This window comes from Ursus arctos, unplaced genomic scaffold, assembly GCF_023065955.2.
Source record: "Ursus arctos isolate Adak ecotype North America unplaced genomic scaffold, UrsArc2.0 scaffold_6, whole genome shotgun sequence".
Lineage (NCBI taxonomy): Eukaryota > Metazoa > Chordata > Mammalia > Carnivora > Ursidae > Ursus > Ursus arctos.
This window is the reverse complement of record NW_026623078.1, coordinates 46,621,581-46,892,218: the sequence shown is the minus strand read 5'-3', so window position 1 is coordinate 46,892,218 and position 270,638 is coordinate 46,621,581. Positions and strand designations below refer to the sequence as shown.

General features: G+C 38.0%; 3 protein-coding genes across 7 annotated transcripts; all 3 read left to right on the top strand.

The window, feature by feature from the left end:
* Positions 1-57,103: 57,103 nt before the first annotated feature.
* Positions 57,104-117,876, top strand: VIRMA (vir like m6A methyltransferase associated). 3 transcript variants are annotated; one of them, XM_026495718.4, is made up of 24 exons: positions 57,104-57,370; positions 66,302-66,417; positions 70,753-70,839; positions 72,130-72,178; positions 73,905-74,073; positions 77,080-77,202; positions 77,736-78,008; positions 79,823-80,963; positions 84,541-85,032; positions 86,072-86,226; positions 88,989-89,071; positions 91,295-91,388; positions 91,528-92,072; positions 92,594-92,829; positions 93,280-93,532; positions 95,977-96,194; positions 99,568-99,700; positions 110,678-110,830; positions 111,319-111,479; positions 112,034-112,130; positions 114,287-114,453; positions 114,908-115,239; positions 116,474-116,617; positions 117,529-117,876. In XM_026495718.4, exons 1-24 carry the CDS (start codon positions 57,308-57,310, stop codon positions 117,681-117,683), a joined length of 5,439 nt encoding a protein of 1,812 aa, XP_026351503.1. In that variant the 5' UTR covers positions 57,104-57,307; the 3' UTR covers positions 117,684-117,876. The 3 variants fall into 3 exon arrangements, with proteins under 3 accessions (XP_026351503.1, XP_026351504.1, XP_057163731.1); XM_026495719.4 differs by lacking the exon at positions 110,678-110,830; XM_057307748.1 differs by lacking the exons at positions 57,104-57,370; positions 70,753-70,839; positions 72,130-72,178 and having other exon boundaries at positions 66,359-66,417.
* Positions 117,877-127,934: 10,058 nt separating this feature from the next.
* RAD54B (RAD54 homolog B) lies at positions 127,935-208,487 on the top strand. Of its 3 annotated transcripts, none has more exons than XM_057307746.1 (16): positions 127,938-128,043; positions 128,810-128,960; positions 141,486-141,654; positions 142,649-142,729; positions 172,113-172,310; positions 173,843-174,124; positions 175,160-175,322; positions 180,306-180,531; positions 180,796-181,003; positions 183,247-183,386; positions 185,726-186,016; positions 190,810-190,985; positions 201,124-201,385; positions 202,887-202,953; positions 203,151-203,351; positions 208,066-208,487. In XM_057307746.1, exons 2-16 carry the CDS (start codon positions 128,826-128,828, stop codon positions 208,281-208,283), a joined length of 2,817 nt encoding a protein of 938 aa, XP_057163729.1. In that variant the 5' UTR covers positions 127,938-128,043; positions 128,810-128,825; the 3' UTR covers positions 208,284-208,487. The 3 variants fall into 3 exon arrangements, with proteins under 3 accessions (XP_026351505.2, XP_057163729.1, XP_057163730.1); XM_057307747.1 differs by lacking the exon at positions 127,938-128,043 and adding an exon at positions 128,068-128,230; XM_026495720.4 differs by lacking the exon at positions 142,649-142,729 and having other exon boundaries at positions 127,935-128,043.
* FSBP (fibrinogen silencer binding protein) lies at positions 156,944-165,818 on the top strand. The gene is made up of 2 exons (XM_026495725.4): positions 156,944-157,571; positions 161,544-165,818. Exons 1-2 carry the CDS (start codon positions 157,198-157,200, stop codon positions 162,067-162,069), a joined length of 900 nt encoding a protein of 299 aa, XP_026351510.3. The 5' UTR covers positions 156,944-157,197; the 3' UTR covers positions 162,070-165,818.
* Positions 208,488-270,638: the final 62,151 nt, after the last annotated feature.

Genomic DNA, 270,638 nt, shown 5'->3' with positions numbered 1-270,638 from the left:
GTACATGTATTCATGCCACAAAGGAAACAACACTTCTACGAGGGTACACCGATGCTCCATGTTCCCATCCAACACAGCTTGCTGAAATTTACAGCCAGGCTGACATTCCATCTGACAATACTCCAAGGAAAGCTGGGTAAAGATGACCACGTGCAGGTGCAGGACTCGAAGGTTTCAAAGCTTTGCTTTTTTTTTTATCAGCACTCCTGATTTTATAAACCATAAGCCCGCCAACCCATTCCTACCCAAATCTCCTGGTAAACTTGGGTATAGTGGGGCTTCATGGGGATCCAAACATTTTTAAAAAGGCTTTGAAGCATCTCAGGGCAGCACCACCAGCTAAGGCTACCCCAGCTGTCGTGGTGAATGACTCAGAAACGTTCAAGCCAACTTCAATCTCGTTGCTCCTCTTTTCAAATTGAATTGGAAGGATGGAATAAATTATATATTCTTTAGCTGAAATCTCAAATCCATCTATGATGCTTCTCGGAGTCAAGCCCTCAGTGATTACCACTATAGACTATGTACTTAAAATGCGGCCCTGTATTATTTTCTTTTTAAGATTTTTTAAAAATTTATTCATTTGACAGAGCAAGAGACAGCCAGTGAGAGAGGGAACACAAGCAGGAGGAGTGGGCAAGAAAGAAGCAGGCTCCCAGCAGAGCAGGGAGCCCGATGTGGGGCTCGATCCAAGAACTCCAGGATCACGCCCTGAGCCAAAGGCAGATGCTTAACGACTGAGCCACCCAGGCGCCCCGTGGCCCTGTATTATTTATTTCAAGTAGGCAACAGCTTTCTTTTCTTCAAATTCTAGACTCTCAACTAATGGTTACTTTATGGTTGCTTTTATTAAACTCTTCTCTTTATCTGTACTTTTTTTTTTTAAGTTTATTTTTTGCAGTAATCTCTATACCCAACGTGGGGCTCAAATTTATGACCCTAAGATCAAGAGTCACATGCTCTTCCAACTGAGCCAGCCAGTCACCCCTATATGAAATTTAACAACCAGTAGAACTTGCTCATGCTTAGAACTTGGGAAAGAGGTTGGTGAGGATATCTATCAATTATGCTGACCTTAGAGGAAGAATAACATTTCCAAAATAGAAGAACTGCTCCCAGTAATAGGACACCCCTTTCTTATTCAAGTCTGTATCCCTGCTTTAGAATCTATTTGAATCAGCATGCATTTGTGCAACAATATTTTGAATCAGATCATTCTGGAAGGCAGCCTAAAAAAACCATTAGCACTTCCTGTAAGGGGTGGTCCATTAAGTTGATGGGAAAGAGAGCAGAAGGGAGATCTTTGTCTTTATAAACATAAATAACAACAATAAAGTAGGCTTTATTTATTAAATTGACACTATATATATTATCTCATGTGATTCTCACAACCAAATAAGGTAAAAGCATTGTGTTTTTTAAAAAAACTTTTTGATTAATTAATTAATTTGTCAGAGAGAGAAAGAGAGGGAGAGGCAGATAGAAGGCACAAGCAGGAGAAGCAAAGGAAGAGGGAGAAACAGGATCCCTGCTGAGCAAGGAGCCTGATGCAGGACTCGATCCCAGGACCCTGGGATCATGACCTGAGCCAAAGGCAGACACTTAACCAACTGAGCCACCCAGGTGTCTCTAAAAGTGTTGTTTTTTAACCCCCCTTTACAACTGATGAAACCAGAGGTTAAGAATAACTTGGTGAAAACAGCATGGGAGGTGAAAACAGCATGGGAGGCACTGGCAGAGCTGGGCTTTATACCTAGGGAGTCTGACTCCAGAGACTGCATTTAGCCACTACACTGTACTTAACATGAGCCACGTTTATACTCTAGAAATCTAATTAATAAACTAAAATAGGGCAGACTGTCACAAAGTAAAACCTATCTCCCAGTGAAAGCTGAGTTGCAACATATACACATAACCAAAAATAAGCCACAAAAGCGAAGCTACGGTAAGCTGATTTAATAGTTTTAGTAATATCACCCCTTAAATTTTATCAAGTAACCTGCATCTTATCCTGCAGCTTGCTTACAAGAGAACCATGAATTATGAAGTGTACTTGAGACCCATGAGGGATACAACACTCTACAAGTTATAAATAACATGGTAGTCAAAATAAGCATTAAAGCTGTCATCGAGGCTTATTATTTTCATATTTGGTAGAGACTTTTGTAAATTTCTTCCAGCTCCTTTTCACAAGAGGCCGAAGAAATAAGTGGCTTGCCCAACCGAGGTGCCCTGGCTAATTCGCAGCGGGGCTGTACTCAGAGCTCAGGTCGCCTGGCTCCTAGCCCAGTGCTCTTTCCCTATAGTGTCCATGACTACCCAGAAAGTGTGTTCCCTCTGAGAGTGTGATAGGCTTTCTAGATGGGACTCAGAGATGTCTGTGTAGCTGGTTTTGGTGACAATGACCTCTCTTGTTAAGGTTTTGGTAGGGAAAAGAATCTCTGTTGAGAGATCTTCCTCACTGCAACGTGCAGGATAGAAAGAGGACTTTTGCATCCACTCCTGATGCTGACACATTTCTTCTTGCTATCCTGGAGTCTGTACCACCTGACACATGGAGAATTTAGAAGAGTTTTGATATGGAGGCAGCAGGTGGGGGGTGGAATTTGGATGAGCCCTTCTTAAAACTGTCCGAAGAAATGTTAATGGAGGCATTTTTTGATATTGGTTAATCTCTCTGTAGAAGATACAGATACAAAGGACGTGCTCTCTGCTGTTAAGGAGCTTGAAATCTGACGACAGAGGCGAAGCTCTAACAGCTCAGCTGACTGGTGTGGTGTGGACCCCTTAAGAGCATGGCTGTGGCCCAGAGCAAACATAAGAAGGATGATACAGCAGATGGGCTACACAGGAACGTTTTTCTTTTCCTTTTTCTTTTTACTTATTTTTTTAAAGATTTTATTATTCGTTTGAGGGGCGCCTGGGTGGCACAGTCGTTGGGCGTCTGCCTTCGGCTCAGGGCGTGATCCCGGCGTTATGGGATCGAGCCCCACATCGGGCTCCTCTGCTGGGAGCCTGCTTCTTCCTCTCCCACTCCCTCTGCTGTGTTCCCTCTCTCGCTGGCTGTCTCTCTCTCTGTCAAATAAGTAAATAAAAATCTTTAAAAAAAAAGATTTGATTATTCGTTTGAGAGAAAATGAAAGCGAGAGAGATCACAGAGGAAGAGGGAGTGGGAGAAGCAGACTCCATTGAGCAGGGAGCATGATGCGGGCTCTATCCCAGGACCCTGGGATCATGATCTGAGCCCAAAGGCAGACGCTTAACCAACTCAGCCACCCAGGCGCCCCTCCTTTTTCTTTTTAAAGATTTTATTTTTAAGTAATCTCTACCCCCAGCGTGGGGCTTGAAATTACAACCCCAAGATCAAGAGTTGCATGCTTCGGTGCCAGGTGCCCCAGGAATGCTTTTCTTTCTTTCCATTTTTTAAAAAGATTTATTTATTTATTTATTTATTTATTTATTTATTTGAGAGAGAGAGAGAGAGAGAGAGAATCTCCAGCAGATTCCCCAGGGAGCCTGACTTGGAGCTCTATCTCACAATCCTGAGATCATGACTTGAATCGAAATCCATAGTTGGATGCTTAACTGACTGAGCCACCCAGGTGCTCTCCCAGGAGCTTTTAGAATTTAATTTAAAAGCATTTAGAATGCTTTTCTAACCCCTGGGTTACCAGTACGGCTAGCCCATTTTCTGTGCTTGCTTTGTTACCTCCTCAACTTGTACGTCCTCCATCAGCTCTCCAGCTTCTTCGTCGGACACCTGGGCTTCAGCTACATTCTTCACCCTTAGTTGTTATCTGTACTGACCGACAGCTGGCTACCAAAATTCCTCCCATGGTTTGGTCAGTGGCTCTGTTCTTCTTTGGCATTGTGCCCTTCCTTCCCTTCCCTACTCTCAACGTGATAGCAGCAACCATCACACAGAAGAAGCGGCAAATTATATCTGGTGAGAGTTCAGATCAGGCATTCTGAGTCCTGCCTCATTCATCTCCAGCCTGTCTTTCCAGCCCTTTTCTCTCATTCTCCATTTCCCCAACATATTAGTCATAGACAGTAAACTTTTACTGTTTCCTCTTTTTCCAGCTTCCTTGCCCTTCTAGGCAGGACTGGTCAATTGCTCCTTTAACCTCCCACAACAGCCCAACACTTCCTAATGTACAGTATTTAAAGAACATATCAGCCCAGGTGGCTTCACTAGTGATTCTACCAAATATTTAAAGGAGAATTGACACAAATCCTTCACAAACTCTTCCAAATAGAAGAGGAAGGAACACTTTCTCAACTCATTCCATGAGGCCAGTATCACCTTAGTACCAAAACCAGATAAAGACATCACAAGAAAACTACAGACCAATATCCCTGATGAATATAGAAAATAAAGCAAATTGGGGTATCTGGGTGATTCAGGCGTTTGAATGTCTGACTCTCGATGTTAGCTGAGGTCTTGATCTCAGGGTTGTGAGTTCAAGCCCCACCCAGTGTGGAGCCTACTAAAAAAAAAGAAAAGAAAGAGAAAGAAAGAAAGGAAAGAAAAGAAAAGGAAAGAAAAGAAAAGCAAAGCAAAGAAAAGAAAGCAAATTGAATCCAGCAACATATTAAATAGATTATATACTATGACCAAGTAGAACATATCCCAGGAATGCAGGGTTGACTCAACACTTTAAAAAAATCGATGTAATAATATATTAATAACGGACAGAACCACATGATCATCTCAATTAACCCGGAAAAAGCATTTGGCTGGGTCCAACACTGTTTATGATGAAAACAAATCAAACCAGGAGTAGAAGGAACTTTCTCAACCTGATAAAGAGTATCTATGAAAAACCCACCTGCTAACCTCATACTTAGTGATGAAAGACTAGAAACTAAACAGGGATGTCTGTCTATTCTTGCTATTTCTATTCAACACTATACTGGAAGTTCTAGCCCAAGAAATTAGGTAAGAAAATAAAAGGCACCTAAATGGGAAAGGAAGAAATAAAACTATTCCTAGATGATATGATATTATACATAGAAAATCCTAAGGAATCCATCAAAAAAAATTGGAACTAAAAAATTAGCAGCAAGGTTGAAGGATATAAGATTAATATACAAAAATCAATTGTGCATTAGCAATGAACAATCCAAAATGAAATTTAAAACAATCGAATTTGAGGTGCCTGGGTGGGTTAGTTTGTTAAGCTTCTGACTCTTGGTTTTGGCTCAGGTCATGACCTCAGGGTCATGAGATCGAGCCCCGCATTGGGCTCCACGCTCAGTGGGGAATCTGCTTGGGATTCTCTCCTTCTCCCTCTCCCTCTGCCACTCAGGCTCTCTCTCTGTCTCTCTCAATCTAAAAACAAATGAGTAAAATCTTTAAAAAAATTAATTTTACAATCATATCACAAAGATAATTAGGAATTAATTTAACAGAAGGAATTAAAGAAGACCTAAATAATGGGAAGACATTTCATATTCATGGATTGCAAGACTTAATATTGTTTAGATGGTAGTATTCCTCAAATTGATTTATGGATTCAATCCCTGTCAAAGTTCCAGTGGCCTATTTTGCAGAAACTGACAGGCTGATTCTACAATTCATCTGGAAGGCTAAGGAACCATAACAGTTAAAACAATCTTGAAGAAGAAAATAGTTTGAATACTCTCACTTCCTGATTTCAGAACCTACTACAAAGCTATAGTAATCAAGACAATGTGGTACTGGTATGTAGCTAGACACATAGATCAATAGAATTGAGAATTTTAAGAAATCCTTTAGTTTGTGGTGAATTTATCTTTTACAAGGGTATCAAGATCATTCAATAGGGTGGGGCGCCTGGGTGGCACAGCGGTTAAGCGTCTGCCTTCGGCTCAGGGCGTGATCCTGGTGTCATGGGATCGAGCCCCACATCAGGCTCCTCCGCTATGAGCCTGCTTCTTCCTCTCCCCTGCTTGTGTTCCGTCTCTCGCTGGCTGTCTCTATCTCTGTCGAATAAATAAATAAAATCTTAAAAAAAAAAAGAAGATCATTCAATAGGGAAAGAATGGTCTTTTCAGGAATGGTACTGGGACAATGGCATAGCCATATGCAAAAGAATGAAGTTAGACCTCTTCCATACACTATAGAAAAATTAACTCAAAATGCATTATGGAGCTAACTGTAGGAAATGTGGTATATTCATACTTCGGAATGTTTTCAGCTATAAAAAGGAATGGAGCACTGACCCATGCCACAACCTAGGTGAGATGTGAAAACATTATGGTAAAGGAAGGAAGCTAGTTACAAAAGGCCACACATTGTATGATTCAGTTTATATGAAATGTCCCGAATAGGCAAATCCATAGAGACACGAGGTAGATTGGTGGTTACCAGGGTTTGGGAAAGAGAAGGGAATGGGTAATTTCTATTAATAAACATGGAGTTTCAAAAAAACAAAACAAAACAAAATTCAAAACCAAAAAATATGCAGTTTCTTTTGGGGGATTTGAAATTTAGTTAGTAATGTTGGTTTTATAACTCTGTGATACACTAAAACCCACTGAACTGTATACTCGGAAAGGATGAAATTTATGGTGTGTGAATTATATGTCATATGTCAATAAAGCTGTTATATAAAAAAGTACCTATCATACAGCTTTAAATTTATGCATTTATATGTATTTCTCCTCCTACTAGAATTAGACTATGAACTTTCTTCATCCTTACATATTGTACGTACTCAATGAACACAATCAATACCTGTTGATCCAATAGTTCATTCTTTGACATATTTGAAAGAAGTTTAAGACCTTGACAGGCAGTTGGAATGAAGGACTATTGGTGGCTGAGCAGAGGCATGGACAAGGAAAAGCACCGGGTTTGAGCAACCTGCAATTCCCATCTGGCTAGGAGACGAAGAGAGAGCAGTCCAGAGATGGGGGGTAAGGGTGGTTCTACCGACGAAGTGTGTGCCATTTTTAATTGTCATTGAATATTTTGGTTAACTGATGGTGTTTTGCTAACTGAAAGTATTATCAGACAAAATGCTAATTCAACCTCTCTCCCCTATGCTTTTTCTTCTTTTCTGTTCTTTCTTTTTCTTATTTACTATTTTTAATAACAACATTTATAGAAACAAATTATTTAAAACCAAAAGCTAATTCGTAGGTCTCATTTAGTTGTTCCCTATGTCTTTCTACCCCATTAGTTTACTCAAAAGCTACAAGGGAGGGTGCTCCAATTGGACAAAACAGAGGAGGGAAACATTTTCATCTTTGGCTGCTACAACCGGCTCTGCCCACTCTGGAAATCCTGCATTGAAAGCCTAAGCTGATCTTCATGCTTCTTTCACACAACCACTCTACTCTGCTTTCACACAGTTCTGAAGTCAAAACCTGCTGTTCGCACCTACCTGCCCAACTTCCTTCCTTCCTTCTTTCATTCCTTCATTCAGCAAATATTAATCAAGTGCTTACTTTTTGCCAGGTACGGATATAGCAACGAATGAGTAAACTATGCTCTTAATATGTGTCATAGCGTCCAATGTTGGGTGGGCATTTCTATTGGACTATTAGTAGCAACTTTTTAGAAAGCTTAAAAACCAGGTTCTAGTGATTGTGAGAATACTATAATACTATCTTGCATTTGAATAGAATTCTACGGTATTCAAGGATTTCGCACGCGATATTCCAATTGATACTCAAGTCTATTAAAAAGAAAAAAGGGTAGGGCAAATATTTTCATTTTGCAGATGAGACAAATGAGATCTGGGTAGGTTAGATGATTCCTTCAAGTTCACACAGCTAGTAAGCAGCAAAGCTGGCTTGGGAACTCAACCCTTACTTCCGATTGGTTGCTTTTTCTATTACCCTTTACTGAGACAGGAAGGTCTGACTTCCTAGGAGGCAGCTTCCTCACTCTGTGTGTAAATAAGGCAGCAGAGAACTGTTCTGTTTGCTCTTTAAAAATTTTTTTTATTCATTTAAGTAATCTCTACACCCGATGTGGGGTCTTGAGCTTATGACCCAAAGATCAAGAACTGTATGCTATTCTGACTAGGCCAGCCAGGTGGCCATCTTTTTAAATTTTTAATAAACTATCACTGTGCTTATTGTCAATTTTATAAATAGGCAGCCATCAAGAAGCAGATGTGCACATTGTGAAAATATGTTTCTGTGAGACTTGTAAGAGCATAATTAATGAGAACAGAAATCAAATCCTAGCGAAGTGTGTAGTTCCTGACGCAAAGTTCTCTCCTGGAGATCTTTCTATTTACTTCAACTATTAGCCTCTTTGGGAATAAGTTCCAAAGTCGGTTCAACAAATGTTATGCGAGTGACAAAATGCCTGGTGCACTGAGAATATGATCTGGAATGAAGCCCCACCCCAGCTCTCAGAGCCTCTTGTCTATGTTAGGGAAACAAATAATTAGAACACAATATAAATACATGGCATAATGGGCAAGTGCCGTAATGATATGGAAGTTTTCTTAAGAAAGAAAGTTAGGAAACAATTACTTATACTTAAAAATAATTCTAGATTGAAATCTTAAATCTTTCTGACAACCTCCAACCTTTCCAGCTCTCTCTTTTTTTTTTAGGTTTAATTTAATTTAATTTTTTAAAAATTTTTAAAAATGTTTATTATATTATGTTAGTCACCATACAGTACATCCCCGGTTTCTGATGTAAAGTTCGATGATTCATTAGTTGCGTATAACACCCAGTGCACCATGCAATACGTGCCCTCCTTACTACCCATCACCGGTCTATCCCATTCCCCTCTGAGGCCCTCAGTTTGTTTCTCATAGTCCATAGTCTCTCATGCTTCATTCCCGCTTCTGATTACCGCCCCCCTTTCTTTATCCCTTTCTTCCCCTACTGATCATCCTAGTTCTTATGTTCCATAGATGAGAGAAATCATATGATAGTTGTCTTTCTCTGCTTGACTTATTTCACTTAGCATTATCTCCTCCAGTGCCGTCCATGTTGCAGCAAATGTTGAGAATTTGTTCTTTCTGATAGCTGAGTAATATTCCATTGTATATATGGACCACAACTTCTTAATCCAGTCATCTGTTGAAGGGCATCTCAGCTCCTTCCATGATTTAGCTATTGTGGACATTGCTGCTATGAACATTGGGGTGCATATGGCCATTCTCTTCACTACGTCTGTATCTTTGGGGTAAACACCCAGTAGTGCAATGGCTGGATCATAGGGTAGCTCAATTTTTAACTTTTTAAGGGACCTCCACACTGTTTTCCAGAGTGGCTGTACCAACTTGCATTCCCACCAACGATGTAGGAGGGATCCCCTTTCTCCACATCCTCTCCAACAATTGTTGTTTCTTGCCTTGTCTATTTTTGCCATTCTAACTGGCGTAAGGTGGTATCTTAGTGTGGTTTTGATTTGAATTTCCCTGATGGCTAATGATTTTGAACATTTTTTCATGTGTCTGTTAGCCATTTGTATGTCTTCATTGGAAAAGTGTCTGTTCATATCTTCTGCCCATTTTATGATTTGTTTATTTGTTTCTCGTGTATTGAGTTTGAGAAGTTCTTTGTAGATCTTGGATACCAGTCTTTTATCTGTAGCATCATTTGCAAATATATTCTCCCATTCCGTGGGCTGCCTCTTAGTTTTTTTGACTGTTTCCTTGGCTGTGCAGAAGCTTTTTATCTTGATGAGGTCCCACAAGTTCATTTTATCTTTTGTTTCTCTTGCCTTTGGAGATGTGTCATGAAAAAGGTTGCTTTGGCCGATGTCGTAGAGGTTGCTGCCTATGTTCTCCTCTAGGATTTTGATGGATTCCTGTCTCACATCGAGGTCTTTCATCCATTTGGAGTTGATCTTTGTGTATGGTGTGAGAGAGTGGTCAAGTTTCATTCTTTTGCATGTAGCTGTCCAATTTTCCCAGCACCATTTATTGAAGAGACTGTCTTTTTTCCACCGGATGTTTTTTCCTGCTCTATCAAAGATTAGTTGCCCAAAGAGCCAAGGGTCCATTTCTGGGGTCTCTATTCTGTTCCATTGGTCTATGTGTCTGTTTTTGTGCCAGTACCATGCTGTCTTTGTGATCACAGCTTTGTAGTACAGCTTGAAATCCGGCATTGTGATGCCCCCAGCTTTGTTTTTCCTTTTCAATAGTTCCTTGGAGATTCAGGGCCTTTTCTGGTTCCATACAAATTTGAGGACTATTTGTTCCAGTTCTTTGAAAAATGTCCTCGGTATTTTGATCGGGATAGCATTGAAAGTGTAGATTGCTCTGGGTAGCATGGACATTTTAACTATGTTAATTCTTCCGATCCATGAGCATGGAATATTTTTCCATCTTTTTGTGTCTTCCTCAATGTCTTTCAAGAGTGATTTATAGTTTCTAGAATATAGATCCTTTACATCTCTGGTTAAGTTAATTCCAAGGTAACGTATGGTTTTTGGTGCGATCGTAAATGGGATGGATTCCCTAATTTCTCTTTCTTCAGTCTCATTATTCGTGCATAGAAATGCAACTGATTTCTGAGCATTGATTTTGTATTCTGCCACATTACTGAATTGCTCTATAACTTCTAATAGTTTGGGAGTGGATTCTTTTGGGTTTTCCATATAGAGTATCATGTCATCTGCGAAGAGAGACAGTTTGACTTCTTCTTTGCCAATTTGGATACCTTTTATCCCTTTTTGTTGTCTGATTGCTGTTGCAAGGACTTCTAGTACTATGTTGAATAATAGTGGCGAGAGTGGGCATCCTTGTCGTGTTCCTGATCTTAAGGGAAAGGCTTCCAGCTTTTACCCATTGAGAATGATATTTGCTGTAGGCTTTTCATAGATGGCTTTTATGAGATTGAGAAATGTACCCTCTATTCCTACACTCTGAAGGGTTTTAATCAGGAAAGGATGCTGTATTTTGTCAAATGTTTTTTCTGCATCAATTGAGAGGATCATATGGTTCCTGAGACTTTTCTTGTTGATATGATGTATCATGCTGATCGATTTGCGAATGTTGAACCACGCTTGCATCCCAGGTATGAATCCCACTTGGTCATGATGGATAATCCTTTTAATGTACTGTTGGATTCTATTAGCCAGGATCTTGTTGAGGTTTTTGGTGTCCATATTCATTAGTGAAATCGGTCTGTAATTCTCCTTTTTGATGGGGTCTTTGCCTGGTTTGGGGGTCAAGGTAATATTGGCCTCATAGAATGAGTTTGGTAGCTTTCCTTCTGTTTCTATTTTTTGAAATAGCTTTAGGAGAATAGGTATTATTTCTTCTTTGAATGTTTGGTAGAATTCCCCAGGAAAACCGTCTGGGCCTGGAGTTTTGTTCTTTGGAAGGTTGTTTATCACTGATTCAATCTCTTCATAATTAATTGGCCTGTTTAAAAAATCAATTTCTTCCTGTTCGGTCTTGGTAGTTTATAGGTTTCCAGGAAGGCCTCCATCTCTTCCAGATTGCTTAATTTATTGGCATATAGCTGTTGATAAAAGTTTCCAATTATCCTTCCAATTTCATTGGTGTTGGTCGTGACCTCTCCTTTTTCATTCATAATTTTATTAATTTGGGTCCTTTCTCTATTCTTTTGGATAAGTCTTGCCAGCGGTTTGTCAATTTTATTGATTCTCTCAAAGAACCAGCTTCTAGTCCTTTTGATCTGCTCTACTGTACTTCTGGTTTCTAATTCATTGATTTCTGCTCTAATCTTGGTCAACTTAAGCTTTCCAGCTCTCTAAATGAAAATAATATTTTTATTGACTAGCTATTATGTAATGAACTTTGTGCTGCTTTATATCTCATTTAATCCTCACAAGAACCCTGTGGTTATTTTTCATTTTACACATGGGGAATCTGAGGCTCAGAGAGATTAAGTGACTCGGTCAAGGTCCCACAGCTGGTAAGTGGATAGAGCCAGTTTTGGCTCCCAAGCGCATTCTCTTAATCAAGACCCTGTAGAGCCTCTTTTCCTCCTAAAGCGACTGTTCTTTGATCTTACTGAGATCTCAAAAGCCTTGGTTTCCTTTTTCTCCCCTTCTCCTGGCCATCACTTTTCCTTTCTTTACTCTCTATCCTCCAGCCATGCCAGACCACTCATAGTAACCCAACTGGTGCATCATATGGCACTTCTTTTCCTTTGTACACATTGTTCCCAATGCCTGGATGAGCCAAATCACAGAGCCACCAAACCCATTTTGAAATATGACAGAGTGAAAGGTGAAGAGGAACCATAACAATAAAGTATATTTGAAAAGTTAATATGTCACTCCCATAATACCTAAAGAATTAAGGAAACTACAAAACTAGAAAATTCGTGGTAGATTTTACACATGAAAAGATCTTACTGGTAGAATTTGGGGAACACACTCTGTTCCAATATAGTTGTAAGATTCACTTAATTTGATCCTGTATTATAGGACAAAGATACACATAGTCAATACCCCAAGATATTATTTCTAGATATGGCATTCTTTGGCAATGACAAAACAAAATTTTAAACACATCTTAATGTAATGTCTTTTTTTTTTTTTTTTGAAAGATTTTATTTACTTATTTGACAGAGAGAGACGGCCAGCAAGAGAGGGAACACAGGCAGGGGGAGTGGGAGAGGAAGAAGCAGGCTCCCAACAGAGGAGCCCGATGTGGGGCTTGATCCCAGAACGCCGGGATCACGCCCTGAGCCGAAGGCAGACACTTAACGACTGAGCCACCCAGGCGCCCCGTAAAGAAGTGTTTAAATATGAATTATCCAAAAGTGAGAGATTGTTCACCACAGATTATTTTTATTTTTTATTTTTTAAAAATATTTTGTTTTTAAAATCTCTACACTCATCACGGGGCTCGAACTGACAACCCTGAGATCAAGATTTGCTCACTCCATCAACTGAGTCAGCCAGGTGCCCCTTACCACAAAATATATATTTTTAAGATTTTATTATTTATTCATTTTAAATGAGAGAGAATGCATGGGGTGGGGGAGGACAGAGGGAGGAAGAATTTCAAGCAGACTCCCGCTCAGCGTGGAGCCTGACACAAGGCTCCATCCCACGACCCAGAGACCATGACCCCAGCCAAAACCAAGAGTTGCTCAACTGCCTTAGCCACCCAGGTGCCCCTCACCACGGAATATTTTTAAGAATAAAAATTTAGAAACTATCTAAATTTGATGTGGCATTGAAACAGAATAACTTTCTATGTATGACATAAATGATGGCCAAAATCTATTGATTAAAGAAAAATGCAGTTTATGGAAGGTATGTATGTGTAATCCAATTTAAAAAGAAAAAAAAAGGCTGGGGCACCTCGGTGGCTCAGTCGTTAGGCGTCTGCCTTAGGCTCAGGGCATCATCCCAGGGTCCTGGGATCGAACCCTATATCAGGCTCCTACGCTGGGAGCCTGCTTCTTCCTCTCCCACTCCCCCTGCCTGTGTTCCCTCTCTCTTGCTGGCTGCCTCTCTCTCTGTCAAATAAATAAATAAAATCTTAAAAAAAAAAAGAAAGGAAAAAAGGCTGGGAGAAGTATAAGAAACTGTTTAACAGTGTTTCTAATGGATAAAGTAAGAATGAAATCTTCCCTTTTACTTAAAACATTTCTAATTGATTTTTTTTTTTACAGTGACTAAAATTGGTAAAATCAATGAAGATATTTCTGTTTGGGGAAAAATGGTCGCTTGAAAGATTCTTAGAAGACTTTTCCAAACTTTCAAAAACAGTGCAATCCCCATATTACATTACATCATACTACCATCCTTCTTTAAGAAAAAGATAGGGATGTGTTTTACAATTTTGCTTATTTTGTGAGATTAATGTGTTTAATTTTCCAGTGATATTGAGGCATGACTGATAAATAAAAACTGTATATATTTAAGGTGTACAATGTGATGTTTTGATATGCATATACACCGTGAAATGATACCACAATCAAGCTAATAACCTAAACTCACATGGTTACCATTGTGTGTGTATGTGGGTAGTGAAAACACTTGAGATCTACTCTTAGTAAATTTCAAGTATATAGTATATTATTATTACTATAGTCACCATGCTATAAATTATTCATCTTACAACTAAAAGTCTGTACCCTTTGGTCAGTATGAGGCTTATGTGGTTTTAATTCTAAGAGCTTGAGAAGAATAAGCAGAAAGAAAAAATTTACAGGTCAATCCTGTTTTTGAATGTGGGTGTAACCCAACTCAGCTACACAGACATAGCCAAGCCCTCCCCGCCCTGTCTAAGCAGGTTCGTTCTGCAGGCATCACAAAAGGCAAAGAGCCACTGCACTTGAGGAGTAAAAGTACATCAGATCATTATCGCAGTGGACTCTAAGAAGGCAGGTAACAATATTCACCATTCGAAAACTTAAGCATGATGTGGTTATTTTTTCTAACATAAAATGTACATACGCATAGAAAATGTGGCAAAACATTAGGGTATGACAAAGGTGGGTGGAGAATATGCACTAACGTCATTACATCATCATGCTTTGCAGCATGCGTAAGTGATTTCAAGATACAAAAGATTAGATGACTAAAATTATATATACATATATATATATATATATATATATTTTTTTTTAATTGTATTTTCAAACCTTCCCTGTCATTAAGGAAACCTTTTCTTGGGCTCTCCACAAGGTAAAGCCTTTGCTTTTTCCTGCTCTTCTAAGCCACTACCTCAAAAAAATAGTATCTTCCTCCTCCTTTCCCAGTCCGTCTTTCAACCCAGCAATCGTCTTGCAGCTTTAGGTACCCACCTTACCCTGGCAAAGGTCACCAATGAGAAGTTGTTAAATTCCAGGGCCACCGTTCTGTCCCTGTGTACGTGGTCTCTCGCAGGTGCAGTACTGCCTTCTGCTTGCTTTCTCAGGAAACAGCTTATCCTGATTTTCCTCCCAGCCCTCTAACCAGGCTGTCTCGATGGCCTGTGTGGATTTCATCTCCTCTGAACACACCTCCCTCCACTGCCTGGGCCCCAGCTATCGGCTATTTGTTGATGGCTGCCAAGTCTCTGGTCTTCCATGCAGACCTCTCCTTGCAATATCTTCTAGTTCAGAGGCTGGGCTTCAGTCCTAACTCTACCACCTACCTTAGACCATTTATTTAATCTATTAATTCTTTGTCTCATCTGAAAACAAGAGCACCTCTCCAAAAGAGTTGAGAAATAAGGTTTGTAAAGCAATTCACACGGTATCTAGCATATTTGGTCGATACGTGTTAGCTACTTGGCATCTCCACTCAGCTATTCCAAATACGTAAAAAAAAATTCCATATGTTCCAAACTAAACTGATTATTTTCTCTACCTACAAACCCACTCATCTTTCTAAACTCCCTGCTGGGCCACACTAGTTAGAATCTTGCACCATGCTAGACTTTTCTCCTTCCCTGTGCCCCTCTCATTCGATGTATCACAAGGCCCTGCGGATTTTTGTTCCTCAGAATCTCCTGTCCAGCCCCTCCTCTTTATCTCTGCTACCTCTTGCCTGGTTCAGTCCCCTCTGGGTGCTCATCTCAACCACTCCAGGTGCCTCTGGGCTGACCTCAGGGGCTCCAGGGTTACCCTGTTGAATACCTCCTCCACTCCCCACCATTAACCTCCCTAAAACACCACTCTGGGCCAGCTTGTCTCTAAATCCCACAGTACTTCTGACTTAGCAAGGAACCTGAGCAAAGCGAAGGCCCTACCCCTGTGGTTCAGTCTGAAGACTTCTTGCTCGGCTCTCCTCCTCCACAATGAAAGGCATTTTTATTAGTTCTAAGTAGCTGCATCTAATAGTAATTCAATTCTTTCTGATTAACTTCATACTCCCTATCAATCTCTTTTAAATTGCAAACATTCCAGGAAGGGATAATAAAAGTAAACCCATGATGCCTATTGTGCAGAGTTAGAGAGAAGAAGCCATTGTGTGGGACTCCCTGAATGAGGTCACTGAAGAAAAGCTTTGCCGAAGGCAGAAGTTTTTGTCTAGTAATGTGTGAAGAATTTCTAAGAACCTTGTATTTCCTGCTTGGACTACCTGCTGCACACATATTGGGTCTTAGGTGGCCCTTCTGCCACGTACTAGAATAGCTCCCAGTGTCCACTCCATGCCACCTATCAGATCCTAGCACTTAATCACACCTCCCAACAGCTATGACCAGCACATTTATCAGGCGATGAAACCCAAGCTTGGAACCTTGTTCTGCTCTTAGAAGCAAATGATTTGTGAGTCACTCAAGACCTACTATGATTTCTGGGTGTGGGATTTTAAAACAAGTGTCCTTCCACCTTTCAATCCCCTCCCCACGTCAGGGCTAGCAGTTCTCAAACCGTGGTCCGTAGTTCACTAGCATTACCATTACCTTGAGAACTTAGAAAAGCAGATTCTCAGACTCCACCCTTGACATGGCTGGAAGATAGAGAAGGAAGAAAGGAAGGATGATAGCCGAGAGACTTGGAGAAAAAAGAGGCTAAGGCCTGGAGGTCTCCGTAAGAGCAAAGGACAGTTGCTTGAGGAGGAAAAGAGCCCCTGGAGGGTCTTGGTTAAGAGGATACACTTGGGAGCCCAAACTGACTCTGTCCACTTCGTGGCTGTGGGACTTGGAATGAGTCACTTAACCTCTGATCCTCAGACTCTTCATCTGTAAAATGAAAAATAATCATAGGGCTGTTGTGGAGATGCAGTGAGACACACTACCCGTAAAGCAGTTCGTATGAATGTCCAGGACATGATAGGTATTCAATAAAAATGTTACTTTCCTTAAGGCAGCTGGAAAGTTTGGAGGTTGTCTGAAAGATTTAAGATTTCGGTGGGGATGAGGCCCAGGAAACTGTGTTGTAACACACCCTCCAGGTGACCTTGAAGCGTGTGCTGAAGTCTTGCAAACCACATTAGATCACCCAGAGAGTTGGTACACTCCCATGCCCAGACTGCACCTCACACCTATGAAACCGGCATCTCTGGGGGCGGAGCCGGCCCAGGCCTCAGGGTTTCTAGAGCTCCCCAGGTGGTTCCAACGTGCAACCAAGCTGGAGAGCCAGTGCTTAGGCTCACGCTAATATAATTTAATAGCTATCATTTATGAGGCATCTATAATGTGCCAAGCATTGAGCTTCTCATTTATTTACGTTTACGTATAGTCCTCACAACAACTCTAGAACTTTAGTATTATTACTCCCACTTTAAAGAAATTAATATTGAGCTTAGTGGAGTTTTCGTCTTGCCCACAGGCACCAAGTCAGCAGAGTCAGGATTCACATTCAGGATTTTCTGACTCAAAATCTGGGCCATAGCTCCCCGCGCCCAGCCGGATAATACGGCCTTCTTGGAGCTAGCGTTAGCACATGGGCAAGGACGGCCTGCGTCAAGATGAGGGACTCCAGAATAGGTGGTAGGTCAGCGGCTGCTAAAAAGCATTTAAAAGGCAGCATCCGGCAATCCCGGGGGTTTGGGCGTAGGACTCAGACAAAGCCAGCTTTAACGCTGCCTCTGCCCAAGGTCCCACGTTGTGACTTAACTACCCCGTCAGCTTCCTTGGGTATAAAATGGAGATATTAATACTTTGTCCAATTGCGGTGAAGATTAAACGAGGTAGCCCCCACGACAAATTCCTTCTCCACGTGGACCCTCACCTATATGAGGGCCTAGGGGTTGTGCCTTGGTGTTGCTATGGGAATCAGCCTTGGGAACAGCGGTTTCTCTTTCTTCAATATTTTCCTCTGCTTGATTCTATTTACATTTTCTATTCTTCCCTCTGCCCCTAATGAGAACCAATTCTTTCTTCTCCCTGCCACTGTTTGAATCACCCTACCCAAACCTTCGCCCAGATGCCTGAAACAAGCCACCTCCCTTTCTAGTTTGACAGTCATTCTGCTCAGGGCAGATCCCTCCTCTTCTCCTGTTTTACCACCCCCTCTCTGTGGTCCAGTGCCCGCAGGCCTTGCCGGCTGCTAAGGCTAAGTGTAATTACAGTGTTGGCCTGCACAGCGTTGGGTTGATGGCACATGGTTGGATCACGACTTCCTGGCCCATAGGAATACCCAGCCTCTGGGAAGGGCTCCAATGAAGCAACCTTCTGAAGCCTCACTCTCCACCTAGACTCACCAGTCTTTTTTCAGAGTTCCACCATGCCTGGCCAGGAAGGCTTGTTCCTCTAAACTCAGACAAAACTCGTAGGGATTTAGAGAGGGAATTCTGAGTGGGTCCCTTTTGTTTTGTAGCTGAGGAAACGAACTGTGTGGGTCAAGTGGCAAGTCAGTGGTAGAGCCCAGACTGTAACTTGGGTTTTCTTACTCCCAACAAAACACTCCTGCCCTGGAAAGCCGTTTCATGGTGGAGACTCTGGCGGACTAGGGTTGAAGCCGGGTGACCTTTTCAGCAAGAAGTGTACTAGGTGTCAGTGTGTTTCTTGCTATTTTTTGGTTAATATTTTTAAATTGTGTATTGGGGCAACTGGTGGCTCAGTTGATTAAGCCTCCAACTCTTGATTTCAGCTCAGGTCCTGATCTCAGGTGCATGAGATCAAGCCCCTCGTCACGCTCCACACTCAGTGGGAGTCTGCTTGAAGATTCTCTCTCTCCCTCTCCTTCTGCCCCTCCCCCTGCTTGTGAGCATACCCTCTGTCTCTAAAATAAATAAATAAATCTTAAAAAAATAAAACTGTGTATTAATTAAAATGTCATAGTAGAAAAATATAGCAAAAAAGAAGAAAAAGAAAAAATCAAGAAAAGGAGACAGAAGACGGGGGGGTGGGTGGGATAGAGAGAAACATCTAAAATTAAGTGACAGGAAGAGAACAGAAGAAGGAAAGGGTACAGAAAATCTGAGACTTGGAATGGGTAGACATCTGAGGACCACCCTCAGCTTCAGGTTGTGTTGTGCACATAATCACCAAGACAGCATCACTATCCCCACCATCAACCCCAATTGCCCCACCCCACAAATCTAAGGCTCTGTCACCGGTCCCTCCTTTCTCTACACTTAACACTGTCTCACATCAGCAGCTGAGCCCAAAAAGTCAGAGAAAACTCAAGAGTGTGTACGTTGGAATAGCTGGCTCAGATAAATTAAAACGTTGCAGTGCTTGGGGGCACCTGGGTGGCTCAGTCACTAAGCGTCTGCCTTCGGCTCAGGGCGTGACCCCAGGGTCCTGGGATCGAGCCCCCGCATCGGTCTCCCTGCTCCGCGGGGAGCCTGCTTCTTCCTCTCCCACTCCCCATGCTTGTGTTCCCTCTCTCGCTGTCTCTCTCTCTCTGTCAAATAAATAAATAAAATCTTTAAAAACAAACAAGCAAGCAAACAAACAAACAAAAAACGTTGCCGTGCTTAGTACAGAATTTAGGTTCCCCTGGTTCTCAATGTACGGAACACTATGGGAGTTTAATCATTCTGGGGAAGCTATTTCCTTGCCTGATTTAGTAATCAGGGTCAAATTTGGGTATATCTCCATCTCCAACTCACTGACTCAAAAAGTACTGAATCAAACTGGGGATTCCAAAAACAAGGTCATCTGTCATTCCATTATTCTTTGGGGGAGGTAAATAACACACAGGCAAGAAGCAGAGACACAGCCTGACTCATTCACTTTTTTAAGTGGAAGTTTTTATTGAGATAATTATAGATTCATATGCAGTTGTAAGAAATTAAACAGAGAGATCATGTGTACCCTTTACCTAGTTTCTCCCGGTGGTACCATTTTGCAAAACTATAGTAAAATATCGTAACCAGGATGTTGACAGTGATGGAATCCATTTATTTAGATTTCTCCTGTGTTACTTGTACTCATTTGTGTGTATATTTAGATCTATGCACTTTACTCACACGTGAAGTTTCCCATATCCTCCATCACAGTGTAGATATTGAACAATATTGTCACCAGAAAGATCCCTTATGTTGCTTTATTATAACCACACTCACCTTCCTCCTGCCCTACCTCCTTCCACCATACCTAACCCCTGGCAACCATTATTGTGTTTCTAGAACTTCGTCATTTAAAAAATTTTATATAAATGAAATCATAGGGTATGTAAACTTTAGGGGTTGGCTTTTTTTCGCCAGCATAATTCCCTGGGGAGTCATCCCAATTGTTGCAAGTAGCAGTAGTTTGTTCCTTTTCATTGCTGAGTTCATTGACTTTTTTGCTCTGTGATTGTGAACAAGTCACTTATTAGTTTGTACTTTTCTACCTGAAGGACCTTGGAAATGGTCTTAACCCTTCCAAGCCTTCATTTATTCATCTGTTTTGTTTTGCTTTGTTTTTAATCGTGGGAAGTTGATAACAGCAAAGTTTCTCCCAGGACTGATAAAAAGATCAAATGAAGTCATAAACATAACAATTTATTGTGAACTGTAAAGTGATGTATACGTGAAAGACGTTATTATACTTGCTTCTTGGAAGGAAGCTTCTATTTTAAATTTTGTTTTTCCTGCTTCCAGACATATCAAATTACTCCCATTTTGGGATTTTCTTCCTGCCAGCCAAACTCATGGGGGACTCAAGTTTAACTTTCAGGGCTCCCTTGAGGAAATTAATAACCTGAGCAGAGAGGGAGAGAGGTGGTGGGGTGGGGAGGGAGGTAGGGAGAGAGAGAGAGAGGAGAGAAGAGGGGAAGGACAGAGGGAGAGGTTTAGTGAGAGAGGAAGAGGGACAGGGAGAGTCCATGAAGCTTTCAGGGCTCTTCTCAAGCATTCTCAAACCTGTTCTGATGGTGGAGTAAGTACCTAACAGTCTACTTGCCATTTACATAACACTGTCAAAATTGCTAAAAACAACTCCACTATCCAGTACAGAACCCAATTTTAATGTCAGAAAAAAATACCTCTAATCACAGTCATGAGCCCTCCAATCTGTGAAAAAGAGCAGGATGTCTAAGCTTGGAAGCCTGTTTCTGAGTTTTTCTGTTAATAATCATTTTGTGGGACACCTGGGTGGCTCAGGCGGGTAAGTATCTGCCTTCGACTTGGGTCATGGTCTCTGGGTCCTGGGATGGAGCCCCACCTCAGGCTCTCTGCTCCGTAGGGAGTCTGCTTCTCCCTCTCACTCTCCCTCTGCGCTCTCCCTCTCTGTCTCAAGTGTATAAATAAAATCTTTAAAGAAAATATTCATTTTGTGTTCTACTGAAGTTCAGCAGAAGACAAGAGATAGTAAGCCCTAAAGCCTGACAAAAACATTTAGGGGAGATAAACGTAAAACTTGAAAGTTCTGCCTACTAACCACCTCCCCCTGCACCCCACCCCCCAAACCAGGAGAAGGTATTTCTTCTGTTTTGGTGGGACTATTCCTGCCCGGCGCACCTTCTAGTCTAATCGGCTACATCAGAATTACTGAAGGAGCTTTTTAAAAATATAGATTCCATTGTCAATTATACCTCAATAAATTTTTTAATGAAATATGTAGATTCCATTAGTGAAAACTAAATTCAAAACTAATGACAATTAAAAAGTAATAATTTACATATATATGAATTCCAATTCCCGCTCCTACGATTCCAGTAAACCCGGGAGGGGACCAGAAACTTGTGCTATTTTTTAAGTTCCTAGGTGATTCTGACATTCAGCCAGGTTGGGAGCCTCTTCTATTTCTAGTGCCCCTGATGGACTTTTTCTGACGTCTCTGGGTATTCCTCTCTCCTGGAAGATCTGTCCTCGAAAAAGTTTTCCTTTTTATCAAAAGCTGATATCTGGTGGGTTTTCGACCTCACTCCCTGGAACTACCGTTCTCAAGGTCATTGTCACTTCTCTTTCTTACTCAGCAGCTTTACACTTGGTGGCACACCCTCTTGCCTTGAAATACTTTCAACTCTTGATTTCTGCCACATGAGGCTGTCCTACCTCTCAGATTCGTCCTTCTCAGCTCCTTTGTGGGCTCCACCTCCCGTGCCTCACTCCTCAGCGTCCCTTTGCTGGAGCTCCTGCTGGGCTCCCTGCTCTCTCTGGTCTACCCTCTTCTCTCTGTGATCCTCTTTTAGGCCAATGGCTTTCAGAACCATTCATACTTTGTGTTCACTTTGCAGCACAGTTACTGCCCATGTGCTAAGGGCATTTACAGTTCCACATCTGACCTCCTTCTTCTTCTTCTTCTTCTTCTTCTTCTTCTTCTTCTTCTTCTTCTTCTTCTTTTAAAGAAATTGAGGAGCTAAGAGTTTTGTTTTTTTTGCTTTTTTTTAAAAAAATATTTTATTTATTTATTTGTTGGAGAGAGAGAGAGCACAACCAGGGGGAGCAGCAGGCTCCCTACAGAGCAGGGAAACCAATGGGAATCCCAGGACCCTGGGATCATGACCTGAGCCAAAGGCAGATGCTTAACCGATTGAGCCACCCAGGCGCCTTACATCTGACCTTCTTCCAGGACTGCCTACTCAACACCTGCATTGGATATCTACAAGGCATCGAACCTTAACATGTCCAAAATAGAACCCTTGACCACCCCCAATGCCACCAGCTGGTTCTGCAGCCTTCCTCATTTCATGTTCCAGCCCCACCATCCATGCAGTTGCTCAAACGAAACATCTAGCAGTCATCTGTGCTTTCATTCACTGCGTCATCCACCTACAAAACACCTTCAGAATCTCTCCACTTCTTCCCATCTCTCATACTTCTCTGAGATGCCACCACGATCTCTCTCAGCAGAAACGATTGCGATGGCTCCCAAATTGGTCTCTTGGCTTCCGTTCTTGCTCCTTAGAGTTGACGCTCCACTGAACACTGTTAAAAATGTAAATGAGGGGGCACCTGGGTGGCTCAGTCGTTAAGCGTCTGCCTTCGGCTCAGGGTGTGATCCCAGCGTTCTGGGATCGAGCCCCACATCAGGCTTCTCCGCTAGGAGCCTGCTTCTTCCTCTCCCACCCCCTGCTTGTGTTCCCTCTCTCGCTGGCTGTCTCTCGCTCTCAAATAAATAAATAAAATCTTTAAAAAAAATGTAAATGAGGCCAGACCACTCTCCTGCTTAAAACTCTCCAATTACTTTTCACTGCAAATAGAATAAAATCCAACTCTTTATTTTGGAACTTACAAAGTCTAAACGACACAGTCCTGAGCCCTCGTACTGCTGTCCCCTCTGCTTGGAAGGTTCTTCCCACAGATCTTTGCATTGTGGACTCCTCAGCATTTCGGTCTTGGCTTGCACATCACCTTTAGAGACAGTTTTCTGAGGACTCTCAACATGCCCAGTCTTTCTCTTTGTCGTTACCCGACATCTTTTCTCCCATTGCCCTTTCACTCTCTGAAATTTTTACTTATGTGTTTGTTTACTTGTTTATTGCTGGTCCAGCCCCATTGGAATGCAAGCTCTAGCTCCAAAAAGTAGATGTTCAGTTAACATTTGCCTAATATATCGCTTATTCACGCCATAATATAAATGACGGACAGGTACTCCGAGTATTTCAGTTTGGGGGGGTATTACATTTTAATTGGAATCAAAGCTTTAAGACCAGGAAAAAGAAAGCTGGAAAGATTTTAATCATCAATTTACTGACCGAGGAGAATTTCTTCACCACTCCCCTGAAAAATCATACCTCTATTTTTATAGGCCACCCCCATTTTCTGTCTGTACTTGCTTCTGGATTCCCTCCAACTTTCCTGGGAGGTTCCCTCAGAAATCTGTTCTTCCCTAGTTGAATGCACCTCCCACCCCCAACCTTAATAAATGTTTGAACATCTGGGCTTACAAATTCTTGTTTGCAGTAGCTATACCTTGGCTATTCTTGTCAGAGGCAATGTCAGGTTCTGGGGGCCGAGTGAGCCTATTCACCCTGCATCTCAGCAGTTCTCGGTAGCCTACTGCCACCTCAGCGTTACACTCGTGGTCTGTCCACACCCTCATTCTTGCCTACCAGCTCTGCTGAGCCCATATTTCCTGTGCCTTTTCTGGCCTATACCTTTTCTTGCCTTTTTACTGGCTTGATGCCTAATTTTGCCTCCAGCTTCTCCATTTCTGGAAACTTTCCACTATTACTGCTGCTGCAATTCTGCCCTCTAGTAGCTGAAACTGGAAACACATCTCTGATCAGAACCACAGAACCACATTTCTAGAGCAGCTAGTTTCCATTCCCAGAAGGACCCAAGTGCTGGAGAATCTCTCCACTCAGAGGGGTTCAGGAGAACTGGCTCTCTCTGTGGCAGGGTGACGGTCAAGATATTTCTGTATTCAAGTCACACTTTCCCCATCACCCCATCAATGGTATGTTCCCTTTTTTCCTCCATGTCCCTTGTTCATGACAGGGAGGGCAGTTACTCTCAGGGCTGGCATGTAAATTTGGTAACCCTTCAAATTAACAGATATTTAGTGAGGGTGGAAAGAAACGAGTTTTCTATTAATAAAAATTACTCAAACTAAGGGATTTATAACATGTAATTTCCTAAACCAGAAAATGTCCTGGGAAGGATAATTATCTTCATGCTCCAGCAATAACCACAATTTTGACTATTACCATAGATTAGATTTGCCTGTTGTTGAACTTCAAATAAATGGAAATATACAATATATACGGGGGTGGGATCTGGCTTCTTTAATTCAATTTTTTTTTTTTTTTGTAATCTCTACATCCAACATGGGGCTTGAACCTATAACCCGAGATCAAGAGTCACACATTCCACCAATTGAGCCAGTCAAGTGCCCCTCATTCAGCATGTTTTTTGTTTTCTGGTTTTTTAGAGAGGGAAGTGGGGGAGGGGCAGAGGGAGAGAGAGAGGAAGAGAGAGTCTTAAGCAGGCTCCACACCCAGCAAGGAGCCCTTAATCCCAACCCTGAGATCGTGACCTGAGCCAAAATCAAGAGTCAGACACTTAACTGACTGAGCCACCCAGGCACCCCTCACTCGGCATGTTTTTGAGATTTATCCATGTTATTGCCTATAATCTTTTTATTGCTGAATAGAATTCCATTGTATGGATAGAGCATAATTTGTTTATCCATTCTCCTACTGTTGGATGTTCAGACTGTTTCCAGATCTTTTCAGGCTGTTGTGAATAAAGCCACTATTTGTGTACAACTTTTCACGGATGTATGTTTTAATTTTTCTTGGGAAATTACTTAGAATTCTCTGGGTCATAGGGCATATATTTGAGTTTATTAGAAACTGCCAGTTTTCCAAGGTGGTTGTGTCACTTTACATTTTAGGAGACATATAAAACTTTAAAATTTAGGTTAACGAAATAACTCACCCTCAGCGACTAGTCCTACACTATGCTATTTTCAGTATGGGAAGTTCATCGTTGGGGCCATCAGACTCCAGGAAATGTCAGGTGGAAGGTCTTTGGGCCGGAGGCTCATCTTTTAGTTGTAAGGCACAAGTTACCCAATCAGGTCACAAAATTAGTCACTCCAGATTGGTCAGTTCTGGCAAGGCATGACTTTCTATTTCTCAAAAAAATGTCGTGTGCTTTTTGTCAGTTCTGTAAAGAGTCAGGTGAAATCCCAAGTTAACTGGTACAATATTTCAAATTTATTCCCATGATATTTTTCATGCCCCCTATAGATCACTGCTGGGAAAATATGGATCACGTGGGTATGTTTCTCTTACTGTTCTTGTTCTAGGAGATAGGGATAGAGACAATTTCACTGCACCACCTAAAACCTAAAATAGTTTTTCGTTATAACAAATATTTTTAAAAAGTCTAAAATGACTGTACGGATTAATGAATACAGATTAATCAATACAGATTAATACATGATTATAAGGTAAACACCCCTATAATCACCCTCCATGAAAAAAGGCAGTACCTTGCCAGTCACTCCAGAAGCCATTCCTATGCCCTTCTCAAACACAAATCCTCTCCTTCACCACAAAGAATAACCACTGTCCTGACCTTTATGCTCATTGTTACCTTCTTTTATTTGCAGTTTTATCGTCCAATGATGCATCCTTAAACACAATAGTTTTTGTTTTTTTGTAAAATATGTCTTTCAGTTCTTTAAATCTTTAAAGTTTCCCCTTTACCTCTTTTTTCTTCTTGCAATTCATGTGTTAAAAAAAAACCGGATCAGGGGGCGCCTGGGTAGCGCAGTCGTTGAGCGCCTGCCTTTGGCTCAGGGCGTGATCCCGGCGTTCCGGAATCGAGTCCCACATCAGGCTTCTCCGCTGGGAGCCTGCTTCTTCCTCTCCCATTCCCCCTGTTGTGTTCCCTCTCTCGCTGGCTGTCTCTCTGTCACATAAATAAATAAAATCTTAAAAAAAAAAAAAAAAACCGGATCGGGGCACCTGCGCGGTACAGGCCTCGGTACAGTTAAGCATCCGACTCTTGGTTTCGGCTCAGTCGTGATCTCAGGGTTGTGAGATCAAGCTCCGTGTAGGGCTCCATGCTGGCTGTGGAGCCTGCTTAAGAGTCTCTCTTTCCTTCTCCCTCTGCCCCTCTCCCCTGCTCGATCTCTCTCAAATAAATAAAATATCTTAAAAAACAAAACAAAACTAGATCACTTGTCCTGTAGAGTTTCCTGGAGTCAGGATCTCATTGACTGCAACTTCATAATATAGTTATTTATCAGTATCCTCTGCCCTCTGTACTTTCTGCCAATTGATAGTTGAGTCTAGAGGTTTTATCATATTCAGGTTTGATTTTTGTGGGAGGAAGACTCCTTTATCGTTGGTGATGTCTTCTTCATAGGAAGTGCATAGGGTCCCAGGGGCTCTCTCTTTGTGCTGCCATCAGCCACTGAGGCAGCAGGGGTTGTGAAATGATGTTATTCCAATTCTATTATCCCTTCTTTTTTTTTTTTTAAAGATTTTATTTATTTATGTGACAGAGAGACACCCAGTGAGAGAGGGAACACAAGCAGGGGGAGTGGGAGAGGAAGAAGCAGGCTCCCAGCGGAGGAGCCCGATGTGGGACTCGATCCCGGAATGCCGTGATCACGCCCTGAGCCGAAGGCAGAGGCTTAACAACTGCGCCACCCAGGCGCCCCTCTATTATCCCTTCTTAATTTATTGTTGAAATGCTTCTATAAAGAGAAACTTTTCTTCATCATTTATTTGGCCATCCAGTGACATAGTCATGGGAAAGGCAAGATCAACTTTTTTCTTTTTTTAAGTGAGCCTAATGTGGGGCTTAGAACTCACAACCCTGAGATCAAGACCTGAGCTAAGATCAAGAGTCATGCACTGAACCAACTGAGCCACCCAGGCACCCCAGGCAAGATCAGTTCTCGAGGCTCTTTATTTACCAGTTTTCAAGGCAAAGAATTGGTTCTCAAGCACCCTTCCAAGATGACCAAATTTTTCTTTAATATTATTATGAAACACATGGATTTAAACATATTTTTATCTGTATTGATACTTAAAACTGCTCCATCTTTGGCCAATAGCAAGCTCTTCAAATTAGCTCCCAAATCCCTTTAACATGACTCTATCAATTTTTTTTTACTCTTTCAGTTTTTGATAGATTTTTTTTTCTTTCTCTGGTATAATGTGATTTTCCAGACTCATACATTTTCTGTCTTAGTCCTAGATCAGCCTTTTCCCCAAACCCCCCTTTTTTTAAGTTTATTTATTTTTTAAAATAATCTCTACACCAAACATGGGGCTCAAGCTCTTCTGTCTGAGCCAGAGAGGGGCCCCTGGGGTTTTGTTTGTTTGTTTTGTTTTGTTTTGTTTTGTTTTTAGTGGGAAATGGTATTTCAAGGCCATATTTGGGCTTTAGAGTTGTTCATTGCTATTGGATTGGTCGTTGTTTCTTTTCTTCTGCTTTCTTTCCCTCTTTCCTCCTCCTTTCTTCCTTCCTTTTTTGATAAAATATTTCCTGAGTCATACTGACACTCTCAATTCAAATTCAGAACTATAGGATTTTTTCCTAACTTCTAATACATCTCTTCTACGTGATACATTCCTTTTATACAATCTTCTAACTACATCTGTTCCTTATTTTCTCCTCACTAAAACTCCTGCTCCACAAGGACACTGGGGATAATAGAACTAGAATACCACAGAATTCCTCATTCGTTTTATTCCTCTTTTTAACTTAAGTCAGGTTTATTGAAGTATATTTAACATACAGTGAAATTTACCCTTTTTAGGTGTACAGTTTGATGAGTTTTGGCAAACGTATGTTGTTGTGTAGGCATCCTCACAATCAAGTGATGGAGCGCTGCCGGCTCAGATTCCGTGTGAGAAGGACTAGACAAAGGCGCGAAGAGGGGGAGGCGTGGTTCCTTGGGGCCATCTTTGAAGACTTGCTACACATCACATCAAGCGTCCACCGAGGCCCTCTTCTCATTACACATACTCTCCCAGGCAATTTCATCTAATTCTTTTTCTTTAATTACTGACTCATGATGACTCCCACATCCATATCTCGAGCTCTAGGCCTGACATACAGACATGACCTCCTGGAGGAGCCACATTATCTTTTCCCAAACCTGTTTCTTCCCTGCGTGCCCTAGCTTGGCTATTACCAATTACCCAGGGATTGATTCTTCATCTTAGACCATCACCCTCACCTCTCTCTCAATTCCTACAGCCAACAGATTTCAAGTCTATCAGTTACCTTTTGAATTATCTCTGCACGCAGTCCTTCCTGCTACAGTTTTCTGAGTTTGTGCTTTTTGTTTCTCTAGCCTCTGCTTCCCGTCTACTGCTTCCCTCTTCTCCCTCGGTGCCTTCCTCCTCACACACTTCCACCTTCTCATCTCTTACCTTCTTTCAGTCTGCCCTCAATAGTCCGCCAGAGTTATATTTCTAAATATAAACCAGGCCATCTTACTCTGCTACCTAAAATTCTTGAATGACCTGTAACTGTTTATAGGATAAGTTCCAAACATAATCTAATCCTATACAGTCTTTTCCACATTCCAAAATATACTTGCACTTCCCCCAAATAAGCCATGATTTTTTCTTCTTGCATATGGTTCTTTTCTTGGTATGTCCTTCCACACTTCTCTATCCATAAATTTCTACTTCTTCAGAAGAAAGAGCAAGAGCTTTCTCTTCTCTGAAGCCCACCTTGATCTTCTCAGACAGACTTAGGATTGCTCTCCTTATGCTCTCATTATATCTTTTACATAACTCAATTATATTGATTCATATAATCCTCACTACTCCCTCCACCTATTCTGGAAAATATATTTCTTTCAGAATAAGAACCACATCTTATTTACTTATTTATTTATCTATTTATTTTAAGACCCACACCTTTTTTAGTTGTGCATCACTAACATGGAGACCGGCTGTATTGGCTAGAGTCTTCTATTGACAATGGAAGCCTAATAGCTGATCAACTTAAACCACAGGGGATTTAGAGAAGGGATATCAGTTCATAGACTCAATGGGAAGAATGGAGAGACAGATTTGGGAGTAGGAAGGGCTCAGGGCTATTCCTGAGAGATAGGAAACAGAAGTGGAGAGAAAAATCTCAAAACTGGAACAAACGGAATGAATGCCAACCATTTTCTATCCATTTGGGCAGAGTTCAAGAAAGGAATATCCAGTTATAGCTATGCCCATGCCTTGCATGACAGCTAGGCCCCTGATAAGGTCCATATAACTGGCCAATGGAAGTGAGGTAATTTCTTGAAAGGAATAAGATGATGTTAGGAAAGGCGAATGGATACCCGGTAGCTAAAAAGACAAACATTCATTACACTAGCACATAGGAAGCTCTCAATAAATATATTAATATAAATCAATGAATGAATACTTGAAACTTCACTTTCTGCAATATTAAACTGGAGCCATTCACTGGATGTCTCAGACAACCCCTTACTTCCCCACCTTTACATGGGCTGCCACCTCTGTTTGGATGGATGCTCTCCTCTTGTCTGCCTAGGAATGTGTTTGTCCTCTAAGATTCGCCTTAAATGAAACAACTCTTGGAAACTTTCCATGTCCTCTCTCCATCCTGTGCTCTTCTAGTACATTCTGTGTTCCTCTGTCACACTGCTTCATTGATTACATTCTCTTACACATGCGGCTCCCCCAGGGTTGGTTCCTATTGTTTGTAGCAGAAGTGTCCTTACTGATACATTTTCTGCTCTCCTACACTTTACATTTTATTTACTTAAGAATCTGATTATTTTGGGGGGTGGGGGAATGGGATAGGCCGGTGATGGGTAGTAAGGAGGGCACATATTGCATGGTGCACTGGGTGTTATACACAACTAATGAATCATCGAGCCTTACATCGAAAACCGGGGATGTACTGTATGGTGACTAACATAATATAATAAAAAATCATTATAAAAAAAATAAAATAAAACTAAGGAATAAAAAAAATAAAGCAAAAGTTGATGATTTTTATTAGATTTGTAAGTGTATACTACAAAAATAAAATTTCCAAATCTAAAAAAAAAAAAAAAAGAATCTGATTATTTTAATTTAGGTTTATACTTTTTTTTTTTTTTTTTTTTTAGTAAACTCTATCGCCAGTGTAGGCCTCAAATTCACAACCCCAAGATCAAGAGTCACATGCTGTACAGACTGAGCCAGCCAGATACCCCTACGTAGTTGTTTTTTTTTTTTTTTAAAGATTTATTTATTTATTTGAGAGAGATAGAGAGAGGGGGAGGGACAGAAGTAGAGGGAGAATCTCAAGCAGATTCCCTGTTGAGTGCCAAGTGGGAAACCCCACATGGGGCTCAATCCCAGACCCTGAGATCATGACCTGAGCAGAAATCAAGAGTCAGATGCTTAACCACTGAGCCACCCAGGCATCCTGGGAGACCTCTATAGTTTTAAAATTCAATTTCCAGTGTTATGGGTTTGGCCACTAAACTCCCATTTTTACCAGTTTGGCCATTGAACCACCAATTTTATTTATTTTATTTTATTTTATTTTATTTTATTTTATTTTATTCATTTATTTTTTAAAAGATTTTATTTTTGAGTAATCTCTACACCCAACGTGGGGCTTGGGCTCGCAATCCCAAAATCAAGAGTTGCATGCTCTACTGACTGAGCCAGCCACGTGCCCCATGAACCACAAACTGGAGATCGTGTGCTGAGTTGTGGCCCATCTGTTTATGTATATCAACAAATACTTCCTGTACTATGAGGGCTCCATGGAAGAATAAAACCTACTTTCTGGACAGTATTTATTCCTGTCCTCAGGAATTTACAAGTAGATTCTATTTGGAGAAACAAGCATTTAAAAATTATAACAGAAGGCAAAACATGCATACACAAACAAAGGCTACATAGCTCTTGTGAAATATTTTTAAAAAGTCACTTCTCTAAGCACCAAAAATTATGCTTTCCCTCATCTCCATTCCTCACGATGTCTGCTGGTGTGATGTTCACGAAAGACACTCAATAAACAGTGCTTAATTGATACTCTGGTATAGAGAAATTGGTTGATAATATCAAAAAGGACTCTCAGCAGAGATTAAGAAAGAGAGAAAGAGTCGTAAATAAATATGTTATGAAATGTCACATAGTAATAGATGAGATAATGCTTACTTGGCATCTTAAAATTTCAGCCTGAGATTATGCCTTATATATGTTTTTAAGTATAAACAGTATTGTCCCAGTGCTGACTCAGAAGGGATTTTTGTCTTACTAAATCACCTATTTTATGTCCCCAAGCACACTAGGTTTTCCTGAAGGTCTCCAAGGACGTCCAGTTAGTCATGCCCAGAAATGAAATTAGTTTGGGAATGAAGCATAAGAGATTAGGGTTCCGTTTAGAATTTTTCTGTTTTTTAATTTAGTTTTTTGGTGTTTTTTTTTTTTTTAGATTTTAATTTTTTATTGAGACAGAGAGAGAGAGCGCTTTCTTGCATGTGCAAGAGTGGGGGGAGGAGTAGAGGAATAAACAGACTCCCTGCTGAGCATGGAGTCTGATCCAGGACCCTGGGATCATGACCTGAGCGGAAGGCAGATGCTTAACCAACTGAGCTATCCAGGAGTCCCTTTATTTAGTTGTTTTTTTTTTTTTTTTTTAATGACAAACATTTCAAGAGAATTAAACATATTTTTCAGGAAGACTATTTTTCATAAGTGTCTTAATTTTAGAATTAAAAAAATTCTCTTTTAAGCCCACCAAGTTCAGATGTGAAATAGAGGAAATGAGTCATTAGGAAAAGGAGTTAATTTTTGCAACAAAAAATGTTACATATATTTTTAATTTATTTGAGGCTTAGAGTTAATTCTGTTCTTTTAAGTAATCTCTGCACCCAACGTGGGGCTCAAACTCATGACCCCAGAATCAAGAGTTGCATACTGTGCAGACTGAGCCAGCCAGGTGCCCCAGAAATTCATTCTTAATAGTTAAAATAGAAGGCTTCTATTAAAATCTAACAATCTAGCAAAAAAATAGGAAATGAAAAAATGTTTAAATCTTTTAAAATGTAAAGTGTCATTGATGGACAAAATGCTTTTGTGGGATAGAATGGCGTATGAGACATGCAAGTTTGGTAATAACCTGATTGCACACACCCAGACATCTATTTTTGAAAACTAGTGGAGGGAGTTCATTGCAGATGCCTGAATAATTTTGTAATTACGTAATGCCCGGGTTAATTTCAGAAATCACTCAAAGCAGGGTGGGGATTAGCGAAGTAACCAAAAAAGATCAAAATGTAAAAGGGTCATGTCCAGATATGTTTTTTAATGCTCAAATCTGAAACTTTGACTTTTACCTTCTCCCCTTTCTAAGCTGCCAAACTGGCTTTTCTGGAGGCAGGCTTGGTCCGGGTGAGTGACGGTGATATTTCTGTTTGGGTAAAATCTCCTTTGATTTTTGGTCTCCTTGCTCTCCCCCTTAACTCTGTAATCTTTCTCTTTTCTTCTTTTATCTCCGTGCCATGTCCTTTTTGGCGTTCTTGGTTCCTCTGGGCTCCATGTTTGCTCTCTTCCATGTTTCCCTCCAACTCTTCTGTCCCCGCTTGTCACGCTCCCCATGGCCGTCTAGTTCCATGCCTGTTTTCCTACACAAAGTGTTTAGGAGGCATCCTGGGGTGGGAAAGTAAACAGCAAACTTGGCTTTTCAACTTCCCTCGGTCAAATTTTACTTAGTGTGACAAATCTTTCTTTTTTTTTTTAAAGATTTTATTTATTAATTTGACAGAGAGAGAGACAGCCAGCGAGAGAGGGAACACAAGCAGGGGGAGTGGAGAGGAAGAAGCAGGTTCCCAATGGAGCAGGGAGCCCAATGCAGGGCTCGATCCCAGGACCCTGGGATTACACCCTGAGCTGAAGGCAGACGCTTAATGACTGAGCCACCCAGGTGCCCCAAGTGTGACAAATCTTAAGAAACAAGCATAATTGTTTATTGGTAGTGTGTCTGCTAAGGATACATAGGACATATAAAATGTGGGTGGCTCTCACACCCGGTGTGGAGACTATAATGAAAGGGAAAAAAACAAAGCAAAAATGGAAAACAACAAGTGTTAGCAAAGGTGGGGAGAAATTAGAGCCCTCGTGAATTGCTGGGGGGAATGTAAAATGGTACAGCTGCTATGGAAAACAGTCTGGCAGGTCCTCAAAAGTTAAACATGGAGTTACCCTATGACTCAGCAATTCCACTCCTAGGTGTATACCCCAGAGAATTAAAAGCAAAGATTTGAACAGATTCTTGTACACCAATGTTTGTAAGAGTATTATTCACAATGACCCAAAGGTGGAAACAACCCAAGTGTTCATCAAACAATGCATGGATAAACAAAATGTGGTCTGTACATACAATGGGATATTACTTAGCCCTAAAAAGGAATGAAATTCTGACACATGCTACCACATGGATGAACCTTGAAAACGTTATGCCAAGTGAAATAAGCCAGACACAAAAGGACAAATATTGTATGATTCCATTTACATCAGTAATCAACTCATGGAGAGAGAAAGTAGAAAAGTGGTTACCAGGGGTGGGGGAAGCAGTATGGGGGCAGGAAGGGGAATCAAGAAGTTAGTGTTTAGTGGGAATAGAGTTTCTATTGGGGGTGATGGAAAAGTTCCAGAAATGGATAGTGGTGATGGTTGTACAACATTGTTAAGGTACTTAATGCCATTGAATTGTATACTTAAAAATAATTACAATGGTAGGGGCACCTGGGTGGCTCAGTCAGTTAAGCGTCTGACTCTTGATTTCAGCTCAGTTCATGATCTCACGGTTATGAGGTCAGGCTCCACACTGGGCATGGAGCCTGCTTAAGATTCTGTCTTTCCCCTTGCCCCTCCTCTCCTTAAAAATTATTATAATGGTAGATTTTATGTTCTATTTTACCACACACACACAATTGTAGGTGGTTTGTGGCCAGCCCAGATTAGGTTCCACTAAAGTACCTTTTCCTAATGAGGGCCATCTTTGGGCTTTCAGAACCAGCTCTGTGTCTGCTTCAACTTCAAGGACCTAGAGGAGGTTGAATCTGTCTTCCCAAACATCTGCCTGGAGTGGGAATTACTATCATTAAATAGAGCAGTCCCTAGAAAGCACGATTTTTTAAAAAGATTTTATTTATTTATTTATCAGAGAGAGAGAGAGAGAGAGAGAGAGCACAAGCAGGGGGAGTGGCAGGCAGAGGGAGAAGCAGACTCCCCGCTGAGCAGGGAGCCCTATGTGGGTCTCGATCCCAGCACCCTGGGATCATGACCTGAGCCAAAGGCAGTCACTTAACCAACGGAGCCACCCAGGTGTTCCTAGAAAGCACTATTTAATAAGATTTAGGACTTTGGGAAAAGCCCAGAGTTGTGTATTGTAACTGGTCATTATATGGGAATTCTTTAGAGTTAATGTATTGGAGAATTAAATCTTTAAAAACCCAAACTTTTACTTTTATTACCAAAATAGCATCTGGTTATTATTGAAAATTTAGAAAATAAAGGTAACCAGGAAATAAAAATCACTTACAACCCCATCATCCAGAGAGGTAACTGTAACATTTTGGTGTATATCCTTTCAATTATTTACATTTCATCTACGTCATATACATGTATGATATATGTATATATGTATAGATACGTATATATGCTTATGTTTGTGTGTATATATATAAACTTTTTTTTTTTAAGATTTTATGTATTTTTTTGACAGAGAGAGAGAGAGCACAGGCAGGCGGAGGGGCAAGCAGAGGGAGAAAGAGAAGCAGGCTCCCTGCTGAGCAAGGAGTCCAATGTGGGGCTCAATCCCTCGACCCTGGGATCATGACCTGAGCCAAAGCAGATGCTTAGCCAACTGAGCCTCCCAGGCGCCCCTATAAACTGTGTGTGTGTGTGTATACTTTCATAACCTCCTCTTTGAATTTAACAATGTCTTCATATAAGTGGTGGTTAAAATTTGGATCTGCAGGACCTCACTTTTGTTTGGAAGGCTCACTTTGTCACACTGGCCCCTTACCTACTTTGGTGGCTCAGTAAATAAATAGAAAAGGCTCCCGGGCATTGTAGTATATGAGGAAAACAGGACTGGGCTGCCTGATGCAATTTGGTCCCCTAATTTAGAGACACGTTCAGGTTGGAGCAAGTCAAAGACACAGATGACTCCTTGAGAAGCAACCGCGGCGGCCCCGGTGGTAGATGGACCCTCGGCGGTTTGCCTCCCTCTGGTGGCCACGTGCATGCAGCCCGTAGAGTCGTTTGCGGAGTTACAAGTCAGCCCTCTCTGCGTTTGTTCAAGTTCTTTAAAATAGACATCCCGATTGAGGAATTCTTTGTACTAAGAGAGAATAGAGATTGTTTGAGGCTTTTTTTTTTTCATTTAGGAATTTTGTTTTAAACGTGGGAATAATGTCCACACCTTAATTTGAATTCTCCTACATAGGAAAACAGACTGTTGGAAGGCCCTGACCAGACTCAAGCGCGGAAGCATCGCAGCTGGGGCAGGGCAAGAATCACAGCGAAGGTTATTTGCGCAGCAGCTTTCTTTCTTTGACGTATCTAATCAAAGAGCGTGGCTTGAGCTGTGCCCGAACTGGGACAGGAGCTGGTCCAGGGTGAACGAAGTCTCACCGTGGTAAGTCCTCAGCGGGGAAATGAGTTCCCTTTCTCTGGAGAAACTGTACCTCAAGGAAGCATTCTCTCTGCCCTCACGCTCTATGCGTGGAGTTCCACCTTCCGACTCATTTTCCCTCTCCGGTAACATTTTTCCCCATCCTTCACAGCACCGGCGCCTTATCCTTCAAGGCTCAGCTTAAGGGCTACCTTCTTACACAGGGTTTCCCTGACCATCCTATCTGTTCTCCATCGGGGACCCTATTTGTTTCCTTCCTCAAACTCACAACCCCAAGAATAAGAGTCACATGCTCTTCTGACTGAGCCAGCCAGGTGCGCCTGGGGAATTTTTTTTTAATCTAGAAGCTTTTTCTTATTTATTTATTATAAATATTTATATAAATATAAATAAATATAAATGAAAATTATTTATTATAAAATAAATAGATTTATTTATATTTATTTATGACAGGGAGAGAAAGAGAGAGAGGAGGGGGGAAGGACAGAGAGAGAATCTCAAGCAGGCTACACACCCAGCGCAGAGCCTGACGTCGGGCTCCATCTCACAACCCTGAGATCATGACCCAAGCTGAAATCAAGAGTCAGGGGCTTCAGGCACCTGGGTGGCTCAGTCGTTAAGCATCTGCCTTCAGCTCAGGTCATGATCCCAGGGTTCTGGGATCGAGCCCTGCATTGGGGTCCCCACTCAGCGGGAGGCCTGCTTCTCCCTCTCCCACTCCCCCTGCTGTGTTCCCTTTCTCGCTGTCTCTTTCTCTGTGTCAAATAAAATCTTCTAAAAAACCAAAAAAACAGAAGTTGGTTGCTTAACCGGCTGAGCCACTCAGGCACCCCTATTTTATTTTATTTTATTTTATTTTATTTTATTTTATTTTATTTATTTTAAGTAGGCTCCACACCCAGCATGGAGCCGAAGTCAGGGCTTGAACTCACAACCCTAATATCAAGACCTGAGCTGAGACCAAGAGCCAGATGCTTAGCTGACTGAGCCACCAGGCGCCCCAATCTAAAAGCTTTTTTTTTAATAGACAATATAGGGGGCCGGAGGCCCCTCATTGTAATGTTTTTTATTCTTAGTTGAATTTTTCTTGACTCGGCTTACTCTTTAGTCACCCTCATGTTGCCAGTTGATGTGAATGCCGGGAATGTGTGCGATTTTATCTGTGTTTCCTCCACCACTTCTTTCTACCTTCTCCTTTTCCCCTTTTCTTTTCTGTTCTATTACCTCCTCTGCTTGCTTTTATGGCTATTCTCATTCATGCCTCCCCTTTCATTTTTCTTGGACTCCCTTTACGATGTATTTAAATGTCTTGATTCTACAGATATCTGAAAGCATAACAAAATACTGCACATGCGTGCAGCCATACATGTAAACACAGATTTGGTCATAAACTGGGGTGAAAGGAAAGCTGGCACTGAGGCAGAGGAGTTAGTCTCATGCAACCCACTTCCCCGCGGAGCCCATTGCACCAAGTCTACAGCCATCTCCAGTCTGGGCGGTTTAAGGCCCCAGGGGTTCTTGCTATACTTGCCATGGGCTGACTATCCCCCTTGATCAAAGCTACCTCTTCTATCAACTCCCATTAAGGGCAAAGGTGCAGTTCACTACAAGGTGTATTAGTCTGCGAAGACTGCCATTATAAAATACCATAGTCTAGGTGGTTTAAACAGCAGAAGTTTATTTCCAATAGTTAGGCAGGCTGGGGAGTCCAAGATCAAGATGCCCACCAGGTCGGTCCTGGTGAGAGCACTTTTCCTGCTTTGCAGACAGCTGCCTCCTTCCTGTGTCCTCACACAGGCCTTCCTTGGTTTATGCACGTGGAGAGACATCATCTCTCTGTCCTCGTCATCTTTATGAGGCCACCAATCCCATGGATTAGGACCCCTCCCTTATGACCTTATTTAACCTTAATTACATCCTTATAGGCCCTAGCTCCAAATACAATTACAGTGGAGGTTAGGGCTTCAACATATGAATTTGCAGGGGTTGGGGGAACACACAGTTCAGCCCATAGTAGGCAGAGTGCGAACTGGATATGCTTGTGGGCCGTGCCCTTCCGAGATTTTGTACATCACTTTCTCTGGTTGTGCATATGCTACTTGATTTCCCAATTGTTGCTTTTAAATCTGTAGTAAAGACTTCACAGTGAATAGCAAACTTAACTGTACAACAGAGCAAACAACTTGAAATTTTATTATTAATATTTCTATTTGGAATAAAGGAGTGCGTAGTCTGCATTTTTTAAAAAAGTAAACCCTATGCCCAACATGAGGCTTGAACTCATGACCCCGAGATCGAGGGTCACATACTCTACCGACTAAGCCAGCCACAGGTGCCCCTGTAGTCTGCATTTTTAAAAAAGATTTTATTTATTTATTTATTTATTTGAGAGCGAGAGCACATGAGAGACAGCACAAGTGGAGGGGAGGGACAGAAGGAGAGGGAGAAGCACATGCCCCACTGGGCAGGAAGCCCGATGAGGGACTTAATCCCAGGACCCTGGGATCATGACCTGAGCTGAAGGCAGATGCTTAACTGACTGAGCCACCCAGGTGCCCTGTAGTCTGCATTTTTAAAACAAAAATAAAATAGACTAAAATGTGGTCTGATTTTCATTATCATTATGTGCCAGTAATTCTGAACAATGCAAGCAATAACCTACTCTCAAAAATCTTTTGTTGCTCTTGGTTCTAAAGATTTGTGCAGTTACTGGTGAGAGATTTAATAGCTTCAAACTGACACATTTTTTATTAGTTAACCTTTAATAAACCTGGTATTCTACATGGAAGTTAAGTTGGTAGAATTCAGTGATGCAGTTGACTCCTAGAACACATGGACTCAACTAGACACATTCATTTCAAGAGTAAGTTCATAAAGGCTCAGAATGATCTTAGCTCACTTCTGGCTCAGTTCATGTCTCCAACCTTTGTGTTATTACATATTCTTGTGTTTAAACAGTAGATTTTAAATAAATAATGATAATACTTTATAGATAGTAGTAATTGTATAGACAAACAGAATTTGAATTACTTCATTTCTGCATTTGAATGACTTCATTCTCCCTTTTGCAGGTGGTTCAATTTTATTAAAATTTACTCATTAGTTACTGGACAATTATTTACACAAAATATTATTATATTAAGGTATAATCATGGGATCAAAGTTCAAACTGGTAAGTATATATAAAATCTTTCCAATAAACAGTTGTGCTTTCCCCCTTTTGTGCTGTAATATTTATCTTATTTAATTTTTAAGTTTTTATTTATAGGAACACATATATAAAGTTAAGTAGAGAAAATTTTTTATTGTCTCTATTTCTTTTCTGGTCAATATTGTCATTCAATTTCTTGATTATTAAAAATGATCCACTTGCGGTGTCAAAATGCCCACCCCAATTCTTTTCTCCTAATCTCCCCCACTTCTCCCTGATCTTTTGCCCCTAATTCACTAATTCCTGCCATATTTTATTTTATTTTATTTTATTTTATTTTAGTAATCTCTACACCCAACGTGAGTCTCAAACTCGTGACCCTGAGATCAAGAGTCACATGCTTCTCCAACTAAGCCAGCCAGGAGTCCCAAATTCTTGCCATTCCTTGAGCACAGAAGTTTAGCTACCTCTGTGAATAAAAGAAAGGCATCTGTGAGTGTCACAGAATTAAGAGGAAGGGAGTATGCCAGTGAAGGGGTCAGAATTTTCAAGGAGTGCACCTGAAGGCCAGCACCAAAGATATCCAGGGGAAGATGGTGTGGGGTAAACAAGACTGGAGGCTAGGAGATCCACCTGCCCTTTTCCTCATGGGAGTTTCCATCCTTTGTCAAACCTAGGCTACATTCTGTGAAGAAGATAGAACCTTCCTTCTAATCCAGTTACCCCCAGTGCCTTTGGAGAGCTGTATGTGTATGTTTCACTTTCTTGTGTCCTCAGCAACTCGGCTCCTAGGGCATAGTTTTGGGCTGAAACTGGATTTTTCAGGTCAAAAAATGTCAAACAGCTGCAATTTCATGGTTTCAAGTGTTCTTTGTTGTTGGTCATGATGGTTATGATGAAGACCATCTTTTGATTCTCTAATATCAAGATATTCTTTCACAGGGGCGCCTGGGTGGCACAGCGGTTAGGTGTCTGCCTTCGGCTCAGGGCGTGATCCCGGCGTTGTGGGATCGAGCCCCACATCAGGCTCCTCCGCTATGAGCCTGCTTCTTCCTCTCCCACTCCCCCTGCGTGTGTTCCCTCTCTTGCTGGCTGTCTCTATCTCTGTCAAATAAATAAATAAAATCTTAAAAAAAAAAAAAGATATTCTTTCACAGGTAGGTCCAGTGGGTTCCTGGCCCTGGCCACAAATTCAACAATGGGCCTCAACCTTCCCAATGGGAATGATCTCTGCAGAGGTAAACAGTTACAAGGAAAAAGAAGTTCATCGTGTAACTTTAAATTCCTTTCCTATTACCAGACCATGCAGCCTATGGAATACTATGAATACTTCTTAAGTAAGTTCTCTAGTTATTTTGTGATTTATATAATTAATTATATTGCATTCTATATTTTATATTAAAAAAGCATTAATGTGTTAAATACAAGCATTGAAAAATATACCACGTTCTTACAATGCTATTTTGGCATTTTTCTTCAATTTTTTTTAAAGATTTTTATTTATTCATTTGACAGAGATAGAGACAGCCAGCGAGAGAGGGAACACAAGCAGGGGGAGTGGGAGAGGAAGAAGCAGGCTCCCAGCGGAGGAGCCTGATGTGGGGCTCGATCCCAGAATGCCGGGATCACGCCCTGAGCCGAAGGCAGATGCTTAACAACTGAGCCACCCAGGTACCCCATTTTTCTTCAATTCTTAATGTCTCAGCAGCTGCCCCAGATCCAAGTGACCTAGGTCTTTCTTTACTTCTGAGAGGTTCTGGCCAATGTTCATTTTCACTTGTTTGTGTGTGTGTGTGTATGTGTGTGTGTGTGTGTGCGCACCCTTAAAATTCATTGTTCATTTAACAAATGTTAATTAAATACCAACTAACCACCTAATTGTATTCACTCTAGAAGACGAATACAAAAAGTTCTTTTCTTTTCTTTCTTTATTAAGGAAGCTCTATGCCCAACATGGGGCTTGAACTCAGGACCCCAAGATCAAGAGTTGTATGCTGTACTGACAAAGCCAGCCAGGAGCCCCCCCCCCCCAATTATCTTTTCTTAACAAAATCATAGGCTAGTGAAACATAAGGACAAATGTATGAAGTGACACTCAATAATTCAGTGATAAATTTATTATTTGTGGGGTTTTTATACTGGTAAAGTAACAATTTGAGTCTTAAAACCCCTCTTAATGTTTAGATCATTTGTATAGAGATTCAATATTCTGTGATCCTTTCTGGCCAAAATAGCCTCTTTATCCTTTTTTAAAAAAGATTTTATTTTATTTTTTAAGTAATCTCAACACCCAATGTGGGGTTGACACTCATAACTCAGATCAAGAGGTACACGCTCTACCAACTGAGCCAGCCAGGCATCCCACAAAACAGCCTATTTATCCTAATGAAGACACAGCCCATATAAATTATTTTAAAAAGATTTATTTATTTATTTATTAGACAGAGAGAGGTGGTGCAGAGGGAGAGGAAGAGAGAGAATCTCAAGTAGACTCCCCACTGAGCACAGAGCCCAACATGGGGCTCGATCCCATGACCCCTGAGATCATGACCTGAGCTGAAATCAAGACCCGGGTGCTCAACTGACTGAGCCACCCAGGTACCCCACAGCCATATAAATTTTTTTAAAAGGTAAAATTTTAACTAAAAGGAAGTCATGTTCTGGTTTTACTAACAGTTCAAAGGAAAAAAGATTAAATCATCATGCTTAATATGTATTTTGAAAGATCAATTTCATATATATTTCATCCAGTTTTGTAATTTGATTGGTCATTCAAAAAACTCTTTAAATTTGTAGTTTTAATCTTTCTTTGAATTTCCTGGGGTTTTTAAACAAGTGGTGATTTTTAAAATAGATTTTATTTATTTATTTGTCAGAGAGAGAGAGTGTGTGCAAGCAGCAGGAACAGCAAACAGAGGGAGAAGCAGACTCCCCGCTGAGCAGGGGATGATCCCAGCACCCTGGGATCATGACCTGAGCGAAACACAGATGCTTCACCCACTGAGCCACCCAGGCATCCCACAAGTGATTTTTTTCTTTTAATTCCAGAGCACATTACAGTTTTTCATAAATTTATGCTTATTGCAAAAATGATAATGGTTGAGCATATGCTGAAAACACTACATGCATTAAATAACTAGAATTTTAGTATCTGAAACTGTTCATCACACATATTGGGGTTCTAGACAATTTCACAAATATGCAAAATACAGCAAGAATATATATATATGAAACTGGAAAATCTGCCTAATGTGATCATAATTCATTCCACAAATATTATTTAACCTTCCCACACTTTGTTCTTCCTGGATCACAGGGATATGAATAAGAATACAGATTTTTAAAGGATTGTTTCAATCAATAAAAAAAACTAAAGCCAGATGGCCTATCAACTCAGCAGTGTTTAGTGCAGGAAATAAGGAAATCAGCAGCTGTTGTTGTCTGTAAAAGACCATATACCTAGCTGGGCACTTGCTGATGGGCCTATTGTGATATGTTGTGAAGTCTCTGAAACCAGAGCTTAGTGTGAAATTGGGCATTTTATATGAATATACAACTAAAGGTATCATGATGGAGTGAACTAAGAAAGTTAGGGAATGAAGGCAGGAAGAGTATAAAGAACCATATAATGCCGTGGAGCAGTTCAGGTTATTAACCACCATCACACTGGGACTGACACCATTCAACCTCTTCACTGGATATTCAAAGGGAATTTCATGTGTGATTACATTTCTTCTGCTTTTTGATGGAGAATCATCGTTCTCATATTTCTTTTATACCTTACTCACTTCTGGAGTTTTTTCTCTAATGCTCTCTAAATCAGTGAGATATTCTGGGAAGAAGTTTGCAAATGGTAATGGCATTAAAAAAAAAAAAAAAAAAAAGACAACAGGCCCAAAATGGAGTCACTTGTGCTAAGACAATGTCACCAAACTGAAACTTAATACCTAACCTAATTGCAGTTTCAACCTCCCCCAGGAATATAATCTTAACTGGTCAATCTGGAATTTACTGGTCAGCAGTCATGAGGAAATCCACTTGAGAGACCCCACTCACCCCCCAAAGGAAGATGATGTAATCCATTCTTTCTTTGTCCCTGCCCCCTTCTGTCTGCAGAAGTCCCCCGTTTTGTGTAACAATTTGGAGCCTCTTTCTATTTGCTGTATAGGATGCTGCCTGATTCATGAGTAAAGCCAGTTTGATCCTTAAATTTACTCAGCTGAATTTTGTTTTTGAACACATATTAAGCTTAATTTTGAAAAGATATTCCCACAAGATTTCTTACAGAGACACGCATGAGACCTCTTTATTTTGTGAAATAGGGAAAGGGTGAATTAGAGACAGTTTTTAATAGGGAACATTTTCTGGGAATCTCAGGAAGTCTGGGTATCATTCTCCTATGATTTTAGAGTTCTTGTTCTTTTATTAGAGTCTTAAATTTACACTGACAGTACTCTTAACAGTTTGCTATTCCCAGAGATAACTATTTATTTTTAAATTTAAATTCAATTAATTAACATATAGTGTATTATTAGTTTCAGAGGTAGAGCTCAGTGATTCATCAGCCTTATATAATACCCAGTGCTCATTACATCACGTGCCCTCTTTAATGCCTATCACTCAGTTACCCCTTCTCCCCCCCAGATAATTATTTAATGTTCATTCATTTCTTTCTAAGCACAGTATCAAAAAAAGACACAAGATTTGGCATGGCAACCTTTGGCAGACAAAAGGCTTGTGAAACTATGAAACAATCATCTCATGTTGCTAAAGAATTGTAAAACAGCATTTAATCTTATGGTTGCTAAATTCACTCCTGGCTCTATACTTGCTTTTTTGTTTCTTTGTCTTTACATTTTTTCTTTATGTTTGAGTATATTTGACACACAGTGATGTTACCTTATACGGCTCTGTAATTGTTGACTTGGTAAGTAAGTACAGACCAGTTGCAGCCACGGAAAACAGCCAAGTCTGAAGATGTCAGATGTTTGCCTTGACACAATCTTTTCCAAAGTATGTTCCATGGCTGTTAAAGGTGTTCCTCAGAAAAAGGTTTCTTCAGTCAAAGAAGGTTGTGGAACAGTTGACTAAACAAAATTCAACGGTCTTTCTGCTGAAGCCTTTCTCAAAGCCTTCACTATATTAATGTACAATGGGAACATTTAAGAGAAAGTTACAGTCTATACTATTTGTCAAATGTATTTGATCATACGACCCTTTTTTTTGAGGAACATCCCATAGGACTAACAGTTAAACCACAAAAGTAAGATGGATTTTACAATGTAATTTTAAGATAGTTTATGTGGACACTTTCGTCAGTTGCTTTCCCAGCAACATTTTCCTCTTCTCCCTTCTTCTAATCCTCAGTTTCCATTTTGAGATCCTAAGGCTCTAGGGAGGCTGATTCTACCCCTCAATCCAGGGATGAAACATATGACCTAGGCTAAGCCATTCAGTGTGTTCCATCCAGCAGACTACAGTGATTGGTTCAGGGTAGGCAGATATCGGAGCCGGTCTAGTCAGAATTCTTCCTGGAAATGCATGTGGGAGAACTGTGCTGGCTTCTTCCTGCTGGATGTTGGTGAGAAATCAAGCCATCCTAGGAACTTTAGGCTACCCTTCTAGAAATGCAAAGAGAGCCAGCTTTATCAGAAGACAGTAACAAAGAAGGCAGAAAGTACCGTGAGAAACTGGTCCTCAGGGAGCTTGGAGCTAGCCTTACCTCTGGACGTTTTATGTACAACTCCCAAAATTTCCTTTATTATTAATACAGTTGAGTTCAGTTTTCTTTTCTTTTTTAAAGATTTTATTTATTTATTTATTTGTTTGTTTATTTATTTATTTATTTATTTATTTATGAGAGAGAGAGCACGTGCACTCACGTGCAAGCTGGGGGAGGGGCAGAGGGAGAGAGGGAAGCTCAAGCAGACCCCGTTGAACACAACGCCCTAACAGGGGCTCAATCCCACTACTCTGAGATCATAACCTGAGCCGAAATCAAGAGTCAGATACTCAACCGACTGAGGCACCTGGGCACCCCTTAAGTTTGGTTTTCTATTATTTGATACTTTGCTTTCACAGTGAGACATACACTATAAAGGACTGCCACCCCTTTTAAGAAAATAAATATCTATTTATTTATAAAAGGAAGATTTACTCCTCTCTTTCCTCCTCCCTGCAGTCGACTTTCAGTTTTCTTTCCCTTAGGATCCGTAATTGTTTTTTGTAGCTATGACAACGATGTTCCAAAAGTGTGCGTTCTCATTTTTATACTCCTGTTACAAGTGTAATCAAAACCTCCTGCTCCAATTTCATCAATCAGCATCAAATCAGCCACTCTGTACCAGGCAAGAAGGGTTCAAAGATAGGACAGTCCTTGATTCTGAAGACACTCATAGTCTAGGTTTCAAATTTTCCAAATAATTTTACTCAAAATTGTGGGAAATAAATATAGAAATTGGAAGCATTATAAATGCCTGTTTTACAATGAAGTTTCCACAGTTAGCACAGTATCTGTCCTTATTCTGCCTGTCCTGTGATATTTTCCCTCTAGCTCCAAAGAGTTGGCCCAAAGCAGCAGCCTGTCCAGGAGCCTCACCTCCTGGCTGCTCCCTTTTCTCTCCATGGAAGACACTATCTTCATTCAATGTGGTTTTGTTTCTTTATTTATTTAGGCAAAATTCACATAATATAAAATTAATGACTTTAAAGTGAACAATTCAGTGGTTTTTAGTACATTTACAATGTTGCACAACCACATCTTACGACCCTCAAAACATTTTCATCATCCGTCAAAAAACCTTATACCCATGAAGCAGTCATTCTCTTTCCCCTGGCAACTACCTCGGTCCCTGGCAACTACCAGTCTGCTTTCTGATTTTATGGATTTACCTACTCTGGATATTTCACATAAATGGGATCATATGATATATGGTCTTTTGTGTCTGGCTTCTTTCACTTAGCATAATGTCTCTTTTTCTTTCTTTCTTTCTTTCTTTCTTTCTTTCTTTCTTTCTTTCTTTCTTTCTTTTTTAATGAGGCAGTCAGTCAAGAGCATTCATATTTTTATAGTGCTTCCAAATTCCTGACAGATAATTTCATGATCCAGGAAAAAACCCCAGAAATTCCCAGCAATTCTCAAATCGTAAGTTATTACGTATTTTTTAAAAAGAATTTTTGTTTGAGAGAGGGAGAGAGAGCACAAGCAGAGGGGATGGGCAGAGGCAGAGGGAGAGGGAGAAGTGGACTCCCCGCTGAGCAGGGAGCCTGCCAGGGGGCTCAGTCGCAGGACCCTGAGATCAAGACCTGAACCGAAGGCAGACGCTTAACTGAATGAGCCACCCAGGCGCTCCCTTTATAGTTAATATTCTGACACAGATTCAAAAGTGCATGGTCTTATTTGGAAATATCAAATAGAAAAGATGAAAATATTTTGTTAATTAGTAAGAACAAAAATATAAAGCAATACACATAATCTCTCTCCACCCTCAGGAATGCCTAGGTAGAAAAAAGGAATGAATATTTATTGAATATAAGGTATTTGTTAGGGACTCTACGGGATTTTATGAGACTGACACATTGCCTAGTACACTAAGGAGTCAGTTACCACCATATGGGATTTTAGTAATTCACCATGAAGAATGGTGGGTTAGAATATAGAAAAAAATAAAAGATATTCATAGGCAAACAACCCTCACTCTTGGTATATTTCTTTCTGTTTTTATTTCTTTATGCATTGATTGTCAAAATTTTGTTTAGTTTTATATAGTTGTAATCATTTACATGCATTTTTCCAAAATAAAATGCACTTTCCCATGTGATTCTAAGTTATTCATGATATCATTTTGATGGCTGTAAAATACTTCATTTTATGAGTATAGCATCATTTACAATTACTATTTTATTGGACATTTACATTATCTCCAATTTCTCGTTATTACAAATGATGTGATACATGTTTTGTAAATAAAGCTGTTTCACCATTTTGTGATTACTTCCTTAAGATAAATTTCCAAAATGAAAAGTATTGGGTCAAAAGGCATGAATATTTTAAGGATATGCATATAGATCCAGTATTACCAATATTAACCTACCAATATTCACTTAGATGTAGGATTGCTCTAGTATATTTTAAAACATATTACTACAACACAGCAAAAATAAAAACTTTATGGTACTGAATCAAAATTTTTAAAAAAGCAATTTGTAGGGGTGCCTGCGTGGTGTGCAGTTGGTTAAGCATTTGACTCTTAGTTTCGGCTCAGGTTATGATCTCAAGGTCATGAAATCCAGCCCTGGGTTGGGCTCTGTGCTCAGAGTGAGGTCTGCTGGAGCTTCTCTCTCCCTGTCCTTCTGCCTCTCCCCGCTCCCCACACTCTCTCTCTTTCTGTCTCTCTCTCAAATAAATAAATAAATAAGTAAATCTTTTAAAAAAATCAATTTGTAGAACAAAACAGATGTCTGGTACAAACAAAAGAAAAACATCCTTACTTTTTCAACGAGTTTTTCTTCTCCATTCTTTTTTACAATATTGTAAAAGTAACTAGCAAACTTTCACTCTTTCGATCTTAGAAGTGAGGAAATCTGAGGAAATTGTAGAACCACTCACGAATAGTAGAATGAAAATGGGATAAGGCATCAAGCTTGATCAGCCAGTAGCAAATCCATAGGGCTCCTTGAGCTGGTAGTGATACAACAATCGGAGTATATAATAATGACTAGGAACCCCTATTACCATCCAGATGCTTGATATTTAGATGACTACATAGTGTTAACTATAACTTACTTGTAGGTTTTCCAAGTATGAGACTGTAGTCACTCTCCCTCTGCCAGCAGGTGGCAGTAGATACTGCAACTAGGCCCTGGAGTCCAAAATGTAAAATCTTTTGTCTGAGATTTTAACTTTCAGCATGACTTTTTATATTTAAATAATAACAGTAATACACTTTAGGAAAACAGATGAATTCATTATGTCATCATCTTGTTCCGTCTTTATTTCTGTCATTGGTACCAACCAGCATTTCAGAATGTCAAATAATCAGTAAATGTTCTGTTGCATGCACTTAACGCTAATCATTAGAGACCATTATTTTAACAAATTTTTATAGCTACTTTCTTTTTAATGTCTCTTTTCATTCTTTTCCTTTCCGCATCTCCTGCCAACAATTCAAATCTTTTAACCCCCTCAGATGAATTACTTTAATAACTTTCTTAGTAACTTCTTTGCCTCTACTCTCCTTTTATCTCCATTAATTGTAAACACCACAGGAAGAGCAAATCTTCCTAATATATCTTTTCTATAATTTAATTCTCTTTTCAAAGAGGTCAATGTTCAACCTCAATTTCTAAGTTCACTCCCAGCTTATGAGACCAATTCCAATGTGGAATTCAAGGCTCTTTTCCACAGAACCTCAAGTGACTTCTTCCATCTTAACTTTAGTTCCTACATTCAAACTCATCTATATATATTTGACTATCATACTGGTCATTCTGCCTTGGCTCAAATTGTTGTATGAACTGGGTACTCTCTCTCCTCCTCTCTGGCCATCTATCTTTCTTTCTTTCTTTCTTTCTTTCTTTCTTTCTTTCTTTCTTTCTAGATTTTATTTATTTATTTGACAGAGAGAGACAGCGAGAGAGGGAACACAAGCAAGGGGAGTGTGAGAGGGAGCAGGCCTCCCACCGAGAAGGGAGCCCGATACGGGGCTCAATCCCAGGACCCTGGGATCATGACCTGAGCCGAAGGCAAGATGCCCAATGGCTGAGCCACCCAGGCACCCCTGGCCATCTCATTCTTATCCTATAGAATTTAGTTCAAATTCCATTTCCATGAAGACTCAACTGACCACCCAATTCTCATTTATTTACTCATTCAACAAATACATAAAGAGAGTATTTCTTGTGTTCAGGTTCTATTAGGCAAGGAAATACAATCATGAAAATGGTGTAATTCCTTCCTTCAAGGGGTTTATAGTTTCTTTTTTTTTTTTTTAAAGATTTTATTTATTTATTGGACAGAGAGAGACACAGCGAGAGAGGGAACACCAGCAGGGGGAGTGGGAGAGGGAGAAGCAGGCTTCCCACTGAGCAGGGAGCCCGATGCGGGGCTTGATCCCAGGACCCTGGGATCATGATCTGAGCCAAAGGCAGATGATTAATGACTGAGCCACCCAGGTACCCCTCATTTTTTTATTTGTATACTTGAGAGAGAGAGAGAGAGTGAGTGAGCATGAGCAGGGGAGAGGGGCAGAGGGAGAGAGAGAAGCAGACTCCCTGCTGAGCAGGACGCCCAACATGGGGCTCGATCCCAGGATCCTGAGATCATGACCTAAGCTGAAGGCAGATGCTTAGCCAACTGAGCCACCCAGGCACCCCTCACTTTTTTTAAACTAGGCTCCATGCCCAATGTGGGACTTGAACTCATGACTCTGAGATCAAGAGTCACATGCTCTATCGACTGAGCCAGCTAGGTGCTTCAAGAGGTTTATAGTTTCTAAAGGTAAGGTTAATTCCAATGCAGAAATAAGTGAGTAATAAAGCATACAATAAGAACATATAGCATCCCCTTGCTTGTATTGGGTGTGGTGTTTAAGGAAATTTTCCCAACTGAAAGGTGAATAGAGAGTAGCTGGCAAAGAAGGGACAAGGGAATTTCAAACAGAAGGAAAGAACATGATTAGAAGCCCGGAAGTATGAGAAAGCATTTATAATCTGAAGATCCAAACCAAACCAAACCAAACCAAAATATTCAAGGATTCTAAACCCTTAAATTTTTCTAAATGCTCACTTTCAAGATCTGTACTTCAGTTAGGGAATACGTTAGTCAAATCTGTATCTGTCACCCTGGGGGATGGACTGGAGTAGAGCAAGACCAGTCAGAAGGCTACTCTAGCTCAGTGGACAAATGCAGAGGAACCCAGATCAGGCAGGGCATAGGATGGAGAGGAGGAGCCAATGTAAATGTCATTATGGAGGTAAGCCCGTCTGGACTGACTGGATGGAATGGGAGTGAAGAGAATAAAACATGACTGTCAAGCTCTGGCTTAAGGAAGTGAATGGAAAGTGGTAGAAAAAGTGAATGGTGGTCTAGGGATCCCCATTTCTTAGGGGGTGAGGTGAACTGAGGTTCACTGAGACTGAGTGACTCTTTGAAGGCAGAGAGATCAATATGGGAGGAACGAGCCTGAGGTATGCACGTTCTCTAGCTCTTTCTATACAGAGCTCAAGTTTCACCAGAGATTGAATTCCTGTACTAGTGTTTTTCAAACTATCAGTGGTGAATGATCTTTTTAAATTACCATCCCACCACTGACCAATACTTCTTAAAAATAACAAAATGAATTACTAGAAAAGTGAAATTAAAAGCCCAAAGACCTACAAAATATAATCCCTAGGTTTTATATTATTTGATTCAACAAACATAACATTAGTCTGTTAAATTGGTATAGAGGTTTCTAAACACTCACTTTCAGATTCTGTTCTTATCTCTTCCCAGATGGTAACAAATAGTTTGTAGACTGCTGGCCCCACGTTTACAGCTATAGCTCTGATGATTTCCTAGGAAGTCTCCTCTCTGTGCTCCTTCAGCCCTAGGGTGGTAATGGCTTCTCAGGATTGCTTGCCATAGATGCTCTACCCTTGACTTTGCTCACACTTCAGTTAACAGTTCCTTCATTAAACACCCTTTGAAAAGAAAGATTTATTAATTTGTTTTTGGAGGGCACAGGGAGAGGGGGAGAGAAACTTAAGCACACTCTGCACTTATGACCCTGAGATTACGACCTGAGACAAGACCGAGTCAGACGCTTAACCGACTGCCACCCGGGTGCCCCAAACATCCTTTTTTTTTTCAGCTTTATTGAAGCATAACTCACATTCAATAAACTCCACATATTTAAAGTGTATAGCTTGCTGAGTTCTGACAATATACACTGTAGAGCCATCACCATGATCAATAATCATTCTCACTACATCAAAAGTTTCATTAAACATTCTTTGTTTCTTTTTTAAAAAAATCATTAAACATTCATTCTTTTGTTTTTTAAGTAAACTTATGCCCAACGTGGTGCTTGAACTTAGGACCCCAAGATCAAGAGTCATATGCTCTACTGACTGAACCAGCCAGGCACCCCATATCATTCAACATTCCTGAATTAAACATTTGAATGTGCCATCTCTTCCCTGTCAAAACAAAATTCATGTTTTTTACTCTAAATCCAATGATCTCTTTATATCATATTCTATAATTTTATAAACAGTCTTAGATGATCAGTTATCTCTCGAACATTTATGTTTTATTTCTGTAACTCTATTGTTAGTTCAATTAAGGTCATTGCCATATTTCATTTTGCGGCATACATTCCACTGATCTCAGAAGAACACTTGGTAAGTAGTTGTTCTAACGTAGAACTGTTTGCAAGAGTGATGCCTGGGTGGCTCAACTGGTTGAGCATCTGACTCTTGGTTTCGGCTTAGGTCATGATCTCAGGGTCATGAGATCAAGAACAGTGTCAGTCTCCGCCCTCAGTGGGGAGTCTGCTGGAGGATTCTCTCTCTCCCTTTGTCCCTCCCCCTGCTCATGCTCTCTCTTTCTCTCTCAAGTAAATAAATAAATCTTGAAAAAAGAAAAGAACAGTTTGCAAGAAACAGAGACCCACTCCAACTATTTAAATACAAGGGGATTATGGTAAGAAGCATTAATTTCAAACAAGAGCAGTGACATGGCTGGGCGTACCTCAGCACTGGGACCTCAGCACAGGTGACCATCAATGCTGTTCCACTTTAATCCTTTGTCATTAATTTGGCTTGACTCTGCTCCACGAAGCTGCATCCTTCTGTCTCACTACCAGCTGGTAATTTCGCTCCGATTTCGTATCTTTTTGAGTCAGGCCACGTAAATCAGAGGTTGCTGCCAATTGACTCTCTACAACCTACCTTGTGCCAGGTGACCATTCTTGGTCACATTAGCTGAAGCTAGGAGACCACATTATGGTTACTGCACAGACTGAGGAAGATTTAGATGGGGTAGAATCTCTGATTTGGGGGAGTAAGTGGATCTAGAGAGAGAGAGAGAGGAACCTAATTAATATTTGCTCATCAACTAACACAAAGTTCTTATATAAAAGTTAAGTTTTTAGCCAACTCCATTCATTCAACCAGCCATCTTCAAATCCACCCAGCCTTCGTACTTACGCTTTTATTCTAAAGTGCTGAAAGAAAGAATAATCCGTAAGGCTGATGTCACTAGTTCTTAAGGGTATAGAAATCACTGAAGTTATTAAGAGCAAGTTTAGACTAAGCTGCAGGTGCTAGTTTTTAAGTACTAAAAAGTTAGAAAAGTTTCTTCTCTGTGTACTTTTTAGAGGTTATAATATGCATGATGAAGCTGTAAGAGAGAGGCAGGGTATACAGGATTTCCCAAATTATTTTTGATCACAGAAACCTTTTTTCCATGGGCTTCTTAAGGGAACATCCTGTGAGAGATTGTGGATCTGCTAAACACAGTAGAGCGATTAAAAAAAAGGAAAAGTGCCTTATGTAAGGCTTATAGTCTACATGGCGTAGGCTCTGTATCCCAGGGTAGAGCTGACCACAAAGTTTTGGCTGTTTGCCAATCTTTAAAACAGGCAGGATCCCAGAGTGTTATGCGCTTATGAAGTTTCAAAAAGCAGTTGAAAAATAGCTGGGGTCTTTAAATCTTTCAGAATAATTGGCACTAATCAGTGTGCTTATTTTGAGATAGTTTGTGTAGGTCATAGTTTATCATCCATGTTTCTCAAATTTTTAGGTAATCTCCAGGCTACATTTTGAAGAACGATATGGAAGTTTCACAGCAAGCCCTTGGCTGTGGGGAATTATCATAATCAAGTCTCATGGAGAAAGGGAGGCAGCTGTTACTTTTAATCAGTGTGCTTGGGGAGGGAAAAAAATGAAGGCTCTTTGTGTTCCTGCTGGTGGACGGATGGCTTGCAGTTGGCAGTTTGCCAGATTACCCAATCAGTTGTTCTTGATATACTTGGTCTCTGGAGAGTTTGAAATGCTTGGCAGTTCACGCAGATCCTCCGCCTGCTCTGTATACTTTTGTGTATGTCAGTCACCTCAGAAAGGAGCTCATCTGTTACCAAATAAATGCAACATTGAGTTTTCCTGGGCTGTTTAGATCTCTCCCACCTCTGCCCTTTTGTCAAGTTGCTCCTGGAAAGCATTTGGAGTCACATAAATTGCTTTTCACATTAGAGGTGATTTTTGCTTTTCTTCAAGTTGCTCTTTTTACTGCAGGGTGGTGGAAACCAAAGAAGGAAAGACACTATGGCCAGTCAAATAGCTATAGCTACTATGGACTGTTTACAGAGCCCTGCTGTGGGGGGAGGTGATAATCTGATGAGCAAGACAGATAAAAATGAAAGAGTAAGAATAGTACAACCTATAACATAGGATATATAACACGTGCGCGATATATAATTCTATGTGATTCAAACTCACAAATAAGAAATCAATTCACTCAATAACCATTTTTGAGTGTTTAATGTGTGCCTGATACTATGGATGTATTGGTGAACAATACCAGGTAATTAAGTTTTACCCATGTTTTCTTCTAAGAGTTTAATGGTTTTAGCTCTTGTACTTAAGTCCTCAACCCATTTTGAGTTTGTTTTATTTTGTTTTGTATATGGGATGAAGTAAGGATCCAACTTCATTCTTTGCATGTAGATACCCAATTATCGCAGCATCATTTATTGAAGAGATTATTCTTTCCCCATTGAATGGCCTTGGCACCCTTGACATATATATATAATATATATAGTGTGTGTATATATATGTATATATATATTATATTCACTATATATATACTATATATATACTCACTATTATATATATGTAATATTATATATATACTCACTATATATATAATATTATATATATGTTATATATATGTAAATGTTTATTTCTGGCCTCTAATTCTATTCCATTGGTGTATATGTTTATCCTTATGCCACTACTACAGTTCCGATTGCTCTAATGTTGTAGCAAGTTTTGAATGAGTAATTTGGAGGATGTGTGTGTCCTCCAAATGTGTTCTTTTTCAAAACTGTTTTTGTTATGAGGGGCCCCTTGAAATTCGGTATGAATCTGAGGATCAGATTTTCCATTTCTGAAAAAAAAAAAAGGCCATTAGACTTTTGATAGGGGTTGCATTGAATCTATAGATCACCTTAGGTAATATTGTCATCTTAACAGTCTTCTGATCCATGAACATGGACTGTCTTTCCATTTATTTGCCTTCTTTAATTTTTTTAAAAAGAAATATTTTATAGTTTTCAGTTTATAAGGCTTTACCATCTTGGTTAAATTTATTCTTTAAGTATTTTATTCTTTTGGATGCTACTGTAATTGTGTGTAGGTTTTTTTGTTTTTGTTTTTGTTTTTTTGAGAAAGAGAGTGCAAGTGAGCTGGGTGGGGTGGGGAGAAGGACAGAGAGAGAGGGAGAGAATCTTAAGCAGGCTCCACACCCAGTGCAAAGCCCAGAGGCAGGACTCAATCTCACAACCCTGAGGTCATGATCTGAGCTGAAACCAAGAGTCAGATATTTAACTGACTGAGCCATCCAGGCACCCCGTGTAACTGTATGTAGGTTTTTTGAAAGCCATACCATGGGAGTCATTTTCAAAGCAGAGGAAACCATGTAAGCCCTAGGGCACAGAGTTGTGAAATACTTCTGTATTGAGGGAACCATATCTAGCTGGGAATGGCTGAATCATCAAATGGTGTGGTAAGAAGAAAGTGAAAAAGTGAGCAAGGAGAAGTGAATCTGGGGCCCTACACACCATGTGAGGTGATACACAGCCAATCAGGGATTGTAGGCTCTCCTGGAAGTCTGGTAATACTTTATCTCTTCTACACATCTTACTGTCCTCTCAATCATAGCTGATGATCTCCCTGAGACAATAGAAAACCATTAGAATGGAACTTCCTCATTTCCACATACTAAATCATTACTCTCATCTGCATGTGTACCCATGGACTCCTTTTTGCCCCTGGTCACCAGGGAGCGGGTATTCTTTTGAGCAAAGGTCACTTTCTACCTGGCTACCAGGTACCCTCCACCCCCCACTCCTACTCAATATTTTGCTGCCTCAGATATCCCCTCTTTCTCTCTATCATCACCGTTTCTCTCTCCATTGCTTCATTCCCACCAATCTACATGCTCTGTTATTTCTCATCTTAAAAACACTTTTTCCTGACCCCATGTCCCCCTCGCACAACCACCTCATTTCTCTGTTCTATGCAACAAAAGTTCTTGAAAGAATTATTTATTCAAATTTTCTTTACTTCTCATCTTTCAAAATTTACTAATAGGTAATATATGTACATGGAGTTAGATTACTTCTATTTCTATACTTTAGCCATCGAGCTCCCCACTCCCTGGAGGCAAAAACTATTACCAGTTTCTTACATAATTCTTTCAGAGATAAACTATAAATTCAAATACATATAGTATATATGTATGACACAAAACAAAGGTGGCCCCTAATGTAAACTATGGACTTTAGTTAATAATAATGTATCAATACTGGTTCATCAATTGTAATAAATATACTACACTAAAGCAAGATATTAATAATTAGGGAATATCTGAACAGGGGGAAAGGGAATATATGGGAACTTTGATATTAGCTGCTCAATTTCCTGTAAGACTAAAACAACTCTAGGTCTCTAAAACGACCTGTAGTCTATTAATGGGGCACCTGATTGGCTCAGTCAGTTAAACTTCCAACTCTTGATTTTGGCTCAGGTCATAATCTCAGGGTTGCAAGATCAGGCCCCACGTTGGGTTTAGCGCTGGGTTGTGGAGCCTGCTTCAGATTCTCTCTCCCTCTCCCTCTCCCTCTGCCCCTATTCCCCCTCTAAAATAAATAAATAAATCTTAAAAAAAAAAAAAAGAAAACAGAAGAATGCTAGGAATAATAAAGATGAAAGCAAGAACTAGTTCTTTGAAAAAAGCAAATAGTAAAAGAGATGAACTGTTAGCTAATAGAGGAAACTTTATGAGGAAGGTGTTGGATGGAGATTTACTTTAAAAAATTAAAAAAATAATTTATTATTACATATTTCAGGTATACCAAAAGGCACAAACAATAATGAGGCATGCCTGTGAAACCATCAGCAATCTAAAGAATGAAACATAATCAAAAAAAGCATTTGAAGCCCCTGTGCACTTCTTGATTTCATCTCCCTCTAGTTTCCCATTATCTTTAAATTTTAGTGTTTGTCATTCCAGTGCATTTTGTAATTTTAATTTATATACATTCCCCCAAAAGTTATATTATTTTGCATGTTTTGAATCTATAAATGCTATTTTACACTACATATTCTTCAAACTGTTTGCTTAGCCCTGTTTTTCCATGTTTATCCATGATTTATCCAGATTATCCATGTTAGGAAACATGGAACTATTTCATTCTTTTCTACCTGCTGTATGCTATTGCATACATATACCACCATTTACTTATTCTTGTTAATGTCAATTAACAGATTTTTTGCAACTATTAAGTTTTATCATCAACATTCTTGTATGCGTAGGTACTTCTTGGGGCACATATGTGAGAATTATCCTAGAAGCAGGGTAGACACATGTAATTTTACTAAATAATGCCTAATCGCTCTCCCAAGCACTTGTGCCAGTTTTGAATACAAAACAGTTCCTGTTGTTCCAACGCTCATCAACACGGAAGCAGCGAGACTTTTCACTCTACACCTCTATGTTCATGGCATTTCACGTTATGCGAATCGCTCTCACAATAAGCCAGTGGGTTAGGCATTATTATTCACATTTGCAGATGAGAAAACAAAAAAATCTCTCCGTTTTGACACAATTTTTCTTTTTTCTTAAAAAAAAAGTCTTACTCTTCAATTCGCGTATTGAACCTTTTTCCTGTCAGCTCTGGAAAGGCTGCTTGCTTGGAAAGTAGCTTTCACTGAGCCGGGTGTCCAGAGCTGGCGGCGTTCCCTACCGCTCCTCCACCCTCCCTAAAGGCTCCTCCGCACCTCCCCATCCCAAGGCAGTCGTGGCTCTGCAACGCGGTAGAAGGACAGGGTTTGGACCACTGACGACGCCGTAGTCCCCTCCTTTTCTTCCCCCAGCTTCCCCGCCCCTCTCTGTGCTCCCGGGGCGCCCTCCGCCGCGCTGGAGAAGGCGGGGTCGGAGACTTCCAGCAGCACCACTCTTCCGGATAGGCCCAGGCTTGCGGCGCCAGAGCTCTGGTCACCGGAAGTGCTGCGGTCTCTCCCTCTCCTGAGCCGCTGTCGCCGAGGTTGGAGCGCTGCCCCGGAAGTCCTCCCCCTGTCCCCCGCCCGCGGCAAACATGGCGGTAGACTCGGCGATGGAGCTGCTATTTTTAGACACTTTTAAACACCCTAGCGCTGAGGTAAGGCTTCGCGACTTGATTCCGACCCTGCTTCTCGACTTGAGGACCCTTACAAAAGGTCATTAGGCGTGCCTCGACTTTTCCTTCTGCCGATTGCCGCTTTAACTCCTCACACACACAGCCCCCTCCCCCCAGCTTGGGTGTGGGCAACCACGTCTGAGGGAGGGCGGCGGTAGCCCCCTCATTTCCCTGCTTTCCGTTAGTTCCCCTTGTCTTTGACCGAGTTGTCTGCTCAGCTTGCCTTCCTCTTTTGTTGTTGTGCTGCTGTTCCTGTCAGCTTTGGGCGTTGAAAAGGATCATGGTTCTCAGGTTTACCCCAGGTGGTGTTTGGGAGGGGTCTTGGACAGCTTGAGCTTGACAGTACAGGTGACTGAGCAGGTCACGCAGGCTTCATGGTTCCTAAATCCCTCTTCGTGGGTCCCCTTCCTAACAGGAGTTGTGCTGCCTAGATGTAACACTCGGTTTAGGATTGCGACGTTCTCCAGTTTGCCCCGAAACTTTAATCCTTATCTCTTGTTAAGATTTCACACAGTGGGGCCTGAAATACTTACACGGAACGACCTTTGCGTGGAGAGTACTTGCGAAGAAAGAATTGTAGTCAAACTGTACAGCATAGTTGCATTGTCGTTTTTGAGGGGTGAAGTGGGGGTCTTGGTGGAGTAATCGTTCTGTAATAACTTGAGCGCCCTTGAACGAATGACTGGCCCTCTGATAATTAAATTGAATATAGCTGGTTAACTAAAGGTTCCCGAAAGCTGGCAACAATGAGCATTAATGAAGTCCATAGAGAGAATAAAACAACCCAGAATTCACATTTTAAAGCACTTTTACTTCTCTGGAGATAGTGATGTGAGTGAGTAGTTGTATCTTAATGCTTTGGCAAAATAAAAAGTTGACAACTTTGGTCTTCTGATTGTTTCAGCGAATGGTTTATAGTATGTAAAGATCAAAACTTTGGAAACTTCAGCATATTTTACAAACAATGAATGAATTTGCAGTCTCATTTCTTGTGGTTCGGTTAGCTGTGCTTGTTCAATGAGCATACTTCTCTGACTGTACTTCCAGCTAGGTTTTAGAAAACTCATAGAGTTAGTAGTTGGATCAGAATAAAGCTGTTATGTGTACAGTAATAGAGAACAATTAAAAATGAGAGAAGCATATGATAAATTAGTGGCATTCTAGTTTAGGAAAATCAGCATTCATTCACTTATATATTTAAGAATCTAGTGTTTCTTCATTCATTCTTAGACATTGAGGACCAGGAGAGGATAGGACTAATTCGGGCAATGACTAAGGGAGGCTTAGTAGAGATCACATTTGACCTGAGCCTTGAAGGAAGGCTAAGGGCTTGTGGGGGATATGGAACATTGAGTTGTTTGTTCCCAAGGCATTTTAACTAAGTATTGGAGGTTAGGTCCACAAAATTCTGATTGAAGTTAGAATGCGGTAAGTATGTAAAGAAGCAGTGGGAATCCTTTGGGGTTTATCATCTTTTTCTCTTTGTCTCTCTCTTTAAAAGTAAGCTCTATACCAATGTGGGACTGAGATCAAGGGTTGCATGCTCTACTGGCTGAGCCATCCTGGCGCCCTAGGGTTTATTGTCTTTATTCCAAAGTGCCGATTTGTGTCTGACATGTTAGGACCCCAGTCAATATTTATTTAGCTCCCTTAGGTGCTACCAATAAAGGCTGTGTGATTTCAGGGGAGGGAGAGATCACTCTTCATTTGAGAATATCAGGTAAGACTTCATCAAGGCAGTTGGCATGTGAATTTGGTCTTTGGTGGAAGAGGAAATGTTCCACAATTGTAGATAAGAAAGCAGGGCATTCATTCTCCTGGAGTAGTCAGTCCTCTGTAGAGAATGCCAAAAATCCTAATGTGAAGTGGCAGCTGGAGGGCAGTGTGAAGCCAGATCATGGAATTCCTTGAATGCCCAGCAAAGGAGTATGGACTTTATTTTGTAGGAATTAGGTAGTTTTTGAGCAGGCAAATTAATTGACTAGTAAAATACAGTAAATCGATTAATTGATCAGTAATACCTAAAATGGTTCAGAAAAATTAGAGGTAGCAAATCAAGAAGAAAAAGCGAGATGTAGTGAAAGTTCCACGTTAGCAGGTAGGCAGTAATCATTGCCAGCATTTATTGAATGCTTATTTTGTGCAAGATGTAGTGCTTTGGAAATTTAAATATATTATCTCCAATCCTTTCAATGATTTTGAAAGATTCTGATCCCCAATTTATAGATAAGGAGAATGAGTGTGAGAGGTTAGGTGACTTTCCTAAAGGTGGCATAGCTGGATTAAGGCATACCAGTGCATATTTCCTGGCTCTAAAGCAGTGCTATACTGTTTCTCAGTGGGAGTAAGTAGGAGGGGATAGGCACAAGATAAATTTTGAATATAGAATTGACAGCATGGCAACTGATTGTGTGAGGAAGAAAGAGTAGTTAAAAATGATAGAGTTCTAGTTATAGAGACTAGAGAACCGGTGGGAGCATTGATAGAAAAGTCTGACACTGGGTATAAGGGGAACAAGATAATTTTAGTTTTTCCTGTGTTTAGTGGTACACCAGAGAGATTTGCTCAGTAGGAAGTTGGGAATCTGTTTTAACAATTACTTATGAAAAATACTTCTGAAGGTGAGGTATAGCTCGAGAAGGGGCAATACAAAGAAGAAAACAAAAAACTCCCGAAATCCATTGCCCTTGCTTTCAAAGGAGTTTGTAATCTGGCAAAGAAGATAATTTATTTACATTTTCCAAGAGGAAATTTACTAAATTTTACTAAATGAATTACAAATTGTGTTTGTGGTTTTTATGTCACTTTTTAAAAAATAAATAACTTATTTTAGTGAATTTTGGTTTCATTATAGAAAAATAAGAACGTACAGAAGAGCAAAGGCTTTCATAGTCCCACCTTTCTTAGTCCTAGCTATGATTAACAGCTTTTTAAATTTTTTTTCCAAATCCTCTAGTAGATACATATGTGCTTAAATGTATACACTATCACCCACATTAACATACCCATAGTGTAATACTGTTTTGTGGTTTCTTTTCTCACCTTACAATATGTCTTGCATCTTTATAGATCAAGAGTTGTGCCTATATAACATTTTAAAAGTATATTTTAAAACATTGTCTTTTTATTATCACAAGGTAACACATGTATGAGGTACAAATTCAAAAGGTACAAAAAGGTATACAGTAAAAAGTATGTCTTTTTCTTATTCCTGTCCTCTAGCCATCCTGTTTCTTTCCTTAGATATTATATATAATACCATTTTTTTGGGCTACATAGTATTTCTTTGGTAGTGCTATTACTTATATATTTTCGTACATTTAGGTTTTTAACTTCTTACAGTGATGTGTTTATTTTTTTATTTCTATTTTTATTTTTTAAGTAGGCTCTATGCCTACATAGTGAAGCCCAGTGTGGGATTTGAACTCATGACCCTGAGGTCAAGACCTGAGCTGAGATCAAGAGTTGGACACTTAACCAACTGAGCCACCCAGGCACCCCAGTGCATCTTTAATTATTTATTACTTTCTAGAGTGGAATTGCTGGGTTAAACTATAGTCTTACAGGAGTGATTGATGCTAGAAAATCCTACTTCATTTTATTTTATTTATTTATTTTTTAGAGAGAGAGTGGGGGGGCGGTGGAGGGCAGAGAAAAGGGTAAAGAGGATGTTTATTTAGTTATTTATTTATGTATTTATTTTGTGGGGAAGGAGGAAGAGGGAGAGAGAGAATCCCAAGCAGGCTTCGCACTCACTGCAGAGCCTGATGTGGGGCTAGATCCCATGACCCTGAGATCATGACCTGAGCCGATACAAAGAGTCGGGCACTTAACACACTGAGCCACCCAGGCACCCCAGTCCTACTTTTAGAGTTTCTTTAAGAAACCACTATGGAACTCAACTGAATAAAAGTAATAATGGAAGTGGTAGGAATAGATGAGATAGCTTCAGCTTACCTTTAAGGAGAGTATAAAAGAGCAGAGACAATATTTTCAAGGATAGAAGAGGGAGACAGCTATAATGTGACACACAGGAACTCTTTCTGAAGGTAAATGTGTTCAGAGCCCTGGAACTCGTCCAATTTATTCTTCACATTACTGTTACCTCCATAATCATAAATCTTTCATGATTTCCCATTGCCAACCTGTGTTCCTAGGTTTATGTACTCCTGTAGATATCTTTTTTTTATTTTTAAAATTTTATTATATTATTTTTTTAGATTTTATTTATTTGTCAGAGAGAGAGAGCACTCACACACAAGCAGGGGGAGTGGCAGGCAGAGGGAGAAGCAGGCTCCCTGCTGAGCAAGAAGCCTGAGGTGGGACTGGATCCCAGGACCCTGGAATCATGACCTGAGCTGAAGGCAGGCACTTAACCAACAGAGCCACCCAGGTGTCCTGATATCTTTTTTTTTTTTTTTAAAGATTTTATTTATTTGAGAAAGAGAGAGAGCACACATGAACTGGGGGAGGAGCAGAGGAAGAAGAGGGAGAAGCAGACTCCCTACTAAGCTGGGAGCCTGATGTGGGGCTCGACGTGGGGCTCAGTCCCAGGACTCTGAGATCATGACCTGAGCCGAAGTCAGACACTTAACTGACTAAATCACACAGGCGCCCCTGTACTTCTCAAGATATCTTAAGCCCCTACTTCATTGTAATATTTTTAACTCTCTGAAAACACAATTCAATCAGCTTTTATTAAGCACTTATTAAAGTCCTTCATTCATTAAATGAGTTAAATGAAGCACTTATTAAAAGTCTTTCATTCATTAAATGAATAAGCACTATGACTGTAACAGTAAACTGAGACTTGGTTCTTGTCTTCTTGAAATACCACTCTAATGGGAGAGAGAAAAGAAGTGATTACAATTTAGTTTGATATGAGGCTTTGGATTCACAAGGAGAGGCACGTATTTAGACTTGCTCTGGCACAGCTTTCAAGAGAAAGTTGACCTCTAAAAGGAGGTGGGACAGAGGAGTGTGGGAGCAGAGATAATAGCATGAGTGGGGCATGAAGGTGAGAAAGAGCATGGTATATTGGGGCTATAAATTTAGAGTGATAAGAAGAGACTGTACTTGTTTATTAGACAAGGAATTTGGCCTGGGGACATTAAGGAACAGGGGAGTGATACATACTTTCTAGAAGGACTACACTGCAATAGGAGAATGGAGGGGGACAAGGAAGAAGCATAAAACCGGTTAGGATCCTATTGCTGGAATCCAGATTAGTGTGAATAGTATCTAGAATTAGAAAAGTGACAGCATAATGGAGAGAAATACACAGATTTTAAAAAAAGATTTTATTTATTTGAGAGACAGAGAGAGCACGAGCGGGCAGGGGTGGGGAAGGGCAAACAGAGAGAGAGGAGCAGACTCCATGCCTGAGCAGGGAGCCCGATATGGGGCTCGATCCCAGGACGCTGGGATCATGACCTGAGCTGAAGGCAAACACTTAACTGACTGAGCCATCCTGGCGCCCTGAAATACCCAGGTTTTTAAAGATTATTTATTTATTTATTTATTTGAGAGAGAGAGGGCAGAGTGTGTGAGAACATGAGTTGGGGGGGCGGTAGGGGCAGAGGGAGAGGGACAAGCAGGCTCTCCGCTGAGCAGGGAGCCTGATGCAGGGCTTCATCCCAGGACCATTGGGATTATGACCTGAGCCGAAGGCAGACGCTTAACCAACTGAGCCACCCAAAGTGCCCCAAGAAATACACGAATTTGAGAGCTATTTAGAGGTTTAATCAATAGGACTTGATGTTTAAATGAATGATTTAGGTGAGAGAGAATGAGAAAGAAGCAAAGGATGATAATTGGCCATTGTGTGGATGGTGTTGTTATCACCGATATAGAATATTTCAGTTTTGGACTTGTTGAGTTTGTGGTGCCAGAGGGACACTGAAGTGGAGATGTCTGGTTGGCAGTTGGTTATTGTGGTCTGGGGCTTGGGAGAGAGGTCCTAAATGGTGAGTTAGATTTGGAGTTGACAAATGGCAATGGATAAAAATTTTATTTCTTGTAATTTTATTGATTGTATTTAGCTACTCTGCCCTACTTCTCTTTTGTCTCCCATTTCACCCTGTAGCCGTGGTGAACTATGCTTACAGTTTCTTGAACCTTCCAAGTTTTTGTTTGCATTCCTTATGTGCATGCTTCTCCCTTTGCTTGGAAAGTTGTTCCCTCTACTCCTTTGCCACCCATTCTTGTTTTCCTTTAAGACTTACTTAGCTCAGGTGCTACTCTTTTGGGAAATCTTTCCTGATACTCCTCTTTTCCTCCCCACAAATTTTTGCCCACAACCTGAGTTAGGTGAGTACTTCCTTTGACTTTGCTCAGTATCTTGTGTGAGTTTTAGCATAGCAATATGTGTTTGTCTACCACAATAGATAGTCTCTTCCTTAATGGCTGAAATTTATGTCTTTGTCTTGGTGTCTTTGGGACCTGGCATTCCTTGGAACATAATAGACGTTTAATAAATGTTTAGAAATAAATATTGAATAAAGGGGGTAGCAACTTATGCAGAAACTCTTCTACTTACAAACAAAATAGATTTTGAAAGGCTGTTCATAAAACCTTAAGTTCATTTTTTTTTCCCACCCTAACTACTAATACCATTAACTAATCAGTATAGGGTAAGGTAGAGGAGGATACAGTTAATGAACTTTGTTCTAAGTTTCCTTTGTACATATATTTTTTTAAAGATTTTATTTATTTGTCAAAGCAAACGAGCGAGAGAGTGCTCAAGCAGGGAGAGCAGCAGGCAGAGGGAGAAGCAGGCTCCCCAGTGAGCAAGGAGCCCAATGTGGGGCTTGATCCCAGGACTCTGGGATCATGACCTGAGCCGAAAGCAACTGCTTAACCTACTGAGAAACCCAGGCATCCCTCGTTTGTACATATTAATGAGAACTTATAACATGTAAGCAAAGGAGCTTCTTTATAGTACAATTTATAAGTAGAGACGTTCCTTACAGGGGTGCCTGGGTGGCTCAATTGGTTAAGTGTCCAACTCTTGGTTTCAGCTCAGGTCATGATCACAGAGTCGTGAGATCGAGCCCTGTGTCACTCTGTGCTCAGTACGGAGTCTGTTTGAGGTTCTCCCTCTCCCTCTCCTCCTCCTCTAGCTTGTGCGCGCTCTCTTTCTCTCTCTCAAATAACTGAAATCTTTAAAAAAATAAAAGAAGTTCCTTACAGGAAGGAAACATAGACCAAAGTTTGAGACAAAATGCTAATTTCTTTTATGTTTATCTGTTATAGTGTTTGTGGAATATCTACACTACATTTGTAATAATTAAGATACAAGTTCAGCTGCTGTCACAAAAGTCAAAATAACAGTGGATTTGATAAAATAGGATTTTCTCTCAATCTAGTTGTAAGTATTCTAGGGCTGATACGACAGCTCCACAATGTCAGGGACCCAGCTTCCTTCTTTCGTGTTCCTCTGCCATCCTTAAGAGTATTGCCTGTATTGTCCAAGGTAGCTCACCCATACCATCAGTGTTCTAGAAAGGCAGCAGAATTTTGGAACTAGAGGTAGGAGTTTTTGAAGTCTGAACCTTCCTTTTAAGGACATGATCCAGAATTGCCTGCATCATTTCCATTTCTATCCCATCAATCAGAATTTATTTATTTCTTTATTTTCCATCGATCGGAATTTAGTGATCACATGTACACACTGGCTTCCAGGAGTCTGGGAAATCCAGTCTTTAGTTCACTTGTGCCCAATTCAGGCTTTGTTAGCAGAAGAGGAAAGTGAGTATTGGAAGACAGCAGTCAGCTTCATTTTGCATTCATCCTGTTTATTTTATATCTTTGAGAGTTTTAAAATGAATTTGAATAGTAAACATTATATTATTTTAAGATATTTATGCCTATATATTTAATCATGATCTCCGACTTTAAAAATGCAAGATTGGGAAGTCATCCTCTTTCATATTTTAGGAAAAACTAACTTGAATGGTCTTTTGGTCTGTTGATATGCATGATATTCTGTGCAGCTTTAAGAGAGACTCAGGACTCAGTCTTTCTAGATACAAATAACACGAACCATTCTCATGAATTTTGATCACTAAGTAATCATAGTCAGCTGAACTGCTAGGAAAAGTTGATGTAAGTCCAAAAACAGTGTGACAAATTCCTTTTTAAATTATTGATCACAAAAGCTATCTTTGTCTGATACTGTATCAAATAATACATAGAAATAAGTGTATGCTGAATATAAATGCTATACATTTCTTTATTGTGATAAAGAGTTTGTGGATTCTTTTCTTTTTCAAATTTCAAGAAGGGTTTATCTCAACTATTAAGTACCTAAATGACCCCCTTTGATCTCTTGATATTAGTTGGTATATATTTAAATTAAGCTAATTTAAGCATAGATCCTCAGTCTCTTCTTTGTAATTCAGAAATTCAAAAATGGCAGAAAAATCTGTCCTGAATTCATTTGGCCGTGCAATCTGATTTGAACTGACATGGTAGTTATAATCTTTATTTAGTACATCTAGTTGCAGAAATATTAATGTTTGATTACAAGGTACTGCCCCAGGGGTAGCGGGTGTTAAGAAATATGCAGTATTTGTATTATATTACCTTTCTAAAAACCCAGTAAGTCAGGATTGTGAAAGGCATCTTTCACAGTAAGGGATTGTGGGTCTGTATTGGCTTAAGTAGAACGTCAGCAGAGAGGCAGATATGGTGCAGAAAATGTTAATACACACATGGAGAGATTTAACTAGGTACGTTTTATCATCAGCTATTTTCAAAACAATGATTTCTACAGTATTATAAATAATAGCACTGTTTTAATGATATGGAATTTAAGAATATTTTTGACATTCTGAAAGAAACAAATTGAAGATGAGTAAATTTTGAACAGTTTGCTTACAGTATGTCCTTCTCCTTCCCTTTTTTTTAAAGCAAAGTTCTCATATAGATGTAGTTCGTTTTCCATGTGTGGTTTATATCAATGAAGTCCGAGTCATACCCCCAGGAGTGAGAGCCCATAGCAGCCTGCCAGATAATAGAGCATACGGGTAAGTCATCTTTCTTTTTAGAAGTGTTTGTGACTAAAGATTGTCCTAGGCATACTCTTAAATATAAAAATTTAAGGTAATCTTTTGGAGGTAAAAAAAAAAACAAAAAACAACCACCTAAAACTTTATTCAGTTATGGTTATATTATGTTACATTTAACAGACTATAGGCTTTCAGTATAATCCATGTATCATAAATATAAAAAGAGCAATTTTTTGATCTAAGTACTAGATGGAATTTTTTTCTTCATTTATTTTTTAATTGGTGAAATAGGTTTTTATTTTCTAAAATATTCTAGTGTGGCACAATCTGGTAGATAAAGGTTTTTTTTTTTTGTTGTGTTTTTTTTTTTTTTAGATGAAGTATTTTTAACCTGTTTTTTTCCTTGAAAATAAATAAGAATTAGTCTGAATATTTAGAAATATATCTTTTATATTATTTTATAATATCAGTTTTCATGACTTAATGGTGATCTTCTTAGCCTGATACATGTGTCTTTTTATAAATTTTAGTTTCACATTATCCTTTAGTTGTAATTAGCAAGTAGTTGTTTGATGCTTTCTCTTTCTTAGGCTTTGTGGGAATAAGCAAAATGTAAGACATGGTCCCTGATGTGGTGTTGATAACTTCAACAGCTGACCTAAAACAGAGAAATTTGATCTTTGTTGTAACAAGAATAATCGTTATCATCTTATTTTAATTACATGAATTGGAAGTATAAGCCAAATTTTGGTTGTGGATGCATGAATATATATAATACATTTATTTATGTGCGTTTTTAGCTTATACTCTCAATACCATATTTCAGTATGTACGTGCTGTGATAGGTTAATTTCTGTTACTTGTAAGAGTTAAACCAGCTACTTAGTAGTCAGTGTTCTGGTACAAGATTCAAAGTTAAAGGCTCATTTTTTCATAATTATGAAATGTAGTTGGCTATTTGTAAAAATAGATATAAAATCTTCAGAGGTTTTCAGGTCATTCAAAAGTAAAACACAAAACAAAGAGTGTTTAATGTTTATAATGAGAAATCATAATTTACCTCATATCTCTTTTTCCATGTTTAAGGAAATTAAAACTTATGTTTTCCTATAATTTCTTCCTATTTTTTCCTTTAAAGGAGGTGTGTGTAGAATGGAAAAGGTGGGAGAATGATAGTGTATCTAACAGTTTTCTCTAATTGTACTGCTTTGGGTCAAGGAAATCTGTTAGTTATCTATTGCTAAATAACAAATTATAGCAAAATTAGCAGCCTAAAACAGTAAACATTTATTATTTCACACTATTTCTGAGGGTCAGGAAACCAGAAGTGGCTTAGTTGGCTCAAGTTCTCTCATGATGTTATAGTCAAGATATAGGCCAGGGCTGAATTCTCAGAAGATTTGGCTGGGGCTGGAGAATTTGCTTGGAAGCTCACTCAAATGGCTGTTGTCAGGAGACTTCAGTTCCTTGCCAGGAGATCTTCTGTATGGGGCTGCTCATGTCTCAGCATGGATTCTTCCAGAGCGAGTGATCCAGGAGTGAGAGAGCTTGCATATAACTTAATGTCAGAATTGGCATACTGTCATTTTTACCATATTCTGTGGATTACATATTCTGCTGGTATGGTGTGGGAGGGAACCACACAAAGGTGTGAATACCGGAAACGATTGGTCTTTGGGGGCTATCTTTGACACTGGCTAGCTCAGCAGGCAAAATGGATCTCTGCCATTGGCTGCAATTGGTAGGAGTATTGTTACATATTCCATCCTCTTTCTCTCTTCTGTTTCTTAGCTGGGGGTGAATGGCAGTTCATGTTTTAATAATTCCAAATACGAAATTATCAGGAACAACTTTATACATGATTAATATGTTATAGAACAGTAAAATGAAGTATTGATATAGTCATGCAAATGTAAGATGTCAGGAAATAATGTTAGAGATCAAGTGATATTTGTACAGCATACTTTGCAGTGGTGTTTTTCTCATTATAAAACTCAGAAATGTATAGGTAAAATTAAAATCCCTTTAATTCCTCCATCCTGAGAAGATCCTTACATTTGATGCTTTGTGTTTTTTTTTTTTTTTTAAGATTTTATTTATTTATTCGACAGATAGAGACAGCCAGCGAGAGAGGGAACACAAGCAGGGGGAGTGGGAGAGGAAGAAGCAGGCTCATAACGGAAGAGCCTGATGTGGGGCTCGATCCCATAACGCCAGGATCACGCCCTGAGCCGAAGGCAGACGCTTAACTGCTGTGCCACCCAGGCGCCCCTGATGCTTTGTGTTTTTTAATGTATATGTATATGTTTGTTTATTTCGTTATTTTTTGTAAATGTGGCATCTTATGTGAGGTTAGGTTTTAGAGTCAAGTTTTAAGATGAAAGTATAGTGCAGTCAAATTATTTTATTTTTATTAAAAAAAAGATTTTATTTATTTATTTGTCAGAGAGAGAGAGAGCACAAGCAAGGGGAAAGGCAGGCAGAGGGAGAAGCAGGACTTGATCCCAAGACCCTGGAGTCATGACCTGCGCCAAAGGCAGATGATTAACCGGTTGAACCACCCAGGCGTCCCACCACTGATTCTTTAAATCACTTTTCAGTGACTGACATCTGAGTGTTTGGGGCCTCAAAAGTAAAGAATTTGCATTTGAACCCTTTTTCCTTTCCTTGAGGTATTGAAAGCCAGGGTCTAGTTTGAAGAAGGATAGGAGGGAAAGACTAGAGATGTTGAGCACATATATAGTTGAATTTGGGTAACATAAAGGTATGCTACTCTGATCTAACTGTACACTATTTTGTGTATTTATTATACTTAACATTACATCAGGACTACTTTCACATCATTAAATATTATTTGAAAATATGATTTCTAATGTTTGCATAATCGAATGAATGAATGTACAGTAGTCCCCCCTTATCCACGTTTCACTTTCCGGGTTTCAGTTACCCGCGGTCAACCGCAGTCCAGAAGCAGATGATCCTCCTTCTGACAGATCGTCAGAAGGTCAGTAGTAGACTAACGCTAAGTCACAATGCCTGTGTCACTCACCTCACTTCATCTCATCACAGAGACATTTTATCATCTCATATCACAAGAAGAAGAATGAGTTCAGTACAATAAGATATTTTGAGAGAGACCACATTCATATAACTTTTATTATGGTATATTATTATAATTGTTCTATTTTATTATTAGTTGTTAATCTCTTACTGTGCCTAATTATAAATTGTAGGTTTATATATATATTTATGTAGGTACATATATATGAGAAAAAACAGTATATATAGGGTTCAGTACTATCCATGGTTTCAGGCATCCATTGGGCCTTGGAACGTATCCCCTGTGGATAGCGGGGTACTACTGTACTGTAGTTTATTTGGCTAGTTTCCTGTGTGGGGATCATTAGGTGTTTTTTACTTTTCAAATTACAAGTAAGAGTATGATGAGCATCCTCTTGAAAAAAATCTTTGTATAACAATGTTTCCATAGAAACACTTCCTAGAAAAAAAGCATTTCTGGATCAAACGGTGTGAACATTTTCACATTCTCCTGAATTTTATTGCCATATTGCCTTTCAGAACAATTGCACCTGTTTTTACTTCTATCAGTGCATGAGGGAACCTGTTTGATATACTCTGGGCATTACACTTTTTACCATTTGGATTTTTTGTATATAAGCAATAAAGTATGTGGTATTTAAAATCAAGGTTTTTAGTTGAGTCTAAGGAATTTCAGCCAAGGGTGAAATATATATCAAGTAAGATTTAATTCTAACACAAATTAAATAGGCTTTATACTTAACTATATAAATCTACAGAAGAATCAAAATATTTATGTAAATTGTTGCTACACAAATAGGAATTTAGGCTTTAAATCACAATTTAGGGCTCTGATGCTAAAATTATTATGATCTTGTATTAATGTGGGCTAAGTTGAAATCAAATTGTAATTATATAATTTGAAGTTAGTTAACTCCTGATTCTTTTTGCTAATGGAAGGGAATCATGCTATAAATAATTATGAAATTAGATGTCACAATTAATTAGCATTTGCCCTTATAATACATTAAAATTTAAAAATATTTACGTGTTATTAGAATCGTCCAAGTAGCAGGCTAAAGATACTTGATTATTAAAATTTCACTTTCAGTGATACTCAAAGTGAATAGTTCCCTACTTGAGAATGGATATGAATAAAATTATGGAAGATACTATAATTAACTGCATATTTTTATTTAAATCTTAAGATAGAATTCTGCAATTGCTCTTCAATTTGTACTTACTTTGTGTTTTGTTTTAATTTAGGAACTGATTATTGCCAAGGCTGACGTTTCAACTTTGTTTTATTCACAGGGAGACCTCTCCGCACACATTTCAATTAGACTTATTCTTTAACAATGTAAGCAAACCAAGTGCCCCAGTTTTCGATAGGTTGGGAAGGTATGTACCTACTAGGTAATTTTACCAGAAACTCAGGAGTTAATAGGCAAACCTTTTTATTCTTTAGATAGAAGAAAAGGATTTATTTGACCAGTTGGCATTAGTAAAGAAATGTCAAGCTCTTAGGAAGATGCTGAGTTTCTTTGTAAAATAAAATTTTAAATGTATGAAACATTAGCCATCTTTTGTTTGCTTTTTGTTGGTGTATACATTTCTTATACATACCAAATGATTTGATAATCTTATTTGAAAAAAATTGCTTTTTAATTTCTTTAAAAGAACTGTATAAACACATTGAGAGCTAATAATTTGTGTCTTACATCACACTGCTACATAATAAAATTCCGTAGTCATATTTTGTAAAGTGAGAATTTTGTTAATGAAACCCCCATGTTGGATTATTTAATACATGCTCAGTATTATTAAAACTAGTTGTTTTGATATCTGCAAAATAATTGACCATTAAATGAGTTTATTTAGAATTCATTTATAAAATAAAAAAATTTAAAGGTGGCTTAAAAATGGAAAAATTTCTATACTTGTCTAGGAAGTAACAGTTTTTTAGATTTCACTTGTATTTACTTGATCCTTCACTCAGTTACTATTATGTTGAAAATTTAACTTTAAAAAAAAAAAATGAGGGGAACCTAGATAGTCTGAAGCAGCTGATTTTTAATATTATAGAATGTTTTTATGTCAGTACCTACTTAATAAATTTAGGTACTTTATTCGGTTCCATTATACATTTTTGGAAGGCTGTAATGCAGTGGTTCTCTACTTTGGCTGTATATTGGAATTACCTGGGTTTTTTGTTTTTGTGTTTTTAACCTGGGATGCTTTTTAAAAAAATACTGATACCTATCCTCATCCCAAACTAATTATTATTATTTTTTTAAAGATTTTATTTATTTATTCGACAGAGATAGAGACAGCCAGTGAGAGAGGGAACACAAGCAGGGGGAGTGGGAGAGGAAGAAGCAGGCTCATAGCAGAAGAGCCTGATGTGGGGCTCGATCCCAGATCGCCGGGATCACGCCCTGAGCCAAAGGCAGACGCTTAACCACTGTGCCACCCAGGCGCCCCCCAAACTAATTAAATCAGAATCTCTGGGGAGTTTGTTTTATACTTGATAACTTTTTGGGGGGAGTAAATTAAAACTAAACTTTGTGGTTTATTGAAACAATAATCTAGCATTTGGTTTTATTAAAACATAAAAGTTTAGAAAGACTTCTTCATGAACTGTGATGTTCAGTGTTTGAGCCTATATATTTATTCCTACTCTTTTGGCAGCCTGGAATATGATGAGAATACTTCTATCATCTTTAGACCCAACTCAAAGGTAATTGCAGAAATCAGTTTTCATCTTGTTCCTACAGTTTGTTTTCACTTTCATTGAAAATTTTGTTCTAAATGAACCAGTGATGCAGAATATCAGCCTATTTGGTTCTAGTGCTGCAGGTTAACATCATTTCTTGTCTGATTCCTCTTGTGTCTAGAAGCTATTTTAAAATGGAGCAAAGGCAATGTAATGTCATTGTCTACCCATAAAGCTCTTTCTTCCTCTAATTCTAATGTGAGTCAGGAAGAGGCCAGCATTTGTGCTTTCTCTTCTTTCCTTTAGGTGAGCAAGTTCAGAAGATGACAGGAAGGTAAATTGTTATTAGATACTACTGTGCCTTAAGTTTGTTAACAGATATGTATTTTATATCTCTTCCTTTTTATCAAAAGTATGCCTTTTTTCTTGATTTACAAAATGCCATTCTGAAAGCATCTAGAAGAGCTAAATCACGGGCAATCAGAAATATAAAAATAACTGTGATCTAATATGGGACTACTCAGCCTGTTTGCTTTTTTGGTGGGGATGTAGGTATCTAATCCTCTACATTCTGTTTAGACCAAAAATTATCTTCCTTATCTCTTAATTTGTCTTCCAGTGGGGCTTCTGTTTAGAATCTGTTGATCCCTGGGGTAGTCTTTGAGCCTTTCTTCTGGCCCCCAGTTTCCCTTTACTGGAGTTTACTAGAGTTAGCAAGGAAAATAATAATTTCTTTCTTCCTTATGCCTTTAGAAGGGGCCCATTACTACTTATTACTTCATCTTTACTCAACATGGTAGAGTGGAAAGAGCTCAGAAGTTAGGGGCTTTGTTTTCTAGTTCAGATTCTTCTGCTGACACTCTGATTTTCTTACTTGTGGATGATATTCACTCCGGCTACCTTATAGTTATTGTGAAAATACGGCAATTAATGTAGATAAGTATTGAAAAACAAAAGAAAATATTGAGGATTGATGGCATTGATAAAGTCTTTGATCTTTTTATTTATTTTATTTTTTTTTTTTTAAAGATTTTATTTATTTATTCGACAGAGATAGAGACAGCCAGCGAGAGAGGGAACACAAGCAGGAGGAGTGGGAGGGGAAGAAGCAGGCTCAAAGCAGAGGAGCCTGATGTGGGGCTCGATCCCATAACGCCAGGATCACGCCCTGAGCCGAAGGCAGACGCTTAACCGCTGTGCCACCCAGGCGCCCCAGTCTTTGATGTTTTTAGGAGAAAGTTTCTTTGCAAAAATACTTTAATACTTCTGGTTACCCTTAGTTTTTAAATACAATGTGGGTGTTTGAAATATACCTGCATGTATGAGTTGGGCATGTAAAAAGAATGCTGTACAATTTTATGGACTTCATAATTCTTTAGGGAGGGCACAGTTTGGGCCTTTGTGCACCGCAACCTCTAACTATTGGGGTTTAATTTATTAATTGGCAGTAACTCCCACTTAATTTTGTTCTCTCTCATTTTTATTCTCTTGATTGGGAATCTGGTTATGCTTTTTTGAACAGAGTTGACATCAGGTATCAGACAGGGGAGATGTAGTCTTGAGACAGGTTTAGGCAATTCTGGAGGGCCATTTGAAAGCTATGCCTTTGGGTAAATTTCCACCAATGTTGACCTTTGCAGTTTCAGCATACTTTTAAAGACTTCAGTTTAACCACAAAGTAATTTGATGTCAGTTTACTTTTGGCATATTAAAACATTAACTTGAAAGATATTTTCCCCCAACAAATTAGGTGAATACTGATGGTTTGGTGTTAAGAGGCTGGTATAATTGTCTGACACTGGCAATATATGGATCAGTGGATAGAGTGATAAGTCATGACAGAGACTCTCCACCTCCACCACCACCACCTCCACCTCCTCCCCAGCCACAGCCAAGTTTGAAAAGGAATCCAAAACATGGTGAGAATTTTAAATTTGTCTTTGTCAGTGACACTTATGTTTATTATAGTAGGAAAAGGTAATTCAAATAGCTCTTTCACCCTTTGAACCTTCCTTAAAACTTGAGAAGATATCATTGTCAGTCTCCCAATTCTTTCCTGTAGGAGTTTCTTTTTATGCTGAGTGGTTACATTTTATTTTCTTCCTCTAGTTTCCTAGAATGCTTTTTGAATTGACCTGAGGTTTTTTATTTAAAATATGTAAATGTAATCCAGTAGTTACTCATGGTTTAATATCAAAATTATCTCCGAAGAATTTGAGGAATAGGCAGTAAGTTTGGTATATATTCTTAGAATACTCATGTATTTTTTTTTTCAGGAGTGCATTTCAGATTTGGTTAGATGTCTAAATGCAGATTTTTTCCCCCATTTTTTTAAAGGATTTTAGTTATTTATTTATTTGAGAGAGAGAGAGAGAGAACATGGGCGGGGGTCAGATGGAGAAGCAGACTCCCTGCTGAGCAGGGAGCCCCGATGCGGAACTCAGCCCCGCGACTCCAGGATCATGACCTGAGCCGAAGGCAGTCACTCAACCAACTGAGCCACCCAGGCGCTCAGATTTTTCCCCATTTTTGAGAACCTTTTGCTCATTAACTGGAGGCGAGAAAAATAACTCTATTAAATTTCAGTGGCTTTCCTTCTATAAAGCAGGTAGCTGGACTTCTGTTTCCCAGGATCTCTTCTCCTTATTCCAGTATCGTTCACCATAAGCTGTTGAAATAAGGAGATTCAGGAATACATTTTGAAATTATAATTGAGGTAACTAGGGAAAAGTATTTTGCTTTACAATGAACATTTTATGAGCCAATAAAATGACCTCCTCTTAAGCATGATGTAATGTGGTGTGAGCTCTTTGTCTCTGATAGTCACACACTGTATTTTCATCTCTTTTCTTTTTTAAAGATTTACTTATTTATTTTAGAGAAGGGAGAGGGGCAGAGAGGGAGAAAGAATCTTTTTTTTTTTTAATTTAAATTCAGTTGATTAACATATAATGAGCTGAAACCAAGAGTCGGGATGCTCAACTGTCTGGGCCCAGGCCCCGGCGCCCGGCACCAGTTTCATCTCTTTTCTTAAATCTTACCTGCTCAGTAAAGTTAATCTTTCACTTTTCTTTTTTAAAGACTTACCCATTTATTTTAGAAAGAGAGAGTGAAAGCTTGGGGCAGAGGGTGAGATGGGGAGGGGGCAGAGGGAGAAAGAGAGGGAGATCCTGAGCAACTCCCTGCTGAGCATGGAGCCTTACAACATGGGGCTTGTTCTCAAGACCCATGAGATCATGACCTGAGCGAAAACCAAGAGTCGGAGGCTTAATCGACTGAGCTATCCAGATGCCCCATCACTTTTCTTTCCCTTTCTCTTTCTCTCTCTCTTTTTTCTTTTCTTCTCTTTTTCCTTCCTTCCTCCCTCCCTCCCTTCTTTTCCTCCTTCCCTTCCCTCCCACCCTCCCCTCTTTTCTCTTTCTTTCTTTCTTTTGATTTTATTTATTTGACAGACAGAGAGAGTACAAGCAGGGGCAGTGGCAGGGAGAGGGTCTTAATCACAGTGCCTAAATATATAGTGGCTACTCAAAATTTTTGTTTAATTTACTGACTTGTTTTAAATTGACACTTGTGCTCATACATTTTCTGTATATGAATGTATGTATGTTTTTAGTTTTTTATTTTGAAACAATTGTAGATCCATAGGAGGTTGCAAAGAACTGCATGAGGAAGTCCTATGCACTCTTTCCCCAGGTTCCCCCATTGATAACATCTTTTACAACTGTAGAACAATATCGAAACAAAATTCTCTAAGAGCTTGTTCAGATTTCGCCAATTGTACGTGCACTTGTGTGTGTGTGTGTGTGTCTGTGTAGCTGTATGCAGTTTTATGTTATATATAGCCTTTCATAATCAAGTATCTTGATTGTACCATCAAGTTATTCTGGTGTTATTCTTTAATAGCTACGTGCGTGCCACCCATCCCTAAGCTTTAGCAATCACTAATCTGTTCTCCAACTCTATAATTATATTATTTCATGAATATTACATAAATGGAATCAGGTAGTAGGTATCTTTTTGAGATTGGCTTTTTCCATTCATAATTTCTTTGAAGTTCATCCACTTTGTTGTGTGTATCAATAGTTCATTCTTTTTTATTGCTGAGTAGTATTACTTAGTATGGATATATTATGGTTTATTTAACTGTTCAACCCCTGAAGGACACTTAAGTAGTTTCCAGTTTTTGACTTTCGCAAATATTATTCAGCTGTTATGAACAGCTTTTTGTGTACATCTTCCTGAGGAAAGTAAGTCTTCATTTCTCTGGGATAATGCCCAGGAGTATATTTTAATATGTGGGAACTCACAAATTCTAACTTTTTTTTTTTTTTAACATTTTAATGATTTTTTATTATGTTAGTCACCATACAGTACATCCCCAGTTTCCGATGTAAGGCTCGATGATTCATTAGTTGTGTATAACACCCAGTGCACCATGCAATACGTGCCCTCCTTACTACCCATCACCGGTCTATCCCATTCCCCCACCCCCCTCCCCTCTGAGGCCCTCAGTTTGTTTCTCATAGTCCATAGTCTCTCATGTTTCATTCCCCCTTCTGATTACCCCCCCTTTCTTTATCCCTTTCTTCCCCTATCGATCATCCTAGTTCTTACGTTCCATAGATGAGAGAAATCATATGATAGTTGTCTTTCTCTGCTTGACTTATTTCACTTAGCATTATCTCCTCCAGTGCCATCCATGTTGTAGCAAATGTTGAGAACTTGTTCTTTCTGATAGCTGAGTACAAATTCTAACTTTTATAATATAAGTTAACTAGTAAAATTTGTTAGATTTTGGAAAGGAAAAGTTTATCAATAAATTCCGAAGATGAAAAACGCAAACAATTAACAGCATTTTTGTCATGCATTCATTTCACTTTGTTTTAATAATTTGAAAGTTCTTTTTTTGTCTCTATTAAAACTAGCTGATGGGGAGAAAGAAGATCAGTTTAATGGAAGCCCTCCAAGACCACAGCCAAGGGGACCAAGAACTCCTCCAGGACCACCTCCACCTGATGATGATGAAGATGATCCCATACCTTTGCCAGGTATGAATAAAATCAGCACACCCCCCACCTTGATTAGTGTTATAGTGCTTTTTGATTAAAGGAAGAAAATTAGATATAGGTAATCAAATCTTGATGAATGCCCCCCACCCTTTTCCTGTGCAGTGTTTCCTTGTGCTTTTCTGTTGGCAGGTGAACTTGTTTAAAAAAAAAAAAATCAGTTCATTCATTTGAAGCTGTACCAACATTGCTTTGAAAATAAAGTGCTGTAGAGATATATCCAGAAGAGTACCAGTTAAAAAAAAAGCGTTATGTATTGGGAGAGATAATAACCTGTGTACTTTTTAGCTGAAAAGAAAAGGGTTAGTTTCTGGTGTTAGAACATAAAATAGTGTACTTTACACAGTACATACTCTTAATATTTTTAAAAGCAGGTGATTCTACAGCTTTTTTAAAAAGGGTATTTATGAGCTAAATCATCCAAAGTGTCATTAAGTAGCTGTAGTATCCAGTCCTGCTACCTCATGGTATTTAAACCATTAAAATAATCTGTCTCTTAAATCTCAATTTTTCAGTGTCTGGTGATAAGGAAGAGGATGCTTCTCATAGAGAAGATTATTTTGAACCCATTTCTCCTGATCGGAATTCTGTTCCCCAGGAAGGGCAGTATTCTGATGAAGGAGAAGTAGAAGAAGAGCAGCAAGAAGAAGGAGAAGATGATGAAGATGATGTGGATGTAGAGGAAGAAGAGGATGAAGATGAGGATGATCGCCATACAGTAGACAGTATCCCTGAGGAGGAAGAAGAAGATGAAGAGGAAGAAGGTGAAGAGGATGAAGAAGGTGAAGGTGGGTTATATTTATTAGGACTTTTTGTTTTTAAGTACTAGGAACTAACTTGATGTAGCTTTGAGCAGTGCAAGAGAATTTAGAACAAAGATAAATGGCTTTCAAGAAACTCAAAGGATAGAATGTAGCTGGGCCTCAAGACTTGACTAGAACTGGGAACCCATTTTTTGTTTGCTTTATGTTTCTACTTTATTTTCTCTCTGTCAGCTAACTGTTGTTTCTCTGTTCACCCCACAGGTTTAATCTCCTCTTTTTAACCAACCAGCCTAATCTACCCGGCTGTATCTCAGTCTTACTTGCATTTTCCTAGGAGAAAGGTTGTTTGGCTTACTACAGTATCAGTTGCTCCTTGGTACCATCAGTTTTGGCTAGGGAAGCAAGATCATGTAGCAAATACCTGATGATTAGAGATTTGGTGGGCTGTTTTTGGAGTAAGGAGTGGTGCTATAAGCTGGATGGAATTCCTAAAGATGTCTGCCATCTAGATACTCTAGCAAAATGCTATATTTTTAGAAATTCAGGGAAAAAAATTCAACTATACAGGGTTGTATGATAGCATGATGCAGTACTCTGATTAGGCTTTACTTTTCTTTGAAAGCGAAAAGTGAGAGATATTCAAACTAATTGACTCTTTATTTGTCCAAGAAATAGCATGTAATGTTAAAGCATTTATGTAAAATGACAGACAAACTGCCTTATTTTTTTCTAAAATAGTGAAGGTAAGGATGATTTTACATGAGAGTAGATTTTGGTATCACAGGGGCCCCTTTATGGACTAGAAATAGTTAGGTTATTGAGTGATACTTTTTTAGCCTCCCCCATTTCCAGAGTAGCAAATAATACTTTTTGTACTTACTGTATTTGGCAAATAGTAGTTAGATTTCAGGCAGGCTTTTTCTTAATCATTTTTGTAGAAAAGATGAGAGAAAGAGGCTGGTTTATTTGGTCTTTAATAGAAGATATCTGGCTTAACCCGGAGTCAGGCCTCTGTAAGCCCTTATCTTTTCAGATATCATAAGTATATGGCTAAGGCTAACTTGTTTTGAGCAAAAGAATGTCAAAAGATGGCTGATGCTGGAGAACATTTCCTTTTCTTACATAAACTGTTACTACTCATGCCAATTTTCCCACAGCCAGGCAATAGCAGTATTAAAAAGTAAAACCATATTTTCTCTCTAATCTTATTTTTTTTGAAATAGAGGAAAAAGTTGCACATGTATAATGATAAGAAAGCTCTGTTTTGGCCCAGCTGAGCATTTTCAGTGATCAACTTTTCCATAAAAATAAAATGCAGACCTAAGAAACTGTGTGATAGGTAAACGAAGAGAAATGAAAATTCAGGAATATGAAATTAATGTTTAAAAAGAACTTAAAGTGTTTTCACTGAAAATATTTGGTTTAGTTTTGTGATTATGGCATTATTAGTTAAATTTAATCTTTCCCTTCAATTTTTTTTTCATCTTAAAAATACTTAAAAATGCTCTCATGAGGCTAAGGTTAATTTCTTCCCTTTTGAGAGAGGTATTTTTGTTACTTTATGACATTTCTAATTTTATTTCTGTAGCAGAGTTAGTTGTAAAGTTGAACAGATAGAATACTTTGCTTATGAAGTTTCTCATTAATTCTATTAGAAATTTAAAAATGTTGGTAATTGTCAGTAAGATGTTGGGGCAGAAGTTAATTTTGTTGAAAAATCATTAATTCTTATTTTTTTGCCATACTACTAAATAAAATATATTTTTTTGATTAGGTAGATTTTTTTTCATTAAATGACAGTGATGTAATATTTAAATATTATTCAAACTGATTTTCAGGGGATGATGGTTATGAACAAATTTCCAGTGATGAAGATGGAATTGCTGACTTGGAACGTGAAACCTTTAAGTATCCGAACTTTGATGTTGAATACACTCCTGAAGACTTAGCTTCAGTTCCTCCTATGACATATGATCCATATGACAGGGAGCTTGTACCACTTTTATACTTCAGCTGTCCCTACAAGACTACTTTTGAAATTGAAATCAGTAGAATGAAGGATCAAGGTCCAGATAAAGAAAATTCAGGGGCAGTAGAAGCTTCAGTGAAGTTAACTGAACTGTTAGATTTGTATCGGGAAGATAGAGGTGCAAAATGGGTAACAGCTTTAGAAGAAATTCCAAGTTTAATAATAAAAGGATTAAGTTATTTGCAGTTGAAAAACACAAAACAAGACTCTCTTGGCCAGTTGGTAGACTGGACCATGCAAGCTTTAAATTTACAAGTAGCTCTTCGCCAGCCCATTGCCTTAAATGTCCGACAACTCAAAGCTGGGACCAAATTAGTGTCCTCACTAGCAGAATGTGGGGCTCAAGGAGTCATGGGATTGTTACAAGCAGGAGTAATCAATGGATTATTTGAGCTCCTATTTGCTGATCATGTCTCATCTTCCCTTAAGTTAAATGCTTTTAAAGCTTTGGACAGCGTGATTAGTATGACAGAAGGAATGGAAGCTTTTTTAAGAGGTAGGCAGAACGAGAAAAGTGGCTATCAAAAACTTCTGGAGCTCATACTTTTAGATCAGACTGTGAGAGTTGTCACTGCTGGTTCAGCTATTCTTCAGAAGTGCCATTTCTATGAAATCTTGTCAGAAATTAAAAGACTTGGTGACCATTTAGCAGAGAAGACTTCATCTGTTCCTAACCACAGTGAACCTGATCATGACACAGATACTGGACTTGAGAGAACAAACCCAGAATATGAAAATGAGGTAGAGGCTTCAATGGATATGGATCTTTTGGAATCCTCAAATATAAGTGAAGGGGAAATAGAAAAGCTTATTAACCTCCTAGAAGAAGTTTTCCATTTAATGGAAACTGCACCTCATACAATGATCCAGCCGCCTGTTAAGTCTTTCCCAACAATGGCACGTATTACTGGACCTCCAGAAAGGGATGATCCATACCCTGTTCTCTTTAGGTAAGACATTTTTGGTTTGGGAAAATATATTTCACAGATCACTGCAGGCAATTTTATGTGGTTGATTTTGTTTTTTTAAATTTGTAAGCAGTGCATATCTGTGTAAGGATATTCTATATTTCAAAATAGATAGTAGTGAAACTGAGAGTATACTACTGTGGGAAAGCTATATTTTAGTTAGCACTTAAAGTAGTAATAGCGATTTAAGTTAAAGAGAGTGATAAGCACATCTATGAGCAAGAATAAATGAGGAATTGTAGAGTTGTTTCTGGGAAGGTGGTGTGGTACAAAAGGATGGCCCAGGAAGGAGAGAGCTTTTCTGTGTGAACCTGTTTGTACTTTATCTCTCTTACATTGCAAGTTAAATTTATATTTTACTAATTTAATTTTACAGACCTGCTTAAATATCTTTAAGGTTCCGTTAACCACTTATTTATGCTCTCTAACTCTATTTGTTGTTGTTGTTGTTGTTGTTTTAAGTAGACTCCATGTTCAATATGGGGGTTGAACTCGCAGCCCTGAGGTCAAGAGTTGTATGCTCTACTGACTGAGCCAGCCAGGTGCCCCTATCTGACTCTGTTTGTTGGTACAGTTTTGCCATTATTATGGTCAGCTCCCACAGTAGACTTTTAAATTTTGTTTTAATTTTTGATACTTTTTTTGCATTTTGCCTGTATATACTTTTCTAGCTAATGGGAAAATGGCATTTTTATTATGCTATTCCTTATTTCTGTGATTAATTTTTGCCTTGATTTGGGGCATACTGCATTAACAGAAAATGGGGTACTTGTCCATTCTAAAATCTGTACCTATCCATTCCTGTTTTTAGCTGAACTATTAGATCTTGCCTTAGTTTCTTTTGGGAACAAAAGATGGTAATGGTAGAGCAAGGTCTGGTAGGAGATGAAGTCAAGAGTACAAGTATAGGGGTTTGGCTTTGAACAGAAGAAAAGAAATCTTATGTGTGTACAGATTTGTTTTATGGAGACAGTAAAGGAGCCAAAGCACTTTGCACTGATCACTTCATTTTTAGTAAGGTAAGAGGCGAGGTCATAAACTGAGGATAACTGAGGGTAGTGACTCTAAGGAACGGAGTAATGCTTTCAGGCACTGAAGGGAAACTGGTAATTAAAGGGTTATTAAGTATTTTCTCCTCCGTAACTGGAGAAGGTACATTTAGGTATCAGACTTGAGGAAATAAAGGGCCTTGAATGCTGTGCTAAGTAATTTGGTTTTTATTTTTATTTTATTTTTTAAATTTAATTAAAAAAATGTTTTTTAAAGATTTTATTTACTTATTTGACACAGAGAGAGAGAACACAAGTAGGGAGAGCGGCAGGCAGAGGGAGAGGGTGAGGGAGATGCAGGGTTCCTGCTGAGCAGGGAGCCTGACATGGGGCTTGATCCCAGGACACCAGAATCATGACCTGAGCCGAAGGCAGACTCTCAACCAATTGAGCCACTCAGGTGCCCCTATTTTATTTTTATTTTTTAAAAAGATTTTATTTATTTCCAGAGACCGTACAAGCCCCAGGGGAATGGCAGGCAGCGGGAGAAGCAGGTTCCCTACTAGGCAAGGACCCTGATGTGGGACTCGATCCTATGACCTTGAGATCATGACCTGAGCTGAAGGCAGACACTTAACCGACTGAGCCACCCAGGCATCCCTGGATTTTGTTTTTAGAATGTGGGAAAATCTTGACTATTTCGGAGTAGTAGATGTGATAGGATCAAAGTAGTATTCTAAGATTATATGTTGTAAGATGTATTGCAATGAAAAAGAAATTGGAGTTATTAATGATAACTAAATGAGCCAGTCTAGATTGTACTATGTTAAGTACATGATATAGTGGCACTTACAGGGAATTGTGCTAATATTGAGAGCTTGTGAAAAAGCAGTTACTAGGACTTGGCAACTGGACCTAATAGCTAAGAGAAAGTGAGAAGGATCTAAAGATGTTTTGAGGTTTCTACCTAGGGTAACTATTGGAACTGGGGTTTTATTGACAAAAACTGGCAAATTAAGGAGGGGCAGTGAATTTTGAAAGGAGAAATAATTTTTCATTTTGGAAGGATTAGTTTGAAGTGATAATTAGGCCCTAATGTCCTCTGAGTAGAGGACAAGATCCAAGATCACTCTCAGGATTTGCCAGTGGGACTCACAGGACTCAGCACTGTACTCACGACTATGATTTATTACAGCAAAAGGATATAGGGCACAATCAGGAAAGGAAAAGGGTACATGGGGAGAAACTTGAGGAAACCAGTCAGGTGCTTCCAGAGTCCTTTTCTAGTAGAGTCACGTAGGACCTGCTTAATTCCCCCAGTGAGAAATTGTGACAATGTGTGTGAAATGTTGCATACTGAGGAAGCTCATTAAAATCTAAACACCCAAGCTTATTATTGGATGATAGCCCCATAGGCCCCCAATATCTACTGTGTAACAGAATCCCAGCCTCCTAGAAGGAAAGCAGGTGTTCAGTGTAAACCATATTGTTTGGATGAACACTGCAGGCACAGTGAGCATTCTTATCAGTTGGGTGATGGGAACTCTCCCCAAATCCAGGTTCCCAGATGCTAACTAAGGGCCTGCCTTGTAAGAAGTCGTTCTTAAGAATATAAGTAGTTTGAGGCCTGCAGTGTTAACTATTTTCTGAACACTCCACAAGGTGGTTAAAGATATTCTTTGAGCATAGTAGTTATGGGTTTTTGTCTTCTTGAGGGTTCTGTTTGCCTTCATAATCAAGAAGTTACTGGGGGTGTTTATTATCCTAAACTAGAAGCCTGAGTTTAAGGAGTAATGTGAGAGGCAGTTATATACTCTGTGATTCCAAATATAGGACATTCTGAAAAAGGCAAAACTATGGAGACAGTAAAAAGACCAGTGATTGCCGGGGTTAGGGTGAGGGAGAGGAACAAATATATGGAGCACAGTATTTTTAGGACCGTGAAAATACTCTTGTAGCATTTGTGTCTATTTTGGGGTCTTGAGTAAGTTCACATTTTTTCTAAAATGATGTATGGCAAAAAATGGTTTTTGGGTTTAATAAAAGTGCTATGTATGGTAGTATTAACTCTTCAAATACTAAAAATTGGTAATTTGGATCTGTTTTCTCTATAGGTATTAATTCGGATATACTGCCTATAGTAAATATGAATAAACTGTATGTTTTTTATAGGATATGCACTATATTTTCCCTAGGTTAATTCAGATATACTGGTGCACCATGAGTAGAGAAGGACCATGGTGAAAAAGGAACATTTGATAAGTGGTCTGGAAAGAAGACCCAGAATTTAAAAGTCAAGGTTGATTCTGGAAAGAGAAGAATTGTCAATGGTTGTATGTCAGATATCCATTGAATGTTAGCTAGGAAAAAAGCCTCACATAACTTTCACTTTTATTTGACACAGTGGAGAGAAGACTTGTTGCCACATTACGTTTTTAAAAAGTTAAAGTAGTGTATTGCTAAGGATAAGGATTATGGCCATTGAAATTTTTACGCCTCTCCTACCTAACGAATACTGAGTAAATGAAGAATGTTTTGCACTGACTTCACATGTATCAATTTTTCTACAGGTATCTTCATAGTCATCATTTCTTGGAGCTGGTTACCTTGCTTCTGTCAATTCCAGTAACAAGTGCCCACCCTGGTGTGCTGCAAGCCACAAAAGATGTTTTAAAGTTTCTTGCACAGTCACAGAAGGGTCTTCTTTTTTTTATGTCGGAATATGAAGCAACAAATTTGTTGATCCGAGCTCTGTGTCACCTTTATGATCAAGACGAAGAGGAGGGTCTTCAATCTGATGGTGTTATTGACGATGCATTTGCCTTGTGGCTACAGGACTCAACACAGACACTGCAGTGTATTACAGAACTGTTCAGCCATTTTCAGCGTTGCACAGCCAGTGAAGAAACTGACCATTCAGATCTCTTGGGAACCCTTCACAATCTTTATTTGATTACTTTTAATCCTGTGGGAAGATCAGCTGTGGGCCATGTTTTCAGTCTTGAGAAAAATCTCCAAAGTCTTATTACTCTAATGGAGTACTATTCCAAAGAAGCCTTAGGGTAATTTTCTTTTTACTCCTTAAATTTTCTGTTATACTGGAAAACTACATCAGTAAAGGGCTAGTTTCTTTAAAGAAGGTATTGCTTTGAAAGTAAAGATTATTATAATTATTTTTTGACATAATATGTAATTTGTTAATTAAGGATTAGAATGATAGAAATTTCTAAAATATAAGATGTGTTTGTAAGGCGAAAAAGTGGATGTTTTAGCAGCTTCCTCCAGTTTTCCCTTGGTGTTGACAAAATTACAACTATAGTAACTTTTGCTAATTTGTATGTAGGGGAATCCTAAGGCACCAGAATATATACTAGCAGAGTAATGAGGACTGTCTTGCTGTCTTGAATTTTCCCTTGCCTTTAAACTATGGTGCTCTGGTTTCAGAAGTACTTTGACTGAATAGGGGCAGGGGATTTAGAATGATACTAGTTTTCAAGAGCTGCCCAGTAGGGCAGAGGATTGATTTTAGAGTCTGAGGAGATAAACATGCTCTTCCTGGCTCCTGTCATACGAAGCGTTGACATCCAGGTAACTGGCCTCACAACAGGGTCTTGGTATGACTCCTTGAGTGACAGTTCTTTTTGGGGGGACTATGAAAGGCAGTGGCTTCCATACATAGCTCTACCTCAGCAGTTTTAAGGTAAAAGACAGTGATGATGGCAGTAGATTGATTCATCACACTTATTTCTGCTTACCCAGGGTGAACATTTTAAAGGAGACCATTGAAATATACTTCCAGATCCTTCATTGCTGATGAAGTATACTTGTTAATATTTCGTTGTTGTTCTTCTGATCTTCTTTCTTAATAGAACTTCACTTTCCATTGTGATGCATATGCTTTGTTTATATATACTTTTAAGTAGTGTTTTCAAGTGAATTGGAGGTGAACTTTAAAATCCGATTTCTTTTCTTTGGGGAGTTAGTCAAGTTTCATTATAAAATTCCTTGGTTTCTTTAAAACCAAATAGAAAAAAATGTTTAAAATTATTCCTGGAAAAATTGTTTTCATACCAAAAACTTTAAAACCTTATTTTGTTTCAGTGATTCCAAGTCTAAGAAGTCAGTAGCTTATAATTATGCATGCATACTTATTTTGGTGGTGGTTCAGTCTTCCAGTGATGTCCAAATGCTAGAACAGCATGCAGCATCTCTCTTGAAGCTTTGTAAAGCAGATGAAAATAATGCTAAATTGCAAGGTATGGTACTTGAAGTTATTTAAGCATTTATGATATGTGAAGGAAAAAGCCTTTGAATATCTGTAATTAGTACTTTATCATGTTTTGATAATATACATAGTAATACTCTGTTACTTCTTGAAAGTACCCTTTATGAAAGTATTTTATATGGTGTTCTTAAAAAGATTTTTAGGAAATTGTCACAAGTACCTTTTCCTGGAAAATCATGGTAATTGGTGGTTAGTTGAAGTTCCTAATCAAAATGGAAGTAGCTTGAAGATGAACTCAAATACTCAGGTTTGTTTTTTTTTTTAAGATTTTAAAATGATTTTTAAGTAATCTCTGCACCCACGTGTGGCTTGAATTTAAAACCATGAGATTAAGAGTCACATGCTCCACCGACTGAGCTAGCCAGGTACCCCAAACTTTTTATTTTTTTTAAGTAGGCTCCACGCCCAGCATGGAGCCCAAGGCAGGGCTTGAACTCACCGCCCTGAGATCAAGAGTCGGACCTTAACCGACTGAGCCACCCAGGCACCCCTTCTGAAGTTCAGTTTTGTGTATAGTTTGTGTATGTGTGTGTTGTCTATATATATTTCCGAGTATAACACTATTCTGAGTACAATTTAGAAATCCATTTGTCATTAATTAACATACATGTGCTGTCCTCAAAAGCAAAGGATAATGAATATGAATGTTATTTTCTAAAGTATATATATCTATGTTGAATGAAGTTTATGGCAAACCTTATGTGGGCAGTCCTGAAAAATTGAAGGTATCTAATCACAGTTTTTTAAAATTTTGTTTTGGTTTCTTTCTGACCATACCAAGTAGAAAATTTGATAACATTGAGTAAATATTGTAAATAGTATGTGGACTTTTTTCTATTTCTTTTTCTTTTATTTTTTTGAGAGAGAATGTTAAATGGAGGTTGGTGGGGGAGGGACAGAAGAAGAGGGAAAGAATCTTAAGTAGACTCCTTGCTGAGCGCAGAGCTGGAAGAGGGGCTCGATTTCATGACCCCGAGATCCTGACCTGAGCCAAAATCAAGAGTTGAATGTTTAACCAACTGAGCCACCCATGCCCCCCTGACTTTTTTTTTTTAATCTTAAATTTTATGTTTGATACCACCAGTAAAAGTATGGGTTAGTAAACTCAACTTCTCATATAGGAAATAGGTTTTTATCCCTGTAGTGTGCCTTTATAAAAGGAGGGCACACAACATCTTCAAAGGTATTATTGATGCTTTATTACTTATTCTGGGTGATGGGTACACATATTTGTTTTATTATTGTTCCTTATATCTTTCACTTGAGTGATACATGCTGAAAGAGTTAATTTAAAAATGCATAGGAAAACTACTCAGATATACATGGTTGTAGTCCTCATGGAGAAGTGTAGAACCAAGGAGAGACAGGACTACTATTTTCAGTTTCCTTTAATTATTCCTAAAAAGTGTCTGGAACTGGCATATCACTTTTAACATTAGAATGCTTTTCTTCAAATAGTTTTGGTGATAAAATATGGGTGTCATAGCATGCTTTCTTTCTTTTTTTTTTTTTTTTTAATTTTTATTTATTTATTCAACAGAGATAGAGACAGCCAGTGAGAGAGGGAACACAAGCAGGGGGAGTGGGAGAGGAAGAAGCAGGCTCCTAGCTGAGGAGCCTGATGTGGGGCTCGATCCCATAACGCCGGGATCACGCCCTGAGCCGAAGGCAGATGCTTAACCGCTGTGCCACCCAGGCGCCCCCATAGCATACTTTCTAGGAGAGTTTTTGTTCTTTTCTACGTTATTCCACTCAGTTGTTTTTGTTTTTGTTTTTTTGAAGTATAATTGACACACAATGTACGTTAGTTTCAGTTGTACAACATAGGGATTCCACAACTCTATATGTACAGCATAATAATTCCACAATGCTATACAGTTATGCTGTGCTCACCAAAGTATAGCTACCATGTCACATTATAATGCTGTTATACCATTGACTATATTCCCTATGCTCTACCTTTCATCCCCATGACTTATTCATTCTATAACTGGAAGCCTTTACCTCCTACTCCCCTTCACCATTTTGCTCATCCTTCCATACCCCTCCACTCTGGCAACTACCAGTTCTCTGTATATTTATGGATCTGTTTCTGCTTTTTTTGTTTGTTCATTTTTTCTTGTAGAGTTTTTAATTCAGTTGTGGTAAATGGTATATTTCATTTGTGATTGTTTTATAAGCAGAGTTTATTGTTATTATTTTGGGATGATAATGATTACTTTTAATTTTATAAAGGCACATTAGGAAATGGGCAAAATTTAAAATTCATGTTAAGAGAAATGTCACTCAGCAAATATCCCTCTTATGGGATTGATCCTGTTAGAAATTAATACAATTTTTGCATGATCTTTTGGGGGTGTGGGAGGGAGGTGGCAGTAGCATTAGGTGAATAAACACTATTTTATTATGTTAGTTTATTAGGAGTCAGTTTTACAAATTTTTTTTAATGTTGTAAGTTGAAGGTCCTGTTTAAGCATGTAAACACTTAAGTTTTCAGAAACCAAGTAACTAAGAACGGTCACTTCTTATTTCTAAGCCTGTATGTAGCCGTTTATATTTCACGTTAAAGTTTGTTTAGAGAATTAGACATAAGTTTATCCTTGTATGAGGTTTAGATTATTGAAGTCAATATGAATGTGTTAATGTTCTTCTTTGGAAAAGAATACCTTTACTTCCTTTGTTATAAAGACTTTTATTTTAAAATATGATATGAATGATGTTTTTGTTTTTAAGAACTTGGCAAGTGGCTTGAACCTCTGAAAAACCTTAGATTTGAAATTAACTGCATCCCAAACCTAATTGAATATGTTAAACAGGTAAGTAAAACTAAAAGTGCCTTGATTTTTTTTTTTTAAAGATGATTTATTTGTTTTATTTTAGAGAACGCGCTCACATGAGCAAGGGGAAGGGAGAGGGAGAGAAGCAGACTCCCCACTGAGCAGGGAGCCTGATGTGGGGCTCCATCTCACAAACATGAGGTCATGACCTGACCTGAAACCAAGTCAGATGCTTAACTAAATGAGCCACCAAAGTGCCCCTAAAAGTGCCTTCATTTTATGGAACTGTATGGTTCCAAATATAGTAATATTGTTTTAAGTCATTTATGTAGATAATGCAGTAATTGTTAAGTGTACTTGATTGATATGCTAGACTTTGGTACAGATTGGTACGTGTATGTAGATGGGTGTGTGACTATGTATATGTGAACACGCTTGCACACAACCCTGTGTACTGTACTACTTTCCACTACCAGATTCTGTCCTATTTTTTTTCTCAAATTAGAGTAATACCACCTATCATTTTGATGATCTTTACAAAGGCATTTTAAAGTTAAATGCCCTGATAATTTAAAATATAATTGTTTCAGTTAAACTTTAGTGAAAAAGAACTTCCTTCAAAATTTTTAGGTGGAAACCAACAAGAGTCAATTCTAGATAATTACAGTGGAAACTAGTTCTAAATTTGTTAATTTGGGATGGTCACATCTACAAATAAAATATTCATAAAAGTTGAAAATCCTGTATCATAATAGTACATTTGAAAAATTCATGTATAATTCAAGTAATTAGTAATGTAAAAATTCATTGAAACTGTTGCATTGTTAATTAGTTTTAAAAGTGTAGCATAGGAAGGACTAAAGGTGGTCATAGATGTATAAAAAATTTTAAGCTAGAAAGACGGAATTGGACCTTGAATTATTTCCTCCTCCATTTAACAGATGAGCTGTATTTGCGTGTGCGTGTGCGTGTGTGTGTGTGTAAAACATCTTGATTTTGGAGTTGAAATGTGTATTATTAAAATAGCAACCAAATACTTACTGTTTGGGTTTATGTACTTCAGATTTTTCTTTACTAAGTTGTCTGCCCTTATGTTCTCTTTTTACTCCATCTTTCCTAAGAGTACTTTTACCTCCTGTGGTGCCATCATATTCTTCTGTGTTCCTTACTCTGTGACTCACATGTCATCTAGAGCTTCTCATGTATTCAGTCTTTTATTTGGCAGAAGTACACTAGATTCTGTAAATTTAGATGGTCATGTGTTCAGGGTACTTGTGCATGGTCAGGAGAATGTATATGGTGTCCAATAAAGTTTATATACTGGGGTAAAAGTTTTTAACCACTAAGAAATTTAGCTCTAGAAATTTAAATTACATGCTGTAATTAAAAGAATTTTGATTTTTATGTAAATCCTTATCCATTAATTAGAGTTAATAACAAGAGATTCTCATTCCAAGATATACCAAAAACAGTTGATCTGAGATTAAAACCTCTCTCTGTGCTCCATGCGGCTTTATGTAGTTTGTTGAATTATTGTGGAAAGGCAGCAAGGAAGAAATTAGAAAAAATGTATAGGGGAAAGGAATTTTCTTATTTTTCTTCTTAAGTTTCTCCTCTGAGGGTTAGCAGCTGAAATAGTAACATTTTAAAATATTATTTCTTCAGAGTTTTTTCAAAATCATCTATGCTGCTCTGTGGAAACTACAAAAACAAAGAAACTTAAACAACTATTTGTTGTTAGGAAACAGCATGGGCAGGTGTTAATGACATAGGCAACTGTATTTCTTTTTCCTTTAACCATGCCCTAACTGGTCATCACAGCTAGATTCCTGTGGTATCTGCATTGAAGTGTATGTTATGTAGTACTAAAACATTCCCTGTTGCTTCCCCAGTTTTGAAAGAGGTTTAGTACAGGGTTTTGTAAAATTGCTTCATTTTTGGGTGGGAGGGTATATAGAAAGAGTGTATGAAAAAAATTATTTTAAATTTTTAACACAGGGGGTCTCATTCATTTTTGTATGTTACTTTCATTTTAATCTGTACTTTTTAATATATTTGAACTTTGCAATTATTTTTATAAAAAAACCTTTATAAAAACTTCATTAGCTTTATTCATGTTTTAAATTTACTTAAGAAACTTAAAATGGTGTAAGTACTTAACACGATACTCATATTTTTAACTAATGTCTTCTTGAAATTTTTTTCTTGACTCATATCCAGGCACCAAGAAATTAAACTTTCTGTTCATTTTTATTTTTAAAGAATATCGATAATTTGATGACTCCAGAAGGAGTTGGCCTTACCACTGCCTTGCGTGTTCTCTGTAATGTGGCATGTCCACCACCTCCTGTTGAAGGTAATATGGCTATTATACTTAAAAAACTCTTCTTAAAGCCAAGTACAAATGCTATTTATTAAACAAAATATTCAAAAATCTTAACTGATTATTAACATGTAAGTAATTAGTTTTTTTTCCCCCCTTATCCTATATAAAGGTCAACAGAAAGACCTGAAATGGAATCTTGCCGTTATTCAGCTTTTTTCTGCTGAAGGAATGGACACCTTTATTCGGGTTCTACAAAAATTGAACAGTATTCTGACTCAGCCTTGGAGGCTCCATGTCAACATGGGGACTACCCTTCACAGAGTTACTACCATTTCAATGGCTCGCTGCACACTCACTCTTCTTAAAACTATGTTAACGGAACTCCTGAGAGGTGGATCCTTTGAGTTTAAGGACATGCGTGTTCCTTCAGCACTTGTGACTTTACACATGCTCCTGTGCTCTATCCCTCTCTCAGGTCGTTTGGATAGTGATGAACAGAAAATTCAAAATGATATCATTGATATCTTACTGACTTTTACACAAGGAGTTAATGAAAAACTCACAATCTCAGAAGAGACTCTGGCCAATAATACTTGGTCTTTAATGTTAAAAGAAGTTCTTTCTTCAATCTTGAAGGTTCCTGAAGGATTTTTTTCTGGACTCATACTACTTTCAGAGCTGCTGCCTCTACCATTGCCCATGCAAACAACTCAGGTATCACTTCCATATAACATGCATCTTATAAATGACTGCAGTAACACTTTAAAAAAAGCCAGTGATTTTGTTATTAAAAAAAAAACTGACAACCCTCAACCCTTAAAAAAGACATAAAATAACTGGATGAGGGTGAGATAAAACTGAAGCAAGTTGGTCATTAAAGAAATATGGAGGCAACATTTTAAATAAATTTTTGTTAATGTGAATTTTATTATGCTGTTCTGTATACTTGTACTTTTGTTATTTTTAAATCCTTCTTTTCCCTTTATCATGTGTTAGAATTTGCCATTAACTAGGTTGATTCACCAATGGACTCTGCTCTACTGACTGCTAACCCGAGAACGATAAGATTTTCTAGATGCATTGAATTCAAGCAAATGTTTAATTGTGTAATAGAAAAATGTTTTAAGCATGTAGTAAAGATGTTCTTTTCATAACAGTTCTTCCTGAACAGTTTTTGTGACTATAAATAAATATTAAAAAAATCTATGTACACACACAATATACTTTTTTAACAGGTTATTGAGCCACATGATATATCAGTGGCACTCAACACCCGAAAATTGTGGAGCATGCACCTTCATGTTCAAGCAAAGTTGCTCCAAGAAATAGTTCGCTCTTTCTCTGGCACAACCTGCCAGCCCATTCAACATATGTTACGGCGTATTTGTGTTCAATTGTGTGACCTTGCCTCACCAACTGCACTTCTGATTATGAGAACTGTGTTGGATTTGATTGTAGAAGACTTGCAAAGGTATTTTCATTTTGCATTAAAAATTTTTTCCTCAAGTTATTCTTGACACATACATTTTTTTCACTTAGAATTTGAAAACCAGGGTTAGAATGCTCAGATAATATATATTACATATAAATATATACATATACATGTATGTGTGTGTATATGAATATATGTAGATTATTTTTAATTAGAAAACTATTTCATGTGCAAGATACCTTGAAAGTCTTGATTTTGGGTGTTTGAAAGGTGAACTATAAAATACTCTGATTTTAAAAAAAGATACTGAAATCTGAATTTATAAAATTTAATAGTAATTGTAAAATTCCAGAGAAGTCGTCATATCCAAGGAATGAAGTGTTTTATACAAGATTTGTATATCATGATATGTGTTGAAAAATAAATATTAGTTGAATAATGCCCTAAAATTAAGAATTTTGTTTACTAAATGTATTGATTTTATTTCAGCACTTCAGAAGATAAAGAAAAACAGTATACTAGCCAAACCACCAGGTTGCTTGCTCTTCTTGATGCTCTGGCTTCACACAAAGCTTGTAAATTAGCTATTTTGCATCTAATTAATGGAACTATTAAAGGTGACGAAAGATATGCAGAGATATTCCAGGACCTGTTAGCTTTGGTGCGGTCTCCTGGAGACAGTGTTATTCGCCAACAGTGTGTTGAATATATCACATCCATTTTGCAGTCTCTCTGTGATCAGGTATTTATGGTTATGTTATAAATTCTGTGTGTTTGTGTGTGGTTTAAAATCTTCTCTTGATATAAACCTTGGCTGTGAACAAAGAGATCTCATTTGTTTTATGAATCCTGTTGTTTAGGGAAATCAGTTTGACTAGTGAACCAACAGTAAAATGGTTTCGTCCTTCATAGCTTTCTTTGGGTTTGTACTTCACAGGTTTCTCTGAAGTCTCTTTTTCTTTATGAGATTGCATCCTTGGATAGTTACTTCATGTGCCACTGAATTCTTTGGGGTTGGTTATATCTAGTATTTTCATTTTCCTTCCACTTATACACAGATTCATTCTTGAATTTTATAGCTTTGTGATTGGTTGAATTAATAATATCATGTTCTCTTGTTAGGACAATTTTTGAAGGTATCAGAGACTACTACAGTTTTAGTGTGTTTCAGAGTACTCTGCTTCCAGATGTTGACTTAAAGTAGTAGTATCTCTGCTTGTCTATATTATTGGCTTCCAGTTTATAATTCCATCAGTTAATGGTAATTGTTTTGACTTTTAAAGCCCATTGTGATTGAGATCTTTGAAGATTTTTTTTTTTTTTAAGATTTTATTTATTTTAGAGAGAAAGTACACACACAAGTGGGGAGAGGGGCAGGGGAGCGAGTGGGGGGGGAGGGACAGGTAAAGAGAGAGAATCTCAAGCAGACTCTGGGCCAAGCATGGAGCCCGATATGGGGTCAACGCGGGGCTTGATCCCACAACCCAAGATCATCACCTGAGCTGAAACCAAGAGTAGCCCAACCGACTGAGCCACCCAGGTGCCCAAGATCTTTGAAGATTTCTGTATATATTCGTACTTTCACTTATCATAATGCTCTTGCTGTCTCATTATCAGATGTGGTTTTTTTCAGGCAGAATATTTTTAATAGGATCCCATGTTGAAAGGTTATCTTTTTTCAGCTGACAAAAATCCAGTTTGGTTACATTTAACACTTAAGAAGGAGCATATTTGGTGTGACTTGTTTTCACAAAAAGAGGATCTGGTTGAAAATAGTTTGGGACCTGGTAGAAAGGATATTTGAAGTCCTTATTAAGACCTTAAAATGTCCTTTTGACTGGTGTTTGTTATATAATCCACGTCAGGTTTTATGACTAATCTGAATGATACTATGGCACTCTAGCTACCCTGTTCACATAAACTTCATTCTTGGCCTCATCTTATATATTTTCCTTCTAATTCAAACTTTGTTTTATAGCTTTAAACCCATGTTGAATCTTAGTTTGCAGTATATTGAAGTATTTAAAGGTGATGAGATATACCCCAAAAATATTTCTGTAAAATCTACTTTATTTACTTCTATAAAAAGAGTGGTGGGAATTTTTATTGTTGGTTAAACTTGCTTGAGCATTGGAAAACTTGAATTTTAAAAGTGTATAAAAACTAGAGGAAAATAGTTAGAAGACTGCCTAAATGTTTATTTGCTCCATCCATTTCTTTCTGTGATGTTTTAAATTCCAATATGGATATGTTTATTTATTTTAATTGATAGCACAAGCAGGGGGAGCAGCAGGCAGATGGAGAAGGAGAAGCAGGCTTCCTGCAGTGCTTGATCCCAGGACCCTGGGATCATGACCCAAGCTGAAGGCAGAAGCTTAACCAACTGAGCCACCCAGGCAGCCCAATATGGATATGTTTATTAACATTTAGTTCACTGAGGGGCACCTGGGTGGCTCAGTGGGTTAAGCATCCACCTCTTGGTCTTGGTTCAGGTCATGATCTCAGGGTCATGAGTTCAAGCTCCCCCACCCCTTCCAATCTGGCTCTGTGTTCAGCAGGGAGTCTGCTTGGGATTCTTCTTCCTCTCCCTCTGCCCTGCCCCCCTCCCCCCGCCACTGCTCACATGTGCATTTGCTCGCTCTCTCTTTCAAATAAATAAATAAAGTCTTTTAAAAAATTTTTATTTCACTGAATGATTTCTTTATAAATTAAAAAACTATCCAAATGAATCAATAATACAATGATTTTAAAATATTTTAGTACCAAAAGTAGTTCACTTAACCATTTGAAGATAAAAACTACACTCAGTGTGATGCAGAAGGAAAAATTTTGGGGGGCACCGGGCTGGCTCAGTTGGTAGAACGTGCAACTCTTGTCTTGGTGTCATGAGTTCAGGCCCAACTTTGGGCATAGAGCCAAATGAATAAATGAGATGTTCTTTTAGAGTAAAGGTATTGTAAAGTAAAATATTTGTTTTTATTTCTTTAAGTGTATATCTTTGTATCACCTTTTATAGAAGAGCAAAATGACTCCTTTGTTTTTGACTTTATATTTAGGATAGGAAGGTAACAATATTTTGATGAGGTAATTACTATTAATTGGTATGTATTTCTAATATTAAAATGTTAATTCTTGGTGATAATAATTAAAGAAAAATTTTTCCCTTACTCCTCTCCTCCCTCACAGGACATTGCTCTTATTTTGCCAAACTCTTCTGAAGGTTCTGTTTCTGAAATGGAGCAGCTCTCCAATTCTCTACCTAACAAAGAACTGATGGCCTCAATCTGTGACTGTTTACTGGCTATGCTAGCTAACTCTGAGAGCAGTTACAACTGTTTACTGACATGTGTCAGAACAATGATGTTTCTTGCAGAGCATGATTATGGATTATTTCATTTAAAAAGGTAATGCTTAATTTAATACATTCTTGGATTTAATTTTTACTCTGTCAGCCCTCCCCAAATTGATTAATTCATGGCTATCTGTAGAAGGTTGAAGATCTGATTTCTTTCATGTGGAGAAATTTGTATTTTTATGGAAAAGATTTTTGTGCTAGTAATAAAATCTTTAGAATTAAAATTATAAATTGAATAGATAGATTAATGTGGACATCTTATAGTATTTAAGAAGGGAGTCTTACTGTTCCAGGGATGTTAATTCATACTATATTTGCTTTGTTGATGTATTTATCTATAGTCGTTCAAAAGTGATGGTGGTGTGATATTATGGGCCCTAAAGCTAAAAGTACTGATTCTGCATTTTTTATTCTGTAGAATAGCTGAGATAAAATTAATTTGAGATATTGTAAACCTCAAGTATAATTTCTGCTCCAGTCTCTCTGTCCATACCCTCATCTTTTTCTTCTCTAGGAAGGTAGCTGGATATTATGTAGATTTCCTTGGGAATTTGTAGAAGTATGTAGGATTATGAGATAGAAAGGAGGAAGAAACATACGTTGTGCCTCTCATTAATTCTTATAACACTGGTTGAAAACTTACGTTCCAAATACTGTGATTGGTGCTGGCTCCTACTTTCTCTACTTCCTTCTCCTGATAAACCTGTCTCCTCATTTATATTCTCTCTCAGTTGGTGGCACCTGCTGAAAATCCAAGCTTTCCTCCTCTTCCTACTCCATCCCGATTCTCTCACTATAGTCTTTACATTTTACTTCTGGAATGTCCTTTTTCCTATTGCCTGGGTATTTACTCTATATCCTTTAAAACTCATATTCTTCACCTGCAAGAAAGCAAAAAAACTTTCCTCGATTCCTGCATTCCTAGCTCTTACAGATACTCTTTGCATACATTTGCCATAGCATTATATGTGATGTTTTTGGCTTTGCTGGATTCATGTTTCTGGTCTTCTTCCTGCCAGTAATCTTTTCCTAAGCTGCCTTAATCTATTCCCTTTTCTTCCTCTAGCTCTGATTTTTCTGCTGAGCTCCAAATAACCCATCCATCTATTTGACATCTCTGCTTGGTTGTTTAACGGAAGTTCAAACTGAATAGACCTAAAGCAGAGCCCTTGATATTCTTGCTTCAAGCATGTTTCTGTCTTGTTCTTCCCAGTAAATGTTATCACCATCCACTGAAGTATTTCTTGGTGATATCCACCTTGATCCCTTGACTGAGGTGCTTTTTTTCATGATTCTGCACTTTAAACCTAATAATTTTACACTTTTAATTACTAAATATTTTGGTGAATATATTTTGAGACTATGCATATATCTTATTTCCGCTTAAAATTCTTGTCCACTAATTTTAGTATTCATCAGTGTATCTTGGCATGTGGCAGTTTTTATTGTGGTGTCCTAATGCAAATGTCCTAATTCTCTTATTCCTTTTTAATTTATTAATTATCCTTCTGTAGGGAAGAATTATCACTTTTCCCTCATTTGTTTACTTATTTAGGGATTTATATCAGTATGAACTTATGGACATTAATTTTTTCTTTGTATGATAATCTAATGCTATTGTTACTCATTTTGTTGTTCAGCTTGTATCACTGATTTTGGTTCTTCTCATTGGATAGAGCTAGAAAATATATGCATGTGTCCTAACTCATGCTTATACATATCTATATTTGTTTTTGTACGTATGTATTTTTTAAAATGAGTACATAATGACATTTTTTATTCCAATATTAGATGTTGATTCTAGTGTTCTCCCTTTCTTTGTAACCTTGTTCATGTTTCATGTTGTACAGTTCTGTGGAATTTTTTTTTTTTTAAAGATTTTATTTATTTATTTGACAGAGATAGAGACAGCCAGCGAGAGAGGGAACACAAGCAGGGGGAGTGGGAGAGGAAGTTGCAGGCTCATAGCGAAAGAGCCTGACGTGGGACTCGATCCCATAACGCCGGGATCACGCCCTGAGCCGAAGGCAGACGCTTAACCGCTGTGCCACCCAGGCACCCCCAGTTCTGTGGATTTTGACAAATGCATAGAGTCATGTGTTTGTCACCACAGCTGCATACAGAGCAGTTCCATCACCGTAAAATTCCAATGCACTGCTTTTTTATAGACAACTTCTTTACAAGTGGAGCAACAAAAATACCAAATTTTGTTATTGTTAGTTTTTTAAATTTTAGACATTCTAATAGGTATGTAGTGGACTCCAGTTTTTGGTAGATCATGGAAGTAAGGCTCATTTGCTTAAAGTTATATGTAGAGGCTAGTAATCGGTATAGTCTAATTTTAAACCTATGCTTTTTTCATTAATCATATTATCTATATTTGTATTTAAATCTCAGTCCTGTTTATTGTGCCTTATCCATTTCATTATTTTATAAAGTTCTCAAGGGCAGGAGTCTTTCTCTTTCTCTCTTTTGTATTACTTTACCAAGTTTTCTATGATGGTATCTCAGAATCCAACCACATTTTTCAAATACAAACACTGCCTGTTTAGTGTTAATATAATCTTATTTTTGTTTTAACTAATTATGAATTATTACAACTTAAGGACACAATTGAATATTAGAATACTTTGCCCTTGAAATTCTCTGTTGATCAACAGAGCTGTGTAAATGTTTAGAATAATTTTTATCGAGACTGTATATTGTCATAATTGATTGTTATGCTTAAACCTGTCAGTATGACGGGTTGGCAAACCATGAGCCATAGGCCAAATCCAGCGCACCACTAGTGTTTGTAAATACAGTTTTATTGGAACATAGTCAGCATTTATGTATTGCTTATGGTTGCTTTTCCACTATACAAGCAAGTTGAGTAGTTGTAACTGAGACTGCCGTTGCGTATAGAGAGAAACAGACTGCATTGTTTTGTAACCTGGAAAGCATTAAATATGCACTATCAGGTTCTTTACATAAAAAGTTTGTAGATCCCCAGTCTATGCCCTTGATTTTCTTTTACCAGATTATAGTGCCAAAGGGATAGTTATTTTTTGTAGTTACTATGTACATCAGTCTCTCTGGTCAGGTTTCTGAGGCAGCTATATAACCTCCTTGTATTAGAGAAATCCTCAGGGTATAAAGAGTAGAAAAATAGGGAACCTCGAAGTTTCTTTTGCTAAGTTTTATATCTTTATATTTTGGGTAAATATTTTCTTTTTGGGGGGGATGTTTTGTTTGAGAGCTTGAAGCTTATTTTTAAAAGGAGGTATCTGTAGATTTTGTCTTATTAAATGGTTATGTAATAGCTGCACGAAAACATTTTTGAAATGGTGGACTGAATTTTGTTCTGTTTGAACTGGAGATGATTTATTTCTTATACTAGATTTATGCATTCAAATTTCAAGACATATCCTCTCTATTTACAGTTCTTTAAGGAAAAACAGTAATGCTTTGCATAGTTTACTGAAACGAGTGGTCAGCACATTTAGTAAGGACACAGGTGAACTTGCATCTTCATTTTTGGAATTTATGAGACAAATTCTTAACTCTGACACAATGGTAAGTGTACATATATGTATATGTATGTATTTGCTATTTTTTAAATTTACAAACTTCATAAGTTAAAAAGAATCTCTTGTTTTCAGAAATATCTTAGGATGTGTTTTGGAAGTTGAACTTAGAATAGTGTCTTTTTTCTGTGCCCTTATCCCACTATAAATGCAAGTTTTTGATTTATTAAAAGATGTTTAAGAGCAGAGTTTATTGAACTCTTTAAATTTATTAAGGATCATTAATTTGTGAATATCTATGATTTGGCAGCTTAAGTAGTGAAAAATACTACCCATAGTGCCTTCTTTTTTTTTAAATTAATCTTTTTTTTTAGAGAGAGCGCACATGTATGAGTTGGGGGAGGGGCACAGGGAGAGGGACAGAGAGAAGCCTCAGGCAGAGTTCCCTCTGAGCTTGGAGCCCAACTCGGGGCTCAGTCCCAGGATCCCAAGATCATGACCTGAGCCAAAATCAAGAGTTGGCCGCTTAACCAACTGAGCCACCCAGTTGCCTCTAGTGCCTTCATTTTTTACATTAGGTTACTTTGCCAGGGACACTCAAGAATGTTCAAATTTTTTACATTAGATTACTTTGCCAGGGACACTCAAGAATGTTCAAATTTTATCAGTCTCTTAATCAAGTATTTACCTACCGTCATTTAATTGAACATTTACTGATTGATTGTGTTTTGGATGTTGTGATTTTGGGGTGATTTTTTACCAGGGTATTTTGGATCCATCATAGATACAAATTAAAGATTATTTCCCCAACTCTAAAATCTTATTGTTAAAATCTAATTAAGAATTTCTCTCATTAGTATTTTCCAAAATCATGATATATGTTGTGGGCACAATTCCAGAAACCTTTAATATTTAATAGGCTTGCCTTCAAAGTGTTTGTGGTCAGATAAGTTTGGAAATGTCTCTCATGATGGAACTTAATTATGCACATTAGTATAGTAAGAGCTCTAAAAGTTCCTGGATAAATAGAAACTTACTTTGCTGCAGTTGAATCTAGCTTTTTCCAAATGTATTGCCTGCAAAATACTTGCATGTGTGAGTGTGTATAACGTGTGTGCACGCAAATGCATATAGCTAGTTAACATCCTGTAGGTCTGTATTCTGTCAACTCTGGTTTAAGAAATTCAGCTCATATATAAGATTTCTGTTTGGGAAGAGTTGTAGTGGACCTGTTTAGTACAGTTATACCAAAGCAAATATAAAATGGGATTATTTCATAAGAAAAAATTAAATTTACTGTTTAGTGTATTTCTCTTATGCATGTAATTTATATTAAGAATATTTATTTCAGTAAGGGGTGCCTGACCAGCTCATTTGTTAGAGCATGCGACTCTTGGTCTCAAGGTCGTGAGTTTGAGCCTCATGTTGGGCATGGAACCTACTTTAAAAAAAAAATTTACTTTAGTCAGCACTTTTTGGCTGTGTGTTGTGTTTGTAGTTATTTTTGTGCCGATTTTAGCAGCAAATTTGTGTTTGTTATGTGTCAGATACACTTTATTAAAGTGATTAAGTTTACCACATGCTTTGATTCTGAAAGATCAGATTTTGATTCTGAAAAATAAAAAGCATATTTAATGGTAGGATTGTAGCTCCTGTGAAGAAATTTTAGAGTTTTTACTTAATGGAAGACTACTTATTAGTTTATTAGTTTTATCAGATCCCGTGTGGTGTGTTGTTAATAAATCAGTTTGACAGATTTTTTGTACATCTGATCAATTAAGCAGTTCCTAATCAAAAATTACTAACCACTGTTCATTCTTGTTATCCAGGAGCTACTGGGTCCTCAGGACTGCTAATTAATGCTTTTATTCATCCCTTACCGATGTGTTTCCTTTTCTCATCTTTTTCACTGAGAAAAGATCAAGGTCATCTGGCTTGGTTTCTTAATCCTTTCAGAGTCTATCCCTGTTCTTTCTAACCTATTGTTTCCTTCCTTAATCAGAGGAAAATGCCCCCCCCCCCCCCGCATCATTTCATTTTTATCTGTGACATAGATCTTATACTTACTAATATCATACCTGGCTCCTTTTCCCTCTCCTGTGTTTTCCTCTCCTCTCTCTCGTCTGTCTCCTTGCCCTTGGCTACTTGATAGAATCTCTGAATATCCCAAACCAAATTCATAATCTTCCCACATATACTTGATTTATCTTTAACTGCCCTACTTTTATGTCATGATCTTCCTTGACCTTCAAGGTAGAAATCATGAAATAAAACTCAACTTTCCGCCTTTTCTTCATCATCTTTAGCAGCTGTCATTCCGGTCAGTTTTATTCATAAAACCTTTCATATTTCGTTTCTTTGTATTTCTGTTACCTTAGATTTCCTTCTTGCTGCTGCTTTTCTTATAAAATTTTTATTGATATGTGATCTACATCTCATAAAATTCACCCCTTCAAACTGACAGTTTGGTGGTTCTTAAGTATATTCACAGAATTGTGCAACCATCACCGCTATCTAATTTCAGAATGCTTTCAGAATTCTGAAAAGAAGCTCTGTGCCCATAACAGAAGCTCCCCATTCCTCCTTTTTCCTGGGCCATGGCAGCGACTAACCTACTTTTCTGTGTCTGTATCAGTTTCTGCAGAAAGATTGCTGAGATTTTGTTAGGGATTGTATTGAATCTGTAGATCAGTTTTGGGAGTATTACTATCTTAATACTATTAAGTCTTCACATCCATGGACATGGCATGGCTTTCCATTTATTTAGATTATCTTTGATTCCTTTCTAAGATATTTTGTAGTTTTCAATATACAAATCTTGTACCTCTTTTGTTAAGTTTATGGCTCTAAATTGGGAATTTTTTAATGCTATTGTAAATGGAATTGTTTCTTAATTTCCATTTTTGAATTGTTCTTTGCTAGTGTTTAGAAAAATAGAGTTGATTTTTGAATCTTGGTATTGTATCCTGTGACTTTGCTGAACTTGTTTATTAGTTCTAATAGTTTTTTTGTGATTTTCTTAGGATTTTCTGTATATAAAATCATATCATTACAAATAAGATAGTCTAACTTCTCTCTTTCCAATCTGAATATGTTTTCTTTCTTTCTTCCTTTTTTTTTTTTTTTTTTTTGGCCTAATTGTTCCTGCAAGAACCTTCTTCAGTACATATTGAATAAAAGTAGCAATAATTGACATCTTTGTCTTGTTCCTGATCATAGGGAGAAGACTTTCAATCTTTCACAATGAAATACAGTGTTAGCTATGGTTATTCATAGAAACCCTTTATCAGTTGAAGAAATACTTCTGTTCCTAGTTTGTTGTGTGTTTTTATCATGAAAGGTTGTGGATTTTGTTTGTCTTTTGAGATGATCATGTTTTCTCCATATTCTTTTGATGTGTAGTATATTATATTGATTGATCTTTACATGTAGAACTGGTCCTGTATTCCTGGGATAAATCCCACTTGCTCATGATATATGATCCTTTTTTTTTTTTTTTTTTTTGCTATATGATCCTTTTTATATGTTGCTAGATTCAGTTTGTTTTATTTTATTGAGGAATTTTGAGTCTCTGTTTCTTTTTTTTAAGACTTATTTATTCATTTTATAGAAAAAGAAAGGGCACTCACGCAAGCAGCAGGAGTGACAGAGAGAGAGGGAGGGAGTCCCAAGCAGACTCCCTGCTGATTGTGGAGGCTGATGTGGGGCTCGATTCCAGGACCCTGAGATCATGACCTGAGCCTAAATCAAGGGTCAGACGCTTAACCAACTGAGCCACCCAGGTGCCCCTGGGTCTCTATTTATAGGGATATTGGTCTACAGCTTTTTTTCTTGTGGCATCTTTGGTCTCATAGAGTGAACTGTTAATTGTTCTTTTTGCTTTTAGTTTTTGGAAGCATTTGTGAAGGATCGTATTCATTTTTTAAACATTTGGTAGAATCACCAGTGACGCCATCTTGACCTGAGCTTTTCTTTGTGTAAAATGTTTTTGATACAAATTAAATTGCTTTACTCAATGTAAATCTGTTCATATTTTCTGTTTCTTCTTGAGTCAGTTTTGGTAGTTTGTGGCTTTTTAGGAATTTGTTCCTCTTCATTCAACTACATTAACTTGATGGAATATAGTTAATAATATTTCCTTATAAACTTTTTTACATCTGTAAGATTGTTAATGATGACCTCCTTTTCATTCTTGATTTTTGTAATTTGAGTCTTCTCTCCTTTTTTTCTCCTTTTGGTTAGTTTAGCTAAAGGTTCACCAGTTTTGTTGATTTTTTTTTTTCAGATAACCAAATTTTGGTTTTTTGATTTTTTTTTCTTTTTTTTACTTTTTTGATAGAGAGAGAGATCATGAGCAGTATGGGGAGGGATGGAGGGAGTGAGAGAGAGAGAATCCCAAGTGGATCCCCACTGATCAAGGAGCCCGTCCAGGGCTCAGTCTAACAACCCTGAGATCATGATCTGAGCTGAAATCAAGAGTCAGACGCTTAACCGACTGAGCCGCCCAGGTGCCCCTTCTTTGATTTTTTCTATTATTTTTCTATTCTCTATTTGTTTATTTCTGCTTTTATCCTGATTGTTTTTTTCCTTTTACTTGCTTTGAGGTTAGTTTACTCTTTCAATTTCTAATTTCTTCAGGTGGAAGGTTAGGTTATATTAATTTGACATTTTCTATTTATGTGTTTTTCTTCTTTTTAAATGTAGGTGTTGACAGCTATAAATTTTCCTCTGTACACTGCTTGTGTCATGTCATGTTTTTGGTTTTGTTCGTCTCTGAGGATTTTCTAATCTCCCTTGTAATTTTTTCTGCGGCCCATTGGTTATTTACGGATGTGTTTAATTTTCACATAAGTGTGACTTTTCCAAATTTCCTTCTGTAATTGTTTTCTAACTTCATTCCATTGTGGTCAGAGGTCATACTTTGTTGAGGCTTATTTTACAGTATAGGGTATGTGCTATCCTGGAGAATGTTCCACGTGCCCTTGAAAAGAATATGTCTTCTGCCACTGTTTGAGGGCATGTTCTATACATGTCTGTTAGGAGTAGTTGGTTTATAGTTGTTCAAGCCTTTTGTTTCCTTGTTGATTTTCTGCCTAGTTGTTCTACCCACTACTGAAAGTAGGGGACTGAAATCTCCAACTGTTACTGTTGAAGTGTCTGTTTCTCCCTTTACTACTGTCAGGTTTTTGCTTACAGCATCTTGAGCTCTGTTGTCAGGTGCATATATGTTCATGTTTGTCTTCCTGATGGATTGATGCTTTTGTTATAATAAAATGTCTTTCTTCATCTCTAATAATAACTTATGTCTAGTAATAACTTATGTCTAAAACTTTATTTTGAATTATTGGTATAGCCACTCTAGCTCTGTTTTGGTTATTGTTTGTATGGTATATATTTTTTCTACCCTTTTACTTTCAATCTGTTTGTATCTTTTAATCTAAAGTGTGTCTCTTAGGGCACCTGGCTGCCCAGTTGGTGGAGCATGCAACTATTTATCTCAGGATTGTGAGTTGGGTGTGGGCCATGTTGGTTGTGGAGCCTACTTAAAAAAAAAAAAAAGTCAATCAATCAATAAATAAAATGTGTTCCTTGTAGATACCATATAGTTGGATTGTGTGTGTTTTACATTCTGCCAATTTCTTTTGATTGGTATAATCAATTTATGTATGTCTAATTACTGATAGGGTGTATGTCTGGTGACCGGTTTGTTATTTACTTCCTATATAACCTTTTTTCTCTTTATTATATTGTGTTAAATAGATATTACTTTGCCATTTCAACTTTTTTTTAAAAAGATTTATTTATTTGTCAGAGAGCGCACGCACAGGCAGGGGGAGCCCAGGCAGGGGGAGAAGCAGGCTCCTTGTCCAGCAACGAGCCCAATGTGGAACTTGATCTCAGGACCCTGGGATCACGACCTGACCAAAAGCAGACCCTTAACCTCCTGAGCCACCCAGGCACCCCCATTTTAGCTTTTTTTGTTACTTGTTTTGTTTTGTTTTGTTAGTTATTTTCTTAGTGGTTTTCCTGAGTACTACATTTAACACCTTAATTGAATACAATCTACTTCACATTAATGCAATATAATTTTAATAGTATATAAAAAATGCTACAGTATAGCTTTATTCCCTTCCTTTGTGCTGCTGTTATCATGTAAATTACATTTTTATACATTATGAGCCCATCTACACGGTTTTATCATCATTGCTTTATTTTGTTGTCTTTCAATTCAGATAGAAGAAAAGAGTTACAAACAAAAATATGTTAATATTGCCTTTTACCTATATATACTTTACTGACATTATTTTTTCATGTGAATTTAAATTGCTATTTAATGTCCTTTCATGTCAGTTTGAAGGAGTCCCTTAAGTATTTTTTGTGGAGTAGGTCTGCTACTGGTGAATTCTCTCTCTCTCTCTCTCTCTTTTTTAAATCTAGGAATGTCTTATTTCTCCCTCTGTTTTGAAGGATAGTTCTGTCAGTTATAGAGACCTCTTGGTTGATAGCGTTTTTCTTTCAGCACTTTGAATATGTCTTTCCTCTAAATTCTGGCTTCCATTGGTTTCTGATGACAAATCAGTTAATCTTGTTGAGGATCCCTTTTATTACCTGAGTCACTTCTCTTTTGCTGCTTTCAAGATTCTCTGTCTTTGGTTCTTAATAGTTTGATCATGATGTGGCTAAATATGAGTGTCTTTGAGTTTGTTGATCCTTTTGGAAATATAGATTAATGTTTTTCATTAAATTTGGGCTGTTTTCAGCTATTATTTCTTCATATATTCTTTGCGACTCTCTTCTTTCCCCTTTCTCTGGGATTCTTATTATATGTATTTTGGTGCTCTTGATAGTGCCTGGCAGGTCTCTGAGGTTTTGTTTTGTTTTTAAAGATTTTATTTATTTGACGGAGAGAGACACAGCAAGAGAGGGAACACAAGCAGGGGGAGTGGGAAAGGGAGAAGCAGGCTTCCTGCTGAGCAGCGAGCTCCATGTGGGGCTCAGACCTAGGACCCTAGGATCATGACCTGAGCCAAAGGCAGATGCTTAATGACTGAGCCACTCAGGCGCCCCTAGGTCTCTGAGGTTTTGCTTGTGGGTCTTCATTCTTTTTTCTTTCTGTTCCTTAAAGTGGATCATCTCAGCTGACCTGTCTTTAAGGTTGAGCCCCTCTACTGAATTTTTTATTTCAGTTACTGTACTTCTCCACTCCAGAATTTATATATAGGTTTTTAAAAATTGATTCTTATACCTTTATTGATATTTTCTTAGAGAGTATTGTATCATCCTTCTTTCTAGTTTCCTTCCAAACATTTACTTCTCTCACATATTCTGAATAGTTCTGTGTGAGTTCATATCTTTCTAAATCAGACCTCAAATCATGTCCCTGCATCCTACAATAACTTTTGGTGTCTGTTGAATAAATTCCAAGCTTTTTAGCATGGCATTCAAGACTATTTATGACCAAAAAGCTACTTTTGCAACCACTTCTTCCTTAGAAAACATTTTATACTATGCCATCATCCTTAAATCTCATCTATATATACACATTTTTCCTTGGCGATGCTTCTCTTAGCTTTTGGTCTCTTTGTCTTTTTTCTGATAAAACTAATCTGTTCATAGTGCCTGTTTAATTCATCCCACTTTGTGAAGCCTTTGAGATCACTTTTCTTTCTGTACACTTTAAAGCATGTTATTAGATTTCTTTTTCATAGATCATTTACAGGCCTTTTTACCATTTCCCACACCACTTTCAGAATAGTAGCTCACTTAGGTCAGAAAGCATGTCTTTCTAGTTTTTCCCAGAGTACTTGTACAGTGTCTTGTGTGATCTAATACAAGCCTTATATTTAATATTTATTTATAATTATACTATATAAATATAAGTATTTATAATTAACACTATATTTAATATACAAGCAATATATTTAATATGAAGCATTGTGTTTAATACAAATAGCTGTGTTTGACAAGTGAATAAGGAGATTTGAAACTGTATTACAAACAAATTTGATAGAATTTTCATTTTCCTGAAATAATTTTGTAGAGTATGTTTTTAAAAATCTTCTTAAAAATTCTTTATTACTACTTCTAATAGTAGTGTATATACAGAATACTTCAAATTGTGCCAAATTTGACCCTAGATTTTGTAAGATGGCTTTTAGTATAAAGTAAGTGGATTAAAATGTAAAATGCATTTTATTTTGTTCAAAACTATTTCTGCTCATAATAATGAAAAAGAAATAGTATGGAGAGATGAAAAATTTGCATTGTTCTGAATATTTTAATTCATAGTTGTTTTTTTTTTAAAGATTTTATTTATTTATATGACAGAGAGACAGCCAGCGAGAGAGGGAACACGAGCAGGGGGAGGGGGAGAGGAAGAAGCAGGCTCCCAGCAGAGGAGCCTGATGTGGGGCTCAATCCCAGGACTCTGGGATTATGCCCTGAGCCAAAGGCAGATGCTTAATGACTGAGCCACCCAGGCGCCCCTAATTCAAAAATCCTTCTTTTTTTTTAGATTTTTTAGAGCAGTTTTAGGTTTACAGCAAAATTGAGTGGAAGGTACAGAAAGTTTCCATATACTCCTTGTTCCCCCATCTCCCCCATGCACAGGCCTCCCCTACTATTGTACAGTCTTCCCTACTATCTTCTATTATCCCCTAATATCCCTTACTACCAACCTACCAACCTTCTGCATTATAATGATATATTGATGGACTTACATTGATACATTATCTCAATCCATACCAATATCCACATTGACACATTATCATAATCCTTGTCAAAATCCGTAGTTTATATTCAGGTTCACTTGGCATTGAACATTCTGTGGTTTTTGACAAATGTATAATGATGTGTATCCACTATTTTAGTGTCCTGCAGAATAATTTTACTGCCTTCAATTTTCTGTGCTCCACTTATTCATCTTTTCCCTCTTAACCCTTGGCAACCACTGATCTCTTTACCCCCTCCATAGTTTTGCCTTTCCAGAATGTTAGGTAATTGGAATCATACAGTATACAGCAAGTCTTCCGTGTTTTTTCATGGCTTGATAGCTCTTTTCTTTTTAGCACTGAATAATATTCCATCGTGTGACTATCTTACATTTTTTTCTATCCATTCACCTAGTGAAGGGCATCCTGGTGGTTTCCAAGTTTTGGTGATCATGAATAAAACTGCTAGAAACATCTATGTGCAGGTTTTTGGGTGGAAATAACTTCTCCCCCTTTCTTTTAACTGATTATTTTAGTCTGTTTTCTCTGACCTTTAAAAATAATGACCATTGTAAGGTTTTCTGATTCAACTACACTAAACTTTCTATCTCTTGGTGAAAGTGATATGAATAACAGAGTGAGAAAAGAAGAAGATGCCTTTATAATTTGTTATCTGGTTAATATACTTATTTCTGTAAAATATATCTAGTCTATTAATTTGTCCATTTTATCAACATTTAGGGGACAGTTCCTTTAAAGAGAATGCTGTATAGTCTGTTTCTGTCAGTGCACTCTGATTATTTTTAACTCATTTACCTCAATTTTTAAAAAATAAAACATAGGCTAGACCATTGTCAACCTACCCTTTACCCTCACCTCCAAACAAAGCAATAAAACTCTTATAATGTTTTATTGAATTTCTCATTAAAACTATATACCGTCTTCCTTAACACAACAGTGAATGACTTCCTTAGTCTAGTGTTTTATGAAATGTACAAATGTGCTTCAGGCACAGTGTTGGTTTGAGTGGGAATCTATTAAGAGTAATTTTTATTTGGGGCACCTGGGTGGTTTAGTCGGGTGAGCATCTGCCTTTGGCTCAGGTCATGATCCCAGGGTCCTGGGTATCGAGCCCTGCATCGGGCTCCCTGCTCATTGGGGAACCTGCTTCTCCCTCCTCTTCTACCTCTCCCCCCAGCTTGTGCTTGTCTCTCTCTCTCTCTCAAATAAATAAAATCCTTTAAAAAAAAGAATAATTTTCATTGAAATGTGTCCAGTTATAAGACAAATGTTAGGAACTCCAAAGAAAATTTTTATTGTTAATGCCTATTTAAAAATACTAAATCCTGCATGTAGATTGGTGTATATAGTTTCCTCTAAGAGACCATATTCGTTTTGAGCCATTTAAGGTGGGACACTTGTCTGGCTCAGTTGGAAGAGCATGCAACGCTTGATCTTGGGGTTGTGAGTTCAAGCTCCACGTGTAAAGCTTACTAAAAAAATAAACTTTAAAAAAATTTAAAAAATAAAATGGGCAATGCATGGGGAATATAGTCAATAATATTGTATTAACTTTGCATGGTGACAGGTGGTATCTAGACTTAGTGTGGTGATTAGTTCTCAATGAATACAAATATCTATTCACTGTTGTATACCTGAAACTAATATAATACTGTATGTTAATTATACCTAAATAAAAATAATAAAATAGGATTGTGTTCTAAAGATTTGGAACTACTTAAGTGTTCTATCATATGTGACAATGTGGATAGGTTTATTTCATGAACCAAGATTTGGTTTGCTGGATGACTTTTCTAGTATTAAATTATTATCACGCCAAAATTCATTTTATTATATGGCTTACTTTTTAAAGCAGGAAGTCTGACTTTTTTCATGACAGAATATAGCGTTAAATATGGTAGTTACTGTTTTCTTTAGTTGTTTGCCTTAACTCCAGAATGATAAATCCAGGTTCTATCAGATCTTTATTATAGTAGGCATTTTATTGAGTATCAGTCTGTATGTTACATGCCCTGCAAGTGCCATTGTATTTGCATTGGGTGTTTTTGTTGAGAAATCTTGCTGCTAGTAAATTGAATATGTGTATTTACCTATTTATTATGTGAGTCTTACTCAAAGAGATGTATTTCAGCCTTGAGCTGACTACATCTTTCTTAAAACTAGCCATTTGTACTGATGTAAAACCAAAACATTGAGGGGAAGATTGCAGCAAATAGCTTAAATATCTGAATAAGTTTGGAAGATCTTTGCAAATTTCTATGCTCTCAAATTTAACTTGTGTGTGACATTTACAGGGATGTTGTGGAGATGATAGTGGTCTCATGGAAGTAGAGGGAGCTCATCCATCACGGACAATGAGTATTAATGCTGCAGAGTTAAAACAGCTTCTACAAAGCAAAGAAGAAAGTCCAGAAAATTTGTTCCTTGAACTAGAGAAGCTTGTTTTGGTAAAAAACAAAACAAAACAAAAAAAACAACAACAAACCAAAAAAAAAACAGAAACAAGATAAAAACAGTTCATTCCCAAGATACATTTTCTTCTCTTTTTGACTAGTACAAGTTTTTCACAGTGACCTTTTTAAAGAGTGAACCCTTAGTTGGGTACTTACAAAGTTTGAAATACTCTTTGAATTAATAATTTGGGGTGAAGTCCTCCATACTATTATGAATCTTAAGAAGAAAGCAATAGTTTTTAAATTATCTATTGTTTGAATGCAGGGTGCCCCCTACTACCATTCTTTAGAAATAAAATGACAAGTGTTTTTCATGTTTGTTTTATTTGAACATATTTAATATTAAGTTGATAAGTTTTTGACATTGTTGCAGATTTCTTAGTAATCAAAGAATACCACCTTTTCTAAAGAGTCAGTAGATTATGAGCATATATATTCTAGTTTTACCTGTATCATCTTATTCTGCTTTTGTCTGTATCTAGGAACATTCAAAAGATGATGACAATCTGGATTCTTTGTTGGACAATGTAGTTGGACTTAAGCAGATGCTGGAGTCATCTGGTGATCCTTTACCTCTTGGTGACCAGGATGTAGAACCAGTACTTTCAGCTCCAGAATCTCTGCAGAATCTGTTTAACAATAGGTAAAACACACAATGTTTTGTGGTTAAGTAGATGATGTGTATTTAATGATTGGGGTCTAAAGAGGGCCAGCAAACTATTTTCCTGTAAAGGGCCAGATAATAAAAATTCTAGGCTTTGTAGGCGACATTCAGCCTTTGTTGCATATTCTTCTGTAGCTTCGTTTGTTTCTTACAGCTTTTTAAAAAACTTAAGAACTTGAAAAAATAAACCATTTCTGGCTTATGGGCTGTACACAAGCAGGCTTGCAGAATGGGGGCCATAGTTCAGTGATCCCTGTTCTAGAGGTTGTATGCGTCTTGATCTTTGGAGCACTGTACTTTTGAAGCATAATGACTATTCAGTTTGATGGAATTATCCCCTAAATTTAGAAAAGTTAAATATATAGTTTCTGTATGCATTAGTACATGTAATAAACTTGGTCTTAAGTACTAATTTTACTAATAGTTTTGAGGGTACCATTTTTAATTGTACCTTTTCAGATTTTGCTTAGAACATAAGCTAAAATATTTGATTTTGGAATTCTGTGTTTTACCAAATACCTTTCTTGTTCTAGGACTGCATATGTGCTAGCTGATGTCATGGATGATCAGTTGAAATCCATGTGGTTCACTCCATTTCAGGCTGAAGAGATTGATACAGATCTGGATTTGGTATGAGTAATTTTATTACTAAATATTAGAAAAAAGTTACTGTTGATTTTTTTGCTTTTTGTGTGTATTATTAGCACTAAAATAAGTTAGATATTGTATGGCTGTGAAAAGCCCATTTGGGGACTAGTACTGCATTATTTTTGTATCAATTGCCTAGTAATGGAATCCAGACCACTCAGTTCTTTCTGGTTAGTGATCTGTGTAGTTGAGAATGAGATTTTTTTAGGGAGAAATTATGTTTTTTGCCTAAGTACCCTGAAGCACTTTGTTTTCTTATATTTGTAGGGTATAGAATAGAGAAAAATACCCCACCAAATTATAGTTCATTCTTGTTTTTGGGTTCAAGGTGGGGAATGGTATTTTGGCAATCTGCTCTTAATTTGGGGGAAATGTAAAGAATCTATTTGTTAAAATAATGTAGGTACAAATGGGAATTCATGTTCTTAAACATAATACTGTGAACAGGTAAGAGTAATTAAACATTTAAAATTTAAAGCACTCCGATTTATGCTTCTCAGAGCTGTATTAGGGAGGATGATTTCAGTTACATTATTGTACCATATATGGTATGGTATAGTATTGTACCTGAGCCAAAATCAAGAGCCAGACTCTTAACCAACTGAGCCATCCAGGCACCCCCAGCACGTGACTCTTGATCTTAGGGTCGTTAGTTCAAACCCCACGTTGGGCATAGAGCTTACTTAAAACTTTAAAAACAAAAATTAATTTCTCCTTTAGCATAAATTGTTCAATGATTTTTTAGAACTGTTCTGTCCAATAGAAATTTAGCAGTAACAGAAATGTTCAATGCCCTGTCTAGTACAGTAGCCATTAACTTTATGTGACTGTTGAGTAATGAAATGTTGCTGGTATAACTAAGGAACTGAATTTTATTTTTGTTTTAATCTTAATTAACATAAATTTAAATAGGCACATGTGGTTAGTGGCTACCATGTTTAGTATCATAGATCTAAAATATTTGTGTTAGAAGTTGTTGTTTTAAAACTTTTATGTTGAAACGCAACTATCTTGGAGTGCCTGGGTGGCTCAGTCGTTAAGCATCTGCCTTCGGCTCAGGGCATGATCCCAGGGTCCTGGGATCGAGCCCCACATTAGGCTCCTCTGCTGGGAGCCTGCTGCTTCCTCTCCCACTCCCCCTGCTTGTGTTCCCTCTCTCTCTGGCTGTCTCTCTGTCAAATAAATAAAATCTTAAAAAAAAAGAAAGAAATGCAACTATCTTGGAATGAAGATTGTAACTTTACATGGTTTAGAAAATTTGGGGTCTTTCAGGTTTGCTAAATTTAAATAAAACTTAAGTAAATATAATTTTTATTTCTCTGGAAGTAAACTTAGGTTGGACCCTCATTTAATGCATAGAGCTTTGAGAACTGTGGCACAGAATCCTTTTATTATAGATATTGTGACTATACAAGGCTTACAAAGTATGTTATTTTCAGATTGTTTTGGAAGAGTTCTGGAGATGCTACTTTGTTAATTTATATAGATAAATCCTGAGTTCTTGTCAGACAGCAGAGGTCTCCCAAAATTAACAGCCCTTCTTTGAGAAGGAACGCCACCCCACCCCACCCCACCCCAAAATGCAGCTGAATTCCTAAGATTTTTTCTTTAACTACCAGTGATGTTGCTCTTTGAAAAGATGAGGGAAAGGGGTGCCTGGCTGGCTTAGTTTTCAGAGCATGCAACTCTTGATCTTGGGGTTGTGAGTTCAAACCCCATGGTGGATGTAAAGATTACTTAAAAATAAAATCTTTAGAGGCACCTGGGTGGCTCAGTCATTAAGCTTCTGCCGTCCGCTCAGGGCGTGATCCCAGCATTCGGGGATCGAGCCCCGCATCAGGCTCCTCCGCTGGGAGCCTGCTTCTTCCTCTCCCACTCCCCCTGCTTGTGTTCCCTCTTTCGCTGGCTGTCTCTCTCTCTGTCAAATAAATAAATAAATCTTTAAAAATAAATAAATAAATAAATAAATAAAATAAAATCTTTAAAAAAAAGGATGAGGGAAAGGGGCAGACCTATAATTTATTTATTATGAGAGTTAAATATAATCTATAGGAAATATGAATTTCTGTAATTAAATGTTACATTAATAATTACATTTAAGATGTATTTCTCATTTTGTTTAATTTTTATGACTGCAGGTGAAGGTTGACTTAATCGAGCTCTCTGAAAAATGCTGTAGTGACTTTGACTTGCATTCAGAATTAGAGCGCTCATTTTTGTCAGAACCATCATCTCCAGGGCGAACTAAGACTACAAAAGGATTCAAACTTGGGAAGCACAAGCATGAGACCTTTATAACTTCAAGGTAAAATTTATTCTACTAAAGATGTTGATTGTGGTCATGGAAGCTTATTTATTGTAATGTACTTTAAGATAGACACAAAACTATAGAGAAAAAAGGAAGGTGACATAATACTTGAATCATGAATATTGTTTGGAATTTTTTTTAAAGATAATACTTTGGTCAGGGATATACCCAGTACATTTGTTACATTGTTTTACTTTATAAAGAGTTTATAAGGTTTGAACAGTGGTGAACTGGATTATTTTAAATAACTGTCAGTCATATCAGTAAAATGTGAGTACCATTCTTAGCTACTTTTGTTGTATATCCTGGAGAGTAATAGAGATATTTGCAACATTAACTGAATGAAGAAATAATTGAAATGTAGTTTTCAGTATTGCAAACATTGACTTATATATTCACTGGAAATATGAAAAAAGGAAAAAGCATTCATGGAGTGTTTTTGTTTTAATAGTGGGAAATCTGAATACATTGAACCTGCCAAACGAGCTCATGTTGTGCCACCACCAAGAGGAAGGGGCAGGGGAGGATTTGGACAGGGTATACGACCCCATGATATCTTTCGTCAGAGGAAACAGAACACAAGCAGACCACCATCTATGCATGTGGATGACTTTGTTGCGGCTGAGAGTAAAGAAGTGGTCCCTCAAGATGGAATACCCCCACCCAAACGGCCACTCAAAGTATCACAGAAAATTTCTTCTCGTGGTGGATTTTCAGGCAATCGAGGAGGACGGGGTGCTTTTCACAGTCAGAATAGGTTTTTCACACCACCTGCTTCAAAAGGTGACTACTTAATGTATATTTTCTAATGGGTTGGAGTATTGGAATATTAGAATATTGAATAGAAGTGATTTAGTTGTAAGTGATTCACATAAAGTATTTTTTAGTTACTACAGTTAAGTTACTACCTTAGTCCAGTGGTAACTATTTGTAGAGTACTTTATTGGATAGAAAAAATCTTTTTTAAGTTAATGTTTAATTAATTGCCTGTTTAGTGATAAGTTTAAAAGAAGTCAGTTGGCTAATTATTTTCCTTTTCACATTGGGAATTGTGTTTATCCTTTCTGAGTAGTATCTGTACATTCTGAGTAGTATCTATACAGTTCTGCTTACCAACAATTTCTTTAGGATTCTTTTTTTTTTAAGATTTTATTTATTTATTTGAGAGAGAAAGGGGTAGTGAGAGAGAGAGAGAGAGAGCATGAGCAGGGGGTAGAGAAAGCAGGCTGCCTGCCAAGCAGGGAGCCTGACATGGGGCTTGATCCCAGGACCCTGGAATCATGACCTGAGCTAAAGGCAGATGATTAACCGACTGAACCACCCAGGCGCCCCTCTTAGAATTCTTTTGTGTAGTTCACCTTTGAGTCTCTCATCTACTTGCTTCTTGATGTTATATCTAATCAGTATGTTGTTGTTTTTTTTAGATTTTATTTTTAAGTAAATCTCTACACCCAACATGGGGCTCAAACCCACTACCCAAGATCAAGAGTTGCATACTTTACTGGCTGAGCCAGCCAGGCACCCCCATTTAATCCGTTTTAAATTGCTTCAAGATTTTATCTGTTAATGAATTCCATTTCCAACCTTGTGTACACCTGTGTCATACCTATTTCAAAATGCCACCCTCCATATGGGAACTAGGGAGACCACTGCACAGCAGAGCTTTAAACACAAATCTTTTTTCTTTTTAAAGCTGCTGTTATAGAATATAACAAAAAAACACAGAATTTGTTTTATTGATTGTTAAAGGTGGCTGCTCTTACTGCATGATATTTTTTTGCTTCTTAGATTTATTAAACATTATTCCTATTTAAAAAATGCTTCAGATTTTAGAAACTACCTGAATGTACTTGTAGGAATTATACTTTAAATTAAATGTGGAACTCCATCCCAGGGCCCTAAGGTCATGACCTGAGCCAAAGGCAGATGCTTAACTGAGTCACCCAGGTACCCCAAGTGTCGAATCTTTTTTAATCCAACTGAAGTAGTAGATTTTGATTGTGGTATCTGTGTTTAGGAAACTACAGTCGTCGGGAGGGAACAAGAGGCTCCAGTTGGAGTGCTCAGAATACTCCTCGAGGAACTTACAATGAAAGTCGAGGAGGCCAGAGCAACTTTAACAGGGGCCCTCTTCCACCATTACGGCCACTTAGTTCTACAGGTATACGTTCTTCCTGGTTGATATTGCCGAGAGAGGGAGGTGAATCCTCCTTTTCAAATTGTCGGGTATCATATACTCTCATTCTTGGAGGGAATATTTTAGAATGTAGACTTATTCTAAAGGCAATTTAATTTTATATCTGCAAATGAATGCCCAATGTATATTTCCTGTAGGAATAATCAAAATTCTGGATTCTGAACTATGTGTGTAATCTGAGCAGTTTCACAGTGTTTTTCGTAATCTTAAAAGATTTTATTTATTTATTTATTTATTTATTTATTTATTTATTTGGAAGAGAGAGAGAGCATGAACAGGAGGGGTAAAGGGAAAGGGAGAGAGAATCTCAAGCTGACTCTGTACTGAGCACGGATCCCAATGCAGGGCTCAGTCCCAGGACTGTGAGATCATGACCTGAGCTGAAACCAAGAGTTGGACACCTAACTCACTGGGCCATCCAGGTGTCCCATGCTCTGTTTTTATATTTCAGTAATGAAAGCCAATCCTTAAGGTACTTTTTGACCAAAGTATTTTAATAATAGAGATATCTTCATACAATATATTCTGTTTTTGTTTACAGTATTGTCTTGTGTGTGTAGGCGTGTAACCTGTTTTTCCTAAACCACTATTATATCAAGTCCGGATCTCTTCTGACCAGAAGTAGCTTTTAGTTTCAAATGCATTTTCTTTTTTACAGCAGTTTTATTTGAGATATAATGCTCACATATCATACAATTTACCTTTTTCAAGTGGATAATTCAGCAGTATTCACCACATTTACAGAACCTGCACATGGATTTTAAAGGAGCAAAGAGTAATTCCTATCTTAATTTGAGTTCAGTTTTATAGATTACTATTTCTGTAGTGGGAAAGGAAAGGATGTATGACTAAAAACTGTATTCTTTCTTTTGTAGGCTACCGCCCAAGTCCTCGTGACCGTGCTTCCAGAGGTCGTGGGGGCCTTGGACCTTCCTGGGCAAGTGCAAATAGCGGCAGTGGAGGCTCAAGAGGAAAGTTTGTTAGTGGAGGCAGTGGTAGAGGTCGTCACGTACGATCCTTTACACGATAAAAATTCTTTTGGGAACATCCTGAGCGTATATGAACATTTCATGAGGATGATAAAAATAAAATAAGACATTAAAGGACCAACTTAGACTTAGCAGTTACCTGGAGACATCTGAGAGAATATTTTTATCTGAAGAAAGCAGATTTTGTTTGATACCTAACACAAGATTTCAATAAAAATCCAAACTTTGTATGTATATTTGTATATATTTTTTCCCTTTCATATATAACTATTTACAGAATTTCTTAGGTAGAAAATGAACAATGAAGTGACTTTGGTTTTAGTGTATTTTTGCCTATGCCACAGATGCCCCCAATATATTCTCAGCTCATGGTGCCCTTTAGTGTTGCAGTAACTTTTTCATAGCACATCTAAGCCAAAAGAATTACCTAATACTTATTTATTAACAGTTGGGTCCAAACAACTTAATAAGAATTTCTGTCATAACCATGAGTAACTGCTGACACTGCCAACTTCTTAAACCTTGGAATCAGCTTGGACACCCATCAGTATCATTTTCTCTTCCACTGTGCTTTTCCCACAGTACTTTTTATCACAACTATTAAAGACCTGGTTTTGCAAAGATATACTGTCATAAAAAAATTTAGTGTTACCTAATATAAAAAATGTAAAGTACCTTGAGCTAGTAGTTTGTGCTAACAGATATGTTTCTCTTAAAATCTTTAAATACCATGTGGCATCTGTGTTAATTTACTAGGGTGCCCTAGTATACAGTTTTGGAAATCTCTTGGCTATACCAAAAGAAACATGACACTCTTCTTTACATTTGAAAGAAATATGTAGGGGGGAAAAAGAAAGAAATATGTACGTCCTTTGTGTTTCAGCTTTATACCTACTTATGCTATTTTATTATGCAATTTTATAAAGCCTAAATGAGAATAGCCTAATAATGGTCTTTTGAGAATCAGAAACATCTAATAAAATCTGGACTTTATGTACAGAAATGAAGTTTATAACTTTGAGAAAATAATCATATTTTCCCCGAGAAGTATCTTAACACACTTAGCCTATATAAGTGGCAAAAAAAATAGAGTTCTTTTTTTTTTTTTTTTAAAGATTTTTTTATTTATTTATGTGACAGAGAGACAGCCAGTGAGAGAGGGAACACAAGCAGGGAGAGTGGGAGAGGAAGAAGCAGGCTCCTAGCCGAGGAGCCTGATGTGGGACTCGATCCCGGAACGCCGGGAACACGCCCTGAGCCGAAGGCAGACGCTTAACGACTGCGCTACCCAGGCGCCCCAAAAAAATAGCGTTCTTAAACAACAAAGGAATGTATGAATCTCATTCCATCCCTTTATCACTGTTTTGCCAAACTATTTGTGAGAGTACAAAGTATGTTTGTTTGGAAAATAAAGAAAAGCTCAGGAAAAAAACATAAAAGAAAAGCTCAGAAAAAAAGAAAAGAAAAGCTCAACTCTAAAGATTCTGATTTAAGCAAAAGGTAATGGAAATCTTTCCATAACTAATGGCCTCAAAAAATCCAAGATAACCTAAAACTCTCTTAATCCTGAAACCTAATGAGTTCATTCTCTCTGAAGATGCATTTTCCACGTTAGATAGAAATCGAAGTTTGTTCCTAATGCCTGCTATTAGTACATGGAAAAATAGTTGTTTTTTAAAGTAACTGCATTTCTTAAATAACGTAACTGCATTTCTTAAATAATAACATATAGTTATATATAGAGAGATACATAATTACTTGATTTGTTTTTTAACTTTAAGTTGAATATAATCTCAGAGTTGTTTCTGCTCTTTGCCGTAGGTTAATGCCTAATAATTCAGGCCAGCCAAAGTAATAAATTATTAACGAATGCAAATTAATACCAGACAAGTTTAAAATGTTCTGAGTAATTAAGTCTTTTTTTTTTTTTTAAAGATCTTATTTATTTGAGAGAGAGCAAGAGCACGGGTGGGGGCGGGGGGGGAGGAACAGAGGGAGAAAGAGAAGCAGATTCCCCACTGAGCAGGGAGCCCAATGCGGGGCTCAATCCCAGGACCCTGAGATATGACCAAAGCTGAAGACATGCTCAACTGACTGAGCCACCCAGGTGTCCCAGTAATTAAGAGTCTTAGATAAACATGTTGACTATCCCTTTCATGCATATATCACTCAGTCTTTATAACAATCTAGCAAAGGAAGTATACCATAATTTTATAGATGGAGAAAGCTGAGGAGCTTGACTCAAAAGTGATAGAAGCAGGATTTAAAACCAGGATGACTAGCTTCTAATTCTTTACTTCTTTTTTATAACTTTGAGAGGTATGAAGCTACTTCTTAGGTTGTTGAGATTGAATATCAAAATTAATTTGTCATATAGAAGTGGAATTCCAAAGGCTTAACACTGTTTTTGCCATTTCAGAAGTGAGCCAGATGGATAACTGGGGGATGGTTGCTGTCATATATATTTAGATCTATGTGGAAGACCACATACCTTCAAAAATAAATATTTAAAAAATCAATTTTAGGGGCGCCTGGGTGGCACAGCGGTTAAGCGTCTGCCTTCAGCTCAGGGCGTGATCCCGGCGTTCTGGGATCGAGCCCCACATCAGGCTCCTCTGCTATGAGCCTGCTTCTTCCTCTCCCACTCCCCCTGCTTGTGTTCCCTCTCTCGCTGGCTGTCTCTATCTCTGTCAAATAAATAAATAAAATCTTTAAAAAAAATCAATTTTATATGTACTTTGGTGGAATGGGTCTATGTTTTATTTGCAAAACTACTTTGTTTTACATAAGCATTTTAGGAAAAGTTTTGACTGGTATTTAGAAATTAATGAAAATGGAGAATACCTTTGGGAATAAAACTTATTCTATTTAATATATAATACAAGGAGTTAATGAGTTAAATCATTGATAGAATGATTCGTATTTCTTTATAAGAATAAGGGGGTGCCTGGGTGGCTGCTGCCTTTGGCTCAGGTTATGATCCCAGGGTCCTGGGATCAAGGCCTGCATTGGACTTCCTGCTCAGCAGGGAGTCTGCTTCTCCCTGTCCCTCTGCCCCTCCACCCCACTCGTGCTCTCGCTCTCTCTCTCTCAAATAAATAAAAAGTTTAAAAACAAAGAATAAGAGAAAAGAGGGGCATCTGGCTGGCTCAGTCAGTAGAGCATGTGGCTCTTGATCTCGAGTTTGTGAGTTTGAGCCCTATGTTGGGTGTAGAGATTACTTAGAAATAAAGTGTTTAAAAAATATAAAAAAGAGGGGTGCCTGGCTGGCTTAGAAGAGCATGTGATTCTTGATCTTGGGGTCATGGATTTGAGCCCCATGTTGAGTGTAGAGATTACTGAAAAAAGGAATGCTCTGAAATATTGCTGTGCTTCTTAAAAACAATATTTCCAGGTAGTAATCCGTATGTGAAACAGTAGCAAGTCCCATTAGTTTATTCTTACTGCTTCGTATAAAAATACAAAAACCTGCAAACTGAGAATGTAAGAATGAGGGTATGTCTCCTAAGCATCTGCTGTGTTCATACACCCGAGGACAGCCTGGGGAATATAAGGATTTTCTGCCATCTAGAGGATCACAGTGTAATGGAGAAAACACTCATGTAAGCAAACTTTTTTTTTTTTTTTTTTAAGTAGAGTTAATAGGTAAGTGTATAAACATGGAACAACTCAAGAGTTTTTGACTAATCCAATCAGTACATTTCAAAACTGGAGTTTTTAAAGTAGCTATTTTTAAAATAGCTAAATAAAAAAAAAGACTTGACATTAGAATTGTATGATAGACCATAAATAACATCTTCTTTGGAATTGTTTTTGTATAAAGTTAAGGTGAAAAAATTTTGTGATTTTTTATTTTTAAATTCATAGGACAGATTAAGAATTAGCAAGATTTTTATAAGGGTCCTGTAGATTCATAAGCTAGAGAAAAGGATGCAAACTCAACTACTAGCAGTGGCCTGGAAAGTAACAGAAATGTGAGAATGAGCTGAAGAACAGTCACTGGAGAAGAGTTTTAAGTTGGCATTTTGGCCTCAGTACCAGGGAGAAAATCAGGAGGGTTGAAGCAGGTGGCCCTGGAGATTGCCTGCAGTGTTAAAGGAAACTAGTCTTTAGCTTCGGCTGATTGATACCTTGGAAGGCTGATAGGTCCAATGCTGATGCATCTTCTGACTTCTTAAAAAAAACTTTTTAAATTTTATCTTATAATTAAAAAAAATATTGTTTGTGGTCAAACACAATTTATCATCTTAACTGGTTTTTAGTGTACAGTTTAGTAGTGTTAGGTATATTTACGTTGTTGTATAACCAATATCCAGGACTTTTGCCATTTGTAAATCTGAAACTACATACCATTTAACAACTCCTCAGTCCACTCTTCCTTCAGACCCTGGAAATCACCATCCTGCTTTCTGTCTATATGAATTTGACAAGATAATCATCTAAGTGGCATTTGTCTTTTGTCACTGGCTTATTTGACTTAGTATAATAACCTCAAATTTCATCCATCTTGTAGTATGTCAAAATTTTCTTCTTTTTAGAGGCTGAATGATATTCCATTGTATGTATATGCCACATTTTTTTTTTTTTGTTCATGGATACTTGAGTTGCTTCCACTTTTCAACTTATAAATAATGCTAAGAACATAGGTGTGCAAATAATCTGCTTAAGACCCTACTTTTAGTTCATTTGGGTATATCCGCAGAAGTAGGATTGCTGGATCATATAATCATTCCCTTTTAGGGGTGCCTGGGTGGCGCAGTCGTTAAGCGTCTGCCTTTGGCTTAGGGCATGATCCTGGCGTTCTGGGATTGAGCCCCACATCAGGCTCCTCCGCTATGAGCCTGCTTCTTCCTCTCCCACTCCCCCTGCTTGTGTTCCCTGTCTCGCTGGCTGTCTCTCTCTGTCAAATAAATAAATTTTAAAAATCTAAAAAAAAAAAAAAAGACTTAAAAAAATAATTTCCTTTTAAATTTTCTTAGGAACTGCCATACTGTTTTCCATGTACCTGCACAATTTTCCATTTCTATCAACAAGGATTCCAATTTCTCCATATCCTCACCCTCTTGTTATTTTCTGAGTTTTCAAAAATTTTTAATAGTAGCCATGCTAATGGATGTGCTTCTGATTCTTTTTAAAGAGAAGCCAAAAATCTGGATTATTGTGTAAACAGTTTTCAAATGTGGCAATTAATATCATCATCTGAGCCAAACAAAACTCAAGTGCAAAGCAAAATGTGGCCAGAGGGTTCCATCCTGAAGAGTTTGATAAACCTCTACTTTAGAAATTGGAACTGGATTACTATAAAAGCTTACTTTCATTTGAGACAGTAAAATTTACCAAGTAAATCTGTGATAGGACATGATGCTAAAGGCTAGAATTCTTTGGCACCAAAAAGCCTGGATTTGAGAACCAGTTTTATCATCTACTAGCTGTGCAACTTTAATAAACTTTAACCTCTGGTCCTAAATCTATCTGCCTTTATCTACCTCACTAGGTTTTGAAGATTAAATAAAGTACATATTAGATTTTTTTTTCTTTTTTGATGTGTAGAGCAATATTATTTTAAATGAAGACCTCTACTGCCTGGAAAAAAAAAGCATACTAAACATGACATACTTTTACTTGTTATTTCTGAAGTCCTGGAAATTAGTGCCTGCTTGAGAAATAATGTGGAAGTTATGGGAATAGAGTACCAATTTGTAGCTCTACTAAAGTGTTTTTGATGTGGATTTTAGCGAGATTTTTAGTTTGGGGACACTTTTATAATTGTAACATGGATTCTAAGTGAAGATAGTCCGGTTTCTAATAATTCCTGGGATACTTAGGGGCATGTGGCAATAATTTTTATATATAAGGTGGTAGATGATATGAATATGCAGGGAATAGTGTGAGTAGTCTACTTTGGCCAGTGTAGGATATAGGGATGGGGGGTAGAGGAAGTGGAGGGAAGGTGTGTTTGGGGCTAAATTGCAGAAGGTCTTATTATTTGCTATGCTCAGCCATAAGAATAAAATATTTTTGTTAATATGAATGACATTTTCAAATTTGGCACACCTTTATAAGCATCTGCTATTGACCAGTGACTGTGAAAGGTGTTTTCCATAAATTAATCATAATCAGATTTATGCTTTAGAAAGACAGCTGCTCCTCTGGTGCAGTGAGGATGGATTAGAGAGGGAAGGAAGAGCCTGAGCAGAAAGAGCGAAGAGCAAATAAGCAATTACAGCGAAGATCTGAATCAGTGATTTTCAGAGTGGTCCTCAGACCAGCAGCTCAGCATCACCTGGGAATTTGTTAGAAATGTGTGTTCTCAGGCACCACTCCAGACCTAAGACATTGGAGTTGGGGCCCAGCAATATGTGCTTTAACAAGCCCTGCATGTGATTCTGCTAAAATTTGATGTACCCTACAGTTTGAGAACCACTGATGTGTATCAGTGGTTTTCAAATTTAGGAATCATCTGGGAAGGTCATTAAAAGTGCAGGTTCCAGGGACCTACTAATTTTTTTTTTAATATTTTACTTATTTGAGATAGCGTACAAGAAGGGGGAGTGGAGAGGGAGAGGCAGGTTCCCTGCTGAGCAGGGAGCTAGACTCGGGGCTCGATTCCAAGACCCTGGGATCATGACCAGAGCTGGAGGCAGATGCTTAACCAACTGAGCCACCCAGCACTGAAGCAGGCCTCCGGGGGAATTCTGATAATCAGCCAGGTTTGGATCCAGTGACCCAAATGAAAAGTAATGTCCTCAGCTAAGACAGTGATAATGGAAATGGAGGGATCAAATACAAAAGGTACTTCTCAGATACTGTAATAACTCAAATTATTTAGGCCATTAGATGGCATAAGTTGGTACAAAGCAGTTACTGCTCTGAAAGAACTTTCTAGTGGGAGAAGTGAAGGACAGCTGTTTGGGAGCAGAATGAGAAAAAAGCATTTCAGAAGAGTTTGAAGCACCCGAAGAGACCTGAAGTTTGGTGGTGGTAAGTAGTGTCAAATGCTCCAAAAGGATCTCAAAAGGTGAAAATGAAAAGATGACTAAATTTAGCAATTTGAAAGATTTTATAACTTCTGTGATGGCAGTTTTTTTGGAGTGAATTTGGAGGAAGGTAAACCATAATGGTGTTTGTTGCATGATTGAGAAGTGAGAAATAGGCAATGAGTATTTTTTCAACTTGGTGGGAACAGAAGAGAGATTGCTTAAAAGTTATGCATACCGGAGACCCCCTCCCCAACATACTATCTATAAAGTTTGCCTTTATGTTTGTGGTACTAGACTATATCTTCAGAATCTAGTTATATTTTTTGTGCTTCCATACTTGACTACAGATTGCCTTGGAAATTGCATTTCTGAATTGTATTTCTGAATATTGCATTCTAAGTTCTTCTGTCTACTTCTTTAATACCTAAGATGTTCTTGGGATGCCTGGGTGCCTCCTTCGGTTAAGTATCCAACTCTTGGTTTCAGCTCAGGTTATGATCTCATGGGATATGGAACCCAGCCCCAAGCCCCGGGTTGGGAGTCCTGCTTAGGGGTTCTCTCCCTCTGCCCCTACCCCCACTTGTGCTCATGTGAGCGCTCTCTCTCACTCAAATTAATTAATTAATTTTTAAAAATGAAGATGTTCTTCACTATGCTGCATTGCTTCATGCTTCCTAAGTATCCTTGAGGTGTAATTTTTTGCTTCCAGCTTCTCAGACCAAAAAGACTTAGAGTCATTCTTCCCTACTATGTTTCTCTCATACTCTACTTCTGATCTGACTTCTGTCATCAAAACATATGTAGACTCTAACTGTACCACCTCGGATGCCAAGTCACCATTGTCTCTTGTCTGAATTATGGTAATAGCTTCCTAACCCAGCTCAAAACCCTTCAGTGGCCTCAGAATAAAAAATGGAGTTCTTACAATCACCCACAGGTTTTTCACCCCTCCTTGTTATTTCTTTGACTACTTTGACTACTGTTTCATCTACTACTCTCTGAGCTCACTTTGCTTCAGCTACCACCTTCTGACTGTTCCTGCTGGCCTTCAGTGCATTATTGCTTCAAGACCTTCAAAGAAGCCTTCCCTGGTACCCTATATAAAATTTCAATACTGTCTATCTCTGCTTATCTCTGCTTTACTTTTCTCCTTACCACTTTTCATTATCTAACACTATATAGTTTACTCATTTATCTTCTTTATCATTGGATGCAAATGGTAGACTTTGTGATTGAAATGCAGAAAATTACAAATCATTTATTTATGTAATGAGATATATTAGTATTGAGAAATAGTTGTATTCTTTCTGACTAAAATGACAGGTAACTTTCTAGCCTATCTTTTTCTCCTAGCCCATCTTTATCTAGTATCAGAAAATAATTAAGTGAAGTAAAATAAGTACTTCATGATGATAATTTTTGTTAGAAAGAATTAAAAGTGAGATTGATTTCTCCTCCCATAAATCCTATAAAATACAAATAAACCTTTTGAAATTTACTGTTTGAAAGAAAAGTATTTTATTTGCTGTGTTCTAAAGAAGACTGTACTTCTTTTGGATTATACTCATCAGGTATAATTTTGCTGCTTGTCCTTATCTTTTTTTTTTTTTAAGATTTTATTTATTTATTTGACAGAGAAAGAGCCCAAGCAGGGGGAGCAGCAGGCAGAGGGAGAGGGAGAAGCAGGCTCCCCATGGAGCAGGGAGCCTGATGCGGGGCTCGATCAGATGACGTTGGGATCAGGACCTGAGCCGAAGGTAGATGCTTAACCGACTGAGCCACCCAGGCGCCACTGTTCTTATCTTTATTGTAGAAAATTAACCCTAATGTTTGCTGCTATACAACTCATAACATATTTATCTAAAAGACTAATTTTGCTAAAATAAAGACCAAAAAATTGTAACAATTTAGTATATAAAAAATGATACAGGGCACTTGGCTGGCTCAGTTGGTACAGCATGTGATTCTTGATCCTGATCAGAGTCTGAGTTAAAAAAAAAATTAAAAAAATGATACTCAGTCTACCACTGTTTGGTAAAATTTAATATTCCCTAGTTCTTCACATATATTTTAGAGTAAATGGATTTTTTTTTTTTTGAGAGACAGTGTAAGTGAGGAGGGGTAGAGGGAAGAGAGAGTCTTAAACAGACTCCATGCTGAGCCTCCATTGTGGGGTTTGATCTCACCACCCTGAGATCATGACCTGAGCTGAAATCATTAGTGGGATGCTTAACCAACTGAACCATCCAGGCGCCCCTAGAATTAATGGCTTTTGAAAATCAGGCTAAATTATGAAAATTATTTTTTTCACACATTTTCTTGATTTCAAGTGGGCTCCACACCCAACCTGCCCAAGGTGGGGCTTGAACTCAGGACCGTGATATCAAGACCTGAGCTGAGATCAAGAGTCCAATGCTCAAGGGACTCAGTCACCCAGGTGCCCCTATTCATGCATTTCTAAGTGTTTTGTTTAAACTGGAGTATTTTTACAGCTAATACAGACAGTGACCTGGTTTGGAGATACTTTTTTAAAATATAGATTTTATTTATTTATTTATTTGAGAGAAAGAGAGAGTGAACATGAGTGGCAGGGGTAAGGGGCAGGAGGACGGAGAGAGGGAGAAGGAGACTCCCTACGGAGCACGGAACCCACAGGGAGTTGGCGGCCAGGACTCTGAGATCATGACCTGAGCTGAAACCAAAGGTCAGAGGCTAAAGCAACTGAGCCACCCAGGTGCCCCTGGAGGTAATTTTACATTAAAAGGCCTATGACCTGTATATTTCTCTGCCTTGTCACTATATTAAAAGGTGTCAGACCACTTCTAAAACGTTAGTTTGCCTATTTGTGCAGGTACTTTAAAAGGCCTATATTATTTTAACAATGTTGCTAAAGTCACTTCATTCTTAAAATGCTGCATAATTTAAGAGCTTTATGGTAAAGCATATTTGCATACTATTTTTCCAAGCACATACTATTATGCAGACCATTCTAACTGCCTAACCACATCCATGTAGATGTTCTTAGATTTAAGAAGTATGCGTCATCTGTTCTAAAATGAAGTCTGTATCAGTACCTACAGCATGTGGCAGTAGGCAATAAATACATATATATATACATACATACATACACACATACAAATATTTTTCGAAGTAAATATTTTTTAATTGAACCATAAAGCTGAATCAAACTACGAATATTTAAAGGGAAACGCAAAGAGACATGCGCAGTTAAGGTCGTCCAATCAGAGTCCGGCTGAACGAGGCGCAGCCGCAGAAAGGTAGTGCGCACGCGCGGCTAGCTCCTCCGCTATAGGCTGCGCCGAGGCGGGAGCCTTAACCTCCTCTGGTGGTTGAGGGGGGCGGTCCTCTGTCTCCCTGAATTCTTTCTCGCAGGACGCGCGGCTTCTGTCGATCTTTGCCGGTGTGTCCTTGGAGGGGAAGTCCTGTGGCTGCGGCAGCCTGTTGGCTCGTGCGGGACAGAGTGGGGAGAGGCGCCGAAGCAGGCCTCCGGGGGAAGAGGGAAGGAAGGCGGTGGAGCGGCCGGGGGAGGGCGACCCGAAGTGTGAGGGACGCCCTCACTGTTGGAGTGGCTGGTGCGGAGGCTGGCGGTAGGAGTGCTTTTGTGGCGGGAAGGTCCCAGGGAGAGGCGATTGTGGGCAAGTGGTCTCGCAGCGGTCTGCCGGCTTTCCGTCTGCGGTGCTTGGGTTTGTTTCCACCAGAACTAATCAACATTATCCTGCACGGTATTAGCCGGTCAATTAACAGACGATGTCTGTAGGCACATTTAGCGGGGCCACAAAGTCAAAGGAGCGACTTAAGTAAGTCACGAAGCGTAACTGCCCCTTACGGTACTTGGAAGCCAAAAAAAAAGCAGGTCTGTTGCTGGTTCTTGGCTGTTTCATTTACGTTCGTGCTCCTAGAGGTTTAATGGTATCTAATCTATGGTATTATCAAAATACATATGCTCAAGTTTACACCATTCAATTTAAGTCTTAGATTCTTTTCAGTAACCCTTTGTGATGAAAATAAAGTCTCACTAGCTGTGAAACTTGTTTTCTAAGGTTTTTTTTTTTTACAGGTTTATTCTCTTATATTTTTAAAAATACGGTTGTAGTGATGAGCTATTTTCATGTTTGGAGTTAATTCTGTCATACTCATGGATGATTTCTGTTTTGGGTATTTTTTAGGTCGGTACTGCTGAATATGAGACGATCTGCAGCACCGAGTCAGTTGCAGGGAAATCCCTTCAAAAAACTAAAATTTATACCACCAGGGAGAAGTATTCCAAGTCCAGATGAAGAGAATACAAAGATGAGTCCAGATGTAAAATTATTTGAGGTAAAAAAAAAAAAAAAGCATAATATAGAGAAGCATGCATTTTTTTTTTAAAACGTCGTTTAAGAAGTTAACACTTCCTCTTAGTATCTTTGACAGTCTTCCAAAAAGACATTACTTAGAGTAATGATCGCATAATTTTTTTTTTTCTTTAAAGGAATGACTTGCAGTTGGGTCTATAGGATAAAATGTTAAAAAATACCTCTGTGAGGGACATGGTGGATATTCGTGTAAAAATAAATTATTCTAATCAGTGTTCTTTTTAAAGTTACCACATAAGTGAAAACTTTAGGTAAGGGGTACCTGGCTGGCTCAGTTGGAAGAGCATGTGACTCTTGATCTGGGGTTATGAGTTCAAGTCCCATATTGGGTGTAGAGATTACTTAAAAGGAAAATCTTGTGGATGAAACTAGCGAAATATGTCAGAAAGACAAATACCATATGATTTCACTCATACGTGGAATTTAAGAAACAAAACAGTTGAATATAGGGGAAGGGAAGGAAAAATAAAATAAGATAAAAACAGAGACGGAGGCAACCATAAGAGACTCTTAACTCTAGGGGACAAACTAAGGGTTGCTGAAGGGGAGGTGGGTGGAGAGATGTGGTAATTGGGTGATGGGCATTAAGGAGGGTACTTGATGTAATGAGCACTGGGTGTTATATGCATCTGATGAATCACTAAATTCTACCCTTGAAACTAATAATACAGTGTATGTTAACTAAATTAAACTTAAATAAAACATTAAAAAAAAATAAAATCTTAAAGAAAAGAAACTTTAGATAAGGTGATTTAAAGAGTAAACATAGATAAGTAATAATTTGTATCACAATTCAAAACATTTCCTTCTTTTTTTTTTAAGATTTTATTTTATTTTTTAAGTAATCTGTACTCAGTGTGGGGCTCAAACTCATGACCCCAAGATCAAGAGTCACATGCTCTACTGAATGAGCCAGCCAGGTTGCCCCGTTTCCTTACATTTTTATCTATAAAAAGTAAATGCTTAAAGCAGTACCCTACCCCCAATTTTTTTTTTTTTTAAATAAGCTCTACGTCCAGTGCTCTGAGGCTTGAATTCATGAACTCGAGATGAAGAATCGCATGCTCTACCAACTGAGCTAGCGTGGTGCCCCTAAAGCAGCCTTGTTTTTTACTACTAAAAAGGATTGTTTTTGTTTTATGTCTAAGACCAAAGTTCTTATTTATATAGATGGTATGTAAAGGTATGTAGAAGGTATATAAAATGGGCAATCCACATTTCCTGCTGCTCTGCAGTTTTCTGATCCATTCATGGTATGGGGATTAAAGTCTACAAATTCTTTTTCCCCTCTCCTTTTTGGTTGTTGTAGTTGACATACAGTATTATATTTCTGGTGTACAACATAGTGATCTGACAATTACATACAGTATGTCATGCTTATGATATTAAGTGTAGTCACAATGGTCAAATAGCGAAAATAACCCAATTATCCCTTTTTCCCTTTTTTTATTGTGGTAAAATATATATAACATAAAATTTGTTATTTTACCATTTTTAAGTTTGCAAAATAAGTGGCATTAATTATGCTTACACTGTCGTGCAATGATCACCACTGTTTTCAGTTGGAAACTTTTTCATTACCCTCAGCCAGACTCTATAACCACCATTTAACAGTAATTCCCTATTCCTTCCTTCACCCACCCTCTTGTAACTACTACTGGACTTTCTTTCTTCATAAATTTGACTTCTGTTTACCTCATATAAGTTGAATCATAAAATATTTGCCCTTTTGTTTCTGGTTTATTTCACTTAGCATAATATTTTCAAGATTCATCTGTGTTGTAGCATGTTGTAGCATTCATGACTTTGTGTGGTTGAATAACATTCATTTATATGTATACACCACATTTTGTTTATCCATTCATTTTTTGATGGATAATTGGGTTGTTCTCACTATTTGGCCATTGTGAATAATGCTTCTATGAGCATAGGCATGCAAGTTTCTATTTGAGCTCCTGTGTTCATTTTTCTAGGATTGGAATTGCTGGGTCATGGTAATTCTGCGTTTAACTTTTTGAGGAACTACCAAAATGTTTTCGACAACTGCTGCTGCACTATTTTACATTCCCACCAGCAATGTGTGAGGGTTCCAGCTTCTCCATGTCCTCAGCAACACTTGTTATTTTCTATTTTGTTCTGTTTTGATTGTAGACATCCTAGTAGGTATGAGTGGTTTTTCATTGTGGTTTTGATTTGCATTTCTCTTATGAATAGTGATGCTGAGCATCCTTTCATGTGCTTATTGGCTACTTGTATATCTTCTTTGGAGAAATATCTAATCAAGTTCTTTGCCTGGTTTTTAATGAATTGTTTTAATTGATTGTCTTTTTGTTGTTAAAAAGGTCTACTACTTTTTTTTTTTTTAAAGATTTTATTTATTTATTTGACAGAGATAGAGACAGCCAGCTAGAGAGGGAACACAAGCAGGGGGAGTGGGAGAGGAAGAAGCAGGCTCATAGCGGAGGAGCCTGATGTGGGGCTCGATCCCATAACGCCGGGATCACGCCCTGAGCCGAAGGCAGGCGCTTAACCGCTATGCCACCCAGGCGCCCCAAAAAGGTCTACTACTTTTTAACCCTGCTTTTTTTGGTCTGCATGTGTTTGTTTTATCCTACATTTCTTTAGAATTCTGGCCACAGTGTAAGAAGAAAACACTGTTTTGTAATAAGGTTTATTTTTTAATTATTTTATTTTATTTTTTACTATTTTTTTTTTAAGATTTTATTTATTTGAGAGAGAGAGCAAGAACAAGTCTGGGGGGAGGGGGAGAAAGACAGAGGGAGAGGGAGCCCGATGTGGGACTTGATCCCAGGACCCCGGGATCATGACCTGAGCTGAAGGCAGATGCTTAACTGACTGAGCCACCCAGGCGCCCCTTATTTATTTATTTATTTTTAAAGATTTTATTTATTTATTTGTCAGAGAGAGATAGAGTGTACACGTGCACACAAGCAGGGGGAGCTGCAGGCAGAGGGACAAGCAGGCTCCCCGATGAGCAAGTAGATTGATCCTAGGACCCTGGGATCCTAGGACCCTAGGACCTGAGCCGAAGGCAGATAACTTAACTGACCGAGCCACCCAGGCGTCCCAAGGTTTCTTTTTTTAAAAGCAGCTTTAATTAGATAAAATTCACATACCATACAATTCATTGGTCTTTATTATATTCACAGTTTTACAACGATCACCAAGATCCATTTTAGAACATTTTCATCACTCCAGAAAGAAATCTCATATATATTACTAGTTCTCCATTTTTCTCCAAATCTCTCAGCGCTTTGCAACCTCTGATCTTTTTTCTGTCTCTTTAGATTTGCCTTTTAGGGACATTTCATATAAACAGAATCATACATTCATCATACTTGTAGCTTTTTGTGACTGGCTTTTTCCAGTTAGTATAATGTACTCAAGGCTCACCCATGTTTTAGCGTGTATCAATAATTTATTTCTTTTTATTGCCAAATTTATTAGTTTTCTATTGCTGCTATAACAAGTTACCACAAGTTTAGTGGCTTAAAAGAACACAAATCTATTATAATTCTGTAGGTCAGAAGTCCAAAACAGGTCTTTCTGGGCTAAGATCAAGGTGTTGGTTTAGAAAATCTGAGAGGCTCCTTGAAATATTGCTAGAACTGATACATGAATTCAGCAAAGTTGCAGGATATAAAGTCAATGTACAGAAATCTGTTGCATTTCTATACTCCAATAATGAAATAGCAGAAAGAGAAATCAAGGAATTGATCCCATTTACATTTGCACCAATAACTGTAAGATACCTAGGAATAAACCTAATCAAAGAGGTAAAAGATCTCTACTCTGAAAACTATAGAACACTTTTGAAAGAAATTGAAGACACAAAGAAATGGAAAAATATTCCATGCTTATGGATTGGAAGAACAAATATTGTGAAAATGTCTATTCTACCTATGCATTCAGTACAATTGCTATCAAAGTAACACCAGCATTTTTCACAGAGTTAGAACAAACAGTTCTAAAATTTGTATGAAACTAGAAAAGACCCTGAATAGCCAAAATAATGTTGAGAAAGAAAACCAAAGTTGGAGGCATCAAATTCTGGACTTCAAGCAGTATTACAAAGCTGTAATCATCAAGACAATTTGGTACTGGCACCAAAACAGACACATAGGTCAATGGAACAGAATAGAGAACCTGGAAATGGACCCACAACTCTGTGGTCAGCTAATCTTCAACAAAGCAGGAAAGAATATCCATTGGGAAAAAGTTTCTTTTACAAATGGTATTGGGAAAACTGAATAGCAACATGCAAAAGAGTGAAACTGGACCACATTCTTATATCATATACAAAAATAAATTCAAAATGGATGCAAGACTTAAATGTGAGACAGGAATCCATCAAAATCCTAGAGGAGAACACGGGCAGCAACCTCTTTGACTTCTGACATAGCAACTTCTTACTGTACACATCTCCAGAGGCAAGGGAAATAAAAGCAAAAATGAACTATTGGGACTTCATCAAGATGAAAAGTTTCTGCACAGCAAATGAAATAATGAATGAAACTAAAAAGCAGCCTATGGAATGGGAGAAGATATTTGCAAAAGGTGTTGGCAGAGCTGCATTCATTTCTGGAGGTTTTAGGGGAGAATCTGTTTCCTTTGTCTTTTCTAGGTTTGATAGGCCACCTGCATTTTTTTTTTGCCCTTTAATTTTCAAAGCCAGCAATGACAGTTTCAGTTCTCATGTTACTATGTCTCTGGTTCTCTCAAACTGGGATCATTTGATTAGATTGCGCTGACCTGGGTAAGCCAGGACAGTCTCTCCATTTCAGGAGAGATTACTTTAAGTACATCTTAATTACATCTACAAAATTCTTTTTCCTTGTGACATATTTATAGATCTGGGGAGTATAGGCATCTTTGGGAAGCATTATTCTGCCTACCCTACTGTATAATATTGTATTAATATACCACATTTTATTTATCCATCAGTTGACAGGCATTTGGATTGTTTCCCCGTTTCAAATTATGAGTTATTAATAATGCTTCTGAACATTTGTGTACAAGTTTTTGCATAGACATGTGTTTTCATTTCTCTTGGGTACATTCCTAGGTGTTGAATTGCTGGATCAACTCTGTGTTTAACCTTTCATTAATGAACTGCCAGACTCTTCCAAGGGGCTGCAGACTTTTCGTTCCCACCATCATTTAATGTATTAATTAATTAATTAATGTAATAATTAATGTATTTAATTTTCTCCACATCCTTGTCAACACTTATTATTATCTTTTTGATTGTAGCCATACTAGTGGGTGAAGTAGTATCTCGTTTGCAGTTTTGATTTGTGCGTCACTGGTGGCTAATGTTGTTGAGCATCTTTACATGTGCTTTTTGGCCATTTGTATATTTTCTTTGGATTATTCAGATCCTTTGACCTTTGTGTGTGTGTGTTTTTAAAGATTTATTTATTTACTTTTGGGGGGCGGCAGAGAGAGAGAGAGAGAGAGAGACTTTCCAGCAGAGTCCATGCTGAGCACAGAGTCCAATGTGAAGCTCAATCCCAGCACCCTGAGATCATGACCTGAGCCGAAACCAAGAGTTGGATGTTTAATTGATTGAGCCACCCAGGTGCCCCCAGATCCTTTGACCTTTGTAAAATTGTATTATTTGCTTTTTGTTATAGAGTTGTAAGAGGGTTTTTTTTTTTAAAAGATTTTTTAAAAATTTAATTCTAATTTAATTTAATTTTTATTTTTTATTAATCCCTACACCTAACATGGGGCTTGAATTCACAACCCTGAGATCATGAGTCCCATGCTCCATTAACTGAGCCAACCAGGCACCCCAAGAGTGTTATTTAAAAAAATATACTCTAGATACGGGTCCCTTATCAGATACATTATTTGCAAATATTTTCTCCCATTCTGTTGGTTATTCACTTTCTTGATATTATCTTTTGCACCACAGAAGTTTTAAATTTGCTTAAGTCTGATTTTTCTGGTTTTTTTGGTGTTGGTACTTATGATTTTGGTATTATATCTAAGAAGGTTATGAAGAGTTACTCCTGTATTTTATTTTGTTAATTAACTTATTTTTTAGAGAGGGAGGGTGGGGGCAGAGGGGAGAGAGAGTCTTAAGCAGGCTCCACTCCCAAACGTGGGACTCAATCTCATGACCCTGAGATCATGACCTGAGCTGAAACCAAGAGTCAGGTGTTTAACCAACTGAGCCACCTGAGCACACCTGTATTTTATTTTATTTTATTTTATTTTATTTTATTTTATTTTATTTTATTTTATTTTATTTTTTTAAACTGATTTGTTTTTTGGGGTGTCTGGCTGGCTCAGCTCAGTCTTTAGAGCATGTGATTCTTGATCTCAGGGTCATGAGTTTGAGCCCAATGTTGGGTGTAGAGATTACTTAAAAATAAAATCTTAAAAAAAAAACTAATTTGTTTTTTATTCGGCTGTGATTGACATACAGCATTATGTTCAGGTGTACGACATAATGGTTTGAGATTTGTAGATATTGTGAAATGATCACTCAGTGTGTCTTTGTAGTTTTAGTTCTTACATTTCAGTCTGTGTCCCATTTTTGAGTTCATTTTTATGTGTGGTGTGAGGTAGGGGTCCAATTTCATTCTTTTGTACATGGATACCTTATTGTTCCAGGATGTTAAAAAGACTCTTTACCCATTAATCATTTTGACACCCTTTTCTTAAGGTTAATTTTTTGATGTAGATTCTAAGGACTAGTTTGAGACCAAAACCATTGATTTACTCTTTTCTTCTTTTAATTCTATCAGGAAACTGAATAGTTACTTTTAAAAAGTAGGCATTTTTGAAGTAGGCATTTTTGAAATTTTACAGCTATTTTAAGCAAGGCAACGTGAGAAACCTTAGTAGTTCACTCTATCTTCTCCTTAATCTATTCCATTCCTAAATTTTTGCTCTTAAATTATTTCTCATCATCTTAGATGAAAATAGTATTGTTTTGGTAACTTCAGGGGTTTTTATTTGTTTGGTCTGATATATACAAAATCTGGAACAAATTGAGTGTCAAAATAAATATGCTAACTGGTAGTAATTCATTGAATTATATAGGGGTCTGAATCTATACTAATATAAGTGAAATATGTGGGGAAAAGAGTAAGCTCTTTCTTAAATTGGAATGCTAAATCATAATAATATAAGTGATGGTGTTAGAAAATATCAGTGAGTGCCATAAGTTGCTAAGAAGTAGATCTTAAAAGTTCTCATCACAAGAAAAAAATTTTGTAACTATGTGTGGTGATGGATTTAACTAGACTTATTGTGGTGCTCAGTTTGCAATATATACAAATACTGAATCATTACTGTTGTACACTTGAAACTAATGTTTTGTGTCAATTAAACCTCAATTAAAAAGAAGTTTAGGCATATCTGTCTTAAGCCAGGGCTGAAGAGAAAACTGCTTTTGGTACTCCAATTAAAGGAGCTTGTTAGCACACAATAATATTTGCTTATGAATGATTTCTGGGGATAAAGGAGGGCTTTTAAGTTGTATATTTATTACACGGGAACACTTAACCACCTACAGTATGCTAGGATTTTAAAATGGAATTAAGACATTTACTATTAGTGTGCTCTGTAACAAAGAGTTTGCATAATGGTTCTCAATCCATGGGACAGAATCTGTGTAATTCTTACAACAATCTAAGGGACTGGTCAGTATGAATTCTAGAAGGAAGTTTGAAGTGTGGAGAACCATAAATGTCACTACCTCCTAGATGTGTGGACGTTGGGTAGAACCACTTTATGTTCTTGCTCACCTGTCTTGCTTTCTGTAGCAGTTGTTGGCATTAGACAGGTATTGGTGTTGTCTATAAAAAAAATTCAATAGATACCAAAACTAGTGGGTGAATGTTAAAGGAAATAGGATGTATATATATGTATATGTATTTATGTGTGTATATATATATATATCTTAATCTATTAATTAATTTTTTAAAAATAGGCTCCATGCCCAGGGTGGAGCCCAACATGGGGCTTGAACTCACAACTCTGAGATCAAGACCTGAGCTGAGATCAAGAGTCAGGCACTTAACTGAGTCACCCAGGCACCCCCAGGGTATTTGAATACACTCAAGCATCTCCTCACAATATACTTTTAAAAATCACAAAGGGGAAAATACTAACTTTGCAGGGAGACCTAGCAGATACCACCTTTATCAAGTATATACTTACAGTAATGGGACAAATGGATACTATGTGCTTCTTGATATGATGAACTCTAGTATTTCTGTCCAAATCTCATAACCCGAAGCTAATTATAAGGAAACATCAGACAGTCTATATTGGGACATTCTACGAAATAATTGGCTTGTACTCTTTAAAATAGTCAAAGTCCCAAAAGACAAGTAAAGGTTAAGGAATTCTAGATTAGAGACTACAGAAATATGCTTACTAAGTGTAATATATGATCTGGGATTGGATCCTGGCTCAGGGAAAAATCTACAAAAGACATTATTGGGAAAAGTGACTGAATTTGAATATGGACTGTGGGTTAGATAATATACCAGTAATAAATCTTGATTTTTATAATTTTACTGTGATTGTGAAAGAATGTCATTGCTCTTTGGAAACACATCTTGAAATATTTAGAGGTAAAGGAGCACAATGTCTCCAGCTTAATCTCAGATATTAATATACATAGACAGACACATATACAGAAAGAGAGGGAGAGGGAAGAAGGGAAAACAAATGGAGCAAAATGTAAACAAATGGTAAATCTGGGTAAATGCTATCTGGGATTTCCTTGTATTATTTCTGTAATGTTTCTTTAAGTTTGAAATTATGTAAAAATAAACTTATGGCCTTCATTAGTTTATTGTTATGACTTACTTCAAAATCTTACAAGATAGGTTTTTTGAATGCCTCTGAAATTTATTTTAATAAATATTTATAGGGATATGACAACTATGTCTATTATTGTGAATCATATTTAAAAAGATTCAGGGGTGTCAGGGTGGCTCAGTGGTTGAAAGACCAACTCTTGATTTTGGCTCAGGTCATGATCTCAGGGTCGTGGGGTCAAGCCTGCATTGGTCTTCCTGCTCAATGGGGAGTCTGCTTGGGATGCTCTCTCTCCCTGTCTCCCCATTCACATGCATGCTCTTTCTCTCTCTTTCAAATAAATCTTTAAACAAATTTAAACATATACTCTGGTAGGCAGAAAAATGGACCTCGAAAAACATCCATGTTTTAATCCTTGGAACCTGTGAATATGTTACTTTATGTGGCAAAAGGAACTTGGACTAAGTGATCAATGTTAAAGACCTTGAGATTGGGAGGTTATCCTGGCTTACCTGGGTGTTCCCAATATAATGACAAAGGTTCGTAAAAGTGGAAGAGGGAGACAAGAGAGTGTTAGATGTTGTTATGGAAGCAGGGTCAGAGAGATGCAGAGTAGCTGTCTTTGAGGATGGAGGAAGGGGACCACAAGCCAAGAAATGTGGGTGACTTAGAAATTTGTAAAGATAAGGAAATGTATTCTCCCCAGAGCTTCAGAAAGGGGTGCATCCCTACTGACCACCTTGATTTTAGCCCAGTAAGACCCGAGTCAGAGTTCTAACATACAGAATTACAGAACTTTGCATTGCCTTAAATTTGTGGTAATTTGTCACAGCAGCAATGGAAAACTAATACATGTACAAAAATAGAGAAAATAGAATATATATTTTATTTATTTATATATATTTTTAGAATATATATTTAAAAAAAACCCTTACGTACCATTATTTAGTTTCAACAGTCATCAATTCATGACCAATCTTATTTCATTTTTACCTGTTCAACTCCTTCCCCAGTTCTTCCCTACTCATTATTTTTTTTAAAGTTTTTATTTTATTTTGAAAGATTTTAGTTTTAAGTAATCTCTACACCCAACATGGGGCTCAAATTTACAACCCTGAGATTAAGAGTCACGTGCTTTGCGGAATGAGCCAGCCAGGTGCCCCTTAAGTTTTTATTTTAATCACTTAGTGCTCATCATGACACGTATACTCCTTAATCACCATTATCTATTTCACCCATCCTTCTATACCCCCCCTCTGGTAACAGTTTGTTCTCTGTAGTTAAGGGTCTGTTTCTTGGTTTGTCTCTTGCTCTTTTTATTCTCCTTCGCTCATTCGTTTTGTTTCTTAAATTCCACATATGAGTGAAATCATATGGTATTTGTCTTTCTCAGATTAACTTATTTCACTTAGCTTTATACTCTCTTCTCCATCCATGTCGTTGCAAATGGCAAGATTTCATTCTTTTTCATGGCTGAATAATCCATTGTATACATATACCACATCTTCTTTATCCATTCATCAGTTGATGGACACTTGGGCTGCTTCCATATCTTGGATATTGTAAATAATGCTGCTATAAGCATGGGGGGTGCATGTATCCCTTTGAATTAGTTTTTTTGTATTCTTTGGTTAAATACCTAGTAGTGCAATTACTGGATCACAAGGTAGTTCTATTTTTAACTTTTTTTTTAAATTTAAAATTTTATTAGAGAGAGAAATGTGTGTGCGTGTGTGAACACAAGTGGGGGGGAGGGGCAGAAAGCGAAGGAGAAGCAGAATCCTTACTGAGTGTGGAGCCCAATGTTGGGCTCAGTCTCAGGACCCCAGGATCATGACCTAAGCTGAAGGCAGCCACTTAACCGACTGAGCTGCCCAGGTGCCCCTATTTTTAACTTTTCGAGGAACCTCCATACTGTTTTCCAGTGGCTGCACTAATTTGCATTCCCACCAATAATACAAGAGGGTTCCTTTTTCTTCACATCCTTACCAACATCTGTTGTTTCCTATGTTGTTGATTTTAGCCATTCTGACAGTTGTGAGGTGATAGCTCATTGTAATTTTGTTTTGCATTTCCCTGATGATGAATGATGATGAGCATCTTTTCATGTCTGTTGGCCATCTGTATGTCTTCCTTGGAGAAGTGTCTGTTCATGCCTTTTGCCCATTTTTTAATTGGAATATTTGTTTTTGGGGTATTGTATAAGTTTTTTAATATATTTTGGATACTAACCCTTTATTGGATATGTCATTTGCAAATATCTTCTCTCATTCCGTAGGTTGCCTTTTAGTTCTGTTGGCTGTTTCCTTTGCTGTGGAGAAGCTTCTTATTTTAATTTAGTTCCAATTTATTTTTGTTTCTGTTTCCCTTGCCTCAGGGGACCTATCTAGAAAAAGGTTCCTATGACCAGTGTCAGAGAAATTACTGCCTGTGCTATCTTCTAGGACTTTTATGGTTTCAGGTCTCACATTTAGGTCTTTAATCCTTTTTTGAGGGGAGAAGGGGAGTTGTAGAGAGAATCTTAAGCAGGCTCCATGCCCATCATGGAGCCCAATGGGTGGCTCAGTCTCACAACTCTGAGATCATGACCTGAGCTGAAATCAAGAATCAGATACTTAACTGACTGAGCCATTCAGGAGCCCCTCCATTTTGAATTTATTTTTGTGTATGGTGTAAGAAAGTGGTCCAGTTTCATCTTCTGCATGTTGCTGTCCAGTTTTCCCAGCATCGTTTGTTGAAGAGACTGTCTTTTTCCCATTGGATAGTCCTTCTTGCTTTTTTGAAGATTAATTGACCATATAGTTCTGGGTTTATGTCTGGATTTTCTATTCTGTTCCATTGATCTATGTGTCTGTTTTTGTGCCGGTACCATACTGTTTTGATTACTACAGCTTTGTAATATAACTTGAAGTCTGGAATTGTGATGCCAGCTTTGCTTTTCTTTTTCAAGATTGCTTTGACTATTTGGTATCTTTTATAGTTCCATACAAATTTTAGTGTTCAAGTTCTGTGAAAAATGCTGTCAGTTTTTTGATAGGGATTGCATTAAATGTGTAGATTGTTTTGGGTAGTATAGACATTTTAACAATATTTGTTTTTCCAATCCATCTTTCCGTTTCTTTGTGTCGTCTTCATCTTCTTTCACCATTGTTTTATAGTTTTCAGAGTACAGGTCTTTCACCTCCTTGGTTAGGTTTATTCCTAAGTATCTCATAATTTTTGGTACAACATACTCATTATTTTGATGCCAGTCCCTGGAATAGCTTTTCATTTGTGAACAGTTTAATATTTGTCTCTAAACAACACAGTGACAGTATCACTATCCCACATAAAAAATGGAGAATATTTAAGTATTGATTTTAATATTGAGAAACTTGGCAAAAAAGGGCATGACTCTGAGAATGGCATGTTACAACATGTTTAAAAACTCTTCTGATATGTTGTTTAACATACACTATAATTATAAACGATTTTCATTCTGTTGTGTCTTTCAGCTTTTATAACATAATTAAAACTAGTTTAATAGTAAAAATTGGATTTTAAATTTATTTTAAAATATCTATTCCCTATTAAGATATAGAGAAACTGATAGTTTATATTTTAAATTAGGAATCTGTTATGTAAAAATATGGGAAATTAGATTTAATTTCTTCATTAAATACATATTTCCTTTTTTTAGGTTGTTGCAAGTAAGAATACCTTTCTCCAGTTACAAAATAACCCCAGAATATGCAGTTTAAATCTGCCTACTGAGGGAAATGCTAGAGAAGTTAATCATGGGCATAATTATAGTGGAAAACACTGTTCCAAAGCATCTGTAATGGCAACATTAGATCCACCTCATACAGGTAAGACTGCTTTTTATTGATTAGGTTTACACTTGACCAGTTGTAGTACAGTATAATTTAAATTGAGTGTTTCAAGAATGAATGATATATTTGAAAAGTGTTGTAACACCCCTAGATTGTTGAGAATGCAGATTTTTTTGGTCATAATTTCTTTAGTGATTGGATTAATAGCCATGTAATTCAAATCTTATACTTTATAGTAGGTTTCTAAGACTTTATTGTGAACTTGTTGGTCAAGTATGGTCTGTTCCTTAAGTACCAAAATAAATTCTGTTTAAAGATTTGATTTAAAAAAATTATAAAAACCATGATAGGGCGCCTTGCTGGCTCAGTCAGTAGACCCTATGACTCTTAAACTCAGGGTCATGAGTTCAAGCCCTACATTGGGCATAGAGCCTATTTAAAAAAAAAAATTAAGAACATGTTAACAGTACTAAGTTGGAGATGTGAACTTGAAAATGAGTAAAATTGAAATTAATAGTAGTTCATGGAGTACCTTCAAATCAGTTAGATTTGTATTATAAGGGTACATAACTGAAGGAGAACCAAGGACTTACAGATGCTCCCTCCCTGCATTGTTGAATTGAGTTAAAATACTGATTATGTTTTTTTATCTGTCAGAGATTAATATTTTAGAAGTAATTAAAACAATAAATAGGGTAGTTAACTGGTGTTTATTTGGCCTTCTGAAAGACAACCTAAGACTACATTTTTCCAAATGACATTCATTTTTTGGTTGAATAAACAGATTCAGGAAGAGAGCACCATCTGCTGGTCTGTAGAAGAGTAATTGTCATCCTTAAGATACCAGTGCAAATCAGTAAGATTCCTTAAGCACTTAACCTTTTGAAGGAAGTTCTTGAGGTTTGTGAGGATTGATAAATTTTACCTATGAATGGGTTCATTTCTTGTTGGGGGAGAAAGGAATTCTGTGTTTTCCCAACTGACTAGGATTCTTAGTTTCATTTATGTGTTCTTTATAATTTTTTGAAAGCTGTGACTGGTGTCAGGACAAAGTTGAGAAGCACTTTTGGAACTGGATGTAGGGATCTGAGATCCCTAAAGACAGCTTTGGGTATGTCTAGCTGCTTCACTGTCTCATTGATTTGCTCTCTTCTTATTTCTTTCTTCCTTGTCCCCATCCTCTTATTTTTCTTCCATCTTTAAGTGAATATCCTGTTTTCCCAGGTTTTCTTCTCTCTTGCTAAGCCTATGGCAGATAATGATCCATCTATGCCTCTTCCTTCTTCTATTATAGTAGCTAATCTCTTCACTAGAGAATGATATTTAGACTGTAATACATCCGTGTTACTGATTTGCTGCTTTATTTTTGTTCTACTATAGTTTTTCACTCTTTAACCTGCTAAATATGAGAAGGGAGTTAAGAGTTAAGATAAATGGAAGAGGGAGTTAATTTACTCAGCCTTTAATCCCTTAATCCCTTCTCTGATTTAGTACATTTACTGGACTGGAGAGCCTTTGCCAACCTCCTGACACCCTCTTGCCTCTCATTCAGAGAGAGGTTAATTGGGGAAAAGAACATTGTGAGAAACATCTTGGTTTTTATGGTGGATTACTGGAGAGGGATGTTTTATGGAGAAAAGCGTGGAGATGAGAGATCCATGTAGTATAATTCACTTTTTCACATCTTTTTAATCCTAATCTAATCTACCTTGAAGTGGGGTCCAAGCCTGTTTGTCCCAGTTAAAATATGTTCTCATTTCCCCCCATCGTCTTTTCATTTTGAAGAATTTCCTACATGTAGAGAAATTGAAAGAATAACCTAATTATCATCCTAAATACTACAGTTGTTAACCTTTTGCCTTCCTCCTTCCCCCCCATATGTCCATTTTTTTTCTGGATCATTTGAAAATAAGTTGCAGATGTTATGCCATATCATCCCTAAATACTTCGGCATGTATTTCTTAAAATTCCTTAATAATACATAATATTTAATATCCACTTCATCAGTAATATTATTTTTGCATAAGCTGGTGTAAATTTGGTTTCTTCCTCAACTGAAAGTGCCCTAATGAGTATATTTTCACTCCACTGAATTTCACTGGGCACTTTGGGTCTCTTTATAACTCTGTACCTTTGCAGATAATAGTCCTTGTGTGAGAATGAAAGTGTAGGTCTGATGTGGAGAACAAAGGCAGAAGAAAAAAAAAATTAAACTTTCTTACAGCCCATTGACAAGTATTTGGAACAGGCAGAGTGACCTTCCTCAAGGAAGGTCAACGTTAATACTTTGCTAAGGGCACAAGGCAACCTTAGCTTGACATTAGCCTGACATCCAGGATCCTGTAAGTCTTTAACATATTAAAATCCCTTTGGGGGCACCTGAATGACTTAGTTGGTTAAGCGACTGCCTTCGGCTCTGGTCATGATCCCGGAGTTGGAGTCGCAGGATTGAGTCCTGCATCGGGCTCCCTGCTCAGTAGAGAGTTTGCTTCTCCCTCTGACCCCCCTCTCGTGCTCTCTCTCTCTGTCTCTCCCAAATAAATAAATAAAATCTTAAAAAAAAATCCCTTTGGAAACTTCCTTTATCTTCCTTTATCCCCCTCCCAAGATACATGTTAGCAATCATCCTCCAAACATATGGTCCACTGATGTACATCTGAAGGTCTCATGACTAAGGTTTTACTAGACAGTAATAAATGACTTTTTCTAACAATAGCTAGCCCCTCAAGGTCCTGGAAGGCTTGCTTCCAAATTCCTTAGACATTACACTACCCCTAACCTTCTCCCAACTTGAAAGTATATGACTAGCCACTCTTCACAACCGAATTGCAGCTCCTTCTGCCCAGGGTCCTGTCCCTTTGCTCTAATAAAACCACCTTTTTGCACCAAAGACATCTCAAGAATTCTTTCTTGACTGGTTGCTCCTGGATCCCAACATTTCATATCAGGTCTACCACTAATGACTTCATCAATGGCTCAGGGTATATGCCTTTTTTGGAGGTTGTGCTAAAAGGACTCTCTTCTATCTTCTAAAAAAAATTTTTTTTTTTTTTGGGTCTTGTCTACAGCCTCTACTCTTTGCCTTGGCTTGGGAAAATTAAATGGTTGAATTGTGTCCTAAAAAGATGTGTTTTAAGTCCTAACCGCTGGTACCTGTGAATGTGACCTTATTTGTAAATAGGGTCTTTGCAGTTGTAATCAACTTAAGATAAGGTCATACTGTGTTAGGGTGGGGCCTAAATTTAATGGTTGGTGTCCTTATGAGGAGAAAAGGCCACATGTTGATGGAGGCAGAGATTGGAGTAATAACAGCTGCAAGCCCAGGGGCACCAAGGATTGTTGGCAACTGCCAGAAGCTAGAAAGAGGCAAAGAAGGATTCTCCCCTGGAATCTTCAGAGAAAGAGAAAGGCTTTGCTGACACCTTGATTTTGAACTTCTGGTCTCCAGATTTTGAGAGAATAAATTGTGTTGTTTTAAGCCACCTAGTTTTGGTATTTTGTTATGGCAGTCCTCAAAAATTAATACAGGAAGCCCTAGACCTCCTAATATTCTTAACAGTACTTTCTTTAGAAACAGAAAGAAGTTGTTTCATTCTTTCCGATTCCTTCTCTTTCTCTCTCAAACTGTTCAACCACACTGTCCTGTTTTATATTTTATTTATTTACCTGACTAAAGTGTGAATACAAAGGTGGGAACTTTCACTTGTTCAGGTTTTAAATCAAATAGTATGAATTCAAAAACATCTTGTGATTGAATGAAAGGATCTTGAAAAATTTGTAGTTAAGTCCCTTGGGTAAGTCCTTTGGCTCTGAAATGCTTCAGAGAAGTCAAGTGGTCAAGGAGAAGCTACTAGAATATTATAGTTTTCAGGGTTTGGTAATATTTGAGAGAACAGTTTCAAAAAATGGAACAAAAGTCATATTGTAGTAGATAACTAATGAGTGGAAATAGGCAAATGGAGTCACTAAATATAAGTAAATGAAGTATATAAAAATAAATTTGGTTGTGAAGGGAAGGAATAGTATCCTGAGAGAGAGCAGAGGACCAGAGAGGGTTTTGTTGTTGTTTTTTAAGATTTTATTTTTTTAAGTAATCTCTGCACCCAACATGGGGCTTGAATCCACAACCCTGAGATCAAGAGTTGCACGCTACTGACTGAGCCAGCCAGGCACCCCTGTTACTGTTTTTTAAAAGTAGTATGTTATAGGCTGTAAGGAATGAGATAGTGAAGAATATAAAAAGGGAGTGATAAAATCTCTGTCCTGTGTGGATATTACATAAGTGTTTTTCAATTGGGTCTGAAGTCCTAGAGAAGTGGTTGGGTGTCTTCTCAGGGGTTTATAAATTCTTGGAGAAGCTTAGAATTTTGTGTTTTCTTTTAGCTGATATGAATAAATGCATATAAGCATATGCTGGATCTTTTGCATGGCCACCTTATAATTGTAATAAGTTTTCATGCCTTCAAATGAGAACAGAGGTGAACAGGATGTGTTAGTGGTATACTCCTATCAAATGCAGGTTTTATATATTCCCTTAAGATGGTCAAACAGTTGGGGCACCTGGGTGGCTCAGTCAGTGAAGCTCAGGTCATGATCTCAGGGTCCTGGGATTGAGCCCCACGTTGGGCTCTCTGCTTAGTGGAGAGTCTGCTTCTCCCTCTCCTCCCTGCTCATGCTCTCTCGTTACCTCTCTCTTTCAAATAAATAAAAAAAAAAATCTTAAAAAAAAAAAGAAGGTGGTCAAATAATTGATCCATTGTTATGTCCTGTTGAAGAAGTTTCTTGGAAAAAACCTGCACCAAATCAGTGGATACCATATTAATGTTGTGAATAACAGTTTAATTTCGGTAGGACATCACTATCATATTAAATTTATGTGATTTTGAATTTTATTGGTTTCATATATATTTAGTTTATAAGTGTTTAATTTTTTTATTGTGATAAAATATGAATAACATAAAATTCACCATTTTAACTATTTTAAAGTGTAGAGTTCAGTGGCATTTAGCATATTTACAATGTTGTGCAACAGTTGCCACTATCTAATTCCAGTTTCATCATGCTAAAAGGAAACCTTGGACCAATGAAGCAGTCAGCTCTCCATTCTCCACTTGCTACATAGTTTCTGGCAACCACCAGTCTACTTTCTGTCTCTATGGATTTGCCTGTTTTGGATATTTCGTATGAATAGAATTATAATATGTAGTCCCTTATGACTTAAAAAAAAAAGTAATCCATCACATGGTAAGGAATTTAGAAGGCACGAAGAATATAGTAAAAAGACTCCCTTCCCTGATCCCTAGCCATCTAGTTCTCTTCTCCAGAGGCAAACCAGTTATCAGTTTTGGGGGTATCTTTTTTGAGATGTTCTATACATTTGAAAACATATTGTGTGTATATATGCTCCCCATACAAATGATTGTTCACTAGCTGCACTGTTCTATACATTGCATTTTTTACTCTAACAGTATATCTTACTGTAACAGTGTATCTTTTTGTCAGTACATTTAGAGCTATTTTATGCTTTCTTTTTTTAAAGATTTATTTATTTTATGGGACGCCTGGGTGGCTCAGTTGGTTAAGTGTCTGTCTTTGGCTCAGGTTATGATCCCAGGGTCCTGGGATCGAGTCCTGTATTGGGCTTCTTGCTCAACAGGGATCCTGCTTCTCCCTCTGCCTGCTGCTCCCCCTGCTTGTGCTCTCTCTTTCTCTCTGACAAATAAATAAATAAAACCTTTAAAAAATATTAAGATTTATTTATTTTAGGGAGAGAGAGAGTGTGTGCACTAGCGAGGAAGGGGGAGAGGCAGAGGGAGAGTATCCTCAAGCAGACCCCCTGCTGAGTTCAGAGCCAGACATCTGCTACTTAATTGAGCCACTCGGGCGCCCCATTGAACTACCTCATGTTTTTAAAAGCTATTATGGGGCGCCTGGGTGGCTCAGTTGTTAAGCATCTGCTTTCGGCTCAGGGCGTGATCCCGGCATTCTGGGGTTGAGCCCCACATCAGGCTCCGCTGCTGGGAGGCTGCTTCTTCCTCTCCCATTCCTCCTGCTTGTGTTCCCTCTCTCGCTGGCTCTCTCTCTCTCTGTCAAATAAATAAATAAAATCTTTAAAAAAAACAGCTATTAATATTTCATCATTATGGATATGCCAAATGTACTTAACCAGTGCTTTATTAAAGGATATTTATGTTATTTGGGATCTTTTGTTTTTACAAGCAAAGCTACAATTAATGTCTATATATTATATACATGTGAGAATATATCCATAGGATAAATACCTTGAAGTTAGGGTACTGGTTTTAAGTTGTGTGCATTTATCATTTTGATGGATAATGATGAATTGCCCTCTGCAGAGGTTAGAAGTTTATTCTTCCACCAGCAATGTATGAGCAATGCATATATCATTTATTGTGATGCTCAATCTATATATGAGTATATACTTATGCTTTTTGATATTTGATAATCTAATTGTCAGAAAATCTTATTTTGTTGTGCCTTTTTTTAAAAAGAATTATTTATTTTAGCGTGTACATCCATGCGGGGCGGGGGGCAGTGGGAGAGGGAGACAGAATCTCAAGCAGACTCCCGCTGAGCTTGGGTCTCGATCTCACAACCCTGAGATCATGACCTGAGCCAAAATCAAGAGTTGGATGCTTAACCAGCTGAGTCTGTTGTGCCTTTTAAGTTAAATTTTTAATGTTATATTTTGAGAATGTTTCAAACTTACAGAAAAATTCAAGAATGGTACAAAGAACTTCCACAAATTTTACTGCATTCTTGTGTGTAATTTTTCTGAACCAATTGAGAATAACTTACTGACATGATGCTCCATCACTCTATAAATTCTTCAGTCTGTATTTCCTAAACAAGGGCAGGATTCTATATAATAAAGTACAACAGTGCAACCATCAGACAGGAAATTAACTTTGATACAGTACTACCCTCTGACCCACAGATCCTTCAGTTTTCTCCTCTTGTCCCAGTGATGTCCTTCATATCAAAAATGAATTTAAAAAATGGATAAGTAAACATTTTTTCCTACTATTCAAGGCTTATGTTGTATTTAGTTGTCCTTTTAGTCTCTTTTAATCTAGAACAGTTTTTTATTTTTATTTTATTTACTTTTTAATATTTTATTTATTCATTTGACAGACAGAGAGCACAAGCCAGGGAGTGGCAGGCAGGGTGAGAGGGAGAAGCAGGCTCCCTGCTGATCAGGGAAGCCCTGATATAGGGCTCAATCCCAGTACCCTGGGATCATGACCTGAGCTGAAGGTAGACGCTTAAACTGAGCCACCCAGCGCCTCTGGAACAATTTTTTAGTCTTTGCTTCTCTATTGTGTAGAATTTTAACATGCTTAAAGAGTACAGGCCAATTATTTATTTATTTATTTTTAAAATTTTATTTATATGAGGGAGAGAGAGAAGAGAGAACACATGAGCAGGGGGAAGGGGCAGAGGAAGAGGGAGAAACAGACTCTCCACTGAGCAGGGAGCCCCACTTGCTGCTTGATCCTAGGACCCTAGGATCATGACCTGAGCCAAAGGCAGACTCTTAACCAACTGAGCCACCCAGGCGCCCCAGGCCAATCATTTATAGAATGTATTTCAGTCTGGGTTTGTCTGGTGTTTCTTTATGAATAGATTCAGGTATACATTTTTGGCAGGAATATCACAAAAGTAATTCTTGGTATAACATTAGGGGGCATATGATGTCAATTTATTCCATTCTTAGTGATATTAAGTTTGATTATTTAAACAAATTAGTGTCTGCCAAGTTTCTTCAATATAAAGTTATTATTTTTGCATTTGTACTTAATAAATATCTGTGGGGAGATCCTTTGAAACTATGTCAATATTTTGTATTTAATCAAATGTTCACCTAATAGTTTTAGCTTTCATTGATTCTTGCTTAATCATGATTGTTGAGATTTTCTAATTTCATCTGTATTTTTAGTTGGCATTCTGCTGTAAGCAAGAGCTCTTCCTTCTCATTTATTTGTTCATTAATTTTTGCAGATTCATCTTGAAGCACGTTTGAAATTACTAGGTATTATTCAGGACCATCTGTAGGAGATTGAGTTACCAAATTCTCTCCTGAATATTAGCATTGCCTACTCTTTTGTAAGACACAGCATGCATGGGAAAAGGCAACAATCAGATATACATACTGAACAGTAGTTCTTAATTAATATGGATTCTAGAGGGGTGTGTGTGTGTGTGTCTGTCTGTCTGTCTGTAGAGGAGGGTGTTTTGTAATGCCAAAAATTAAATCTCAGTATTATATGCTCCTTGATATCTGATAAAATCAGGAGGGTCTTGAATGGCCTAACTACAAGTTCTCTTCCCTACTCTGTTCCTGAGGATAAGATCCCCTAGCTAAACAACCCTCCTTATTAAATAGATCAGGTGCAGTTTCTGCTTATCTGTGAATAACAGCTTTCATTTCCCTGCCAGCTGCAGAATTATTTAAACAAGCCAATCACATCCTCTTCCAGGAGCCAGGGGACACCTTTTGGTACTGCAAAGCCCGCTTCCCGCAGCCCTTAATGGTTCACTTTGTTCTGGAGGGCAATCCCTCTGGCCCTGCATGAGCGTGGCAGTCTTCCTCCCTCTCGCTGTGAGTTATGTGACTGCTGTTGATTTATACCTGTCCAGTATCAAGTGTTGTGTGTTTGGCCATCCTTGTAACTCTAGAACAGGAATCCTTTTCTCACCGACTAGGTAAATAGGGAGGCAGTTAAAACAGAGGGAGACGTGCATTTTTCTAAGGAGCTTCACTGAGTTTCTCAAATAGTCTTATAACTCTTGCCATCCTTCCTCCCAAGGCTATAACCTACTGGTGTATAAACTTTGTGACATGTGTTTACTAAGGTCTTTTGGAAAGTTTCTTCATTGCCTAGCATATTAAGCATGTTAAGTTTGGTATAAACGTCCTCTGTTACTCGAATTGGGTGTAAAATGAGAGTATTACTATTTGGCAGAGTTTTTTTTTTTTTTTTTTAAAGATTTTATTTATTTATTCAACAGAGATAGAGACAGCCAGCGAGAGAGGGAACACAAGCAGGGGGAGTGGGAGATGAAGAAGCAGGCTCATAGCGGAGGAGCCTGATGTGGGGCTCGATCCCATAACGCTGGGATCACGCCCTGAGCCGAAGGCAGACACTTAACCGCTGTGCCACCCAGGCGCCCCTATTTGGCAGAGATTTAATCTGGGAATCTGCTTTATGCTTTTGGGAGGGCCGATGTAGAATAATTGAAATAATAACGGTGTTCAGCTTCTACTTTGGGGGGAATGAATTATGTTCATGTGTTGCCTCTTCTTTAAACCCTAATTTAAAAACAAAATATGGGGTGCCTGGGTGACTCAGTTGGTTAAGTGTCCGACTCTTGATTTCAGCTCAGGTCATGGTCTCAGGGTCAGGATTGAGCCCTGCATCAGGCTCCGTGCTCTTGCAGAGTCTGTGTGGGATTTTCCTTCTCCTTCTCCCTCTGTTCCTCCTGCTCATGCTGTCACCCCCCTGCCCCCCACTGCTGCCCCTCAAATAAATAAATAAATATAAATAAATAAAGTCTTAAAAACAAAAACAAAATGTGAAGTGGTGCTTTAAGCAAGACAAAATAGGCAAATGGGATAAGCACAATGGAAAGAAAGAAAACACAGTTTTAAAATATCAGTTAATATGCTTTTAGTGTAAGTATTAATAAAAATACTGGCATATATAATTGAACTTTATTGGCATGTGTAGCTATAGAAATTCCAGGCTTCAGGGTTGACTGGTTTAAAGGATGTCATCATGAGCCCAGTTTCTTTCTCTTTTTCTCATCTGTCATCATCCATAGGATTGGCTTCATTGTTAAACTGGCTCCCCTCATGTTAAGTAATAGATTTCAGCAACCATTGGGGCTGTATACTTAATTTTCCTCATCTATCTGATGGCAGGCAGATGCTCCCTACTCATAATCATTAAATAAGACTTCTTAATTTCATTCTGATATTGTACCACTTTCCTGTGATCAAAGGGATTCCTAACCTTAGACCTATATTATCACTGTAAAGAAGACTTACTGGTTTCTGAGAATCATCAATGTACCAATCAGATACACATTCTTCAGCTTTGTCCTTGGAAGTGAAAGCTGTCTCATCCTGATTTCCAGACTGCTGCACAATGGAGTGGAATGGATGTTAGTGGGACACCCCCGACGTCCATAATGTTAACTATACTGAAAAATGATTAATTGAAAAAATGTCTGAAATAAACATGAGTAGTGTAGCAACATTTTTAGTATACAAGATTTAACTAAAGGCTAGATTCCTGCCAACCAGCTTCTGGGGCAGAGGTTCCTTTAGTTAAACATACATTTTTTTTAAAGATTCTGTTTTTAAGTAATCTCTACACTCAGTGTGGGGCTTGAACTCACAACCCCAAGATCAAGAGTTGCATGCTCTACCTACTGAGCCAGCCGGGTGCCCATCGTTCAAAATACTTTTACCCGAAGAACAGGACTTGGCCCGACAGGGAGCTGTTTGAGGTATGAAGATGTATATAAATCTAGATTGTATGTATGATGTATGAAGATGTATATAAATCTATATTGTGTAGAGTAGTCTGTGATTCATGTAGCATGGTTGCAGTGAATTTTGTGATTTGACTGTGAGATAATATAAAATATATCTATTGGTCTCTGACCCCGATTGCTGACATAGAGCTCCAACCCTTCTAATTTCCTCAGTGATAACAGTACTAAAAACATTTTTATTTTTTTGTTCTAGTATTTGGTCTTTGACTCTGGTTCCTGACATAAGGTTCCTACTAAATCCTTTGGAATATCCTGGACTATAGTAGTTTATTTTATTCTAATGAGGTGGGCTTTTGGTGGGCCCTTGGATGCGGGCTGGTTGCCAGGAAGACCAAACCATGATTACAAGCTTGGAATTTTCAGCTTTACTCCCATCCTTCAGAGAGAGGAGGGAGGTTGGAAATGGAATTTAAGTATTAAATTAAAAAATATTATCTAACAAAATTTCCATGACTGAGATAATTTTTTTTTTTTACCAGCTCTTCATCTAAAAATGGTTTTCTTTTTTCGTGCCAGAAACCAAGCCATTTTATGGCTGGCCAAAGTTATAGGCTCAGACCTTGTTACATATCATTTAAAAATATTTCTGGGTATTTAATTCTGATTTGAGGTGACTAAACCTCATCCATTCTTGTTGAGAGGAAACTTCATGTTAGATTGACTATGTATTTGTTGTTGATTATGACATTGTTGACAATGTCTCCTAATATTGTCTAGTATCTAATCTTTAAAATTCTTTTACACAGTGAACCGTTTATTCCTCTTCTGTATCAAATTGTATGCAATGTTTATTGTAAAATTCGTGATATGACTTAGTACAGTCTTTTTTTTCTTCATTGTTTCAATAAGAGTACTGGCTTCTGCGTCTATTTTCATTTTATATTAAAAAATTTGTCCATTCTCATTTTTTTGGCTAGAAAAATAATTAACTATAATGCAACTAAAACTGTAATAAGTATTTCAGATTAATAATCAATTACAGTTTACACAGCATATCATTATAATTTGTACTGTCTGGATAAAGTATTCAAACAAGTCCATTAAATGTTACATCATTGCATAGAAAAAAATCATGGAATCAATTTGTTAAGATCTACTACACTGGTGGAGGGGCACCTGGCTGGCCTAGTTAGTAGACTGTTGATCCTTGGGGTCATGAGTTCAAGCCCCTCGTTGGGTGTAGAGATTACTTTAAAAAAAAAAAAAAGAAAAAAAAGATTGACTACACTGGTGATGTGATTATGTGTAATATCAAAGAAAAATTGCATTGGACAAGTAAAGTAGGCAAGAAAACTTTACTCAAAACTATTGCAATAGAGGGTAGAGATTGAATTTAACTCCCAATACAACAGGAATTTATAGCCAGTGGGCAGGCTAAGGGAGTGAGTGGATCAGGGTGGAGGTATGAAGAATTTCGTTAGGTAACAAGAGTAGATTCTTGCCAACTCTGGGCCTGGCAGGCTGTCTAGGCCAAGGCCAAGGCCTAGTTGAGAAGAAGGCTCAGAGGAGTCTGACTTAAAGTTTGGTCAAAGGGGATGGTCTTGTCAGTAATATTTAGAAAGAGTAGTGTCATATGTGATCAAAAGGTTATGTAAAATGTAATCCTACCAAAACAGTGAAGTTGTATTTAATGGAAAAATAACCTGCTTCAGTTTAAAATTTTTAAGTTTAAATTAATTAAAATTCAATAAAATTTAAAATTTAGTTCCTCAGTTCCATTAACCGCATATAAAATGCTTAATAGCCATACGTGGCTCATGGTTACTGCCAAAGAACAAAATTTGGCCAAGTAAGTTTGAGGATCTCATTGGTTTTATTAAAGAATAATGGATTGGGCACCACCGCCTCTAGCAAGTTGAGAGAGGCACTCCAAAGCCTTGTATAAAATGTAAGGTTTATAGGAGGGTGGGGCAAGAAAGTTATTACCAAAAGAAAAGGATTGACGAGGCTGTTTTCTAGGGGAATGGGTCTTATGCAGAGTACCTCATATTTCTTTGAGGGAGAGAGGACCCAGATGACAGACTCACTGGCACTGGTGGAAAGAAAAATTTCCTGACTGACCAGTTAAGGCCACATTTCTGGGGGAGGTGGACACTGCAATTAGTTTAGGTATTAAGCCGCGATTTGGGAACTTGGTCTACGTGACACTGTTTAGGGCCTGTGGTTTTCTTTTTAACACTACTGTATTAGGATAATGGAGTTCTTAGATGTTTTGGGAGTGCATTTTCATATGTATGTATGTACCTACTTATATTTTGTACCTATGTATGTATATTTTTTCTGTACCTACAGAAATATTTAGCTTTGCGTGTTTCTGGTAAACATAATGGAATTATATTTGTATGTGTTTTTCTTTTACTTGCTCATCTGCCATGTGTTTTGGATGTTGTTCTGTCAATACATAGAAATCTGCCTATTTTATTATTTTAGTGCTGCCTAGAGTAGACTATAATATGGGTGTATTCTAGTGATTTTTTGTCCCCACCTGATGTGCTCTTAGATTGCCTTCAATACTATACAACTTCATAGAGTGCTTTGTTCTTCCTTGTATTTGAATATTTTTCTAAGTTAGATTCTGAGAAGTAAAAATTACTGCAATTTTAGAAGGTTTTACACATGTAAAATATTAATACTCTCAGGCTGCAATCCAAAATGCCGTTTTACACTCCCATCAATAGTACTAGAGAACTCTTTGCCCTGCACCCTCATCCACTTGACATTTGCAGTCTTTAAGAAATTTGCCAATCTTGTAGATGAAAATCATTTTTAGTGTACATGTTTTGATGATCAGTGAGATTTAATGGTTTTTCATATTTTTATTAGTTTTTCATTTTTAATACAATACCAGTTTTTTATTTCAAAAATAACCAAGTATTATCTAAAGACAATATATATCCTGTGTTCTTGCTTTCCTTTGAGTAACTTTGGTCAGGTTGTTGGGGTGGGTCAGTTTTCAGTTTGCATCTCTATGGACAGACATCATTTGCGTTTTTATTTTCTGCAATTTACTGAGCAGAATAACTGCTTAAAGACTATGTTAGGGAGGAAGAAATATCCTCTGCCCTTCAAGCTCTTTTTAGCTGGACTAATAATTAAATTGACATGAGACAGATTAACAGGAGAAAATCAAATTTAGTTTTGTACATATGGGGAATCCACACAGACATGAGATTTCAAAGACAGGGAACTTGAGGCTTATATGACATCCTGAGCTAAGGAGGAGGTTTAGGAGTATTGGGATACAAAGGAGAGGAAGACCTTTAGCAGGAAGGTGATAGTATATGTATGAAAAACAAAGGTTGCCCTGTCATGGAGGTACAGTAGATATGTTTCTTAAGTAAGGAGCAGTCACCGTTAGTAACTTTCTTCCTGGTACAGGTTCCTTTCCAATGTAAAATTTAGGCAGTTGGTGGGGGCGCGTTAAGAGCTTTTCCTGAATCTGCTGGATTTTGATTGCTTTGAACTCAAAGTAATCTTCATCCAAAGTGGCCCATTTTTGTGGTGGCCTGCCCTACACCTGTATATGAGAAGAAAATAAGCTTTTTTTTTTTTTTTTTACCTTGTTTACATTACATTTTTGCATATTGTTTTGCATACATTTATTATGTTTTCAGATAGGGATTAGAAAATACATTCTAAGTTTGCAAACTGGTGGCCTTGCAAATGGCTAGACTAGCTGTTTACTTTTGTTAAAAAAACAAAGTTCTGCTGAGTAAATTGTGCAGCTCTTAGTGGCTTTATTCAGTGATGTATGAATTGGGCAGCATCCCATTTAACAGGTAGAAAGGAGCTCTAAGGAGCTGTACAAAATGAATGACTTTCATAGAAGTAAGTGGGAACAAGGAAATTATCCTGGCAAAAAGTAGATTGATTGTGTTCACTTTCCTTTAGGAGATGGCAGGAGTCTGTCGGGCAGATTACCTCGCTAGTGCTGATCACATAGTTCTTGATTGACTGGTTTAAGATTCCATTTTTGGGAGAGCCAAAACTGTAATTAAGTCTCAGGTGACGTGGGGCTTAGCATAAGTGACTCCATTTTGAGCCTGGTGTCTCATTTTTAATAATCCAAATTGTATAAATATGGCTAAATAAAAATCCTACTCTTTAATAATAGCAAATGCCATTTTGTTGTGTGCAGTCTTAAGGCATGATTATTCTGTTCTCACTGTGAATGGTGTTTTTTACACATGATAAAGCAGGCTAGCATATTCACATACATTATAGCTAGAATAATCCCTTGCTTTAAAAACATAATTTTTATCTGCTTTTCAGAACAAAAATTTTTTCCTAAGTAACTGAAAAAAATGTGGCTACTGTAGACTGTAAAATGAAGGAGAAGCTTAGCTTTACTGTGAAGTCTGAGTCTGGGTGTAACCTAACTAGCTAGAGGATATGCAATTCCTGATTGACAGCAGGACCAGCATTATGCAGATTTGGTAAGAGAGAACAGCAGCTCAGAAAACAGTGATTAGGGGCTCTGTTAGGAATCATTACATTCATCACTCATATCTTTAGTTTTTCATTTTCCTGTCTACTGGATTTGTAAACAAATAGCACAAAACAGTTCCTCTTTTGTTTTTATTAAAGTGATACTGCAATGCAGTTTCAATCTATGAGCTAGGCATACATGTGTGGAAATTCGATATTCTCACTAAATTAGCTAATTTTTAGCTGTGTTCCATGTTTATCTCTAGACCTTTGTGTATTAAATCCTATCTCGAGCTGTTCTCTTTATACACAAGTGTGTTTTGCTTGTGCCTTCCTGTCTTCTTCAGTGAGAAGCTTTATGTAGGTCAGGCTTGGCTTAAGCAGATTTCCTGAACCTGCGTCAGCTTAAGCTGGAGGAATTTTAATAAACCCTCCCCTGTAGGCGTGGGCCTAAATGAGGCTAGCCTAGTTAAGCCTGATCTTTTTCTGTTTGTGAAAAGAGCTGAGCAGAGCTGAAGGCTGCTGCATGGTGGTTTCAGAAACTGCCTACTTAATTTGAAAAGAACAATGGTAGGAAAGGCTAGATCATCCAATTTTACCTTATCTGAAAAGCTTGATTTGCTAAAGCTTGTGAAGCCATATGTTAAAATTCTCGAAGAACACACTAATAAACATTCAGTAATAGTAGAAAAGAATAGATGTTGGGATATCATAGCAGTAAACTATAATGCAATTGGAGTAGATCGCCCTCCTCGAACAGCCCAGGGCCTACGCACCCTTTACAAAAGGCTCAAAGAATATGCCAAACAGGAGCTATTGCAGCAAAAAGAGACCCAATCAGATTTTAAAGGCAATATTTCTGAGCCAACCAAGAAAGTTATGGAGATGATTCCCCAGATTTCCAGTTTTTGCCTGGTAAGAGACAGGAACCACATACAAAGGTAAGCTTTATTTTATTTTCTTGTGCAAAATTATGGCGCCTCCTATCTATTGGGCTCTGGCTTACTTGTGATAGAGATATGCATAGTAAGCATCCCCACTACGGGAGCAATGAATAGTGTCTTTGTTTAGCTTTCTTAAAAAAGAAATGTGAGGCTATAAGGAATTTTTCTGCTGCATTTGATTTAAGCCACTTTTTATTGTCTTCCCCTCCCCCTTCCCTCTCTCTGTAGTTTTTAAAAAGTAAGGGCTAGGGAGGAATAAATGGGATGAAATTTGTAACATAATCTCATAATAAACTTTTTAAGCTTTAAATTTAAATTGCTAATTAGCTTCTGAGAGATATCTTATTTCATTTAAGATTATATTTCATTGGAATTTTCAATTTTATGTAAAGTTAGCAGTTTCAGGAGAAGTGGAACCCTTGTTTTTTAATGAATTGTTACTGTCTATACTTAGTGACTATTAATTGAGCTAAAAACCATTTAAAATCAATAATTTAGTACATTTATCAATGGCATGATCGTATATATTAAGACAGTTTATTTCCAACATCTTCAAAATAAAAGATAAAAACAAGGAAAGGAATTTAATGCCTAATTAGGGATTCAGATTACTTAATAAAAAGTTTTTGTAGTTTTTATTCATTAATAGTCTAGTTTCACTTTGATCTTGATCATACAGAAAAGGGGCAAGCACTCCCATACTATTTTGCAATGATATGAAACTATGAATTTTAATATATGAATAAGCAACTAAGTTCTTATAGGGTTAGAAAGTTTTTTTGGCTAAATTTATGCTCTACATAACTACTTGCCTGGGAATCTTCAAAACTTATTACTAATTCAAATTTTAACCCCTGGCAAAAGATAAAAATGGCAGCTGCATTCTTTTTCCGAACCATTTAGGGTTATTTAAACAAGTTGTAAACTTGTTAGTTGAGGGACATTTCAAACAAAGGTTTGCAATGCTTTCTTCTTGGTGGAAGAGTCATTATATAAGCACAATTATTGATCACCTGTGAAATCCTTTTGAAGTTAGGAGAGAAACAGGGGAGAAAAACTTTTTAGCCAAACTTATTTGTTATTTTTATAATTTACTAGGGTAATATTTTTGAGACCAGCTGCTTACCATATACTGCTTACTGCTAGTAGATAACATAGTAAAAAAAAAAAAAAAAAAAAATCACCAGTGGGAATCTGGAACTTGGTTACAGTGTATTAATTCATCAGTGCTTAAAATGTTCTCTATGATGAGAAATGATTAAATCATAATTTGCTGGGTATCCAAAAAACTCCACAGTAAGACTTTTTTATACAGTACTACTCATTAAAAATTTGTCCCCCTCAAACCATAAAGAAAATTGGCTTTTGCATTACAGGTATAAAACTACCTTTGGGGTATTAAGTCTAGGTTTTTATAATTTGAAAACTATACATAGAAACTGTAGTTTTAGTTAGTTGTATATTTTAAAAATACAATGAGTATAGAAGAGAAAATATTCAAGTACCTGTTTACATTTTGACTGTTTGTAACCATATTCACAATCTTTTGGGATAACAACATCACTCTGATAAAATGAGTATTATACATTACAAAACCTACTGTTTAAGCAAGAACAACTTTTCATACTTTAAAGGGAAGAATATGAGAAATAAGCTGTTTAAATGCTTATTTGTGTTAGTGTCCACATTGCCATTTTCTTTGTATTAGCATTTTCATTTATTTACATATTTAATGTGCTCACTACTTATTTAATTGACATCTTGGATCTTAATTCTCAGAAGTTTATAATCTATAATCTTAATTATGCTTCTATATAAATATGCCTGTTAATCTCACCAAACTCTCCATTCTTACTGAGGAAAATATTACTGCTTATATTAAAGATATATGCCTGTTTTGTAAGGCTACCTGTGTAGAGCATTGATATATGTCTTCATTTTTACCTCTCTCTGGTATCAGATTATATTTTGTGTTTTTGCAGTCTATTTGATCTTCAGAATTCATAAATTTTAGAAGTCCTTCTGTTTATCCTTTTTTGTGACTTTCTCTAAAACATTTTTTTTTTTTTTACTTTGTTATGCCTACTTGTAATGTTTCAAAGAAAATGGCATGGTATATTTCGGATAAAAGGCATTTTAAAATTTACATGGGAGTGTAATGTCTATGTCTAATAGTCTTACACTCCATTATACATACTAATTTGGATAGTAATTATGTGGATTTTTAAAACTTTCATTTTCATTTGTAGTTTTAACCTTTTTCCTTTCTAGTTATTAGGGATGTTGATAAAGGGAAGCCTTACTATGAATTACATTGCTGTTGTATTGTTTTTCTTTTGAAACGCATAAGATGACAAAAAGAATGAAAATTAAGGAATTTATGTAATCTACAAATAGATTTTTCATAACATACTATATCTTATTTTATTTGTATCTCTTAAATATCTGGTATTTCTGGCCATTTAATGCCAATAGTAAGTGATATACGGGGAGTTTTAATTTTTTTCCTTATGTTCTGCTTGAACTTGTTCCAGCATTTTATTTATTTATTTATTTATTTAAAGGTTTTATTTATTTATTTGGCAGAGAGAGACAGCCAGTGAGAGAGGGAACACAAGCAGGGGGAGTGGGAGAGGAAGAAGCAGGCTCCCAGTGGAACAGGGAGCCCGATGTGGGGCTCGATCCCAGGACCCTGGGATCACACCCTGAGCTGAAGGCAGATGCTTAATGACTGAGCCACTCAGTCGCCCCTGTTCCAGCATTTTAATCATCCATGTAGAATGAATGTTTTTTTAACTATGTTACTTATTAGTTGTAAACTATTTTTTAATGTTAAGCATAGCATTTTTTCATTAATGTTCCAATAATCTCTTTCCCCTCTATAACTTATTTTTAAGTTAGGCAGAAGCATAAATTTAAAAAAACCCTCAAGAAACAAGATTAGATATTTTTAATTAGTAGCTTCATGTTATTCATGAAATTGGTTTTTTTAAAAAAGTTGAATTTTAAGATACATTGTGTTTGTCATAACCAATAATGTTATGTCAAAGTTTAAATTATGCTGAAGCTAGTTTTTTCTAATAGAAGTGCATATTTTATGGAAATTACATGTAAATTTAACAGACTTTCAATATATAGTATATAAGCCAGTTAAAAATACTTCATAAAAAAAACATTTTTTTAGTCATTCAACATGTGATGAGCACCTACTAGATTCCAAGTACAGTATTATGCTAGGTGCTGGGGATACAGTGGTAGATTTGAGCCCTTTCCCTGTGAACTTTATCTGACTGATGGTTGAAAGACTGAAAGGGCAATGGAATCAAGTTTAGGATAGGTAAAGGATAAATACCATGGTATCTGAAATTGTATAGTTAGGATAATACCCTGATAGTTGGGCATACCCAGAGCCATACAAAAAACTTGATTTTTCTTTTTCTTTTTTTGGACAGATGTAGAAATCAATACCTCCCATAAATGACTTTCTACTATCCTAGAAGTCAGGGACCTTGGTGATTTTTAGATTTTTAATCAGTCCAGGAGAGCAGAAGCAGGATATCTAAGGCTAAGGTGTGGGGATAGCAAGGCCCAAAGTGCAGTAAATGGCCCTTTATACCATTTAAGAATGTCACGCTTGTAGAAACATGTGCTGTCTCTTTGAAAGGATTAACAAAGGCTTTTCTTTTTATTTACTTCATTGGCCTTGGGTAATATTTGTAATTTTTTGTCCTTTTAAGAACTCAGTTTTAAAGTTAAGGGTGGGTGAGAGCTATATGTATGTATTTTTGAAATTTTAAATGTAGTCACTTTAATTTGTTATTCGAAGGATTCAATTTTTTTTTGTTTCACAATTTTCTTTATAGCTCTAAAGCTTGACACTTTGATGTATACTAAATATGAAATTATGCTATATCTATGTTCTTGTCTTCATTTGATTTACATTTTATAATGCTTTTTTGTGTGCTGTAGTGCAAACTTGGATGAGGAAGCACAGGCTGGTACGAGTTCACTACAGGTAATGTTGGATCACCATCCAGTTGCTATTACAGTGGAGGTGAAGCAAGAAGAAGACATTAAGCCCCCTCCTCCACTGGTTTTAAATTCTCAACAGAGTGATATTTTAGAACAAAGAGAAGACCATGAATTAGTACATGTTATGGAGAGATCTTTGTCACCGTCACCTTCCTCTGTTGATATGAGAATGACATCGTCTCCATCTTCTATCCCAAGGAGAGATGATTTTTTTCGGCATGAGCGTGGAGAACACTTTAGGCCACAATTAGGGTATGATCCTCAGATTCTGCAAATGCTGAAAGAGGAGCATCAGATAATTTTAGAAAATCAAAAAAATTTTGGATTGTATGTTCAGGAGAAGAGGGATGGATTGAAAAGAAGGCAGCAGCTAGAGGAAGAGCTGCTAAGAGCAAAAATTGAAGTGGAGAAGCTGAAAGCAGTTCGCTTACGGCGTGATCTGCCTGAATATAATAGTCTCTAATATTTTTTTTCAGTCTTGCAATTTGCTAATTTTAGTTTTGGCCAAATTACTTTCATTTGGGAATATACTGAAGCAGAATACATACTCTTAAAAAGTGTTGTTAATCTCAGTTGTGAAAAAAACCTTTTTTGACATGATTTTCTAATTATTTAATTTTCTTTTGAGATATATTAAAACTTATTGATTGGTTGGTATGGTTATATATTTTGTCTTCAATTTTTTTCTAAGAAGTTTAATTGTTGGCCTTACAAAAGATTTCTTATTTTGATCATTAAATTAGAACACACATAAATAGATACACAAACATATGTATTCTTTCAAAGTTCTGAGTCTTTGGCATTTTAAATTAGAGCTTTGAAAGCTGTAGTTCAAGGTTTTTAAGTCAATCTAATTTAGAAGCAATATTAGCCTGATTAACAGAAGCTTGCCTATATGACATTGATTTTTATGCTTTCCTGTTTTTGAAGAAGTGATACAATTTTAGAGCTGGAAGGTACTTGGAAATCCCTTTTTTTCACCTCTTCAATTTAGTAATGAAACTGAGGTCCAGGGAGAACTTAGTGACTTGATGTAACAAAGCTGTTTATGGCAGAGGAAGGACCAGCACTCGGTTTTTGTTTCTTTGTAGGTTTCCCCTCTGCTGTTCCATAGAAGTAAAAACCCACTAAAATTTCTTCCTTGTGAAAAAATTATGAAAGTGTTTTTCATTATAATTGCTTTTAAAGATTCATAGGTTACAAAACCAGGGGACTTGTATCAGTTACCCCCAACCTTCTTCCCCTTTTTGTCCAGCAAAATAAGATGTTTTCTTGAGACAGTTATATATTTTGGCTATAAGATTTAATGTTTTAATTTATTTTTAATGTCTTATTCTGAAAAAGATTTATTTCACAGTAAAAATCACAGTAAAAAAGTTTCAGTGAACAAAATTAAAATTTTACATAGAAATAGCAAAAAATAGTTGCGATTTAATCAATAATATTTTTGTGAATACTACTTTAGTATTTGCAGAAATAAATAAAATCTCAATTCTTAAAGCACACATTAAATTTAAGTTAAATCTTTGATATGTATATTCCATTTTTGCTGGTGCTTTGTTGAGAAAGGATTTTCACGCCAAGCTTTAGAATGGAGTAAGTAGAATTTCAGAATTTCAGTATAGTGGAAAAGGATGTTTAAGTCAGAGTGAGCAACATGGAAAAAGGGAACAGTGAATCAGGGCGTACAAGCACAAATACAATGGTAGGCTAGTGATTTTAAGTGGGTGTAGAGAGGGCCAATTAGGGCTTGGTTACCTGGACTAGGATTAAATGAGTAGCTACTATTTAGCTCCAGCAGAATTTTTACATGCAGGAATAATCCAGAAGTCTGGATCTTTATGTGGAATTTTTCAACGTAAAAATGTTTGCAAATAATTCAAGATGTTTTAAAAACACTACACATGTGGGTGGGCATCATTCAGCCAGTTTGTGGCCTTTGGAGTAGAGTAATGGTTCACCAAGGGTAGAGCTGACCAGTAACATCAGCATCACTTGAGAACTTTGTGACAAATGTAAATCCATTCCTTTTGAATCAGAACCTCTGGAGGTATAGTCCAGCAATCTGTTTTAATAAACCCTGTAGAGATTCTGATGCAAGCTAGCGTTTGAAAACCACTGGAACAGAATATTTGGAATGTAGCTAGGTGCCTAAATCATACTAGAGTCTCAGAAATAATGTGTTGAAAAGAGAAATGGGTGAAGATGAATTGAGGGACAAGAGTTTGGAAGTTGATTGGTGCCACCTTATGGATTACATTGAAGGCTATTTTTAAATAATCAGTTGAATGTACAATGGGAAGTCATCGAAGGCTTTTGATTAGAGGGATATAAATTAGAGCTCTGAATTAGTGTTATAATAGCATTTATGGAGTGGGCATTTAGTGAGAGGAAATTAAATTCAGAATTTAGGTTATGGCTATTGAAATAGAATAAAGATAAAATGGACTTTCCCTGGTACTATTTTAGCTTGTTGATTGCTTAATCTTACTGGCATTTTTTATCTGCTATTAGAGTTAAATATTCTATTATAAAAATGCCTTGAATGTGTAATATGATATCTCTGTTTGGTAGTTTTCATCTTTATGTTATGACTTTTCTTTGAGCCTAAACACTAGACTCAAGAGATTAGAATCTTGTAATTCTAATTTAATGTTTTTACAATATAATTCTAGTAAATACATCCTTAAAGTAGTCAGTTTTAACTTTATGAAATTATTGAAAGCAAATTATCATATGTAATGGAATTCATATTATAATCTCAGCATGCTAGTCCTCAGAATTGACGTGAATGTTCTATTTGAATGTTGACTTTGTGCGGCTACATCAGTTTTCCAAACTGTTCTGTGGAACATTAATTCCATGAGATGTTTCTAGGAGACTTCTGTGTTCAAAAAAAGTACAACACACATTTTTTTTGTGTGGTTAAGTTCTAAAATCAGTGTGGAAGGTAAAAATGTACATACAAAATTGCCCTTCAACGTTTTTTTGCTGTTCATAAAATAGTGTAAACATAGTCTTCTACCGTCATATTTTCCTCCAGCATTGTTCCAGATCATTGTTTCTTTGGTTGCATCAGATGACAGATTCCTTAGCATTTAGGGACTGTGTAGGATAAAAAACTTTATTTTTACATATGTTTAAATACCAGAGTTGTACTCATTTCAGGGAGTTTGCCACCATTTTTCTGAATCAATCTTGTTCAATTTTAATTTGCAGAAATTTAAATGCCATGAGCTTTACCTATGAAATGTAATGCCAGAAAACATAGGGAAGAGTGATTTTATTTTTAAAATGTAGACTTGATTCTGTAAAAGAATATTAAATTTGAAAAATAAGCTAAGTAAAAATATTTCATCTCGTATATTAGTAATTTGGATAGTAGGTTATTTTTGCCACCTATCTTTTCTTATCCATGTGAACTTAAATAGCACATTGTTATTTTTACAACTTGATTTTTTTTTAACTAGGCATAATTTATAATGGCATCCTGAAAAAGTTAATGAAGCTCTTTCATTTCTAAAAATGCCATTAGATGGGCACCTGAGTGGCTCAGTCAGTTCAGCATCTGCTTTTGGCTCAGGTCATGACCCTGGGTCCTGGATCGAGCCCCACATGAGGCTCCCTGCTCAGCGGGGAGTCTCCTTCTCCCTCTTCCTCTGCCTGCCTCTCTGCTTACTTGAGCTCTCTTCTTTGTCGAATAAATAAATAAAATCTTTAAAAAAAATTAGGGGCACCTGGGTGTCTCAGTTGTTGAGCGTCTGCCTTTGGCTCAGGGCGTGATCCCTGCATTGTGGTATTGAGCCGCACATCAGGCTCCTCCTTTGGGAGCCTGCTTCTTCCTCTCCCACTCCCCCTGCCTGTGTTCCCTCTCTCGCTGGCTGTCTCTCTGTCAAATAAATAAATAAAATCTTAAAAAAAAAAATCTTTAAAAAAATTTAAAAAATAAAAATGCCATTAGATTTCTTAAAATATTCAATTTAAGTACTCTGGTTTTTTGTATGAGACATCAACTTGGTGTTTTTTCATTTTTGAAAGATTTCACTATACACTATTGCATCTTATGTGAAAATGTTTAGACTATGAATTATTTTCCATGTGCCTTCTTTTAGAGTAATGTTGAATTGTAAATAGACATGTTTAATTTATAGTGTGTAAATTGTATTTAATATATACTGTAGGTGATGGTGGTTAAATGCTTTGTTAATACATATTCTTTTAAATACAAGGTAATACATTGTATTGTTATGTGTACTCTTTATGTGCCATAAGACAAAGAATTCAGTACCACTGAGGTAAAATTTTTTGATGATGCATAATTAAAATTATTTAAATAATTGTGTTTATAGTAGATACTAAATGTACCATGTCTGAATATCATAGTATATTTTTTCAAATGTTAAGATTCACAAATTCTCAAAATCAATTAAGTATTTGATGATGAATTTGATAGTAAATATTTAAAAATTATGAGATGAAATATGGTTGTAATACTTAACAAATACAAAAAAGTAAATTCTTAAGATATACAACCTAACTAAATGTTAACAGTCATGCTAAATCTTTGCATGTGATTTTGAGAAATTGATTCAGTATATTTTTATATATCTTAGATTGATTAAAACTAGTAGCTATAATTTAAATTTCTATTATTTTTAGTTTTTAATTGCTTTGTAAATAGTGGAAAGCCAAATAAATAAGTAAAATAAAAATACCACCCAAATTAACCACCCAAATTTAAACTAGAATAAGATATATCATTAGACTTACACTTTGTTAGTGCATCTTTCATGTTTTAAAATTATGTGTAAATTTACTTCACAAAGATTAAGAAAATCTTCAAATAGAAAAAGTTAAAAGTCTTTACATCAAAAACTAGGGATGTACTGTATGGTGACTAACATAATATAATAAAAAAATTATTAAAAAAAAAAGAAAAAAAGCATTTTACAGTATGCCTACCACCTAAATTCTGCAGTTACTGTTTTGCTATATTTGCTTTATCATGTATCCATCCATCTATCCATCAATTCATTTTTAAAAATAAAATGATTATTTAAAACAAGTTGGAAAGTTATTTAGAATACTTTACCTCTAAACATTTCAGCATAAGTATTATAAACTGGATTTCAGTATTTATTTGTGTGTGTGTGTGTGTGTGTGTGTATGTGTTTTGGGTAAGATTTGCAAACGTGAAATGTACAAATCTTAAATGATGAGTTTTGACAGGTGACGCTACCTGTGTACCTTAAATCCCTATCAAGATTTAGAATGTTATCATTATCCCAGAAAATTCTCTCCTGCCCCTTCCTGATCAGTCCCTTGGCACCTCAGACATCCATTGTTCTAATTTTTAAAAAATCATAGATAAGTTTTGCTTGTTCTAGAACTTTATATAATTGGAATCATACAGTATGTACCCTTTCTCTTTTCTTTTACCTATCTTAATGTTTTTAATACCCGTGTTCTTTCATCCTCTTATAGTAATTCATTACTTTCTGTTGTTGAGTGGTATTCCCTTGTATAAGTATACCTCAGTTTATGTATCCATTATTTTTTGATGGACTTCTGGGCTATTTCCAGATTATGGCTGTTATGTATAAAGATTCTGAGTATTCTTGTATAAATTTGTTGTGGACATAATGCTGGATTAGGGAAGATCTATATGTTTAAGTTTTTAAGAAACTGCCAGGCATTTTCCCAAAGTGATTGTACTGTTTTACACTTTCATCAACAGTGTATTTTTTTTTTAAATAAAGCTTTGCATGCTCAACAATTGGAATGTCAGAATTGAAGTTAATAACTTTTCTGATTTTTAGATGAGTTTAAAATGCTGAACAGGAAATAAAAATGCTGAGAAGATAGTTTTGATATCTGGAAATATTGTAGTTATTGATTTTTTTTCTGTTTTAGCCTTTATTGCATATATGCTTTGACAAGAGGTAGTGAGAAATGTGATGAAATGTATGGTTCCTGCCATACTTATAAAGTATCATTCTGAAGATATTTAAAGCAAAGAAAGATCTTCTAGGTTTATTTTATTCATAATGATACTTAGATGACATTAAATCTTTCTTATTAGATGAGAAAACCATGGGGGCATCTGGGTGGCTCAGTTGGTTAACTGTTGGTCTTGGTTTCGGCTCAGGTCATGGTCTCAGGGTGCTGAGTTCGAGCGGTTGGGGTCGCTCAGCATGGAGTCTGCTCAAGATTCTCTCTCCCTCTTCCTCTCTCTGTTTCCCCATTTGTATGTGTGTGCGCACACGTGTGTACTCTCTCTCTCTCTCAAATAAAATCTTTAAAAACAAGATAAAACTATGGATGATTACTGGTCTGGAGGAATTTGTATATTAATGATTGTAAATTTTTTAGAGTAATAAAAACAGTGTTTCAAACCTTAAATTTATATTGCATTTATATGTTAATGTATGTTAAAAATTCTGGTAGGTTTCGGTAATTTTAAAATACAATATGGTATTTACAGTCTTTGTTGAATTTGATTATGAGACATTTTCAATTTCATTTATACTATTGAAAACAATGTGTGTATTTGGAATTTTAGAAAGAAAAGAAAATATTAAAGGCTTGGATATGTGGAATGTATAATTAAGCCATCCAACTGTAGACTGACTATGCTTAGGAATCATTAAGATGATCATATCCACTGTCAATATTAAAATGACAATATCTCCCTCTTCTTTTATCAAAGCATGGTTTTGAACAATTTTACTTTGTGAATCTTGCTTATAGGCATTCAAGTCTCTTGTTTATACAGACTATTTTTTTGATATTGATTTGCGAAGTACCTTACAGGGTCAAGGGAGAAATAGATCAGAAACAAGTTTAGAAATAAAAATTACAGTTGGAGTGGATTCTTAGGGGTGATTAGTCTAGAATGTAGCAAATTAGTCAATATTTTATGCACTACAAGTAGTCTAGATGTAGGAGGGTTTTGCTGCTTATATGTTTAATTTCTAGTATTTTTTTTTTCTATTTTTTGAAATTTTCTCTCTTCCCTGCCTTAATGGCCTACATTTAAAATGGGACTAAATGGGAAAGGAACCAAGACAAGATGATGATGATGATGGTAGTTAACATTTAGGGAGGATTTATTACATGTCAAGTACTGTTCTAAGGGTTTTACATATATTAGCTAATCTAATGCCCACAACAAATCTGTGAGGTTCGTATTAGTATTATTTTCATTTACAGATTCATAAACTGGGATAGAGTGGTGAGTAACTTGTCCTGGGTCACTTAGCTTGTAAGTGGGAAAATGCAAGATCCAAACCCAGGCAGATTAGTTCTCCTCCTACTGTTCTATAAAAGAAAGGCTATATCTGAGAATCAATGGCATTTCAAAGTTAATTATAAGTAATTTCTGAATTCTCAGTTTATTATCTTTTGTTCTATTTATTTTTTCTCGGCACGAGGAGGGTCCTGGACATAACAAGTCAACTCTCTAGGCTCTGGGAATATAACAGGGTATTTGACTGGATGTTCTTCCAGCCATTTTTTGAAGACATACCTTTTACCCTTGTTTTACAGCAATCCTGAGCAATCACATTTTTTTTTTCTTGGATAACATAGTAAAAGATAGGAACAAATTTTAAAAATGCAGAATGGTTATCAGTCATTCAATGCACACTGACTACTACTGGTAGAAATAATGCAAAGACAAAACTAAAGTTGGCTAAAATTGCACACCACAAAATTTTTTAGAGTTCAAAAACTGATTAACATCCCATCTTTTTTGTTAATCCTAAAAACCCTCAAAACTTTATCTGGGATACTCAAGGTTGGTAAAGCAAAAATAATCAACAAATGACAACTACCAATTATCTAAAAACTGATAAATTTTCTTGACTAGAAACTGATAGAGTAATATAATTTCGTTAATATTTAGGTATTCAAAATCTGACTTAGCAAAACTGCATTTGGTAGAAATTATGGTTTTAAAAACTCATGTCGACAAAAGCCATAATAAGTAAAATGTGATTCATAAAAAAGTGACTGAGGAATCAAAATCTTTGCTAAAAAGTTTGCATGGAAAATAACCCTGAAGGTAACAGTTCATAAAAATGGAAATAAAAATGGGCAATAATGGAGACGAGTTCAAAGTTAATTTCTAAAGCTACTTTCTCATGAAAATTAACTTTAAGATAATTCTGTTTTAATATTTTTTATAAGCATAAAGTCAAATGTACTTTGAATCAAAATGGCAGTTTTGAAAAGTACCTATTGTTCTGGGCATATGGTGATGAACAAGATCAAAACACCTTCCTCAGGACTAGTTTAGTGGGGAAGGCTAAGGCTAAATATTTTGTCACACAATTAATTGCCGAGATAATGCTGAAAATAATAAGGCAAGATCTAGCTTGGCAGTAAGGGAAATTTAAACTGGCAGGGTGAATAGAAGTTATTTTTTTAATTTTAATTTTTATTATTTTTTAAAGGTCTTATTTATTTATTTGACTAAGAGAGAGCACGGCAGAGGGAGCGGCAGGCAGAGGGAGGGGGAGAAGCAGGCTTTCTGCTGACTGGGGAACCCGATGTGGGGCTCGATCCCAGGACCCTGGGATCATGACCCGAGCTGAAGGCAGATGCTTAACTGACTGAGCCATCCAGGTGCCCCAGCAGTTAATTTAAAATAGCATGTTGGAGAAAGAAGTAGAAGGCCCTTTGGCTAGAAGTAGTTATGTTTTCTTAAAGACGATTAAGACTAATGGATTTTAAGAAGAATGCATAATCAGATTCACATTTAAAAATAGATAAATGTAGTCAATATGGAAAATGGTTTTAGGGAGTAGAGGGGGCAAGGGAAGAGCTCTCTCCGTAGGCCTGCTGGGAAGATCCTACAGTAGTACAGTGGTTCAGATCAGAGATGGTGATTTGAATAGGGGAGGGTATGGAGAAGGCAAACAGCACAGAGCTTTGAGAGCCATGTGGGGGTTAGAATCACCTGGATCTGTGGTTGATTGGCTGTGGAACTGAGAATAAAGGATGTCAAGGATGATTTCCAACTTTTTGGCTTGAATGAGGGTGGTGGTACTGTTACTGAGAAATGAGAAAACTGAAGGAGGAGCAGTTGTTGGAGAGGAGACAAGTGGGCATGATGAATTGAGATGTTTATGAGACATTCATGTAGACAGGTCTGAGGGGCAATTATGTATAGATGCAGATCTGGAGTCATGCTCTGGGCTAGAAAAAAAAAATACAGGTTTATGGAGGAGTGGTATTAAATCCAAGGGAGTGGATGAACTAATTTAAGGAGAAGGGCACAGTGAGAAGAGGGTCTAGAATTCAGGTCTGATGAGCTGGCAAGGATGTTTAAGAAGAAGCAACCAAAGAAGTAAAAGGAAAAATTGAAATGTGTTAGGAAAGCTGTAAAAATAGGGCTCAGTATTTCAAGGAGGAAGTGGTCAAACATTGTCCAATGCTTTTGAGAACTCTGATCCAGACTAAAAAAATACCATGTGGATTTATTGTCTAGGAGCTCCCTAATGGCCTTGAACAAGGGTAGTTTTGGGAGAGGGCTGGACTGGAAGCCAGATTGGAGTACAGATCTTCCTTGACTTATGAGGTTATGCCCCAATAAGCCCATCATAAGTTGAAAATATCGTTGGTCAAAAATGCATTTATAGGGGCGCCTGGGTGGCGCAGTCGTTAAGCGTCTGTCTTTGGCTCAGGGCGTGATCCTGGCGTTATGGGATCGAGCCCCATATCAGGCTCCTCCGCTATGAGCCTGCTTCTTCCTCTCCCACTCCCTCTGCTTGTGTTCCCTCTCTCACTGGCTGTCTCTCTCTCTGTCAAATAAATAAATAAAATCTTTTTTTTTAAATGCATTTTTTAAAAATGCATTTATACACCTAGCCTACCGAACATGATAGCTTAGCTCAGCCAAACTTCAGCATGCTCAGAACATTTACATTAGCCTACGGTTGGGCAAAATCATCTAACACAAACCCTATTTTGTAATAATGTGTTGACTATCTCATGTAATTTATTGAATAGTGAGAGTGAAAAACAGAATGGTTGTGAGTGTATCGGTTGTTTACCCTCATGATTTCACGGTAGACAGGGAGCTGTGGCTTGCTGCTGCTGCCCAGCTTCACAAGAGAGGATTGGATCACATATCGCTAGCCCAGGAAGAGACCAAAATTCAAAATTTGTAGTAGATATTTTTTCCATGGATGTTGAAAATTTATTTTAGTTCCTAGAGTTTTAAAATGTTTGCGGTAATTATGTTATTCTACTTAAACTGAGTTTATATGACTTTGAGATGATAAGTTTATATTCACTGTTCTCATGGTAATGCTAGACCTGACACTTGAATTTTTCAACTTATAAAATACTAACAGGAGTATGATCAAATATTCTTTCATAATTTTTAGTGCCATCTAATTTTCTTGTACTTTTATTTTTGTTCAAATGACCTTACTACCTAAAGTTGACTATCTCTAATAATGTGGTTTTTATTTTATTTTATTTTTTTTTAAATTCTAGTTCACTCAGCCCCTAAAGAAATAACAGTGTCTAAGGGACAAGAAGAGGAAGAACCTGAGAGCCTAGTTAAATATTTCAGTGTTGTTTGGTGTAAGGCTTCAAAGAAAAAACACAAAAAATGGGAAGGTGATGCTGTTCTCATTGTAAAAGGAAAGTCATTTACATTAAAGGATTTGGAAGGCAAAGACATTGGAAGAGGTATTGTGATATTACCTGTTGTTTACGATTTCGCCTAAAATTAGTATATATCTGAGGTTACATAATTAAAATGATTGGATTTTATAAAGGGTTAGGTTAAGATGCTCTTTAATTGACTTGCATGTCTAAATTATCTCATAATAGTCTAATAACAGTCTTATGAATACTAACTCAGTGAAGCAAATCCCATCCCATGGATTCATTTTCTCTAAAATGAAATAGTTATATATGGTTATTTTGGTATTTTTCTGAGATTAAGCAGTTTGTCTTCATATAATCTCCCCCTCAATGCTAAATGATTAAAGTTAGAAAGATGTTGATATCAAGAGTGGAATATTATCTAATTTCATTGATACCCAATAAAATTCTGAAAAAAAAAAAAAAGGAAAAAAACATGGCTAGGCATGATCTAGATTAATACATTTAAATTGGAGGTTATCATTATTTCTGTTATAAAATGTTGCCAGGATGATTTGTACTAATACAAGCTAGCTCACAAATTCAGAATGCTTAACACTAACCATCTTTTTTGGCATTGTCTCTTATTGTTCAGTTTTGAATATGGCCCGTTACTATAAAATCCGTTCTATGTGTTCATTCATTCATTCAATTAATAATATACTTTATAGCATGTAACTATTAAGTGCCAAGCACTATGCTGGGAATAAACATTCAAAAATGGATATAATTTATAGTTTGTGGGGATAGGGCAATGTCATTGATAATTAGGAGGCACTAAGATAATTGTTTCATTGAGAATTTGTACTCTGTGCAGTAGGAGATAGAAGGACCATTTAGGTCGGCCTAGGAGGCTGGGGAAAGCTTCATAGGAGTTAATTGTTTAAGGTAGAATTTGAAGGATAAATAGTTTTGTAGGGTATGAGATAGGGGCATACGTAAGAGGGAATAGTATATACGAAGGCGTAAAAGCAGGGGAGAATTAAAGGTACTGGTTCAGTGTTTCGGGAATGTAGTATGTGAAGGTCAGTGACAAGAGTGATGAATTAAGGCTGAACTGAATTATCTGCAGCAATTTTTTTAATTGTAAAAATATTGAGGGGTGCCTAGGTGGCTCAGTCGGTTAAGTCTCCAACCCTTGGTTTTGGCTCAAGTTGTGATCTCAGGGTTGTGAGATTGAATACCGCATCGGGCTCCTTGCTGGGCAAGCCTGCTTAAGATTCTCTCTCTCCCTCTCCCCCTCCCCACCTCGCTCTCTCAAAAAGAAAAAAAAAAAGTCGCATAAGCCAGCCAGCACCCATAGCTATATTTTCAATAATTAAAAAAAGGCCTTGCTTTCTCTAAAGCTTGGCTAATTTTTATAGCTTTATTAATTATTCCTTCTGAGTTTTTAGTGGTTTTTTTTTAGACAAAATGATAAATTATGTTTTCATGCTGGCTAATGGGTTATACAAGGCTATTTACATTCAAAGAACAGTTTTCATTCTGTATAGTTATGGGAAGGTGACTGGTATCACTAAGTCATCTTAGGGTATCTGTAAATTAAATTCACATTCTCCCTTCTCAATTTAAAGGCATTGCATATAAATTCAAAGAGCTTGAAAAGATTGAAGAGGGCCACAGAGTGATGATTGGTGGAAAAGAAGTAGAAGTCATGGGTATAATCTCTCCCGATGATTTCAACAGTGGCAGATGTTTTCAGCTTGGAGGAGGAGACCCTGCAATCTCAAGTTCTTCTCAAGTTGCCAAGAAGTGTTTCTCTAACCCCTTCAAAAGTGTTTGTAAAACTAGTTCAAAGGAAAATAGACTGAATGGTTTCCAAGATTGTAAACCACGCCATGACCCACATGCACCAAGTAAGTTGTAAAAAATAATTTGTATATTCTGTTTTTACTGTCAAAAGATATTTGGCATATGAATTTAAAGTTTAAGTTTTGTTTAAAGTTTTCAGATGAAAGTATATATTACTTTCCTGTGACTGTGTATTTCTGCATTGGTGGATATTTATTTAATCTCCTGGAACCTGCTTTATCTTTCCTTCTCATTTCTGTCCTTCTCTTTTTTCTTTTTGTTTTATTTTCAAAATCTATTTCATTTTTTTACCATGATATAGACATATAAATATATCCCCAAAATAATTTTGATGAGTTTATTTTCTGACTTTATATTTATTAATTGATAACTGCTTTCCAGTTATATTTGATTTTGTATTTTTTGGTGATATTTTAATAAATCTTTTAAATTGTTTTAGTATATTTCTATAGAATTACCTTATTATTCTATGGTTACTTTTCTTTGCTGCTTTGCAAAGATTCATGAATTTGACTTTCATGAACATAGTAACTAACTTTAAGCAAAAAATGATGGCGAAGTCAATGGAAAAGTTGTCATCCTTTCTCGATTCTTCTGATTAACATAGAAGTAATAGTCATTGTGTGTACCAAAGTGAAGATAATGGGAGCCTATATGTTAAATTTGGGTGCCTTTCCAAAATAAGAAGCTGTGAGCATTAGCGAGTGCAACTTGGCAAAATTCCAACCTGTACTTTCAGTTGAAGATAGTTCTCTTTGCTCTGAATACTGAACTATTAAACGTTGTGACTTACTGAATTCTTTGCTAAACAATAGTGAATTTCATTGGTTTTGAAATACTTTGGGGCATATGAAGTTTGGGGAGCTCTTTGAAATTCTCTGCCTGAAATCTTACATCAATAAGGCATGAGATTAATTTTCTGTTCTTGCTTGGTATCAGTGTTACTAAACTTCAACTTTTTTTTGCCACAAACGATAGCAAATAGTTAAAGGCTATGAGTAAATAAAGCAAGATAATGTAGTCGCTGACAGAGTGAAATTGCAATACATTAATAGTTAAACTTTCATCTTTTTTTTAAGATTCTCTTGTAATGTCACGACCTGACAGTAATCACCAGTGGACGTTCAATAAGAACTGTTTTCCTATTGTGGATGTGGTGATAGATCCTCACCTTGTATATCATCTTCGACCACATCAGAAAGAAGGGATCATATTCCTCTATGAATGTATAATGGGAATGAGGTAGGAAAATAAATAATTTGTTTAGTCTAATCTGAGTTTTCTGCTTTTTTTTTTTTTTTAAAGATTTTATTTTTTTTTTTAAGTAGTCTCTACACCCAACATGGGGCTCAAACTCACAACCCTGAGATCAAGAGTCGCATGCTCTGTTGACTGAGCCAGCCAGGTGCCCTTAGTCTAATCTGAGTTTTGATTTAACCTGTAACATAATGGTTTTCTAGAAGAAGCCTAATATAATGAGTCTCAGTACATCATGAATGATACTTAATGTGTGCATTTATTCTAAAAGTGATTCTTGAGGATGCCATGTGCCAGACATCCTGCTAGGAGCTGGGCATATAGAAGTCAGGACCATGATCCCTACCCTTAAGTAGCTTTTAAAGTATTTGAGGAAATAGATAAATATAGTCAACCTTAATGTGGTACACTAAAAGCTCACTAGTATGAGAAAGGGTTATGGGGGCAAAATGGAAGTAGCCTTTAATTCTGCTTATGGAAAAAAGGTTTTCTTCTTATCTCACTTCTACTTAAAAAAAAAAAGAGTCTCCCCCACACCCTTTTTTAATTTATTTTTTTTCAGATTTTATTTATTTATTTGACAGAGAGAGCGCGCACAAGCAGGGGGAGAAGCAGGCTCTGGAAGCCCGAAGTGCGCCTCCATCCCAGGATCCTGAGATCATGACCTGAGCCCAAGGCAGATGCTTCACTGACTGAGCCACGAAGGCGCCCCTCCCCCACTCCCTTTTAAATAGAGTTTTCTGATAAAGAATTGTAGTACCCTCTCTTAAAGATACTTAGAGATTACACACAGACACACAAAAGCCAGACAAAGGAAGTAAAGAAGAATCAAAGGAATCTGCCAACATCTTGTTACATTTCCTTTTAGTTCTTTTTGTTTTGTTTTGTTTTTAATGCACAGGCCCTTGATTTTTATTTTTATTTTTTTATTTTTATTTTTTTTTATTTTTTATTTTTTAAAGATTTTATTTATTTATTTGACAGAGAGAGACAGCCAGCGAGAGAGGGAACACAAGCAGGGGGAGTGGGAGAGGAAGAAGCAGGCTCCCACCAGAGCAGATGAGCCTGATGTGGGGCTCGATCCCATAACGCCGAGATCACGCCCTGAGCCGAAGGCAGACGTTTAACCGCTGTGCCACCCAGGCGCCCCGGCCCTTGATTTTTAAATTGATCATTTAATAGGGAGTTGAGAACGTAAATTCCCCCAAACTCTAAGAATCCTTTGAATAATGACAGGTTAAGGGAATACTACATCCCAGAAACTTTCTAGACTCATGTTCTTTCTCAAAATATGCTCTTCTTTTTGGAGATCTTGTCTCATTCGGCTGGGAAAGCATCTTTAATTTCTTCTCTTTCACTTTTCAATGTAATCAAACCTGAACTTTTAATTATTTGGAACTCCTAAATATCCTTTGATTCTGGATCTTTTCTCGCACCCCACTGCGACAGTGCTGATAACTGATGCCATACAATTATATTTTGTCTGGATTTTTGCGGTGGCATCTACCCTGTGTATCTGCTTCTGATGCTCCTCAAATTCATTCTACTTATTGCCACCAGCTTGATTTTTCTGAAAACCAGTTCTGTACCTGGCATTCCCCTTGCTTAAAATGTTTCAGACTCTCAGAACTTACAGCAGTGTTTCCTGATCTGTAATATGCACTCCACTGGTGGTATGTGGGGTCATTTTAGGTGGACATGGACAAGCCTTGTTTTTTATTTTATTTTTTTTAAATTTAAGGATTTTATTTTTAAGCAATCTCTTTTTTAAAAAAGATTTATTATTATTATTATTTTTAAAGATTTTATTTATTTATTTAACACAGATAGAGACAGCCAGCGAGAGAGGGAACACAAGCAGGGGGAGTGGGAGAGGAAGAAGCAGGCTCATAGCGGAGGAGCCTGATGTGGGGCTCGATCCCATAACGCCGGGATCACGCCCTGAGCTGAAGGCAGACGCTTAACCGCTGTGCCACCCAGGCGCCCCAAAAGATTTATTATTTTAGAGAGAGAGCATTAGTGTGTGAATGTGGGGGGAGGCGCAGAGAGAGAGAGGGCTCTGCTGAGTGTGGAGTCCAATGTGGGGCTCCATCTCATGACCCTGAGATCATGACCTGACCCTAAACCAAGAGTTGGATGCTTAACCCAACTGAGCTACCCAGGTGCCTCTAAGTAGTCTCTATACCTAACGTGGGACTCGAACTCACAACCCTGAGATCAAGAGTTGCATACTCCACCGATTGAGCCAGTCAGGAGCCCCACACCTTGTGTTTAAATTCCAATACTAGCATATTTAGTTAGTGAACTATTAGGAAAAAATAGTATATTAAGTTTTTGGTTTCATGGATAAATTATGCTTGGAGTTTTCAAATAAATCTAATAAGTAAAAGGAGTTGACTTAAAAATAAATAAACAAATAATAACACATATGGTATCACATACATAGCAAAACTATGACGGTAGTCATGAAGGACTGATGTTTGAGAGACACTGACCTGCAAGATACAGTCTGAACTTTCAGGGATAAGTATGCTATCTGTAGTCTCTGCCTATCTTGCTAGGTTCATAGCCTTTGTGTTTCCTTGCTTGGAATTCAGTTCAAGCTCCAGTTATGTTGAACTACTTGATTCATGTAGTGAATTCCTATTCACCTTTGAAAAGGGCCATCTTTCCAATGAAGCCTTCTGCTTTCTTCTTTCCACTGTGGAAGGATCACTATTTTCTCTCTGCCACTCACTGTATCTCAGTTGGCATTTGGTCTTGCATTGTCAAGCTGTTGATCTAAAATGATAACAGGGGTGCCTGACTGGCTGGCTCAGTCAGTAGAGTGTGCATCTCTTGATCTCATGGTTGTGAGTTTGAGCCGCACATTGCGTGTGGAGATTACTTAAAAGAAAATAAAATCTTTAAAAAAAATGATAATAGGGGCATCTGGGTGGCTCAGTTGGTTAAGCTTCTGCCTTCGGCTCAGGTCATGATCCCAGGGTCCTGGAATCGAAACCTGTGTTGGGCTCCTTGCTCAGTGGGGACCCTGCTTCTCCCTTTGCCTGCTGCTCCCCTGCTTGTGCTCTCTCTGTCAGTGACGAATAAATAAATAAAATCTTTTTAAAAAATGATAATAATGGCTGTAATTCATGTTTGTGATTTTTTTTCTGTACTTTGAAATGGAAAACATATAGTTGATTTTTCATTATTATTTTTACTAATAAAATGAATTAAACTATAATAAAACTGTACTTATTTTTTTAAATTTAAATTCCAATTAACATACAGTATAATATTAAGCGTCAGGTGTACAATTGAGTCATTCAGCACTTCTGTACAACACCTGGTGCTCATCACAAGTGCCCTCCTATCCCATCACATATTTAACCCATCCCCCACCAGCCTCCCCTCTGGTAACCATCAGTTTGTTCTCTGTAGTTAAGAGTCTGTTTCTTGATTTGCTTCTCTCTTTTTTTTTCCCCATTCTTGTTTGTTTTGTTTCTTAAATTCCACATATGAGTGAAATCAACATCACTCATCATTACGGAAATACAAATTAAAAATTTAATGAGATAGCCACTGCATACCTGTCAGAATGGCTAAAATGAGCAACACAAGAAACAACAGATGTTGGCGAGGATATGGAGAAATACACTGTAAGAAATACTCTTACACTGTTGGTAGGAATGCAAACTGGTGCAGCCACTCTGGGAAACAGTATGGAAGTTCCTCAAATAGTTAAAAAATAGAACTACCTTATGATGCACCTAATATTTACCCAAAGAATACAAAAGTACTAATTCAAAGGGATAGTTACCCAAAGAATACAAAAATGCTAATTCAGAGGGCTATATGCACTCCCAATGTTTATAGCAACATTACCTACAATAGCCAAATTATGGAAACAGACCCAGTGTCCTTAGACTGATGAATGGATAAAGAAGATGTAGGATATATACGCAATGAAATACATTACTCAGCCATAAAAAAGAATGAAATCTTGCCATTTGCAATGACATGGATGGAACTAGAGTATTAATGCTAAATGAAATAAAGAACACTGTACTTATTTTTGGTACTATCCTTAATTCCATTGGACTTTATAACTTTTAAAATATATATAGGTGCGCCTGAGTGGTTCAGTTGGTTAAGCGTCTGCCTTCGGCTCGGGTCATAGTCCCAGGGTCCTGGGATTGAGCCCTGTGTCGGGTTCTCTGCTTGGTGGGAAATCTGTTTCTCCCTCTCCCTCTGCCCCTGCTTTCTCTCTCTCAAATAAATAAATAAAATCTTTAAAAATATATATAAATATATATATATCAAAGAGCTTTAAAAGCTGCAAAGTGGTATAAACATGCCACTTATTATTAATATTCCTTATAATATTTAATTTTAAATTGCCTTAACAGATCTATAGGATAAGACTTTATTACTAAGTTACATGTATTAGATCAATATTTAGTTTTTTTTTTTTTCTTAACAGTGCAGGAAGCTCTATGATTGAGGACTTCATTTACTGCCAGAGAATCATAAATATAGCTCAACAGATCTTTCTGGTTAAGATTGCAATGTAGTTTAAACTGTTTAGATGTCTAATGCTGAAACTGATAAAAATTGCTCAACCGTTAGTGATGAGAAGCACAGTTATAGTTTAATTATTCAAATGTAGTTATAAAATTGGGATACATTTCTAGTCTCTAAATATATGCATATGATAGTAACATGATTTAGATTCAACTGTCGGATTTCAAATTTGTTTTAGTAATTTAGTTGACAGTAAATATATAATGAATATAATTATCAAAGATTCGAAAGAGAGATAGCTGTAAGTCAGCTGCATGAATATCTAGAAAAAGGGTTTGAGGGGGGTAGAGTTTGTCCTTATTACAAAATATCAGCTTTTGGTTCTTGACTAATAAATGACGACGTTAGGGGCATAAAATATTTTCCTATCATGACTAAAAGAAGTATAATTATTTCTAACAGAGTGAACGGCAGATGTGGAGCTATTCTTGCTGATGAAATGGGTTTAGGGAAAACACTGCAATGTATTTCGCTCATCTGGACGCTACAGTGTCAGGGACCCTATGGAGGCAAGCCAGTAATAAAGAAGACGCTTATTGTCACTCCTGGAAGCTTAGTGAATAATTGGAGGAAGGAATTTCAAAAATGGCTAGGAAGTGAAAGAATCAAGATATTTCCTGTTGATCAGGTAAGAGACTTGTGACAGTTCAGCCTTGGTCATTTTCTAAATCTCTATGCTTTTCAAATCAACACTGCAGTTTTCACTGTCTGTAGGATAGTTTTTCAACTGCATATAACTCTCCCAGCTCCTTTGCAGAAAAATGGCATCTTGGCTTACAATTTGGCTTTGAGTTAACATATTCTAACTAATGTCTGTCAGGAATATGCTGCTTGAATTTGATTTTACAGTTTTAGCCCATGTTAAATATTACCTTTTGTTTTTTTTTTTTAGGACCACAAAGTAGAAGAATTCACCAAATCTCCATTTTATTCTGTTCTTATCATCAGTTATGAAATGTTACTTCGTTCTTTGGATCAAATTAAGAATGTAAAATTTGATCTTCTAATCTGCGATGAGGGGCATCGTTTGAAGAACAGTGCCATTAAAACAACTACAGCCCTCATTAGCCTCTCTTGTGAGAAAAGAATAATTCTAACTGGTCAGTATTTACTTTGGGGATGATATGATAGAATTTTTGCCTACTTACCATACAAGATTTGTAATATGCTTGCCACCCAAAGAATTGGTGGTGCTGGATGGAATGCATACTGATAATTGAGTAATTGAGTCTTGGTAGGATTCTCGATTTTCAAATCCCTATGTAATTTTCTGCAACCTAGATTTTGGAGTTTTTGAAAAATAAATACAATGGTATCATGGTAAAGAACGTAGGAGATGGGTCTGGACTGCCTCTGCTTGGTTCCTAAGGGTGATATTTATAGCTGTACAACTTTGGGCAAGTTAACATCTCTGTGCCTCAGTTTCCTTATCTGTGAAATAAGGATTATAATACCATTTACGTCATAGAGTTATTGTTAAGGTGTAAGGCGTTAATTCACATACAGTTCTTAGAAGACTACCTGACACATGATAAATGCTTAATATAAGTATCCCTTGTTTTTATATGTGTATGCTGCATGCACATAATTCATTGCTGGCCAAACTTGCCGCCTCAGACTGGAAAGGTGGGATGGCCCATATGTAAATACAAGAATCTTTTTCTACTCACTTCTTTTTAGCCTAGACTAGAATCAGACCTGAGTAGCTCAATGTAGCTTTCATCCCCCACCTCACTTTGGTCTTGTGTGGCCCTTCTAATTTCTGGAGAAGTATCCTTTTTTGAATGAGAGCTTCCACTCTCCCCTGCAACTTGGTCAATGGTTGACTCATGTAGAGGTAAGCGGAAAATGCCAGAGCCCTTGCCTTACGGTAATTTCAGGACCGACTTTATGGTACAATTTATGTTCTGAGCCTCGCTATAATTTATCTCAGGCTTAAGGGGGCCATCCTTGCTTGGTTTCTTCCTCTGCTATTCTCTGATTCCATTATTCTCTTTCTCCTGAGAGCTTTCCCTCCGTAAGTGTTGTACAGCCAAATCCCTGTCTCAGGCTCTGCTCCTGGAGAACCCAGTCTAAGACACAAATCCTTTCCTGCATCAATTATTGGCAAATGGGATCGCACTATCATGAGTGGCTTGGATTAGTTAGCTGAGGTTGGGTGAATGTCTGGAAGCCAGCCCTAAGGATCCTTATACTTTTATTTCCCCTCTTTCTTTCTTGCCTTTTCATTCTGCCTTTCTTTATTAGTCATCATCATAGATATTCATTTAAAGGCTTATTAACAAAATACATACTAACATAAATATATTTTCTCTAATTCTTTCTACTATGGGTCCCAAAATTTAGAACTGACTAGATGTGTTAGAAAAATTAATAAGCATTGGTCTGGGCTTGACCTATTTAATTTTGAGGGAAGCAATCATTAAATTCCCTGGCGTAAAATTTATGTTGTCTGTGTTACTGAAGAAGTGTATTTTTATTCACCTCTCTTATATATACCTCTTATTTATATTTTTGGATGCCTTTTATTAGTCTGTTATTTGAATGTCATCTGAAATTATACTGTTGGACTATGATTTATGTTCTTTTGATGTAATTAGTGAAACATGCTAATGTTTCTTTGAAAATTAGTTAGCAGAAGTTATTGAGTGTGTAATATATGCAGGGTATATTAATCCATTTGTATCAACCTTTAGGATTAGTGAAGATCTCAATGTGATCTGAAAACTGAAAGGTAATAGGTGCCATCTGCTGAGTGTTCACTAAATGTTAGGCACTGTGCTACAGTGTGCATACAGTGTCTCTGCTTTTCACTGTAATACCACTGGGAAATTGTTATCTTCCCACTTTCATAAGTGAAAAAATTCTGAATTTAACTTAAAGTGCTTAAGAAACTTGTCGAGAATCACATAGTTGTAATAATATTAAGAATCACTAAGTTATGGAACATTTATTGTGCTTTAGGCCTATTCTAAGTATAGTATATGGATTAACTAATTTGATCCTCACAACCCTAGGAGCTGCATTTTATAGAAATAAACTGAGATATGTAACTTGCTCAGGGTCACTCAGAGTAAATGATACAGGTGAGATTGGATCCAGGGTGGTCAGACTCCAGAGCCTGTATGCAGCCACTATGATGAATTTAGTCTACAGTTAAAATCAGAGTTAAAAATTTATTTGGTTCTTAATATTTTTTGTTCAACTGGATTTGGCTACTCTTTCTCAGCTCCAAAGCCTTTATTTTAACTTTCTGAGTGAAGAGATCTTGTACAACTTTCTACAAATACCTGTGACTATAAAACAAAAGCTTGACCTTTTCATCACTGTTTTCTTTCTTTAGGTACTCCAGTTCAGAATGATCTTCAAGAATTTTTTGCATTAATTGATTTTGTAAATCCAGGAATATTAGGCTCTTTGTCATCTTATAGAAAAATATATGAAGAACCCATCATTATATCGAGACAGCCATCTGCTTCTGAGGTATAATTTACTTTTATAAAAAGGATAAAAAAGCAGTATGCCCAGGAAAGTCATCCACAGCTTGGGCATTATTTAATTCAGGAAGAATTAAATTAGTGAATTCTTTATTTTTCCCACAATCCTTCAACTCTTCCTGCATTCTTTATTTTAGGAAATATCACATAAAAAAAATCATAAGTAGGTACTTCACAAAGAATTATAAATGACAGTAAACATATAAAAATATTCATTTTTACTGGTATTGAAAAAAGTAAACCACAATAACCATAAAATAACTTTTATACTCTTCTATTGGTGTTTTAGTTGGCTCAATTAACATAGGAATAGCAAGTATAGATGAGAGTACTGTCCTCTACTGGTTGGAATGTATATTGGTACAACTGGAGAATAGTTGGGCAGCATGTATCAAAAGTCTTAAAATTGCATATATTTTGTGGTGTGGCAATACCACTTTTAGAAATTTATTGTAGAGAAATAACTATAGATGTGCTTACAGATTTAGCTGTAAGGGTAAAAAAGTATAAGGAAATAAACAGATTGGAAACAGGCATTTTCCAAAGGTAGGAAAATGGTTAAAGCAGAGTCTGCATGTTGTAAACCCAATGTTATTTCATTGAATCTAAAATAATACCAATTCTAAGATGCATCATTATTTTATGAAGCACCAAGGAAAACATACCATCAATTATAGTTATAAGAAGTCATTGCTTGTAGGGGCACCTTGGTGGCTCAGTCGTTAAGCGTCTGCCTTCGGCTCAGGGCATGATCCCGGCGTTCTGGGATCGAGCCCCACATCGGGCTCTTCTCCTGGGAGCCTGTTTCTTCTTCTCCCACTCCCCCTGCTTGTGTTCCCTCTCTAGCTGGTTGTCTCTCTCTCTGTCAAATAAATAAAATCTTAAAAAAAAAAAGTCATTGCTTATAAAAAGCAACCTGTATCAGAGAAGTTAAAGTATAAAAAAAAATATATGTCTCAGAATTAATAAAATGCGATAATCAGTCAGCAAATACTTATCGAGCATTTCCCATGAACCAGGAACTATACAAAATAATAGCTAAGAATATATTTAATATCATGGAAAATATCCATCATACATTATTTAAAAGTAAGATTAAATTCATTTATTTACCTAACACAGGTGAAACAGCAATAGTGGGCCAAATGCAAAGTGTTAGATCCTAGGGAGTACAGAGAAGAGCCAAGCTGACTGGTGCCTTGTTCCCACGAAGCTTAAACTATAGAGATCCTGTTTTTGTTACAAACAGGAAAATAAAAGTAAAACTAGAATGTTAAATACATTTACATATTGACAAAAAGAAAAAAGACTTGGAATGGAAGATAGACAAAAAAGTCATGACAGCTGTGGTTGTTTCTGGTTGATTAAAGTTGGTTTTAATTTTCTTATTTTTACATAACTATATTTTCTGACTTTTCTTCAATGAACCTATTTCTTTTGTAATAAAAGTTGAAAATAGTTTTAACATACAAGGGGAGCTTTTTATGACTTTTGTTTTTTAATTTTTATTTATTTATTTTCCCAACACTTATTTTTATTTATTTAAATTTAAATTCAGTTAACTAACATATAATGTATTATTAGTTTCAGAGGTAGAGTTCAGTGATTCATCAGTCTTTCTTAATACACAGTGCTCATCTCATCACGTGGGACTTAATGATTTTTATAGAAATGAATATATACATATGGGATTTTATTATAAGCTTCACTGTGAAGTTATGTATGCTCAAAAGAGAATTTAAGCATATATTTCACTTACACTGTATTTTTACTTAAGGTACTGTGGTAAAAACTTAGAAACAAACTAAAAGAAACAGACAAATTGGAAACTAACATTTCTAATGAAAAATGTGTAATGATTTTAAAAGAATTAGCTGTGCCTTGTGTCAGTAATTTCTTATGGGTGTAATTTTAAGATCAATAACTTGTCAAAATATTTGCTTCCAAGAATTTGCTGAATTAGTTCTTTGTTGATGATTTTGAGACTATGTACCATGACAGTCTTCACATAAAAGCTTACTTTTAGAATAGTTTAGTTTGTAGATTGTTGACTTCTGAGGGCTCTCACTGGTGCCAATAGCCAAACAAAGATTAGGAGACTGGCTTCATTTAATTAAATGATGAGGCTGAACATTTAAAGAGATGATGGTTAGTTTTTCTATCCCAAACTTATATTGCATTTATTCTGTAAAAACAAAAAATAAACAAAAAAAACCTGAAGGGACATAATTAGTAAATGGTTTATTATTATAAGATATTTAATATTCCTTTTAATTGCAAGTATTCTTTGTTTATAGCACTTTTAAGTCTGTGATTTTTCCACAGGAAAAAAAGGAGTTAGGAGAGAAAAGAGCAGCTGAACTTACTTGCCTCACTGGACTCTTTATCCTTAGAAGAACCCAAGAAGTCATAAATAAATATCTTCCACCTAAAATAGAGAATGTCGTCTTTTGCCGACCAGGAGCACTACAGATTGAGCTTTATCGAAAGCTGTTGAATTCTCAGGCTGTCAGGTTCTGCCTTCAAGGGTTGTTGGGAAATAGTCCTCATCTAATATGTATAGGAGCTCTTAAAAAACTGTGCAATCACCCCTGCCTGTTGTTCAACTCTATAAAGGTAAGTAGTTTGTGAGACTGTCAAGGATATAAGCTAAGGGTTCTTTGTCATGTGAATCTAAGAGGGCAGATTGGGCCTCCCAGGGGGTTGCATTTGTGGGTTTTCTAAAAGCTTTACTGCTTCTCCTGTATGTTTCATCTGTACAGTTTATCTAGTTGTCTATTTGTTGAGAGACTGTCCATATTCATAGGACTGAACTAGGGGTGAAATGGATGTAAGACACTGCCTTCTAGAGTTGGCCCATGTTCTTTGGTATCGTGTGTGATACTTTGCTGTGTTTTCTCTCTCTATTTTATATAGCCAATCAGTTTTGTTTGGTGCAGACAAATATAAAATTTACCACTGAAAATAATTTAATTTTTTTCCATTATGAAAGTAATACATTATATATATAATTTGTATGAAATTGTTAAAATTCAGAAAATCAGAAGAAAATTTAAGTCACCTGCTGGTTAGAATGTAAATTGGTACAACTGAGAGATAGTTGGCAATATATATCAAAGCCCTAAAATTGTATATGTTTTGTGGCCTGACAATACTTTTAGGAATTTATTATAAAGAAATAAAGCTCTCTAGCCAGAAAAAAACCTGTATTTTGGTATTAATAATCTTAGCCAGTACTTAATAAGCACTTATGTACCAAACACTAATGCTTTTCTGGTATTATTTTGTTTATTCTTTACAAAACTCTGTTGAATAAGTATTGTTATTACTATCCCCACTTTTTGGTGAGGGAACAGGGGCTCAAAGATATACATCTATAATCTTGTTCTAGAGAAACTTAGTTTTAATAATTCTATGTTTACTATTTTAAAATATTTTTTCACTAAATAAATCATGAACATTTTTCCAAATTAGGTATCTTCTCCAAGTATGATTTTTAATAGTTGAACTAACCATTTGGATAGTTAACAAACATAATGCAGTTTGGAGTATAGTGAGAATTTTCTGTTTTGGAGTTAGAACTGGGTATCAGTCCCCACTCTACTGTTTACCAGTTCTTTAAGGGCAAACTTAATCATGGTCAGGTTACATCTGTGAGCCTTTTTCTTTCTTTTCTTTTCTTTTCTTTTCTTTTCTTTTCTTTTCTTTTCTTTTCTTTTCTTTTCTTTTTTCTTTCCTTTCCTTTCCTTTCCTTTCCTTTCCTTTCCTTTCCTTTCCTTTCTTTTCTTTCTTTTCCTTCTTTTCCTTCTTTTCTTTCTTTCTTTTCTTTTCTTTTCTTTTCTTTTCTTTTCTTTTCTTTTCTTTCTCTGATTTTATTTATTGGGGCACCTGGGTGGCTCAGTCGTTAAGCGTCTGCCTTTGGCTCAAGGCGTGATCCTGGAATCCTGTGATCGAGCCCCGCATTGGGCTCCTCCGCTGGGAGCCTACTTCTTCCTCTCCCACTCCCCCTGCTTGTGTTCCCTCTCTCGCTGGCTGTCTCTCTCTCTGTCAAATAAATAAATAAAATCTTTAAAAAAAAATAAAGATTTTATTTATTTGACAGAGAGAAAGGGAGAGAGCACAAACAGGGGGAGCAGCCGGCAGTGGGAGAAGCAGGCTCCCCGCTGAGCAAGGAGCCCTATGTGGGGCTTGATTCCAGGACCCTGGGATAATGACCTGAGCCAAAGGCAGACGCTTAACCGACTGAGCCACCCAGGCACCCCTTTTTTTCTTAGCTCTAAATGACAGTTGTGGCAACTTGAAGAAACAGTATGGAAAGAACCTAGCAGAATGCCTGGCCATAGAAGTTACACAGTAACTATTACTACTCTGTTATCCCCAGCTCATTCTTAACACTTTATTAAAAGAACTTTTATTCTTTTATTTTTTCTTTAAACAGTAAAATCATAATTTGCAAACAAAATGAAAGAAAACCTGTGGGTGCTGCATTTTGCTTGAAGTCATTAGTTATATACTTAGAAAATGGAGAGGTCGCCTGGGTGGCTCACTAGGTTGGGTGTCTGCCCTTGGCTCAGGTCACGGTCTCAGGGTTCTGCCATCAAGCACTGCCTTGGGCTCCCTGCCTTGGGGAGCCTGCTTCTCCCTCTCCCTCTGCTCCTCTCCCTGCTCCTGCTCTCTCTCTCTCAAATAAATAAATTAAAAAAAAAAAAGAAAGAAAATGGAGTGTTCTACCAGAATTCTTCAAGTTTATCCCAAATGAATTATATTTACATAGTTTATCATAGGAGAAGTCTGTAACTCTTTAGTAGGTAGGATTATAATAATTTATTAATCACCTTTTTAAGAAACAGATTTTATATACAGTGATAAAAATTAAACCCTTTGGGCATGACGCCCAGCAAAAATAGAAGCCCAAAATTCTTCCTTAAAAGGTAGACTTTATCATAGCCCAGAATACACCAGTTAACCAGTAATAGGCATAGGATACCATATGCTTCAAAGAAGGTACATAATTTACAATCTGAGACTTGTTTGGTAAAGCCTTTCCTCTAACATCATAGCAGATGAGGATCGATAGAAAATGGCTGAAATGAGCCTTCCACATGTATAAGTGACTTTAAGCAACGTTTTTATAAATGCATTTCTGTTGAAACTAGTTTTTTTCCCCCAAGTTCAGTCAAGGTGATGGGTTTCTTTTCTTTTCTTTTTTTTAATTTTTATTTTGTTATATTAGTCACCATACAGTACATCCCCAGTTTTTGATGCAATGTTCCATGATTCATTATTTGCATATAACACCCAAGGTGATGGGTTTCTTTTCAGGAAATGTCAGTTGGGATATAACCAAAAAAAGCATAACCGATAACCAAAGGGTGTTGACTACAGTCAGAAGAGCGAGTGCCATGACTAGCTGGTATGAGAGGGCTAACTGGTAGATCCCTGTGATGAAGAAAGTATAACAGACTGTCCCAGCATAAAGATATCTATTAGTTGATTCTTAATTAGGGTATTATGCATTATAATCTGGAAAGCTTTTAAAACTACATTTGTCCAGCCTCAACACATATGGACTGATTCAGAATCTGAGAGTAGGACCCAAGTATGAGGATTTTGAAAAAGTGATTCCCCAAGGGATTCTGGTTATGTGTTCCTGGCTAAGAAATTGTGCCATAAGATCACCATCTCTCTTGTGTTTTGATTTAATATTCACAAGACACTTTTCTGCTAATGATTTGGCTTGCCTTGGCGTTTCATATGACACAATGCATAGACCGATTGGTTTAAATAGGTGGGTCTCCTTTGAGAATAAATTTATGTTCTGACTTAATCTCTTAATTTGATTAGTATGGCTCGTTTGCCTAGAGCTTAAGCATATTCAGTTTCTGAACATGAAAAATTGTGGACTAGATCCTGGGTCTGTCTGTAGTCCTTTGATAACCTCTCCAAGGTGTTGGCATTTTAGCAGACTTAATCTGAAGCAGCCAGCAACTGTCTCTTTCCCCTTGTATATCCCAGTAATATTAATATCCTAGTGTTCCAGGCATTTTTAATCAAGTGACTTTACCCAACTATTGCTATATTTTGGGTAAGCCAAATTAAAATTAGTACTTTGTGCCCAGCATCTTACACTACAGGATTCACTGCCCTTAAGTTGTTCCTGGATTTTATTTTTTAAAGATTTATTTATTTATTTGAGAGGGAGAGAGAGCCTGCGCATGAGTGTGGGGTGGGGGAGTGGTGTGAAGGTTAAAGGGAGAGGGAGCATCCAAGAAGGTTCCCCGTTGAGTGTGGAGCCTGAGGCGGGACTTGATTCCAGGACCCTGAGATCATGACCCGAGCCGAAATCAAGAGTCTGACGCTTAACAGACTGAGCCAGAAGAGGGAATACAACACACATGAAAACATAGGGAAGTATAATAAAGTATATCGTCAACTTCTCAATTAAATAAGGTTAAAGCTGAAATGTACTTTGTAACCATAAAGTTTAAGAGTCAGTGTCTGCCACTTCCCCCCAAAATGGGCTATAAAAAATCAGGTGGCATTTGCATTGGGTCCTTAAGTATTTATAAGATTGAAATAATTGGACAGAAAAATGAAGAAGCATTCCAGGCAGGTGGAGTAGGTTGAACAGTTTCAAAAACAGTGATAAATCCAGTAAATGTGGAAGAGAGCGAGGAGACCATCCAGTCTCAGAAAATTAATCTGAAAAGTGGTGTAATTATTAGTAAGTGTATTTCTGGTTAAGTATTCACATGTCAGCTAGCCACTTTTGGAGGAGGAACATCAGAGGTGCTGATAATCACTTTGGAATAAAATTATTCTAAAAACTATTGGTAATATAAACAAAAATGGTATAAGTAAGAATACATTTCTCCGTTAACTTATGACAGAACTGTTCCTTCTTGCAGAAGAAATTGGTAAGATTGAGCAAACTCTTAATGCTTGATTCTGAGTATAACCAATGAGGTGCTGTGAGAAGCCCACAAATCAGGAAAGAAAAGTAATAGAGGAAAGGAGAGAGGAGACCAAAATAGGCATCAGTGATGAGAAATCTCAGGGTTTTATAGAGAACAAACGTTGTATCATTGTTTGTACCCTAGTTTCCTCTTATTTCTCTGCTGTCCCCCTTCCTCTTCCCAAGGAACACATGGGCAGTAATGCTGCCCTTGGAGGGTGAAGGTCGCCTGCTCTAGGAGACTGCATCAGAACTGCTCTGTAACTAACTCAGTAGGATGCATGTTACGTTTTTCAAAAATGACCAAATCAGTAACCTATAAAGATTTACATAATAGTTAGCTTGGTCTTTTCAGGTAGCTATTAATCTCCACTTCCCCCCCAATAATTTTAGCATTTTTCCCCCTCCTAATTAACAAACGTGAACCAGTGTTAACAGTCATCCTTTTGAATAGGAAAAAGAATATAGCTCAACTTGGGATGGAAATGAAGAAAAGAGTCTATATGAAGGCTTGGTGGATGTGTTCCCTGCTGATTACAACCCTCTCATGTTTACGGAGGAAGAGTCCGGAAAACTACAGGTGCTAATGAAGCTCTTAGCGGTTATCCATGAACTTCGTCCTACTGAAAAGTAAGAGGTCAATTTAATAAACTTGCTTGTAAGTGCTCATGGAATTTTGGCTTAGACTATGGCCTTCCTTCCTCTCTTTCCTCCTTCTTTGGGGTCATGGTCTTTATTTAAGAAAAACTAAATCTAAAGCAAGTACATAATAGTCACAAAAACCCAGAGATGTCCTTTGATATTTAACACCTAATTTGTTCCTTAATCTCTTTCAGAATCCTTTCTTTTTTTCTCTCCCTCAAATGCTTGACCCTTCTTTGGGGTTTCTCTGTAGACTTCTTCTCGCTCCAAACCCCCTTCCTTGGTAACTTTTACTCCCCATCATTTCAACTCTCACACATGCAGTATTGATTCCAAGTCTGTATCTCTGGTCCAGCCCTGTCTTCTCATTCCCACATCCTCATTTCTCACTGTTTAGTGCACATCTAAATCTCTCTTGATGTCATATCAGACTTTATGCTGCAGGTATCCCCAACAGCTTCATCATTTGCCATTGCAAACCTGACCCTTTTTTATCTTTCCTCAGTTTGATGAATGGCAGCAAAATCCAAGCAAAAATCTACTCATTCTAGGCTCACTTTTCTCCTGCACATTGCCCTAAATTATATTTCTAAAATACAAACGTGCGCATATCACTGTCCCTTAAAAATCCTTCAAAGACTCCTACTTGTCTTCCAGAAATTTCTGAAATCTTTAGCACATTTGTCAGTCACTAAATTCTATCGATTGTTATTTCTTTTTTTTTTTTTTTAAGATTTTATTTATTTATTCGACAGAGATAGAGACAGCCAGCGAGAGAGGGAACACAAGCAGGGGGAGTGGGAGAGAAAGAAGCAGGCTCATAGCGGAAGAGCCTGATGTGGGGCTCGATCCCAGAACGCTGGGATCACGCCCTGAGCCGAAGGCAGCCGCTTAACCGCTGTGCCACCCAGGCGCCCCTCGATTGTTATTTCTTAATCTTGGAATCCACCTCCTTTCTTGTACCAGGGCTTTTGTTTTGACTCTTGTAATTAATGATTTGGGTTATGATGGTCTCTTATAAACTACTTCCCTCTTACTTTCAACCTTATTACATGTCAACATTGCCCTAAATTATATATATATATTTTTTTAATTTTATTTATTTGACAGAGATAGAGACAGCCAGCGAGAGAGGGAACACAAGCAGGGGGAGTGGGAGAGGAAGAAGCAGGCTCGTAGCAGAGGAGCCTGATGTGGGGCCCTATCCCATAACGCTGGGATCAAGCCCTGAGCCGAAGGTAGACGCTTAACCGCTGTGCCACCCAGGCGCCCCCCTAAATTATATTTCTAAAATACAAAGTAAACATATCACTCTCCCTTAAAAATCCTTCAAAGACTCCTACTTGTCTTCCAGAAATTTCTGAAATCTTTAGCACATTTGGCAAGACTTTTCACGATCTGGCTAATGCCTAATTTTCTGGCCTCATCTCCCACCACTCCTTCACACCTACCGTGTGGTCCAGTCATACCAGACTACCCGCAGGACCTGTCGCTCACTCTTCTCACTGTCTGCTTTTACATGTTGCGAGTGCCTCTGCCTCCACGACCTTCACTTCTCATTCATCTGGCCAGCTTGTTCTCTTCATTAAGGCTCTGCTCTAATGCGTTCTCCTTTTGGAAGACCCTGGCCTCAGACTGAGTTAGGTGCTCCTCTTCTGTATTCCCTTTGTATTCTGTAACTACCTCTTATGGAGCTCTTCCCACATTATAGTATGATCATTAGTTCTCATATTATCAGTACTTATAGTACAGGGACTGTGTCTTAATTATCTTTGTATCAAACCGTGTTTGTGAATTAAGACAAAAATACATAGAAAAGATTGCAAAATAGTAATTACATTTAATTGTCAGGGGATCTTGCATAACCTCTTCGGAGCATTTATCATATCATTTGACTTGTGCATATTTTTAGGTTTATTTTTCATAACAATGAGGAATTAAAATAAGGAAGCTTTCTATGAAGTGTTTAATACAGTTTGATTAAAATGTTTTGTTAGGTAATATTTCACATGTGTAATAGATATGTGCAGATTGTGGGGGCGCCTGGGTGGCTCAGTTGATTAAGCCGCAGGCTCTTGATTTTGGCTTGGGTCATGCTCTCAGGCTCCTGGGATCAAGTCCCGAGTCAGACTCTGCACTCACCAGGGAGTCTGCTTGAGGATTCTTTCTTTCTTGCCCTCTGCCCCTCCCCCTGCTTTCTCCCTCTCTCTCCCTCTCTCTCTCTCACGAATAAATAAATAAATCTTAAAGAAATATGTGCAGATTGTGATCTAGTTTGAATTTATGAGTGTAAACTTTTACTCAGACCTATTTGCATTTTTTTAATTGGATCCTTTTTTTCCTCTTCTCTGAGGAGGAGGGAATAGGTGATGGTTATTGGACAAAGAATAATGAGTGAACAGTTTTAGAGGAAATGAGAAGAGATAAGATATAAACATATGTGTGAAAATTTATCCTTGAAATACTATAGAGGAAGGTTTCCCTCTTGTGGTTCTGAGAAAGGAATGATGAGGAAAAGTGTAGAGGTAGAGTTGGGATAGGGTCATTTTGACTGTTTGTGGGTCCCTAAGAAACCTGTATCCTGCCTTGTCCCGTGAGAGAAGCAGCGGCACTTCCATCAGTGGCATAAGATGGGTGTTTGTTCTGTTGCTTTACATTATCTGAAGAGATCCACCCCCCCCACGCCTTTTTTACAGTGGTGGTAAAATACACACAATGTAAATTTACCATCTTAACTATTTCTAAATGTATTGTTCAGTAGTGGTACGTTCATTCACATCATTGGGCAACCAATCTCCAGAACCGTTTTCATCTTGCGGAGTAAACTATACCCAGGATATAACAACCCCCCACGCCTGCTTCCCCCTCAGCTCTTGGCAACCACCCTTCTACTTTCTGTCTCTGTGAATTTGACTTTTCCAGGTACCTCATAAAAGTGGAATCACAGTATATTGTCTTTTTACAACTGGCTTATTTCACTTAGCTTAATGTCCTTGAGCTTCATCCATGTTGTAGCATGTATCAGAATTTCATTCCTTTTTAAGGCTGAATAATATTCCATTGCATGTCTTTTCCACATGTGGTTTATCCATTCATCTGTGGATGGGCACTTGGGTTGCTTCCATCTTTTGGCTATTGTGAATAATGCTGCTATGAACCTGGGTGTACAAATATCTCTTCAAGACTCTGCTTTCAGGGGCATGTGGGTGGCCAGTTGGTAAAGCATCTGACTCTTGATCTCAGCTCAGGTCTTGATCTCAGGGTCATGAGTTCAAACCCTGTGTTTGGGCTCCACACTGGGTGTAGAGCCCTCTTTAAAAAAAAAAAAAAAAGACCCTACTTTTGGTTCTTTTGGATATATATCCAGAAGTGAAATTGTCTGACTCTTGATCTCAGCTCAGGTCTTGATCTCAGGGTCATGAGTTCAAACCCTGTGTTGGGCTCCACACTGGGTGTAGAGCCTGCTTTAAAAAAAAAAAAAAGACCCTGCTTTGGATATATATCCAGAAGTGAAATTGTTGGCTTATTTGGCAAGTCTCTTAAAAATTTCTTGAGGAACCACCATACTCCTTTTTATAGCATCTACACCATTTTACATTCCCGGTGCACAAGGTTTCTAATTTCTCCACATTCTCACCAACATTGTGATTTTCTGTTTTTTGGTAACAGCCATCCTAATGGATGTGAGATGGTATCTCATTGTGGTTTGAATTTTCATTTCCCTGATGATAAGTGATGTTGGGCATCTTTTCATCTACTTGCTGGTCATTTGTATATTTTCACTAGAGAAATGTTTATTCAAGTCCTTTGCCATTTTCTAGTTGGGTTTCTTTTTAGTTGTTGAGTTGTGGCCCTTTTTTCATATGGCCAATTGGGTGTGGAGGCCAGGCTCCAGGGCTGGGCTGCCTATGCACAAGCATTCTAAGCCTTTAAAGATAAGTGGCTGAAGGTGACAGTGTTTGGTTTCAGGGATGGTAATAAGTCTTCACTGTAACTGCTGTGTTACCATTAACTTGAACCAGACAGTTATATTTTAGGCCTTAGGGAAGAACTTTTCTAACACATATAGTGTTTTTGTGCTGGTTAAGATTAGAAGTGGGTTGGAGGCATATGTGAGAACTCTTGACTTGTCCACCAGGTTACCCTTCAATGGAATTTTTAAAAAGAAACTTCAAAATTTAAAAACATTTGTTTTCGCTGCTGGTTGTTGCATTCATGCACTGGGCTTCATGGCTTGCCGAGCAGACTTTATGCCCCACGCATCACTTGGATGGAGACTTGTGCTGGGTGTACCTTGCGCTCTACTATACCTGACAGCCTTGACTACAGATTTCAGTTGCTTTAGGAGACAGTCTAATGAACATAAAAATAATAGCCTTGTTTCGAAGTGGTATGTACTTATGTGTGTGTGTGTTTGGGGGGGATGCTCTAGACCTCTAAAAGAGGATTGTCTGAGATTCCTTACCCAGATAGTCACCTGTCCTATCAATCTGCATCTAACCTTGTAAAAACTTGTTGGGGGAAATTAAGCCAGATTTTTTTTCTGTCTAGTAAAGTTGTATCTGAAAAACTATGTTTAGATAGTGTTATTCATCCTTTTAATGTTGCCGGGTGAACTGGGGAGACCTACAGGCCCTGAGGCCTCCATCTTGCCCACCCTGGGACATCACTGGAGGCTCTCAGTCTTGTCACAAGAATTCAAGGAGAGACTAGACACAGTGCTTGAGCGGTGCAAGTGAAGAGTTTTTTTAAAGTGAGAGTCCACTCTGGAGATGTGAAAGTGAGTGAGCTCAAGGGAGAAGTTTGGATTTCTGTCTTTTATTGACCGTTGTTATCTGAGGGCTGGAGTATCTATTATTATTTCTTTGGGAGCAGGGTTTTGCACCTTTTCTCCCTTACCTGGTCAGGATCTCGAACCTTCTTTGTCTTGGGCCTGTCTGGTTTGATCTGGCTTCTTGTGGCTTTGTTTGTGGAATGCTGCCAGGTTACGAGCTTTCTTGGTAACAGGTCTTAACCACCTCCTCCCCACCCTCCAGGTGTCCTGTTAAAGCTCAACTAAGTGCCTTTTGTAACAGTAATAGAAGAGAAAGAGGAAGGAAAAATGATTGAAATAATAGTATAGTAATTGTGGTAGATTGCAAAAATGGTCTAAGTTCTTCTCCTTCATGTATCCATGTTCCTTTGCTAGGTAATTTTGAGTGATTTCCCACTGTGACTCTGAGATCAGCCATATGACTTGCACTGGACCATGCAGTGTTGGCAAATGTAGCGCAAAAAGGAACTTGCAAAGATCTTGTGCATTGGGGCTTGTCCTCCCTTGGGTTCCTGGAACCTTTCTGTCACCATGTGAATAAGCTTTGGTTGGCCTTGTGAGTAGGTCAGCCAGTTGACCAGGCAGCTCACTGCAGATACTTGAGTCAGCCCAGCCATGACCAGCAGAGGAACCTCCTAGCTGAGCCCAGCCTAAATTGTCCACCTACTGTTACTATTTATTTTTTTAAAGTAGGCTCCATGCCCAGTGTGGAGCCCAGTGTGGGGGCTTAAACTCATGACCCTGAAATCAAGACCTGAGCTGAGATTAAGAGTCAGATGCTCAACCGACTGAGCAACCCAGGTGCCCACGCCAACCTACTGTTAAAAAACAAAAATTCAAACAAGCAACTTTGAAGATCTAATTGGCTTTATTCATGAATCAGGCAGCATCCGATCTAGCAAGAAAGTAGAGCAGAGCTCTCCTGAGCTTAACTAACAGAAAGGTTTTAAAGGCAGGGGCGGGGGGTGGGGGGTTGGGGGTTGGGGGAGGAATTTATTAGCAAGGAATGCATTGTTTAAGCAGGATTGCTGTCCTAAGGGGAGTGGATGGGGGGTCTATGAGTAAATTTCCTAGTATTGACCAGGAAATTCCATGTAGACTGGTTAAAGGTTACATTCCTGAGGGGCTGAAATGGCAATTAGGTTAGTTATTAAGTCTTGATTACTGATTTGGGACCTTGACCTAAGTGATGCCATTTTGGGTCTGGGTTTTCTTTTTAATACTACAGTTTGTGAGCTAAATATAAAAGAAATGGTTGTTGTTTGAAGCCACTGAATTTTGGGATGGTTTGTTACGTAGCACAAAGTAACTGGTACAGAAATACAAATCTAAATTACTGTTGGATTATCTTTTCCTTCTTAGTGTAGATAATTAAAAAAATTATAATTTTAAAATTTGCTTTATTCTTTAGATTCTAGTGCTAATAATGTATAAATGTATAAGAAATGTTCTTGACTTTATTTTTTGCTTAATTATTGAACTTCAGCTATTGTAATAAATACTGTTTTTACTTTTTACATCATGTTGTGGTTTAACATTTTATTTTTTGAGATGTTAAAAGGCTCATAATAGAACAGCAGTCCCCAGTTCCTCTCTCCCTCTCCTCCTGTTTCTCAGTGCAATCACCAGCTCGCCTGTGTGTTGCCAGCTCATGTGCTGTCCCTGCTATTGCTTGTCACATCCACATTTTCAGCTCCAGAATTTCTCTCTAATTTTTTTCAATAATTTCTATCTTTTTGTTGATATTCTTGTTTTGTCATACATAGTTTTCCCAGTTTCCTTTAGTTCTTTGTCCATGTTTTCCTTTAGCTCTTTGAGCATATTTAAGAGAGTTGCTTTAGTCTTTTTCTCACAAGCCTGTGTTTCTTCCAGGGCACAGTGTCTGGAGACTTACTTTGTTCCTTTAAGTGGACCATGTTTTCCTCTTTTTTTTGGTATGCTTTGTGTGATCCATCTTTTGTTGGCATTTGGGCATTTGGAAAAACAGCCACCTCTCCTAGTCTTTGCAGACTGGCTCCATGTGGGGAAGTCCTTCACCAGTCAACCTGGATTGATGGCCTAAGGCCTGTGCTGGGCATGTGCATGTGTTTTAAAATTTTTTTTCTGTATAATTGGCTCCTTTTAAATGTCTTAATTTCCTTAAGAGCCTCACCCCTGTTTCTTCTAAAACCTTAGTTTTCCTATTCTATTTCTCAGTGATCTCTTGCCCCTGCTGGTCTGTAGTCCCCTGTGGTTTTCATTAGCCATCTGCTTCCTGTGGCTTCTCCTAGCCTGACATCCCAGCTGGTTTTGTTCATCTGAACTCTGAGTTAGGTAACAGAGATAGAAACCTGTCCCTCAGGTAGTCTACCAGCAGGTTAGAACTTTGCAGATTCAGTGTGCTCTCTTCTCTTCAGTTCACCAAAGGGAATAAGGGATCGGGCTGCCACATGCTCCAAACCAAGCCACACTGGGGAGGGAGTAGGGCGAGGGTGAGTGAAAACACCGTGAAATTTCCTACCGTAATTTTTAAAAAAAGATTTTATTTATTTATTTGATGGCTAGAGGGAGAGCATAAGCAGGGGGAGTGGCAGGCAGAGGGAGAGGAAGAAGCAGGCTCCCCGCTGAGCAGGGAGCCCCATGTGGGGCTTGATCCTAGGACCTTGAGATCATGACCTGAGCTGAAGGCAGATGCTTTAACCAACTGAGCCACCCAGGTGCCTCTTCCTACTGTATTTTAAATGTGGCTTTTTCTTAATTAGGCATTTGTTTTGTTGCAGTAGATCTTTGATTTCCAGAGCTCCTATAAATTATTTCAGTCTGTTTCTGGTTGTTCATTTAATGTTTCCATGGCAAAAAGAGAACCTGGAGCTTCCTAGTCCATCTTGCTGATGTTACTTGTCTCATCCATTTTTGATTTTATCTCATGGTTTCCTCGAATGATTTATGAGAATTTAATGCTCTGATGTCCTCCCCTCACCTTTCATCCTTTTAAGACAGTCACATCACAGCTTCTGGTTAAATTAGCATTTAATACTTATGTTATTATAACAAAGTTGTTATTTGCTGCTAAGTCAAATGGCTTACCATTATAGCAGTTCCTATCTTGAACAACTTTTCAGTAGCCCTCTTAGAGCTATTGATTGCCTTTTTTTTACTTCTTTCCCCCATTTGCTTTCTTGTTTGTTAAGTTTTGTAAAGTCTTCCTATATAAAACCTTCATTACATTTCAGTGCTTTTTTCCTATGAGTCTATAAGTTCCTTTGTATTTTCTTTGTCTTGTCTCTCATAGTCCTCTGCCCTCCTGCTACAATTTGAACCAGTTATTCTGTAATCATGCTACATAGCTCTCATCCTGGGACTTTGCTTAACCATCACCCAGAAATTTTTTTATCTTCTTTTCTGTGTTGAACCTCACATTTCCTGGGTTTCACATTTTGCTGGAGCACATCCTGTAGCAGCTTCCTAAGAAAGAGGAGATTGGAGGTAAATCATTTTTACTTCTTGCTTGTCTGAAACTTAGTGCTTGACTGACAACTTTGCGTAGTTATAAAATTCTAAAGTGAAATAGTGTTCTCTTAGACTTTTGAAGGGAGTGCTTTATATAACTTTTAGCTTTCCAGGTTGAGAAGTGTGATGCCTTTCTGATTTTCATTCTTTGCACATAACTTATATTTTCTTCATGAAAGCTCTAGCAGCTTTTTTTCATTTGTCATCCTTTGAGGTATAATCTTGATGTACCTTAATATGAATCATTTTTTCATTTATTGAGCTGGGAACTGTAGTGGTCCTTTCAGTCTGAAGACCCCATGTCTGGGAAACAATTCTCTTTTTCTCTCAAAATAATTTCTTTCTTTTGTTTTCTTTGGAATTTTTGTTACTCAGATATTAAACCTCATTGACTGATTTTTTTAGTTCTTTTAGCTTTTCTCCTAATAGTCATCACTTAAAAAAAAAAAGATTTTATTTATTTATTTGAAAGAGAGGGAGAGAGAGCATGAGCCGGGTTGGAGGGGGGAGAGTTCGAGGAAGAGGGAGAAGCAGACTCCCTGCTGAGCAGGGAGTCCAACAGGTGGCTCAGTGTCAAGACCCCTGAAATCATGACCTGAGCCAAAGACAGACACGTAACTGACTGAGCCACCCAGGTGCCCCATCACTTTTATTCCCCCCATCTATTTCCTGGCATACTTTCTTGTCTCCAGTTAAATTTTTATTTTGGTTGTCATTTAAAATTTCTAAGATATTTTCTTATTCTTGATTGTTCTTTTTTTATTGCCTCCTCTTATTGTGAATGTTGTCTCTTACTTGAGGATATTAATTATTTTCCTAAAGTTGTCTCCTGTTTCCTCCATTGCTTTGTTTTATACAGGTTTCTTCTTTTCTGTTTATTTGTTTTGGTTTCTGTTTTTCATGTTGGAACCTCACCAAGTGATCCTTGGTGTCCATTCATATTTAAGAGTGATACAGTAAAACATTAATTGAACACTGTGTGTCGAGGCAGGGCTGGTTGACTGGTGGCCCTCACTGGGTAATTAGGCAGTGAGCTGGCTGGACCTTTTCTCTGGGGTCATTTAAATCATCCCAGAGATGAATCTTCCAATACTATCTTTTTGGGGGTGGGATGTGAGAGGGATGCTAGGCTATGGGTGTTCTGGGAGTTGGCAGTAAAAGGAAACTGGGATCTTACCATCCAGTATGTAGACTTTGATTTTGATTTGTCACTATATCCTTGCCTTCTAGAGTCCCCTGGGCCCAGTTTTCTTTGGTTTACTTTCTTCAGAATATAAACACACTAGTTGAGAAAGAATAGTCAGCTGGTTACATGGGAGTAGAGTATGGGTTCTGTTTACTAGTGTTCTTACAATAGCTTCAGTCTTAACTCCTTCCTTCTGAGGTGTCTTAAGATTCTCTGATGTGAATAAACTTGTACTTGTTTTTTATTAGTATCTCCCTCTTTGGGCACTTAGGTTTTACATTCTCTATACTCCCTAAGCAGGTCACATTCCATTACTCTCTGTTTTCATATATAAGTATTTCCTTGTTTTATCAAAGGCAGAGTTATTTCTATTTCTCAATTCTGCTGTTTTTAGGGTGGTTTCAGAGAGGTGAAGAAAGCGGAAAGGTCTTTATTCCACTATTTTAAAGCTGGAAGTCTCCTAGATGTTGATTTAAAAATTGAATTTGAAGGAGAACCTGTGTTTTAATTGTACAAGGTCATCGCTGCATGTTCTATAAACATCACTGATAGTATCACTGTAGTATTTTCCTTCAGTTAAAAAAAATCTAATATTGCTTTAAAGCTGTATATAAAGACTCTTTCTTTTTGATTGCCAGGGTGGTGTTGGTATCCAACTATACACAAACCTTGAATATTCTACAAGAAGTATGCAAGCGTCATGGATATACTTATACAAGACTTGATGGACAAACACCAATCTCTCAAAGACAGCAAATTGTTGATGGCTTTAATAGTAAATACTCTTCTGATTTTATTTTTTTGTTGAGTTCAAAAGCTGGTGGTGTGGGACTTAACCTTATTGGAGGATCTCACTTAATTTTATATGACATTGATTGGAATCCAGCCACTGATATCCAGGTATGACTACTTATGCTTTAAACAAACAGCGTAGAATGCATACTGGGGATACTACCTGCTGGGGATATGAGGATGGAGCGGGTGTGTAATAACTGCTGCATAGTAAGGCCTTACTTTCTTTTAGGCACTCTGCTAAGTGCTTTGCATCTATTTAATCTTCACCGTAGTCCTGCAAGTGTGGATATTATTAGCCCTATTTTACGGATAAAGAGATGGAAGCTTGTTCTGGGCCACATAGCTTCTAAGACCCAGAGCCAGGATTCAGACCCAAACCTGTATACCTCTAGTTTTACTGCGTAGTTGGGCCTTTGGGTTGCTCACGACTACCAGGGCAAGACAATGATGTGTTGTAGATGCTATTACCAGTGTTTGTGCAGAGTATAGTAAAGACATTAAGTTAGCTTGTGTAGGAAGATATCTCAGAAGCAGCTTTTGGTTTTCTTCAGAATACAGTCCATTGTCATGTGCTTTCAGGTTTCTACCTACAAATTTGCACCTCATTTGGTGTCTGTGTTGGGGGACTCGAAGACAACCCTCAGGTTCAGGGATTACTAGAAAGACTCACAGAACCAAGAAAAATAGCTATCCTCCTAGTTATGGTTTATTACAGTGAAAGGATACATACTAAAATCAGTGAAGGTAAAAGGCACATGGAGAGTTCAGGTGAGACGAGGCACAAGTTTCCAGTTGTCCTCATCCACTGAAGTTATATGGACAATTCTTAATTCTGCCAGCATTGATGAGTGATAACACCTATTGAAGTATTGCCATCTAGAGAAGTTCGCTCAAGTCTTGATGTCCAGAGATTTTGTTGAGGTCAGAGTACCAGTGTGACTGACCTAAGTTGCTCAGTCTCCAAACCCTCCACAGGTCAAACTGTCCCAAGGCCCCCACCTCAGTCACATTGTTAGCAAAAACTGTCTTCTGTGGCCCAAGGCCTCAGGTAAACTAAGATGCTCTTACCAGGCAGGATATTACAAGGGCTTAGAGTTTATCTCCCAGGAGCTGGTTGAAGGTAAGACTTTTCTTTAGAATGCGCGGGGTTTGAACACCAGCTCTCTACACTATCACTGATAAATTGTGAAACTACAGGAATCTACCTACAGCCTGAACTGATTAGGGATCCTAGGGACTCCTCAGGATTAAGTCATTAGCTACTTGGACTGGGAAGAAGCCCTTCATGCCCACGCTATACTTGGTTCTTTGTGATCTTGCTGTCTAAACTTGCTGTTCTATTCTTTGATGCGGCTAGATTCTCTCACTGTTGTGTGACACCCGTGCAACTATTTTACAGTACGACAGTGAGTGTTCATCCATCCCTTTCCTTATCCCAGGAAAAAAATATGAGGTGGAGAATGCTTGGGTATGCCTGGGCTTTTTTTCCTGAAGCTATAAGTAAAATCTAGAATTCCTAATCTTAAGCGTATTAATGCATATTGCTTATGTAGACAGGGTTATTCATTCCTACTGTACTCTCTGAATTCTCATTTATTTCCTATAGGCAATGTCTAGAGTATGGAGAGATGGTCAGAAACATCCTGTACATATTTACAGACTTCTAACCACAGGTAATAATAACCCTTAAGTGTGAAAAAAAAATGTAGCCTCTTTGAATAATCAAAAAAAAATTTTTTTTGGTTAATCCGTGCTTTGATATAAGGAATATTGTTATTTTGTTAGCTAGTATGCTAACCAACGTGTTTTACCCTACAAAAATAACAGACTTAAAGATCTGAAGAAAATGGAATCAATGTTTTCTCTTTAGGTACAATAGAAGAAAAGATTTATCAAAGACAGATCAGTAAGCAAGATCTTTCTGGGGCAGTTGTAGACCTAACCAAGACTTCTGAACATATCCAGTTTTCAGTAGAGGAGCTAAAAAATTTGTTCACCTTACATGAAAGTTCACATTGTGTTACTCATGACCTGCTTGACTGTGAATGTACAGGAGACAAAGATGGTACAGGTTAGTTGTATTTTAATTGTGTTATGATGGTAAAGTTAATTTGTTTCTCTTTAGCAATTGAAAACATTTAAATACAGAGTAACTAAAATATTTACCATTTGCTTTTGTTAGTATTTTTTCCTCAGGTCATGGGGCACCTGCCAGGGTGTTTGAGAAAATATTAAGTAGAACCTTATTAGTTCTCTCAATTTAGCTTCTTCCGAATTAGTTGTGCACAATTTAGCTTGTTCAGGAAAACCTTTCAAGACCTGATATATGACTTTGGAATTACAAAAATGTTTTTAATCCTTATTTCTATTTCACTTGACAGAATAACCCTACTGTGTGTTTATCTTGTGTAGAACACATTCATAATGGGGTCATTCTTTCTGAGGCAGTTAGCATGGAACTTCTCAGTGCTTGACAAACTCCCTAGTGCTGCTCAAGTGAGGCTGAGAACGTCAACCCTCCAGAGTTGACATTGTTCAGATAGGAACTGCATCAGGAGTAGGACTTGAACAAGCAGTGACCAGTAGCTGGAAGTCACTTGGTAAATTGTGTTGCAAAGGTTTAAGATGGGGGCGCCTGGGTAGCTCAGTGGGTTAAGCATCTGCCTTTGGCGGCTCAGGTCATGATCCTATAGAGCTCTGTGGCAGGCTTTCTGCTCAGCAGGGTGTCTGTTTCTCCCCCTCTGCTCATGCTCTCTCTCTCTGTCTCTCTCAGATAAATAAATAAAATCTTAAAAGAAAAGAAAAGAAAAGAAAAGAAAAGAAAAGAAAAGAAAAGAAAAGGTTTAAGAAGGTAGACTAGACCAGACTGACGTGGAAAAATTTATATTTTATATAAGTCAACATTTGATTCTCTCTCTTGTATGCTTTTTCTATTTTAATAATTTTTGCTCTTTTCTTTTTTTTCCTTGTATTTACTCTAATGTCCTTTTTCTTATTTTTCAACTTGAATGCTTAGCTTGATGATTTTCAGTCTTATTTTCTGCATGGGTATTTAAGGCTGTACATTTTCCTCTAAGTTGAATCTCATAACTTTGATATGCAGTTCTAAATGTTTTGTATTTTCCATTATAATTTCATCTTTGACTCATGCATTACTTAAAAGTATGTTTTAATGTATTTTAGTTTTTGTTATTGTGTTCTAGCTACTGCAGAGTAGTCAGAAATATGGTAACTATAGAGACATGGTATGTGGTCACTTTGTAAATGTTTCTTTCTTTTTTTTAAAGATTTTATTTATTTTAGAGAGACAGGGAGAGCGAGCACGGGGGCGAGAAGGGGCAGGGGGAGAGGGAGAGAGAGAATCTCAGGCAGACTCCACGCTGAGCGAGGAGCCCTCTCACGACTCTGAGATCATAATCTAAGCTGAAGTCAAGAGTCAGATGAGCCTGACTGAGCCACCCAGGTGCCCCATTATGTTTGAAAACATGCATGAAAACCATGTGTATTCTCTAAATTACTTAGAGTTATGCCATATTAGTCAAATTTTCTGATACCAGATCAATTTTTTCTTATTTTACAGATTTAAAAATTTACTATTTTAACTTATAAATTGCTAATATATTTACATGGTTCAACTATTTATAAAATGTATATGGTAAAAACCCTTCTACATTTCTCTCATCTGCCTAATTTCTAGCCCTTCTGTCCTATAACCATTATTAGTTTTTTGTGTATCCTTCTAGATATATTTTTATGCTCATGCAGGGAACTCTGAATATATATTCTTATCCAGTTTTCCCACCAATAAGGTGTAGCATAGTGTATAGGTATAGTTCTGCAGCTTTTTCACTTAATATTATATCTTGAGATCTTACCATATCATTACAGAAAGTTTCCTCATTCTTTTTTTTCCTATATAATCCTTCATTGTATTTATATACCATAATTTATTTACCTGTCCCCCACAGGTATAATTAGGTATAATTTAGATATAATTATAGGTATAATTAGGTATACTAATCAAGTTCTTTCCAGTCAGCATATATCTTTATTCATACATCTTTTTCCATATGTTCAAGTATATCTATAAGGTAAATTTTCAGTGTTGTTGGGTCAGAGAATGTGTATATTTGTAATTTTAACAGATATTGCCAAAATGCCCTCCATTAGGGCTTGTATCCTTTTATTTTATATTTTATTTTATTTTATTTTATTTTTTGGTATCAATTTTTTATTTACATTCTAGTTAGTTGACATATAGTGTAATACTGGTTTCAGGAGTAGAATTTAGTGATTCAATACTTACATGCAACACCCAGTGCTCATCACAAGTGCCCTCCATTGGGGGTTGTATCCTTTATACCCCGCCAACAATAGACTAAAATGGCTATTTCTCCACAGCTTTGCCAGTTGAGTACATTATCAAATGTTTGAATTTTTCTGATAGTAAAAAAAATAATATATTGGTCTAGTTTAATTTGCTTTCCTCTTATTATGAGTGAAGTTGAGCATTTTTTCCTATATTTAAGAGCCTTCCTTTGTATGAACCATCTTTTCACATCATTTGCCCATTTTTCTATTAATAACCTAATTATTGTTAGATATATCTGTTATTGAAAGAAATACATTAAAATCTTACAGTATGACACTGGATTTTGCGAAGTTTCTTGTTAATGGTATCAATATTTGCTCCGTATATTTTGTATCTTGTGAATTTTTTATTATGGTTTATTTTATTAAGAGGTAGTGATTTCTTTATCCTTAATACCTTTTGCTTTCATTTATCTTAAGTTTATATATTACACTGGCTTTCTTTATGTTATTTGCCTGGTGTATCTTTTTCCCTTCTTTTGCCTTAGGTAGGTCTGTGTCCTTATGTCCTTATGTTATTTCTCTTGTTAATAGCATAAAAATGGACTTTCTTTTTTCCAGTCTCATGTTTTAACTAGAGCATTTAGTCTGTTTACATTTTTTATAATTAATGACATACTTTGATTCACTTCTGTCTTTTCATGTCCTGCTTTTTCCAGCAAAGGTCTGCTAGTGGTTCACTCTCAAACTTTGATTTCTCAAAGTGTGTTTGCTTTTTCTCTCTCTCAAATGGTGTCTTTGCTAGGTGTACAATTCTAGTCAGTTGGGTTTTTTGTTTTTGTTTTGTCAGTACTTTGAAGGTGTTATACTACTATCTTCTAGATTCTTAAAGTAATGTTGTCATCTCTTCAGACCTCAATGATTTTGCACATTGACAGGAATTAGATATTAAGGAAAGTTTTTTAAAGTGTGATAAAATTTTAAAAAGTCTGTAACTTTTAGAAATGCAAAGTGAAATATTTACAGTTGATATATACTGCATATTTATTTCATAATATTATGGAAGTAGAGAAAGCAGAGTCTAAATAAAACAAAATTGTCTCTTGGTTGATAGTACCTGAAAGTGGGGTACATAATAACCTGTAGGTTCTTCATTTCTATCTTGTTAACTTTAATATATACTTGAAATTTCCCATAGGTAAAATGTTTCAAAAAACCCTCTCAAGAGCTTCCATTGTTCTTGAGGATAGAGACTAAAATCTTTAAAGTTGTTAGTTAGGGTAGGGTTAAGTGCTGCAGCAGGAAACTCAAAAAGCACAGCGGCCTACCACAGTAGAAGTGTATTTCTCATGTAGCAGAGCACATAATAGTAACACAGTGCACAGCCTTCTCTAAGGTGATTTGGTGATCCAGGCTTCTTTCACTTTGGGTTCTACCATCCCCTTAGGCCTTAGAGTTCCCTGCTGGCATCCCTGCATCTCCCAGCCAGCAGGTGAGAGAAGAGTAAAGGTAGAAAACCACGTGGTATGGGAGATTTTTCTAAGCCAGACCTAGAAGTGACACAGAGCATGTCTATCCATGTTCCATAGGCCAGACTCAGTGGTTGCATCTAACTGTAAGGGAGACTGGGAAATGTGGCTAAGTGCCCTAGAGGAAAGAGATATGGATTTAGTGGCTAACTACTAGCTTCTGCCATTCATGATTTGCTCACGGTGTTTTGCACTATCCATTCCTTGAATGCATGCTTTACCCTGCATTACTGAACTTCATCTTTGCTCTCTAGGCTCTAGTTGCATTGGGCTCTTGTCAGTTCCTCGACCGTATCAGAGTCCCTTCACTTTCACAGCCTTTGTAGGTCCTTCTCCTAAAATGTGTTACCTCTTTCCCCATCTGGTTCTTGCTTTCTCATCCTTCAAATCTTAATAAAGCAAGTCAGCTTTTCTTGTTTTATGTGTTGAGTTCCCTGTATCTTAATTCTGTACCCTTACCACTGTTTGTAATACAACTCCACAGTCCCTTGTCTTCAATTTTGAAATCTAGAAAGCTTGAAAGACCAAGAGTTGTTTTTTTCTTCATAAATTTGCAACAGATTTATTTGGTGGCAAAAACCTTACCTAAATTGATGTGAATTTATCAGTAGTCATTAACCCATTTCATGACTATTCATATGACTTGCTGCAGAATATCAATGAGTTTGATTATGGAGTGCTCTCCCAGATTGTTCCAATTATATTCTGAATTGGGAAACAGATCCAGCCCCAAGGGTTTTAGATAAGGGATTGTGGACCTGTAATACATCTGTTTGGATGATTATTTGTTTAATGTATCTATTCCTAGACCACAAGGTCCTTGAAGTCAGAGACCAAAATGTAATAAATTATATAAACTCATTATGTGATAAAATAAAAAAAAGTATTGTTTATCATAGGGTATTGATTGGCCTAAGGATTTTCTTCTTGTTTTACTTATTACAGGTGATTCACTGGAAAAATTCCCTATCTCTAGAAATTGTCAGCTTGGTCCACATCACCAGAAGTCTAACTCTCTGAAACCTCTCTCCATGTCACAGCTGAAGCAATGGAAACATTTTTCTGGAGATCATTTAAATCTTGCGGATCCTTTTCTTGAAAAAATAAGAGAAAATGTCTCATTCTTTTTTCAGAATATAACCAACCAAAGTACTGCTATATAAGGAAAGATAACTTCATGATATTCCCTTCCCCCCTTTAAAAAAGTTAACATAGTAATTAAATGTAATTTTCAAAAACTAATAGAATTATTTAAATTATGTTTTGTTGCAAAATGTATCATAGCTTTAATACAGTCAAAACTTGAGTTAATTTTTTGTATGTATTCCTTAGTGCTGAAACATTAAAGACATAATTCTATCATCATATAATTATTAGTATTCCAAAATTAATGCACTTTTATTAAATACCCATTAAGGAATTTTCATAAGGACTATAAAAAGGTAAAATACCTCATCCCCGTCTTTGGGAAATCTAATCTATGTAGGAATATTAGACATAGACGTGGGAGATCAGTTTCAACTATAGCTCAAGGGAGAAAGAGAATCAGACTAGGACTCCAGAGGCTGAAGATGCTGAGTGTAATAATTGCTGCAGGGCAGTTTGAGTGAGAATGGTCAGCAGGTTGGGGCAGGAGACGAAGGACGATGGGAGGCTTCAGAACACTAGTTTGTAATCTGAGACCTCAGACTCATGGGGGACTGACAAGCAGTTATAAAGCTATGTCCACCAAACATTGTTTGCACTCTGAATCAGGAAAGTTTCGGCTACCATCATGTTAAGGGTTGTCTGTAGTGATTTTTGACATAAAAGCAAGCTTTAGTAAGCTCAAGTCTACAAAGAGAAATGAGTTACTCAGTCTCCAGTTGAGGCTTCTATAATCAGCTTCTGCTTCCATTTAGGAAAATTTCTTTTAGACTGAATATTGCCTCGAGGTCTTGAATAAAGACTCAATTATATATTAGCAAATCTGAGTTCTTCAGATTTCTAGTGCCATACCTGGGCAGTTGTACATCTAGGATTCATGAACAGGCAGCCTGGGAACAAATTTGTACTCAACTAATAAGCAAAAATGGTGTTTCTTGGCCCTATGTATAGGCCTCATCTATGAGGCTTTACATATAAAACTTCTTTCAGTATCTGTGGTATTATTCTCAGGTGTGAAATCTTTAAAAAAAAATGCAGTGATAGGGACTAGTAACTTTATTGTTTATCTTAAATTGTAGTGGATTCTAGAGGGTGTTGTCTGGATTTCCAAATTATTCATTTCCCTAGCTGTCTGCCACCACTCCTAGCCAGATCCCTGCCAAAGTATAGCCCTGAGCTCAAAGAGCTGCCTCACCCAAGGTTACGCTCCCTTCTGGGAGCAGCTGAATCCAGTGCTTTGTTGATGCAGGATGGAAAGGCCCAGCTCCAGAGCTCTTCAGCTGAGGCCTTTGCTGCAGCTTCATTGCGGTTCAGCTGCTCACTCTCTTCAGTTGGGCTTCGCTCACTCCCTAAAGATGTCGTTTTGAAGAGCACTTCCCAACAAATTCCCTGCAAGAAGGTCTGCCTCCTCATGTTTTCCAGAGGAGCTGACCCAAGACACTATCCCTGGAGTATCACTGAAGAAAAACAATGTAATAATAATAATTGATGGCATTCAACTATAAATACTTGAGGGCTGAATAATCATTTAATTGGATGAGCTGATAATATGAAAGTTTAAAAAATAGTATAAGTTTTGCTTTTATACCACATTTAAAAAATAAGACATGGCAGAAAGAATTGCCACTTGTACATTCACAGTGTTGTGCAGTCATCACCACTATCCATTTCCAGAAGAGAGTTCTCTTCTTGATGTCTTCCTTTCCTTCTTCCTGGTCATTGTCAATCCAAAGCCATTGGCCCCCATCCCCCGGCACTCAAGGCCTCTATCCCAATGACTTCCTAATTGATAAATGCAGTGAACTCTTCAGTCTTGATCTCGGCTTTTTTTCACATTAGATATTGGTGAACACTTCCTTCTTGAAACTCTTACCTTCTTTAATTTTGATTAAATGGATTATATTCATTTGTCATTCCACGAGTATTTATTGAGTAGCTAGCACATCTAGGGCATTGTCCTATGGGTTGTGCATACAACAATAAATAAAACAGGCAGTCTCTGCCCTCGAGCTTTCATTCTAGCACACACAGAACAATGCATGTGAGTACAGCACATGATGAGAAGTGCTGTGAAGAAAAGTAAGTAGAATAAGGGAGAGATAGTAAACAAAGTGGGTCTGCGGATTGCTATTTATATGGGGTCTATTTATGAAGAGACCTGAAAAAAGTGAGGGGTTGAGGACCATGACATTCTCCTGGAAAAATGTTCTAGACAGAAAGAATCTCAGGTGCAAAGGCCTTGAGATAGATGAAGGAGTGTGTGACATGTTTGAGAATCAGCCAGAGGCTGTTGTGGAGAGATTAAGAAGAGTAGTAAGAAATGAGATCAAAGAGGTGATGGTGGTGGGGCAATTCAAATGTTAGAAGGCACTGAAGATGGCCTTGAGAGCTCTGTCTTTGACTCTGAGAGAGATGGAAAACCACTGGGATTTGAGCTGATGAAAGACATAATCTGACTTGTTCTGTGATGGAACAAACTGGTGAAACACGGGGTGGGAGCAAGGATATGAGTTACGGGATTATTGCAATAATCTTGTTAAGAGATGATGGTGATTTAGACCAGGTGGTAGCAGTGAAGTGTGAAGGAATGTGTGGGTTCTTGCTATTTTTGAAGGCAGAGCCAACAAGATTTCTGAAAGGATTGAATCCAAAGTATAAGAAAAAGAAATCAAGAATGACTCCCAAGATTTTTGGCCTGAGCCAAAGGAGGAATGGTATTGCAAGTTACTGAGATGGGAAGACTAAGGAAAGAGGTTTGTAGGGGAAGATCTAAAGTTCAGTTTTGATTATGTCACGTTTGATAGGCCAGGGAAGATGTCAAATAAGCAGTTTCATCAATAAATTGGGTTCAGAAGCATTGGTTAAAGCTAATGATAAATTTGGGATTTTGTCAGTATATAGATGGTATTTAATAAAGTCATGAGACTAGATGATATTACTTAGGTAGTAAGTATAGATAGAAAAGAGATAAAGCAACTAAATATTGTAGGGATAAATATAATGATGGCTAGCATTTATTAAGTGCTTATTGCCGTGTTCTAAATGTGAAGAGCTTTGCATGCATTAGCAACCTATGAGACAGGGTTAGTATTGTCTTAGATGAGCTGAGTTTTCTCATCTGCTCAGTGATATGTCTGAGGGTAGTTGTGAAATAGTAAGTGAAATAATGTATGGTTAGTGAGGTAGAGAAATATTATCTTGACTGCTTATATCAGAATTTCTCTTAGTCTTCATTTGGAAAAACACCTTATTAAAACTTGGGTGGGAGAGAGTGAGGCTTGTGTATTGGTTGCTGTCAAAGTGTAATGAGGGAGAAAAACTTGGAATTTTAAAGGCAATCTGAGGAAGGGGTGAAGAGAAAGAAAAATGAGAATAGAGAGGGAGGGTGGGACTGGGTTAGGTAAGAAAAGCTCCTAGGGACAGAACTGGAGGATATTTGAATAATTGTTGCTCTCCATGTAGTTGTTTGCTGCAAGAAAAACTGTTTCCAAGCAGCCCTCCCTTCATCTCTTTCCCACCATGAAATCTTGCTGAAATGTTGGGAAGAGGCAGAGTTTTGTGAGTGAATCCTTGTGACACAGGACAGAGGCAGCAAGTGTGACACGGGAGCCCGGACACTGAGAAGCACAGATGATGGTAAGCGTTTGGGAATTGAGGAGGGCTTTGGACTTTGACAGGCCAGAGTTTGTTGAGGGGGGGGGGTTCCAACTTAATTTAGATGTTAAGGGGCACCCCATTAACATCTGGGTTGCATATATAAAGCACCTTTCCTGTGGCAGATGCTTAATTTATAAGAATTCCCTTCTTTTCCCCCTCTCTGCTCCCTGCTCATTGCTCTGTGATAGAGCACTTAACATGCAGTCTGTAACTATTTACCTGGCTCCTTCTCCCACTAGGCTGAATTCTTTGAAGGGATTTATTTTACTCATTCTAGGATCACATTACCTTGTATGGTCTCTGTCTCAAAACAGCAACTTTTATTTATTATTATTTTTTAAGATTTTATTTATTTATTTCAGAATGAGAGAGAGCACAAGCAGGGAGAGGGACAGAGGGAGAGGGAGAAGCAGGCTCCACACTGAGCAGGGAGCCCCATGCAGGATTTGATTCCAGGACCCTGGTGTCATGACTGGAGCTGAAGGCAGATACTTAATCGGCTGAGCCACCCAGACACCCCTAAAACAGCTACTTTTAAATAGAATGAATGAGATAGTTCACTTCTTTTTCTTCCTTAACCGCCATGATCATGTTCCTTGTTCTTAAATCTCAGTTTCAAGGTATTTATTAAGCTGAGCATGGAGCTGTGCTGGACCCCGATGAAAGCAGAGCCAGCAGTTTTTCTTGCTTTCTGGCAGCTATAGACTTCTGTTTTTGCTTCCATGATTTTCTTTTTTTTTTTTTTGCTTCCACAATTTTTAACTGCTACATGAGCTGACAAAAGCTCTCCGTACGATGGGTGTGGTTTGAGTCACATATTGAAGTCTTTTCTAATTACACAGATACACCTTTGACACATCCTCTTGTGAAAATGTTCTTGCTTTAAATGACAATGTGAATACATTTTAATCACACTCTCATTAGGATCAAATCACCACCGATGAATTAAAATGCAAACAGCTTTGATCAGCAGAATTCAACTTCCCAACAGCCTGTTTGTCTGTTTAACAGGGTGTGCGATAACGGAGCAAGTAAAAAAACCCTGCTGTCGTTCTCTGAGTGGTGCTGTCCCTGGTACGTCACATTGCCTAGGCAATTTAGTATTGTAATATATTGGCAAGATTGAAATTCTGTGACTTGTAGCAGATAGTATGTATAATCAGCAGATGGCACTGTTTCTCTGAGTTGGTCCCAAATTAAGATACTGGGTCCTAGAGGGGTTTGTCGACATGGCTACTCTTGTTGAATGAAGGACTCAAAAAAGGGATATTATTTTCTTCTTACCTTGTACAATACAGGTTTTTTTGTTTAGACTAGTTTCTGTGGCATTCTTCTATAGCTGGCCTGTTGCTTCAAGCCATTAAAAACCTCCATCCCTGAGATCTCTGTTGTCCACAAAATCAATACCAATTCAGAATATAGCTTTCATGGTTAAAAAACAAACAAACTGTGAAAGAAGGATCCTTACTGACATAGAAAGCTTCGTTGGAGTTTGTTACACTTACTTGAAAACCTGAAGTGTTAGGTATAATTTAATCTTTATAAAAAATTTTTTTAGATTATTAAAAAAACCCCAAAATTATCCAAAAATAATGAAAATCCAACAAAGCAGACAAAAACAATTCCTTTATTTTTATTTTTTGAGGAAATGTCAGCAAAATACTGAAAACAATTTTTCCCCTTTATTATTGTTTTTTTATTATGATATGTTAGTCACCATACAGTACATCATTAGTTTTTGACGTAGTGTTCCATGATTCATTGTTTGCACATAACACCCAGTGCTCCACGCAATACGTGCCCTCCTTAATACCCATCACCGGGTTAACCCATCCCCCAACACCCCTCCCCTCTAAAACCCTTAGACTGTTTCCCAGAGTCCATAGTCTCTCGTGGTTTATTCCCCCTTCTTTTTACCCCCCCTTCATTCTTCCCTTCCTTCTCCTACTGATCTCCCTGCTATTCCTTATGTTCCACAAATGAGTGAAACCATATGCTAATTGTCTTTCTCTGCTTGACTTAGTTCACTTAGCATTATCTCCTCCAGTCCCGTCCACGTTGCTGCAAATGTTGGGTAATCGTTCTTTCTGATGGCTGAGTAATATTCCATTGTATATATGGACCACATCTTCTTAATCCAGTCATCTGTTGAAGGGCATCTTCCACAATTTAGCTATTGTGGACAATGCTGCTATGAACATTGGGGTGCATATGGCCCTTCTCTTCACTACGTCTGTATCTTTGGGGTAAATACCCAGTAGTGCAATTGCTGGATCATAGGGTAGCTCAATTTTTAACTTTTTAAGGGACCTCCACACTGTTTTCCAGAGTGGCTGTACCAACTTGCATTCCCACCAACAGTGTAAGAGGGGTCCCCTGTCTTCACATCCTCTCCAACATTTGTTGTTTCTTGCCTTGTCAATTTTTGCCATTCTAACTGGCGTAAGGTGGTATCTCAATGTGGTTTTGATTTGAATTTCCCTGATGGCTAATGATGTTGAACATTTTTTCATGTGAAAATACTGAAGACATCTTCTGAGTAGTTTTTTTTTTAAAGTATTTATTTATTTGAAAGAGGGAGAGAGAGAGAGTGGGGGGGGAGGAGCAGAGGGAGGGGGACAAGCAGACTCTGCACTGAGCACAGAGCCTGATTCAGGGCTTGATCCCCTGACCCTGAGATCACGACCTGAGCCAAAATCAAGAGTCAGATACTTAATCAACTGAGCCACCCAGGCGCCCCCGAGTAGTTTTAAATATGTAAAATGTTACAGGTAGGGACATAGCAGGAGGTAGGAGTAGAAGCCCATTTCAACATGTTATCCCTCATCTTTGTTGTTATTTTTATTTTTATCTGGATAGAAATATTTGGTACATATTGGTATTTATACTGCCACAGAACAATAGAAATGATATTTTATAATTGTTTCAGTTGATTTGATTATACCATCCATTCTGCTCAGATTAACAATCAAATTTCTTTATGAAAATTTTATTTATTTATTTGTCAGAGAGAGGCGCACAAGTGGGGAGAGCAGCAGGCAGAGGCAGAAGCAGGCTCCCCACTGAGCAAGGAGGCTGATGTGGGACTCCATCCCAGGACCCTGGGATCATGACCTGAGCCGAAGGCAGACGCCTAACTGACTGAGCCACACAGGCGCCCTGTCAATCAAATTTATAAGACATAATAGGCTGCATCCATTTTTAGGTTTATTTTTCTTTGGGAAAGCATACAGCGTAGGTACCAAGAAAGCATGTAGTGGAAGAGCAGAGCAGAAATTTCATGACTTAGGCAGGGCTTCCAAATGTCACTGTCCCCCTGGGATACCTGTTGGTGTTGTGGGACAGGACCAAGGGGGTGTGGGCAAGCTCAGTTACTGGGAGCCATCAGCTTTGGGGTCTTTCAGTCTTTATACCTTGCTAAGGTTGGGAAATAAAGAGTAAATATGGAGGCCAAAATATCCATTTCATTGTTGATGTAGTCAATGGACTTGGCTTGAGGTCTGTTACCTAAGTGGGCTTAATACTGAGAGCCCTGTCTAGTCCAAGGGAAATGCTTTCCCCGGATAAGTTTCATGATGTGGTGGCACAGAGCAGAACTCGTGCTTTCTGTAAGCAGGCTCAAAGCTCCTTCTGTGAAGGTATTTCCCCCCCCCCCTTTTTTTTTTGTTTACATTTGTTTTATTGAGGCAAAATTCACATAACATTTACTATTAAAATATAATTTATTGAGGTGAAACTCACATAACATAAAATTAATCATTTTAAAGAACAATTCAGTGGCATTTAGTATATTCACAGTGCTCCTTAGCCATCAGCACTATCTTATTCCAGAACATTTACTGTGTGCCAGGGACTTTTCTGAGTGCTTCACAAATGCTAACTCATTTAATATATTTGTGCTTACTAATGAAGATGTGTTATGTGAGTACATGAATACAAATCTTAGTGTATGACTATAGATCAGGACTTGAAAGTTTGTTTCCCCCCTATTGATCTACTTTCTGTTCACCCTTAATTACTTCACTCTTTCATTTGGACTTAACTGTCCAGAGTGTCCTTTTCTTTGGCTGTGCCTCCCTCTGTCCCTGCACTGCTAGGCTCTCCATTGCTATTCTGTGGCTGTGATTGTCAGAAAGTCCAAAATAACAGGGGCTAAAATGAGGTATAGCTTGCTTGCTTTCTGATTTTATTTATTTATTTATTTATTTATTTATTTATTTATTTATTTATAGAGCCCAAGCCAGGGGGAGGGGCAGAAGGATAGAGAGAGAGAGAATCTCAAGCAGACTCTGAGCTAGAGCATGGAGCCCAATGTGGGGCTCTATCTCACAATCCTGAAATCATGACCTGAGCCGAAATCAAGAGTCCGACACTTAACTGACTGAGCCTCCCAAGTGCCCTGGCATAGCTTTATTTCTTAAGTAAAAGTCTGGGTTGGCAGTCCAGGCTGGTGTGGTAATTTTAGTCGTCAGCCACCCAGGCTTTCAGCTTCTCTGCCGCTCCTGTGTTCTTAATATGCAGTTTCCACCTTGCAGTCCAGACTGGCTCTAGCAATCCACTCTGCATTTCAGCGGACAGGAAGGAGATAGGCAAGCCATTGCTTAAGGGCCTGTCCTTGAAGTTGCACGCCCACTTTCACTTCTGTCCCAATGGCTAGAACTAGTCACATGCAAGGTGGAGCTATCCCTGACGAATGTACCAGTCAGATAAGTCACTCCTCCCAAGGGCTCTGGTGAGTGAAGAGGCAAAAGGAGGCCGGGGGTTACATTAAGTGGGCTCTCTTCACTGATGGGGAAGAAGCACAGCTCCCTAATCATGGGCAGTTTGCACGGTCTTAATGAACTTGAGCAGATGTAGAGCCATTCAGTATGTAACTGGGGAGGGTGGGAAATGCGTTATCCAATAAACTGTGGAAAAGTAGCTTATAAGAGTACTTTATAAAAAAAGGCTGATATACATATAAGCTAAGATTTTTTTTAGGCATTGTTGAATTTATTTTCAAGTTTTGGACAGAGTGTGATTATTTATATGATTGCTATTTAATCTGTCATAATGAGAACAGCAGTCATACTAATAGCCTGTGGCTTGTACCAGCACTTGGAAATGTTAACACAGTAATGACTGTTTTCTACTGTTAGCAATAACCATCACAATAGGGTGTCACATTAACCTTTATCTCCTGAATCCTGTTCATATTTTAAAATTCAATCACTGGCTGAGCAGACACTGCTAGCTTTACTATATGAAACCAGTTGCTTTCATCTTTCTCCCTTTTATTCATTCAGATCCTCTACCATAAGGGGAAACCATTAAGGAGAAGCTTCATGTTTTCTTCATAAAGCCTCATTAAACATGGTCAGGAGGGAGATGTAGCCATCCTTTCCTCCTGGATTGGCTTTGGAAATCCGTTTCTAATTCAGGGGCTACCAAGAAAGGTAGCACTTAGGCTGCTGTGGGTGCCATGTTTTTCTTTCTTCCTGACCTTTATGCTCTCTTCTACTCAGAGACAAAGTTAGGTTAAGACAGCTCACAGGGACACAGGGTCCATGGGCTGTGAGGAGGGACCTGGGGCTCTGGCATTTCAGCTAGACTAAGGGACTTTGCTCATCCCACAGAGCAGCCCCTATTGTGCTCCCTCTCGTAGTTGATGAGAAGCCCATGGAAATGAGATTAGGGAAAGAAGGACGAGTGGGCAAGTCTAAGGAAGCAAGAAGAAGATGATATGTGAGGCGTGGGATGCCAAAGCTCCTGTTCGGATTCCAGTATGCAGGCTAATTTATAAGATCAGGCTCTGGGCCTCTCTGAACCTTTGACTCAATCCTGTGGTGCTAGTTGGCAAAGTCCCTGTGACAATACCCAGGGTGATGGAGACATGGTAGTTAATACTGGGGCGTCCATTTTTAATCATTTGGTAATTTAGCTCTTATCACCAAAGGAAAAAAAAATTACTACATTACTACCTTTTCCCTCTAAACCTTATCATTCTTCTCTGAGAATAGAAGTCAAAGTCCCAAAAATGGCCTATAGTCTGACATACTCTGACCCCATATTGCCTTTATGACCTCATCTTTCCCTCACCAATTACACTTCATTCCCACGGTCCCCCTTGCTGTTCCTTGAATGCTAAGCATGCTTCTGTCCTGGTGCCCTGGGGTCTAGCCTATAGATTGTCAGCAACTGGTTGGGAACTTGAAGGAAGGAGTGGCCAATTATGTCTAACATTTTCTATAGAAACAAGGGGAAATATGGGATTGGAAAAAGTTGTTTGATGAGTTCCAAGACTTTCTTTGTAGTGAAGGTGCTGGAAAATGGCTTTTGTGGTCAGTTACACAGATTGCCATATTGTTATTGGAGACAAAATTCATAGGCGTGGTTATACTGTGAAAAGATAAGAAAGCACTATATGATTGAGAGGGTTGGCCAGATGCCAAAGAGCACTGATGTTCGTCTATTCCCATACACTAAGACCTACTATTAACTCTGGAGAACTAGAACCTTAAAAAACATACTGAGCAATCAAGAAGACTCTGTAGCCTGTGTGCTGAGATGGAATTGAGATCAATAGCCAGAGTTTTCTACCTCTTGCTAAGGATTCATGACCCTTTATAAAACTCTCTAATGAAGTTAGTTTGAGAAGCAAACCCTGTTAATTCCCTCACTAGTCTTAGAACTCACTCACCTCCATATTTAGTTTCCATGAGGTAAGCTAATCTTCAAAGTGTGGAAAAGCCTTTGGAGATCCTGGTTAGAAAGTATTTGCAGGAGTAATGAATCATGGAACATTACATCAAAAACTAGGGATGTACTGTATGGTGACTAACATAACATAATAAAAAATTATTTAAAAAACCTTATTTTTGTTTAATCTTAAAAGTTTGCCAAATAAATACTTTGAGCTAAAAAAATTTAAAAAAATTAAAAAAAAAAAAGAAAGTATTTGCAGGGGCATCTGGGTGGCTCATTTGGTTAAGTGTTGACTCTTGATTTCGGCTCAGGTCATGATCTCATGGGTCATCAGATGGGAGTCCTGCGTTGGGTTCCATGCTCATTGGGGAGTCTGCTTGACAGCCTCTCTTTCCTTCTTCCTCTGCCCCTCCCCCACTTGCTCACTAGCTCTCTCTCTCTCTAAAATAAATAAATAAAATCTTAAAAAAGAGAAAGTATTTGCAGATATAGGAATAATTTAACATTTGATGAGACAACGAATCCAGAATATTACTATTCAAATAGGGAGAAATAATGAGAATCTAATTATAGGAGAACATTTTAAAGATACCTACATGAGACTTATCATGGAGGCACAAACCTTCCACTGGTTCTCTCTGTAGCAGAATAAACCTTCTTTGGCTTTTCTGGTCTTCCCCAGCTCCTGAATCCACAGATCTTTAGCAGCAAGGCTAGACGAGAATTCATATTGTCCTGCCTTGAGCTGCACAGAAGCTCCTCAGTGAGACATCCTAGGAATCAATCCCAATCAGTGTTAAGCAAGGAGACTCAATGGCTTCAGTTGCTGTCTTGGCCTAGACTAGAGACCATTTCCACTCATTGCACTGGGGAACAACCCTCATGGTTACACTCCACTGTGGATATATTTAATAGTGTCATCTGAGAGGAACAAATAATGGACAGCTGCTTTATTTCTCTGAAGCTCCACAAAGGAAGGAAATTTCAGAGCTTAGAGAGAAATCACATTTAATTGCTTCTTATGAGAACTATTACCATGGAAACACCACTTCTGTCATCCATCAGGAAGAAAGCTATTGTCAGGTATTAGGGGGACGTCCAGTGGACCTAATGGCTGATATGATTCTGGTCTTACGAAGGATTTCATTTTTTAAAAATGATGCTTGCAGTACATTTGTGCCTATTCCAAGGTGACCAGAGCCTTAATATGAACTGGGCAAATATAAAGTCAGTATTATTGTAGTGCGACTGTCAGAGCTCTGGCTCAGGAATCAGCAATGTAGAGATTCTAGTCAGATGCTCCTATGGCTTCTGGTGGTATGGAAGTCACTTAATTTCTGGACTCTCCGGTAATAATAACAACAAATCATTTATTGATTGCTTACTATGGCCAGAAATTTTACTAAATGCTCTATATGCATTATTTCATTTATTCCTCTTGACAATCCTAAGATGAATATATTATCCCTATTTTATAGGAGGGGAACATAGTCTTACAAAAGTTAAATACTTCCCAAGAGCCCAGTGCTCGTTAGTGGTAGAAGCTGGATCTAATCCCAGGTCAATGTGGCCTTAGAACTCATTTCTATGTGCCAGCCTTAAGCTAGTGAAAATTTAAGGAATATCTTGTAGTAGTAATCAGTGTGATGGACTGTGGGCTTCTACCTTTCATGCCAGGATCACTTATTCTCAGATTAAGATAATTTAGCAGAAAAATGATCTCAAAAAGCAAGAATTTGGGGTTTTATCTAGAAAAATGCAAATAGGAATTGAAGACAAGGGAAAAGATTAGACCTATTTCTAAAAGAAAAAAAAAAGGCTATGTGTCATAGATTTTTAAAAAGTATCGTTACTGAGGATATCCATGACAAGATTTGTTATTTTATCTAATCATTTGTCCTTCTTAAAGCATTTGGTGGTCAGGAAATATCTATAGATGAGTTGGAAATGAAACAAAGGGGAAGGTGTCATTCTGTGAGCATGACCTGCTGGTGGCAGCAACAGATCACAGCAATTGTCCTTTCCTACGTTAGGAATTCCAGGCACGTCTTAAAGCACAGAGCTTCCTGTTTTCCTAAGATTTCAAATCACAGGCTGCTGTTATGATAGCTCTAAAAATTGGCAAATCATTCTAGCTATCAATATGACTGACAGGATTATTTTCCAGAACATTTTATATTACCAGAGTTTTACATTCATTTCCCTCCCTCCCCATGGGTTAGAAGGGGGTGGGTAGAAGAAGTAAAAAGGGGTGGGTATTCAATTATTAATTAAATGAGAAGCGGTCAAGCCTTTTAAAAACTGATGGAATAGACCATTGAAATCAGTAACACCACTTTAGTTATTAACTTATGATTTTGTTGTAAGATGAAGATAGGTTTCATAAACTCACTTTCGCACGGGATGAAAGATTTGTTGTTTTATTGAAAATGTGTTGAGAGACCTTCAAGAATGATTTTTCAGTTTTTCTCCATAAACATTATTTAGGGATTCTTTGACTTTCAGATGGCTTTGAAAACATGAACATTAATGTTTGTTCCATAAGTACTAGAAGATAAATGAATGTTTTGGTTTTTCTATTTATGCCTAAGGAAGTGCTCATAAAGACAAATTGAAAATTTTGCAGTTTCTAAGCTTTAAGCCTTAACGAAGGCCAGCCTCAGGTCAGTGGCAGGAGCTGTCTGCCTTCAATGTTCCCGGATGCCCAGGTGTAGAAGGTTCACATGGTCAGACCGTGAAGCTTTGACCTGGGAGTTGCTTCCTCTCTAGGTGTTGCCCTGTGAGCTTCCCTGTCTTTGAGCCTGGTTTCTGGTTCTAGTGCCGCTGAGGAAGAAGACCTAGAAGAGCCACCTTTTTATTAGTACTGAGTCAGCAGACCACATCTAGGCTCCTCTGATGGGAGAGACAAACACTGAGGCTTAGAGGATGTGAGTACCTTATAGGCAAAAAGGATCTGCATGAACTAGATCTGGATGGAGCCATTTGACAGGAAAATGTGATCAACCTCGAGTTTCCTGTTGAGCCTTCAATCATTTCTATACCCTGAAATGTTGATGGCATCAGGCAAGTGCTCAACACATGTGAATGAAATGAAGAAATGAATGAATAAGGCAAATAATATTATACAAGAGAACTCCTTTCATTTCTTCAGTAAGATGCTCTGTGTCTTATTCATTTATTCATTCATTTTCCATACATTGTTTGAAAACTTATGATCATCTAGGCTTTTTGTTGAACACCTAGATTCAGAGATGCTTATTTTCATTTCTGCAGGTTCTGCCATATGTAATCTTGGTGTGAGGAATGAATGTGGAATCTAAGTTTTAGAAAATAGTTGGCCAGTTGTAATGACACTTAAATAATCCGTTCTTTCTCTGTTGATGTGCTATGTCACCCATATCCTGTAGGTTAGTTTCTGGACTTCTTCTGTTTTCTTTTTAATTACTATGTATTTACAGAGTGTATTGGTATTTAGAAGATCAAATTTCCCTATAGTACTCTTCTTTCTCAATATTTTATTGGTTATTCTATATCAATTATTTTTTTGGATGAACTAAAATTATTGTGCCAAATTATTTTGGGGAAAAATATCTTTACAGTTTTTGTTCAGGTTTATGGGCTGTCTCTCTAGATATTCATGTCTTCTTTTATGTTCCTAAGAAATGTGTTGTTTTCTTTATGTGGAAGAAAACACTAAACATTGATGGCTTCCTTAGCAGTTCGTTATCTCTCCTCAGTCCTCACTGCTTGGGGAGGCCTTCCTTTTTTTTTTTTTTTTTAAAGATTTTATTTATTTATTTGACAGAGATAGAGATGGCCAGTGAGAGAGGGAACACAAGCAGGGGGAGTGGGACAGGAAAAAGGAGGCCTCCAGCAGAGGAGCCTGATGTGGGGCTTGATCCCAGAACGCTGGGATCACGCCCTGAGCAGAAGGCAGACGCTTAACAACTGAGCCACCCAGGTGCCCCATGGAGAGGCCTTTCTAACCTTGCTATTTAAGTAGCATGTCCCCCTCCCTCCCCATAACTCTTTATTTTGCTTTGTTTTTCTTTATAGCACTTAACTCTCCAGCCTATTTGTTTTACATTGTATATGATCTTTCTCCCCTGGTAGAATGTAAGCTTTGTGTGGGAGGAGACTAGATGTCCTATTCGCTGTTGTACTTCAGCTCTCAACACTGCCTGGCACATTCTAGTATGAATGTTTGTTGGCTAACTTGTATCTATCACCCATACCTTTCCAATTTTAGCATTTAGCCATATTTGTTACAGATTTGTTTTTAAAGAAATAAAACAATATAGAGAGAGTTGAAGGCTGCTTTGTATTTATCCCCAATCCTATTCTTCCTCTTTTCTCTTTGAGTCAAAATTCAAAGTTTTTTTAAAAATAAATGTTCATGTGCTTTTGCTTTATATTTATGTGATATAAACACTATATAGAAATGTTTGCTGTTATTATTTTTTATTGAAGTATAGTTGACACACAATGTTACATTAGTTTCAGGTGTGTTTGCTCTTGTTTTCTTAATTTCATGGAGAATGTGTATATACGAATATCAGTAAATGTGTATATGTGTGTGACTATATATGCATATATGTGCTTACAAATTGTCTTTTTTCACTCAGCCTTAGGTTCTAGGGATTTACCCATGCTGAGATATGTATGTCTAGTTCTTTCATTTTAATATTGGGTTAATAAAACACAATTTGTTTATCTGTTCTATTCGTGAACTTTTAGATTGTTGCCAATTCTTCTGCAATTACATGCATTGCTGCAGTGAAAATGCTAGTACATGTTGGAAGTGGATTGGCTGTGCATCTTTATCTTTATTAGGTATTGCCAAATTGCTCTGTAGAGTAGGTATACCCCAGGAAGTTCTGAGAACTTTCTTGTCCCACATCCCTGCCAACACATGTGCTAAGAGACTGTCTTAGTCAGTTCAGGCTGCCAGAGCAAGGTACCATAGATTGGGTGGCTCCGAAACAACAAATTTATTTCTCACTGTCCTGGAGGCTGGGTGTCTGAGATCAGGGTGCAAGCATGGTCAGTTTCTGGTGAAGGTGGTCTTTGGGTTTGTGGACTATGACTTCTTATTGTATCCTCACAGGGTGGAGAGCAGAGAACTCTCTGGGGTCTCTTTGATAAGGGCACTAATCCCATTTACGAGGGGATTTTTACTAATCCCTCTACCTCCTAACATGGGGGTTAGGATTTCTTTTTTTCTTTTTTTTAAGATTTTATTTATTTATTCGACAGAGATAGAGATAGCCAGTGAGAGAGGGAACACAAGCAGGGGGAGTGGGAGAGGAAGAAGCAGGCTCATAGTGGAAGAGCCTGATGTGGGGCTCGATCCCACAATGCCAGGATCACGCCCTGAGCTGAAGTCAGCCGCTTAACCGCTGTGCCACCAGGCGCCCCAAGGGTTAGGATTTCAACATAGGAATTTGGGGGGATACAAACATTCAGTTAATAACATAGACTTTGAAGTTTCCAATGTAATCAGTTTTAACTGAAATCTTTTTTTATTTTTGAATTTTTCTAATTACCAATCACGATAGGTATATTTTCATGTGTTAAGTAGGGTGTTTGGGTTTCCTCTTCTATAATTGCCTGTTCATTCATGTTGTCCATTTCCTTGTTTTTCTTTCTGTTACTGATATATAAGACTTTAAATATTTATTGATTTATTATTGATTAATATTGATTTAATTATTTTAATAAATAATATTTTAATTAATAATTAATTTTAATTATTTTATTTATATTGATTTAATATTGATTTAATTATTTAATATTTTATTTAATAATATTTAATATTTTAGATGGTTAGTGATCCTTTGTCAGTTGTATGAGTTACAAATGTATCTTCTTCCTGCAATTTGTACTTCTTTATATATAGAATTCTTAAATTTTAATATGGCCAAATGTGTATTTTCCTTTTGAGTATGTGATTTCTTTTTGTTTGCTTACTTGCTCATTTATTGAAGAAATTCTTTCTTGCCCTGAAGTCATAAAGAGGTTTTGCAATTTCTTCTAAAAGTTTTAAGTTTTATATTTCACTAAGTCTTTAATTCATCTGAAATTTATTTTTCCAAGCGATGTGAAATGGGAATCCATATGTATTTTTTCTGCTTGCATAATTAATTGTCCCAATAATTATGAACAAATTCATCCCTTCCAACTGGAATGTAATGTTACACACAGTTCAAGTTTCCACAGTTGCATGCATAAGTTCTGCACTTTGTATTCTTTTTTTTTTTTTTTTTTTTTTTTAATGATTTTTTATTATATTATGTTAGTCACCGTACAGTACATCCCCGGTTTCCGATGTAAGGCTCATGATTCATTAGTTGTGTATAACACCCAGTGCACCATGCAATACGTGCCCTCTTTACTACCCATCACCGGTCTATCCCATTCCCCCGCCCCCCTCCCCTCTGAAGTCCTCAGTTTGTTTATCATAGTCCATAGTCTCTCATGTTTCATTCCCCCTTCTGATTACCCCCCCTTTCTTTATCCCTTTCTTCCCCTACTGATCATCCTAGTTCTTATGTTCCATAGATGAGAGAAATCATATGATAGTTGTCTTTCTCTGCTTGACTTATTTCACTTAGCATTATCTCCTCCAGTGCTGTCCATGTTGTAGCAAATGTTGAGAACTCGTTCTTTCTGATAGCTGAGTAATATTCCATCGTATATATGGACCACAACTTCTTAATCCAGTCATCTGTTGAAGGGCATCTCGGCTCCTTCCACGATTTAGCTATTGTGGACATTGCTGCTATGAACATTGGGGCGCATATGGCCCTTCTCTTCACTACGTCTGTATCTTTGGGGTAAATACCCAGTAGTGCAATGGCTGGATCATAGGGTAGCTCAATTTTTAACTTTTTAAGGGACCTCCACACTGTTTTCCAGAGTGGCTGTACCAACTTGCATTCCCACCAACAATGTAGGAGGGATCCCCTTTCTCCACATCCTCTCCAACAATTGTTCTTTCTTGCCTTGTCTATTTTTGCCATTCTAACTGGCGTAAGGTGGTATCTCAGTGTGGTTTTGATTTGAATTTCCTTGATGGCTAATGATTTTGAACATTTTTTCATGTGTCTGTTAGCCATTTGTATGTCTTCATTGGAAAAGTGTCTGTTCATTTCTTCTGCCCATTTTTTGATTTGTTTATTTGTTTCTCGTGTATTGAGTTTGAGAAGTTCTTTGTAGATCTTGGATACCAGTCCTTTATCTGTAGTGTCATTTGCAAATATATTCTCCCATTCCGTGGGCTGCCTCTTAGTTTTTCTGACTGTTTCCTTGGCTGTGCAGAAACTTTTAATCTTGATGAAGTCCCATAAATTCATTTTATCTTTTGTTTCTCTTGCCTTTGGGGATGTGTCATGAAAAAGGTTGCTTTGGCCGATGTCGTAGAGGTTGTTGCCTATGTTCTCCTCTAGAATTTTGATGGATTCCTGTCTCACATCGAGGTCTTTCATCCATTTGGAGTTTATTTTTGTGTATGGTGTGAGATAGTGGTCAAGTTTCATTCTCTTGCATGTAGCTGTCCAATTTTCCCAGCACCATTTATTGAAGAGACTGTCTTTTTCCCACCGGATGTTTTTTCCTGCTTTATCAAATATTAGTTGCCCAAAGAGCTGAGGGTCCATTTCTGGGCTCTCTTGTATTCTTTTATATTAGTTTGTTAACCTAACCCTAAAGAAATATCACATTCTCTTAATTAGCATAAGTTTGTAATAAGTCTTGACATATGAATGGAAAGCTTCACCTGTTAGGCTTAAAATTTGTACTGACTTGTTCTTGATGTTTTGCTCTTTTCCATGAATTTTAGTTTCAGCTTATAAAGCTTTACAGAGATATTGACATTGTTCTTTGGTTACTCATTCTCTCTTTAGTCCATTTTAATAGTAATACAAGTTTTAAGAAAAATTTGAAAAGAATATCTTATCACCCCAGAAAACCACTATACAGTTGCATATTTTCTTGGATTCTGTTTTCTACACTAAATCTTAATTTTTTAATACTAAGCTTAGTTATCTCTTCTTGGCTGGGGGAGTTTCTTCTCCCTGCTCCCACTCTTGTCCCTGGCCCCTTTTCTTTTCTTCTTTCTGCTTCAGTCTTTGAACATCTTCTAACAGCTCAGCCCCAGCACATGTTATAAATTATAATCCCAATTTACAGCTATTTAAATACAGATTTTCTGAAAATAGCCCACATTGATCTTCATCCCCAAATCTTAGTAGTTGAAACCATGTTGTGATGTTTCATTCTTTTGAGCTGACATATAATGTAATTTTTCTACCTAGTGTTGTCTAGCCTAAGTCTTTCTCAAATCTTGAGTGAAACAGCGTCAGTGGTTCTGCGATACCTAACATCTAGGATGAACATTTACTCATTTCCTCTGGATAGGACGGTAAGATTCTCCATACCCTAAGATGCTGTAATTTTGTTGTCTCTTTGACTGTTAGTAAGCCTGCTAGCTGGACATACCCATAAAATGCCAGACAAAAGCTTAGAACTTCTACTTGGCTTAAAGTGCTGATGGGGTCATTTTGTGTTCTAGGAGTTTCTGTCCAGGTCAGTGTCAGTATCTTTTCCCTCCAGTAAATAAAAAAAAAATGCAATTTTAATTGATGTTTGGACTGTACTTTATAACGTGGATAAAATCCATGGAAACCTGGAAACATAAACAAGCTCTGGCAAGATATTTCTAGATAAATACCAAATTCAAATTTGGGAGGTGGTGGTGCTCTGCTGGAGATGAGCTCTTCTTCTGGGACTCAGCTTCACTTGTCTCTACTGAGAACTCTCGGTGCTCTGATAATCAGATTGGCTCAGCTTCATTCCGTCTCAGAGAGGATTTTGGTGTCTCCCTTGGAATGAATTCCATTGGACCCAGAACAGAATCCAATTTTCTCCTTCTTGTAGCATTGCCACATTGTGTTCCTTCACCACTGACTCAGGTCGGAAATTTTAGAGTTCTGTGCCATCAACCCCATTTTGAGAAGCACTGCCATGCCCCGTGGCCATGAGTAAAAATCTCGGTCAACAGAGCCTTTTTATTTCGTTTCCAAGCTCGCAGAGCTGATGAACGATACCTGTGTAAGACCTTTGATAGTTCTAGGACTAGAGAGACCTCTCCCATGAATACAAAGAATGGGATTTAAATGTAACACTGTTTCTGTCACCGGACTAATATTCAGCATCTGTGTATACAATTTTTTCTTTTTAAAATTGTGAAATACTTTAAAACATACAAGAAAGTATATAGTACAACATTGTAATAGCTATGTCTGTACCTCTCATACAACTCTACACAGTCATAACATCTTGCTGTGTTTGCTTAAATCTTTTTTCATTAAGAAATAAAACCTAACAAATATCGTAAACCTTCTTCTGACCTCCTTCCTCTTCCCTGGAAGAATTAATATCCTGAATTTGGTGCTGACCATCCCCATACATATTTTTACATTTTGGCCATACATATATTTGTCCATAAAGTTTTTATAGTGTTGTTTTACAGGCTGTAAAACTTTATATAACTTTATATCAACCTAATTTTTCTACTCTACATATTAAAAAGAAGTTATGCATGCTGACACAAGTAGCACTAATTGCTGAGTAGTATTCAATTGTGTGAATATACCACAATTCATTATTTCTCCTACTGGTGAACATTTAGGTTGTTTCCTTTTTTTTTTTTTTTCCTATTAGAAGCAATGTTCCCAAATTTTTTTGTCCATGTCTCTTTGTACACATTAACAAGACTTTCTCTCAAAGTGGAATCACTCAGCCATAAGATATGTCCATCTTTATGGGAAAATTACTCTCCAGAGTGGTTTTTGTCAATCCATATGGAGTGAAATTGTTCTTATTATTTAATTTCACATTCCTTTAACTACAAGTGGAACTGAGTATGCTATCATATTTTTATTGACTATTCAGACTTTTTCCTCAGAGAATTATCCACTTTAAACTTTAAATCCACTTAAATTTTAAACTTAAAATTGGACTTCCTCCTTTTAAAAATTGTTTTGGTCTGAATTCTTTACATATCCTGAATACTAATCTTCTGTAATGGCAAATATCTTCTTTTGAGTGACTTGTATTTTCACTTTGTTACTAGTATCTTTTGATGTACAGAGGTTTTTAGATTTAGACTTTCTTTACGGTTTTGCTTCTTGTATTTTGGTTAAAAAATTCTTTCCTACCCTAAAGTCATAAGTACATTTTTCTATATTTTAGTGTTTTCTTTTTTACATTTAAGAATTTAATCTACCTGAAATTTATTTTCATACATGTTGTTTAATAGGGATCTGATTTTTCTTTTTTCCTTTATGGATCACCATTTATTCCAGCACCATTTACTGACTAGTTGATTCTCTTCCCATGATTTTTTAGTGTTATCTTTGACAAACAGCAAGTTTTTATATTTCTGTTTCTAGGCTCTCTGTTACCTCTCATTGATATACTTGGCTATCCCTGCACCAGTCCATGCTATTATTAATCACTATAGCTTAATGTCCAAATGTATTCTTCAAAATGCATTGGCTATTTTTTGGCTTTTTGCATTTACGTATAAATTTGAGAATTAGCTTGTGAAGTTGCAACAAAGAACATTCTTGGTATTTTGCCTTTGCACCAACTTTTCTGGATTCATTTTGGGAGACTTTTTCTCTCGGTGATATTGGGGCTTCCCATCTATAAACATCACATACTTCTCCATTTATTTACTCCTTCAATAATGTTTTGTGACTTTTCTTCCATAAAAATATTGCACATAAATTGTAGGTTTAGCCCTTGGCACCAGGTAGTATTTACTGTTTGTGAAAGACATGATGTTAGAAATTACTGTTTGCTACTTGTTTATTGCGCAGAAAAGTAGTTGATCTGTGCCTGTTGATCTTGTATCCCAATAACTTGTTGAATTCTAATAGTTTACAATTCTCTGGGGTTATCTATTTCGTTAAATCATCCATGAATAATGACAATTTCGCTATTCATTTGTAACTCATATCATTTTTTTCTTGTTTTCACTGTTAGCAGGGTCTTCCAGTACAGTGTTGGATAGAGTCAGTCATAGTGGGCATCCTTTACTTTTTCTACTTTAAAGAGAATGGGTCTAATATTTATCATTGAATAAGATATTTGCTGTAGGTATTTGGTTAATTCCCACTCTCAGATTAAGGACATTCTTTTCTATTCTTATTAATACAATTAAAAAATGATGAATGTATTTTCAGTTATGGCAAATGCATTTTCTTCAACTATTGAAAGTATCACATATCTTTCTTTGCTTTGTTAATGAGGTTAATTACGTAAATAAATTTTCTATTATTATACCATGTTTGTGTCTCTAGAATAAACACAGTTTAGTGAAGAGGAATTTTTTATGTATTCAGATTTGAAAGATTTTATTTTTTATTTAGTTTTTGGGGGGAAGGGCAGAGGGAGAGGGAGAGAATCTCAAGCTGATTCTGTGCTGAACATGGAGCCCCACGCAGGGCTTGATCTCACCACCCTGAGATCATGACCTGAGCCAAAACCAAGAGTGGATGCTTAACTGACTGAACCACCCAGGTGCCCCTATACATACTCAGATTTTAAGAAACATTTTTTTTAATTTAAATTCAATTAGCCAATATATAGTACTTCATTAGTTTTTGATTTAGTGTTCAACAATTCATTAGTTTTGTATAACACCCAGTGCTCATCACATCACATGCCCTCCTTAATTCCCATCACCCTGTTACCCCACCCCCACCCCTCCCTTTCTGCAACCTTCAATTTTTAAGAAACATTTTTTTAAAGACTTTTGAATTTATGTTCATAAATGAGATTAGTTTAATTTTCCTTTGTCATATTCTCTGTTAGTTTTGGTATAATGGTTACATTAGCTTCATTAAATGAACTGTAGAATTTGCCTTATTTTTCTATGCTCTGGAACATAAGATTGAGATTGCCTTCTTTGAGTATTTGCTAGAATTTGCCTGTGAAACTCTTAGATTTGGTGTTTATGGCACACGTGTGTGTGCGTGTGTGTGTTTAAGTTAAGCATAGATTTTTTTAAAACATTGAAACACTTTCTTTAATGGTTATTGGTTTATTTAGATTTAGAAAAGTCACTTTTGGTAATTAATATTTTTCTATAATTCATTTTCAAATAATTGGCAAAAAGTTTTATATTTCTTACACTTTTTAATATCTACTTCCTCTGTAGTTGTATCCCCTTTTTTATTCCTAGTATGTTTGCTTTTTTCTTTTTTCCTAATAAATCTTGCCACAGTCTATTTTTTTTTTAAAGATTTTATTTACTTATTTGACAGAGATAGTGAGAGAGGGAACACAAGCAAGGGGAGTGGGTGAGGGAGAAGCAGGCTTGCCGCTGAGCAGGGACCCCGATGTGGGGCTCGACACCAGGACCCTGGGATCATGGCCTGAGCCCAAGGCAGATGCTTAATGGCTGAGCCACCCAGGCGTCCCCACAGTCTTTTTTTTTTAAAGGCTTATTTATTTTAGAGACAGAGAGCATGTGGGTGGGGGGAGGGGGAGAGGGGGAGAGAATCCTCAAGCAGACTCCCCACTGAGCATGGAGCCTGAAGTGAGGCTCTGTCTCATGACCCTGAGATCATGACCTGAGCCGAAACCAAGAGTTGGGCGCCCAACTGACTGAGCCACCCACATGCCCCTTGTCTATTTTATTAGTCTTAAAAAAAAAACCCTCAACATTTGGTTTTGTTGGTTATGCTATTAACTTCTTGTTTTCTGATTCATTAATTTCTGTTCTTATTTTACTTCTTATTCTTTATGTTTCTTTAGGCTTGCTCTGTTCTTTTTCTAACGTTTTAAGTTGAATACTTTGTCCATTCACTTTCAGTATTTCTTCTTCTTAAGGCAAACATTTACAGGGCTTCCCAAAGGAAGAAATGACCCCAAATACCAGGCTCACCTTCTGGAGTTCCTTTTCCTGGGTCTTGGCTGTGTCAGTCTTCATGGCCTCCTTACAATCTCCAAACCATTCAAGTAGACTTACTTTGTTGAGGTATATTGTTGAAGTCGTTGTTGTAAATATTGCTGGGGTAATTATTGAGGTATAATCCATATACAGTAAACTGCATATATATAAAACGTACAGTTTGATGAGTTTTGATATATTTGTATAACCATGGGACAATTACCAAAATCAAAATAATAAACATATTTATCACTCCCAAAAGTTTCCTTGTGTCCCTTGGTAATCCCTTCTTCCCTACCCTTTGCCTCATCCCAACTCCCCATCTTCATGCAACCACTGATCTACCTTCTGTCACTGTAAACTAGTTTGCATTTTTAAGAAATTTATATAATGGACATATTTACTATTTTTTTCTGGATTCTTTCACTCAGCATAATTATCCTAATATTTGCCTGTGTTGTTATATCTATCAATAGTTCAATCCCTTTTAAAACTGAGCACTACTCCATTACACACACACACACACACACACACACACACACACACAACCAGTCTGTTTATCCATTCACCTATTAGTGGGCATTGGATTATTTCCAGTTTGGGGCTCTTACAAATAAAACTGCTATGAATATTTATGTAAAAGTCTTTTGTGTGGACATATTCTTTTATTTCTTTTGGGCAAATATGTAGGCATGGAATAGTTGGGTCCTGTGGTAGGGGTGTGTTTAAAAGTATTTTGCCTTGTTCTTAGCAGGACAGTCAGTTGTATTATTTAAGTTATTATTATAAGTAGAAGTTTCCTATATTTTTTTCTTGTATGTTTGTGGTTTTTGTTTGTTTGTTTTGTTTTTTCTTTCTTTCTTTCTTTCTTTCTTTCTTTCTTTCTTTTTCTATTTAAGTTTCTGATTTCACTGGAATTTCTTTTGGTGTAAGGAGTGGGGTGTCTAACTTATTTTTCTCTAGATGGTTATTCAGTTGTCCCAATACCATTAATCCCATACATTTGGCAGTAATGTAAATAAATTGATACTGAAAGTGTACTTTTAAAACTCATTAGAATACTGGAAGAAGACTTGGAAATCTTGTTAACCAAAATAAACAGAAACGGAGGTTTGTGGGATGTTTGGAAAGGCAACAGGGAAGTGAACCATTCCCAAATGAAACACTAATTATGGTTATTTTGAGGATATTTTTGCCATACTTAATAGAAGAACAGAAAACAAAAGACATGTTAACCTCAAATATTTATCACAGACAATAACTTTATGTAGTCTGTACTTTTTCCTCAATAACAATTATGAAATTTAAGAAAACAAAGTTGTTATTTTGAATTTTAATCATGTTAGATGTGAAATGAGGATTAAAAAATGATTTGGTCTTTCAAGTAGACCAGTGTGAAATGTATAAAACACGGACTTGTTGCAATTCTCTTACATGATTCATAGTTTAGAAACAAACATTTCTCCTTTTTTTAATTTCCTGATAATTTCCCAAGTTAAAATAAATCATCCATGAAGTGGCAAAATTTGCATTTCTCCACTGGAAAAAGAAACTGCTACTGTTAGTTCTTTCAGATTTGATTCCCAGTATATGTGGTGTGAACTTTTTGATTACCATACTAATAAAGATAATTCTTGAATATTGTTATTTTCGATAGCGACCTTATTATAATTACTTTAGAGGAAGGATAACTCTTGCTCAAGAACTGTGGATTGTGGGGCGCCTGGGTGGCACAGCGGTTAAGCGGTTAAGCATCTGCCTTCCGCTCAGGGGGTGATCCCGGCGTTATGGGATCGAGCCCACATCAGGCTCTTCCGCTATGAGCCTGCTTCTTCCTCTCCCACTCCCCCTGCTTGTGTTCCCTCTCTCGCTGGCTGTCTCTATCTCTGTTGAATAAACGAAGAAATCTTAAAAAAAAAAAAAAAAAGAACTGGATTGTACCTGGGATTTAAATATTTAACATTTTCATAGAAAATGAGCTTAATATAATGCATGATTTGTGCAAAATATAAATTTGCTTTTAAGAAGATTACATGAACTTGTTTCAAATACTGCAGACTCTGTTATAAATTTTTTTCTGTATGACTTCTCAAAGCTTTGAGCTGTCTTAATCCAAAAGTGTTTTAATTTCTTCATTCAGCTAGCATTTGTTTATTCATTTACTCAATAGATGTTCATTGATACTATGAATGAGGCCTAGGCACTGTTGTAGATATTGAGGATACAGTGTGGAACAAATATAGACAAGGTCTCTCATCTTACGGGCTGTAGGTTCTAGTGGGATAAACAGACAATAAACACACAAATACACAAGTAAGATAATTGCAGGTAATAACAGAAGAAAATTAATTGTGTAAGATGAGGGAGAATGAGGTGGGCAGCATACAAGAGCATAGCTCCCTAATACATACTGATGACCAGTGCCAGACCCTTTGAACTACATGAATCCAAAATGGTGCCTAAGGTGGGCTTTGGAGAAGGGCAGACCCAACCTAGGTCTGCCTGGTTAAATCCTAGGTCTGCCTGGAGGCAGATTTATCATGAGTTAATGTTGCTTCAGCCTCAGAGCCTCTCCCTTACATAGCCCTTGTGAGGGAAGAGAGTTGCAGAGTGTTCTGGATGGTGAGGGAAAGCCAGTAGCACCCAGGACACATTTTCTATGTAATATTCCAGGGGAATTGTCTAAGTCTCTCTCAGAAGAAAGGGACTTTCATATCTAAGAGTCAAGTAATCAGTGGTGGTTTTTATTTTATTCGGAATATTCACTTTCATACATACTTTTGTATTTGTACATTTGAATTCTATTTTTTTGAGAGCCTTCCTAATCCAACTTGGATTAGTTTTAAGCCCTGCAAAACTTGGGTTTGTTCCTATCTTGGCCATTGTCTATCTGTATGACTCTGGGTAGGCTATTGAAATTCACTGTGCTTTAGTTTCCTTGTTTATAAAATGGGAATCATTAGGTTGTATGAAGATTAAATGAAATTAAATAATATTTTAAATGTTGTGTGCAACATCTGGCATAGAGTAAGTGGTTACATAATAAGTGGTTATTAAGCTATTAAGTTGTAACAATAAGCTATTATTATAAATTATAATTATAAACCCTCAAAGGATTTATAATTCTGGTGGACAAATAAAATCAGCAGACATAGGTCCATAGGATACTTGTATACAGAACAGTATAGAGGCTGAAGATGTGGGCTCTGGAGTCAGATAAACCTACTTAAGTCCTAGATCTATGACTTATTTGCTGTGTGGCCTTAAGCCAGTCACTTAAATTCTCTGAGCCTCAGGTTCCTTATTGATAAAATGGGGATAATATTGGTACATGGAAAATCTTTAATAACATTAAGGTATTTATTTATTTATTCATTCATTCATTTATTTTATTTAACATTAAGGTATTTAAATTAGAGAAATTCTCTCACTTAAGCACAGGAGGCCTTCATGAGAATGTCTATTGCTTCTCTGTTTGCAATGGAGAAAAATTGGAAACAACCCAATTTTTAAAACAAGTTTTATTACTTATACAATGGAATATACAGGAATTAAAATGAATGAACTAGATCTATGGTTTTAATAATAACCTAAAAGCATAATATTGACTAAGAAAAAACAAATTATACGTTATGTGCACTGATGACACTCATGTTAAATTTAAAAACTCACATAAAATATTACCATATATTGTTTATGAATATATATGTTTTGATTATCTATTGCTTCATAACAGACCACCCTAAAACTTATGGCTTACATTAACAAAAATTATGTTTGGCCTAAAATTCTGCAATCTGGGCTCAAGTCAGCTGGGAGTTCTGCTGGTTTTCCTAGTCACTTGGTGGCTGGCAAGTCATCTGGAGCTGACGTCAGTGGCACCTGGGACAGCTGGATTTTTCCTTTCTCCATGTAGTTTTGGGACTTCTCACTCCCATTTGGCCTTTACATGTGGACTCTACATATGGTCTTTCACACAGACTGTGTTTCTTACATAGCAGGTCAGGGCTCCCAAGAGTGCAAAAGTAGAAGCAGCCAAGAATTCTTAAAGCCTAGGCATGGAACTGGCCCAGTGTCAATCCCATCACTCACAGACCAGCTCAGGCTATAGGGAGAGTGTCTACTGAATGGCGTGAATTCCAGGAGGTGTGGCTCACTGGAGGCAGCTAATGTAACAGAGCACTACAGTGTGTGAGTGTGTGCGAGTGAATGTGTAATGAACATAACGTAGTCAGGATTCACAAAAATTTATAATATTAGTTGCCAGTGGCCCAGAAGGGAGAGTCATGGGACTGGAAAGAAAAAGTTTCCAGTTGTATTTCTCTAAAACTCAATCTGAAATAAACATGACAGGTATTATAACATTACCCTTCATACTTTTTTTTAAACTAAAAATTTCAATAAACTGTAGTCATTATTAATATATAGGGAGGTTTAGCAAATTCAGTAAAGTTGCAGGATAAAATATCAATGTACAGAAATCTGTTGCATTTCTATACACCAATAATGAAGCAGCAGAAAGAGAAATTAAGAAAACAATCCCATTTACAATTGCACCCAAAATAATAAGATACGTAGGAATAAGTCTAACCAAAGAGGTGAAAGACCTGTACTCTGAAAATTATAAAACACTGATGAAAGAAATTGAAGATAACACAAAGAAATGGAAAGACAGCCCATGCTCATGGATTAGGAAAACAAATATTGTTAAAATGCCTGTACTATCAAGGCAATCTACACATTTAGTGCAATCCCTATCAAAATACTGACAGCATTTTCCACTAGTTTTTAAAAGTAGAACAAACAACCCTAAAATTTGTATGGAACCACAGAAGATCCCAAATAGCCAAAGCAATCTTGAAAAAGAAAAGCAAAGCTAGAGGCATCACGATTCCAGACCTCAAGTTATATTACAAAGCTGCAGTAATCAAAACAGTATGGTACTGGCACAAAAACAGACACATAGATCAGAGCAACAGAATAAAATATCCTGAAATAAACCCACAAATATATGGTCAATTAGTCTTCAACAAAGCAGGAAGGAACATCCAATGGGAAAAAGATAGTCTCTTTAACAAATGGTGTTGGGAAAACTGGACAGCAACATGCAGAAGATGAAACTGGACCATTTTCTTACACCATACACAAAAAAATTAAAAATGGATTAAAGACATAAATGTGGGACCTGAAAGCACAAAAATCCTAGAAGAGAACACAGGCAGTAATTTCTCTGACATTGGCCATAGAAACTTTTTCTAGATAGGTCCCCTGAGGCAAGGGAAACAAAAACAAAAACTATTGGGACTACATCAAAATAAAAAGCTTCTGCACAGCAAAGGAAACAATAAGACTAAAAGGCAACCTATGGAATGGGATAAGATATTTCCAAATGACATATCCACTAAAGGGTTAGTATCCAAAATATATAAAGAACTGATACAACTCAACACCCAAAAAACAAATGGTCCAATGAAAAAATGGGCAGAAGACATGAACAGACATTTCCCCAAAGGAGATATACAAATGGCCAATAGACACATGAAAAGATGCTCATCACTTATTATTAGAGAAATGCAAATAAAAACTACAATGAGGTATCGCCTCACACCTGTCAGAATGGCTAGAAACACAGTACAAGAAACAAATGGTGTTGGTGAGGATGTGGAAAAAAAGGAATCCTCATGTACTGTTGGTGGGGATGCAAACTAATGCTGCCACTGTGGAAAACAGTATGGAGTTTCCTCAAAAAGTGAAAAATAGAACTACCTTATAAATCCAGCAATCACACTACCAAAGAATACAAGAACACTAATTCAAAGAAATACATGCACCCTATGTTTATAGCAGCATTATTTACAATAGCCAAGATGTGGAAGCAGCCCAAGTGTCCACTGATGAGTGGATAAAGAAGATGTGGGATATATATATATATATATATATATATATATATATATATATATATAAATTATATATATAGAAGGTGTGAGATATATAGATCTAAAATGAGTGGATAAAGAAGATGTGGGATATATATATATATATATAAATTATATATATAGAAGGTGTGAGATATATAGATCTAAAATATATGAATCTATAATTTAGATCTATATAATGGAATATTACTAAGTGTCAAAAAGAATGAAATTTTGCCATTTGCAATGACATGGATGGAGCTAGAGATAATGCTAAGTGAAATAAGCCAAAGAAAGACAAATATATGTTTCACTCATGTGGAATTTCATAAATTTTAAAAATACAAGCAAAGGGGAAAAATAAGAGACAGAGAGACAAAGCAAGAAACAGACTCTTAACTATAGACAAAAAACTGATGATTACTAGAGGGGAGGTGTGTGAGGGGATGGGTGAAATAGGTGATGGGGATTTACAGAAGGCACTTGCGATGAGCACAGGGTGATGTATGAAGTGTTGAATCATCATATTGTACACCTGAAAGTAATATAACAGTGTATGTTATGTTAACTAACTGGAATTAAAATAAAAACTTAAAATAGATAAATGGGGAGGTTTAGGTTAATAACCCAATAATCTGGCATGCTTTGTTTCTAGGAAAATGTCTTTCCTTCATACCAAGGCTCTTTGCATGGGAGCAGAGCTCTTCTGATTATCACAGAAACAGGCAACCTCAAGGTCAAAGTTTTAAATGTGCTGGTTGAATGTAGCTTCATAAACAGTATGATATTGAATGTTGAGGTTTATAGTGTGATGAAAGCAAATGTGCTTATAATTATTCAGTTCATCCAAGATTTCCCTGTATCATTGGAGAACAGCACAGAGTGGCATAAATGACAGGCTGTGCATGAGGCTCTTAGAAACATGCAGATCAATGTGGGCTGCAAACATCAGTGAAAGCGTCAGGAGGATGTGTGATGTGAGTTAGACCTTGGCGATTGGGTAGGTTTGGACAAGTGGATCAGTTAGCTCAGGATTCAAGGTGTCAGAGGAAAGGTGAAACGTTCTAGAAGAGTGAGAATTCAAGTGTAAGAGTTTGGGTAGGGGGACATATGGAGGTCCTTAAGAAGAACCTCAATGAAGTGTTGAAGAGTCAAGCGCATTTGAACAATAACATAAGATTTGAAATTTCATTTAAATGAAAAACCTTATTTGTATTGAAAAATGATGTTATATTTTGTCTCTGTTACTAGTTAATTTTATATTCCAGCTGGCTAAGCCTTTGGCCCTGAAGTGACAAAATAGAGAAAGCAATTATTCCATGTTGGCACTGAATCCTTGGGTCACAAGTCTGAGAAGTGACTTAGTCAGTCATGACTTGCCCAAACAATTAAGATGGGGGCTGACTCATTAGTGTCCTGTTTTATTAATAAATGGTTATTCAACTAACAGAAAGGGAATACTTCCCAGATGATGAGTATGCCTAGAAACCAACTTAATAGGCCTTCGGTAGCCCTGAATGTTGGGGCAAGAACTGCCCACGGAAGTGGGGGTGACTTCAACACTCTAGGCAGTATCTGTAGACAGTAGATCCTGCACTGAAATTTGTGCCTGTATGCCTAGACAGGAGAATGAGAAGTTTCAATAATGAAATGGAGGAAGTTTTAAAAATATTTAAATATTGAACAAAAAAACCATTCCTTTAAGAAGAGAGTTTCATGTAACTGCTCTGTTTAGGCAATTTGAATTAATGGCCTCCTGCCCAGCATAAGCCTGGGGCAGTGTTGGGGCAGCCATGATTTAACACCGCTTTAATGGACATCAGAGAGTAACAGGTAGATCATTACAGACAACTTCAGGAGCCAAGAGCCAAGGACCATGGGCAGGTTAGAGTCCAGGAGAGGCCAACAGGCAGAGTGTGGCAAATCAGACATCTAGCCAGGACCAGTTGAGCTTTGTGTTACTGCGGGAGAAAACTGGTCTCTGGTGACTCACTTCGGACCAAGTATTTGTGTATTGTTCTACCCTGGCTGACAAAACTTGGGTTCTGTTTGTGTATTGTTCTTCAATGGCTAACACTTGGGTGATAGTTGTAGAAATGCTAGCAGGATGCATGAAGTGCTTAAGTTATTCTCTTGAGATAAAATTTATTAATCCCCTGGTCCCTTCCCTTCCTCTCTGTTCTGGTCCCTTCCCTTCTCTCCCCTTCCCTCCCCTCCTGTCTTCCCCTGTCTTCCCCTGTCTTCCCCTCCTCTCCCTTCCCTTTCTTTCTCTTCCCCCACCATAAGTGTAATAAAGATAGTGGAACTTTTAACTAATTACACATCCAAAGTAATGAAGTTAAAATGTCATGATAAGTTTTGGATATAAGATTAATGGCAAATTGTGACATTAAATACACAATTTAAGTCAATGATCTCTGAAGATTTTTGATTATGTAAGTTATAAATCCATCACAATTTTTGAGTATGCACCCCCACTATATGGAATTTATTTATTTATGCACTATATACATTTACTACTGTACTAATTGAATTGAAGTTCTTATATATTTTTTCCATACTCCAATGGATCAACTTGTATATTTTAGGGATACATGAATCCCCTCCCCCACCAATCCCACGAGCTTCACATAATGGTTTAAATAGTTAACTAGTTTAATGAAAGAGGTTTAAAAATTTTTTTTCTTAATCTTGATCATGGGAGAAGAACTGATCTATAATTTTCAGCATTTAATGTTATCAATATTGTGCTTTCTGAGCCTACCCCTGATCTCATAAAACCAATAAATAAAATCTCAAGAAACAGTGAGGTGGAATAGGAGGTTCCTTCTGTTGGCAGGTGGTGTAAGGCAAGAAGTCAGGGACAGAGGAAAAATTCTTTTTAAATTTAATTTTAATTTTATTGTGTATCTACCTTGTGTCAGGCATCGGGGACACCAAGCTATAGAGGAAATGGTCTTTCTCTTTAAGTTGCTTATAAAAGTCTTAGTAACTTAGAGAACTTCATCTTTTTTGGAAGAAAGAGCCAGATAACCCCAACCATGTAAGCGTTAGCTAAATCCACATGAAAGGGAACAATGAGTAGAAACAGAAAAGTTATTACCACAGATTAAGGAATATTAGTTGACTATTCTGTGCCAGCTCTTTTATATATGTTATCTCCTTTCATACTCTCAGGAATTCTGTAAGGTGGACATTGCTATCACCATTTTACAGAGGAGAAAATGCAAGCTCATATACATGAAGGAGTTTGCATAAGGTCAACAGCCGATAAGTGGAATAGCTAGGATTCCAATCCGATATAGTTACCATTTATGGAGTGTTTCAGGCAGTGATGAGGGCTTTATTTATATTATCTTATTAAGTTGCCAGAAAAACCCTATGAATTGCTATTATTTTGCCCAGTTTACAACTAAGGAACTGGGATCTGGAGAGCTGCTCATGGTGCACAACAACCAAGTGGTACGATGGTCATTTGACCCCTTTCTTTGATTTTGCTTCTTTTGATGATGGAACAAGGTGTCAGGGCAAGGCTGAGACCGACCAAGAAGCCGACGAGCAGCCTGTGGTGTGAAGGGAGTGCTCTAAATGGGAATTGCTTGCTTGGAGGCTCATCTATAGCAAAAGCAATATAGCATGTATGTAAATACTTGGACATGCCTTAGCTAAATGTCCAGTAAATTCACTTTTAATTTTACCCATAGGTCTTCCCAGGAAACTTCTAGGTATAAAGGCCCAATTTAAGAATGATGGCAGGACATTGTGTCTGACATAAATTTTACTGACTGTACTGACCAACTCCACCATGGTGCCCAGATCACTGGTGCCCTGGCTGACAGAAACCCCCTACTGGATTTGTTCTGCCTCCTTGGAAGGATAATGTTAATCATATTTATTTCTAGCCTGTTCTTAAAACTTGTCATCCACATTCATTCTCATTATCCTTCCTGCGGTCTTCTGAGTCATCTCACCTGAAGGTCTTAGAGCTGTGCTTCGTTTGAGGCACTGTGGGCACCTACGTAGGCAAATAATGTTTTTATTCTTTCCTGATCTCATAAAAGTAGAATTGTGACTCAGTTACATTCTCCAGAGAGCCAAACTTTTATTCATATGTGTCCAGGCAAAAGTTCGTCACACAAACAGTGAGGGGTTGCTAAGCAATGTAATATACACTTCATTGTAGCGGCAATGGTGTTGTTTGCTCTCAGTGCCATGGTATATGGGGGATTCCAAGCTAACATCCTGAGGACACAGGTATAATGAGGTCCGGAAGGTTCAGACGTGGTATCATTTGGTTTGAGCCCCATATTTTCCTTCGTCCTTTCCGAATCCCTTTGTAATCAGGAAATAGAAGTAAGAATTGGAGAGGGTGCTGATGAGTTGTTTAGTGCTTAGGATGTGTGTTAGCTGAGATATCAACATATCTGAGCTGTGTGTGTGGTGTGGGGGAGAGGAATAATTTAACTCTACCAACACACATGACTAACTTCTTAGGTTCCTTAGGTTTCAGCTTAAATATCACTTTTTCCCGAAGGCCTCCCAAGAGTGAATTAGGTGTCTCCTGGTATGAATATTTGTTGTTAATATTATTGTTATATATTATTACATTATATGTTATTAAGTTATAATAACATATACACATATAATAACATATACGCATAACACATAATGTTATTGTTAATAACAACCAGGAATGGCTGTTAATATCCAAAACCCCTACGGAATTTGGGGAAGAGTTCCCCAAATGTGTAGTATTTGTAGGATCCCTTTCTCTTCTCATGGAGGAAGCTGAATGGGGGCAGATTTCTCTCCCACCCCCTGGCAGTCCAAGTCTAATCCAATCAGATCCTGTATTCTGGAATTTTGGATTGTGAGTGACTGACTCAGAGACAAAAGAGATGGCTAGAAATCATTTCCTATTTCCAGGGGCAGGGGTAGTTGTCTCTTGGAAGGATTGTTCCTCCCACGTGGTGTTTGAAGCCTTTTAATGTGCTCCCCATTTAGTGAGCTTCTTCCTCCAGCTTTTCTAAACCTTGTAAGTCCCCTGTAAAAGCCCCCAAAGCCTTTCAAGGAATCTTTTTCTTTTCCTAAATCAGCCAGAATTAGCTCCCAAACTTGACCCAGAAACCCTGGATGAGCCACTCTCTCATGAGCACCCAGGGTATCTGCATTAGTTTGTTATGGCTCTCCTGACAAATTATCATGAATTTTGTGATTAAAACAACAGAAATTCATTGTCTCATAGTTCTAGAGGCTGAAAGTCCAAAGTCAGTATCACTGAGCCAAAATCAAAGTGTTGGCAGGGCCATGCTGCCTCAGAAAGGGAGACTCCCTTCCTTGCCTCTTCCCCTGCCAGCTTCTGCTGGCTGCCATCATCCCGTGGCTTATGGCTTGTGGCTGCATCACTCCAGTCTCTGTCCCTGTGGCCACATTGTCTTCTCCTCTTCTCTGTGTGTTAAATCTCCTTCTTCCTGCCTTTGTAAGGATATGTGTGATTGCATTTAGGGCCCACCCAGATAATCCATAATAATTTCCCCATCTCAAGATCCTTAAATTAATTATATCTGCAGAGACCCCTCCCCCTTTTTTTTTGGTCATATAAATGAACATTCACAGGTTCCAGGGATTGGGTTGTGGGTATCTTTTGGTGGCCATTTTCAACCTACTGCACAGTATCCTCAGTTTACCTCTCTTTGGTTAGCTTGGTTCACTTGTCTATCTCCCTTACTAGACTGTGAACTCTTGGAGCTGAGAAACATTCATCCTGCCTATCATTTATTCCTGGTGCCAAGCTTCTGGTAGGCACACAAAGTACTTGTTGAATGAATCGATAAATTAAATCCAAGATAATAATCAGTATTGCATCCTTTTTTCAACACTAAGTTTGAAATTTTAGATTTTAGGGGCAGATTTTCTCTTGTAATAGGCATGTTGATACCAACACTGTCTCTTGGTTTAATTGAGTTAGTTTTGCTTTCAAACCTCTCAGGGCGCTCCTTCTTACAGGACTAAGCCAGCAGACCTGAAGCTCGTGCATCACATCCAGCTCCCAGGGCAGACACTGCCACCTGAGCATGGCTCCTCTCTCCAAAGCCCAAACACTGCCTTAGAATCCTTGACCTAGCGTTCCAAGCACATGTTCCCTATCAAATGAAGTTGGCCTGCAAGATAAAATTTTTCACATCATAACCAGAAGATAAAAAGCCAACCTCCTCAGTCTAGTCCCACTTGCGTAGCCGCTTTCTCATTATTTCCAACATTAACTCTCTTCTTCAGCTGGGATCATTCATTCTCCACTCTACGTTCATAATGTTCTTCTCTCTTTCCTAGCCAGGTAGTAGCCTCCCTTCAGGTTCCAGTGCAAGTCCCCACATCAAACAGATTTTTCTTTAACCTTCACACATATAGTCATTTCTCTTCATGATGCCAGATGCAATTTGTTTTCTCCCCACGTCGCTGGTTATAATCAGTACCTACTTGCCCTAGTAAGGTTCCTTTACTTACTCCACCATACTGACGTTTAATTTATTATCTCTCTCCAAATTCCAAGATGTTAAACACTTCATTTCTGTTCTGATTTGCTCAAAGGAGACTCTCATGACCTGCCAAAGGCTCTATCAGTTGCCAAGTGCTGCTGATGTGGCCCCCAGCTATATTACATCAGTTAAAGCCAGGTTTCAGGTGTGTCTGTTTCTGACCAATTGGAATCTGAACTTCGTTCCTGGGCCAAGTTGGAAGGATCAAACTTCCAATACAAACAGTGTAGTCACTAATCAATACACTCTTTCCCTGCTTTCATCATGGAGAATACAGCAGATGTTTCCCCACAATTTTTTTAGCTGCATTATGTGCCACCAAACCCACTTAACCTTGGAGAAATGACAATGTGCAAATAAATTGCCAAGCTGTTGTCTTGCTTCAGAGTTATGGGTTTCAGTTGTCAGATATATAATATTAAACAAGTACAGATGGTAATGTACCATCTTTCTTACCAGAAGATAAACTTAAAGTAGGACCTTCCCCCTAAACCTGGTTTATCATGGTAGGTGGTATTCATGGTATGTAGTTGAATTTTTTTTTCTTTTTATTACCCAAGGCTGCTGTGGTTTGGATGTAGTTATTTAAAAATTTTTGGAAATTGTTGTGATCTCTGGGATTGATTTTGATAGGTTTAATACTGTTGTTCATAATGATACATAGGTGATAGTAGAATCAGACTCTGCTAGAAATGGCTCTTAGGTGGATAATCCTCCTAAGGCAAGGGAAACAAAAGCAAAAATAAATTATTGGGACTTCATCAAGATAAAAGGCTTCTGCACAGCAAAGGAAATGACCAACAAAACTAAAAGACAGCCTACTGAATGGGAGAAGATACTTGCAAATGACATATTCAATACAAGGTTAGTATCCAAACTATATAAAGAACTTCTACAACTCCATACCAAAAAGTCAAATAATCCAATTAAAAAAGCAGGGCAGAAGACACGAACAGACATTTCTGCAAAGGAGGTAAACATCCAGATGGCCAACAGACAAATTAAAAAATGCTCATCATCACTGATCATCAGGGAAATCCAAATCAAAACCACCATGAGATATCACCTCATACCTCTCAGAATGGCTAAAATCAAAAATACAAGAGGCAGTAAGTATTGGTGAGGATGTGGGGAAAAAGGAACCCTTGTGCACTGTTGGTGGGAATGCAAACTGGTGCAGCTACTGTGGAAGACAGTATGGAGTTTCCTCAAAAAATAAAAAAATAGAATTACATATGATCCAATAATTCCACTACTAGATATTTACCCAAAGACTATGAAAACAGTAATTCAAAAAGATGTATACACCCCTATGTTTATTGCAGCATTATTTACAATAGCCAAACTATTGAGGCAGCCCAAGTGTCCATTGATAGATGAATGGATAAAGAAGATGTGAGATAGATAGATAGATAGATGATAGATAGATAAATAGATGTGGGGTATTACTCAGCCATAAAAAAGAATGAAGTCTTGCCACTTGCAAGAACATGGATGGATCTACAGGGCATAATGCTAAGTGAAATAAGTTAGAGAAAGACAAATGTCATATGATTTTACTCATATATGGAATTTAAGAAACAAAACAAACAAACAAAAAAGAGACAAACCAAAGAGAACAAACTGGTAGTTACCAGAGGTGAGGTGAGGTGGGTAGGGTGATGGGTAAAATAGGTGAAGATTAAGAGTACACTTATTGTGATGAGCACTGAGTAATGTATAGAATTGTTGAATCACTATATTGTACACCTGAAACTAATATAACACTGTATGTTAACTACACTGAAATTGAAAAATAAAAAAATTTTTAAAATGCTAAAAGAAAAAAAATGGCTCTTAGGGCTGGGAGTTGGGGCTGTTAGACCTCTCACTCATCCAATGTCATTGTATAAGTGTGTGTCTCTTCAAATCTTGGGAAGTAAAACTGGGGCCACGAGAGGCACACCATGTCCTTTTCATGGTGTGCAGGAGACACTGCAAGGGCCTTAAATCATCAAGCTGCTCTCTGGCTGCTTGGAGCAGCCTCACCCGATGTCCTCAGACGGTCGGACATGGTTAGCCTGCCCCAACTCTAAATTGTCTCTCCACTTCCTTCACCGTTCCAGCCGTGTCTCTACATCCTTGGCCCAAGAGCCACAGAGGCCATGAATGCATTCTTCTCCCATATCAATCATAAGTAAGGCAATACATGAAAAAAGTGTTTTGCACTTTGGCGGAGTTCAGAGAATTCTTCATATTCACTATTGCAAAGACTGTCAATATACTTTTGTATCAATTTCTAAAGTGTTGGATTTTTTAAAAAATTTGGCTCAAAATTCTTCTGTCATCTTATCTTGAATTCTCTTGTGATTTTGGCTTCTCTGACTCGAGAAGCATCACAGGGAAAATGGAAATATTGTCCACTGTCGTCCCCAGACCTCCAAAAGAACAGAGACTTAACTAACCCAGCTTTGGTAACCTTTCCTGTCTCCTCTTCTTTTGGAGGTAGTGTTGATGAGGAAAAAACTGGTCAAAATGAAGACACCAAGGGGGCCAAAGAAAGGCAGGAGTGAACCTTGGGCTGGATTGCCATCTTGCATAACAGCAGGACAGGACTCTAAATGCCTTGCCTGCTATGACGGGATCCCGCTTAAAGAACATAATGACTTCTAAACAGTTCATTGTTTAGCGATTGTCTAGATCTCTAACATAACTGATAATGTCTCTCATGTTTTAAAGTAAAAATTGCAAGGAGAAGTCTCTACTGTGTAGATATTTGAGGTTTGCAAAGAAAGAGAGCATTCTATGCCAATATCTTTTGGGGGATGGGGCAGCCTTTAGCTTCTGCAACCAACAGTGCCCAAAGCAACTTCCAAAACCCAATTTCTGCTTGTCCTCCAGGCCAGAAGCAGAGCAATTAGAAACAAGGCCCCTGCTGTATCATTCGCTTTGCAGCATCAGAATATGGAACTGTAGCTCACGTTCAGGTTGTTTTCCAGTGCACAATGCCAGCCATCTGATATTTGTGCTAAGTGGAATTACTGAGAGAAACGTCAGTGGGGCAGCTTACCAGCATGACAGATTGTGGGAAGGACTCTCCGTGCAGCAAATGGACATTTGGATTCCCTAACGTACATCCAGAAAAGGAGATGAGAACCTCCATTCCTCAGAAGCTTGGTATTTCACCCTTGGTTGCAACCTCAGGCATCCGTCTGGTCAAGGCTCTGAAGCGGCCAGGCAACATTGGTTAGTGTTGTTGATACCCAATAATGAATTACCTTAATTTGAGAAGAGTCTTGCCCTCCCCCCCCACCATTACCTGGTTTCTGAAAGTCAAGAGTGTTCTCAGAGAAAGGACTTTTCTTAGCAAACGTTGGATTCATAAAGGATGCAGTCATGACAAGAGAAAAGACCTTGCAAGGGCACGACTCTCCTTGTTTGCAGGGACAGCAGTTGCTTCTCAAACTTTAATATGCTCATCAATTTCAAGCCACAAATCATACTTCTGCAGTGGGGCCTCTGATTCAGAATTTCCAACCAGCTCCTAGGGGCTGGCCAGTGGTACGGGCCCTATGGACCCCCCTGGGATGAGCAAAGCCTTGTGTCAGTGATTCTTATGTGGAGGTAGGGAAGGTAGGTAGAACAACCACCTGGAGGAAATTCTTTCAGAATACACATTCCCCCTATCCCCGCACAAGGACTATCGAAGTGGGGGTGATGAGGGCCATGTGTGCTTTTAAAATGCATTGTTGAGACATAAGTTACATGCCATAAAATCCGCCCATTTTAAGTGTACAGTTAAATGGTTATTAGTATTAGTTGTGCAGCCTTTGCCACGATCTTAGTTTAAGTTTTCCATCACCCCAAAAAGAAACCTCATTCTTGTTCTGTCATTCCCCACATTCACTCCCCAGCTCTAGGCAACTACTAATCGACTCCCTATTTGTGTAGATTTGCCTTTTCTGGACCTATCATATGGACAGAATCACCCAATATGTGGTCTTTCGTGTCTGGCTCCTTTCACTTAGCCTCATGTATTTGTGGTTCATCCATGTGGTAGCATGCGTCAGTGCTCTGTTCCTTTTCGTGGACACATGTGTTTGCAAAAAACTCAGGGTGGTTCCATGGCTTCCTGGTTGAGGACCACCCTCTATAAACTATATCAGTTTAGAGATCATCATCTTTTTATTTTCAAAATGAGGAAGCAGAGAGGCCAAACAATTCCTTTATGCAATTGGTAATTGAAACCAGTGTCTTTTGACTTCAAACCCAAGGTCCTTTCCTAGCTGCAATGTCTGTGAACCCAGCAGATAACAGATCTGAGGTCACCTCAGGCATAAAGTGCCCTTCCAAAGTGCGCTCACCAGAATGCAGACCGGATGTCTTTGCAACAGTCTTAGCAAAGGGTAGCATTCAAAGAAACATTTCCAACTTCAAGATAATCTTGTAAAGCCTTTTGAGTCCTCATTGAGATCCCTGGAAGAGACACATTACGCTTTATGATACACAGCAGAATAATCCTTCTTGAGGGTCACATCTCCATATTGCACTGAGTAGAGCAGCTGTCCCCTCTTGGGGTATCCCTATTTCTTTGCGAGCGTGCTCTCTCTCTCTCTCTCTCTCTCTCTCGGGCTTTTCCGTCTAACTCCACCTTACGTTGGCTGGGTTTTCTTCTGCTTCCTCCTCCAGGAAGGAGTTATTTTCTTTTGTACTTAGTGTTTGCCCTTTAGTGCAATCAACTTAGTCATTCTGGGCCATTCTCTCCCTTCTCTCTTTATACCATTATCCATTTCTCGGAGTGGCGTTCTAAGGACTGGTGAGGTTGGAGAAGGCTATGACCAATTTGGGATATTTTCTTTCCTTCTTTCTTTCTTTCTTTCTTTCTTTCTTTCTTTCTTTCTTTCTTTCTTTCTTTATTTTTTGAGAGAGAGAGAGAGAGAGAGAGCGTGTGTGAGTTGGGGGAGGGGCAGAGTGAGAGAATCTCAAGCAGACTCTCCACTGAGTGTGGAGCCCGACATGGGGCTCAATCCCATGACCAGGAGATCATGACCTGAGTGGAAATGAAGAGTCAGTCGCTTAACTGACTGAGGCACACAGGCGCCCCAGTTTGGAACATTTTCTGTGCTGTTCTACTAGTTTTGGAGGTGGGTTGTGTTCTGGGCTACCACAGTCTGTCTTTGGAAGAGGCATTCAAGGGGCCAGGCATCAGTGCTGCCTGGCTGATGTCCAGTCAAAAGAGGGATAAGAAGCCATCCTTTTTTTTTGCCCTGCTGCCGTCCCAGGGCCCTTAGCACCAGTTTCAGGCCTAAGTCAACCTTCTTGGTAAAGACCTAATGAAAAACAGCTACCTAAAGAACTTCAATCCTTTTATCACTTAATAGTCTTCCTTCCCCCCAGTCTAATAGTCTCTTATTCTGGACATGGCTGAATTGGGCACAGTGTCTCTAGCAATTCGGGCTCTTGCATGTTGGGCATGGAGCAGAGAAACTTGGCAACTCAACAACTTACTAAAATTGTTGAGTCTTTGATCTCAACTTCACCCATGACCTGGGTGCTCCTCCCTGCCTTGAGCTTCCTTTCCTCATTGAAAAACGAAGACCTGCCTACTTGGAACCTCAGGATCTCGGAAGGGTAGAACTGGAAGGGTCTTTCGAGTGTTTCTTCTTCAACACGCCCAATTTTTAGGTGAGGAAACTGAGACCCTCATGAGTGAAGTGTCTTGTAATTGTTGTCAGCATTTTATGTAGCTCTTTGTGCGTATCTAGCTGTGTGAGAAACAGAAGGGACGAAGCAAAAGAGAATAGTTTCTATAGAAAGTACAGAGCAGAAAAATATATCGCAAACTGGGAAAACAATGGCATTTGAGTTGGAAATAAATTCCCAAACTGTCTCAGTTATCCTCGTCATCTGGGCCAAAGGAATAATGAGAATATTAACGTGCAATGCTGGCATTAGGTAGGGAACGTGTTAGAGTTTTAAGGGGAAAAAGATTCTGGAAAGCTTCTAGAAACCACGTATTCAACGCTATTCTGGCACATAGCAGGTGCTCAATAAACATTTGTTGATTGATTCAAAGAAGACTTCTCACAAGGAGGCATGCTCCACCACACAAAGGTGACCTTGCTAAGTACGTGCTGCTTTTTAAAATGATTTAATTTAATTTAATTATTAATTATTTTTTTCTTCTTCCCCCCACCCCTGGTAAGTATGTGCTTATTTAACAGGCTGCAATTTCTGCATTTGTTTTGCAGGTCTCTATGGGTACCAGCCCCGGGTCATGAATATCACCCTTTGTTCTCCTGTTCCTTGTACTGGTCTTTGAAGCTCCCCATTAGTGAAGAAACTGTGTCTCTTCACCTGCAGCAAATCCAGTTGAATTCAATTTCACAAGCAAGACATTCTGAGTGCTCTCTCCTTATTAGTCTTTCCTGGACAATAGAACTCAAAGGGAATATAAAGGAGAGACAGGGAACATTATGTCTTGCAGGTCTGATGTCTGATTTTTGTTTAATCATAGCTACTAGCAGTAACAGTGCGTAAAGCTTGCAGAGCAATATCATATACATTTTCTCATTTGGTTACTTCAATAACCCTGTCAAGCCTGGGACTCCTGAGAACAAACATCAGGCTGCCCATCCCGGGTCAATGCCTGGTTTCCTGTCTGCTCTGAGTTTTCCATGGCACCCTACACCATTTATCCCAGCATCTCTGACAGGGCCTTTCCAGGGTGCTTTTGAGGCAGTGCACTCTTGGGCAGAGCTCCTCCTGGGGCTTGGGGCTCTGCAACCCTTGCTTCCCTCGGGAGATGTTCTGTGCTCAGAGACCATGACTCATAAGCTACAGGAAGTTCTTGGCATGCTGTCTGCACACTGAAAGAAAATTAATGGCTCAGAAGTTGTGTTTGGTGAAGAAGAAGAATACAAGCAATGACTGCAAAGTTCCTGCCTGGAAACACCTGCTGCTACGTGGAGAGGTGGGGCCCTGGTTCAGCAGAACTGCTGAGTCCTCCATGGCATCAAGGGCCAAGCAGTTTGTGCGAGGGTCTCAGGGACTCCCCCATTTCCTTGAACTTGCATCTTTGGATCTGTGTCAGGTTCTCTGGACCTTAACACATCTATTGGGATTCTTGACTCAAACCGCCCTCCTCAAAATGCTATTGCGGATTTGTTTTCTCCCTTCCTCATTAAACTATCCTCATTCCTCTGTGAGCCTTGTCTCAGCTAGCACTGAGAAGGGAAGTAGCTGGTGATCCCAAGACCCGTGTAGCCTTATGAAGGCCATTCTATAAGTAGGTGATTATCATTCGTGCATTCACGGATTCAGTCACTTTCTTCAAACCGTGAGTATTTATTAAGATCCCACCATGTGCTACATCCCTGGGGTACAATGGCAAGCAAATAACACCTGTTCTTCACACTAATGGTGCTCATAAGAGGGGACCCTTTCTAGGGCAGGACAGACAGTTAAATAAGCAATAGCAAGACAGCATGAAAGGTGAAGGACAGTGGGCCTCAGAGCATATGGCAGGAGCCTCTGGTTGCTTACAGGTGGAATCAGGGCTCCTTAATTCAGAAGGGAACTCTGATGGTGGAATCTCAGGCAATGCAACAGACTACCATGGGAGAGATTAGTACTGTGAGCTCTGGGTCCCAGTCCCAGCCTTGGTCCTAACGAATCAAGTGACTTTCATAAGTCCGTTTACTTCTTGGCCTTGTTTTCCTTCTCAGTACGATCAGGGCATTGGTCTTGATGGTATCTAAGGTCCCTTTGAATGCTAAAACATTTGGTTAGGACTGACTCCATCTGATGTTTCTTTAGGACACTGATTCTTTTATAATTTAGTATTTTAATCGAGGAGTAATTGACAAATGTAATTGTATATATTTAAAGTGTACAGTGTAATGATTTGATATATATATAGACACTGTGGAATGATTACCCGGTCAAGTTAATTAACACGTCCATCACGTTGCATAGTTAACCACTCCCCCCCTTTTTTGTGGTGAGAATGCTTAAGATTTACTCTCAGCAATTATGATGTACACAATATTGTATTATGAGTTATAGTCACCATGCATTCATTAGATCCTCAGAACTTACTCTTCTTATAACTGGAAGTTTGTACCCTTTGACCTATATCATACCATTTCCTCCTCTCTCCTGGCAACTGCCATTCTATTCTCTGTTTCAATGAAATTGGCTTGTTTGTTTGTTTTTTTTTAGGATTCCACATGTAAGGAATATCATACATTATTTATTTCTCTGTCTGACTTATTTCACTTAACATAAAGTCCTCCATGTTGATCCATGTTGTAGCAAATGACAGGAGTTCCTTCTTTTATATGGCTGAATAATATTCCTCTGTGTGTGTGTATCACATTTCCTTTTTCTATTCATCCATCGAAGGACATTTAGGTTGTCTCTATATCTTGGCTATTGTGAAAAATGCTGCAATGAACACAGATACGAGGAGGCAGATTCTTAATCTTTTTGGATAACCAGATCCCTTTGAAAAATGTTCACTTTCTCCCAAGAAAAATGTCCTTAAGCCACCCAATATTTTGCATACAATTTCAAGGGACTCCCATAGCATTTGGCAACACCTGGTAAATTTCCAGTGGTTTGACACCGTGGAGTCAATGAATTTGTGTCTGTGGAACACTGACACCTCCCTCACAGCCAAGAGAGGGCACAGGAGTATTTACTTACTCTGAGAAAGTAACCCCCTGGGAAATGTTTAACAGACTTCTTTCTACTTTTGTGTTTAGGGAGCTTTGCCTTCCAAGGCTCTTGTAATTCTTGTAATTCTCTGAGGAGTTGAGTGGCAGCGTAGAGGAACTGTGGAAGTGTGAGCTCTAGGGTTACATCACGGGGGTGCAAAGCCTGCCTCTGCCACACAGTGACTGAATGATCCTGGGCAAATTACTTAACCTCTCTGTGCTTCAGTATCCCCATTTGTAAACCATTGAGGGTAATAGCGCCATTGACTGATCTTATGGGGTTGTTAGGAGAAGTAAGTAAGATGAAACCCATGGTCTGGCAAATAGTAAGAGCTCAATATATAAGAGCTCAATAAAAGCAACCGTGTGTTGCTTTTCTGTCTCCTAGACTGGGGAAAGATTCCCGAACTTGGAGACATAGAGAATGAATCTAAAATTGCTACCTCCATACCGACTCTATCAGCTGCAAGTATTGAAAGACCCAACAAAAAACCGCTTATGTGGTAAGGCCATTTAGTATCTCACACAACAAGATGTCTGGAGTTGGTGATTCCAGGGCTCGTTCATTGAGAGCTTGATGGGCTAACCATGAGCTGGTCTTTTTCATCCATCTTCTCAGGGGTCCTTGGCCACTGGCTCATTCATGAGCTTGTCTCTTTTGGATTGGAAGATGGCTACTGCTGCCTTAGGCATCAGGTATGGAGGGTCACCTGCATGAAAAAGAAGGCATTTCTTCCCACGAACCTCTTTTTTTGGGGGGAGGAAACACTCTCCCCTAAAGCTCCTTGACCTCCCACTTCCCCCAACAGCCTTCTCCTCAGGACCCCTTGGCCAGGATTGGGTCACAGGCCAGTGCTTTCTCTCTAAGGGAGACTGTGCTGGTATCTGGAAACTTCAGCTGTAGCTCTGAAATAGGAGCATAGCTGTGTGGTGGGCCTTCTGTGCCATCTGCCTTACCAACACTGGGGTGGCCTTAGCCCAGACTTCTCACATCAGTGCACCAACCCCATCCCTCCATGTCTCTTTCAAGACAAGCCCATATTTGTTTTCGGAGTAAAATGTATTACATTAATACCATCCAGTGAAATTGATGCTTTGGGAAGATATCTGGTGTAGTCTATAGCTTCCATGACAGTAGGTCCATGTGGACCCCAGTTTGAAAAATCCAGAGAAAATATATTTGCACAGCATTCACTGAAAAGCTTTTTGAAAAATGGAGGGATTCCAACAGAAAACTGGGAACCCCCAGATTCTAGTTCCAACTCCTTGGGTGGAGGTGGTGGTAGAAGGTGTGGAATGGCAGCAGGGGCAGGACTTTATTGGGATGGAGAGGGCGATGGGCATGGTCAGTCCTTGGCTGGGATGTGATTTCCAGTGAACCAGCATCCCCTGTGTCTGCTCCCTGCCCCAGGTGATGAGCAGAGATAATTCCTTTCACATAATCTTTGGGGAAGCTTACTTGGTAGCCATTTGGTAATGGAGTCAGCTGAAGGAAATTTAAAATTTAAAAATCACTCTCTTCTCTTGAGCCCTTACCACGTCTCAAGCTCTGTACTGAGCATTCACCATCCACTTGATCTTCACAACGGCCTTGTGAGATAATATTAACATTCCTTCCCTATTTCATGTGAGGAGGAAATTTGAAGCTCACTGAGGTAAGCACCCTGACCCAGGTCACTCAGCTTGTAAGTGGTAGAGCTAGAACTGGACTCGAGAGCTTTTTGATCCACGATCAGGAGCCTCCAGCAGCTGTGTGAAGTGAGCCCCATGCCCTTCTCTCTCAGAGCCTCCCACCTCTTCCTCAGCTATCCAGAGTGGATCTGTGGCTTCCATGTTGGGAATGGTCACCATGTGGTCTGTCCTGATTTGCTTGTATTTTGCTTGCGTGCACCCTCTACCCGCCCCCCCTCAACTCACACTAGGACAGCTTGCGGTATGACTCTGGTTTAAGGAAGTAAAGAGGCCTTGTATACGATTTGGGAGCAGAGGGAGAGGTGTCATGCCCCCCCTCCTGGTTGGCACTTCTGCTGCACCCACCAGAGCTGCCGGGGGAGGGGGGGAGAGGAGGGTGAATTCCCCAACTCTGCGGCACTTGTGTGAAACCACAGGCCAGGGCTGTCCCTAGCAATACGTTTTGCAGCATAAATTACTATTAGTTTTCAGTACTTTGACTTTTAAAAGAAAGGTTGTTTTCCAGGTAGGTGACAGGTGAAGATTTATCAGAATTTTGCAGGGAGGCATCCCTTCTCAGAAATGCCCCTGGCTAGGTGTGGCAATCGCTTTCAGGGGACAGGATGAGAGCCTGTGATATGGAGCCCCAGATCCTGCTGGAGCCTGAGTGCGGCAGCTCCAAGGCCTGGCCCGGTGGGGGTGGGCACGGCTGGGAAGGCCTGTTTGTTCTTTGCTGACCGAGAAGACTGCAGTGCACATCTGGGTTTAATCAGCTGTCCGGTGGTTACTAAATAATAAAATACCCCCAGAAGATGACTTTGGCTTGCCAGTTTATAGCTGGGTTAGAGGTCCATGTGTTTTGCCACCCCAGGGCATGGCGTTTAATCAGAGGGGGTTTGTTTTTCATTCCAGAGATTGGCTGGAAGTTGGCTTTTCAGGGGATAACATTTTTTTGACTTTGCATCAACTGAATCTTTTCAGACAATTCCTTCTTGTAGCCAGGATTTCTTTCCCTTTGCCAAGGGAACAACTCCTCCCAGGGTTCCTGACAGGCCTCTCCTGTAAGTGCTGGAGATGAGTCACGGAGAGGGTCTGGCTCCAGGGCTGGGAGTCAGAGGGGTTGTGTGGTGCTAGAACTGGGCTGGCAGATCTCAGGCGACAGGCCAGGCTTCACCCTCTGTGCTGCTGAGAAGGGCCTCTGTCTTGTTTTTTTTCAAATACACTGCTTTTGTGTAGTGGAGAGGGGCCTAATTGCCCAAGAGTGTGATATTTCTCAGTTTCCTTGGGCTGGAAAATCTTCCTGTCATGTTTTCTAGAGTGTGTACTAGGTATAATGGACAAGCTGTATGCCACGGGGGATACTGAGAGGACAGAATCCCTGCCGTCTGGAATAGAATAATCCAGTTAGGAAGACAAGACGTTACACATGTACAGTGAAATGACAAGACTTAAAAAACAGAACAAGAGTCATCTATTGGAACACACTGAACTGAGGAGAGGCTGGTGACTTGAGAAGGGTGGTTGATGGGAAATAGGAAGGTAGAATAGGGAGGGGAAGGAGGGCATCTGCAAAGGGATCCACCATGCTGGGCTTTAAAGACTTCTGGAATTTGGACAGATGGGTACTAGTAATAATAATGATGCTGGCCATTTATAAAGTGAGCTCTTAGTAGCACTCTGCTGCTCAGTGTTATACATATATTATTAATTTAATCTGCAACAACTTTATGGTGAATGCCACCATATCTATTTTACAGATGAGAAAGCTAGTTTAGAGAAATTAAAAAACATGTCCAAAGTCACACAACTCATAAGAGGGGCATTAGGATTTGAACAGAAGTGTGTCTAGCTCCATAGTCTCTATTTTTATCTTCTGGTGGCTATTGGGAGACAACTCTCCATGTGTCTCTGTGTTTTTGCAGGTCTTGTGGGTGGATACTGGCTCCTCGTTGGTATTACCTTTTCAAAGTTGTTTGCACAGCAAACAGCCTTGGAAGATAGCAATGACACTTCCTTTCAGAACAAGGGATAGGCATCCTCACGGCTCATTAGAGAAGATTCCGGTTCTCTAAGCACTGGGGTCCTCTCCTGTAGTGCAACCTCCTCTCTGAGCAGGTTTTCATTGGCCCTCTTTGTGTTGCCCTGTGGGGACCGGAGTTTGGGGAACCAGCACAGAATGTGCTGATGCTCAGGCTGCTTGCTTCATGGTGAGTAATAAAGTTTTTGTATTTGAGCCAAGAGTGTCATGTCTTCTGCTAGCATCCACGAAACTGTGGTTGACTCCGTTGTTAGCTTGCAAGTGGGGCAAAATCTCAGCCCATTTATACTTCTTGACAATGGGGTGTGTATGTCCTTGCCCACAGAAGCCTGACATGTGGGAATAGGGAAGATACTGGGAAAGGTCAAGCTGCAAGGAGGCAAGAAATGGAAGCCTTTGTTGAGTATCAGTACATTTTCCATCATGGAAAATTTGAGTGAGGGAGAACTGAGGGATACGGTTGAAGGAATAAATTATAGATAGCTGGTGAACTTTCTACAAACCGAAAACATGAGCATTATGAGGAAAACCTGCCAGAAACATGGTTGGTGCCTGGGAATGTTTCTGCAGTACCTCATGGAAAGGAGTTTTAATGTAGCCTCACACAAGCCACTGACAGCAGACTCCGAGCACTTGGCTACCAGGACCCCAGCAGCCCACAGCCAGCCCAGCCACACTCAGCTGCCCCATGGTTTGTGGACAAGCTGTGGCCCTGATTTTCCCACTTCCTGCCAGCCCACTTCTCTGTTCCCAGGCAAAGCTGGGTTTCCATGAAAAGCACAGAAGCAGCCTCAGCGTCTCAGTGCCCGGTGCAGAGCTGGTATTCTAAACCCTGCTTTGTCTGGACTGCCGGTTTGCCTGAACTGTGGCTAAGGAAGGATGGTGGCCTGCCTGGCACCCTTTACCTTGTCAGCCGGCCTGCACCTTGCCCACCTGACTTCTGTTGTAGCTTTCCTGAACCGTAGTTCAGAGGCCCCGTCAGGCCGCAGCTGTTCTCCTTGCTTGCCAGGTTTGGGCTGTAACCTGCCAAACCGCATCCACCAACACTGGGATGGACAGAGGCGAGAGGAAGAAGCTCCAGAGGTGCGGGCAGCCAGCAGGAGTGGAAGGTAGCTAGGGTTGTTTGTGCAGCCTTCCCCATGGCATAGCTTACCCCTGGGGATGCGTCTTCTCTTTCCCTTTTTTCCTGGTTTGCGGATGCATTCCTTCTGGTCCCTGAACCTGCTAGGTCCATGATTCTCCACCTGGGTGTGGAGATGCACTTGGAATCTCAATGGACTGTGAAGCTGGTTCACAAGCCGTGGTGGGACCTGGAACCATGCAGGGGCAGGTGGGAACGAGAGTGGTTGGTGCTCTGCCTCTATCTCCTTGGCCCTCACCATTTCTGCTCACCTGAGGACTTGGGTTGGCTGCCAAGGCCTGCTTTTCCCACGTGTTGGGAGGGCTAGAAATGCCAGGGGATTAATGCAGGAAACACAAAGAGAAAAGAATGAAAAAAAAAATGAACTGAGTATCAATGAGTTATGGTACAACTCTAGTGGTCTATGATAGATGTGTAATTAGAGTTGTGGGGCAGGCAAATATTTGAAGAAATGGCTGCATCCTATTTCATTGTGTTAATGAACTGTAACTTACTTCATCATTCCTTATTGTTGGGCATTTAGGTTAGTTCCAGTTTTATACTCTTAGAAATAACATTCTAATGGACACTCTTGTACGTAAACATTTTTGTATCTTTCTATTTCCTTGGGATAAATGCCTGTATGTATGTATGTTGGGCTAAAGGTCATAAACATTTTTAAGGCTTTTAAGACTTATTTTTGAATGGTTCTGCAGAAACATTGACCCAGTTTACACTCCCACAAGCAGCCCACAAAGTGCCCCTTACCCTGTACCCACACGCATATTTGCCCATTCAATAGACAGAGTGCTGTTTTTATTATTGCAGAGTTGCGTTTCTTTGATTATCACTGAAGTTGAATATTACTTTTAGTTCTCATTTTCAGAGCTGTCTGTTCATGTCCACTGCCCACTTAAGCTTTGTGTTATCCATTTTATTTCTCACTGATGTATGATCTTTCTTTATATGTTGATTTTCATCTGTCATCTACTTGCAAATATTTATCCCAGTTTCTCATGTTTATTTTTGGCACTTTGGATCAATTCCCAGCGTGGTTCATTGCTAGTCACCTTCTGGACTGGTAGCACCAAACCACATGGCAACATTTTCCAGCCCACAGTTCATGTATCTGTTGTTATATGCTGTTATTAGTGTTAAGAGTAATAAGGACTAAGATTAATAAGACCTCTGTTCACTAATGACTTGGGCATGAAGGGTGTGTGCATGGCTGCTCTGTACAGTTGTGCAAGTTGTGTTTGGCCTGGGGTGCCAGGAGGCCCTATTCCTCCCCCAGTGGGGGCTAGTCACAACTTCGGGATACATTTTCTTCTTCTTCTTCTTCTTTTTTTAGAGAGCTACCATTTATTGGGTCCTCGCCATATGCAGAACACTGTGCCAAGAGATCCACGGATCCCATTCTCATTTTTTTACATGAGGAAATGGAGGCTGAAGGTGCACATTTGCACAAGGTGACACAGTGTATTTAGGACCGGCCTTCAATTCCAGGTCTTCGGACTCCAAAATCCATGCGCTCACAAGACCCTCTGCCACTTCCCTGTACTTCAGGTGCACCGAGAACTCTAAAGTTCTTTTTTATTTTAAATGTTTTTTTATTATATTATGTTAGTCCCCATACAGTACATCCCCGGTTTCCGATGTAAGGCTCGATGATTCATTAGTTGTGTATAACACCCAGTGCACCATGCGATACGTGCCCTCCTTACTACCCATCACCGGTCTATCCCATTCCCCCACCCCCCTCCCCTCTGAGGCCCTCAGTTTGTTTCTCGTAGTCCATAGTCTCTCATGCTTCATTCCCCCTTCTGATTACCCCCCCTTTCTTTATCCCTTTCTTCTCCTACCGATCTTCCTAGTTCTTATGTTCCATAGATGAGAGAAACCATATGATAATTGTCTTTCTCTGCTTGACTTATTTCACTCAGCATTATCTCCTCCAGTGCCGTCCATGTTGTAGCAAATGTTGAGAAATAATTTTTTTTGATAGCTGAGTAATATTCCATTTATATATGGACCACGACTTCTTAATCCAGTCATCTGTTGAAGGGCATCTCAGCTCCTTCCACGATTTAGCTATTGTGGACAAAGCTGCTATGAACATTGGGGTGCATATGGCCCTTCTCTTCACTACGTCTGTATCTTTGGGGTAAATACCCAGTAGTGCAATGGCTGGATCATAGGGTAGCTCAATTTTTTAACTTTTTAAGGGACCTCCACACTGTTTTCCAGAGTGGTTGTACCAACATGCATTCCCACCAACAATGTAGGAGGGATCCCCTTTCTCCACATCCTCTCCAGCACTTGTTGTTTCTTGCCTTGTCAATTTTTGTCATTCTAACTGGCGTAAGGAAATTTGAATTTCCCTGATGGCTAATGATTTTGAACATTTTTTTCATGTGTCTGTTAGCCATTTGTATGTCTTCATTGGAAAAGTGTCTGTTCATATCTTCTGCCCATTTTATGATTTGTTTGTTTCTCTCGTCGGGATACCTTCTTCTAATTCTCAGAAAGGTACTGTAATAGTCAGGGTCCTTCAGAGAAACAGATCCAACAGGAGACAGATATTGATGGTCCCCAGCTTATGATGGTTTGACTTATGATTTTTAGACTTTACAGTGGTGTGGAAGAAGTATGCATTCAATAGAAACTATACTTCGCCCTTTAAATTTTTATCTTTTCCCTGGGCCAGCGATACTCTGTCATGATGCTGGGCAGCAGCAGTAAGCCACAGCTCCCAGTGAGCCAGGCGATCCAGAAGGTAGACAACCGATACACTTACAATGATTCTGTATCATACAACCATTGTGTTTTTCACTTTCAGTATGGTCTTCAGTATAGTATGGGAGATATCCAGCACCTTGTTATGAAATAGGCTTTGTGTTAGATGATTTTGCCCAACTGTAGGCTAATGTAAGTGTTCTCAGCATGTTTAAGGTAGGCCAGGCTAACCTCTGATGTTCTGTACATTAAGTGTTTTAAATGCATTTTTGACTTATAATATTTTCAACTTGCAATGGGGTTATTGGGACATAATCTTATTGTAAGTTGAGGAAGATATATATAAAATTTTTTTTAAAAAGATAAATTGGTTCATGCAACGACAGAGGCTACCAAGTCCAGCCTGCAAGGTGGGCCAACAGGCTGGAGACCCAAGGAAAGCCGATGTTCCAGTTTGAAGGCTGTCAGGCAGGAAGAGCCAGTGTTGCAGAGTCAGATGAAGTCTGAAGGCAGTCATCTGGAACATTATTCCTCGGGGGAGGGTTGGGCTTTTGTTCTTTTTGGGCCTTCAACTGGTTAGATGAGGCCCATTCATATTATGGATGGCAATCTGCTTTACTCTGCCGATTAAAAGGGGACTCTAATCTACTGTTAAATGTTACCAATATAAATGTTAATCTCATCCAAAAAGACCTTTGAAGAAACACTCAGAATAATGTTTGACGAAATGTCAGAGTACCCCATCGCCCAGTCAAGTTGACATAAAATTAACCATCACAGACATCCAGGGGCCAGCAGTCCCCAGTGATGCAAGAGGATAAATTTGAGCCTTGACCTCTGAGTAAACAACTTAATCCTAAAAATACTTATCTTTAAGAGCCTTGAAATGAAGTAATTTAGATAGAGTTGTGCTAGAATGGGACACAGATTTGTTTGAGACGAAGTCTCAGCTGTTATAAAGAAATATCCTAAGTGAGGGGAAGAAGATATACGAATATGAAAACAAAGTAGAGTAGGGAAGTGTTTTGCTCTCGTCTTAATTTCAAATTAATATGGCTGTTTTTTTTTTGTTTTGTTTTTTGTTTTTTTAAAAGATTTTATTTATTTATTCGACAGAGATAGAGACAGCCAGCGAGAGAGGGAACACAAGCAGGGAGAGTGGGAGAGGAAGAAGCAGGCTCATAGCGGAGGAGCCTGATGTGGGGCTCGATCCCATAGCGCCGGGATCACGCCCTGAGCCGAAGGCAGACACTTAACCGCTGCGCCACCCAGGCGCCCCAATAAGGCTGTTAACATACAGGTTTGTATCCAAATTTTCCTCAGTATCTTGGATTGAGTGACTTTGAGTTTCTTCCCAAAGCTTATTAACATTTCTTTTTACATTTAATCCTTACAATGGTTCTGTAAGGAAGATAGACAGACACTAGGATTCTCTATACCTGTTTGTCTCCCAAACTCCAGTTACTTGCTTACTACCGTTGAGATTGTTGCCTTAGTGTAGTAGACACCTGGGGTATTATTTACTTTATTATGATTCTTGGCACTTTCTATTTAAATCCATTTACTATGTATTAAAACAAAACTTTCTATAACTTTTTTGTAAGTGAAGAGCCAGTATGACCTGTCATAAGTAATAGGCATCCATGACAATAAACATAGTAAAGAATAAAACATTTAAAATTTTTAGCTATTGTTACCTGCAGAAAATTCTGAGCTGGAGGCCTGCTCTTAATTAGTAAAAAAAAGGGAATTAGCAAATGGTAGAGGCTTCTTTAAGACTAGCACCAAATGGAAACTTTCTCCTTGATATAATCAGAAGGCTTGAAAGGGATCTGAAAAGAGATTTCCTCCCTTTCCTATGATTGAGTGTCATTTAATCATTTGAATTCAAAGCATAAAAGATCTTTCGTACCATATTCACTTTTCACATATTGAAGAATGCTGCCATCTATAGCTCTAATATCTGTATCTATATAATCTAGAAAGAACTGTTTTTATTCATCTCTGTATTTCCAGTACTTAGCATGGTTGGTGAGCAACAGATAATGAGGAAAGAGAAGAGGGCAGGTTGGAAGGGAGGAGGGTGGGACGGACGGAGGGAGGGAGGGAGGTTCCCTGAAGATGCTCTGGGTGCCTGAATTAGGTTCAGAATTTATATCCCCTGGAATTCAAGCCCTGTGTGTTCTCTTCTGGATCCATCAAACATTTGGGTGTCCAGAGGCGATCATAAAGGTTGGTCCTTCTGGGAGTCTCCCCAGCTGTGGGGCTGATTCCTTCCTGAACTGGCTCCTGATGCCAGCCAGGTTCTGCATCCACTGTCTAAGGACTGCTTACAGAGCCAAGGAGGATTATCCCTTAAACAATCACTTCTTTAAAAACCTCAGTATAATTAACAATGGAGAAGCTACTGCTGGGTTTCCTATGGGGGAAGGACAAAAATCCTCTAGGGCTATGCTTCTACTTGCCCAACCTGAAGCTCCAAGGAGTAGAGAATGCCAGAAGAATATTGCCAGGACTTGGGACCCAAATCAAGGTAATTAAATAAAATCTCAGAATCTTCCCAGGAAACAAACAAAACTTTTCATAAGGGACTAATTGTTAAGAAATCTGCAGGTACTTTGCACATTTTTGTAGCTGGTTCATATTAGCTGGGGCTATTTTTCTTAATTGCTTCCCTTGCAACATTTGACTATTTCTAATTTAGGTCCCCCCTCTACCTCCTGCCTTTTTCTTCTCTCCAGAAGCTACCGCTGATTCAGTTCATTAAAATTTTACCAGGAATGACTACTAGGCCCTTTGCAGAGACATGACATGTAATGTGATGGACTTGCTCTCCATGTAATGAGGATAATAGCAGGTAGCTTATGTTCCAGGCGATGTGCTGAGCATTTTACACACATTATTTAATTTCCTTCTCACAATGACCCTAGGAAGAAGTCATCTTATTGTGCCCACTTTACAGATGGGAAACTTGGGAACAGAGGTTACAGTCGCTGGCCTAGGTCACACAGCCAGGACTCAAACCTACATTTTTCTGGCCTCAGAGCTTGAGGTTTCAGCTGTTGCCTTGTACAGTGGACCCTTGAACAACACAGGTTTGCACTCTGCGGGTTCACCTATATGCAGATTTTTAAAAAATAAATACAATATAATACTGTAAATGTATTTCCTCTTCCTTATGACTTCTTTTTTTAAAGATTTATTTATTCATTTGAGGTGGGGAGGGGCAGAGGGAGAGGGAGAGAGAGAATCTCCAGCAGACTCCCCCCTGAGCATGGAACCCAACACGGGGCTCAATCCCGTGACCCCAAGATCATGACCTGAGCCAAAATCAAGAGTTGGATGCTTAACCAACTGAGCCCCCCAGGTGCCCCTTTATTACTTTCTTTATAACATTTACTTTTCTCTAGCTTACTGTATTGTAAGATTATAGCATTTAATACATATAACATAGAAAATATGTGTTAATTGACTGTTTATGTTATCAGTAAGACTTCCTGTCAACAGTAGGCTATTAGTCATTATATTTTTGAGGAGTCAAAGTTATACTTGGATTTTCTGGGGCACCTGGGTGTCTCCGTTGGTTGGGTGTCCAAGTCTTGGTTTCAGCTCAGGTCATGCTCTTGGGGTTGGGGGATTAGGCCCCGTGTTGATCTCTGTGCTCAGCACAGAGTCTGCTTGTCCCTCTCCCTCTGCTCCTTTCTCTCTCTCTCTCATAAATAAATAAAATCTTTTTTAAAAAGTTATACTTGAATTTTCAGATGTGGAGGGTCAGCCCCCACTAACCCCTGCATTTTTCAAGATCAACCGTATAACGTTTAGGGACGCATGTTTAGTGATAAAATGATCAGTAGCCAAGGAAATGATGATGTATCATTGCAGGGAGGGTTGAGATTGGGATGGTAAAAATGTGGGCATTTCTGGGGTGGGTGGCAAAGTTCTGTTCCTTGAGCCGAGTGATGGTTAAATGAATGTTCTCCTCATGGTAATTCATTAAGCTCTACTGTTGTTTTGTGGGTTTTCTGTATCTTTATTTTCCAGTAAAAATGGGGCACTAGTAAAAGGTGTTTATAATATTATGATTCATGTAATATTATTTCATGTAGAACACTGACGTGCAGTCGGAAGGAAATGGAGTCATAGGTCACAAAAACCGAGCTTCACGAACTAGACTGTTCCACACATCAACATCACATGGATTGTCTTTTCACTTTCAAAATGACTCAAAATCATGCTGCGTTTTAGTTAGCTTCATGTGTGGGTTGTGACTTTCTTACTTTCATGCTTCCCCCCCACCCCCAAATTTCTGTTTGTCTTTTTTCCTGTGGACAAAAGAAGCACATACCTTCACGTTATCACCAAGACCATCCCGCTGCTTAATCAGAATATTTATGTGAATTCATTTCTTCTTGAAGGCTTATTCTCAGAGGTCTCGGATTTCTTGTTTTAATTGGGACTGATTACTGCTGCACAGCTGACAACTGTTACCCTGGGCCTTTTCTTCTTTTTCTTTTTTTAATGAGCTACTGTGTTGGGTCCTCTATTTACCGGGTCCCATGTTTTACTTTTTCTCTTGGATTCCTTTTTGTTGTTATTGATTTGCTGGTTACTTTGAAGAGAATTTATTTTCCAAAAATATGGTGTAGGAGGTCATTTTTTTTTTTTTTTAGTTCTTATATGGGAAACAAAGTCATTATTTTTACCTCATATTTCATTGGGAGTTTGGCTATGTATGGAATATTAGGTTCAAAATAATATTTCCCTCAGAACTTTGAGAACTATTTCCTAACATCTGTTATTGCCGATGCATGTGACACTGGTCTGGTTCTCATTCTTTTATACTTTTATAGTTAGCCTTCATTTGTTTTTGTCTCAGGACAAAAGCATCTTCTCTTTGTCCTCAGTGTTCAGAAATTTCACAGTGATGTACCCTTGTGTGCCTTTTTTATTTCTCTCTTCAGTACTTGCTGGGCCATTGTAATCCGAAGCCATATATCTTCCTTCAGCTCTGAGAAATTTTCTTCTGTTATTTATTTCCTATTTTCCTCTCCTGTATTTGCACTGTTTTCTCTTTCTGAAACTCATGTCGGGGATACTTCCTGAATAAGTCCTCTATATGATGCTTAACATTCTGCTTATATTTTCCATTTCTTTGACTTTGGCTGTATATTCCAGGAGATCTCTGTGACTCTTTCTTGTAGCTTTTCTAGTAACTTAATTTAGTTATTTTTTTATTGTTCCTTTTTTACAGAAGTCTGCTCTAAGTTTGGGTTTGTTTTTTTTTTTAAGATTTATTTATTTATTTATTTATTTATTTGAGAGGGGGAGAGAGAGCATGTGCGCATGCAGCGGGGGTAGGGGCAGAGGCAGAGAGAGAACCTCAAGGAGACTGTTCTGAGTGTGGAGCCATCATGGGGCTCAATCTCATGACCCTGAGATCACAACCTGATCCAAAACCGAGAGTCAGACCCTTAACCGACTGAGCCACCCAGGCGCCCCTGCTCTAGGCATAGTTGTCTTAAATCTCTCTAGGTATACTGATGAAAATTAGTTTTAGGTTGTCTTCTTGTCACCTAATTAGCTGTTTCTTTTGGGGTCAGATATTGGATCATCTAGGTAGGTCCTTCTACTTTGTACTGTTGGTTTTTCTCTATTGTGTAGGTCTGCCACTCCCTTGAATGGAAGGTCTCATGGTCAGCCTGGAACTAGTGTGTGTGGCCTGGCAGCCTTGCTTTTAGGGTAGGTGGGTGAGGAGGCAGATGCTAACTGAGAAGGGCTTGTCTCTGGGATTATATATTAGTCATGGTTCTTTGGATGCGAGGGAAACTTACAGGAAGGATATGGGGTAGTGTATAAAGTCTAGGGTAACCAGAAAGAACCAGAATCAGGGCAGGACAGGAGCCGGGACCCACAGGAACGAGAACATTTCCAGGGATTTACCTCTAGGCAAAAACCAAGGTTTAGGAGCCAACAGTTTCTTCAGGGTATTAGGAAGAACTTGAGCCAAGTTTAGTCTTTGTGTCAGTCTGTTAGAGAGATGGATCAGGTGTCTTACCCCTTGACCAAGAGAAGAAAGCACTTCGGTCCACAGTTTCCTGATTGACCAGACTATCAGCAGTGTAAGATGAGTGGTTCCCCAAAGCAAAAGCTGCGTTCTAAAAGAAAGAGGAATAAATGCAGGACAGGCAAACGATTCATGCCCGTTGCAGATTCTAGCACATGAACCATCCAAAAAGAACCAGTGAGCTGGTTCCTCCCTAAGAAATCATTCATGCTCTTTATTAAGTGTGTCTTTTTTTTTTTTTTCTCCCGAGAAGTAATCTCTCGGCTGACCATTGTTCTCCAATGCAAAGGTGGGAATGTGCCTTACTCTCAGTCGTTCCAGGGACAGGCCCTCAGTTCATCACGCTGATTTCTGCTCTAGCTCCCACTCCCATTCTCTATTCCTGCTGATCTTGAACTCAGAGCACCCCACCCTCCCAACGGCTCCAACCTTAGCTACTGCTTTCTTTGCTTTGCCTTCTGGCCTGTTGCTGCTTCCTCTCTCTTTTATCTGCTAGTACAATCTCATCTGCTCTCTTTATGCTCGGAAATTTAGCAGATTTCTGACCTTCTACAGGCTTCTTTTATGTGATATATGCCCTTTTCTTCTTCACTGTCATGTCAATGTGATTTTAGGAAGAGGGGTGGTAAAGGCCTGTTCAGTCTGCTGTCTCGTATCAGAAGTTTTAGTGAATAGATTAATCTCTTGATTTCTTTGAGTATTTCCACGGATGGTTGATTTTAAGGGCTTCCTTGTTCTTGGCAAATAATCCACGTTTGTTGAACATTAGATGCGAAGCCCCTAGCTCAAGATGGAAAGAAGATTTACTATTTATATAATGCTATGTTCACATTTTATCAGCTGGCCCTCTATTGATCCAGGTACAAGGGGCTGTAGCGTCCTAACTGTCCTCTGCCAATGGGCTGAGCTCACTGCTGAGCTCATTCATCTTCTCCCTAGACTTTTATGTTTGCTTGGATGCTAAATTTTAAGGAAAACTTCCTTCCCTCATCTACCAAAAGAAACAAATGGGACCTGTTAAATTCTCAAAGGCTGAGGTTCCCTCTATTCTGGTAACCAACAGGCTGAGTGACATTTTAGCTTTAGGAAAGGGAGGGAACTTAGAATAATAATAACTTAATATACAATAACTTAACATAATAACTTAGTAATAACTTAATAATAACTTAAAAATATTCATATATTTTAATATAGAAATGAGGAGACCTAAAATTTTAGCCCTAGCCTTGTCACTTACTAGTGAGTGACCTCTGGGAGGTCTTTGAGTCTTAGTTTCAACATCTGAAAGATGGGGCCAGGAACACAGCCTTGCTTTCTGCACCTGGCTTTCATAAAGACAATATTAAAAAAGCACTTCGTAAACTATCATATAAATGAAAGCTATTATTCAGAAGGGTCACCATTATTGAAGCAACACTTAAAATTGCCTTAAGACTGTGGCCTCTAGAAAAACTGATTCTGGGACAGAAACCGCATTTTATTTTATTTATTTATTTATTTATTTATTTTAATAATAATTTTTTATTATGTTATGTTAGTCGCCATACAGTACATCATTAGTTTTTGATGTAGTGTTCCATGATTCTTTATTTGCATATAACACCCAGTGCTCTATGCAATTGTGCCCTCCTTACTACCCATCACCAGCCTAGCCCAATCCCCCACCCCCTTCCCTCTGAAGCCCTCAGTTCGAGAAGCCACATTTTGGTGGTTTCTCGAAGTGATAAGATATACTCTCTGCTATAGGGAGTGTTGGCTGTCAGGTGTATTTATTTGTTCAATGAATATTCACTAAGCATCTTCGCTGTTTCCTTGTAGGCATCCAAAAAGAAAGAGTAGCTATGTAACATGTTTATATCTTTTTTTTTTTTTGAGAGAGAGAGAGAGAGAGAGAGGGAGAGAGGGAGAGAGAGTGTGTGTGGGTGTGGAGGGTGGGCAGAGGGAAAGGAAAAGAGAATCTTAAGCAGGCTCCACGCCCAGGGCAAAGCCCAACCTCACCACTCTGAGATCATGACCTGAGCCAAAATCAAGAGGCAGACAGACGTTTAGCTGACTGAGCTACCCAGGCGCCCCAACATGCTTATATCTTATATGTAGGTATGGTATGTCCTACTCTTGATGTGGCTTTGGAATATAGGTGAGGTGAGGTGGGGTGAGGTCCTGAGCCAATGACCAAGAAAGAATTCTTGAGACATCTTTGGTGCAAAATGGTGGTTTATTAAAGCACCGGGACAGGACCCATGGACAGAAAGAGCTGCTGCCCTGGGGTCTTGAGGAGTGGTGATGATCAGCAGTGGGAGGAAGTAAGGAAAAGAGAGGTTTCAAAAGAACTTCGGTATGCTCAAGATGACCGACCTGCAAGATACTCACAAGATACCGGGGTCTTGCCATTGTCAAGTTAAGGTTGTTTTCCCCTCCAGCAAGGCATTAACATTTAGTTGGGAGATTCCTAGAAGAATATCACACATGTCCCACCCAGGAGTGGGGGGTGGAGGCAAGTTGCAGGGTGTCAGCTCGTGCTTTGTGTTCCGGAGCCTTCTGCTCCTTCATCACTTTAACCAAACAAAATATGTAAAAATCTGGCTTACCAAAGTATTAGGTAATGCTTATTCTCTTTAGAAAATGTTTCACTTTATAAATGATTCCCCACAGTGAGTTCTCTTAGTGTATTTAAAACATGATTCTGTTTATAACAATCAAAAGTAAGATTTTAGGTAACTCTTAAATGAAATAAGGTACGTTTAGATTACGTAGGGCATTGGTTATTATTTCTTCTTTTCAGTGGACTGTTACCATGTTCTGCCTTATAGGCAACACTTGCAAAGGTGGGAAAGAACTACTCCAAACCTTGAAACTGGGCAGGAAGATTGTTAATCAGTTAGGATACTAGTTTGGTTACAGTCACAAAGGCCAAGTAACAGTGGCTTTGACAAGATGGAAGTTTTTGTGGTAGACAGTGGTGAAAGAGGGTCAGAGAGATGGTTCTGAGAAAGACTCAACCTGCCGCTGTTACTGGCTTTGAAAATAGAAGAAGGGAACCACAGGCCAAGGAACAGGGAGGCCTCCGGAAGTTGCAAAAGGCGAGAAAATAGATTCTCCCCACACGAATGTCCAGGAAGGAACTAGGCCTGTCAGCATTTCGACTTTAGCCCCTGAGACCCATGCCCCACTTCTGACCCATAGAACCTGAAAATAATAAACTTGTGTTGTCTTAAGCTACTTAATTTGTGTTAATACATGACAGCAGCAGTAGGAAACTGGTGAAGATTTGGTACCTGAGCGCAGGGTGCTGCTGTAACCAATACTCAAAAATGTTGAAATAGCTTTGGAATTGAGCAGAGGGCAGAGGCGGGAAGAATTTTGAGAGGGCTGGATTGCCTTAGACATACTGATGGGAGGACTATGGATGTTAAAGTCTCTGCTGATAAGGGCTCAGAAGAATCATCTTCCGGGGGCGCCTGGGTGGCACAGCGGTTAAGCATCTGCCGTCAGCTCAGGGCGTGATCCCGGCCTTATGGGATCAAGCCCCGCATCGGGCTCCTCCGCTGGGAGCCTGCTTCTTCCTCTCCCACTCCCCCTGCTTGTGTTCCCTCTCTCGCTGGCTGTCTCTATCTCTGTCAAATAAATAAATAAAATCTTTAAAAAAAAAAAAAGAAGAATCATCTTCGAGAATACCTGCCTGGTTGTAAACAGACTGCTAATAGGAATGTGGACTTTAAGGACACTTCTGGTGAGGACTCAGAGGGAGCCGAAGAACATGTTACTGGAAACTGGAGGAAAGTGGATCCTTGTCATCTAGGAGCAGGTTAGCAGGAGAAGGTTAGCAGGACTGTGACCTGCATTTCTGTGGAAAGCAGAACCTGTAAATGATGAGCTTGGGTATTTAGCTGAGGAGATTTTTCTGCAGTGTTGAAGGTGTGGCCTAATTTCATCTTGCTGCTGATCCTAAGATGCAAGAAGAAAGAGATAATGGTTAAACAGAAAAGTCCCAAGACTTGATGTTTTAAAAGGGGACCTTTCGGCCTATCCAGATTGCAAATGAATGCTAACATTGACAGATTTATTGTTTGGAAAGCATGCTCTGAAGACCAAGCTGAGGGTGTGGCTCTATGACCTTTTGTTAATACCTCAGAAAGATCAAAAGGTCAGAGTATTCCATCCCACAAAAGGCTGCTTAAGGGGAATGTCGCTCAGCCATTTCAATGAAGCAAAAACAGAGGTGGGATTATCTAGCAAAGATCTGTGGTCCTGCCTAACAGAGTGAATCCCAGTGACATATATGACATAT

What these genes read in the sequence shown, in the direction of transcription:
- VIRMA (XM_026495718.4), top strand. Translation starts at nt 57,308, where the DNA reads ATGGCGGTAGACTCGGCGATGGAGCTGCTATTTTTAGACACTTTTAAA. An exon ending in GTTTTCGATAGGTTGGGAAG is followed by an intron (nt 70,840 to 72,129) that starts GTATGTACCTAC and finishes CTCTTTTGGCAG; the next exon opens with CCTGGAATATGATGAGAATA. An exon ending in CACACCACCTGCTTCAAAAG is followed by an intron (nt 115,240 to 116,473) that starts GTGACTACTTAA and finishes ATCTGTGTTTAG; the next exon opens with GAAACTACAGTCGTCGGGAG.
- RAD54B (XM_057307746.1), top strand. Translation starts at nt 128,826, where the DNA reads ATGAGACGATCTGCAGCACCGAGTCAGTTGCAGGGAAATCCCTTCAAA. An exon ending in ATTAGATCCACCTCATACAG is followed by an intron (nt 141,655 to 142,648) that starts GTAAGACTGCTT and finishes ATTTTTTGAAAG; the next exon opens with CTGTGACTGGTGTCAGGACA. An exon ending in AGATATTTCCTGTTGATCAG is followed by an intron (nt 180,532 to 180,795) that starts GTAAGAGACTTG and finishes TTTTTTTTTTAG; the next exon opens with GACCACAAAGTAGAAGAATT.
- FSBP (XM_026495725.4), top strand. Translation starts at nt 157,198, where the DNA reads ATGGTAGGAAAGGCTAGATCATCCAATTTTACCTTATCTGAAAAGCTT. An exon ending in GACAGGAACCACATACAAAG is followed by an intron (nt 157,572 to 161,543) that starts GTAAGCTTTATT and finishes TGTGTGCTGTAG; the next exon opens with TGCAAACTTGGATGAGGAAG.